Raw genomic sequence first — 280,803 nt, forward strand, 5'->3', positions numbered from 1 at the left:
GGCCCCTCAACCCTTCACCACTGAAAGGATCATTAGGAGGGTTGATGTCCTCTGTGTGGGTTTATTGTACTGTCATTAACTCAGTGGAGTGCCTGGTGATGTTAAACACCAGAGGGCGCCGTTCCCTCTTAATGTGAAAAATAGGTTAACACTTTATCTCCAGAGCCCCATTCCAGTTGTGCAATGCATGTGCTGTGGTAACAGGAAATTGTGAGAACATTTTTACCTATTAAATCAATTGCAGCTAAGACCCATCACACACCGAGCATGATGTGTTCTTTTTTTTTAAATTTATTTATTTACTTTTTTACAGCATCCATCTCCACACAGTTAAATTTACACCTGGATGCTTACTGCAGATACAGTGGAGCTGAGCTTTGGAAGGTTGCGTTCAATATATTACGGAATCCATAGAGATGTTAATGATGGAGGGGAAAATTGATCATTGATTCAATTAGTGTCCATAAGTAAAGGGAGGAAAATATGATACAATACATAAATTAAAACTGAACATACAACATAGGGATTCAAATAGCAGGAATATACAAATGAGGAGCTGATTTTTTAACCACTTAGGGGCAGCCCCAACAGTCTCTAAACGCAACATTGACATGTCATCTGTCAAGTTGATTAGGCTAACCTGTTAGCATATAGCTGCCGGTTTACACGTCCAGCAAATGTGAAGCAACAATCATTTGGCGTACTATATACGGCCACTTGGTGGATGTAAGTTCAATATTCACTCTTCTTTTAGTTTTGTTTAGTTCTCCATCAACTTCCGAGGGGAATATCTCGCTCTTTAGCAGCTAAATACTCCGCCATGTTCAACTAACGTTAGCTTAATTAGCGTTAGCTAGTTGCTAACTTTGTTTGCCGTTAGGTGCTGAGCAGGTGTCTCAACGGCTATATCAGAGCTGTTTCACTGAAAATATCTGCCTGGACGCGGGTCTGGTGAGAAGAGAGTGCAACAAAATATTTAAGTTGTGGGTCGTAAAAATTAAACAATAATTTGAGTTACGTTGCTACAGTAGAGCTGCCCTCACCACTGTTTCAGCGGTGGAAAGTAACTGAGTACATTTAACGTTACAGTTACTTGAGTAATTGTACGTTATTGAAGCCAAATTCTGAGGAACTGTAGTATTTTTTTTAAATTCTGTCTTCTACTTATACTTTCTTTCAGAGGCATAATCTAACGTTACTGCTCTGCCACATATTGTACAGATGTTGTAGCCTAACTAGTTACATTGCAGATTAAGATTTGACACTTCTACATTGGTTTCTTTTGGTTTACAAGTCATTACAAAACAGCAGTGTCTATAAAAATAATAATCAATATTCAGACCCTTAATATTTTTATTCTGATGAGTTGTTTGAAGTATACATCCATGTTATATGCTGTAAAGCCCTCTGAGGCAAATTGTGATTGTGATATTGGGCTTTATAGATAAAATTGAATAGAATAAGAATAATGTACTCCTCTAAACCTCTGCTATTCATTTAAATAACTGTTCAAGGCACAAAGGAGTATAATTATCCAGTACTTCACAAAAACTGCAAAGCTTGTAATAAAAACCTGTGTAGCAGAATTTTACTACTCGATTATTCATCTTAAGACAAGCCAGATTTATCTGGTGACCTACCTCAGAGCTGGGATGGGAAATTTGCAGGTTGTTTAGTCCAGTGGTTCCTTTTGAAAACCACTGGACTAAACAACTAACTGAATATGTGGAAGTTAACACAGTAAATACCTCGACCAGCTGCAACAGTACAATGCTGCTTACACACTGATGCATCAGTATTATCAATTTGATGATGTCATGAATAATTATTGGCTGCATAAGTATTAGAGGGCTGATCTTCTGCAGCATCATAATACTAACATAATTTTAATGAAGTTAGATTTTGATTGAAGGAACTTATGCTGGAGCATTTTGACATTGTTACATTGGTAGCTTGACATGGATAGAGGATCCATCCGTCTATCCATTATCTTCTACTTATGCAGGGCCAGGTCAGGGGGCAGCAGGCTAAGCACGGCATTCCAATCATCAGTCTTCCCAGGAACATTTTCCAGCACGTCCTGGGGGATCTTGAGGCGTTCCCAGGTCAGATGAGATATATAACCCCTCCAGCGTGTTCTAGGTCTACCCTGTGACCCCCTACCAGTCGGTGGTCCGACATATCTGATGTTTCTGCTGTGCTTGTTTTATGTACTGTGTTGCTTCACTGGCGACCTTGATGAACCAACCCTACTGGCTCAGATGCCAAGCAATGTAACGGACGTGGGCTGCAGTAAAATGTAGGCAATTTTAGACAACTAAAGTGATCCACCTAAAAAAAATCAGTATCAGTTTAAGTGTTTGATACATTTGGAATATTCTGTCTGCTTTACTGTGCACACTAACAGATTCAGGCAATGGTAGACCAGCAACTCCCATATTCAAAAATGTTTCCGTCAGTGGAGTCCGGTGTCTCAGAGTTAATGGCTTCAGTTCCACGTTGTGAAGAGCTGTTTCATGGCAAGATAAAGTGGTGAAAATATTCTAAATATAGCATACACTGCATACACACTGATAGCCTATGGATTTCTATTAGGTTTCAGTCTATACAGACACAGCTCTCACTTTGGTTATACAAAGACTGGATGGCTTGTAGCAATGGCCCTAGTACCCCATATGCCTACAGTACCCCCACAGGACTACCTGGGTAGCAGCCCCACTCACAGGGTTAGGGTAAACTGGTCCATATTTGATCAGTTGGTAGCCTCTTTTTCAATACAATTGCGTAAACCTTTCCAGGGAGACTGAGCGGTGTGACTCCCCCAAAATTGGAGCACACTCTCCATTCCCCTCTTTTATAAAAAATGATAACCACAGGCACTGTCCACGACCCCCATGTGGCACTGATGAGGCATGTCAGCCAAGACAGCCCAACAGTGTCCAGAGCCTTCAGCATCTTGGGGCATATCTTATCCACACCTGGTGCCTTGCCAATGAGGAGCTTTTTGACTACTGCGAAGACCTCTGTCAGGTATATTGATGATGCTCTCTGTGAGTCTTCAGACACTGCCTCCTGCACAGAGGATGTGCTGGTTGGGTTCAGGAGTTTGTCAAAGTACTCTTTCCATCGCTCAACAATATCTCCACCCGAGTCAGCAGTTCTCCTCCCCTACAGCCAGACTCAAGCCCTGCTATCGAGAGGAGTTTTGTATTGAAACAAAATTTTAAATTGCGCCATGCTTTTCAGAATGAAACAGTTCACTTTATAATCTTTGTAATAAAGGATCTAACGCTACCTGCAAGCCACCTCTTTCACATGCAAATAGTAATTTGATTCCAGTTTTTAAAAAATCTATATATTAATATCATTGGATTGGGAAGTAAATACATCGAGAAGAAAATGCTTGCTTTGTGCACTATTCCAAAGTTGGTCAAATGGGATCAGTGAGCTGTAGAGTTTCTTGGTGCCTTTGCAGGATGTAGGGCTTTAGGCCAGAATGAAATGTGGCTCTGCTCTTGTATGAGCGTAACCGAGTATCACTTCTCTTGTTACGCGCCTCAACACCTCAGACTGTGGAAATCCTCCAATATCTGCTGTTTTATTTAGTTTGCAGCCTATGAGGCAACATTGCCTCTGAGTGGGGCCTGACTAGGGGCCTGTTCTATCCTCTCGTTCAACTTACCAAGGATATCTTTTGGTTATCTGGCTTCAATAAGTCTAACATTGGCTGTCTGGATAACTGGTATCACAAAGGTGGTTATCAACTAACTCATTCAACTGTGGATTTTCCTATCAAGCCATGAGTGTGTTCATCTGAAAGAGGTGTGGTTGTTAATTATAAACCAACATCATCAGTACTGTGAATGAAGTAGCATCCATTCTTATTATATGAGATGAAACGGTGATGATAATGTTATGTTTTAGAGACAGTCATATTCATCAAAGTGAAATGTAAACAATGGCCTTTAATCTTAAAACAGAAAAGACTAGAAATAATTGCCCAATATTAGAAGTAAGCCAAGGGTTATAATATGTGCAGGTGTTATTAAATATATGTAAGATATAGAGTATGTTTTGCTATATAGCCTTGTTGGACAATGATGAAACTACTCTGAATATGTCACATAAAAACACTTTGGAAGCAATGCCTTTCTGTAAAGAGTGGAGAAGTAATTAGCCTAATGACAGATGAGGTCTATCAGATGAAAATGTTGCATTTATAATAATGAAGGCCAATTAACAGTGTGTGGATTATTTCTCTAGTTAAACACAATCTTTTTATTTCCTGTTCTCATCACACAGCTGTCTCATGTTATTCTGAGTTATAGCAATGGAACCAGAGAGTAAAATCAGCCACACTGTCAGCTATCACTCCGGGGATAAAATAAACTTTGCACAATTAAATTGCAGCTGGAATCATCATTATGTGTTCAGTGTAGTAAACAATCTCTGTTTGTTAGAAGCTCTGTTTTAAGTGAAGTGGAAATGGAAAGCCTGAAACAATGAAATTATTCTACTGACCTATATATGCATACATATATATTATACATATTTTTATTCAGTGATAAGATTGGTCAGTGGCTGGGATGTTGACAGATTGTAATTCAGTCCTCTGAAGTAGACCTGCTTCGGAGCAGGTTAGCTGTTCTGCATAAGTTACCATAATGATTTCCATCTATCCATTTTCATCGGCTTATCTGAGGCCGGGTCGGGGGGGCAGCAGGCCAAGCAAAGCACCCTCGACGTCCCTCTCCTCACCAACTCTTTCCAGCTCCTCCTGGGGGACCCAGTTACCTTGCTATCTCCAAGTCCTGCTTCGTAGTACAGGCTTCAGGAAAACACAAGTCCTTGTGAACTTATTTACTACCAATAAACATCCCAACAGAAAATACTAAGGGACCTATTTAAAAAGTATTATATTCCTTATAAACGCCAAACTTTGTGGTGTGATTAGACACTCAAGATAATGGACATGACTGCAGACATGGCAGTGCTTTCCACAAACATTTTCACCCTAACATGCTGATGTTAAGCAGGAGCCTGTTTCAGAAAGTGGGTTTAATGAAAACTCTGAGTTAGTGAACCCTGAGATGAGGGAAACTCTGGATTTCCGCTCCAGAAAGAGGGGTAACTTAAACTCTTGGTCAGTTACTGTGGTAACTGAGGGAACCGCACTGCAGACTTAAAGCGAACTGAACTCAGACCACTTCGGTTCAAGTGTGGTTTGCTTCAGAGGGGTCTGAGTTCTCTCGGAGTGTTTACATATATCGAAAAAATACTGAGTTACTGCTCTGAGTCTGTTTAGAGGGCTGAAAAGGACCAATGTGAAAACACTGTGAATGTGCAGAGTCTGCATATGCATACATTATTATCTCTACAACTACCTTAGTAAAATAGAGGCTCTGCCTTAGATTTACCTGTTGCCATGGTGAGTTGAAGTATTGGAACTTCATTGATGATGGCTTTTTTTTATTCACTGAGCACAAGCTTAACTGAGTCAGAGCGAGGAAAGTGTAAATAAGTTAACCATAAAGTTAATAAAAAAGTTTTATTCAGTGTTGTCTGTTTATTCATCATTTATCAGACTTACATTTCCTTAATGAAGATAAAGTGGTGGAATCTGACTGTGTATCAGGCTGTAGATACATTACATTATATTAATAATATATAATAATATATTTGTTTAGATTTAATCTGATGGGGAAAAACACAGGAGGCAGCAACTGAAAAATAGGAAGATTTAAAACATATAGGCTAGGCTATAGATCAAAGACATAAAGACATGACTGTAAACTCACAGTCTGACCCAGTAATAATATGTTTGGTGATTTGCACTTGAAAAGACGTTGAGGTTAAAATACAGTAGATTTTAAAATGTTGCACATCTATTTGTATCTTGACTCAACAGCATTCAGTGACTTTATTTCAGCTACAAATGTAGTAAATTTAAAGACACTGAAATGCTGCACCATTGCTCACTGAGAAATATTAACATATAATCCCCAATATTAGGCTATAGGAATTATGTTCCATCAGTGCGACCAATGACATCAGTGATAGAGATCATTAGTCATTGATACTATGTGTCTAAAGCTTCATACCGATTTTTAAAATTTAAATAATTAGACCTACACATCATGTGCAATAAACATTTTGGAGCTGGTCTAACAGACTGACAGTCTGATCCTTGTGCACAGTGTTATAAAAAATAATAAGCCTACATATAAAAAGGACAGGGCGGCACGGTGGTGTGGTGGTTAGCACTCTCGCCTCACAGCAAGAGGGTTGCCGGTTCGATCCCGGGCGTGGGAGCCCTTCTGTGTGAAGTTTGCATGTTCTCCCCGTGTCAGCGTGGGTTCTCTCCGGCTTCCTCCCACAGTCCAAAGACATGCAGATTGGGGACTAGGTTAATTGGTGACTCTAAATTGTCCGTAGGTGTGAATGTGAGTGTGAATGGTTGTTTGTCTCTATGTGTCAGCCCTGCGATAGTCTGGCGATCTGTCCAGGGTGTACCCTGCCTCTCGCCCGATGTAGCTGGGATAGGCTCCAGCCCCCCCGTGACCCTCAAGAGGATGAAGCGGTTAGAAGATGAATGAATGAATGAATAAAAAGGACAGAGGTTTGATTCTGAGCTGAGGGTGAATTCTCGCTGTGTAATATTTGAATGTAAAGACAAAAACCGATGTCCAAAGAAATGATTGATGTGCATAAATTCAGTAACTTAAGACAGTCCTGAGAAACAAACTAATATCCAGCAGGATTTAGACTGTGACAGACGGTAAATCTCTGCTAATTAATGCGCTTCGATACAAGCTTTGACACGGACTGAATGAATGAGGAAATGAAACAGCGTGTAAGAGGGAGGAGACAGAGAAAAACTCAGGGTTTATTGAAGAAAACCTGTCAGCGAGCAGGTTATGTTCACAGAGTCTGTTACCATGGTGACTGACTCAGAGTTTCAGTTACCTCTCTTTCTGGAACGGATAACTCAGAGTTTCCCTCATCTCAGGGTTAACTTACTCTGAGTTTTCACATAACCCGCTTTCTGGAATACCCCCCAGGTGTAATGTTTTTATCTTAGCACCGAACACAAAGTACAACTGAGACTGATGGGTCAGTTGTCAAAAAATCATAGTGCAGGACACACTGCAATTGTGATCTGTCTGTTTTGCACAAGGAGAGGTTAAGGGGTTGCCAGAATTCGAATTGCCAGCTCATGAATGTTTGTACCAAATTTCAAGGCAAATGCTCCACCACCGGTTGTTGAGAATTCACTCAAGACCACAAACATGGATCACCAAAGTCTCAGGTACTCATCGCCTGTGAATGATGAGAGTCTTCACCAAATTCTCTGCCAATCCATCCAATAGTTGTCAAGATATATTACTAAAAGCAATAAATGTCAACCTGCTGGCTGCACTAGACACTCACCAAAGTCAGCACGTTTCATTCTCTGGGGACCATGACTGTCTGCTCAAAATGTCATGGCAATCCATCCTTTAGTGGTTGAGATATTTCAGTCTGGACCAAAGTAGTGGACCAAGTGACAGTGCTTCCCTAGAGCCATGCTGCTAGTATGGCAAAAAAGAGAAAAGAAAATAGCACCATAAATTACTTTACTGAGTATCACTGACACTATAAGACATTGCAGATAGGATACCTATACTGTCTATGACAGCACAGGTCTTTTTTAATGGAAATAATAAAGCCATATTTCATCAGAGTTCATTGTTGTCTTTTAGTGGACAAGTGTGACAGATAATAACAAGGAAAGCACCATTACCACATGATACAATAAAGCTGGTGGGAGAAATGACACAAGCTGAGCACAGAGGAAAAATAAAAAGACGAGGATGTTGTAGAAAAGTGGTCGTGAGCAACAATGTAAAACTTAAAATACTTTGAGTCATTGTGCTTGTCAAATGTTATAATATCCAGCTAAATTATAGTCACTGAAGCCCATAACAGCCCTGGAGAGACAATGAGCCAGAATATTGTTTCCAACATGCTGAATGGTTTAGATAAAGGCATATCACTGCATATGATTTTTGTTTTGTTTGTAATGAAATGAGTGGATCTATGCATGTGATTAATGAGGCAGTCATGTGCAATGTCCCCCACAGTAATCGGACTGAGACCAGAATCCTGTTTGACTTGTTGGACATCCAGCTGCTTCATCCTGCTGGAAACACAGAAAATGGCCTGCGTTCATATTCAGTGCAGAGGTATGATAAACAGCCTGTTGTCTGGTGTGCAGCAGTCCACATTTATTTTAGTCTTTTTTGGGAACCAAACCAGCTTACCTCCTAAAAAAACAGATCTACAGTAAAGTATGGCCGGTTGGTGGACTGTTCTGAAACAAGTGCTGTGTGTGTGTTTCTGGAGCACATATTCCAAGTAAAGTGTCCAATTAGAATGAAATAAGGGTTTCAGTCAGCTTGGTGACATTGGGCCTCAGCCGAGCTTGTGTATGTGGGTGTCACAGCGTCTGAAAGATGTATACATATCTGCCACAGCTGGATGCCTCCACTTCTGCCTGATGACTGTTTTGACAGTTCAGTAATAGCCCCCGTTGACAGTCAAGGCAGCCCTCCTCTAGTGGAAGCAATTCAACTTGTGCTATTCAGAGTAAAACACCCCTTACACAGTAATTAGATTCTTGAATAAGATGATTTCGAATCCCTCGGAGCTCAGATGAACTAGGGAAAACAATTAATCTGGAGAGGGAGTGCATGTTTTAATTGAAGCCTGATGGAGTGTTTTGCTTTGGAGAGGGGCAACTTTTAAAGCATCAACTGGTCTTTTTACATTTGTGTGATTTATTAGTGCAGTTCAGGGTCATTTTTAGACTCAGCAATGCAGTCTTGCACCCTTCTGTGTAGCCTGGAAATACTGATGTTTTTTTGAAGTAGCTGCAAGTGACATTCAGAGAATATCTATAGGCCTTTTTACATAGAGATTGTGCTATAGGGCTGCTACAATGGCCCTTCTTTACAGTCCTTGCTTTTTTACACAGAAGGTCTGATGAGCATGACGTGTAACACACAAACCTTCGTGACACTTGTGAAAAATACACATATGTGACTGTGAAGTAGTTATCGTAGCATAACGGCCTGTCACAGGGTACAGTGTGATGATTAGAGGAGGAATGGCAGAGCATAAAGGTCCAGGTGGAAACAAAACCAACTCAGTCATTTAGGATTTTGCTAAAAGAAGGAAATCGACTGTCGATTTATATAACATACACACGTCTTTCTAAACACAGAGCGCTTTCTGAACAATAAGAATGACAGAACATGGCAATAACAAACGTTTATTGTCCCTGTTATATGGCAGCTGATCTTGCCCTCTGAGCGGAGGGTAAGCAGCTCCTGGACCTCGTTGTCTTCCCAGTTTGTGGACCATTTCTGGTGCTTTTCTTCTTCTTTAAGTTAGCTGCTATCTTTCGCTAGCTGCTTTTTAAATTTCCCAGCGATAGGTCACACACATTACGTGTCGTCAACACGTTACACCTGCTTCCCGTCCTGCCATCTGTCCTTTTCACACAGACATCGATTTGGTACTATTATTACCTCTGCTACTGACTTAAAGGCGAGACAGCTCTGTACTCTGATTTCGTGACTATACCTCTTAGAAAGAACAGTAAGGCATGCAAACAGCACAAAAAAAGTCTTGAACTGGCTGTGTAAAAGGAGTTATGAATCAGAGTCTTAGCTAGGATTGCCTGCACATGGTTTTTAACATGGAGGTGGCGGAGCCGGCAGCTAATGGTGCTAACAGTGCCTTAACAAAGGCAACAGTACTGACAGAGCTAATGGTGTTAATGTATAAGGGAACCAGAGGGTTGATGTTGCATTTCCACGATGATGCCGTTACGCCACCGTGGGTCCAGACAGCAGGGCAGCAGTGGTTTAGGAGGAAAAACAGGATTGTCCACTTATTGGGTGATCAGAATATTAGAGTAGATCCTGACGGGTAGATTGGCGTCTTGCATTGCAGCCTCTGTCATTAGTGTATGAATTTGTCTGTGAATGGGTGAATATGGCATGTGGTGTAAAGTGCTTTGAGTGGTCACAGGACTAAAGAGGTGCTATATAAATGCAAGTCCATTTACCATTTAGCAGCAGAAACCGCCATATGAGCACAGTGCAGAATGCCTGCAATCTGCTAGCCAGTGAGATACACACACAGGGACTCAAATGCACTAACAAGCATTTGCATCTGGGCCGACCACCACAACAACAAACAACAGCGAAGATCGGATTACAGCACACACTTTATTCTCTGTTCAGGACACCATTACTGCACCATATCTGTACATAGCAAATAGTTGTTTGCTGCTATATTAATGCTCTGAATGTCACATACAGCTCCTCTAAAGTGTAATTATTGGGACTATTCAGAACATTTCAGCAAACTAAATCTGTCTGTCTGCCACCTCCTTATATTTAAAATGACTCGAATATGTATAGATTTTCGTAAAGCAAAAAATTATAATTTATGATGTGCTTTTTATACTTGTGTTTTTTTAAATGCACTGCTGAGGCCTCCCATTATCGGTAAAGTACTCGCTGTCACAAGGTTAAAATGAAATGCTGGATACCAAATGGCATCAGGATACTAACTTCACTCATTCTGACTCTGACATGCTGCCTACACTGAGGTTGATTCCCTAAATCAGCAGCGTGGTTACACAACTGGGGTCACCCGTGGACCCTCTGTGAAATAGAAAGCCCTTGAATAGAAATGCTCACATCATGTTCTCTATGTTTTAACCCGTCTGCTAATCATATCAGAAACAATAAATCCTAACCCAGCTGTGTGTGCTGTGTCAGGGAGCGGAACCAGATTAAAAGGATTTAAAAACACTGAAATTGACAAAGCACCTGGTTTTTATCCTCGTGGTAATATCCTAAAACCTAACCCCAAGGCATCGCACCATGTAATGTCTCTAATATAGTGTCTCTGAAAAACAACGGGTCATGTTTCTGATACGAGATGTTACATCACACACAGCGTTACATAATAGTTCAGAAATTTGAATGTTGCTTACCACTGTGAAAACTTTGCTAAATATAACGGTAGCGGAGTGATTAAACAGAGTGGTGCATCACAATATAGTGCTCTCCTAGTCTCTTACGGATTTTTGCTTAATCCCCGTGAGTTTAATAGTGATGAAACCGAGCACTGTCAAAGAGCTTGTCTGTCCCAGTTTCATGCACGGCTGCACATTTGATTTTAGATTTCCACCTTTTTTGTCTCTCAATTTACATTCAAGCTGCACAACAATATTCTCCTCGGGCTTGAAAGGAGTCAAGTTTTAATTAAGGATTTAGAAATAATCAAAGGCCCCTCCTCTAACGACATGCTCTCCTTTGTGAGATGCGTGGTTACAGACAACTTCTCTCTGACATTATATGAAGGATTACATCTAATCCTATTCAATCTCGATGCAATCCTTAGTCCCACCCTGTGTTTGCATTAAGATTAAAGTGCAATCTTTAACATTATGGATGCATGGATTTAAAGAAATTGATTTGTTTCTTTTGAGGTTACTGTTTCTCTCATCGGGTTTTAAATATCCCTTCATCCCTGACCACCCATATGCTCTCTTTGGTCTTTCATGTCATCGACTTAATGTTCTCATCCCACACACTTATGTTCTTTCATGGCAGTGCATGCAAGTCCTTCCTCAGCATCTTTCATCTCTGGCATTGCTGTGTGTAATTCTGTCATATGAAGCATGTTACTCTGAATTAAAAAGAAAAAACAAAGCTGTACAAAGTAATGCTCTTCGGGGGTTTGCGTCAGAGCTGCTTGAAGTATTTGTCACTTCAGCTCAAATTTTGTGGTTGTGTTTGTTCCGCAGTGTTCAAAGTGCTCTGCTGTGTTTGATCAAAGAGATGCCGTCTTTGAAGAGCAGTCCAATTGCTGTTTGTTTTTGGTTTGTTGACACTCCTGATTTCTGTACTTCACTATTTGCCAGATAAGCAGAGTGTAGATAGAGAGTCATTGTTTTTGGCTGCCAGGTTCATATGCGATATGTTTATGTATGATGGATCACTGCAGGATGCACCTCTGTTTTCTGCTAGATAAGATTTTTAAATGCTTGCTGAAAGCTATGGCTTCTGCACTGAAATGTTCATTGCTTTTCTTGCTGTATCTTAATTCCTCTTTTTTTTTATAATGGATTTGCTAAAATTGCCTTCAAAACCAAAACTGTATCAACAGAGCAGGCAACTGGTCTAAAGGGAACAAATCCTTTATTAGGAACACAGGCAACATAAGTTTTCAGGGGTTGGATAGAGTTTAGGTGCTCTGTGTTTAAGCTACATAGTATAAGAAATATAAGCTGTATATTATGAGTTATCTTCAGCTGATGCAGTGCAAGTGCCTATCTCTACCACACCAATTAAAGCACCTCAACTCAACACAGGTTGAATTTACTTTCTGCAGTCCGTCACAGTCATGAACTTGCAGCGTTTTTCCGGGGGTTTTAATCCTCGTTAAACACTTTCTGTGAAAAGTGAGCCAGATTCAGTCTCTGATCCCGTGAGAAATATTCCCCCCTAGTGCCGTACCTGAGTACACAGAGAAGTTATTAGCTGATTTTTAGGGCTGATAATGGCTCTACTGTGATTTAGCAATGTCAGTACACCGAGGGCAATAAACCACAGTTGAAACTTTCATTTCGACTACTGGGCTAGATGACAGAGAGAAGCAGAATTGGAACAGGAGATATTGCTTTTTTTGTTCAGGAGGCCGTTTAACTGCAGCTGGCAGTCGGGATAGAGACATGATGTTCTTTTTCCTTTACAGCGTTAACACACCTCTCATTGCATCTCTGAGCTAATTCCTGAGTAAGGAGTTTTACTTTGTCCAGGAGTCCACTTCGAAAAAGAAAAAGGAGAAAACCTTGTTCAGCATCAACTTTCAGGTGTCCATTCTGTTCCTTCTTCACTTAACATTGGCTCCATGAATGCTACGTGCCTGTTAGGTTGGATTTTGTGCTGGTCTCTTATGGAGGGGGAGAAAACAGAGGTTAGAGTGCTGGGGTCATAGGTCGCAATCGGGATGGCTGGAGGTTTGGGCTGTTTACAGCAGCTGCAGCGACACGGAGTCAGGAAGAGGTATACGAGGATGCAGATCATGGTCACCACACAGCCCAACAATGTTGTGTAGCCGGTGTTGAAGGGCTCTGCTGGGGGCAGCAGCACCGTCACATTCACCTCCCGGGTCGCATTCAGTGCTTGTTTAATATCCACCGCTGTGCACACATACAAACCTGAGTCATTGACCTTGACTGCTTGGATCTCCAAGGTACCATTAGGAAACAGGCTAATTAGTGTGTCATTTATGCTACTCTGGGTGATGTACCCCTTGCTGGGGGAGAGCCATGTAAATGTGAGGTCTGTGCTACTCAGGGATGTTTGGCAGTCTAGATGCACTCTTTCTCCCTCTAAAACCACCACATTGGAGAGGAGCACGGTCACTGGCATTGACACCGCTTTCTCTAAAGTGCAGTTTTGGAAGAAGCGGGAGTGTCGCAGGAACCGGATGGATGCTCGTGGGTTCCCATAGATGGTGCAAGTGTGCTCATCCGTGAAGTCTCTCAATGAGTCATAATCCCTCAGATCCCAATGCCAGAACACGCTGTACATAGAGCAATCACAGATCAGAGAGTTGTTGTGCAGGTACAGCCCCCGCTGCACCAACCCAGGCAGAGCTTTCACATCCTCCCATGGCAGACGACTCATACGGTTGGACGAGAGGTCCAGCATGGATAGAAAAGGATGGCTGTGGTCTTGGATGGAGAAGAACGGAAAATGTGTGATCTGGTTGAGGCTGAAGTAAGCCTTTTTCAAGCTGCTCAGGCCACTCAAGGTACCGGCCTCCACCTGTGCAATTTTATTATTGTAGAGAAGGAGTTCCTCCAGCCTCCACAGCCCCTGAAAGTAGTGTTGCTCCACCACATGCAGCTTGTTGGAGGACAGATCAAGGTGCCTGAGGCTGGAGGCGTTGTTAAACGACCCATGGCCGAGGGAGCCAATCTGGTTGTGGGTCAGCCGAAGGTTTTCCAGTCTGGGCATCCTGTTGAAGCTGCCCGCACCCAGCCAGGACAGATGGTTGTGGCTGAGGTCGAGGGTGACAGAGAAGGGTGGCAGGGACTGAGGTAGCTTTGCCAGACCACTGGAGCTACAGCTCACTGTGTCGGATACACAGAGGCACATGGAGGGACAGGTCTCCTCAGAGCCATGGAGGAGACATAGCAGCAGCAGGAGAGGGCCTGGATTCAGTACAGAGGTCATGTTTCCTGAAGTCAGATCCTTCACGCTTTCTAATCCTTCTGATTCCCCCTGGTCAGATAAGAATCAAATGAGAAACAGCAAGATATATTATAAAGCCATTCTTTTTTGACCCACCTGCTGTTTGAGCGGTTCAACAGACACATAATATGACTGCAAGGTTAATGCCATGCAGGAACCCTCTTTATGTGTGGCAGAAGATGAAAATGGTTTAAATGTCCCTTTTGCCCTAGGAAAATCTTTTCAGCTTTTGAATCACACATATTCACCTCAGACTATTTAGAGATGTTTCTATGTGTACAATGATTATTTGGTGCAGTAATCATTGTAGGGCTGCTTGATTAATTGATACATCATTTGGTCTTTAAAATGTCAGAAAGCAGTGAAAAATGCACTACAGATTTTCCCAATGTCTTATTTTTATCTGACAGCTTAAAAGTATTCAGTTCTCTGCTATGGAAGATAAAATATTCACATGTGAGAAGCTAGAACTAGAAAATTTGGGCATTTTCTTCTTTAAAGGTCCAGTGTGTAGGACTTAGTGGGATCTAGTGGTCAGGTTGCAGAACTGAAACTTCTCCTATGTGCCAAGCGTGTAGAAGAATTACAGTGGCCTATGTAAAACCGTGAATGACCCCGTCTAGAGCCAATGATTGGTTTGTCCGTTCTGGGCTACTGTAGAAACAACATGGTGTACTCTGTGGAAGAGGACCAGCTCTGTATGTAGATATAAACAGCTCATTCGGAGGCAATGAAAACACAGTGATTCTTAGTTTCTGGTGATTATAAACTGATGACAATATAGTTCTGAATATTACTTACCATCCCTGCTAATGGATGCCTCTAAATCCTACACACTGGAGCTTTAAAAATGATTCAAAATATTTAATGTGATTATCACAATAATTCCTAATGAATTCCCTGTCGATGGACTAATTGTTGCAGCTCTGAATCATTGTTGAATAAGTTTGAAACTTTTCAACAAATTTTGTTTAGAAGTCATACTCAAATACTTACACCTCAAAAAGATGTTTCTTCCCAGTTATTATCAGGTGACTTGACGTTGAACATCCGAGATCAGTTCAAAAAGATTTCCCTCTACTGACTTGTAAGTCTGTATGAAATTGCAGGCAGAAAGGGGAAAAGTTCATACCACTGCCAGACAAGTGAGCAATTTGGCTCACTTATTTAATCCCATTCTCCCCTCAAAAAAAAAAAAAAGGGACCCACTTCAAACCACAAATCCAAAGTAAACTGCTTAGCGGCAACATGAGGCTCCAACTTTCCTGGGCTTTTTCTTCTTCGAAGTTGTATCCTATCAATGAATACCCATAACATTGCTGTCTAATCCTTATCTTCTCCTCAGATCCTCCTCCCGAGGCGCTGGAGTAACAATGCTTTCGCCTTTCTCCTCAGCCAAGTTTAAGGTCCCCCTGCCGGCTTTCTCCTCGTCCCAAATGAGACTGCCGCTCAACAAACATCCTGCAGTGCTTTGCAGTGTATAACAAACAGCACAGAGCTCACTTAATCTCCCACAATCCCCTCCTCCTCCTCTGTGTCATTTAAGAGACCAGCCTGGTGTCTCCCTCTCTCATCATTAAGTAATGATGCTGGTGGCTGCCCTTCTCTCTCTCTATCTTTCCCTCTCCGTCTCTCAACAATATCAGTTTTCTCACAATATTCTATTAATATTCTATTCCATTAAACTTTTAGTGTTTTGCTTAATAACAGATTAGTAGAATCTAGGAGCTTTCCTCATGAATATTACATGTGTTATCCGGTAACCTTTCACCAGTAATCCCAGAGGACTGAAACTTAGCTATGCCTACTGTATTTTACTCTTTTTTTTGTGTGTCTCTCACTCCGTGTGGATGTCGGTTTACTTATCATTGTAAATACACCTGTTCTTTCTTGAATTTGGCAAATTCCGTCCATCCCTCTTCATCTCTTGTCCTGTGTTGAAAGTATTGCTGACTGTGAAGGTCTCTTCTTACCTGTGTGCCTCCTTACCTTGTTGTTTCTATTTTAGTGGTTTTTGAGTGGATGGATGTTGCTTGCCTACTCCTGCCCGTCACACACATACACACATTCACACACACACTCTCTTACTCTCTAAGTGCCTTAATCAGTACATCCCCCCTTTCTTTCTGAGCCCCCGACATCCCTCCTTCCCGTTGGCTGTGGGTTTGACTGGATATATGCTGTCCATGCTGTTTGGTCATGGTGGGCCTGACAGCTCTGATTTCTGTCACAGTGAATTAGCTTTGCCTCCCAGCAGCCACCTCCTCACTGCTACCCCCAACCCTCCACCCCCCCTCCCTATAAGTGCTCGGGGCTTTGACTGACTCCCACTCACTCACTCACTCTGCACCACACCGAGGCACAGAGCCGGTTCCCCGTGGATCCGGGCTCGCTGGATGGGGTTCACTTCTCTAAAGGTGGGCTGATGGGAGCAGATGTGGAGTCCACGGGAAGATGGATGCTTGAAACTGAAAGTAGTGATGTGAGGTGGAAGGCTTCACTCTGAGATCAGTTTAGAATATTCCTCCTCAGTGTTTAAGAATAGGATTAAGGGTAAGAAAACACACTTGGATGTATTTGTGTCGAACTGAACAAGCCATCACCATCTTTAGCTTTGTGGCATTACGCACAATCTTGTCCCAAGGCTAGTCATCAGCTTGGCTGGAACATGTAAGAAATATATACGCCCACGCATGTACATTTGAGATATGTTAGAAAGGGATTCTAAACAGGCCCTCCTTGTAGGTGTTATGTTTATGTGGGCTTATATCATGGCTCAAATGGCCTCGAAGTAATTTGCCTCCTTTCCTGCAAAATGAACTTTGTCCTACTGTAAAGAAAACCTCCTTCCGAGCAGCTTTTTAAATATACATGTTTCATTGATTTGAAGTATTATGTAACAGTCCTGTTTGTTCATCGGGCCGCTCCAACCATGTATGTGGTGCTTTTCTAAGTCCCTAATTGTAAATGGATCACATAAGACGTATAAAGCAGTGGCTTCATCTGCATAAGCTGGTAATGATTCATGGTGTTCTGCGCTCAGAACAATATGAGCATATGAAGCATTTGAATAAGGTGCATCATTGTGCCAGCGTGATGTCAGTGGCTGCATTCGTTTTTAGCTACAGTATAATTGTGCGGGGAGCATGTTGATTTTTCTCAGGCAGCCCTTGTTTTGCTGCTGTTTACACAACAATGACATACTTGAACATTTTAGTGCCTCATTATTTTCGGCATTGACTTTCATTCTGTAAGGGATCCGTCATTTTCGAGTCCAATCATTTGTCATTGTCCTCGGAGATCAGTTCAATCAAAGCATGAACAGGTAAACAAGATTGAAAGATAGTCAACTTTCTGTGCAGACCTCAATTCATTTGAATTGCAAGACAATTATTTTTGCATTTTACTGCTGATTGCCTCTCATCATACAGTATTAGTTTACGTGGTTTAAACCGAATGAGGTCCTCTGGATTGTCAATATTAACACCTTCATCATCTCTTGCCCCCTTTTTCCTCTCTGTGTGGACTGAAAATCTTTCTGTGAGTCTCTATTTGTTTCTGCATGTTGCTGTTGTCAGTCTGGACTGTGTGGCTCCAGCCTGCTGTTCTGTAAAATCCCTAAACTAATCAGTATCTCTGTATCAAGCTGCTTTGCAAATCCCGCCTTCTCCTTCCGCATATATTTGATTAGACTCAGCGTATGCAAAATAGTCCTGTCAAATCGGCCAGGTTCAGAGTGGACCTCAAAGCTTAAACCCTGACCCTGATGCATCCTGCCCCCAGCAGAAAGTGATTTTCTCTTTACCATCTGCTGCAGAGGAAAGGGAAAAAAAGAAACACAAAAACAGCACAGGGAAATGTCTGCTCTTATCTTGCCCTTGAGAAACAGCAAAGCTCACTAAGAGTCGATAATATAAAGCTTTATATCCTCAGATGCAAGATGAATGTTGTTGCTGAACATTAAAGCACTGGAATGGAGGAGTGCAGACATGTATTTAAGACACTCTTCCTCTAGACTTCAAAATTAATGGTAGGCTCATAAAGAGCAAGTCTTAAATTGATATTAACAACATCCATATTAGCTGAATACCAACCAGCTGCTTTATAACTTCCTGTAAAATCATACTATAATGTGACTTAAAATACAAATTAAAACTTAAAGAAAGGGAAATAAACAAGCTCTATGTTATTTATTGAATAAATATTTGACAAAGTGACAGGGCATGCACTGAAATATCCAACACTACTAAAAGCAACTCTGTAAACACTGCAGCTGAAGGGTTTCCATAGCCTCTGTCTGCCAATTCTGAACCCCTCAACCTGAACATACACACCCCTTGTTCAGTGTTTATTCTGCCTTTCAACAGCTTTTTGTTAGCGTGGCTGACAGCCAGACTCTCAAATATGAATGAGTCAGTGCCTGGATAAAGATTCGCAGGATTGAGTTTTATTTCTTTTCTCTCCGCGGGTGAATTTGCAGTCTGGATGAGCCCTCTGTTGAAAAGGAGTTTCAGACAGTGCAGGATTGTTTGCTTGTCATGAGGAGCTGCTCGGCTGCTCCATATGCTGTGTATTCATAGTGATTGCAGTGCATTATTTGAGTACGTCTTACTCAAACCCCCCCAAAACCTGGTGAGCCAGCGGGTTTGTATGTTGCATAATGCTCAAAGACAATATGAGTCTGTCTTCTCCAGTTAGAGCTTTTCCCAACTCAACCCATCTGGGGATGTGGTTTACTGTAAATGAGAAGAGACAAGCACACCATCTAGTGGTGTGAGACTCAACTGGAATATAAAGCATGCAATGCACTCTTTCATTTCCCCTATGACTATTAGTGGTGCTACATATTAGAATAAGAATAAATAGAATACATATACATTTTAAGAAATACTTAAGTAGAGGTAATTGTGAATAATAGATAGGGTTGTACCAAATGTTTTTTTTTTTTTTTTACATTGGAAGCTTCGATTGAGGTTTTTTCGAGCAAAGCTTTTTTCATGTTTTATGTCGATCCCCAGTTTGAATAAATTCATTTGATTAAATAAGTTTGTCTTTTCTTTTTTTAATTGAAATAACTTTCTTGATGAATAAACGTCATTTATGTTGCTGTTTCATTGTGTCTAGTCAGTCCATTAATACAGGTGCATTCCTCCCTTTATGTGCTGCAGGTGGGAGAGCAATTTTGTGATCGCAGTGAAAATGATTTTGTTTTTTCTTTTAAGAGGCTAAACCAGTGACTATGTAAGGATGGACAACATGTCTCCGCTGCCTCCCACTGTACAAAAATGAAGCCAAAGACATCACCATCTTGCACTGGTGCAGTAGCGATCTCTGCGGTATTGAGTTCCCGCCCATACACCCGTCCGACCATTCCCAGTGCCAACGCCGACTGGCACACACAGCTGTCAATCGTGACGTCAAACTGCCTTTTTTATACCATCAAATAACAATTTCAAACGAAATTTATAAGAAACACTAACACCTGAACGTACATCAGTGGGATAAGACCTACTTAAAATTACCAAAACCATCTTTGTGAAGAATTTATTTGATGTGATCTTTGATCTTTTAGTTTGACACGTCCCATCTGATAACATGGAAGGGGCGTGGTTTACTACCTATACTGCAGCCAGCCACCAAGGGGCAATTGATTTATTTTGGCTTCAATTTTGGGGAGATGTCATGTCATCTGTCTTCACTATTATTATACAGTCTATAGGCTAAATGCCAACAAATGTGGCTGAATATTTCCTTTGATAAAAACATCTTTGAATTGAGCTCTGGAGTCGTTAGAAATGTTTGGAGCCCTTGTGTCAAAAACAATCCTACACAGCCACCTTTCGAATCTAATTCTACAAACAGTATAATACTAATAACATTAGTGTAGCCAGATCCTTATCTGCAACTGTGCAGAAATACCATTTTTAATCAAAAAGAATAGACATGCAAGATAAATAAATAAATAAATTGTGCAACATTCAGATGTTGATGTAGAAGTTGAAATGTTATAAATGTATCTTTGAACTCTTCGGTACAATCCCAATAATAAATGACATAAGAATTTTAAAAATCAGAGGGGAAAAAAAAACTAAAATTAAAAATACAAGTAGGCAGATAATACTTGAATAATTGCATAATTAAAACTGAAGGCTATTCTCAGTATCTCTTAAAAGAATAGCTCAACATTTGGGAAAAAGGCTCACTAGCTTTATTGCCGATAGTTAGATGACAGGCTTGACACCATATCTCATATCTGTGGGGAAATATATGAAGCTACAGCCAGCAGCGGTCAGCTAAGTTTAGCACAAAAAAAAGAAGCAGGGGGAAACAGCTAGCATAGCTCTGCCCACAGTGGTGTAAAAATGACATGTTGCGGTTTTACTGGGGAGTTGAGTGCTGTAACACATGTAGAAGGTATTTCTTGTCAAGGAGCATATTTCTACACTTTGTTTTTTGTCCAGATTAAACAAACATAATATATCGTATTAATGAGTGAGCTCTAGAGGTGTTAGTAAGTGGGCTTTTTTACATTTACACAGGGTCAGGCTAGCCGTTTATCCCTGCTTCTAGTCTTAATGTGAGGCTTAGCTAACTGGCTGCTAGCTGTAACTTTGTTTAACAAACAGATAGAGTGGTATTTATCTTCTCATCTAAAACTAAAGCAAGAAGGTGAATAAAAGTATTTCCCACAATGTCATACCATCCTTTAAGATTAATACTTTATTATTTTATTATTTGCTTTTTATGCATCCATTATAACATTGACAGTCTGGATATTTCCTCGTTTTAAATCCACCTGATTCACACCGTGTAAGATGGGCAGACACCAGAGCTGATTTTTAATTTGATTAAAAAAAAAAAAGATCACCGACTGCTTACGTGTGCAGATGTTAAGCTGCTGTATTTACGCTAACTACGAGCACAGGAATCAAGCATAACTCTTGATTATAATGCAAACCCACGTCTTCACGCGTGTCAATACACAGAGAGCAGCGTGCGGGAAGCAGGGCTCGGGGTATGAGCGGCCCCACGTCTCCTCGGCCTCTATCATCTGCACTGATTGTTAACGGATTTCAATTAGGACTCACAGGAGTTAATATGATTGCTTGCTGTTTACCCTTTCTTGCTTCCTACCATGGAAGCCAATTATGCATGAGTAGCAGTAGATGAGAACTGGACACTGCTAATGGCTCTGCTTCTCCCTTTGTGTTCACATTACCGAAGGATATGGGTTGTGAAATGAGATCACTACTGACTACTGTGCTATCAGTGATTGTGCTATAAAACATTATGGGCCAGAACATAGTAAATTGTGTGACGTGACTGTGGGGTGGCAGGCTGTCTGCTCTTCCCCTGCTCTTTTATCTGTTATCCACTCATCTCCTTCCTCTTCTTTTCCCCCTTTTTGTCATCTCTTGTTTCTCTCCCCTGCTCTCATATCTTCTCCGCTCTTTGCTCATCCACTAAAGCCTCCTCTCGCTCCCTTCCTTTGCTTCTTGTCCCTTCTCCTCTCATCCTGTACTCCTCTCCTTTCGTTTATCCTCTCAACTCTGATCTCCCCACATCACCTTTTTTACACCTCTCCCCTCAGCCTTTCATCCCCTGCCCTGCGGTTATCAACAGAGACAGACAGGACATGAGCCAAGCCTCTAGCCTCTTCCCCTTCCAGATCACTTAGGGCAGATTGACGTATTGCAGAAAATCCATTATGTCCTAATCAATAGGGATTAATGTACATAATATAGAGATTTCATATAAATCACAGCCATAAAATTAATCATTATCTTATTACTCAGGGAATCCATTACCCATATATCTTCAGATAGGCTTGATTGCAGGTGTGCGTGTCCTTGTGCATGGCGGTGAATGCAGACAGTTGCTTTTACCTCTGCTGTGCTGTTCTGTAAAGAATAAGTGAAGTTGAGAGAGTCAGCAAATGCAACAGAAAGTAGCTGGAGTTAGTTTATGACCTGCACATGTATTAAAAAAAGAGAGGGCAGGTAGAGAAACCGAAAGATGTAAGATAAAAACAGCAGTGTCTTATGTGTTGCAGGTTTATCTCACTGCACTCCACAGTTGAGATAGTGTGATGGATCCTGCAGCCAGCTGTCTTCGCCACCTGAGCCATGTCGCTGTCGCCGTGTCGCCACTCCCTGCTCAGACACTGGGGGACATGAGGGGTGATGAGCAGTTAGCAGTTCCATCAAGGATCTCTGGGGCCATCCGTGGAAAATGAAACCATCTCTGAACAGGTAACTCAATTTAACTCGTGGCCGCCTTCTCCTGAGCTACAAGCACAAATACTTTCCCAGCTGATGAGATGAGGTAACAGAGCATGGCCAGAGTCACTGAGTGCAACAGGAGAGGCCTGCTCCAACCAAATTGCCTGGACATGGTCAGGGGAGGCTTTTCCACCACTTTTACAGATGGAGAAGCGGAGACTGAGGAGCAGAAAGACTCTGGGTTTTCTTTCCTTCCTTTTCAATCAATAAAATAGACTGGCTTTAATCATGGAGCTATTGAGTGCTGAAGCTCACAAAATAGAGAGTTGGTCTTCTGGAACCATTCCTAACTTTGCCCCCTGTGTCAAAGGCATTTGCCTGCACAGGAGGGAAAATACTGTATTTGGAATGAATTTGTAGAGAAGCCGATGAGAGGCCAAAACTTTTGAAATGTATTTTTCGATTCCACTTTGTACTCCACACACAGGAATGAATGGCTTCTTTTCTAAAAGGATGAGTGAAAAAAAGATCACTGTATGTGTCGGTTTAACTTTTAGCCCCAGTGGTGAAAGAAACACTCATATTTTAAGTTAGTAGCAAAACATCAGTGTAAAATACTCCCTTACAAGTAAAAGTTCTGCTTTAAAAAATCCTGCATAGAGGCGCCGTATGTAACAATGGAGAAGATAATTGATAGTTGAGTCTCATTCCCAAGTCGACAAAGACCAATGTTTGGGTTGGTGGTTCAGGCTGCCTACCAACCCAAAGTATCAGTATTTGACCACCTGGGATTGATTGGGACTCGCACCTTTAAGTAAAAGTAACATCAAGTTAAATTTTAAACAGCAAAAGATGATGTGCTCAGTATTTATATATTAGGTACCTTGTGATAAGGGTTAGTTTATAGGTAGTAAAACCCTTAAGTCTGTATAAGGTACTTACTACTATGTGTTGATAAGACTACAGGTGTTGGCATCACAAACACCTTAATTGTTCATTTAGACATTTTACTTGATAACAAACTTGTCAAGAATTTACAGACTGCTGAACAATGTTTCTGATAAATTGCTAGTAAAAGCATTACAGACTAAGCATTGAATCTTCCTTACTGAGAGTGCTATCACAATACTCGACTATGTTGTTACAAAACCTTGAAAAACATCACTATTCAATACCATTTTCGATACCACTGGAAAAATTGACATTGGGGGCATGCAAATTAAATTTCTGATTATTAAGATAAATACAACAACGATATAACTTTTCTTGGTTGGTAGCAGAGAATAGCAGAATGACTGGACTACACATTAACAATAGAGAGCAAGAAAGCGCTGCTGGTCTCGGAGTATCGATACTGCCGAAAATGAGTATTGGAATTAATATTCAGAATCGATATGTATCAATAAATCATTCTTTTTGACATCACTGCTAACGTACCTATTATGTCATTTTTAATCCTTTACTGAGTTCTTTTGTTGCTTTTGTTGCTTCAAGAGTAATACATCTTAATTATGCATTCATTTGCAGTTTACTATACACTTATTAACAGTTAACTTGGCTTTTTGCAGCTACTGGATCTAAAACGCTCTCATTAACCAGAAAATTGTGTCTGGAACTGATGTGAAATAACATATTACACTATTAAAACTAATGTAGCATTTCACTGTTGCAGCTAGTCGAGGGCGAGCTAGTGTTTTAATTACTTTTTTTTTGCAGCTCGGCAGTTAAATCCAGTGGTTGGGAAATGATTAATGGGTTAAAGATGAGGGCAAAAGTCTAAGTTCTTCTACACGGATTGGTATTTATATTGTGGGTTTTTTAACATTTGTTTTTGGGGGGAAATATTGGATGATTTGACCTAGCTGGACCTTAAACAGTTGTTTAAATACAACTAAAACTAAATTAAATAAAAATGTGATATGTTTAGAGGGGAAATCTCTTTGGTGGAAGTGCTTATAACTTAAAGACATCCGAAAAGTGAAAGGGGCCCCAGCTATACACTTTTTTTTGTAAGAGGTCAGGACACAAAGGTTAACAACCACTGGTTTAAAGTGTAACAATGCGTTGTATTTTAAAAGCGCTCATAATTTTTTATGCCTCTGTGCCAGTGACAGCGGTGGCCAGAGGCGTTATGTTTTGGGGTTGTCCATCTGTCTGTCTCATTCTTATGAACGTGATGTTGAGAAGGCCTTGGGGGAATTTCCTCAAATTTGGCACAAATGTCTGCTTAGACTTAGGGATGAGCTGATTAGAATTTGGTTGTCTAATGTCAAGGGCACTGTGACCTCACCAAACCACCAAGTTTTTGGCCAAAACTCAAGAACACTTGTGCTAATCATGACAAAATTTCACACAAATGTCTAATAGGATAAAATGATGAAGTGATGACATTTAAAATCCAAAAGGCTAAAGGTCAGCTTCACTGTGACATCAAAATCTTCTGTAAAAACACTGTCCTTGCTGTTATTCAATGCTACAACTCAGGAACACAAGGGAGACCTTTGGTTGGACACTAAATTTGGGTGCCCACCTTGACACTGTGCTGATTGTGTAGACCTTCTGTGCTGCTGAGTTGAAGATGTGTGTGAAGAATTTAGAATTTGTGGCTTCTTTGCAGCAACATCCATATTTGAAACATTGTCAACTGTCATGGCTACTTATGAGTCTAGACAGACATAGATGTAAACTGCAAACTGAGGCATACAACTGTGAGGCGATAATTCTAGTTTGAATATAAAATGTTAATCTGTTTAAACTGTTATTGCTGTCAGCTGTAGTAAAAAGTGCAACATTTCTCTCTGAAATAACAATTCTCTTTCTATAATATAGCAGAGTAGAAGTATAAAATAGGGTACAATGGAAATACTTTAGGAAAGACAAGTAAAATTGTACATAAGAACCTTAAGCAGCTTTGACTTTGGCACTTGAATGTTTGGATTGCATCTCTCAGCTCTGAAATGGATCTTCACATTTTGACAATTAGCTTCGCGGTGAAGGAGGTGTCACTCTCACACCGCACATTAGAAATTACTCTTATTAGACTGTTTCATAATTGTTCTCCAGCTAAATTATATAATGATCACATTGACCTTTCCACGGTCCTGCTTAGTAGTCTGAGTTGGTGCATTCAGGATAGTGAATTTAATGAGTGCGGTTTTAATGTGTGGCTCAATAATGCTATCTTCTACTCTATTATTAATCACAATAAAAAAGTTAGCTCTGTTAATTATTGCAAATGTGTTACAATGAAAATGCCAATGTAGCTTGAAAGCCTCTAGGTGTTTCAGAGGAAGTGATGTATTGTTCACACTGGAAGAAGCCCTAATAAAATGTTAAAGTCAGCTACAGCAGCATATAGATGGCTTTAGATGTACACTGTCTTTCTGTAAAGTCTGTATGACTCCATTAGAACACATTAGATGAAACTTTAATGTTCCCTGTGGGCAAATTGGGTCATTACACCTCCATGTTAGAGGGGAGCTCTGAACATATACTATGTATTGGCATCCTACATAAAGGAGCAGGGGGTGTGATGAGAGAGAAGACTTGCCTTTAATGACGAAGTCCAGGTTCAAGTCTCTGCCACATTAGCATCTTTGCTGCTGAAGTGTCCTTGAGCAGGACAATGAATCTCTACCAGCGGCACACCTGCTGTTGTGCAGCTTAACCTGAAGATAACAGAGCAGAATAGGCACAACAAGTGGACAGACACGCGCTGATCACCTGCAGTGATTCTCATTGATTATTCACTAACACAGACACTAATTCTATTTGAAAACAAAATGCAAAGGAAAAATTATGTGGTGCCGCCGGTTCTAAAACTGAGCCAAGTGGCCGTATATCATGCCTCTCGCTGTCAGCCGCACGCTGTGAAAGTGAGGCAGAAGATGAAAAAGAAAAGGGGGGATGTGGGGCGGTGGGTATGAAAACAGGATTGAGTGAGACTGATTGTAGCCTGCAGAGGGCAACCATTAAGCTCACCAAATATCATTATCAGATTTTCAATACGGTTGCAGCCATCAGATAGTGAATCCAGTCAGTGTTGTTGCTTCTCCTTCCCGTTCCAGCTGCACCAGGTGCAACATGTTTTTGCAATTCAATCTGGCTACAAGGCCACGAGGAGGCTTTACTTATTGCTCAGATCCCAGAACAAATCATACGCCCAGCAAATATCAGGGGTTGGGCTGCCTGGGGAGTGGCTGGAGGCTCGGGGGCTTGGATGTGCACTGTTGTGTGAGTGATTACACAATGATTACCACCCGCTGCGTACTGTTGTGCTGTATGTACGCCGCGGTACAAGGGCACTTGGGGGATTTACAGTGTTCTTCATTATCACAATTTAAATTGCTTTGCTGATAAAGTCTATCCAAAATGAAACCATATTTCAATAGATTATCCCCCCCTCCTGCAAAGCCCCAACACTCATCACGGGCCAGAGCTAATGAGAGATAAGAAACTGGAGATAAGGGAGTTTCGGCTTGCGGGTTGTTCTTTTGCTTTATTGTGCGGAAAGGTTATAAAAGACTAAATAGTCTCCATAAGCCAGCACATATCAACACGGAGAGCGTCGGCTGGTTTGGATAAAATAAGAGAAGAGGGGTACCAACGAATAAAAGTGGGAGCCCATCTGTCAGTGCAGTCTGGCTGAAGTTGGCCCTGGCCTCTCTGTTTTGATTATTTCCTTATCTCTCTCTTACTGGCTGGTGGTGAGTAACAGTGACCCGCTGGATTGCTTCCTAGACCATATTTCTTAGTCTGACTCCTGCATTGCAATCCATTCCTAATGTCAGTGGATTTATTCTGAGGCTTAAAATCCCACAAAGCAGCAAAAGAACGACGCCCAATAAAGAAAAATGATAAAATCAACTGCCGTGTTGAACATGGAGCTAACATGCTGCCATGAGAAGGCTAAATGTGAATGGTGTGAATGATGAAAGTGGAAAATGAAAATGCTCACATGGCACAACACTTAAAGCTTAAATCAAACTAATAGACTTAAGATAGACGTCTAATTTCATTCGTTGCACAAAGCTGTTTAGACCTTGACTGTCTTTAGGATTCATTTGACATTAAGTCTGGATTTCAAATTAAAAACGTGGCTGACCAAGCATCTGCGTCACACCGATCAGCTCATTGGAAATGTTTGCCTTCTGGAAGAATTCAACACTTACAAAATGCATTCGACTGGGGAAAATTCAGCAAAGAGTGTCACCATACAAAAAACATACAGCAGCATAAAATCTTGACACAGTTCATTCCTGTAGCAGCGCTGAGCTGCTGTTGCTTCTTAATGCAGCAGGACTCGGTGCTTCTGTTACCTCTGCAGTCAGACTGATAGTTTCCTTGTCAAATGACTGACAGTGTTCTCATCACTGCATGTTTTCAACAGGTTACTGCGGTCTCTGAAAAGTCTTTCCCTCCTCATTACCCACCAAACCACAAATCATAAGCCATGTTGTCCTCTGTTTTGTCATTTGGTGCCACTGGTCAGCAGGTGTCACTAATTGTTACCATGGAAACACTGGTCAGCAGATGTCACTGATTGTTACCATGGAAACATGGTTAACCTGGGATATGGTGGCTTTTTTTAGGCTTAAAATTAATTTTTTGAGCAGTCTAACTTGCATCAGTCTAATCCAAGAGCAAAATGAAGCCTCACACTGCAGATCCATCTCAAGTGTCTTTGTGAAACTGTCCACAGAACTTCAGAGCAATTGTGTCTAGAATTTAAAAATTTAGAAAAAGACTTGATGGCAGACTTCATAAAATTGTCAAATTGGAACCACTTAAATTTTGCTAATTTACTTTGAAGAATCACTTAAGGTTGGAGTGTGTGACTTTTGTCTTCCCCCTCTGGCAGTGAGAGTAACGCTATAGATGCTTGGTTGTAACATATGCCTGCAAGTGAGCTTATTGCATCTCCCCTGCCCCTAGTAGCGCTGTTTTTATTATAATTATTGTACTTTAATCCTTCCTCTGAACACTGAGTGTCTTTTTTATTTGAGACATCCACTCCAGAAACTAACTAGGACTCGCCATACTCCTGGCTTTTGCTCTGTCGCCATGGTCTCTCCCCACTTCCTTCCAATCTTTATTTCAAGCTGTCAACAAGCATAGTATCAGAACAAAACATCAAAATCATGCCAGCCCCCCAGGAACACCACTCAGCCTTGCTTCCAATATTTCCCAAAAATCCCCTGTGGCCCAAAAAGCATTTTATCTTTGGACCACCATTATAAAAGAGATCTCTGTAAAGCTGTTAACAGAACACCTCAAACTATAAACAAGGTCAATTATGACTCTTTCTGTCATGAATATTTGATCCATGGAGGTTTTATATTTGTAAAACTTTCTTTGAGCTGTGAAACGCTATTTAAATATCAGTGACATCATCACAATATAGAGTCTATGGGCCCAGCAGGAACTCACAGGTGGGGCCAGTGGGAGAAACACTACTGCACACATTCAGTTGGCCGCAAACTGCAGAATTAAACCCAGGTGAACAATTCTCACTGAACTGAATAGGCACCGTCTTGGGGTCCAGTATCTAGATCCAGTTATACATCAATGAATCATGCACACAGATGAAGCATTGAGAAAACAAAACGAAAAGCAGTGCCAAACAGAACGAGACAACAAAAACAAATCTAATGTAAGATAAGTAAATTAATCTCTGGCTGGCTGACAGCAACTCCGGTATACTGAGAAATACAGAGAGCCCTCCCTGGTGACGATAGGCTTAATCTGCATTGTGTTAACTTGTTTGGCGAGGGCTTGAATGTAATAAAACTTCATTTATATAGATGCATGCAAAAGTCCCACACTCTAGTTTTAAACAATCAATCAGCTATCAGAATAGTTGCTGATTCATTTTTTGTTGTTTGACTAATTATTTCAGCTGTACCATCAATCATAACAAAACAATAACAAAATTGAAAGGAACAGTTTCATTCCTTGATTATGATTGGTTGAGGTGTGGTCAAAGCTATTGTAAAATACTCCATATGGAGTGTGGAGCATCATACAGTGTTACTGGCTAATTAACCATTGTTGCAGAATGTCAGATGTTGTTATGAATTTTGATTTTCTGTGTGGACCATGCATGGATTTGTGGTTGAAAGACATGGGCAGGATAGAAGAGGGAGATAAAAAAGAAAGGAGACACGCTGACATTGTTGACAAGTCACTGTAAATCATGGCCACTCGTGGCTTATTGCGTAAATTAAACTTGATAACTTGATTTGTTTTTTTAACAAGCAGTTTATTTGGATACCTGTACAGTACACTGCATATACACACGCAGCACTATGATGCTTTCAAAGACAGTGCAGGCATCTCTGAAACAGATTGTACACACATACACACGACACTCTCTCCATTTGCCAAACAATCACTCTTTGCCTTGTTACTCTACCGCTGTGATTTTTCTCCGCCCGGATTGTGTCCTGTCCAAGTAAACAGTGTCTTTGAAGTATTCCCCCAATGTTAATAGCCGTGGCACCTTTAATGATGAGGCAACAGACAAGGCCTGGGAGAAATATTAGCTCAGCAAGGTCACAGCAGACAAGGTCCCATCTGTCTCTGTGCAGCCTCGGTGGATCCCAGGCCCTTACATTACTGTGGCCCCGGGGCAGAGAAAATGGATCATCAATCTGATTTAGAGAGACTCTGGCCAATGCTGTCATTTCCAAGCTGAATAATACTAGTTTTTTCTCCCGTCACCTTTTGCAGGTAAATTCATAATGGCTAGTGATGTTAAACTGTCTCATGTATGGCGTCGCTGAGCCTAGACCTTCAGAGAGCTCCACATCACATTACATCACACCAACATGCCACACCGCGGCACTCCGCAGCCACTGTGGATGTCTAGGTTTAGTGCAACACTGCAGTCAGGGCAGTAAAAAGAAAAATAGAGCAGAAAAAGAAAGTAGTCGTGTCTGTTCATTTTTTATACACCAGTGAATATACTGCTGCTATGTATTTGCAAGTAATTCCCTGTCATGGTCATGAAGTTTAAGTCTGTCGGTAAACTCGATGGCCAATCACTTTGCTCCAACTTCAGGAATGAGACACCGTGTTAAACTGGATCAGCCTTGCCTGTAGCACAGGCACTTTTCCCTCTCAAATACACAAAAAAGAAACCACACACCTCGACACTCTCATGCCATGGAATCTGGTGTTGTGGCTGACACAGTGGAAATGTGGTGTAAACGGCAGGCTTCTATGGCCACACAGCACTGTTGATAATGAGTCTGTAATCCATTTGATAGCCTCTAAACAGGGTGAGATTCTTATGAGCCTCAGCCAGGAAAGGCAGCCAAACAGCTCCCTGAGGTAGAGATTACCATAAAGAAATAAGCATGAAGAGGAGCACCGGTCTAGTGCGGGCAGGTCACCGCTGCTCGAACCTCTCCCTGTTGGTGGATCTTTCTCAAAAGAGAAAAAGAAAATGAAAGGGCGGGAGAAATCCTACTCTTGCTGATTTCTGTCATCTCCTTTTCATGCTGGTTTTCCAGCCCCTCCAATCCCGGCTGTCGTCTTATCAGCCTTGCCCACCTATGAAGCCTCCTCTTAAGCAGCTCCTGCACGAGGAAAATGTCACGTTTGTCTGCCAGTGTGAATTTGCTTATCTTATTCTGAAAGGAGCCCGTGAGAGGGAAGAGGTTGTCTCCACAGAACGGGGGCCTTAAGGGATCTTTTGAAACCCAGTTCTTTTCTGCTCAGCATCCCTCTAATGTGACACAAATCCCTCCAACAGAGGAATGGCTCCTCCATTCTCGGGTTGCTTCAGGTACATTAGTTGTATTTTTTTTTTTTCTTTTTTTTTGCCCTGTGTGTTGCGTTCAAGCACAGCGGAGGAACAGCAGGGGAACCCCGGCTGTTAGCGCTGGCTGGGTGTTTATAAAGCTTGGCAGCTGCCCAAGAAGCAAGCGGGTGGCCAGGCCTAGCTCACTGTGCTCCCGTGGTCTTTGAACCTGATTCCTGCAAATCCACACATTGTTATTCACCTGGAACTTGCTGTTTGGTTGACTTCCAGACCCAAACAGCATTACAGCAGGTCTGTACCATTATAGAGACAAAGCACAATTAAGTCCAGCCCACACTGGAGGGGAAAACAATACAACCCTCTCCACTGACTTTGTATGGCATGAAGGTGCCTTGCTGTCACTTCCGACTGTTAGCTAACAACAGAAAAATGTCTAAAAGCTGCTGGGTGTTGGGATGCTCCACCAACAGGGTAAAGAACCCAGAACTAAGTTTATTATGCTGTCGAGCCCCAAAAAAACTGAGCATTCAAGATGACAAAAGTGGATACAGGCAATGAGATGTGACAAATCAGCAGGCAGTTGGGAAAACTGGGATCCTGACAATCAGTATGCCTACTGTACGTGTGCAGCAAGCATTTTGCTAATTTTGTCAAACAAACAAATGCTAGAAGTTGAAGCTAAATAAGCTCTGCGAGGCGTGGGCTTGATCTTTATTAGGTTAAATAATGATCAGACCTGGTGATTTGATCAAATAACTGTAAATGTCAATTGATTTCACTTTTACTTAAGTTAATTTATTTGTCACATGACATCACATAACATACAGTTCCAGAGAAATGTAACCCCATCGGTTCCTTCTTGTGCATCAAAAAGAACTGTAATGGTGAATATAAGACTGGGCAGTCGACCACTGAGGCTAGAAGCTCTTCCTGATCCTCTCAGTGCTGGCCTGATGTAACCTGTACATTCCTCCTGACTTCAACAGGGAGAGCAGGCAGTTATCTGTGTGGTTAGGGTCTTTGATGATTTTCCTGGCCTTATTTTTGCAGCGCCTGGTGTAAACATCCTCTAGGCAGGTTAGAGCAGTGCCTATAGTACATTCAGTTGAACGAACCACTTTCTGCATAGCCTTGTGGTCCTGATCAGTGCTGTTTCTGTTACAGACTGTGATGTTCCCCAGTCAGGACGCTCTCAGTGGTGCAGGAGTAGAAATTCCTCAGTATTTGAGGGGATGCCCAGAATTTCCTCAAGTGTCTGAGGTGAAACAGCCTCTGCCTTGCCTTTCCCACCACTGAGTCAGTGTGCAGCGCCCAGGTCAGGCCCACAGCGATGTGACCATGTGATCATTCATCATTTCTCCAAGATAAGCAAGGTAAGGAGAAGGGACATTGGGATGGACCAACAATATTGAGTTTGCCAATAGAACTTTTCCTCTCCGGTAGACATAGGGTGCTTAATAATCATTTGACATGCTGAAATCTAATGTTTTAGCTAGCTATGGGCATTTTGTTAGAGTTTCAGCCCTTGGTTGCATGTTGTGGTGGTGATTGTGTTACCCTCTGGTGGTTTTCAGAGTGTGACTTATTGCATTTTGTCTCTATGGGCTGCATGCACATGTCCACTTCAGGGTCCATGTTGACCCTCACTGACATGGGCTGAATGCGATGTTCATGTCACGTGGACCCTTGCGGACATACAAACATACTGGGCAATGGATCACTATTATATCAGTATAACTGTATAAGACTAAATATCGTCTTAACTTTTGGATAATGTAATATTGTAGGTGTTGTGTTGTTTTTCCTTGAATTTTAAGGCTGCATTACAATAAAATGATGTAATTTTCTGAACTTACCAGACTGTTTTAGCTGTTCTATTATTTGCCTTTAACACTTTATTTATACCCACATTCCAGATGATTATTTATCAAAAATCTCATGGTGTATATAATTTGTGAAAGCACAAAGAGTCACCCTACAATATCATTGCAGTATTGATACTGAGGTATTTAGTCAAAAATATTGTGATATTTAATTTTCTCCATATCGCCCAGCCCTAACTGAAAGTATAAAGTGAGCTTCACTCCACAAGAAGACAACTTTTGAAGCAATTCAACAGCTTTTTTATTGATGATGGCCTTGTTCACTGCACACTTCATGCACACCATCAACAGTAACTAGACTATGTGTTTATTCCACAATACAAACCACACTATGTAAGTTCTCATACAGGCAGTTCTATGTGCCACTTGAATGTAATGCAGCCAGTATGTAAATATAAGCATATTAAAAAACTCCCTCTCTAAAAAATGCACTTATTCCCAGTACTCAGTTTAAACCTTGAGACTTTCTTTTGCAAGCAAAACATATTTAACATAATTACAACAAAACAACAACACAACATTGCATTTGTTATTAGGCATCTGGTATTGAGTACCTTTTCTGTGTGACTCAAAGACAATCAAGTTGTCCTTCACTAAGTGCCTTTAGTAATTGGAGAGCTGATGCCTCCTTTTTTGTAAGGCAGTCTGCAAGTTGTTCTTTTGTGTTGTACCACAGCACTCGCTCTACCTTTTGGGTTTGAATGAGTTCTTTGAGCTGCTTACTTCCAGACAAAGTCTTTTCTCAGTGGCTGACTTTGTGGACTTGAACGCATCAACTGTGGAATGATTGTCCGTGGCACAGGCTATTGGTGTAGCATGTTCAGCATCACCAGTTGTCAGCTCAGAGAAGAATGTAGCACAACAGCAGAAAGATAGCATTGTGCTCCGTACACTTCTCTTGACTCCTCTTGACTACCAAGAAAGAGGGGAAAACTTGCCATTTTCTCCCATTAAAACAATCCCTGAGTACCTCCATTTGAAAGATTTCCAATGAGCCATTGTTGAATAAAGTTGCCATCAGATCTCGGACTCTGCCCAAATATTTCAAGTTCAAAATAACCTTCTTGGACTTAAGTTTGCACAATATTTGTTTGTATCATGAATAGTCTTCACAGTTACATTTTTTATGCTTAATGCCCAGTTGCTAGCATCAAACATGACATCCAGTCTGCTCTGTCTTGTAACCCAGAGAATTTGGCCTGAGTTGATTTTTTTCTTCCGCACAGACAGGTGAGTCGAGTTTCACAGCACACAAAGAATCCATATGTATGGGCTGTATATGCTGAATGTAGTTTTTCTTGCTGTATTTACACTTTTCTGGAAAGAGTCAAAAAGTCTATTCCCACCTAACTAAGTTGTCATGCTCCTCACGTTCCACTTGGGACACAGTTCTGAGATGGATTATCACTGTTTTGTAGAAACTTGAGTCGTCGTCCCCCCCCCTATTATGAAGTCACCTAGAAGGCAGGCAAGTACTGCAGTTACATTGCACACCAATAGAAAACAGCTGGATCAACTTGGGACATTTTTCCTCCTGCTCTCAGCATCATTTCCTTTACTCTGTTGTACCAGTATAGTGAAGCATCTGCCAGACCATACACACTTTTTGAGCTTCCAATATTGTTCCTTCACTGTTAGCCTCATGAGGAGGCTTGATGTAAATGTCAGTGATAGCTCAATTTCCTGTAGAAATAAAGATTTCACAGCCATAGAATGAAATGTCCACTGTCTTTGACAAATCACTGCCACAAGTGGCCAAAGAAACTCTGAAGCACATGTGGATGAGACCTTCTGCAGCTCTGACACTTGTAATTCCTCAAAACCTTGAGCTACAAACCACACTTTCGGCACTTTCTGGCACTAATCCAGTGAGTGTCTCTTTGAGTGTGTACACCCATCTGGTTGAAATGCACTTTTGTCCCTCATCCCTAACTTCCTCAAACACATCATCAGCTAGCTCTTTATCTCTTGCTTTGCTTCAAAGGATATTTTTTTGTATCAAATGCACCCTCACATTTGTGCTAACAGCACCAGTAACAGTAGTTTCCATCTGTAGATTATGTACATTTGACATGTCAGTTGACTCTGTGGTGCCTGCAGCACAGTGTAAAGCAGATTGTGGCAGTTTTTGTTTTTATCTGTAGCTTTGCCTGCCTGGCCTACGACTAAAGCCGGGTGTAAAATACCTCTATCTCTATCTCTGTATTTTACAATTTGTGACTCATCAGTTCCCTGCTTTGTACCACTATGGGCCAGTGTGCTGGCTTGACTTGACTTGGCTTGACTCGGTGCATCAGCCCAGCATGACAGGGATTTGCATCTCCATGCAACAGGGCAACCAGCTTGAAGGTGTGTCTTTAACTGATGACACGCTTGTCTGGAGTCAATGATGTTCACATTCTTTTTAGAGCTTTTTACCAATGCACTGTGCAATAGGGGTGCAACCAAACGTCGATCTGGATAGATGTGTTGCTTCAATGATCAACAAGCCAATATTATCAATGCAAAGTCAAAACATCAATAAATACTGTCATCTTAAAGATACTCCTTTACTTTGAAATTCCCATGACACCTTTGTGTCACCATTTCCATCCAAGCACACCTCTTTCCTAGACATTCAAACGGTGCTATCGGCAGACAATTGACAAAAGACAATGAGGATGTTTACTGATATCATCTCATATTGATTGCGCGCCTCTGAAATCAAATCACAATCATATTGTTGTTGTCGTGTCGTTGTTGAAAGAATCAATATAATGTTGTATCCTGATAAAACTTGTGATTCATACCCCGACTGCAGTGGTTGTTGGAAGCCAGCTTCCTATCATCATGGATTTTCAGGCTGTTGTTAAAAGTTTGCTATGCATCTGTCGTTTATTGTTTGCAAAATGGAGATGGGATAACAATTATAACCATGACATGTCGCTGAATCGTCCCAGTGTGATGATGAAGTCCATCCGACGTCACCACAGCCCGCCTGGAGGCAGTCAGGCTGGCATTGGCCCAACTCTAGAGATGGTTCATCTCGGCCACAATTCTACAAAACCTGGTGCATTTGAATTGGTAATGGAGGCACAAATCAATGCAGCATTGTTTAACTCAGCATGGCCTAACCTGCTGCAGTAAAACCCTTTTTGTGTCTCTCTATTGTCATTTCTTTGTTGCTCTGCTTCATTCTGCATCCTAGTGGTCACTCCTGTGTGCTCCATTTGCCTCAACACCTGCTGTGTCTCAGTTGCAGTTTCTTCCGTGCCCTCTGTGTTATTGTCAGCAATCTCCTGTCCTTTCTCAATGTCTGTGTCATTTTCTGTATCATCATTTGTGACATCTCGATCCTCCTTTTCCGTGTTCGCTTTTCTCTGTCTGACATAATGTTCCCTAATGCAGGTCCCTGTCCTGTCTGACACACACCACTGCACCATTCTGACCGATGACAACTCCTAGTCCTTTTCGCTTCGGACAACCCACTCGCTTGTAGTACACTTTGTCACCCATTTCATATTTCTCATCTGTGTGATGTAGTTGTTTCCGCAACACTCTCTGTATTCTTTCTGAACATATTGCTTCTGTAAATGCCTTCCACGATGCATGTAAAGCAGAGATGTGTTTTGCCACCCATACACTTTTTGTTGTGCCCTCTAAAGCTGGGGGTTTATCGGTTAGCACAGAGGGCAGGTTGGGATTCTGTCCAAACACTGACTGATGTGGGCTGCAGCCATAGACATTTTGCATGGTGTTCTTTGCAGTAAGAGCCCAATCAAGTGCAGTGTTCCAGTCACAACCGTTACTTGGCTTCACTCTCATTATGATCGCAGTAAGTGTTTGGTTGTGTGGTTCCAGAAGTCCATTGCTCCATGGGCTGTATGCCGCTGGTGTCTTTATTTTTGTGTTAGAGTTTTCTGTCATATCACTGAACAGTTTCTGGGGTGTGGTGTTCATTTTGGCAGCTATTTTGGTCTTAGTCTTTAGACCAGTATGCTTATTAGTTTTAGTAGGGCTGCCCCCTAATAGTGGACCAAACATTAGTTGACCCGAAAGGTCATTAGCCGACAGTATTTTAGCAGATGCTTAGTCGCAGAAAAAAGACATAAAAAAAACAAACAAGTGTGAAACTCTATTAGGAGCTTTGTCAAAATAAATCAAAACCTATATAACTGGACCATGCGGGAATTTAATTTGAAAGGACAGACACAGGAAGTGACCACACTCAGCAGTCAGACAGGAGTCACGTTAATTTAGAGGGTTATTCCACAGGCTAGTTAATAACATGTCGGGCAGGAAATCCAAAGTGTGGGATCATTTTGAGAAGGTGAAGGACGAACCCAAGGTGATATGTAAACTCATCTTCACTGGTCGACTACAACATCTGAAACATGGAATTAGCTACATGCCCATTAGCCACTTAGCACAATCATTACTGCTTTGCTGACAGCGTCATCAACAGGCGGCTCGCTCAGTGTGTGACGTGCACTTGTAGATAAAATATAGACCTATATTAATGAAGGTTCATTAGTACGGTTTTGTATTTCTCTATAATGTAGCACAGTGTTAACAGTGTTATTGATACTATTCTTTCTCACACCTTCAACTCAAACCATTTAATACCAACCAATTTTATGATTACATATCGTAAACATGCAGGCGACTAGTCAACTAATGGCCCTAAATGACGACTATTGATCGACTAGGAAAATTCTTAGACGGGGCCTTAGTTTAAGTAACATTGAAGTCATTTTTATTCTTCAGAGTTTTTCTCTAGTTTTAGTCGATTACAACAGAAAATGTCATTATATTTTAGTCAAAATGTTTTTCTCTTTAAACTAATTCTGTTAGGCTCATACATGTAATGGAAATTTGAAGCAAGGTGGCAGGTTGTATCAAGTGTTGAAATTTCATTTAGACACATTTTTTTCTTCAGCTACACACAATGTCTGCACATTTACAGACTTGCATTTTTCTAACAGAGTTTTTGACGGGTTTAAAGGATGATTTAAGAGCAGACACTTACTGATCATTATTTTAAAAAGCTGAAAATTTCAGACTTGGAGACCACAAATTTGAGACACAGCAAGACAGCTACACAGGTTCTGTAAACTCTAAATCGATCTCACTGTTGAGAAGCAGAAAAATATTTTTTTATTTTAGTCTGAATTCTTTCTGAATCTGCAGCATAAGTCTGGAGGTTTAAAGTCAAGTCCACTCATAGAGTCACAGGTGATTAAAGCTGGACCTTTAGCTCTGTCAGAGAAAACTCCACTGAGTTCTGTTGGGACTGTTTACTTAGAGCACAGCTACATTCCCAGATAACCGAGCCTCCTACCTGCCTGTCAAACAGCAATCAAACCATAAACCTTCTCTAGACTGTCCGGTTCTGAGTGGAGTCCTGTGGGGATCAGTAGTCCCGCGGCTGCTCTGCTGCGGTTCAGCAGCTAACAAGCAGAGCCAGCTGTTAACAGCTACCGCTGCAACCAACACACCCCACAAATCCATTCAACAGTTCCACTATCCACAGTCAGACACACGGCTGCTTATTTACTGTCGAATTACAGCTCACAACTCGCGATAACAGCTGACGCTGCTCCAGTGTGAGTGTTTTGCAGGCAAACAAAACATCCTGGCGCTGACTGTTTATTGGAGTTTACCAACCCATCAGCGCTTTGATCTCAAACAGCTCACATGGCATTAGAAGCACAGCCATTCTTGGCTTCCTAGTTTAAAACATTTTTCTAATACTTTCGATTAAATAATGTACCATTCTGCTCTTCTCTCCTTTCTTTTTGAATGTCTGATAGTCCACCACTAACATTTTAGTCCTGTCTTGTCTCAACAACAAAAACAAAACATACATTTTGTCATATTTTTTATTATCAAAGATCTATTTTTAGCTTGGCAAAGTTTTGTCTTCATCGTGGAAAAGAGGCCATAGTTTTCTTTGGGTTGAACCATGTATTCTGATCAAGACATGGACACAGTGCTTTACTATTTCTGAAGATATCTTTGTGTTCAGACTGCCACCTGCACTAAAGATACCACACACCTCCTTCTCGTTCATGCAGATCTAAAGCCAGTAGTCGGCCCACGAGCAGACTTTGGTGTAGTCTCTCTGTATCTTTTGACATATTTCACATTCATTTACAATTCTCTGTAGGATGAGGTTACATTCCGTATCCTTGTTACCTGAGCTATTTGGAGGCCTCTGCACTCTGTCAGCAGAAACATGACCAAATTGTATATGAAGCTTCATCAGGACTTGGTGTTTTTCTGCTGAATTCATTTTTTTTCTGAGAGTTTCAGTGTTTCATTTTCACACTGGCTTTTTTCATCCTGATTCTCTTTTTCCTCTAGAGTAACATCCTCAGTAGTTGCCAAGACCCGGTCATAACTTTAAACGTTCTCGCTTTCATCGTCCATAATGTTCAGACAGTATTGACCAGAGCTTGTAAAGTCAAGTTTTACAGGTTTGTTAAACTGATTTGTCATTTTCCATATCCAGTAATGTCCCTGCTCTTTCCACAGAGGGTTTGCTCAAAAGCAGTGGAACGTTAGCCAGGACAGCTATAGTTTTCATATGACACACAGTCTGTCCAGTTTTTGCATCAATTTTTCAACTGTCTGGTGAAGTAGACAACTTTGTTATCTCCAAACTTAAAGAGTCCACAACTGAGTGTTTGTGTTTGCTTCAAATCCTTCATCTCATTCTGGTTTAGTTCAGTGATGTATCTATACAGCCATTCCTTTCCACACACAGTGCGTGTGTATGTGATGTCTATTATTGCTGAGCCAAAACACTCTGTCATAAAGATTTCTGTTCCAGTGGGTGACTCTTTTATATCCAGAGTGATGTTGCACTCCTCTACATCATTTGTTTTACTTTCTTCAGTCAGTTTCACTTGCTCACCTCTGTGTGAATAGTCCGTAGCCCAGTGGAATATGCTTTGACAAATAGCACATTTTTATCTGGGATTGTACCTGCCCAGCAGCTTCAAGCCTGGCAGTGGTGACTTTGGTTGCTCATATAATATCCAAGCATACAATATTTATCAGTTTAAAAGCTAATTGTGGGGCTCCATCTTATACTTGCACATCCAAGAGCACCATTGTTCAAAATCAAATGTGTAGTCCTCGATGGATACTTTACTGTCTCTCACTATGCAGTCAAAGCTTGGGAAAGCCTCATAGGTTTGGTCTTTTTCTTCCTGGAGAAACAAATCATCAAGTTTTGTAAGTATAGTGTTCATGCCAGTGTCCTTTTTCATATCATCTGCCAGTATTTCTATCAGTATTTCTCCTGATCTTCCTGACAGCACCAAAGCCACAGCAAGTGCCTGCTTAAGTTTCATTAGTTCCTCTAGTCCAAATAGAGTTTTGATTCTCTGCCCGGACCTGACTGGGCATAACCCGCTGAGCCCAAGCCGGGTTGTATTTTCTCAAAATTCCCTCAGGCTTAAAGTGAGTCAGGATCATTCCAATTTCCTGGTGTTTTGATTGTTGTTTTAAATGCAGACCTTATAGTCTGTGTAATGGCATGAATAATGTATGGGCTGTGTTGCCATCAACCCATCCTGACTCCCGCCTCTCATTTATGAAGAGAAATCTTATACAATCTGTGTTTAATATAAAAGGCATACAACAGTTTGCGATGCCAGGGGGCAGCACGCCTAGATCCCCGCCCCGGCCTGCTGCCCTGCACACATTGCACCTGACCCTGATGCCTGTCCCTGTGGGTGGTGAGCTCACAGGGCAGTGGCTTCATGTTGTTTTTTCCAGCTGAGCCCGACCGGGCCCCGTGACCCAAGGCCTGGTCACTAGATGCTCGCCAGCGAATTCCCCCAGTCTGGTTCCAGGGGGGCCCCGGTGTCCTCATACTGTGTGAGGTTCTCGTAGTCTGATTGCAGCACAACATCAGTGTCTTCTTGAAAAGACATCCGGAAGGAGCTCGGAGTAGCGCTGCTGTTCCTTCATGTCGAAAGGGGCTTATTGAGGTGGTCCAGGCATCTGATTAGGATGCTTCCTGGAAGCCTTCTGTTAGAGGTTTTCCGGACGCATCCCACTGGTAGGAGGCCCTGGGGCAGACCGAGAACATGCTGGAGGGATTTTATGTCTCATCTGGCCTGGGAATGCCTCGGGGTCCCCCAGGAGGAGCTGGAAAGCGTTGATGGTGAGAAGGACGTCTGGAGTACCTTGCTCAGCCTGCTGTCTCCAGATGAGCAGATGAGGATGGATGGATGGATGGATGGATGGATGGATGGATGGCTTATAACAGTTTGTGGGCTGTGCTGAAATTCTGTAAGAGAAGACACTTGTCAGAGATTGTGTTTAAATGTCTTTTACTGCACCAAAAAGACTTGAGTTGACTTTTGCTTTTAATTTTTTTTTTCATATTAACCAAAATGTATATTTTCTTATAGTTGAACTTGTGGTTTTTAATTGGGCGCAGGTCCGATTTTAGCTTTATGTCCAAATTGTGACTATATTCTTCCATCTTTCATATGGTTTCCCTTTATCAAAGGTTGACGGGACTCTGATGGTGATCCTTTATTGAAGACCACCATCTTCACTACATGTCATGCACAAAAACAGGCACACTTTCTGTTTATTCCATAGTAATAGCCCTCACTTCCTTCCCAGTATGTAAACTCTTATACAGGCAGTTATATTTAGCCACTTGAATACAATGCAACCAGTATATAAGCATATTAACATGCTCTGCACTTCCCCAACATTTAGCTCAGCCTAGCTTGGCTTTTTATTCTCTGCATCACGTCACACTTTCACACTGAGTCCAAACATCCCTGTAGAATTCCCTCCCTCTGCACGCTGTGTGATAGTGTGCTTTGTTCTCTCTGGCAAGGTGAATATCGTCAAGGGATCATTTAATAAGAGAAGGATTGCTTGAAAAGGACAAGAAAGGGCCTCAGGTGGAGAACCTCCCCCTGATGAGGATTAGTTTTTATCCTGCATATGCAAATGACATTGATTAAGCCATAGACAGTACTTCCCCTGCTTCAGTGTGGCATTCCTCTCCTGCAGGTAATCTCTAGAGAAAGTACTGCAATACAGCCTTGGGAGACAATGCTAATAGCCCAAGATGAACTGCCGTCATCACGATCATCATTTGTGGCTCACAGACAGAGGGGTGGTGGCAAATTACATAGACATGTCATTGAACAACTGGTGTTTGTTTTTCCTGATCTGCATGCTGATTAGCATGATAAGTAACATACTTCTCTGTTCTAAAATGCACTAGATGCTTCTTGCAGTCCATGACTATACAGCCTTATCATCTTCTCATGCTGGGACTTTTAATGTCTTAATCCCTCAGCATATTGCAGGAGATTATCTTTCTAAAATTAACTAGCCCCTTGAGACTGCAGAGATAGCAGTTGCTTTTTTGCCACTTGGCGAGTTTGCAACAAACAAAGTGGCTTATTGCATACAGGAAAGTGTGCTCACATTAGCTTTTTAAAAGCTGTAAGATTATAGGACTATTATGCTGTTTCACTGCTGCTAGATGCATTCAAATAGAGGAAATGTTTGTGTGCAGGTTGGAGGATTCTTAAGAATATTTTGATGTTGCAAAAGCTGTTTGGCAGCATATGTGCTCTGCATGTTGTCGCTGTGCTGGGAAATAAAGATGGAGGAATTCTAAAGGGCTGCCAATCCCACTTCAAACCCAGTGTGTCTGGCATTCATGAGAGGTAGTCAATCTAAATAACTCAGAGGTAAACTTTCACCGAGATTTTCTGTGGGAAAAAAAAAGCACGGCATCTTCTTTGAAACAAAATATAGATTAATCATACTTATGGCTGCGAGTAAACAAGATTTAATTAAAGTGCATTGATTCCAATTCTAGTTCTTATATTGCCAGAAAGCACCAACTAATCCTCCATATAGCCGGGATCCAAGAAAAAGACACGTGACTGGACTTAGTGGGGTTTTTTTTTTTAAATCTCTTTACCTTTTGCTATATACGTAGATCCATACTTTTCCAGGGAATAACTCATTAATACTGCACATAGTCATGAGTCTGTCACTCTATAGGTCACCACATGTCTGCAGCTTAATGTCCACTTTTAGAAAGAAAAAACAAGTCTGGAGATGTAAATGGGAATTAATTTTAATTTAATTAATTTAATTTAATTTTTAAATTTTTTTTAAATTTAATTTTATATACTTTATTAATCTGCCTGAGGGGAAATTCAATTAAACTGGTCATAAGTTGTTTTTGCATTATGAAGCCCTTTTTTCAGAATTTTAAGCAATATTTTACCATAAAATAATAGCCTCTAAATTATTTTGAAGGTAAACTGACTTGTAATCGGGTGAATAGGCCTCTGTCATTCCCACTCTGCAGCCCAAATGTCTGTTCCTGTGCTATATAACTTTGGTGAGCAGGGAGGATCTCTTGTGGGGAAGCTTTACCCTTTACGGCATTAGCTAGCTCAACTGTTTGGTGCTGATTTTTGTTTTGTTTTTTCAATGCTTCATCTGAATGTGTGTGGTTTTGGTGTTTTCTTTTGATACTATGTACGCTGTCAGTTTGAAATGTAAAAATTTTAAAAAGAAGCTAGTTTGGTGTTCTCAGTAGAGACATCATGGCAGAGGTGAAGTTGTCGGAGTAAACAGGTAAGAGAAAAATAAAGAGTAACGAAGTAAGAGGCCAGACAGGAGTAAACTAACAAACAAACACATGCAGGGTTGCAAACTGTTCATACTATCCTGACGTAAGCTGTAGCAATCTGTCTCAAGGCTAACAAGAAAACAGCGACAATCTGTTAGCATAGCGTACATCAAGATTGCAACATAGGCTGTAACCTTAGCGTTTTCATCCCCATCTCACAGTGTTAGTTTTTCTGGATGCCAAAAGTTTGTCATTAGTTTTTTTTATTCTTTTAATGTTAGTTTTCATCTCCGATGTCACAATAAATGAATAAATAAATAAATAAATTCATAAATATGCATATATAATAAATAAATATTCATAAATAGTAAGAGTGATGTTTGTGTAAATTCCTGTCATACTACCCTACCCTGTCAGTCAACATAGTTCTATGGCTTCTGACGTCATATTCACAGGTACCAAATCCTTCAGCTTGTCAACAAATGCACATGTACAACTGTTCATGTGATTCTGTGAGACAGGGGTGACACCAGTAAGGTTACAACCATTGTGATTTTTTATAAGTGACATTGTCAGCGATGTACACTCTGCTGTCGGATAGTCGTTCATCTCCCATTAGCCATGAAACAGATAACTACAGCTTATGTAAAGATAGTATAAAATGTTTGCAACTCTGCATTAGTTTGTTTTTTAGTTTACTTTTATCCGGCCTCTTGCTCAGTCCTTCTCTCTTTGTCTCTTTTCTTATTTGCTTTATGACAGTGGTGTACACTCCAATGCTGTAGGGGTGCCAGATTGCATTAACACCAGTTATTGCGTAATGTGGTCAAATAGGTTATTGTAGGAGGAGGGCTCCACAGTAATGGTTGCTAGGTTGCCACTGGCAACCATTTTGAGAAATTGGCAACCAATTCTCTGCCTTTTTTTTAATTGCCATCAGTGACAACCATGACATAAATTTAAAAAACATAAATATAAAAGATATATAAAAAAAAATGGTGACAGCAAACAAAAAAAACTTGCACCCCAAAATAAATACATTTTTAATATTTGTTGCATTAGTGATATGTACATTAAATATTGCTGCTACAGTCAGAACTAGAACCAGACAACACTGGCATCTGTTTTTACAATGGTGAAGCCAATTAAAGTGCACTTAACATTTAGATTCTGTAAAGTATCAGACAGAAATGAAAACATTATTTATGTAACATTTTCATTATTAAGCTGATGTATATGGTAATCACTCAGAATATAAGGTAACTGAAAGTGACAACCATATTTTCTCTTTTAGCAACCAAAGCTGATGCCTGTTTGCCAGCATGGCAGGCACTTTTAAAGGTTGTGTTGAGCCCTGAGGGGTCTTGCCAGTTCATTTAAAAGAGAGCTAAAATGCCAAAACAAGTAGGATGTGCAGCAGCCAAAAATATATTTTACAGCCTGGTAACCTAGAAGGTGGTCTTGCTTATTATTCTGAGCCTATTGGCCTTATGAAATAGATCTTATTTAAAAGTATAATTTTTTTTACTTGTCCCAAGTCTTTTAGAGGTATTGGGTCATTTTTCATGTCACCTAGCTCTTGTTTCTTTTGAATTCGAACACACCTCTCTGCGAAATTATGTCTTTTATTCTGCTGCTGCATTAATGGGAAACTAAATGCACAGAATTCATTCATTGTCATCAACTTCTCATTCTCATTCAGGAGCCGGAGGAGTCTTTCACAGCATACACTGGATATAAAGACAGCAAAACAACCCGGACAGGGTGCTAGTTTATCACAGAGCACTCACAGATTCACATAATAAGTCACACTTAGTTACACCTATGGGTAATTTAGAGTCATTAATCCTCCTGATTTGCATGTATTTAGGCTGTGGGAGGAAAGCCTCATAACATGCACCGCGCAAATGTGTGATTAAAACTGATGGATCAGTCATCAACAGCAACAGGTGACAATCTCAGGTACGGGAAGGATCAGGTCATGGATAGACGTTTGTAAAAGAACCTTTAGAGATTAAGAACTAATTATGTGGAGTTTTAGATTTATCTAACCAAAATGATCCTTCTAGTATATTATTAGCCTGCAAAATTTCCTTTTACCTTTCCTTGCCTTTATGATTTTGAAACCCTGCAGTGGAGTATCATTCAGTAAATTTATTCAGGTTAAATCCAACATATTTATACTTCTACTGCACCAAAATTCTTTTATTGTACTTTTGACTTCAGTGCATTTATTTGACAGTTTAATAGTTACTTCACAGATTTTAGATATAAAACATACCATGAGTTTATAAAATATGATGTATTTGCCACTGTATAGATTAAACTAGCCAACCGAATATAAAATAGTAAGATTAGCTCCAGCCGGACCAAATACAACAGTGAAATGCTCTGTAATGCAGCAGTAATAATCATCCAGTCATATAATAGATTATAACATACCACCCAGTCGTCAGCAAACCAGAAATTTAAACTTTGATACAAGACTAGTATAATAAAAAGATACTCAATACCTTTCAATACCTTGGCAAAAACCAAGCAAAAGTCTGTGACACGCAAGATATGATAATCTGCACACATTGCTGGTTCAGAAAAAGTCACTGAACACATGCCTCTAGCCACATGGTGGGTTCGTCACTGGAGAGGATGCGGAAACAGTCACAGGTTGAGGACTAGTTAATTTTCCTCCCCATTGTTTCACCTGTGCAACCTTTGGTTCAGATTTGATCTATATCTGAAATCTAGCTGCCGTACTTACAATACTATCAAATGAAAATTAACAGACATCGTTTTGTTTCGAATAGGTGATCCTAAGTGCTATATCATATGCAGCTGTACTTGCTTGAGTTTCTTCTTTTAGCTTCTTCAGTTCCAGAACTGAAGGAGCCTCTTGGATGAGAGGTAAAATGTCCTCAAGAAACTCAAGCAAGTCTAGTTGCCTACAGTAAAACATTTAGGATTACCATGACCTGGATGACTGAGAGTCTTCACCAACGTTTCGAGCTTTGACAATTTCACCACTCACAGAGGCTGTTTTCTAGCATTATGACTACTGTTACTTTTGATACTTCCCTTAATTTTGTGTGAAAACACTTAAGGGCTTTTATTAAGTGTAAGTGTCCTTTACTTATTGTAAGTGACATTTTCAATGTGGGACTTTTATTTCCAATTTAATATATGAATTGAATGATTGTTACTTGAAGGAGACATATTATGCTTCTCTATATTTTCTGTCATCTATAACTTTATATTGTTACGATGATCATATTACTTGTGGCCAAAGTTTCAGATAATGGAGTAAACGTGTAAAAGAAATCACCGTTAGCTAGGCTGCGAGGTGAACTTAACATCCTGTTGCCAGCATCAGGTTAAACTGGGTCTGAAGTCCGGTATCCAAGTTAAAATAACATGTTGAGGTGGCTGCGGCTGGCTTGACCACAGTGTTGTGGACTGAACTGGAGATTGGAGCATGCGCAGTCGGCGTACTTGGTATTCCTACAGTCCACACTGTCACATGCAATGGCTGCACGGCATCCTAATGGACATGGAGGGATGATCACATTTACGATGTGCAGACCAAAGCAGACCCTTGTGGACATGCGGACGTATGATTTGACCCTTACAGACTACAGTGACGGTGCAGAGATACTGACATGCTGATCAAGTGCAAATGCTGACCAATAAGTGCAGACTGGGCTTTAAGCAGGGGAGGTTAAAGAGACAGGTGTGAAAACGGAGCGTCTCAGACAGAGGGTGAGCAGAGATGCTCCAGCACAGGCAGTATGAGAAAAATTAGCATTAAAGCATTTAAACATATTTTAGCAGATACCCAAGTAATGTACTTGAAAATGAGCATAAGGATGAAAATTAGCTGAAGGATCTGTACTTCCCTCTCCACTATTAAAATGCTCTGGCTGTACAACAAACCCAGTTGCCTCACAGAAAATATAATGTCTATGTGAATATATGTTTCTGTATAATTTTAAAATAATTTCAAGGCCCCTTATTAATTTTCTTGCAACTTTAGTCTCTGGTGTATTATCTGCAGGACTGACACCCTCCACCTCATTTACTGCAAACCAGAAAACCTTATCTGACTCGACGGCGGGTCTGTTGTTACTGCTCGTCTGGAGTAGCCACTTTAAAGACAAGGACAGGAGTAAGAAACTGAAGCCTACATAAAACGACATGAATGGGACGTCCATTCGAAGAGTAATGAAGGCTTGTATGGCTTTTTACCTGTATCAATGCCTGTGTGTGCTTTTATAGAATTATGCTCATTATTCACTATTTGGTGCTGAACTGTGTTCCGCTCCAACTCACTCCCTGGTAATATAAGCTATTTTATAGAGTGCATCTATTATCTGTAATCTGATAAAGATTTAGCAGCAGTGTATGGTTGCTCTGCTCCAGCCTCCTTTGTGTGCAGTAAAGCTGCGTCTCAGACGAGTGAGTCATGTTGGAAGTGACAGCAGATATTTATCACTGCCACTGTTTATGGCACAGCCTGCATGAACACTTTTTTCTTTTTTTCCCCTGTCAATCTGAAGGCCTGAGCAGGAGAGTTAAGCACTAATAAGACAGCTTCAGTGTTCATCTCGCGCACTCCCCTCCTCTCCTCTGTCAGAAGAAGGAAGAGATCTGAGCGCGTTCTGGAGAGCCTCCCCGGTGATCACTGGGTAGAAATAAAGACGATTGCTTAAATAAGTAAGAACAACCACCACCGACTGACTGGCTAGATGTGTTGCAGCGGCAGATTTTGCCCCATCAATGTTTAAATCCGTGAAAATCAAAAACAGTTTCAGGTTTTGCATCATGTACACAGAGAGGAGGCATCGGGGTTGCTGCTGTACGCTGGCAAGCACCCACTTTTCAAAATTAGGACTTGCTCTCGTATCAGCATCCCCTTTTTTTTCCCCTCCCAGAGAAAACATTATGAATAATTAAATAATAAATAGTGGAGGCACGGAAAATGTCATCAGTGCCTCAACTTGATTTTTCCTGAAGTGATAAAGGAGAAAAATATCTTCAAGTATTCAGTTTGTACAATTTGTTCCTTTTGAAGCTTAAACATCCTTCACAAACCTGTTTCTTTTTATCTACGTTTGTGGTTGGATTTCAGAAGTGAGATTAATAAAAAAATCACGCCTGAATTCTCCGCACAACAGCCTTCATGCCACCGGTGTACTTCAGATGTTTTGCATTCAGTGTACTGCTGCATGCTAAGCGAGCATCTGAACAGGTTAATAAAACGCTGGAAAAACATTTACTGCAAAATGAACCATGCAGAAAATTACTGACCCTGAAGGGAATGAATATCTATTTGCTTTTGGTCTCAGCCTGTGATCATGATATACCCACATCCCTGCAGCTACGTTGTGATTGCTGAGGTCGTCTCCTAATGGTTTGCTGTTTACTTCCACTGCACTTTCAAATCACTTGTATCACCTTGTGAACTTGGACACACATGTTTCCTAAAAGCATCCGGAGAGCAAAAAGGGGATGTTGTTGCTTTGCTGGACCCGACATTTTGCTTGTGCACCGTTGGGTCTCAGAGGCCCTTATCAATTATGTCCTCAAGGCTCAATCTACCAGCATTTTTCCACTCTCAAATGAATGGAATTCTCTATTATTTAGCTGCTAATATGGCTCCTGATGGCCCCTAAAGTCTGACAGGATGGGCTCGTGTTTGATGCTTTCCTGCACTCTAGACTAGCCTCCGACGTAAAAAGGGGCCGACTATGGCCACACTGGTCATTTTATCTGTTCTCCTCGTTTCCTGCTAGTTGCATTAGCCTGCCCACTGGGGTTTCTTTTGGCACATTAAAACAGATTTGGGTTAATAATTGATGCTGCGATTTATGGACTCTAGTGCCTGAGGTTCAATTGTAAGCCTCCACTTAAAAAGAAAGCATGCCTCTCATTGTTGCCTTTGCCTCAGAGTGCTGTGATTTATAACTTCAGTTTGATGGTGTGCAATTTATTGTATAGGAGTCTATTGAAGAAAAAGGACCAGACGTATCATTTTTCATGCAACAGTCATTTTGATGTGATTATGTTTGAGTTTCGGATTTCTCCTTCACACATCAGCTCAAAACAATGAAGTAAAAAAATATCGATCTATGCGCCACAAGCAGTAAATCTATTTGTATTTGTGCAGCACCGAACTCCTGGCTCTCGTCTTTGATTAAGAAACTGTGCCTGAAATTAATGTTCAATATCAACACCAGTCCTAACATTATGTGTAAAGATCCATAGGATGTTAATCAATAGTATAACATAGGTGATCAAAGAAGGGAAGATTTATGTGTAGACATCAGGCTCAGCATTCATTAAAATTCTGATGAGGCTGCCGAGAATTACGTGTCTCATTATGTTTTTCCTGTGATAGCTTGTCCTTCTCTACACAAATGTAGAGTCTTGTATTTCATCTGAATGTGTCATTCAACCAAACGTGTCAGTGTGTTTCATTGAATGCCTTTCTGAGCCTTCCATTTGTGTCATTTTTAGCCATGCTAGCGGCGTGGCTCTAGGGATGCCAATATCAGTCAGTCAGTCCACCTCTTTGGTACAGACTGAAATATCTCAGCAACTATGGGATGGATTGTCATGAAATTTTACACAGACATTCATCGTTCCCAGACAACGTATCCTAGATATACTGGTGATCCCTGACTTTTGATCTAGCAGCACCATGAGGGTGACATTTGTGGTTTTAGGTAAAAATGTTCTGACATGTATGGGATGGATTGCTATGAAATATGATAAAGACTAGGGATGGAAATTGAGAACCGGTTTCAGTTGAGAACTGGTTACAAATTGTCAGATCAATCGAAATCACATTCCTCCGAGCTTTTCAATTCCTTTTATTGATGCCGGCGTGTTTTCGTGACAGTTTTGCATTGGATAAAAATGACATGATGCTGAAACATCTTCCTACATGACATGGGCTTAAATTCTAGGACAGTGTTTTTGACACTCTGTACAAGTGTCACTGCTTCCCAACCGAGCAGCATGTCTGTTACAGAGGGAAAATGTCCTATGGTATAATAACATCACTGTCACCCCGTGTCACATGCATGCCTTTTTCTACTCTGTCTCTACACTGTGTTCAGACTCAGAGATACTGTTGCAGCTGCATTGATGCTGAAAACATTTGTAGGCCTACTTTTTTGTCAACACAGAAAATCAATCTGGAATTGATAAAAAAAATTGGACCGTTAAGCATAATTAATAATGGCATTGGTGTCGATAAAATCTTATAAATTCTCTTCCCTTATACAGACATTCATGTCCTCATCAGGATGAATCTTATTGACTTTAGTGATCCACTGGCTTTTTGACCAGTGCTATCATCAGGTCAAATTTTCTAGTTGTCCAATACTTTGGTTTATGACACAAAACCAAAGGGGTTATCGTCAGGTCTGAAAAGTGAAGCCAATGCGGAAGGGCCTTAAATCTACATTCTTTCTAATGGTCAGCAGGGAGCATGAGAAAATTACCCTACTTCTTCTTCTTCTTACTGATTTATTACCTCAGTAAACATTTTCCTCGTGAGTTTATGGTCTCAGTTGCTAGTTTCAAGTCTTCTTCAATACAGCGTGATGCTCATTTTGTAAGTTATGGTCCCATTTACAGTAAAATAGACAATAATGCAGGGTATGCTTTAGGGCATGGCTATCTTGTTATTTAAAGGTCAGTATCATTGCGGTGTCCTCAGGTTCTAAGTCAGATCCACCCCTCGCTTTTTTACAGCTCCACCCTCTCATCCAAATATGGTCACCTCTAGATCCAGAGATGATAGTAGAAGAAATACCCGCACACCAATTCAGCTGAGTTGGACAGAAAAAAGGTTCACAGGCTGAGATCAATGCCAAAAAAGGTCAATTTATTCAGAACATCCACAGCACAGTAGCAAACGTTTCAGTCCTTGACTATCATCAGTCAAGGACTGAAACATTTGCTGCTGTTTTTATCACTATTTATTATTAATTTTTGCACTTGGAGCACTCTTCTTTTTGTGCACACATGTTCTGAATAAATTGACACTTTTTGGCATTGATCTCACCCTGTGAACCTTTTTTTTTTTTTTTTTGTGGATGTCCAGCTCAGCTGAATTGGTGTGGGGGTATTCCTTCTACCATCCTCCCTTGATTGTCCATTGTGCCAACGGACCCAAGATGAACTTTTTTGTTACCCTAAGTAGGTGCAGTGTCACAGCAGGCCTAAGACAACTCCAGATCCAAAACCTAAAATAGCGATGACCAAAATGCCATAGTCAAGGCTTCAAAATGGAAGTCGACGAATCGATGGTTGACGTCCAGGTGGCTGTATCCATATTTTAAACAGTCTAGAGCCGGCATGATACCAGATTTTTACTGGATGATTATCATAACAAAAAGAGTTCACGATAACGATATAATGTTGATATCTATAGAAAATTTTAAATAATAATGCTATTAGTCAAATTCATCTTAAACTGTGTTTATTGTGCATTTTGTGTCTGTTTATGGTAATCAATTATACTCAAAATACAAGTGGTATGTGGAAAGGGCAAGAACAGAAAGAAATGCTAATATCATGTGTATTATTAACATGATATTAGCATTTCATTTTTTTAAATACCACAGTTATCATCAATATTGGAATATCACGACAACACTAATACGCTCTATGCAAAATAACTCACATAACTAATGACATTCCCATCATCCTCAGCTGCACTTTGTGTGTAGTGCTAGTTTGCAAAGATGGTGAACATGTAAACATTATCTGCTAAGTATCAGCTTGTTAACATTGTTGTTGTGAATATGTTTGCATATAACTACGAGCACTACAGTAATTAAAGCCTCGCAGACGCTGTAGACTCTCAGGCTAAAGCTATCAGTGGTAAACACTTTCTAGAAGTGGTAAAGTGGTAAACTCAATCATTCATGGATGTGGTCATTGCTTGTCAAGTGTGAACAAATTAGTTTTCTCAGTGGTGGCTGCACCTTGTCTAATCATATGCTTTTATGCAAATTAAGTTCAATGTGAAGGTCAGCCAACAACTTTGTTCAGCAGCATTATTTCAATAAAACACACAGCCAGCTGAGCAGACACAGTTTGAGGGTGTGTTCAACCTGATTACATACAAAGGCTGAGCCCATGTGGGTACAATTTCAGAGCACCTTGGCACCGGAAGGATTTGGCACATTAAGCATGACAACTTCTTTTGGTGACTTGGAGTATAAAAAATCTCAAAGAATATAGCAAAAAGAATCACTAGTGATTTTTGGCGGCATTTCTAGCATTTTTCAAAGACTATAATTCCTTTCCTTTTTCAAGGAAATTAATAAGGGAGAGGAGGATCCATTCCCAACAGTGCAGAATATAAAGCAGGAAGAAGCATTAAGAAATACACCTGGTTTCAATCCCCTGAAAAGAGGGATTGCTACCATTTCCAGCTCCATTTTAATTTCCTGTTTATTTCGCTCTCTGAAGCTTTGGGAACTCTGAAAGGATTTAAATGCCCTTCAGTCCCCGTGTCTTTCTCCCATTGCCTTTGATTTATAGATTTGATTTTCAGCTTGAAAGCAAAAAGGGAGAAATTCCAAAAGGGGAAAAAAAAACACCATCATGACATGGAGGAGCTTAAAGCGAGCTGAAAGGTGGAGGAAATAGGAGGGATATAAAACGCCCATTGCCAGCTCCACGGTTGAAATATGAGGAATTGTCGGAAACCATGTAACAAAACGTGATATGTAGCAAATGAACTGGGCTTTATTCAATCCCCGAGCAACCATAAGAAGTCCCATTCTGCTCTGTCTGTATTGTGCTGTGCCCTGTGTCGACAGGACTCACTTTCGCTCGACACTGTCGGGCACCCATTAAATTCTACAATACACAATCATTCCTACCTCCAAACTCTGTAAACACTCTGCTCCCTGTAACACTCTTTCACTGTGAGTAGTGATTTCTCAACAGGAGGTGTCACTTAGGGATAGGCACCCTGATTTGACCGTGATGAATCTCGTCTCTATAGCACATCCAAAACAAGCCACGGCTATTGTAACCCAGTTAGGTATGAATATATGCATTTCCTCACCATGGCTTTCCCTCTATATGCGAGAGATCAGCTGGGCTGGCTAAGAAAGGCACCCAGTGTGCCGAGAGCGGGGCGGCCCTGAGGAAAAGGCAGCTTCTGTGACCCGCAGTTCCAGCCACAGTGCTCCTATGGGACCACTGGGCCATGGGGACACCAAAGGGAGACAGACTGTGGCTGAGAGACAGGAGGGATACTGGGGGACTGTAAAGTCACTGAGCTCAGTGAACAGATAAACCCAGGGGATTACTGTCAGACTGCACGCTCTTCAGGCTCGCACATGGTCAAAATGGGGAGCGGTTTAACTTGAACCTCTTTTAATTGAGTACGGACTCCAGCTAAAGGAGGCAGCTCACGCAGTGTATGAGGCAGCAGCCATAAGCGCCCATTAAAGTGGCGTTTATACATAAAGGTAGTGATTTATTGTTCCACCTTATGTGATAGCTATGTGCGGTAATTTGTAACAGAGTTAATTTCCACCTAATGAGTGAGAGAGATTAATTCATGTGCATGATGAATTGCGCAGCGGCAAGCAGTTGGGCTAAGCAAATTCTTGTTCAAAATGTGTGTGTGTGTGTGTGTGTACCTTTGTGAATGCTTTTCAAACTCTGGTAAAGACCGCAGGGGCACTTATCTGAAATAAGTAGGCCTGCCCTCCACCGCAGTCCTCGCTGGCAGCTCCATATGGTAATGAGCTGTGTAAGATGAAGAAAATATGTTATTTGCAACACAAACAGCACTGCAGTTAATTCAAGCAGCATGGGCATAATCCACTCACACACTTTCAACACTTACAAAGTGTAAAGTTCACGTGAGAAATGGAAGACTGAGCTCATTTGTGTTGCAATAATACAACGAGCACTTTGGAAAAATGAAGTACTTTGAGGCTAGGCTTGTGCAATGTAAGTTCGTCAGACGCTAAGTCACTGTGGTGGTATGTGACCGGCTGCCAGAACATAAATTGAAATAAATAACAAACTAGGAGACTTGCCTGCCAAAGTGAAAAAGATGATGAGGTTATGATGTCCATCTGCAGTATGTGCAGTGTCTCAGTGTTGGCGTCCTCATTAACATGAAGAGTGTTTTAATCTGCTCAAATTAGTCAGTTTAAACACGCCGACATTTGGCACTTGTGGCTCTTTTTCGAGCACAGTGTAGCTTTCCTTTGTGTCGAGCGACGGGTGCAGAGCTACAATATATTTGGAGCCATTGTTTGTACTTGTACAAAACGGCTATATTGCTGGACAGTGTTTACCACAGAAACAGGAATCAATTCAAAACAGGAGCAAACCATTGTTGAATAAAAATGGTAATCGTACATCTTCAGCTGCACACATTGTGATGAGAAAATGTCCTGATGTTTATCATAGTGCACATTAAGCTTCTTTTTTTTTTTATTTTTACTGAATTCTGTCTCTGGTTTGTTGTGAAGGAACTAGCTGTGGATTCCTAGTAAAATGTTGCACTTTGCTTGAGGGGACACAAACATGGAAAAAAGATAATCATTACAGAAAAAAACATGTAACTACTAAGTATGATTCACCACTTTTCCTGAGAAAGAACAGAAATAGAATATCAAGCCATTTGCCAGAGAAAATGCTGGCACTGTATAACTCTGCAGACCATGACACATATGTCACATTTGCAGGTTATTGTGGAGCAGATATGTTGAACCTTAACATACAAACAGCACTGTGGTGTGGTTAAGGTTGAAAATACCTGGTTCCCTGCAAGAAATGTAGCAAAGTCTCAGTTAAAAAATAACTGCTTTTTGTGGAGCTATCCTCGTAAAAGGGCTGCTACAAAACACACACGTTTGGAGCCTAAAGAGCCAATAGATACACAGCATTGTGTTGCATAAATAATTGGTTTTGCTGCTCTTTTGGTCTCAAACACTGGTCTGCAGCTTGGCTGATGTCTTGCTCAGGTCCCCAGGAAGCACGCTGGGCATTGAAGCCAATTTTTGCAGTGGCCAAACAGTGTAATTGCGCCCCATTATGTGATGCCCTGCAGCCCAAAAAAACTTTTCCCCATAAACTTACATAGCAAAAGAGGCATCTGTAAATCAGTGGATATGTTTTTTGAGCATCACAGCATCCGCAACATGACTTGTGACCGCAACATTTGGAAAGTCTAGAAGAGTTGTACGATTTAATAATTTTATCCACATTCAAGTTAGCAGAGAGCTAAACAGGAAATAGCCGGCTCAGCCCACGGAAGTCTCGAGGGCACCTGCTTTATGAGCCACACAGTACAGAAGCAGTGGTGATCACCCGGGTAATTTTATAGGTGGCAGTTGAGGTTTTTTGGCTTCATGCACCACTGAGCAACTTTAGCTGAAATGAGCAGGGCCCTGTCTCCAATGCTTTGTCCAGTCCTCTTTATACATCCATCATTCATGGATCATTAAGTCATTTTAGAAACACTGATATGATACATATGAAACATGCAAATGTAATGTATTCATGGTTTGCAGGAACGTACTATGCCAACATTTTCGTATATTTCCTCTGGCAACTGGGCTGAGAATGTACTTATATATTTTTAATCATCATTTCATTTCTGATTTGTTCCTGAATCGTTTTATGGCACCACCTGTTGTATTCCATTGTAAAATGTTAACAACAAAACAGTTACTTGCAATGAATCACACCTTATTTATTTGAGCAAATATTTATGTTGTTTTCTTTTTCTTTTGGCAGATAAATAGTTAATGAAGGTGGTCGTCTGTACCTGTCTCTCTGTCATCACACAAGCATGTCGCATCATCCTCCCACCCACACACAAACACACACACAGAGAGGTTGTTATGAGTCATTCACAAAGACTGTGGATAAAATCTCCTCCATCACAATGTACCGTGAAGACACTTGTGATAAAATAATTCACAGAGGTCCAGAGCCGCTCAGAAGGTCGGCTAATTAACAGACACAAGGCGAGAGGCGTTTTCTATCACAATCAAATTTGTGGCTGAAGTCCTCCTGGCTAACTAACACAGCTGCACCCACTTATCACATAAGTCCACTGGACCATGAGGTTAGCCATCAAAACAAAGGCCCAGTCACCCACTAATAGGGCCTCTGGAAGATTCCAGGGCTGTGTGGGTGGGAGGTCAGCACCTTTTGGGTCCATTACTGCCATATATAATACATCTGATCATTATCTAGGCAGACTCCCAGTCAGGAGCACATACTTGAAACATCTGTAAGAAAGAAAAACAGCAGCAGTCGTGGGTTAATATTCTTTTTTTGTCTTTCCTAAGTTTGTGCTTGTCTCAAAGGCGACATCTTTGTATAACCATCCAAACAGACTCATTGTCTGAAAATACATGAGTTTCAAAGCTAACCCTGGGAGAAAAACCTCCTGTTACCAAGCTACCCCTGCAGTTATGTATTCCAGTGGCCACTTGTGCATTATCTGTCTATCTTTCACATTTCAGAGTGTGAATGGGTACTGAGCTCACAGCAGCAACTTTACAGAGACATAATTAGAAGGGAGCTGGTATGACAGATGGATTACAATCATAATTGAGAGCGTGGAGAGTCTATCGTCTTAGCTGCAGTGCACCTGCTTTGTCTTTGGCATAAACAGCACAAGAGGTAAGAATTTGTCTTCCCATACAGCGTGCCTGTAGAATTACAAAACGTTTTCTTTTTTCTTTTCCTCCTCACAGACGCTGATTCCGCTCACAGTGATGAAGAAAAGCGCAGATAGCCTGATTTTTATTATTCCGAAGCAGATGGTGCAAAATGAGGCATCGGGGCCCTGGCAGCTCGGTGACCTTCATGTTGCTAATCTAACATTGCCCCTACGTTGATCTAACATTAACACCTCACCCCTCACAGAATATGCATGACTCCAAACGGGGCTGGTGGCCTGCTTGCTTTCGAACAAATCACCCTGACATGCAATTACCTCCCGCTCTGGAGTTATTTCTTTCCCGTGGATAGGACGGCCCTTTCATTCGAGTCCGGGAATTAAACAGGTTTCCAGGTTAATTAATTTGACAGACAGACCCCATTGTGCCTAGTGTCAGCCCAAAAGGAAACCTTATTGCCTCTTGTCCTGAGGGTTGACTTTTTATTGTTCTTTGAGTCTTCGTTCTTTTAAAGGAGCACATAGTGCCAGCCCTGTAATTGACTTGAAGAAGACTGCATCGAGCAGACATGTTATTGAATGCTTGAAACAAAAGCTCTGGTCTCTCATAGGAGCTCGTAATTCATCTAGTGGGATGCACTGAAATGTAGTGTACCCCCGGCATATGGAAACCGTGGCTGTGTTTGTTTGTTTGGTCAGCTATATATTGAACGCAAACCTCTTCCAGAATGCATTCACACTCCTCGTTGCTTGTTGCTTCCCACTTCATCCCATGAAATCGAAATGGAATTTATCCGAGTGTGTGCTCACGTGACTGAGTGTCTGTGTGAAAGTGAGGGAGGAGAAAGAGAGAAGATCCAAACCAAAGTGTAATCTCAGTCTAAATCACACAGCCTCCCCAGAGGAAAAGACCCCTCTTCCTAGGGTTACTCAGTGAATTAAATCACGGTGAGGGCCCCATTTTTCAAAAGTAACCTTTCCGTTGACAGTGTAAGTGGGAGTCAGGCTCTCACCGCAGAGTCCGAGCAGTGGAATTAGTGTCGTGCGTAGCGACACCAGTCTCTCAGAGTGTCATTTGTAGGGGCTGTTGCTGCATTTTTCCAGGCCTGCCTGCCTGTCTCAGTGTGCTCACAGTGGAGGAGGCCATCTGCCTCCCTCTCGTCTCACATCCCTCATTTCTCTCCTCAGCAGCCTCTTCCCAGCAGTTCCCACACAGTGTCCTTAAATATATTTTTGGTGCAGCTCATGAATTTTGGCCTCGGCGTGCAGTTTGTGCACCCACAACCACATCGACATGCTTGGAGTTGGACGTGCACGGTTTGCCTATTGAGAGATATTCATGCGAAATCAGTGCGGCTAATGGAGACAAATACACTACATGGCAGGATTAGGCTTGAATTAATCTCTATTCAATTTAATTAATTAGAAATTTGTCCGTCCAAGCCTGTAATGTCAATAGGACACGTTTCAATTAGAGCTACATCGCCTTTTCTAATCTTTTAATTGAACAGAAACGAATGGAACGAACATGTTCATAAAATGGGATTCTATGCCTCATAATCATTTTCACGATAAAGCAACTCTCAGAGGCTGTTTATTACTCAATGATCAAGCAACTTAACTGACTTATCCTATAATCCATTTACTGTTTCCTGTTTGACTGCTTCCCAGGGTGCTGCTGTGATTTCTCAACAGCCGCAGCACGGTGGATGCTATTGTTGGATGTGTGATGGCTGCTTTAGAAGTGGACAGTTTCTAAGGTTACTTTCTAAGGCTTATACATGAATTATGTATCTACAGAATGCTCAGTTGGCACCTTTTCCTCACATTGTAACCCCCTGAACAAATGCAGCAGTCATTAGCAGAGCCTCAAAAATGATTTTTGCTTAATATAAGTTTTGAATTGCAGACAGAAAGTACCTTTTTTAATTAATGCTACAAATTGCCAAGTGAGTCCCTGGCTAATGCATGCCCACTGAAAGCAAATTATCATAATCTGCTTGTTTGTAAAAGCACCATCTGTGCAATTAAATAGTTTGGTGATGATAGTGTTTTGTTAGGAAGATGTGAGGGCTCCTTGCTCCTAAAGGTGTGGTTAATTCTCACCAGTCTGTGTGCCAGCGTGCGTGCCAGCGTGAGGCGCGCGCGTGTGCGAGCGCGTGCGGAGCGCACAGGATGAATCAGGAGTGTCTTCTGAAGAAGGGTTGCCTGGGAGACCAGCCTGGACCCCTCCAAACGTGTCTGTTCTCTCTCCTCTTCCTCTCCCTCCCTCCCCCTCTCTCTGTGTCCCTCCTCCGTTTTAAAGGTGCATCAGTAATGAATCCAAAACTATTTCAGGAAAGGCACGGGTGAAACCCTCCATACCTGCAGCTCAGTGCCACAGATCTTCGTTGCATGCCTGCCACCGTCAACATCAAAAGAAAAGAGGAAAAAAACACTCCGACTTTTGCGTCTGTTGTGTATGTGTGTGTGTTTGAGGGGGATAAAGGAGGGAGGCGAGGCAGAGCGAAAGAGATTATGAATGCGCACTGAGAGGCACTCAGAGGAACAATTGTCTTACTATTCAAGTCTAGCCTATAAGTGCATTTGTTCGCCTTGTTTACCTTCCCGTTGAACTGTCTGAAGACAACTTCCTGAAAACCTCGCCATGAAGTGATGCTACTCTTTTTTTTCCTGACCAGCTGAATGACGTCTCGCAAGGAAAGGGGGCTGAAAACTCGGCGCACACAGTGAATCCCTCGCTGTGACTCATTCATTTTGTATAAATGCGAGCGGTTGCGGAGACCGAGAAAGAGCCGGGGCTTTAATTAGCTGGATATTTCTTAGCCTTCCGCTCATTTGAGAGCATACTACTCGTTTTCTTTCTTTCTTTCTTTCCCCTTTTTTGGAGACTGTGGAGATGATATGCACCCCTGGGAGAGAGACACCACAGCCGACCGAGCCATCCCTGCGCTCCCGCGGAGTTGGTTTGAGCAAGAAGAATGTCACCCACTTCTGCTGGTCCTAACATCTCAGCACTGATTTGAGAGATAATTTATTAAAACCCACTGTATGTTATTTGGTAGAATTGCCGCTTTAGGTTGTGAATATTCCCAGCAGCGGCTTCATTGCTGTTTCGCGTTTTGGATTGAGCATAAATGGACAAAATTAGGCCAGTTCATCTGCGGCGGGTGATCATCTTCTTTTACTGATATTTTCTGACTAATGGATGGAGCCCTTTTTTCCGAGGGGAACTGAATTACCGTCAGGAGCTCCACTATTCAACAAGCTGCACCGCTCACTCCTGGCAGCAAAGCGATGGGCGCAGTTTGTCTGAGCCATCTACTGCGTCTTGGTTCTCCAGCCCAGCTTGTTGAATCTCCTCACTGTTGACAAGGATGGGTTCGTTTTAACAAAACTTCTTCGCCTCTTTGGTTCTGTCTCCGGCGGTTTGCAGACTCCATTGTTCCGTTAAAGTTGACCATGGCTCGTCCTGGATCGTGCGTGAAGCTGAGCACTATATGGAGAGCGCTTTGGCTCATGAGGACTGTGGTAGATTTCGCGCTGCCTCAGGAGACTTATGCGCCCCATTCAATACGGACTGAGGGGCATCTTACCCTCGGTGGACTCTTCCCGGTGCATGCCAGAGGTGCCGACGGCACGCCGTGCGGGGATCTCAAACGGGAAAACGGCATCCAGCGGCTTGAGGCCATGATGTACGCTTTGGACCAAATCAACCAGGACGACCAACTCTTACCCAACATCACCTTAGGCGCCCGGGTGCTGGACACTTGTTCGAGGGATACCTACGCGCTGGAGCAATCTTTAACTTTCGTTCAAGCCCTGATCACGAAGGACACCTCCGACGTGAGATGCACTAATGGGGAGCCACCGGTGTTTGTCAAGCCTGAAAAAGTGGTGGGAGTCATCGGAGCCTCGGCGAGCTCAGTATCGATTATGGTTGCCAACATCCTACGCCTCTTTCAGGCAAGTCTTTGAGCGTGAGCGATAGTTTTGTGGCTTTAAAATAGTGTTTTTACTGGTGCAGCTACAGTGTGTGCATGCTTTTGGTATGTGATAATACGCTTTTTAGGGAGGAGTGAAAGTGTTGCGCCTCATTGCTACCCACCCAGTAACGGGAAGCAGATGAAAACAGGGATGCCATAAGGAGTAAACAAAAAGCGTCATCTAAAAAATATGCAGTTTCAGTTGATATCATTTTCCATTTTTTCATGTGATGCATGTTACGACCAATTTCGCCCAGACTTCTCTCCATCTCAAAATATTGTAACAAAGAAAGGTGATGTAAGTTTGGGTAGTTTCCCCTCCACTACACTGTGTGGATGAGACAGCTGAGTGTGCTGTTGCTTGTCCCTGGTGGTGCTGCAAGAACAGCTCCCGTCTGTTCCAGTCTCACTCCAAAGTCTGGATGAGTGGGCACTGACAGCCTGACACAATCACACCCAAACTCAACAACCCCCTCCTGAGAATAACAGGCTCGCTTCATGTGATTGCACATGATTATATGAGCCTCTTGTACGGGGAGACTGCAGGCATTTTTATGAATTGTTTAGAACCTGAAAGCATTGACTCATGGTGGAGTTGGCTTTGCTTTTATCTACAGGGGCCCCCTTCTTCAAAATGAGCTTGTTTCAAACTCTTTGCGCCCTAATTGAGCTCGATGGCTGCAAGTAAATGAAATGAATTTGCACCACTAATTTCAAAATGAGTTAGCCTGGGTTTATGGGAACACATCTCTATTTCTGTTGGCTGAGACTCGACTGTTTGCCCACTGCTGGTGCTGCAGTGGAATGGGAAGCACAGCAGGGCACCAATACAGCAGATTAATTATTTAAAACACATCTCCATAGCAAAATGTCTAATTACTTGAAATACCATGTGGATGCTTTTTTCAAATGTGCAAACTTCTATACAGTTTTCCCGTGCGAGGATGGCGGTGAGGATCATCAGATCTGCAGTGTTGGTGCCAATGATTTGCGGTCGCAGATTGTAACTCATAGGCTTGTCATCTTGTGTTTTTGTTTCAGTTCAATTAGACAAACCATGGGCTCTGTCTATAAGTAGCTGTTTAACTGCAACTGTAAGAGCATCAAAGTACTTAACATGCTTTTAACCCTCCCCCTCTTCCGTTTCTTTTCTCGCACACACATAGAGTTACACACGCAACACTCTGGGTTTTTTTTTGTTCTCATCCTCTGGGGTTTTTTGGCTCCACTGGCTGGACAATTAGACTGATGGTCCCAACCGCAACCTTCTGCCTGGCTTTGGTTCCTATCCACTCTTTGTAGGCTGTGTTAACAAATAAATATTTTATTATTCCAAGTTGGTAAAACCCTCCAGTGATACTTTGAAGCATCCTCAACACACTCGTTATTTGTTGCAGAATGCAAGGGTTGTAAGACTTCCTTTTCTTCATGCAAGATGTGTAAAATTATGTATGCATTTGGGAAATTCAGAGAGTCTAAGGGGAGAGATGTGATTTCTTAATTCCCTCTCCTCTTTCCTCCTCACACCAGGTGTATCAGCAAGTCTCTAATACCCCTCTTCCACCAACATGGAACTGACTCTGTTCCGGTTCCCATCCCTAATTGTGAACCGTATGGAGCGTTTTGATGAATTGGTTGTGTACCTGAAGAGTTGCTTCCCAGCTGGAACCAGAAAATAAGGTTTCAGCAGATCCTTAACAAGTCTCAAAAGGCATTGAATTTATTAATTAAAAAATAAGGCCTTAACTGGTATTAAAATTTCTTTAATCTTTCAGAAATCTTAAAAATGCTAGGACATGAGGAGTAGGATTTTATCAGTTGTTTTTTTTGTGTCGTTGCACTGTAAAATCTCAGAATAATTGGTAACATCCACTGAATGGCTCTCGCATTAGCATCACGCAGATCAAGACAATGGAACAAACATTATTTATATTTTGTTTCTAGCCGGGATGCTCAGAGCAGAGGATTCACTGTCTGCTAGTTAGTTGTCCTTGTGTCATGGACGACATGGAGGAGTGCAAATCTAACAAATATTGGCTTTTTAAGCAGGATTTAACGGCATGGCTGAAACTGATACAAAGCAATGCACATGAGGCTCGGTATACTTTATTCAAAAACATTTTTAAACTCAGCAAAGTGGGAATAATAATAAATGCCAGGTATTTCCCAGTTCTGTTCTGCCATTGTTCCCGCCACACCTATTCCCCCATCTCCGATAGCACCAGGGTCAGCAGCAACAATTCTCTCAACAACATGTGGGTGTACACCTACACAGAAAGCAAAGGTGCTGTGTCGTCTGAACATAGTGACAAACGACCAATCATACAAGTCAAATGAGGAAGTAGGAGACCTATTTCATGCAGTGTTTGTGAACTTCAAATTGTACCAATTTGTGGAGTTTTGGTCACTGTAAAATTGGCCTTAAATTTCATTTTAAGTGATATTAAAGGCGCTGTATGTAAGAATGTGGCCAAAACGGTTACTGCACTCAAATTCTAAATATTGCCATGAGTCGTGTCCGCCCCCCCCCCCCCTCCCCTACAGATTCAAGGTTGCTGGACAGCGGCACGCTGGAGACTGATTTGTTTGCCCACGGGCCGCTGTTGTGGCAGGGCCGCGTCACCGCGTCCTTGATCTTCAGTTTTCCAGCGGACCGTTCGAGCAAGTCTGGCTTCTCTGCTGCTAATGCTGAGCCGGGATACAGCTGAGGAGACTGCTAATGCTATGTACTGGGACACTGCTAATGCTGCTTGCCGTGCTGCTGTAGCTCAGTTGTAACTTTAACTGATGCTGAGACTCTGACTGCGTGACTGGTGGGGGGGGGGGGTGCAACAGGCCAGAACACAAATTCAAAACATAAACATGATTTGCGGACTATAAAAATTTTTTTTATATGCAAATGTTGTGGCTGTGCTATTGTGCTGTCGGTGAGATCAGTATGTTATATGAACATTATTCCTTAGTCTCTGTGACATATTAGGAGGATTTTATGACTATTTGCTTTAGATTTCTTACATATAGCTCCTTTAAATCCATCCTTAAAAGTCTTAAATCTAACTAGCCTTAAGTTGTAGGAGCCCTGCAAAATATAGCAGGTTTTCCTTGACGTGAAGTGCGAACCATGACGACATTAGTGCGTGTGTCATATTCTACAGATTGAAAAGAGAGGATGGAGATGTCAAGGCAGAAAATTGTCAGAAATGGTCTCATTAATTGTTGGTCCAGGCTTGTTTTGATAACAGAACAAAAGTTACCAGCTAATAAACACGATCTGCCATCCTCCTGCTAATCTTTACTTCCATTGTCCATTTGTGTAACGAACCTCCGTAGGTGACGCATCCTCGATTTGCAATGGCTCTGTTCAAAACTGGTGGAAACACAGGCTGGTTTGCTAGAAAGCACCGCGGTTTCAAGAATTTTGAGCAGAGCTGGTTCAGTAATGAGAGCTAATTTGGAGGAAAAGGGGTGTAACTGTAAAGCAGTGGGAGTGTAGGTGTAGTCCATGTGCAATGTTGCACTGGAGCTTGAGGAGTCCGTGGATTCAGCATCCGTTGTTATGACTGCATCTCTTTTCATTTCCAGAAATGTAGATTTAATCACCACAGCCAAATCTGCACACACGATAAATCCAGTCTGAACCTGTTTGCCCCTCAGCAGACTTATTTTTTCCATGGCACTGGTGGTGATGATAGTGCTGATAATAAACGATAATAAATTAAATGTGAGGCCACTTGATACTGTATAATCAATACTTACCAGAAATGAGGGCTCCCAGCCCATTTACCCTCATTAGCCTTACAGCATTTGATTAGTGTGTTGCAGCCATTACACGTTTCTGAGATTGTTTGCAACTGCAATCCATCAAGTATCAAATGATTCCTGTCAAAAGCGTGAAAAGCTTGAGAGAACACCTGCTCAGTTATGATTAATGAAGCAAAGCAGATTTTTTTTCTCATATCAAAGTAAACGAGGGCTCCGTGGAAAGTGTTCAATTTGTTGTCCTTGTCGATTTGAATTACATTTTCACATAGATTATAGGATGTGGTCCATAACTAAGCAATCTAATGGACTTTGAAGTTAAATCTTTACACTTTGAGCTTTCGGTCAATGACCTCACCCTGAGTTGTCCCCCTAGCTTAATTCTCCCTTTGTTCTCAGTGAATATCATCAGGTCATTTTGTGTTTCACCCCTGTGATAAATGAATCATCAGGGCAGCTAAATAGTGATTGTAGATTTTATTGCCGTACACTAAAAAGCATGGCTGTCTATTCAGAACTTGAGTAGCTGCTGAACTGTTAATGCTGGGAAATTGACATGAGGAATGGATTTTTCTGAGGACCTAGGAGGGTTGATCAATACTGTTGCCATGGTGAGGCCGATTTGCTGCTAAGATGTTTTTATTTCACTGCCTTTCATGCTGTGTTGGAAATGAGAAGCAACAATGCCACAGGAGGAAAAAAAAATCAATCAGCCAAACTTTTTGAATTGTTACCAGGAGCTATGATGCTGTGCACCTTTTCAAAAATCACCCAACCCTCACTGTCTAGCTCATGAGCGCCAAGTCATTCTCGGGGAGGACAACACTGTAGTTGAAAGAGCGGGCAACTTTGTCCATTTGTAAGTCCCGGCCTCTTGAATGAATCATGAAATTGATTTTTATCCAGATGACATTTACATCAGGGAGTGCAGCTCGCAATTCTCTGTCGCATCTCTTTTCTCAAAGACCGAGGCACAACTTTGTATTGAATGCAGGTGAACTCCGTCTTGTCCTCCTGTCTGGGGAAGCGGCCCCTTCAGACTAGCTGTCTAAGTGAGGCATTGACGTCCTCTGCTCTCATAGCCCTGACAGGCTTCGGTCGGCTTTTTATCTCTCGTTTTTCACAGAATCATCACTGTGATTGATTTGAAGGAGATTGAAGCCTTGCAGTGTGATCTATTCAGCCGACAGTGGTAAAGACAGACATAAAGGGAATATGAAGGCTCTGTGTGCGTGTGTTACGTAAGAAGCTCTCAAAGTGACACAAAATGGCAAAGGTTAATTATGTCTGTTTCTCCAAACACCGGTGCTGTTTGTACATTTATTCATGCAGTGGTGCAGGTCAATTAGTCACATCTCTAGTGCTGTTTTTAGCCCCATCTTAGGAGGCATGTCGAGTTGGTTGGTTGGTAAGTCATGTACCATATGATAACGCGCACACACACACACACATATATATTTGACGCAAAGTGCTCCATTACTATTGCTGTAGGAGTGAAGACACAACAGACTCATGGATATTTTATGATGCACACCAGAGGTTTTGACTCTCTCTGTCACTTGGTAATTGGCTTTTATTCAGAGTGAGACACTAAGATCCCACTCAAAGCATTATAATTTTATAACAAGTACGTGAAACATGGATAACAAAGTAAGTAACTCCACTTTCTCATCCAAATTGACTCTTCTTTTCAAATTAAGGCTCAGCATCTTAGCTAAAGGAATACTTCAACTCCAAAATGATCAATTGTGCATCAATAACTCATCTGTGTTACGGTGAATTTGTGAAGAAATCTTTCTCTTGCATGCCTCTACTGTGAACTAATAACCCAAAACTGAGAAGATTCTTGATCAATTAGAATTAAAAAAAGGCTCCCCATTCAACAATAGCAAAACTATTAAAAAACTACTAAAAAAAAATCTGCTTACAAACTCTCACACAACTCGTGCAGTATAATCCAAGTCTCTTTTATGCAGTCATATGCTCAGTATTTTCCAAACACATGCAGTTTTACCAAAACCTTACACACTTCTGCACAAACAGTCTCATGTACAGACAAGTAGTGCACCTGAGCTCTGCTCAATGAATGCACAAGCAGAGTTCAAAGACACATGGCGGGGTGTGCTACTCATATGTGGAGGTGTTTCAAATTGTCATGCTTCAGCGACAATGCATGTGTTTGGGAAGTAGTGAGCATGAGACTGGATAAGTGAGACTTGGATTATACTGCACTGGCTGTGTGAGAGCTTGTAAATGGATGCTTTGATGTAGGTTTGCTGTTGTGAAACACAGACCCCTTCAGCTTTAACTTACCAAGAGTGTTCTCTGTTTTTGGATTCTTCGTTCACTGTGGAGACTAATTCACATGGGGTGAGTAAGTGATGTACAGATGATCATTTAGCAGGTGAGGTATTTCTTCACACATAACTAAATTCATTTAGATCTCTTTTATACATTTACTACATTTATTAAATTTTTCCAAGACTTAGTTATTGCACAAGAGCAGTTATTTAACTTTTTATGGTGGAGCATAAAATGTTACTACTACTGTATGTAGCTAAGAGAAAAGTCAGGTAGGCTAAAAGTGTAACAAAAAAAGGTCTTTGACTGTATAACGTATAGCATAAAAGAACGGAAAAAGACAGGTTGAGAAAGGCTCAGTGGGATTTATCTAGTAAGAGGAAATTGAAAACTTGGCTGAATATGGACGATGTTAATAAACCGTCAAAGCTTCACCATCCATCTCTCTGGAGTCGTGAAATATTCACAATAGAACAAGAGAATTACTGAATATTAGAATATGAGTCATATGAGTCTATCTTGTCTGGCTTTCCACGGGGTTGTGATTTAAGTTTGATTTCACCCCAATACTCAAATGGAAGAAAAGCTGTACAATTAAATTGTCTGTTTCCATGCAGGAGTTACTAGCACATAAAAAACTGGCAGTGGCTGGGTAACAATAATCTGCGAAAAACTGACAAAGAAGATATCCACACACTTCTATCCTGTTACTAATTTTCCCTTTATTCTACTTGGACATGACATTATGGTAGAGTGAGGTTGTGAGCACGCCTGTATTTATAGATGTGCTGTGATGACACTACACACATTATGTGTGAATTTGGTCATAGATAAGACACATGGGAGGACAGTATGTCCAATTATTTAAGCAGTAGAAATGATTACACCCTACCTGTGTGAATACATTACATTAAAAGCACAGCACCTGAGTCCCTGGGGGAGACAATTTGTGTCTGAAAACATTGCCACGTCCTTGTGGAATAAAAGAATTGGGAACAAGATAGCACAGTGCGGCAGTTCTTTTCTTCTTTTTTTTTGTCTTATTTTCATGCAGAACACAAAAACAAAACATTGAATACAAAACTCTCTAAAAGAAGGTCTGCTCTCGCAAAGCAATGAATACATAAAGACTTTTATATTATGGTCTAATAACACTCTTTTCACAGATAACAAAAATGCCTGACAGATTTTAAAGGGTTGATGAGTCATCAGTCAACATATTTGTGCTGGTTTGGTTGAACAATTGATCTTGTTCATTAAAGTGATGAAAATATTGAAACATAAAATGTTAGAAATAACTACCAAAACATACAAAACTACAGTATTACACATGACATTAAAGTATAAATAAATAAACCCTTTAATATAATACTTTTAAAAGTGTAATACCACCAATAAACGTTATACTGCCTAGTAAAACTAAGAGATTAATCATAGGTAGAGAGGATGTAGGAACTTTAAAGAGTAGGTTGTACTTTTATGATTCCTGTGGATATACTAAATACATTATCTATAGTCCAATGACTCTCACTTATGGTCGTTGGGACTGAGAGCCCTGTTGGTTTTCGTTCCAGCCATTTAATCAGGTGCTGACTTATGGCTCGATCAGACCAGAATTGGCAAGGTGAAATTTACTCACGCTGTGGCAAAAAGCAGGTGGGACAGGAAATAGTGTGGGCAGGGTTACAACCGTAAACTCCTGGTGTTAGCATGGCAAACAGACTAAGAATAGTGTTCCAAAAGTTGAGAAACATACACTTTTTTATTGATTTTATACTCTTATCCTCACCCACTATCCGTGCTCTTGCCGTAATGGACAGTCACACTGCATGAACTTTGTTCTGCTGCTTGTTCTCTTTAAGCATGCAGTTATACAAACAAAGATACAAGCAATCGATACGTACTTAAGGACAGGTCAATCCCACCTGCCCTTTCAAATTGGCTGGGGGCCGATGAGTCTCGCCATCTCTCAGGTCAGAGTTCAATCAGATTGAACCCTGCAAGAAGTGAACAGTCGTAGGCAAGATCAATTCGGAAGCAAATGCGAATACGACAGTGGAGCTGGGATGCAGATGAGTGCATTGAACTGAAGTGATCTGGTTGGACAGAGTGGCTACAGCGCTGTGAGTCTAAGTGCCAGGATTAAGCGATAACATGCATAGATTTGATGTTGGAATTGGCTAAAATAAATACAGAAAAATATGTTTGAATTATGGTGATTGGCAAATGAGAGTCAGTGACTTTTATTTGTTATCAGAGCATGAACTCCAAGCATATTCAGACCTGCAAAGACCATAATTAGACTCACAACCACAGAGGAATGTTGCCTGAGAGCCTATTTTTTCAAATTCCCATCCCCTTGGCCTTTTGGGTAGAAACAGTGTTGTGAGGGAGCGGTGTTCCTTTCATGTTCAGTGAAGCAGGTATATATATTCATGCACACAAACATGACACAGTGTGTGCAACTGATGCAATATTAATAGAATGAATAAAATATCCCTGTGTCAAACAAGTTGTCATTGCGCCTGACATGAGGTCATCAGGTCAGCAGCCTGCCACAGGGAGAATATGAGAAACCATGCACGCCTGATATTAAGGTCTTGGCTATTCCCACAGGCCTGGGGGGATGGTGCACTTTATTATTCAGACACATAATAGCATGCTATATGAATAAATGTTTCTCAATGAAAACACAGCTGGTACATTTGTATTCCATTCTTCATTTGTTTTCAGACCTATTCTAGTTTGTTTTTGTGTCATGATTGCGCTTGTAGCTGATAAATTTTGTTTCACTGTCTTTAATGAGATGTCATCCCTCATTTAGGCACGGGTTTGAGGTCTTTGCTTGACGATTGCAGCAGATCAACTCTCCCAGTGAGGCTATTACCCCCTTTTTCTCCCACTGCACTGGAGCGGGAAGGGGAAGAGGGCACCTGCTTAAAAGCTTAGCTCTGCTCACATTGAGGTCACACCAGTGTTCCTTCAAAACGTATTGTCGATATGACTGTAAAATGTGACAAGAATAGCACTCTTAGACTTTGTTGGAAGTTTTCTGCAGTTTATCTGGCGAGCAGAAGGAGCCAGAGAAGAGGAAACCCCATTACGTCCGATCCTCTTACGGGGATGAGTGGAGAAGCATGAGGAGGTCTCTGCTGGCTGCTGGTCGGCCTCTCACTCATCCTTCCAAAAAGCAAAAAAAAAAAAAAAAAAAGGTCCCCGTTGCTTTAGCAGAAAATGATCAGCGTGGGCTGAAAAGCATTATCACAGGGCTAATTGTAGTTTTTGTAGTTGTTTCAACTCAGTGGTCTGTGATCCATGCAACATTCTGGACAGAGCCTGAATCACAAAGTCACTCAGCCATAGCGGAGTTCTTTGCTATATGACTAAATAACATCCAAGTCTGCTTTTATGATGGAAAACCTCATACAAGCACAATAGTCTGTATAGATCAGTGAGACATTTGCCTTTTAAATATGATCTGTTTCTACCAGGCAAATTCTCTCCTCACTTCTAACACTTCTTCAAATCCTGCTAAATGAGTTAAGTGAATTTGTTAAAAGGCTGCCGTTAGTGCTGCCTGTGAGAGTGTCTGCTGCTTCAAAAGGAGGCATGTTGTTGTGGTTCCTCTAAGACCTGGGTCCTGTGCTTTGTTCTCTGTTTTATCGCTTTCTCAACACTTTCCACGCTCTGCTCTGAAATCACGTTGCACCTTAGAAATTATATTGCACTTAAGACTAATCCTGTGGATCTACTTGTCAGGGAGAATCCCCTAGCAACACATAAAAGATGCTGCATTTTAAGGAAAAAGGGAGCAAACAGAAGCAACGAAAACAAAGAGGTCACAGCTATACTGCAGGCTCTGTGAGACTGTACTGTAAAGCACAGCTGTGCTTCAGATAAATGCTAACAAGCGGCATGCTAGCACACTCACAGTAGCAGTGTTGAATGTTTGGAGGGTGTAATGTTAATGCTCACCATCTTAGTTTAGCGTGTTAGCATGCTAATATTTGCTAATTTAAACACTAAACACAAAGTATAGCCGAGGCTGATGGAGATGTCATGAGTTTTCCAGGTGTTTAGTCATAAATGATTTAAACATTTTTGACTTGATGATGGCGCTAAAGGAGAAGCCTTACGATCGCCGAAGTTATCACAAATCATCCTGTGAGGGACAGAAATATGTGTAACACGTTTCTTGGTAATCCATCCAATAACTTCTTTCAAAACTACAATTGTCAGCCTGGTGGTGGCACTAGATGAAAAATCATGTCTACAAAATTTTACAGCAATCAAGCAAGTATCTGTTGAGATAATTCAGTCTAGATCAAAGGGTTTTCTCTGCAGCCCAGTCATCAAAAGAACATGTGGGCATTTTATGTTTCCGCAAAGCACGGATATGTTACATTAGAATATATCGTATTTATCATATCAAAAAGATGTAGTTTTGAATACATGTGTATCAGCTGACTTTGTCATTGGGAGGTAGAGTGGATGGTGGATGGCATGAGTGCTCCGAGAGATGGTTGCTAGGCTGCAGACCTCTCTTAAGGACCAACAAACAATAAAACCAGTTGCTCATTAGCAAGACGCGATAAACAGGATCTTTTCCTAACCATAACCAATTGGTTTTTGTGCCAAAATATAACCGCACTTTAACCAAAGTTTGACTGAAGGTTCTGGGAGCTTCAGTCTGACACTCATGCTAACATGTTTGTGGTTTGCCAAAAACATATGATGCTAACATTTACTGTGACGATTAGCTTAGGTAATGCTAATGCTTACATTTACTGTGCTCATCTGAAAAGAGAAACCACCATGGCAATGCCCTAAGCTTGAGTTCATCTACTGTTCAGTAGGGGTGACTCCACTGATTGCAAAAGAACTCTCTCATTAAACATTTTTCTAATGAGTTTATTCTTTCAGCCGCTAGTTTAAGATCATGATGTTCATTTTGTAAATTATGGTTCCATTTAGAGTAAAATGGACGTTAAAGCAGAGTATGCTTTAGGGTGTTGCTACTCTGTAATGGACAAGTCGATACGACGGCGATGTCTTCAAGTTCTCAGTCAGATCCAGACCTTGTTCCCCTGCAGCTCCACCCACTCATCCACATATGGTCACTTCTGACAGCAAAAACCAAGATGGTGCCAAGATGCCAAACTTGAGGCTTCAAAACGGGAGTCCACAAACCAATAATTGACATCATGGTGACAGATCCACAAAGCCACCGTTAGCCACTAGCATGGTTAATAAACAGGACATGATATTTAAGCTCTGCACATCGATACACACATTTTCAGTGTCTCAGTCCCACAGTCCACACCGTTGAGTGTAGCAGCCACATGCATGCAAAGAGACTAATGCACCATTACTATTAAAACATAATAATCTTTGTGCAATGTGCTGCCAACTTAGGAGACAGGAGGTGCACTGCTCACATGGCTGTCTTTCTTTCCCCAGAGGCTGGTGGCACGAGGCTCTGTTTAGACTGCATGCCCATGTGAGGGCTCTAATGTAGATAGGCATGCCGCTGAAGAGTAGCGAGAAGTAGACAGGGAGTCACTGCACGCCAGCTTGAGCTGCAAGAGAAGGAGGAGAAAAACACAATGGTCCTTCTTCTGCAGTGTTTATATCCTCTCTTATCTCCAGTGGTATCGAGCCATGCAGATACATTTGTTTTTGTTTAATGTGCCACGGTGTCAACATTGTTTCATATTTGTTGCTCATTATTTTAAAGCAGGAATTGTTTAATGCAGTCGGCACCACGATCAAAACCCCATTCACCTTTATTGTTTTGGAGTGGAGGCAGAAGATGTATTCGCATCCTTTAAAGCTAAACATAAAGTAAGATAAAAAATAATCCATTACAAGTATAAATCCTGCACTCAGAATCCTAAGCAAATAGTAAAAGCACAGAATTACGAACAAAATGTCCTTAGAATAACAAAAGTATTAATAATAGTTCTCATACATACATAATACAGAAGAACCAACCTCTTTTTATTCCCAGGTCGTCAAATGCAGACGCTCTGTCACACACCTCTGCATCTTATAGTGATGCACAAGGCGTCTTTTAGCATCTCTATGTGACACACAGCTAAAACAAATTTTAATACATGGTTAATGCTGTGAAACGTTTGTGGTTAGCTTTAGGCAACAAAACTCCTTGCTTAAGATAATGTTTTGGGTTCAAATAAGCACCTTTGTTACCTAACAATAGTGTGACAATGTTAATTTATCACATAAGTAACATCAGCATGCGATAATTGTACGTAAATTAAGTAATGTTAGGTTAAACTACGGTGACTTTTGATTTCACACAGGACACATACTGTGGTCTCCTGGGTCAAAGTCTTGATTTGTTTGATCCATTTAGGTCTCCTCCCTCCCGCTCTATGTGGACTTTCTCACTTTTTATACAATGGAAGTGCCAGTCAAGTTAATTGAAAGCCTGGCGCATCTCATAAAAGCGCTAAAGGGTGCCTTTGGGATCGACATCACATGCCGAGGGCTGTGACAAACCGTCAGTATTTGACAACTTGTGGATGACAATGGGCTGAAAAAAATGATATTGCAAGTGTTTTATTATGTATTATCAGATAATTGTTACTGTTACATTTATATGCATATCATAGTATTGTTTAAGTTTATAGCATCTAAGTATCATTTTCCTGTTTTCAATAGTCGAGCTAATTTGAACAACTTTGTTTTTGATGTGACAAAAAGTCACACTTTATAAGATGATTATATGTTTTGTGTGTAAAATCTTTATCAGTGAGGCAACTGGTAATTAAAGCTGTCCAATAAATGAAGTGAAATAAGAGATACAGCATTTCCCTCTTGACATAAACTGATGTGGAACTATCACAGAGCATGAAATGAAGAAGTAAATCAAATTTGTATACTTAGATACAGTGCCAGTGGAAGTAAAAGCAAATGTGGTAAATGTAGTAAGTTATGTTTTTTAAAAACATGCCCAAATTAAACCAAACCTTCATGGTTAGATGCCAGATGTAAGTGAACTGAATAATTTAAAATATATTGACTTCATCAGGTGTTCATGTGTGCATGTGTATTAGTGTGTGCCGGCGGATCTCAGGGATGTCAGGGTCCAGTGTGCTCTCTCACAGTATACATAATAAACTGTCATCGGGATTCATTCCTTGTCCTTCAGCTGTGTTATTACAGCAGGGCCTGCAGGTGCATCAGAACGGTTGCTAACAACAGATAGTAATATATAACCATTATATCAGCTAGCACAGTGTGGACCTTTATAGGGAGACTAAATTATTAGAGTGCAGTGTTGGCCTCGGGTACTTTTGCTAAAATACCTGTTGATTTTACATGTGGAAATGAAAGAGTGGAACTTTGGTGTTTCATTAGCTTCAATTTCATTTCGTCTGTATTTCCCTCGAGATGATGTTTGGCGAGTGTGTGTGTGTTTTTTTTTCCCGGCTGGCTGTGCAATCGCGTGTGTGAGTTCTGTTTGAACATACAGTATTTGTGTGTGTCTGCTCTTTTGAGCTTATAAAGTATACTATGCCACAGTAGCCAGAGCATACATAAAAAATCAGCTGACAGGATAACTGTTTTCAGATGCAAATCCTGTGGGATTTCAAGTGTTCTCAGAAACGCCTGCATGTGACAGTTACATTGATTTGGGGGAAGACCTCAATCACCATTGACGTTTTGCAAATTAGAGAAGCTCTTTCCTTTCAAATAGGGTTGCTTAAACTACAATTGACTAGCGGATGGGAGCCATCACTGACAGAATACAGTGTTTTTTAACTGCCTTATCAGTGTTGGAGCACTCACATGTGGCCCTCAACAAGGCTACGAGGATCAATAACGTGTAATTTATCAATGGATTATGCATAGAGCTGTCAAGCGCCCTCTACCTGGAGGTCCAAGGGCAATCAAATGTGATATTTGCCAGTAAATATACTGAGGCCTTTTGGGAAACAAAACCATCTGTATGTTGCATCAGACAATCATTATTTTCCCTTAACTCCTGCCAGTGGATACAATTCTACTATGCACATGATATTTAGGAGGGCTAAAAACATTTTTCTAAGCTTACTGTTGCACATTTCTGATAAAATACATTTTGTGTTAATCATGATAGTGAAAAATATGTTCAATAATTCACATTAATGGCACTTGCCTTCCATGTGGCTACATATAATAGAGTGTGCCAGGGCTGACGTCAAAATCCAGAAGTTTAGCATCACGCTGGTTCCCAGAAGAGAAAGTGAACGTGATTTTTGCATTGCGTTTTGGATTATGTCAGAAAATAAGCTCTGTGGCTAACACAAGTTTATGATACTTACAGGTTTTGTTCAGCGAGATAATCTTCACATATGAACACCTTTCATACTGCATTCAAAGCTTAAATGCGATCGCCAGAAGTAAAAAGCTAACGTTAGGCTTTAACAGACTACATGACTACTCCACGGTCGCATGACTGTTGACGTCACCGCCACTAAGCTTTCAACTGATTTCGGGCTGCTTTATTTTAAAAACATTGTATAATGGGGAAATCGGACTGTTTAAGCTAAATAAGAAGCTGTAATGTTGGACTGCCAGCACTCTCGCCTGTTTGGGGTGATGACGTTTAATGTCCCCGACAGGGTTTGTAGTCATATTAAGCAACTTGTTAGCAACCGCCTTTTTTATGACACGTAAAAGCTTCAAAATTCACAAGTAGGGTATTTACTGATGTGTTTTATGTCATAGAACAAAACCTGAAACTCGCTTAAGCTTTTGTTAACCACAGACCTTATTTGAGGCATTTTACCAAAATCCCATTCAAAAAACGTATTGACTTTTAGACGAGAGAACCGGAAGTGCTAAAAGCGCCAACGGAGTTCCGGGTTTACTGGCACACTCTATTGGACCTCACAAGGTTACTAGTAGATTTTAGAGCTGTGATTTGGTTTCTCTTTTCTAAGGCAAGAGTAAGGGTTGGGCCCGGCATGTAGAGGTTATGGATATAGTGAGGACAGAATTATGTAAAGCCACATTCATGCTTGATGCAAGGGGTTAACATGAGCCCTGCAACAGGTACCTACAGCAGTAGGTTTTGATTTATAATTTAGCGTCAGATTTCATAATGGCACCACTGCAACACCAGACAGATGTGCGTGATCAGGCTGCATCTTACTTTATTTGTATTCCCCACAGTAACCGTTGCTTATATTCTTTCATTCCCTTTGTAATGTAGAGCGACGGTGGGATATGTCAGTACTTACAGCAGAACTGGAGTTACATTTAGGATAAATGCCTAGTTTTACTTTGTCTCATCACTGAACAGGAGACTTGTCCCCGTGCGGTCGTCATGTTTAAGTTCATTCATTTGCTGTGAAAGAGAGTAGGAGTTTCGGTGAGCAGAAGGTTTGCAGTATCTTTCCTGTTAACTCAGAAAACCACAGAGTCTTCCCCCAGCTTCCTTAATATTGTCTTTACTGCCAGCAATCTCCACAAACATCATAAACCTAAGCCCAAACTGACCTGTCTCACTTATGGCAGTCCCTGTGTGGTTTAGCCTTAATGTGATGTTAAATTTTAAAGAAGCCGCACATTGGATACAGCATAGCCTACAGCGCAGCTTTGACAGCTACATGCCATAACTGCTTAATGAGCAGCTATAAATCAAACTAAAGACCCCGGGTCCACCAAATTGTTTTTTTCCCAGCTGGAAACTCCAGGTGCTCCTCAGGAAAGCCCCAGCTGGGAGCACTTGAGGGTGCTTTGGAGGCGCTATGGTTTTTCAACTGAGAAGCTTTGGTTGCGTCTGGTTGTTATGATACCAAACACCCATGGGGGTAAATATGTGGACACAAGGTAGAGTACTTGCTCTGGATGAAGACGTGGGGAAAGAGGATGGATCTGCCAGTCTGTGTAGGTTCAGGAAAACATACAGTATATTTACATATTTCTCTGCCCTTGTTGTTGTTGTTCAGCATTTGTACATTGACGATTGGTCTTAGTGGTATTTTTTCCACCTCTAGTCCACTGTGATTGGACGGTCGGATCAAAAGTGACAGTAACAAGCACAGGGTTTACCCAAAGTTGAACATTTTTTCAACTCCTGGCGCTCAGAAAAAAATGACGAACGTGGAGCGTTCAGCGCAGGATAAAGCACCTTATCATGCTGTGGTGTGTAACATAGTGTAAATATGCAACACTCCCATTGCAAGGAATTTTAAAAATATTCTGGCCTCAGGGAAAAAAGCTTTGGTCAACACAGCCTTAAGGCAAGTGACACAAACAAGCGTGTGTGCTTGGTGTGTGTCAGTATACCTGCATCCATCGTTAAAGGGACTCAACTCTCTAAAGACAAAAAGCTGGTCCACACAAGGTTAACCTCTAGATTTAGTTTTCAGTTGAAGGGCTGCTTTTGTGGATCTTTAACCAGCTTCGTATCATAAAAGTGTGGGTAGTGTGTGTAAATGACCTGTGGTAAACTTGCCTCAATTTCAGGTCAGATGTTCACTGGCTCTGGGGCTGTTGCTCGAACTACAGATTGTACTTCCGCATTTTCATATGCCCGCCACCACAGGCACAAAGAGAATAGAAGTAGATTGAGAGAGGGACCCACCTCCCTCTCTCTCAAACTCACACCTAACAGTAAAACTAGGCAGTGCTGAACAAAAATAAACCAAGATTATGTTACTGCTGAGCCTATTTTAGCTAACTGTTTTACTGTAATTTGAGATTTGTGGTTACCAGCTGCCTGCCATATTGTTTTCTGTGTCAAAACAGATGAGTAGAGTATAGATCAGAAGTATACATCCTTTTAGGAATGACGTCACTATGACGTCATTTTATTAGCTGGAGGCAAAACACTACTTGCCAGGTGACAGAAAAGAACGAGCCATGGCTTAAATGTTATTGTATACCAGCTGCCACTGCCCATCAACAAAAATTAAGACAATTATGGTAAAATGCAATAAGACAAAAGGACTGGACGGAGGCGATCATCTAAAATGCTCAAATGTGCAGCACACACTTCATATCAGGTTAGGGAAAAAGTATATACTGTCGTAGGGATGAATAGCGTTATGTGTATCAAGGTTTATCATATCCACATCATCAGACACTGGGGAGGTATTAAGAGGAATATTGGATTTCTCTGTAACGCGAACTTTTTGAGCACATTAGCTAACTTTAGCTTCAATAGCAAAGCAAACTGGAGGAAACAGTTCAAGTGTCGTCCACTTTTGTAAGGTTGGCAAAGTAATCGACCACAATGCCGGCCATCCCATCTTCAGCAGTCCTGTGACATCGTCCATCCACTGAGTGAGAGCATACGGGTCGGCCAGTCTGGTCCCTTTAGTCAGTGTTTACTTATTCAAGTAACAATCACGGTCCAGCAGAGTGAGTGACCTGACATGGTGCGTTCATAAATTCATTCTAATGCTTTACACTAAAATGAGAGCCCTGTTGGTCCAAGAAACTGAGCGTTATAATTCTATATGAATGAAACTAGAGTGTGCTCTGCCACTCCGAGAGTGCGGTGCTCTGTAAAACTGAACAGTATATTCAGACAGTGTTCTTAATTTACGTATGGTCCATTTTGTGCCAGAGTGCGCTCCGGCACTCAGAATGAGTATTTCTGAACGCACCACTCTCATCATTTTCCTCCATTGTCTAAAACAAGCCAACAGAACTTGCAAGCTAGCATTAGCTAATGTCTTTGGAGAATTGTTTTGCCTCCAGCTAAGCCCAGCCCATCAAAAAGATCATACTGTTTACTAACAATAAGAGAGTCAATTTGTTTATCCAGTGTGGTGCAGTGCATTCTGGCAATTGTAGGTTGTCTACCTCTTGAGCAGAAGCGAATGCCACAGCCCTTTCCTCTGCTGTCTGTGGTTAAAAACACCCATTTCAAAGGTATTAGCTTATTCCGACTGTATAGACAGCCCATTTAAATAAAAAAGACTCTCTCTCCAGCAGTGAAGTGCTTCTTTAAGGCTACTTTAATGAGTGGTTGTGGTAAGGCATGTAGTGGTTATGGTTGAGGTTTGGCTAAAGACTGCAGCATATAAATGTACCTCAAAGCCCTGTCCTTCTAAGTAATAGAAGTGTGTGTGTGTGTGTGTGTGTGTGTGTGTGTGTGTTTGTGTTAGGGTGGCAATAATCCCACGCTCTCACTGCTCAAGTAATTTTCCAGTTTCCCTGCACAGTTGGAAACACATCACACCTTTTTATTTGGAGAAACCATCCACACAAACGTTATGATTTTGAATGTGCTCTAATGAACATGAAAACGAAAGAAATAAATAAACACAGGGCCCTTGAATGCACCCACTGTGTTGGTCATAGCACAAGTGGCTTGGAGTAGTTTAGTTTACACTATGATGATAATGTGAATGTTTATCTGTTTAGTCTAGTTCATGTAATACTTTTTCTGCTACTGTGTTCTTAGGTTAAGCACCAATAACACCGCTAATGAGGATTTTTCCTTTTCTGAACTTTAGATATTGGTATATGGATAACTATCTGAAACATTTCTGATGTTAAAGGCTAGAAGTTCTTGAAAACACACAATCTACCTCACATATGAAATATTCAGTGGAATAGATCAGCACGTTTCATGCATTTTTGATTTTAGATGATCAATGAAGTTTAAGTCTGGGGTTCAGATCTTCTAACGTATTGTATTTGTCTTATTTCAGCTCATTTGACAAATTGCGTTCTGAGCAGACTTGAGATCCCCATGAGCTGTTTTGGAAAAGATGCGTGTTAGTGCTCTATTTGAAAATAAAGACAAGCTTTCAGTAGTGGTGTGTGACAGTGCCATTGTATTCGACTGGGCCTATTCCTGTTTCGGCTGGTTAAGTTGTCTGAGGGTAATTGTCTGATCTGGCTTCTGTTGCACATCTCTGATTCTGGCTCTGAAATACATGTCAGTGTGCAGCCTTCTGACACTTTGTCTCACTGCGAGTGGAAGTTATGTGAAATGTGCGTGTCACAAAAACACATTCCACATAAATCTTCTTGGTCCATTAGTTGAGACACTTGCTCTGATGAATCATGATCTCAGTGAGAATGAGAGTCTGTTTACACAGAATAGCTCCATCTGAAAGACTCTGTCTGTTGGCGGGTTGCTCAGTACGACACTGGGAAAAAGCTTCTTTTGCTCACTGAGTGGACAATTGTCCATTGTTCTGGCTGTGCAGCAGAGCCAGTGTGTTGCCAAGAGGACTACCAGGTCAGATGTCCTCAGAGATGCACTTCACCAGCAGCACAGAGTAGAACGGAGAGCCCATGGGTGGCCAGGTCACAACTGGACACGGGATCATTTTCATCAGCGAGAGCTGCGGGGGAGATAGCAGACTTACAGAGACTTTAATAAGCTTTACCCGAGGGTTTTTCAATTATTTTCAACAGCTACCTTTCTTTATACCTCACTGCTAAAGAGCACATAAAGGTATAATGTTAACTAGCAGTAGTAGTAGTCCATATTTCAGTGGTGAAATGACCGTACCAAGCTGTTTGCCTAATGCTATATTATCGTGTGGTACTGCAGTTAAAGAGCTGATTGATTTGGAGAGTCTGCACTTTGTCACCACATAGCTATAATGTGACTTTGGCCAAAATTAGTGCAGACCTTGTCTTCACTGTGATGAATTACACAACTCATGAAAGTCTTTCAACATATTTTCATACAGAAATTAACTGAAGACAGTGGGAGTGTATGATGCATTGATCTGAATTGATATAGCTATTCAGTGATCAACAATCCAATACTATCAATGCAAAGTGAAAACATGGATACATATCATTATCTTTAAGATACGCCTTTATTTTTAAATTCCCGTAGAACGTCTGTGTCACCATTTCGGGCCAAGCACATCTCCTTCTTAAACTGTGGATATTTACTGTTCTCAACTCATTTTGATTGCATGCCCCTGAGTTGAATCGACTCAAAATCGCATTGTGGCAGCCTTTGTGATATATCAGCAAATACTGAGTGCTTCGCATGAAAAAAACATAATGGATATAAAACAGACAAGACAATTCTATATAAAAGGACCATAGCTTTTGGGCGTACTTGACAAAGACTGCATCCCGATCTTCTTCCAGCTGTTGCTGGGAACCTCCAATAAGCCAGCAGCAGATAATCGCAGTGTTCTTGGGGCAAATATTTAACAAGGGAGCAATATATGATGAAAAAGTTTTGATGTTGCCTCTATTTGCTGGATGGTCAGCTGTGATGTAAAGTGCACGATTCGTAGTAAACAGGCTTAAACTTGAAAAAACCCTGGTATGCTCCTTTAGAGTGCAGTTAATAAAAGAAGGTAATGAGCAGTCTAAATCCCATTAGTCAACTGTAAGTAAAATTATGCTTAAAATAAAGCCTCAAAAACCAATTAACTATCTAACAAGCCCGAGTGTCTACAGTCATAGTGGCTCTGTACGGCTGTACTCAGGCACAGCTGTGCTTTAAGCTAATGATTTTTAGCAGGTACGTTTACTAAGTTCACCATCTTTGTTTAGCATATTAACATGCCAACATTTATTCATCAGCCCTTAACACAAAGTACATCTGAGGCTGATGGATATGTCATTAATTTTGCAGAGTCATAAACTAAAGTATTGGACAAAAAAACTGTAAAACTCTGACCTGGTGATGGTGTCAGGGGATTGTAAAGTGATTCATCCTGAGGGGGACATTAATATATAATTTCAAGGCAAGCCATGCAATAGCTGTTCAGACATTTTACCGTAAATCACAAATGTCAACCCCATAGTGACACTACAGCAAAAGTCAGGAGATCACCAAAGTCATTGGAATTCATTCACTGAGCACTATGAATGGATGTTATTGGACCAAATAGTTCTGGGAACTCCAAAGCCAGATAACCTAACATGACGCTGACCAAATTTGGGTAGGTGAGGGGAAGCAACCAAAACTGGTTATCTAAATAACAGGAAATAGCAACTTAAGTGACAGGAAACATCTTTTAATGTGTATGGGAAAGCTTGTGGGTGTGTCAACTAATACTGCTTGTTCATCAGACACTATAAATTGGCATGATGTACCAATTCTTTGACTTTCTCGTGAGTAAACCCTTAAATGTCAAATTCTATATGTTTTGAGACTCTTTATTCCACAACACACATTGGAGAGCTCTACCAAGAATTACATCCTGTCAAGGGCTTTTTTTCTGTTTGCATTCACTCTACCAAAAGAAACGCTAAAGTGACATAAGCCAGCCTACACTCTATTTAGTTTTAACAAGTCAGAATTGCGTTGAATTTCCCTCGTCACATATGTGCTTAGTAAAGCCTGGAATTCCCTGTCAGTCCATTTGTTTGTGTTTTCTTACATTTTTTCCATTATGAGATGTTTGTATTTTATGTCGTTTACATGGCTAACAGGTTTTAAAATGGTGGTTGCCTGCATGGGCTCATGTGTCCAATCAGTCAGGTTCCTCTTATGTTGGGAGAACACCTACCTACTCTTAAGTAGGAGCTGAAAAAGTACCTCAAAACAGTGTTCTAAGAAATACAACAGTTCGTAGTTGTGTTGCTGACAAAATAAAAAGGGTAACTGATTTTAAAATGCCTGATGTCTCTACAAAATGTCATGGCAATACATCCAGTAGATTTGAGATATCTCACAAGACAAGTGAAGTCTTTGATCTGTTGGTGGCGTTGGAAGAAATGTAAGGGGGTCCAAATCTGTAGGCTCCAGCCTCAGTGCATCATGAATGCTTGCACAAGGTTTTATGGCAATCCATCCAATAATTGTTAAAATATTTCAGTCGGGGCAGACTGACAGACCGAAATTACCGTCCCTAAAGCCATGCCGCCAGCATGGCTAATAAACAACAGCTTCATATTCAAGCTCTGCACATGAACTGACAGCCCTATGACCAAAATTGCCGTCCCTCGAGCCATCTTTGTGGCCAAAGCGCCTCAAAGAAAAACAATAATTTGCAAAACTAACCACGACCATATATTTGCTCCTACATTTAGAGAACTTTTCACTTTCTGTGTTCTTGCCTCGAGCATCCAAGCCATTAAAAATGCAGCAGTCAGAAGTTTAACCATTAAGGGACTATGCATTCTTGATTTTAGCATCAGCTCATTGGCTATAAGATTTAAAGTCAATCTTCAGCTGACATTCAGATCACATTGAAAACATTGAAAAATATAGCAGTGCTCTGACTCTCAGCAGACCTTTTATTTCCTCATGAGTCACACTCAGCCTGTGATCCTCGGGCTGTTCTGACTGTCCCCTGTCTTGACAGAAGAGGAAAGGTGACTGTGCTTTTGCCATTAGGACCCAGACGCTGCGGGAGAGAAGAGATTTCTGTGCCCTGACCTGTGCCTCCCAGGCTGTGGGTGTATACTTCCACCAACAACATCCACCAATCAAATGCTGCAGGTTATAGACACTTAATGTGAGGGCCAGTTAGAGTGTGCCAATCCTAGCATTGGAGGCGAGATTTGTATAAAGCCTTGGAGGAAGGTCTGCCTCTTCAGCTAAACAATAAAGTCCTATAGTTGACTGTGAAATGCCCTACCTTGAAGACTTTTTTTTCCCCCTGCGCTCAAGGTTGTCTTTCAAATCGCTTTTATTATCAGTTTTATACTCTGGTGTTCCCAGGTTTTGCTTGCTTGTAGTTTTATGCTGCTACATTTTGAATGTTTTATCTGTTTCTGTATTTGTGTGTTCATTTATTCCTTCATTTGTTTAGCCATTTCATTTTAACTACTTTCCTTGTGAATGTGTTTCTGGATTTTTATTGCCCTTTCATAGATTTTAATGTTCTTTGTTGTCAAGCCAGTTTTTGCAAAGCCTTGTTCGATGAGTGGGAATATCTCACCGTGAATGGCAGTTTAAGCAGCTAATTCTGCCTATTTCCTGTAGCATAAGAATATCAGCTCCGCACAAATTACACTACGGCTGCATACGTTCGCCTCCAAACACCTCCTGTGAAAACTGTTGCAGTTACCACAATGCAGAGTACAGAACAGCAGGTATTACATCAGTTTTAGCTGTGTAAATACATGTGAGGCTTTTGCAGCAAAGTCTGCATATTCTTGTTAACATTTCCAACTTCTCTGACACTCCGATCCATACGGGTAGACAGTGGATTTGGCGTGTGATGTGAATGCAGGTATTGCCGATAAGATAATCTCAACCCTGGGAGAGGTTCAAGGCAGCACTGCAGGCAATGCCAAGCGTGCACATAACTGACTATTAAAGCATTCTGTTCTAAGCCGCTACATATATCTCAAGAGCATGGCATCAAGTAGGGCTTCAGACACACTAACAGAAGGAATAGGCTATCTGTGATATTTTCCACTGCTGTGATCAGTACGTAATTACATGGCCCTGCTAAAGAATTCTTTGTGAGGAGCAGACACAGAGGAAAGATAAGATCGAGGAGGCTCACCCGCATTGTCTGCACTATTAGGGGAGAAATGGGCCTGGTGATGATGCTCTGTCGAGTCTGAGGAGAGAGCTATACAGGGAGAGATGGGGGGATAGTACAGAGGGAGTCATTGGGATGCAGGTCAGAGTGTTGCAGGTGCACGGCTGACAATGAATGTGTCAGACCCTGCATGCTCCAGGTGTAGGTGAGGAAAAAAACATGCACCTATGTTCACTCTTTTGTGAATAATGTGTCAGGGTCAGATTAGGACTGGACAGAGCAATAAGGCAGGGCAGAGATGTAAAGATGTTGCACACACCAATGATTCCCCAAATACAGACATTTGTATGTTTCTCATGAAAGAATATTCTTGTTTTTCCTCCAACCTAGGGCATAATGGCATGTACATTTCGGTATTGGTTTATTGATATTTCATATTTCTCTGGGGAAAAAAAGTTATCATGCAGACTGTAAAAAAACTCAGTAGAGAAAACAAAGCTGCGTCCAGTGCACTTTGCAGTTGGGAAAAATCAATACAGCCATCTGTAATGTGAGACCCCGTGGATATAAAGGAATACATTTGATAACACTTAGTCATAAACCTGCAGGCTGTGTTTTATTCCTACCGTGAGTCGAGTTTCTGTCGCACCTGGAGAGAGCACACAGCAGAGCCATGGTGATCAAGGCTGTTCTGCTGAACTGCATTGTTCTCTGCAGGGCCTCGCTTTGTGTGAAGCCTAAGTCAAAAGCTTTGCAAAATTACTTGAAGAGATACTGTATATGCACAAAATAACTCACGACTGACAGCATAAAGGTTCGGCTGTCATGTTAACTTGAAAGGTAAGATCCTTAAGTCGTGGTAGGAGGCTCCAATTGTGACACGTGTTTGTAACGGCAATGCTGCACCTTTACAGTGCACTACATGGATTTTGAGCCTCTCCCTGATAGACTCTTCTCAGATGAGGTTTTGAGAGCTATTTGGTGTTGGGAAACGATTATTTCTTTGAAACACCAATAGAGTTGAAATAGCAGTCTGTTTACCAGATGGAAAAAAGAGGTCGGTCAGGTTCCCTTTGTGAGCTATCCACACTTTCCTCCCACGCCTCGGCTCTACTCTACTGTGTGGCTCTCCTGGTCAAATATCTGATTTGTGAGTCATACCTAGCCTCTGTACCCATGGAGAAACACGCTGGTTGTCTTAAAATACACTCTGGCAGGGCAGCCATGCAAGAGCTCAGGCCCGGCACAGAGCACTGGAGCTGCCCAGGGGACTGGCATGGTGCGAGCGGGAGAGACGGAGGGTGAGGGAATCGACTGGGAAAAGGGGAAGTGGGCGGAAAGAAGGAGACGGTGGAAGGTCGTGTTAGATAAAGGATTATGAAAGCCCAACTTTCTGTCATGTAACACAAAGTCTAGTTCAGCGGTGTGGGCAACTCTGAGAAGGTGGTGTTTGCGAGTCCTGTAGCAAAAAGCTGCTGCAAAGCACAGTAAACACCCAGACTGGTTAAACACTATTCAGGTGGGGTCCTTGTAGAATAACAGACTGGAAAATGGTGGAGATGTTGTAGGAGTGTGATGTGAGGTTGGCCTTGGTGAAGAGCGTGGAAGAGAGGGAATTAAAAAGCAGTATCCCTCCTGCTGCAAAACACATCAACAACAGTTTTCTTTGCCAAACACAACGTGGATGAAACAGAAATGCTACCTGGGTTATATTCACCAACAAGGCTTTCTCCAGTCCAGGAAGTGGGACATTCCTTTACAGCAGATAAGTCTTAGGGAGGAAGTAGTTGTGGATGTTTGGGTGTTTGACTCTAAAGACCGGAGTGAAGTTTAGGCAGCTACAACACTTGGTTAGAGAAAAATTATGGTTTTGTCTCATCTAATGCTTCAAGCCAGAGATGACCTTTTTTTTTTGTATCACTTCACAGAAAGAATCGTGCATCTACTCATGGACAGGAGGCTCTTGCTTGTGGCAGTATATGAGTATGTGAAAGGTGTCGTAGGTGAAGTAATGACTCCACATCGTTCAGCTAATTGTTAGTTTTCCGGCCCACAACTCTTATGATGCTCATCAACGTCTTTTTCTTCTTCTCTGCAGGCAGCTATTTTTAGTGGGAAAAAAACCCACAGTACACTTCTAGCTGAGCACCAAATGTCAGATGGCGAAGTTAGCGACAAGCTGGTAAACATTATGGAGCATTTAATGCAGCTAAAGAGTCAGATATTTCCTTCTGTAGTTAGTGAGCACCAAAACTAGAGCTAAAAGTGAGTGAATGTTGGACATATATCACTGTGTCTGCTGGATCTACGAGCAACAGGTTTGCCAAATCAACTTTATAAAGTAATAATATGTTAGTGTTGTGTTTACAGGTTGTTGTGTTGCCCCCATGTTGCAAAAACAATGAGTTAATGCAGGTTTAACCAAATGCTTTGAGTTTCTTGCACATAACCATACAAATAATAATCATGCCTTAGTTGCTGGAAGCGGATATTGTTTGGAAAATCAGTTTGATGCACTGACAATGAACCTTCTACAGAAATGATTTTCCTTTGGCAGTGAACGGTTTGCAGATACATTGTTGATGAAAACCGTAAAAACGTATTCCTGGCGGCATTACATTTCCGACAAAACATATTGCTAATGCAAATTACTCATACCTGAGCGTAATTATAAAGGGGGTGTTGATGGAAATTAAGTAGAAAATGTGGGAGAAAAGAGAGACTAAGGACAGTGAGGAGGGGAAAGTTGTGTGGTGTGTGAGCAAATGACTGAGGGCAGATTGTCTCGGCTTGGGGGGAAACTGGCAGCCTGAGGACCTCTCTGGGCAGGAAGTGTCTGCTGATCATCTGTGTGGGCGTGTCTGCATGCAGACAGATGACAGAGAGGGAGGGAGAGACGCACAGGAAGATGAGACTCACTTGTCTCCCCCTCCGACGGGGCTGAAACACACAGAGGGGCGGAGAACAGCGGAACGGGGCTGAAAGTCACAGGTTGTGTGAGGGCACAATGATGAAATGCAGCCTTCACAAAAGGAGAGTTTGAGTGAGAGACACAGATGGGCAGGAAGAGAGGGGGAGAGAGTGACAGAGAGAGGGAGGGAAAGCTGTCGGTTTCCCCCGCCCCTCCTCCCTGCCTCCTCGGCTGTGTTGGCAGTGCCATGCTCTGGTGAAGAGAGATTACCAAAGCCCAGCCTGGGGTTGCATGTATGGACACAGTCATTACCTCTGCCCTGCTAACAAATGGCACTGCTGTCTGGATACAAACCAATGTCTGTGTGATCCGCACCCATGTCACAGAGTGTCTGAGCCTTGATTTAGCAGGAAAGATATAAAACTTGATAACGGCTCAATATCTTTATAGGCCTCTTTATCGTACTGTATTATTTGGTTTATAGGATATCGACCGTTGCTGTTTTACAGTGTCGGGCAGTGGAGCCACAAATAAATCTTCTGACTACTTTTTTGTGAGCAAATATTTATCCCATCATGGGTGGGGTTTCTAGAGTCTGTACTGCTTTCAAAATGGCTCCTTGGCCAGTCCATAGGATCATCATCTTCCAGGCTGTGTGTGCGTGTCATTGTGCTGGTGTCACGAGGACAATCTGTGCATTGGCATCCAGCCACAGACAGCATGGGGTTAGAGTCGGGTCTGTCAGAACCCGCTGTCATTTCCGCCGTCACCGTGGAGATTGTTGCAAACAGCCGAGTGGAGCTGACTGATGTCAAGATATACTTAGAAGCTAATCATGCAGCAAATAGAGGCACAGGGATTCCTGCAGCAGAAACTGCCTGGCCGCTCTCGCCCCAGTTAAATCCATTCATGGGAAACATTTCAGCTCTGCCACTCACAGTTCATTTGCAGCTATGGTTTTGAGTGTTGCTCTCAGATTAATGGATACCAATCCCAGTCTGGACAACACTCGAGTTTTCTGTGCCTAATTTTTGACACTGATGGTGTCTACTCTATGCTGCCTTTTGTAGGGAAAGCTCTGTGCTTGAAAGATGGCCTTTGTTTTTTGTCTAAGTTTTTGTTTAAGAACCCATGGACTGTCATACCCCTCTGTTTTCTGTGGAGACAGCCTGTCTTTTCATATCTGCAGATTTTCCCTCCTCTCAGATGGCAAGGATAGATGGTTGCCATTACCCCAACTGAGAGTCGTGTTGTGCCATATGTTGCCTATTTTTCTTCAAATAACATTCCTCTTTGCGCCGAGCATGTGAGAGAAGAGACGGAGCAGAGCAGCGTGGCTTGCTGCAAGAATTGCTCTCAGCTCGTCAGAATCATCACCTTCACATTAGCAGAGCAGGGAGATTAAAGCACAAACATTACAGTCTCTCACCTTTTCTTTGGAGCTGCCCGTGGTGCTTGTGGGCTGCTGTATGTGAAAATGCAGCGGAAAGGCCAAGGCACTCTAATTAACTTCACCTGGCATTCCCACTTACTGTGAACGTGTCTAACCTTTACACAACCTCGCTTAGTCACCTCTCTTCTTAAACACCCAGGTTGAAATTCTCATTTAATGTCAGTAAGCAGATTACCACCCTCCCCCCACGTACCACCTTCCACCCCTTCTTTCTTTTTTCCTTAACCTTCTTTAGACTTCAGCAACAGATTTTTTATTCAGGGCGGCCGCAGCACTTTGTGGTGGTAAATCAATAAAACAGTGTCCCCCATAACAGACCTCTGTGTTTTCCTTCCATCGATCCTGTCAGCCCAGATACATTCAAGTGCAAGCAAGGCGATTACCCTCAGCAATCCTAACTTTGATGTATACAGCAGATGACAGGTGCCAGACATCAGCTTTGGGTAATTGTGATACTGAAAGGGGGCATCGTTAATCATACTCTCTCAGCCTGAACTCAGTTGCTCATGATCGTTTTGCGGTTATTGTAGTTGCTGTCAATACAGACTGCTTGCAGGCATCACCGTCACCCTTTCACCTTGTTGGCCACTGGAGTGTGGAACATGTTGTCATGTGTGATGCCATATTTCACATGTTATAGAGCCAAAGTGTCCTAATAAAATAAGAATTGCAGGCAGTATTAAAGACATATGGTATTTTCATACAACTAGTCTGTCTATGTAGAAGAAAGAAGAAAATTCTTTTGACATTGGTGCTACGTGACGAGAGCAAACAGAGAAAAATGGCTGTGGCATTTGCTTTTGCTCAAGACATAGAAAACCTACAACTACCAAAATGCACTGCGCCGCACCAGACCAATAAATGCTCCCACTGGTTGGTGATGTAATGGGAGCTTGTCCGTTTTGCCATAGGAAACAATATGGCGGCCAGCTGTTGTAATACTTACAGTACAGTCAAATACTAAGCTCAAATATGTTTGTGAAACCATCTTTCTTTTAAGATTTTTTTGGGGGGCATTTTGCCTTTAATTAATATACAGCTGAAGATGAACAACAAAAGTGTAAGAGAAAGGGGGGAAGAAATGCAGCAAAGGGCCGTGGGTTGGAATCGAACCTGGGCTGCTGCAAACATTTTAGGCAAGAAATAGCCAATGCAGTAAGGCCCTGTGGGCACCTAAGCATTTTTTTCCTATCTGAAAACAGCAGGCACTCCTCAGGAAGCCCAGCTGGGAGCGCTTTGGAGGCGCTGCATTTTTTTTTTCTTAAAGCCGAGACACTTTGGTTGCTTCTGGTTGATCTGATAGAGAATATCCGCAGAAGTAAACATGTCGGTGCAAGGTCGAGTACCTGCTCTGGATGAAGGGAAAGCTCAAGCATGAATGGAGACAAGACAGACACACCAGTCTATGTGGGTTCCTGAGAGGAAACGTATATAAATATATATACAATATATTAACATTTCTCCATTGTTATTCAGCGCTTGTAGGATGTGATGGTTGCTCCTCCACTGTGATTGGCAATGACGAGTGCAGGGTTCCAAAGTTGAACATTTTTCAATTCTCAGCACTCAGAAAACAGGCAGCGCTCAGCGCAGAATGTACGTTAAGCGCCTCCTCACACTGCTGGTGGAAAACCCATTTCCACCAAACACTTTTGGTATGGTACCTTTGGAACCAAAAGTAACCCTTCAGACATGGTACCTAGACCCTAGCGTTTCACCGCAAACAATACTCTATCATGTGGGCAGGGTTGTTGTCAGTCAATTCTCTGTCCAGCACTCATTGTATTTCCTTATTACCGGGGACACAGAGGGGGGTCTGCACCTCATTTATTGTCCACAGAACGAGGTTGCACATTGGCATTTTCAGAACAAAAAAAACAGGCTGCAGTGAGAGTCTCTCTCCATGGGATATTTGAAAATAGTGGGTTTGTGTATTTAGTCCTTACAAAATCTTGGTTCATATTTGATCAGCACTGCCTGGTTTTACCATTTGGCCTGAGTTCTTCAGCATATGTTTTTCACAATACATGAAATGGTATGGCACCCACTTCCTGTTCATTTTAGGCAAGAAAAACGCACTACAGTAAAAGAGTCTTGGTTTATATTTGAGAGAAGGAAGGCTGTGTCTCTCTCCTGAACTATACCCGTTATGTCCATCGTGGCAGGCATACAAAAATGCTGAAGTACAATCTGCTGTTGCGTCATCTGGCGGATTTAAGCTGGGAGATGAACAGGTTTATCAAAGTTAGTTTCACATTCACCGACATTGTTATGATACAAAGCTGGTTGAAAATCAGCAAAGTATCCCTCTAAGTGCAACTGTGAAACGAGCAGATTGTTATTACAGATGAAGGATTAAGAGAAAATAATCCTTTCCTCATTCCGAGCTAATTATTTACAGAAAATCAATCTAAAATGTTGATAAAATATCCAGTCTCTGTGCCTTATTATCTCTGCATCATGAAGAAATCCAAATCTGCTGCAATTTGTGGCAACAAGAGCTTATTTAGTTGAAATTATTCTGGGAATCAATCATGCAGCCGCGAAGTGGCAAAGCTAAACTTTGTTGTTTGTAATCTGCTGAGAAAGATGTAATCAGGTTCGGAAGGTTTCAATTCAATTCATTTATTTCATAAAGAAGGTTAAATTACTAACTTGCATTCCACTTGATTTGTAGCCCATTATCTACTGAAGAGAAAAATACAAAGGTGTTAGATTCTAATCAGTATTAGTTAGTCAGCACCTCTTTGTATCGTAATTCCAGCAGATTTAATCCTCACACCTCGGCATTTTCTCAATCAGGGCGTAGCGCTGTTGTTACCTGGAGGTCAAAGCGGTAATTAAAAAAGCAGTCTGAAAACACAGTGGGTTTAGATTCCTGGGGAATAAGGGGAAGAGAAATTATATCAACAGGGTACAAACCTGGGACAAAGTAAAAAGACGTCACCATCTTAAATGGTTCCTTCCAGCAAAAAGCTCCAGAGAGACAAATGTTCAAGCAGCTTTCGGTCCCAGCTGGGGCGAAGACGAGACGTGATTCAACAAACCTATAACACCTTTTGGCTGCATAGAGTTACTACAGCAGCTCTGTTAAAATACATCCACTATCAAATGTTTCAAATAGATGCTTCACTTTATTGGAAAGAGGAGTCTTTTTAAATGCAAATCACTGCTGCTGTTGCTTTTCCATTACTTTGCTGCGCGCCCTCTTTGACCCACTACACTCAATTTAGGCTGCCCTGGAGTGATTTAACGTGTGACATCGCAGCAGCATTCCCACCTGTGAATTTGTTTAATTGCATCACTGATTTTGTGTTCGCTGGTTTTGTAGTTGGTATTTTTTCCTTTTGGGCGACTTGGGCGTATTGAGTCGTCTCGAGCTTGACTCTTCAATTTGTCAGCTTTGTGCGGTTGACCCCCTTTGAGTTGTGGGTCAAAGCTATAACTCACACTCTGTGAGTTGAAGCAATCCCATCAGTGAGCCGCTGTGTCCTCATTCCCGTGTTTCCCTAGTGTCCGGCTGCTTTTGATCACTCTAACAGAAATGGATGGCATTCATACAGTGCTTAGATTAGACTGTGTGATGAGGTACTGCACTGGGTTCAAGAGAAAATGATGCATGACCCCGCTTGTACGTCCACCTGTCTACGGGGAGGTCGCCAGTTTGAACCCAGACGTGCCACCAGGTGTGATTGCCGTTACAGAACCTCGAAAACAGTTGCTGATGAGATGTCTAGGTCTTTATCGGGTTGCATTGTGAACAACCTCATACTAGATCCCTTTATTAAATGATTTATTTTGTGTTGGGTTTTTGATGATAAATGCAGTCGTAAAGATAGATTATTACTACTTTTACTTGTTAGCTTGTAAGAAAGAATAATAAAAGTGTACTCAGACAGAAAGAGATGCCTTGTGGCATTCATGCAGATTTGACCATAGTATCATTTATGCCTATTTCAAGCAGCAACCTCCAGGGCTAAAAATAAAGCCAATCATCAAGTCCCAAAAACTGCAATTTACTCAAATTGCCATTTGAGTCAGACCCCCATGTTAAAATGTCCGTCTTCACAGCAGAAATAAACATGTTTACAGCCTGGTGCAAAAAATGTTTTTGGTCTCTATAATTAATTATCCTGTTCATGAGAACTGTACAGGGTGTGAATTTATACTTAATGCACCGGTTTACATTTTATTACGGCTTAAAGTTATGCATAATTAAGGGTGGGGCCACTTTAAATGCCTGTCTGCAAGGTGTCACAACCATGGATGTATAAAGAGAACTGGATACAGCTTTGTAGGCAGGGCCCCGTTCATTTATATTAAAGTTGCTCAGTGGGGCATAAAGCCAAAAAAGATCAACTCCCCTGGCATAAAATTCTGGGATCGTCTGAAGGTTAGCCTTCTGTTAAAATAAATGGGAATAAAATGATGTAATTGAGCAGCTCTTCTTGACTTTCAAAATGTTATCAGACTGACAGGATCAAATCCTGATAGTGAAATTATTCATTTTGCGGGTCTTGGCCCTCAAAAAATGTATCCATCAATTTAGAGACATCTCTTTAAGAATGTAAGTCTATGTGAAAAAGCCTTTGTGGGGTCGTAATTATATGGTTTGGTCACTGTTAAATTGGTTTCAAAGCCCTTCACTGATCCTGGGGGTTTGGTCACCACCCTTGCTCCTCCACAGCTCCACTTTCTCATCCAAATATGGTCACCTCTGGCATCAAAAATTCAAGATGGTGATGGCCAAAATGTTGAACTTGAGGTTTTAAAACAAGAGTCCACAAAGCAATGGGTGATATCACGGGGGCTACATCCAAATTTATCTTAGTTTAGAATAGTTTATGGTTTATTTGCCCCAAATAGCCAAAAAGTTAGCCGGCTAGCTGGTAAGCTAATAAGGGGCACAGCTAACATATCTGTAGCTCTTTTAGACTGTACATAGGCAGAGTGGAGCACTTCTAAATGCTAACATCAGCATGCTAACATGCTCACACTGATGATGCCAATATGCTCATGCAAAGTAGGTGAAATGTGCCTTAATGACCATCTTAACATGCTAACCTTTGCTAATTAGCACTAAACACAAACTTAGTTTTTAGTTGTAAATCATAAGTATTAAGCAAATTTTGACCTGATGGTGGCGCTAGAAGAACAGTTGTCTCAGTTACAATACATCCTGAGGGAGACATTAATGTGTGTATCAGGTTTTATGGCAATCATCCAATAGTTGTTCTGGTTGTTTCTGTCACATGGTGGCGCTAGAGGAACACTGGATGAACAGAGCGAATCACACATTGTTATATCCAGCTCCAGTGCAATGCCGCTAGCTTGGATAAAAATCCGAGCAATTTAAAGATGTGTTTGGGAGTAAGAGGAGCACCTGCAGACTATTAAGGGAATTCCTGAACATTAACAAAAGTGATTATCTTGCATCTTACTAAGGAACTTGATTGATATATCCTGTTGTATATCCTTATGGGATACTCTAAGTTATCTACATATACACTGTTCAGATGATGGCATGTCTCAGCTGTTAGTTGAAAGCAATCATTAAGTGTGATTACGCTGCTTCCTTTAAGGAGGGAAAATAGTATGTAAGCACTAGTTAACACAGCATTTAACCTCCATTCACAGATTACCCTCAAAAATATCAAATCAGCATGAAAGTTCATCCTTGACCATGTACTGTATAGAGTAGTGTGACAATAAAAATCCTAACTCAAGGTCACTCACTTTCCCTGCAACAAAAAGCACTTGATAGGTTTAAAGAAAAAAACTCACTAACTAACCCAAGGTCTACACACCAGCCTTGAGCTTTCAACCATTGTCTTCCTCCGCAGATGGAGGTTGCTCAGTTATCATGTGAACTAAGTATGGAACTTCAGTCACATCAAAGACTTAAAAGCTGGGGAAGATTGTGAGATGCAATTTAAATCTGTATTCCTTAAGTTTAATATTTGAATATGCTGCAGGGTGGTGAAGACAGGCCGAGGTCTCACCAGGAGGGAAGTGTAAGAGAGGCTGTGCTGCTAGTTCATAAAAAACTGCTGCAAAGACAGTTCTGCAGTAAGTCTTCATTGATATGTTAGGAGAAGAAAGTGACAGCACAGCATGTTGCCCAGGTAACAGACCCAATATAGGCTCTGTAAAATATTACGTTACATAATGTGAGAATATTCTTAGATGCTCGATTGAAAAGATAATGTGAAATATATGAAAAATGTATTGCTCCCTTGCTTTGCAAGCCATCATCTGCCTGTGTGAGCAGCAAAAGGAAGGGAGTGATGTGCAGTGCCTGCTTGTGTTTTCAGCCAGACTTTCAATTTATTAATTAATGGGACAACTATCGTTGATATGGGTGAGACCCATGATAAAGTTGTCAAATGTTATGATGGGGTATTTTTGTAAATGACAGACAATATTCTCTCATAGCCTACAATTACTTCACCCACTATAAACAATTCATTTGGAAGTGGTTCTTCTAAATTATATCTTACAGGGTTCTCATGGGTCCTCGAAATCCTCTAGTGTTTTTGAATCTGAAATGCTTTGAATGTTTTTGTATAGACATAAACAGACATGGGTCACTGAAAGTGCTGGAATTTCTATATTTTGTGCAAGAATAGAAATTGAGGTTCTTTTGATATTGTCTGCCATCACTGTAATACAACACAGTTGAGAAGTGTTTACACATTCAAGCCTGCCTCTCTAATTGTTGTTTGTGAGCTTCTGTACAGCCTGCTACTTCTCATTAAAAAACCTCAGTGCTGTTACAGTAATTCACCTTGATCAGTGTTTCAAACTATGCAGTGTTGAGTCCTTGAATTTGAGGAAATTGGGCTAGAAGGTCCTTTAAGAGTCCTTGATTTTGATGTTTAAGAAGGTGATTAAACCCTGATCTTTAATTTCTCCAGCTTGCCGGCACACATTAAACTGACGCAAATATGAAAATGTTGGCAAGTTTAACTGTGAAATAGGCTTATTCACTTTCTTGTTGAGAGTTAGATTAGAAGATTGATACAGCTCATGTCTGTACACAGCCCAGGCACCCAAAGATAATGTCTCTGCAAACCACCAATACATTACATTTACACATTTAATATGTAACATATCAATGTTTCTAAAGTGATGTAATATATAAGCTGACTTCAGGAGGTGATGGGGATGGTGGGTGGTGTATCACTTAGGCGAGACAGCTGCCAAGATGCAGACTACTGTTTGAAACCCACAAACAACGAAACCGATTGTGTATTAGCGAGTCATTGCTGTGTTTCCCTTGACTTTTTAGGCTCCTAACGTGAGTGTTTTGTAGCGACTCGTCTGTGTTATTCCATTAGCTTTTTGGGCTCCAAACGTGAGTGTTTTGTAGCAACTTGTCTGTGTTTTTCCATTAGCTTTATAGGCTCCTAACGTGAATGTTTTGTAGCAACTTGTCTGTGTTTTTCCATTAGCTTTATAGGCTCCAAACATGAGTGTTTTGTAGCAACTTGTCTGTGTTTTTCCATAGTTTTTTGTGCTCCTAACGTGAATGTTTTGTAGCAACTTGTCTGCGTTTTTCCATTAGCTTTTTCGGCTCCAAATGTTGGTGTTTTATAACGCCCGATGTCGGGAATGGTGCAAAGAAAAGCAGTTAATTTCAACAGACATCACTTTCAGGACTGTGCTCCCCAAATGATCTTTTCCTAACCTTAGCCAAGTGTTTTTTGTGCCGAAATATAACCACACATTAACCACAGCATTGTTGAAGTATAAAGTTTCAAATTTTTTGCCAGCGATTGGGTTGCTGTACCTTCAATATAAAATTACAGCCAGCAGCAAGTTAGCTTAGCTTAGCAAAAAGGATTGAAACAGCAGGAAACAGCTAACCTGGCTTTGTTCAAAGGTAAACACTCTGCCTACCAATACCTGTAAAGTTCATTTATTAACACGTAGCTTGTTTGTTTGATTTATAGGCTACAAAACAGCAGGGGTTTGCTGGACCATTTCTCCACCAGAGCAGTTGCCAGGCAGCCAGCAGAGACTCCAGGAAGTCACTGCTCCTGGCCAAAGAATAGTCAGGCATAGGGGTTGCAGTGGTATGAGATTTCCACAGTATGATAACCATCTCAGAAGATATTGCACTTTCATGGTATGATAGTATTGCAGAATTTATATTATTATCAGTCAGAATGACCCTGAAAGAAATGAAAACAGAAGGGTTATTTTTGGTTGAACAAACGTTTTATCACTATAATTGAAACTTGAAACCATTTTGTTTATGGAAGTATGTGTAAAAACTTTTATATCACGCTAAACCTTGAAACCAGTATATCACTGCAACCCTAGTCCAGCACATATTGTTTTATGTAGATTAAACAAATAGTAGATACAGTGTTAATTTGTGACCTTTACAGGTGTTGGTAGGCAGAATTTGTTACCTATAGACAGAGCCAGGCTAGCTCTTTCCCTGTTTCCAGTCTTCCAGCTCTGCTTAGCTTAGCAACTGCTAGAAGTAGTTTTGTATTTGGTGTACAGAGTGATATCCATCTCCTCATCTAACTCTAGGCAAGAAAGCAAATAACCATATTGCCCAAAATGTCAAACTTTTCCCTTAAGCTAAAAAAAAAAAGCTCTGTAACTTTCAGGTCTATCAGATGTGACACACTGCATTGTGGGGTTGTTAGAAAAAATGTCATGAACACTTCTTTTTTGTTCTGTTGTGGGCATTAAAGTATAAGGGCACATTGTGTACATATTTCACACTTGGAATTAGGGCTGGGTGATTTGGAGAAAATCAAATATCACAGTATTTTTCCACCAACTACCTCGATATCGACATTGCAACAATATTGTAGGGTTGACTATTGGTGTTTTCACAATATTTACACAATGAGATTTTTGGTAAATAATTAGCAGTAATGTGGATATAATGACTAAGTGGGTGAAGGCAAATAATAGAACAGCTAGAAGAATCTGGCAAGCTCAAAATTACATCACTTTACTGTATTACAGTCTTTAAATCCAGGAAAACACTTATGGTATTAAGATATCCAAAATTTAAGGTGATGTCCAGTCTCCTATCAAGATATTGATACATTGCCCAGCCCTTCTCAGAATGTAGGCACTCAAATAAAATAGCAGTAAATAAAGCCCACCTTAAATTAAATATGTTGTGATTTTGGACTCGGTCATTCAAAAATGTGATCTGTCAGAGCAGTCACCATAGCAACCCCCCCATGATACTGCACCAGAATAGCACCAACACATGAGTAAACATTCCCTTCCCCCTCCCCAACCCCTCTTGTTCTATTCAAGATCCCGCAGATCAGCTATGCGTCAACAGCCCCGGAGTTGAGTGATGACAGGCGGTATGACTTCTTCTCACGGGTGGTTCCTCCAGACTCATTCCAGGCCCAGGCCATGGTGGACATTATCCGAGCCCTGGGCTGGACTTACGTCTCCACCATCGCGTCAGAGGGCAGTTATGGAGAGAAGGGAGTGGAGGCCTTCACACAACTCTCCAAAGAAGCAGGTGAGGCAAGGTGGTCAGTGATGGACACTAAACAGAATTATCTTTTCTTTTTTTTTTTTTTACTGCATTTCTATCATTTAAATCACTGTAGTTGCATTTTTTTCCCACCAGAGTAAGATCAGTTTTGCATTTCCAATTCATCATGAAATCTGTTTTGGGTGGATGAATTATTGATCTGTTTGGCAACCTCTGCTTCAGTCCCCCAGTGAGTTGTGGAGTGTTACTGGAAATGTAGACAGAGAAACAGCTTGTAGAAAGGATGCCACGTCACAATAATGAGCATGGCCTGTACACATGTCGCTGTAATGTATGTCTCCATTCACCTTTTTTCTTTCGCTGCATGCACACTCAGAAAGGAGGAATTGTTTGAAAATGCCTAAATGTCTTCTCTTTAGCCAGCAGAAAGGAGAGAGAGTGAGAACAGTCTAGCAACTGGTCATTTGGGAGACATGAGTTTTGTTTTACACTCTGCCTTTTCTGTTTCACTCAACTTCATTTTTATCCCTGCTAGTGAGAGAGCAAGGCTCTGAGGATGGTAATGATGGTCAGTCAGCCTTGTGGTCAGTCGGTTCAAACCACTCTGCTCTGGTTGTGTGCATGAAACAGCAGGGTTTTAGATATTTACTCTTTTTAGAAAAGGAGCCAGCCTCCTTTCGTAGATGTCTCTAGACATTTCTCTCAGAAACCATATGATTAAACAGAGAGAGCTGAACCACTGAGCGGGCTAGAATCAAGCTATTAGAATCAGATCTTGTTTGTTGGGTCCTGTAATGTAACATTAATGGTGATTGTTTTAAGTGCCAATGATCCTTTTCCAGGTTTAACAGCTAAGTTGTTAAGTTTACATTTTTCTTTTGAGAGGTTAGAATAAGGACGTTGAAGAGTATTTACAACAGAAATGTTGCCTGTAAGTGGCCTGAGAATTGTGCACATGCTTGACTCACCTGCTTTTTTCCACACTGATGCTGTTGTTGGCATGTGGTGGTACATGTGAATCAGCAGTCACTGCTGTCAGCAGAGATACTCAGTGGCTATACAGTGCAATTGGTTGGCAATCTTTGTCAAATCATGTTGTTTACAATCTGCTGCTGCAGTTTTTCTGCAGTATCAGGACAAGGATAAATTTTTAACAGTCAGTTTGAGTTGACTGATAATGACTACAACTGGAAATCTCAACGGGTAAGCGTTAATCAGTTAAGCGCTGAGAGTATTTTTGACCGTTTACAAATGTGGGTTTGAGGTTAATTTTGTCACTGTTCAGTTTACTGGACTGCGCACTGATCAGGTCTGGTGGGAGTGAGCAACACCACTCACTTGATGATTACAGCTAGTAATAGGGATGTTCCTAGCTACTAATTTCCCCGTCGACTACACAAAAGCTTCACTTAAGACCTAGACTCACAAGTCAGTCTTTAGACGCTTTGCTTAACTAAAGACTGATGACTTTCTCCCTGATTTTGTGTTTAGATGGGCGGATACAATTTCAGAGTTTAAAAAAACTCCCTACGTTGCAGGTTCTGCAACGTAGGGAGTAAATCTGCAGGGCGGTCCTTCGGTGGCTCGCTGAACTCTTGTGCTCGTAAACATAGTCCGACTAGAAACACGTGTACCCGTACAAAATGGCTCAAGTCGCTGTAAGTCCTTCATTTCCACAATCTTGTGGTCTGAGCACACGTTTGATAAAACGGAGTTAAATCTCTCGGCATCCATTTTCAAGCTCTCTGTGTGTTTGTTTCCTTGCGGACGAGAAAAGGGGGAGCGCACATTTCCGGGAAGGCGTGTCTTTTTCAAAAATACAAGAGGCATTGCTTTGTTGCCGGCCGTTTTCGCCAGTGTGTTAATCACACTTTAGAAAGGAGTGTCCCCAGGCTATCAGAAGGCAGAGATCTCTGATTGTCTGGTGGCGAGACTAATTAAGACCAGTCGAAAATACTCAGAAAATAGTCAAAATTTAGCAAGTATTTGAAAGATTGTCCCAAAAATATTGTGTGCAGCCTTTAACCACAATCTTCAACAACCATGTCGGATTTTAAATGCTGCTGAAGTACAAGACACTTTGCGCCGTGCAGTATGAATGTGAACGTGACGGCAACTCAGTCAAAAGTTAACCACTAAAATAACATCTAAAATAAGTAAATTGCCTCTGAAATGTGGGGCACAATTAACCTTGCAGATTATCTGACAGAAATGATAGCAGTTCATTTTAAAGTTAATAAAAAAACATCTAAATTATGATTAAATTTCAGCTGATATGAGAGGCATTTTGCACCGTGCAGTATGAATGTAAACCCTGCAGATTATCTGACAACAATAATATAACATCTCAAAAAAAGATAAATTGCTGCTGGATTCATTTTCTAGATCGAAGTACTACCAAACCGCGCTGGTTTTGTGAGAGGACATCTCTCCAATTTCCCACCGTGCTGTTTTAAAACTCTATTCGAGCATTACTGCAGGGAGGGGGACTGCTGTCTGACGGCTCTGTAGCCCCCACTAGTGGCGGGAGGCTGTATGACAGTTAAGCAGCCTGGTGAGTGAATTAAACACTAATTGGTTTAACTGACTAATATTTCTGGTGCCGACTGCCAAGGGGGTGGACGTTTAATCATTTAGACCACTAATCGCGCGCATCCCTAGTGGGAGCTAGCGGCACCACTCATTTGGCAATTATGCCTTTATTTTGAGCCACAAACCTCTGTTAGCATTAGCTCTGTTAACAGTGTCGGCATAGCTAGTAGTGGTAACATAGTCAACAATGCTAAAGGGTGTTTTGCAGCTCAAAATGAAGCCACTCACCTACAGGGGCTACCTGGGGAAAGACCAGAGGGTGGCTACTGTTAGCATGTTTCAACAGCAAACCCAGCAGTCAACTCAGAATGAGCTAGCTAGCTCCAACCTGACCTGACTGGTGAGCAGGGTAGCACGATCAAAGCTAACCTTAACGAACCAGTGGAGACTGGGGGTTGGGTAGTGAGCACCACGTTTCCACATGTTGATGCATTTAGCCTGCAGTCTATTAGCAAAGCTAACAGGAAAGAAAATGAAAGGCAAGGCATTTATACTGTATCACAAAACATATAACTATTACCCTTACTGAATGAATAGTGCTTTGAAATGCGGCACTAAAGCTCCCTGAGTCAGTAGAGCACCACACTAAAAGGAATAGCCTCTTGTTTTTCACATCATTTTGCATTAAATATGAACCCGTTAGTTACTGGTTAATGGGTATCAGGCTATCAAACAAAATTAACCAAAACTGACATCCCAAATTGCACCAATGTTTTAATGCATTAAAGTTAGCTATAGCTGTGTGTTCAGAACCCCTTTTCTGTATTTGTGCAGTAGTTAGTTTAAAGGGAATGGTACCTGGGCTTGAAAAATCACCTTCCATGATTTATGACAGCACATCCACGCACCCCATGACAACAGGAGCAAGTGTTTTGCTGCTTTTCACCTCGACCTTCCATGAATCCCAATGCATTTCCTGTAAATCTGCAGGGAGTGATCTCTGTCTCTTCTAACGTACAGAAAACCTCTAAAACAAGGAAAGCTAATGATATCCCACAGGCACTGATCAGAAGTCCAGCATGCATGAATATTTTATCTGTGTGCATCCATGTCCAATGTAATCACTCATTAAAACTTTAAGAAGCTGTTTGTGGTTGTGTAATTTGCATCGACAGAGAGAGACTGAGAGGGAGAGAGGGAGAGGGAGAGAGTAGCCTGTATTTGAACAAATAAGAAAAAGTCCTTATTTAAGGCTTATTTTAGAAGTTTTCATTTATCTTATATCCTGTGGATAAACACAGTCTCTTCCAGCTGGTTTCCTCAGATGCATTTTCCACTGATGTTTTCCTTTTTTTTTTTTCTTATGCAAAGAGCAGTAAACACACTGCTATTATTGTGACTCTTGAACAGCTACACAAGGAGTATGAAATTATAAGCCATTGTTGCTGTTGACTCATCCTATTGCTACTGAGCTGCAGTCACTTTGCAATATTTTGTATTCATATACAAATGGGAATTATTTCCTCTAAAGAAAAAGCCTCCCGTACCCAAGGCACCTTATCTTTAATAAACACATTAATTATGTAATGGCATAACTGTACATTCACAGGATTCATTCAAAGGGACCAATTCTGCACCAGAACAGCCTGGAATGGATTGAATTGAATAAGATGCAAACATCTTAGTGAAAATGAAAAGAGAGAATATGTGGAAAATAGTTTAAGTGTGGTGTCAGTAGATGTATTAAACACAGAAAATTGCTAAACTGCGGAGCAACAGCAACATATTTTGGCGGATGTTGTTTGTTGCAGCATCCCCTGTGCAAGCTGATCCATGAGGCCTTGAGAATTTTTTTGTGTGGCTGCCCTGTTTGGTTGCAGTGAAATGTCAGATGCATTAGTAGGATTCTCGCTTCACCACTTCAAGGAGAACCATCTAGTGGACTAATGCAATACGGCTACCCATTACCCCAAGCTGAGACTGGAGTGATGGTCAGCCCGTATTGATCTCTTGTGTTTTTTCTATTCTTCTTCTTCTTTTTCTTTTTTTTAAATTTTCGCTCCACTTTCTCTCTCCCCTGTTTAGGCACTGTTCCATTGTGCACCTTCATCCTGGCTCCAGGTGAAGCTGGCAGAGATTAATCTTGTTTGTATTTTTCTGTGTCTGTCTGGATTCAGGCCAGAGCGATGGAGTTCAGTTTTCCCATTTGATAAAAAGACTCGCATTTGAGGAAAACCTCCCACAAAGCATCACTGTGGAATTGATTGCAGTGAGTTGCCAACACGATGCATTCTTAGATGTAGTCTGTGCTGTGAGGGGGGGAAAGAAAATCAGCCAGTTAAGTATAGCGCTCATATTTAGCAGTCGGGGAGGACTGGGGAGGATGCCTGATGCATCTCCAAACACCGTAAAATAGAGCACGATACTTCTCCATGACCCTTCGGCATTGCCAAGTCCCAGACCGGCAGTGGAAGGGCACACAGATGTAGAATATGAATGTCAGCCGCATGTCAGCCCATTTTGATGTGCTCCCACGTGTTCAGGCAGGGAGACTGGAGAGAGAGGGTCTGCCTTTTGACTGCCGAGGTGATAAATATAATTGCAGCATTATGGATCCCCTGGAGGTTTGGGTTTGGAGGGTGTTCAGTAGGCGGGCGGGGGGTCGAATCCATCAAGAGCCTCTAATTTAAAAGGATTTGTATTTCACTAAGCAAAATGGCGAAGCTGGATTCCTCGCCCTGGAGTGCATTTTCAGAACCGAGGGCATTGAGGATGAATAATTGAAGCAGTTAATGCAGTGCATGACCTATGGCACTCAGACAGATAAGCAGAGAACTTTCCAAGGGCCTGATGAATTTAGCCATCGTGATCATTTAGTTGCCTTTGATATATTAATCAAATGTGGAGCAGAGGGTCGGGGTTCACGGTGCATATATAGTTTGACATTATGTTGCAGGATCATAGGTAAATGAATAAAGTGCAGCTAAAAATGTCAGTGTCACAAACTCGCTTTCAATGTAAGCAGATATTTTAAGTCTACCTCCACTCAAAAATGTGTGTGTGTCCTTATGTTTATGTCCCCGTAAATGTCGGAGCCTGACTATACTGACTTGTATGTGAGCAAAGTTCGTCACTAGAGAGGTGTTTTCACATCGATGGGGGGCGATGTCTGTACATTTTGCAAAAATCTAACATTCAAACGTATGGCGGACAAGCTAGATGCATCACTAATACGAAAGCCAATCACTGTCTAATATGGGAAACACATATTGATAGGTAAACAGACTTTGACACAACACCGCAAGGAAACCAGAAACCTCCAGTGCAGAGGTACAAAAAGCAGGGTTAGCATTAGCATAGTGAAAGATTTGACAGCAGACATGGTAGAGTGTGCAGTTTTTGGACGTAAACTGGACCGTGGGGCTTCCTTCCACTATCTACCAGTTACCCCCATCGTAACAGATATTATTGTATGTTTCACAGCCATTAACTCTGTCAGCCACTGCAAGTTAGCCTACAAGCTAACAAACAACATAAACCAGCGCTAACTACACTTACAGTTCTGATAAGTCGCCAACAGACTCCTCATCTGAGTCTGGATCTGACTGAGGCTCAAACATGTACAGCTGGATCATCTTGATGCACATGCAAGCAGCAGTGTGGAGGCCAAATCATGGATGTATTAGGAGAGATGGTTACAGCATTGGATGCAGGGCCCTATTAATTCCTATGAAAGTTGCTCAGTGGTACATGAAGCCAAAAAAGCTTGATTTACGCAGTATAAAATTACCTGGATCTTCCACATCGAGGGGCCTATAGAGCAGGCGCACTAGAGACTTACAATGGCTAAGAAGCTATCTTGCAGTTTATCCCTCTGCCAACTTGAAAGGGTATAAATCGACTTAATATTGCTGCTCTGATAGACTTCTGAAACGTTATTAGATTGAATGGATCAAATCCCGCTAGTGTAACGAGTCATTTTGTGGGGGGTTGTAACGCTCAAAAAAAGTATCCACTGATTTACAGACATCTCTGTAGTAATTTAAATCTATGGGAAAAAGCTGTTTCGGGTCCCATGTCATCATGTAACACACCCTGAAGTTGCAATTCCACGTTTGGCCACTATGTAAAATTGGCTTCAAAGCTCGCCACTGTTTCTGTAGCTTGGGCCAAATCCAGAATTTCTCATTGATGGAGAAAGAGTAGTCCCTTTTCAGAGAACTATTATGTGGGAAAACCATTTTAAACAATATGTAAGTAAGTATGAAAAATTTCATAAACATAAAAACATGTCTGAAGGTGGACTTAAACTTTTTGACATCCGGTTTTGCTTGAAACAACCTAGTTTGTACGACTTGTGGTGCGACCACGCTGAAAGGCAAAGGTGCTTATGGCTGTTCCGAGTCATTTAAATATAGGTATAAAGGTGCACATTTTCAGACAGCCTCCCCTGGAAAATATTCATAGTGCTGGTGTGTAGGTTGTACACATGAAAGGTGCCAGAAATAGTTGTGTAACAAACTAAAAGAAAACCTGACCTTCTTCTCCTCCACCCAGCTGGCCAATCACTGCGTGAAGTGGGTGTGAATATGGAATTGTCTGTTTCAGAGAGTTACCACACACCTTTCCGCCGATGTTAACCTGACGTCACAAAGGTGTGGGGGAGGGTTTCCAAAGCTGTCTGACCATCTGATAAGCAGTTCTGAAGACATATACTGGCGCCTTAAGTGGAAGCCGGAAAGTACAGTATTACTATACAATCCTATTTCTTGGAAAACGAGGTGGAGTAAAACACTCTCCTCTCCAAGAGCCTGACACTTATCTGTCTCACATCACACATCTCCAGCTAAGACAGACATGCAGGTCTTCTTTATACCTGCTGTTTGAGTTGAGGACTCTTTCAAGTCCACACAGTGCCTTCCAGTGACAGGTGACAGCGTTCCGACCCACAGCACAGCACTCTGGAAGTGCAGATACGATACTTGCATTTCCATCATGCCTGACTAACTGAATGACTGACTAACTGACCATCTGACTGACTGGCAGATGAGATATTCCGCAGGCGTTCAATAATTTAGCCACCGCTGCACGACCGCAAGTCCGCAGCCTTTAGGGCAGCCTTAAGCCCGCAGCGTGTTCAGCTCTTTGCTCTCTCTCTCTCTGAAGATGGGATCTGCTCCAAATGCTTCTTATCTTCATCAGTGGCTCCTGTGGTCTCTGTCTGTATTATTGACTGTTGTGACCTATAATATATCTCTGCTCAAGACTGTTATACCATTATAAGTCTTCACACGAGCCCACAGGGTTTTTTTGTCATGGAGTTAATGCATTTTCATGAGATTTAAGTTCTCAATGGGGAAAAAAAGCTTTTTTTTTCCCCCTCTCAGGAATTAATGCGCGTGTGATTGGCCTACCTACCTGCAGACTTACAACCCTGAAACTGAAAGGTGCCACTAATACGCCAGAGTCAGACATTATACAGTGCTGGAGTTTCCTAAAACAGAAACCTAGAAGTGCGATGTTGCACTTTAGGCTTTCTTGCTGAAATCAACTGAAATCTCTGTGCTAAAACAGAGTGTGAGTGTCGTCCCTTGGAGACCTACAACGCTTGCTGCTCCGCACAAATGACACCAAAGCACGTTTCACTTTAACAGGATACCACAAACCCTTAAGCAACAGCTAGGCCATTTGTGGGATCTCCATTTTTATGTTTAGTCCACTTAGGGAGGATAACAGCAGCCATCCCAGAGGTCTGTTGGCACATACAAAATGTTTTCTCGCAGCAAGAAATATCCTCAAATCTGCCTGCTGATACTTGAGAAATGGATAGTTATGAAGAGTTCAGCATTTGTCATTTTTCTATCTTCTGCCTTTAAAAATGCCACAGTAAACTGTGACTGGAGATGTGTGATCTGCCAGCTAAAAGCTGTTTATATCAAAGTAATGAGCCTGAGGAGACTGGCAATTAGGAGATTCCTTCCATTCCTCTGTCTACTCAGGGAAACTCACACTGAAAGGTTATTGGGTAGGCTATTAAAATGCTTGAGTGGAGGAAATTTTAATTGGTTTGGGTAGAGTTTTGCTGTTGACTCAAGACACCGCTGCTTCACATCTAGGCCTACAGAAGTTCCTCACACAGGTGATCATATTATCTGTTTATCCAAAGTGCCTCAAAGGTTAGCTTGTCCTCGGCATCTGTAATTACCATGCCAGAGCGAAGCAAAACTCCTTATTATTTTTTTTATTTTTTTTTATGAAAGATATAAATTTGCTTCTCCACCCGTTAATGAGGTGTTGAATAAAACCCCCGAAGACAACAATACTTTGCAAACTGCTAAAAGCCTATTGTGTTAATATACTATGCCAGATACAGTATGTAGCAGCTGTTTAGCAACTCACGGAAGCAATCAGCACCTTTTGTCCTGTACAAACTCATTAGCGGTGACCTGTCTGGGAATGATTTATTGTCAGTATTAATATCCTCTTTGTTTGTTATTGCCGGCTGTGCTATCTGATTGGTTCAGGGTCCAACAAGAGATGTTTGATAACGACTTTAAATGAAAAGTCAATGGCAAGCTGTTGGATTTTCTCAAATCCATATGTGAAATCTGTAGCTTTATGTCCCTGTTGGTGTGGATTATTGGATTTGTTATAGCAGATATGTTTATAACTCTTTCTCACTCTGTGAAATGATTGTGGCGCTCAGTTGGGAGTTGCAGTTTGACTGTTATATTGCATGCCGCTGTGGTTTTCAGATCATTCCCAAAATGTAAATGTATACACAGTAAGACAATCATTTAGCTTATATAGTAGGCATGACAGCATCAGCAAAAACTCACCGTGTTCAGATGTTTTCTCATTTCTATATGGGTGAGATTTCCATAGGAGAAAAAAAGCAGCTATTGAGACCCCAGGCTTTTCTGTGTGAGTGTACATACTTCTGTGTGTAAGAGTGAGTTAGTGAGCTCATCTCAGAGGCCTTATCATTTCTTTACTCTTCTCCCATTAAAAAAGGTGGAATCTGCATCGCCCAATCTTTGAAAATTCCCCACAACCCCAAGCTGGAAGATTATGACAAAGCCATCCAACAGCTGCTGGAAACGCACCACTCGCGGGCAGTCATCATCTTTGCCAGTGAAGAAGACATACGGTGAGGAGTGTCGCGCATCCTGGCTTCACCCATGTTGTTTAGGCACATTGATGGCTTGCCATGTTGAGGTCTTTAATCTCTGAGTAGTAGCTCCTGAAGACAAGCTAGAGGCACAGATTTGCCATGCGTACAGGATGTCTGCTACACAAACATACCTCCAACAACACAAACACAATCGTGCCTCGGAGGAGAAGTGGGAATACAGATCACAACAAAGCAACACAGAGATATTGTTTCATTTACAATGCCCCATGGGAAATATTTATGTAAAGAAACACAGAATGAAACATTTAGTATCTGTAAATTCAGAATGAATGCTAGGGCAAATGTAAAAGATGAGTGGGAGACATGGAGATTAATAACTGTAACTCTCTGTGTTTCTCTTTAAACAAGACAAAAATAACATCTTTGTTCTCCAGACCACACAATAACAATCGCTCCCCTCCTTTCCCTCTCACTTTTAATGAGATAAACTGCAGAACTGTACATGGCAGAGCTGTAATGTCCACACAGTTCAACTTAAAGCTAGCTGTGCCTTTGTGTAATAGATATTAGATTGCACGCACCTCCTGTGCTCTCTCCTAATTCGCATGCCGGTGTCCTTGCAGGGGAGTTCTCAATGCCACCAAGAGGGCCAATCAGGTGGGCCATTTCCTGTGGATTGGATCTGACAGCTGGGGGGCCAAGAGCAGCCCGATCCACCAGCTCGAGGATGTGGCGGTGGGAGCAGTCACCATACTGCCCAAACGCTCCTCCATTGCAGGTACGTGTCGTGCACACACAGAGACTCCCACTGCGCGCTTCACCACATGCTGTGTTACTGTATTGCATTTTTTATTTTTCCATTGTGCTGTTTTGTTTGGAGTAATTGCTTTTTATAGTATTCCAGATTCAAAATGTCTGTGACAAAACCTGCAATAATTGTTTTTGTGTAAAACAAGCTGTGAACACAACACTGACATGGTGTCACCTTTTAAAGGGACAGATCACACCAAATTCAAAGATACATTTTTTTTCTCCTCCCCATAGTGCTATTTATCAATCTAGATTGTTTTGGTGTGAGTCCCTGAGTGATGGAGACATCCGTCATAGAGATGTCTGCCTGCTCCTGAAAATAATTGAACTAGATGGCACTTGGCTTGAGGTGCGCAAGGCTAAAAAAAAAAAGAAGATACAGAAAAACTCAAGAGCAATGTCTCTTTCCAAAAATCATGATCCATGTACTCAAGATAATCCACAGACCTTGTTGTGAGCAGTTTCATGTAGGAACTATTTTCTTTCTACTGAACTACACCTGCCAGCCGTATCACTGTGCAGAAGGAAGAGTGCATACAAAGCTAGCTGGCCTAGCACCACTGAGCTAGCTAATGTTACAGCTTAGCCAGGAGGACGCCATTAATGTTTAGATCTTGTGCTGTCACGAGCATGAGCCTCTCATCCATGAGTAGATGTATGCTTCCCCCTGTGATTTGATACAGTTGGCAGGTGTAGTTTAGTAGAAAGAAAGTAGTTTCAAGGTTGGTTGATTATCTTGAGTACCTGAGTCATGATTTCTGAAATGAGACATTGCTGTTGAGTTTTTCAAATGTTTTTGATTTTTTATTTTGTGCTTTGAGCACCACATGCTGAGTGCCATCAAGTTTCATTATTTTCAAGAGAAGGCAAACATTCCTACGGCTGATATCTCCAACACTCAGCAACTCGCACAAAAAAAAGTCTAGACTGATGAATAGCTCTACAGGAAAGAGGAAAAATGTGCTTTTTTTTTTTTTAATTATTATTTTTATTTTGGACTGAACTGTCCCTTTAAGTCAAACCTACACATCATTAGTGACAAAGCAACATTATGATATATTTGGAGTCATGTTTTTGGCCAGTAGATGAATGTAAGTCCAATATTAACTCCATCCATCCATTCATCCATTTTCTAACTGCTTATCCTCTTGAGGGTCGCAAGGGACCTGGAGCCTATCCCAGCTGACATTGGGTGAGAGGCGGGGTACACCCTGGAGAGGTCGCCAGACTATTGCATTCACACTCACATTCACACCTACAGACAATTTAGAGTCACCAATTAACGTATCCCCAATCTGCATGTCTTTGGACTGTGGGAGGAAGCCGGAGTACCCGGAGAAAACCCACGCTGACACGGGGAGAACATGCAAACTCCACACAGAAGGGCTCCCACACCCGGGATCGAACCGGGCACCCTCTTGCTGTGAGGCGACAGTGCTAACCACCACATCACCGTGCCGCCTGCAATATTAACTCTCTCCTCCTATCTCTGGTTTGGGTCAAGTAGTATTTATTACAGCTGCTTTAAACATGTAATAATTGTTTTTTTGGGTGGCAGTGCAACGAGATTTAGAAATAACAATCTGTTTTTGCCTCATAAAGTTAAAGATGTAGATACTGTGAATGTGTGGGCAAACAGCTACCTATTAGCATTCACCTGCCAGATTCAATATTCAGTCTCCTTTAAGCTCTGTTTTTGGTCTCTACCAACAAAAATATCTGTAAAAAAAATTAGCATTGCATTGCCGCATTGCTGTCTCACTATGTTCACCAGGTAGATGTTAATGGGGGCACTGTTAAAACAGTCTGCTGTGCCAGTAACAATGCAGCCTGTAAAACCAAAACAATGAACTACAAGATGCTAAAAAAGACCGAGCTGAGAGGAACTGCAGAGCCAGGTGATAATTCTCTGTGGGTTCATCACTTTAAACGACCCCTTTCACATTACACATACATCCTGGTGCACCCACATTCCCCTCTGCCTCATCCGTTTCTACATTTCTCACAATGACTTTGGACGATCCTCAGAGAACAGGTGTGACCTTGTTGTTGCATTTGGCCGTGGGTTGTACATGACCAGACTGAAGTCAATTTGAACAAATTGGCTACTCTGTAGATTTTATTAGATACTGGAACCAATAAATTTAGACCGTGTCACCTTTTGCCGTTGTCACAGATATATTCATCAGCTTGGTTTTACTTATTCACTTTGTCTCTGATTTCAGCCAGCTGTGTGTCTATGGGGAAGTTGGATTCTCTAGTCTCTGCTGTATAGTCTTAAAAACAAAACCAAAATAATGAGTCTTACAAAAGACTTAGGTTTTTAATTCTAAACATTTATCTTTAACATTTTCTGTCACTAAGCTCAAAATAGACACCAATATCAGTTGTTTTTAAGAGCTTAGGAGTGGGTATCTCTTTAAAACTGTAAGTTAATACCAGGTATAAACAGTCTGTAACATGCGTCTTGGGTGATCCAAACCCAAGTTGACAGCTCTGTCTGTTCACACCTGGCATCAGAATGTGTCTCTACATGCGTATCAAGTGACCACTTGTGATCAGATCGCACTTCCCTACTGTATGTGCAAATAAACACATGGTCTTCCTTAGTGGTTCCCAAGTCCAGCCACGAGGTCCAGATTTCTCCTTAGTCCATTAGTTTAGGCTCACACAGTTTAATACCTTCGGCGCCATACTTGGCTTTGACCATGTTGTCGGGCCCTGTTAAGTATTTTTTTAGTCCCTCACTCTACAGCAGGAAACAGTGCTTCAGAGTAAAAGCTTTGTGCTGTAAATTCACTGTACTTAGAAATAGAGTGTGTTTTTTTTTGCAAAGCTGACATGTTTGCGAGTCACTTGTGGTCCATTCAAAATGAACCTGTGACCCACTTTTGGACCGCGACCCACCAGTTGGGAACCACTGGCCTACATCATTTCATTCACCACCATTTGCAGACTAGTGCTGCAGGAGTGTGAGCTCCGTGCTAGGGGGCAGTTGGTGGCAGTCCACCCGCCTACACACACACACACACACACACACACACAAGGCTAATTGTTAGCATCACATGGCTAACGTTACAGAATGGAGTTGATCTTAGTTTGCTGGGATTGTTTAACAGCTGCTGCTTTGTTAGCTGGTGGTAACCGGTCAGTGGTTGAACTGTTGGTTCTTAAGCACTGTGTCTAACCTGTGTCACTGCAGCATCAGAGAACTTTCATCCTTTAGGGGAGTCGGATAAGCAAGGATGTCAGCTGAGCAGGCGGCTCCTGTGGCCATATTCGGCCCAGTCACTCTCCAAATGTGGTCTGAGCAATTGGATCTCACACATTGGGTGCAAACATGGCTGTGCTTAGAGCTGTCCACTTGTGATCTGATCACCTGGGACACATGTTAATACCAGGTGTGAAATGGGCCCATGATTCAGAGTCTGGGCCAGGATTGTCTCCACATGGCTCTGCACGTGGAGGTAGCTATGCTGGGGGCTAGCAGCGAATGATGGTAACGGGGCAAAAATTGCGAACACAGCAACAGTGCGAACAGAGCCAACAATATTAACATAGGGAGGGACCAAAGGCTTCTGTGCCAACACTGTTCCACCACTGTGGGTATGTGTGGCATCATTAGTGGTAACCGCCATGTGAGCGCAGTGCAGTGCAGCGACAATTAGCCAGCCAGTGGGATACACACATAGGGGCTCACATGCTTTAACATGCACGCACAGTTGGCACGGCTACTACAACAAAGTACAGAGAAATTTGGAATTATTACACACACAGAGGGAGCGTGACTTCATTCTTTGCTCAGGATGCCATTACCCCTCTGTATGTAGCAAATAGCAGATAGCTTGCTGTTACATTGATGCTCTGAATGTTGCATACAAAACCATTAAAGTTCACCCACAAGAAAAAGGAGGAAACTTTACTGTATGATGTACAAGTTCACCACAGAAATAGAATATTCACAGCAGCATGTACCATCTATTTTAAGTTCTGTTCAGTGTCACAATCCTAATAACCACTCATCACTACAATTGAGGAAATTTTAGAGTCTGCGTTTTATGAAGCTTCCCATAATTAGGGGAGGTCTAGCCAGGACAAATGTACACTCTGAAGGCAGCAAGAATATTATTAATCCACCATGCATCATTGATTGTCTTTTGAAAAGAAAATCAGCTGAGTCATCCAGCTCTGATTAGCCATTATCACCTCTGCCCACGACTCATCTGATATGACTAGAGAACGGAGCATGTAGACACAGACAGAGAGACTTTAAAATGTGAAATTCAGATTATTCTCACGACATAAAAATGTGAAACAGAAGTTAAGAGAATAATATAAAGTACAGCATCATGAATCTTGTGGTGAAGTTTTGTCCCAGCTTAGCTCTCTGACCCACATTGGGTGGTAAAGTTGCACAAACAAGAGAACAAAATGTAGCATACAGGCTTTTTTTCCTTTGGTGCAGCACATTACCTCTCCTGGAGCTAATGATTCATTATCAGAATAAAGCTGATTCTGATTCTGAAGCGTCATACAGGCACGCTAATCCCTGTTGAAATGATTGTTAGGCTAATACACCATGCCTTCAGTCCATTTCTATAGTCATTGATTTAATGAATAGAAGAAAACCTGTTCAGCACCTGCAGGACCTCGCAGCCCGAGGCAACAGGCTGCGGCACCACTTACAATCCCTGCGTTATTTATTATGCATCCTGTTTTTTAATTAATGTAATTTCCTAGATGAAAGAGGTGATTAAAGTTCCATAGGGCTGGAGAGGAAGAGGAACCACAGTGGTCAAATTTTGATGAAGTAGTGCTTGCTGGTGTGCTTCTAACACCTAGCGGCCACCACCACACCACCGCTGCAGCAAGTTTCACCTCATTTCCTCCAGGTTGATAATTGGTCCGGAACTAAGCCCTTCTCCTCTTTCCTCTGTTCCCAGGGTTTGATGAATACTTCACTGGGCTCACCCTCGAGAACAACCGCAGAAACGTGTGGTTTGCTGAGTTCTGGGAGGAGAACTTTGACTGCAGGCTCCTCAGTGCCTCGAAGAGAGAGGATACGAGCCGTAAATGCACAGGTACATGAGTTTTTGACATGAACATTTCTGTACTACACTAATAAACGCCGCATAATTTCACCCTGCCTTGTCAGGTTGATGTGAACTTGACCTTTTTTTCGCATTAGTAGCTGCAGATCGACTGTTGAGGTTTTAATTTCACCCCTCTTGTCTACTGTGCAACCAGAAAGTCTAACACCAGGTGTTTCTTCCCAGCGGGTGCAGGACAGGCCGAGTTTATTATTAGAATAATAATGCACCACATGTCTTAGTCATACTACAGTTACAGACCGTCTGCTCCTGTGGCTAATGTCCTGTAACTCTTAAATCCCATATTCCCTCTCTTCCCCCTTAACCCAGTCACCTTGACGGCTCAGCAGTCGTGCCGTGTGTACTAACTGCACAGAGCCAGAGTACACTTTATTTAGGTTGGAAATTACAGGCAAAATGACAGAGAGCTAAGTGAATGCTGCTCATGCCCCTGTTCTGCTTTATTACCATCTTTGTGGTCGCATTAATGACAGTGTTGTTAACAGTGATGCATTCTTGTGTTACCTAAACTCTGCCTGTCAACGGTGTGACAGGCATTGCACTGCATTCATTATCTACAAGGATGATGCCTGTGATGTGGGATGCTGTATTAATCTTGCTTGCATATGTGATGACGGTAATGGCAGTGTGACACAAATTACTGTTTGTTGAAGGATTTTGTTTCCTTTATAATCTCCTGTTTGGCGTCTTTTATCATGCGTCAAAGACAGAAGATGCACGTCCACTCAGTCAGCCCCACCAACCCTCTGTAAAATGCCTGTAAATGTCTTTTATCTTCTCTGGCTCCACAACTGTCTCCATATCCTCTTTTTTTTTTAGACGTCAAGGCGAGGTGATATTTATGAATGTTAAACGCAAACGGGAGGCATTTGCATTCAGAGACTGTCCATTTAGCAGCCTATGCAGAGCTCCGAAAAGCAAAAAGGTTGTGTGGGCTGAAATGTATGTTAAGTTCTGAGAAATGGCCTGAAATGTCAGCACAGATTGCTTTTGACCTCCTTTAGTTTATGCAAGTCCACATTCTTATATGTGTCCTTTTAACATCATCTGCCCTTCTGCTGAGCTCTCCATATGAGCTATGAGCAGCTCTCATTGAGGAGAAAATTGTCTTTTAGTATTCAGAGTTGTTTCCTTGATGGTGCATTTTTGTCAACTGGGAGCTTGAACATTGAAATTGTGATGATAATGATGATGATCATGATGATTATAATGATTGTTATTAAAAGTAGTATTTTTGTTGTTATAATTTTCATTCACTCTTTGAAACTAAGAAAGAAAATAACCAATTCAGTTTGTAAGAAAAACAAATTCAGCAGAGTCTGTACATTATGTATTCAAGCAGAGTATCAGCAGCATGAGGCAAAACCTTTACGGCAGCCCATAGTGAAAGGGCAGTGCACTGGGAGGAGGATATGAAAGAGCAGGAAGCCACTGTAGAAGTGGGTGATGCTAAAGTTCATGGTGATCTTCATCACCTTGCTGATGGGACAAGTGAGGTCTGTTCTTAGCGGTCTATTACTTTGTAATACACCGCAGTAATTCAATCTGAGCCTGCTGTATTTGTCACAAACACTTTGTCTCACAGCTCAGCTTGATATTTTCCACTTGGGAATTAAATGTGTCTCCTTATTCGCTATGCGACATTGTCCCTTTAGGTGTAATTCCTACAAAATCACAATTGAAGTCACTGGCAGCAAATGGAAAATGGAGGAATAAAAATGGAGCTGGGGATGATAGGGACTGCTGAGCGGCTTGTGGTGTATAAGTCCTTCTCTTTCCTTTTCTTCCCTCAGGCCAAGAGCGCATCGGGATGGACTCCAAGTACGAGCAGGAGGGGAAGGTGCAGTTTGTGATTGACGCGGTGTACGCCATGGCCCACGCTCTCCACAACATGCAGAGGGACTTATGTCCTGATCATCCTGGCGTTTGTCCACAAATGGAGTCTGCTGAGGGAAAGACTCTGCTGAAGTACATACGAAACACCAGCTTCAACGGTGAGTGACACATCATAAAAGTCATCAGACGCTTACAGACTGCAAGGATAAGATAAGTGAAATTGGTTATTTTATAACTTTAAGCAGAGTTTTCAAGGTCATTTTAATAGAATAAACTGTAGATTAGAATAAAATACTTGACTAAACGAGTGTGTACACACTGATGAACTCAACATAATGAGGTCCAACAAGTTTTTTAACAAATTAGTTTAAATGAGCCGACTGACCCTCCTACATTAATTAAAGGAATAGTTCAACATTCTGGCATATATGCTTATTTGTTTTCTTATTTCTTATCTAGTTAGATGAGAGGATTGATTCCCATTGCATGTCTGTATGCTGAATAAAACGCTACAGACCACAGCTGGTTAGCTTAGCTTAGCACAAAGGCTGGAAACAGGGGAAAACACCTAGCGTGGCTCACCTCTTAAGCTCAATAATTAACATGTTACAGTGCGTGAAAACAACTTGTGGTTTTACGGGGGGTATGTATTTTGTAGCTAGGAGCTGTTGCCAGGCAGCTTCTTCTGCTGCCATTTTCACAAGTTTAGTGGTCCCTCCCCTCACTCAGTGTTGTCAGCTTGGCCACTTTATCACTAGATTTGGTGACTTTTCAGATCCTATTCAATTCTAAAAAGGGATTAGCAACACATTTAGTGAAAGATGTGTATTTTATTGTAATTCATTCCCATGCATGCTACTTCAGTCGTCAGGGGAGTTAAGTTGTATTGAGTTTCTAAGGTTGCGTTGACACTCTTGCTTTCTGGATTGGAAGTGCAAGACATGGTGCACTACAGTATAAGCACCAGAGCTCTCATATCACTCAAGTATTTTATTGAGGATTTTTCTATTGAATCTAATTCAGCAAAGTTTAAATGCTTCAATTAATGCACTACGACATCATTAATGTTAAAATATGACATCATCTGGTGACTTTTAGCAACTTCTGAAACTAGTGCTAGCTACTTTCATTGGAAAAGAGATGGCAAACTTCCTCTTCTATGTAGCCGAGAGGACACCATACTGGAACTCATAGTGCACTGTGTCTTGCCATACTTCTTAGTTTAAAAGCACTTATGCACTCAAATAGCAATGCAACACAAGCCCCCACAAAACAGCTAATTGTTGGCTTATCAAATGTTATTTTTGTACAAATTAAACGAACAGAATTATTCACAAACAATGCGTATGCAGACACTCACCAACGGCCCGACACTGGTGTGTCATGGCCTCAATATGTGCGTAGAAACAACTACTTTCTCCATGATACACCTCGAGGCAAACATATTTCCTTTAGAGAAATAGGTAGATAGCAGACATGCACCTGTCAATTTAAAATGATTCTGAGTCACCAGCATACGCACAGTAGTAAGAACAAAATCAGCTGGTACACACACATCCATGAATCCGACAATAATTTTGTGTGCTTACTTGTTTTATGTGCAGAGTGAGAACATTTCTACGCACATATTACTAAATAAGGCCAAATGTGTTAATGAGGTTGAGAGATATGCTAGTGAGCAGATTTTTTTAATGCTCAAGGGAATCAGGCTAGCAGCTTCCCACTGTTTCCAGTCTTTACGTTAAGCTCAGCTAACTGTTTCCTAGCGCCTAGCGTATCAATCTTGACATCTAACTCTCAGCAACAAAGCAAGTATATCCCAAAATATTGCTGTCCTCAAATGGGGTTGAGTTTACAGTGTTTATGATAAGAATCCATATGAACGCCCCCCTGTTGTGGTAGTCACAAACTTGTAGGTGGAAATTTCCTGAGAGCTCCCAAGTTCAGGACAATGTATACATAACCTCCATGTCAAAACCAAAAGCTTACAAGTTCCAGTTAAACACAGTATATCTAAGAACTGCTTTAAACTTGCAGACATCCATCAAATTCCCTCAAACATGCATTTTTTAGCAAGCCAACAACATCACTTTAATGTTGGCATTGAGCTCAAACGACAGCTGACCCAGACAGGCCCGGGTCTGGCATGAGTCGTCTCATCTATCTTGGCATGAGAGCAATAATAAGTGCATTTCTTAAAATGTTGAACAACTTTATCCTCCAAGTATTTACTCGAAGCTGCTGTGTCCATACCAATCTGCACTGTCAATTTAAAAAGCAATCTAGAGAAAAACAAAACTGTAGACATAAGAGCCAAAGTCATCCCAGTTTCAGACTATAAAAAGTAGGCAAATGGGTAATAAGTCAATACCACCTCCTCTGTTTTATGCACCATAATGCGGTTTCTTGTGGGCTGGCAACAATATAAATTTTCATTCAATTTTTATTCATTGCTCAAAGCACAACAGCGTTTTCTGGATCTGAGTGATATTTTGAGCCAATATGATTTATTATGGGTCTGCCACTACTTGAACCTCTACATTATTCAGCCCTGCACAGAAAGTGATGGGGAAGATACTTAACAATTAATGGCAAATAGCTATTAATGACAACTGCTCTGAAATGCAGAAGTGATTGGAGGAAGAGAGCCGAATGGGAGATGAGTTTAAAACAAGAGAAACCTTTGTCATTACAAATGCGCAGCCATGTATGTCAGCCAGTGATCATTAGAGGCTCCTCTGAAGTACATTGTGTCTTCACAGAATGTTCTAGATAAGATTCAGCTGTTTAAAGTAAGGAATCAGCGTAACCGTCTCAAAATGGCCTACTTTAAGAGGTGGACCCAGCTCATTGTGTCTCTTTTGTCAAGTATTACACACTGTGATGATGATGATGATGATATGTGGGGTTTGATAAGATATGTGGGAAAAGGAAGGTACTTTACTGGGATAGATGTATTGTACTAACTAATCACTAAAGATCCCAGTGTTCATTTCATTCTATATTTTTTTTACTCCTTCCTTGTCTGGTTAAATGATTGAATGGATAAAGTAACATAGGCATACTATAGATAGTATGCTAATAAATGAAAAAATCTTTAGCTACAAAAAGTTAGCACATTTATAACCATTTATAGTATTTAAAAAGAGCAAACTAGGAAGCAAATCAAGTTCAAATCAGGCTGTTTTTCTTGCACCTGCAGCACATCTCTTGTGTCATTAGTCATTAGTACCTGAGCAATTTGAACACTGACATTTCTGGCCTTATAATAAGATTAAATTTCCATTTTATTTTATGTCATGTAAGCCACTTTCAGTTTAGGAGGGTTATTTTGTTTTGCCCTAACCAATCTGTAGGGCATATCTGCCTTGTTGATGTTATCCACGCTTGTTGTTTTTCAGTGGCTTTGTTTTTTTCATAGATGTGGACATGTGTCTGACTCTGTCTGGCACAGGAAGAAGACTTCCCCATTAGTAATCCCCTACAAAGCGTTGATTGGCTTGGTTATTTTCCAACCAACTACACAGACCTATTTCTATCGCTGAAAAAATCGAAGCTGTGGGCAGTGATTTAAAGGTGTGGAACCACCCTATGACATTTCTACCAGCATTTAAAGGATAACTTTGGTATTTTTTTAACCTGGACCCTACCTTCCCATGTTTTGGTGTCTAAGTGACGAATGGGAGCAACAGAAGCTGGTCCAGTATTGAGCGATAGGGCTGCAGCTGGCAGCAGCAAAACAGGCTGCAATGTAACCACTTTGGGCATGTCAGCATTATTAATTTATGTCCACTAAAAGTGTTTGTTTTCATCCCTGCTAGGCTCACATTATCATTACAAGTGTCTGACAACTTATGGAAAGCATCCCTACAGAGACAGACCTTTTTGTTGAAGAGAAAGATCCTTTTTGTTTGACCTGAAACAGCCCTCATATCCCCACCACCAACCCACCACACTCCATTATAAATACAGTAATTTTAGCGTGTATGGAGCCCGCATATTTTCACATCTTACATGGTAAATTAAGGGTTTATTTCAATCAAATAAGAGCCAGAGATGGTTGCGACACTGGAAAGATGAACCGAGATGGCTTTTGCGAGTTTAATTTTGTTTCTATCAACTCTGAATGAAGTGTGTTTTACAGGAATGAAATTATTGTTCATTCAAATGGAGTGTGATGGGTTTGGCAAAAGTAATTTTGAGGCTGTTTCTGGTTAGGCAGAAAGATCTAACTCTTTAGCAAAAAGGTCTCATCGGGGGAATCCTCTTCATAAGTTGTAAGAAACGTAGAATAACAATCTGAACCTGAATGGTGTACAAATGGTTATACTGCAGTCTGTTTTGCGACTGCGGCTGCCGCGCTGTAGCTGTCACTCAATACTGGACTGATTTCAATAACTGTCGTCCCCATTAGTCATCAAGGCCCAGTTCAGACCAATGATTCATGACAAGACAATCTTTATAGAATGTTGCAGAGAAAAGTTGCAGTGCTGTGAACTACCACTATCCTCATTCATATTTTAAGAAGCTACAAATTATATTCAGCCACTAAATAAGCCAAAAAGGCTGGAAATCAGAACAGAAGTACGGAGAGTTGTTGCATAGAACTGATACACCGTCTCATCAAGTTGCATTGGTGTGAAACTATGTATTACAGAACTGTTATCGTTATCAGTCAGAATCACCATTAAAGGAATGAAAAAAAGTTGGGGGGTTTTCTTTACAAATATGTTACTACTATAATTGAAACTCAACGCCATTTTTTAATGGAAGAATGTGTAAAAAGAAAATAACCAAAATAAGGACATTTTTTCATCCAGTTGTTTTTTTATTTTCAGTATCAAAGATAAGCAAACATACACTGTTTGATAAACCTTCAATTTTCATACCACGATAACAATATACAATATCAATCAATATACCGCTGCTACCCCAAACCTATTCATTGCTACTGAAGATTTAAATCTTTAGAAACAAGTCGTAACTTTCATTTTTTTAAATCGTTCTGTCATTTTCTAAAATAGCAGGGCACTGTAGTTGTTAGCACGTTACTCAAAAATAATCAAATAATGCATGTCTTTGGGACTATTTTCAGCTGCAGATTAAAACATAATTGCTGCGCTCATGATTATTTCCAGTAGCAGAGCAGTGTATGTAGGATCAAAATAAACAACAGTGCCCATGCTTATCATAATTAAGAAACATGACACGTGGCGCTGATGTGTTTATAATAATTCTCTGAGAAAAATATACAACCTCACCAGAATTATTCTTTAACAGATTATAAATATAACAGGCAAAATCACAACCTTAAATTATTTTGATCAAATAAAAGTTCCTATGCATATTTTGTTGATAAGCGTGAGGAATAAATTGATGTTTCTCAGAATAATTACTACAATTACTTATATATACAAAAACATGTGGAAACAAACTTCTGTCCATGAGCTAAAGGCTAAAGAGCTGCCTGCCTTTCTTTAACACTGTCGCTATGGCAGCAGTGCAGAGTTCCAGCAGGCGAGAAGCTCTCCGATTTTAAGGTGGAACTAAAGTAACAGTTTATATGCAATCGCCTGCACTGTGCTAAAATTACAAGGAGACCTTAACTAAGTGCAGATTCGTGCATGGGATTGAGAATCTGCTGTCCAATCTCAATAACCATCTGGGGTTGTGCTGACTTTTTTTTTTTTTTTTTTAGGGGGGTTTCAGCTTCTGGAAAACATTTACCTCAGTGTGCCACTGACAAAGAAAGCGGCTCATTTCAACTGAGCCAAAAATAAGATCACTACCTTCTCCACCTCCTATACTTCTTCCTGTTACGCTTTTGAATTCCGAAACCTTTTTACTGGCAAGCAGAGGTTGTTCTGTTGTGGCTCCATCAGGCATATCTCACTGCCCCTTATTGCATTTAAAGACTGGAACCACGCACATTATCCTGTGTATGTGCCACTGCTAATGTATGTTTGTGAGCGAAGGAGTGTAAGCCTCCTTTGTTGGTCTCCCCACAGCGCCGGAGTCACAGAGCTGAAGAGTGAGAGGCAGAAAAAAAAGGAGAGAATAATGATGCGAGAGAAACACAGCAGTGGATCCCCAGTCCACCCACACTGCTCGGCACAGCACAGCAGCAGTGCACTTTTGTCATGTCTTAGTTCAGAGCCACATGCAAATGCATAAATCTTTCATCTTAGACAGCGTTCTCACTAAGGAGCCTACACAGACTATTTTGCTCCCTTGAAAATATCAGGCAACAGAAAACAGAAAGGAATTTCTAATGCCTTTTTATCTGCACACACAGAGACACCACTTAATTATTTGCTCTAAAGCTGAAGAGCGCCAAGTGCCCAATCACTCATGTCACTTTGCTGAATGACTTTTGTGTGTTTGTATTGCCGTATGTCTTTGCCGGGGCGTCGTGTGAGAATGGTATCCCTGTCATAGCTTTTGCTCACAGGAGTCAATACCTTGTCAACATCTTTATACACTGTGTCAACAAGTCTACTGTCTGTGTGGTGGAAGCAGAAATGACAGGACAGTGACTGCCACCCACTGGGTTCTGGTTTGGTTTTCACATTGAGAGAGTTTTCACTATGGGCTTCACAAGCACACTTGAAATAATTCTGAACAGCCGTCCTGCTTCATTTTCTGTGCCGACACATGGATACCTATGAATTAGTGTGCCACTTTTAAACAGAAAGACCGATGGGTCAAATGACTCCAGTGGTGCCATTTGTGCATTGTTGATGAGGAATATATGTGCTGTCGCTTTGCATAACAGCAGCTAGTGAGGGATTTGTGGCTCTGGAAATGGACACTTAAGGTCTTGTAAACTGAAATTTGTAATGCACAATGGTGTCACAAAGTCAAAAAGGAACATTCGGGTGCTTGTCTACAGTGTTTTATTAAAATGGCCCCATATACTGTCACCTGATGGGCTTTCTCTCTTACTACCTCTGCCTTTCTTCTTTTACAAGAGTGTTTTGGCCTGAAACTTTTGTAGCATGTTCAATGACAAGTGTCCTTGGTTGTAAAACTGGAGGGAGATGAAATTCCCTTCTGGCTGAAAAGGTGCAGCGGCCTTCCATCCAAAAGCCACAAGCTCTGCTCCAGATACAAAAGACAACATGTTCCCTAAAGTGTTTTGGACATATGCTTGTGGTCCTTTCCTTACACTTTTTATAGCCAGAGCTATTAAAGTACTTAATTCCCATGCCAAGTGTCATCAGACTCCCCCCGTCCCATTTCGAAAATGGTATCTCCATTCAGGCTTACGAGCTTCTATATGCAGTGCCAAGGTGAATAGACTTGTAAAATGCAGCAGTTGTTCATTCTCTCTCAGCATTGTGGGATGGTAAAAATGACCTCATCAACAATGCAGACCTCATGTATGAAATAGAGTACAACCGTTTTTTCCCATTAATGCCATTCAACATTTACTCCGGCGAGGAGATCTCTTGTTGACTGACATCTGCATTAACACACTATCTTGCACACACTCTGCAGCCATAATTGAGTGATGTGCACACGTGGCAGCAGCTGACAGGCTTGAGAGCTCGCACAAATACACATTTAAAAATCTCATTTTCCTCATGCGTAATGTTTCAGGTGTCCGCAGTCCTCTCTGAGCTAATTAGTTAAATCTTCAGGGCTCTGCTTGAGACAGGCTGCTGCACACTGAGAGCAGATGGGGACCGTATGATGCTTTGGCTGACCTGTTTATCCTCCCTACATCTCCTGTTGTTGTCCACTCTGTGATTGAAATGCATTACCTTTAACCTGCAGAGGTTTGCGTTCATTTGAATTTCTGATATGAGAGCATAGCTGAGAGTTCATATATCTAAGCATGTTTCGAATATAAAAATATATTCCTCCAGAGGCCTTTGTGTGGCCGTGATGATGCATAGGAAGCAGGTGAGGAGGCGCTATATTGGTCAGTAGGGAGCTTGCTTCCCTGTACGTGATTATCATAAAAGTTCAGGTCACTGTGTTCAGAGCTTTTAACTGGGAGTAACAGAGTCAAACACTCTGTGGACCTCTGTGTGGTCCATGTGGGCCACTGCACAGTAAAAGGCAGGGGGGTTAAAAGTTCATGTTTTGCTCTTATTAGAAGAGGTGCTGTGTCCTGTCACACCAGCGTCTAACACTTCTCTATCCTGCTCTCCTTTTTCAGCATTTTCTCTCTCTCACTCTGTACAGGCAGCGCCGGCACCTCTGTTGTGTTTAACAAGAACGGCGACGCTCCAGGACGCTATGACCTGTTCCAGTTCCAGATGACCAACTCCTCCACCCCAGAGTATAAGGTGGTAGGACAGTGGGTGGAGAACCTCCAGCTCAGGGTATGACGATTTACTGATACTGACAACACAGGCGAGAAACGCACAGTGTCAGAACGTTGTTTTAAATGCCTTTATCTAAAAAGGATGTCTGGGCTCAGCCATGCGAAAAATTTACAAGCGTGAAGACTTTCTGTGTTTTCTGAAAATTGAAATCTCTTATGTGACAAGGGGGTGCACATTATTTGCATCTCAAATGCGGAGAGAGCTCAGGTGCAGACACGTTTTACTTTCAGCCTAATTGATGTATTCTAGGTGCAAAAAATGAATCTGTTTGTGCAATTTAGCAAGAAAAGGAAAGTGTTACTCTCTACCCAGAAGATAAATGTTAAAATTCTTCTGGTATAACAATGAATAGAGAATCATGTTCACACACACACACAATATTAGGTTATGTGTTGCCTACAGTTGTGATCCAAATGTTAGATGTATTCCAAAGTCCTGCAGAGAGTTACTTTTGTCCTATTTTAGCCATAATACATGGACATGAATAACCCGTTCTTACTGCTTATCGTGGTTATGATCATAGAGTGCTGCAGGGATGACATTTTTGGAGACCGACACAGAAGTGAGCGTCAATGGGATTTTTCCATTGGATTCTGGATAATCGCAGAAAATGAGCTCTGTGGCAAACAAACGTTTATGATACTTGTTCAGCAAGATAATCTCCGCAAATGAACACCACTTTTATGATTTTTGAAGCGTAAATGCAAACACAAGAAGTAAAAAGCTATCGTTAATTTATAAACAAACTACTCCACGGTTGCATGACTTAACATCGCCACCACAACGAGGCTGTAACCGTGTTCGGCATGATGACGTTCTGTCTCATTTGGCATCCTGTTATTAACCGTTTTTTTAAGATGCCTAAAAGCTTCAAAATTCACAAGTGAGGTATTTTCTGTCTAATTTTATGTTGCAGAACAAAATGTCAAAGTCTCTTCAGCTTGTGTTAACCACAGACCTTATTTGAGGCATTTATCCAAAAACCTATTACAGAAAACCTGACTTCAGGATGAGGAAACCAGTAGTGCTAAAATGAACTCATTTTCAGGTTTTCTAACTCATTCCTGCACCACTCTTTCTAAAATATGGTGTTTGCATGAGCAAGAAGAATCAGATTTCTCATATTCCCCGTAGTCTCGCATTGCCAAACATATCTTGCTTTGGCCAATACTAGCGAAAGGTCTGGTTGATCTCAGCCTCGTTCCACACTAAGGGAAAAGAATTATCTGGCTTGTTTGTCCTTATTTAAACTAATCTCAATCATATTTGGCAGTGCTACACCCAGGACACAGTGACGGTAATCTTGCAAAATAATGTTGGGAGGGAACTAGGATGGAACACTCGTATATGGGGAGGCAAGCCTGGCATTAAAATGGCTTCCTGCAAAAGAAAACATTAAACATTAAAAGATGTTTTAGCATTTTTAAGTTGCTAGCTCGGAGGTTGCTGTTTTAAGCAAAGCACGAAATATGGAGATACTAGTTTAACGTAGAGACGGATTTGAAAACAGTAACATGTTTCCTGTGTATTACATTTATGTGACTTGAGACCATGATCACCAACATAACATAAAGTAATAACAAACGATGGGCGCACAGCATGGCTAAAGTACAACAAATGATACATAAACAAAGGAAGGACATTCTTAAAAAGGCACCTAATTTACAAATAACATTTGGCTTATTTAATTTTATTAACAAAATTAATTCACACATCAACAGGCAGTTAAAATAACACTCTGGCAAATACCTTTATTAAAAACAAGATCCCAGAAGTCTCAGATTAATGGAGACGAACAAAGCACTCCGTCTTCAGGTGAAATACAGTAATCTCATATATTAATTCTTCGAGCATCGGCAGTCTAACAGACCAACACATATCGTCTCTAGGTCTTCATCCATGAAGATGGAGATTATTTCACCTGAAGACATAGTGCCTGTTTTTGTTGTTTTGTTTTGTTATACAAGGTTGTCTGCATAATATGAGACTTGCAGGATCTTGTTTATATAGCTAAAGGTATTTGCCAGAGTATTATTTTAACCACTCTATCTATGTTTAAATTAATTTTATTACAATCAGACAGCCTTGGGTGTTTTGAAAGGCACCTTTTTGAATTAAATGTATTATTTTTTTTATTATTATTATGAGCCAGAAGTTATTTGTAAACTAGGCTCCTTTTTAAAGAATGTTCTTCTTTCTACCTACCTCGCCACAGAGCACCTGTCAGACCAGCCATCAGAGCTGAGCAGCGCTCTCCTCTTCCATTGTAACCTTATCTATAATTCATCACGCTTCCAGTCTTACACTCAAACAAACTATGACACTCATCTCCCAAACGATTGTCACTATAGAGGTTGTGGATCATCTGGTTTCTGTCCAGCCCTTTACATCTTGCAGTGACTTTAGGGATACTGCTGTTGTTAACTCGAAAATTACAAATAGCCTGCCTGTACTTTTGGTTTTCAAACAACAGACAGTTTTCCAGTTTAATAGGCTCACAGCTATTCTGTGGTCCATAGACCTATAGGTCATTGATAAACAATGCAAACAACAATGGTGATAATTTTTCACCCTGTCTAACTCCTGCAAGGCTTGCAAAAAGCTCAGACTTAGCCCCATTAACAAAAATGCATGATTTGATGTTTTTGTACATTTTCATTAATAAAACCAAGAATTTAGCATTAATACCAGCTGTTATCAGCCAGTGCGCATCCCTCCAGACTGCATCACATGCCTACTATAATCAATGAAAGAACAAAACAACATTTTCTTTATAAAGAATACAAATTAACAAAGGGTTTCAGTAAGAAAAGATTTGATCGATGGTGGAGTAACTCTTTTAAATCCTGCCTGAGTTTCCCTCAGGATAGAATTATCCTCACAGAACTTACATGGCTTTGCATTTAATACGTGTGTAACCACTTTACCAAGAGAAACTCAAGAGTGTGATGCTTCTGTAATTATTACAACCCCAGATGTCACCTTCCCTCTTATGAATTGGCACAAATAAACCAAGCATCCAATCATCAGGAGCAATGCCAGAATCCAAAATCTTGTTAAAAGTAAGAGACATAGGCATGCAGTGCTTTTAAAATACTCATTCAAGACTCTGCCTTCTTCTGCTGCTTCTCCCGGTTGTAGTTTTAGAATAATTTTGTGTTCACTGAAAGTAGCATTTAAGACTCCACTGTCAAAAATTTGTCCATTACATCATCTTTGAAAAACTCATTCATCACTAAATCCCAGGCAGACAACCTTTTAAAATGCTTGTGAAAGTCTTAAGGCTGAATAGGACAATGTTTCTTATCTTTGCCGCAGCCATTCAGCATCTTCCAATAAAGCCAAAATCCTGTCTGAATTAGGCGGCCAATGACAAGCTTATATCCACAGTCTACGTCCTGTGAGCCCGATTATATTCCCTGTATACATGATAAATACGAGTAACCCAGTGCTGATTACTGCACGTTATTTGCGCAGGTGCTGTGAGGTTTATAAAAGCAAACCAGCAATGGGAGATGAGAGCAACAGGAAATACAGAGGACTACAATGTACATTAACTACCACTTGAAAACATTTAAAAAATTAGTGTAATGAGTTTGTCGCACCACAGAAAAATGTGTTATTAAGCACGCAGCCAAATTTGAGTAATTAAAAACATGGCCAAGTGTATGAAATTATGTTTCAAAATCATGATTAAAAAGTCAGTATTGACTTCTCTGAGACGCTGGGGGTGTGTCTGCTGAATGTTCTGAAGCCACGTCCACTCACGGGAAAGCTGCAGCCTCTTTTAACTGTAACACTACAATGAATGCTTCCTCTAGCAGCTTTATTGGACTTATACAGCTGCACATTTTTGAGCCACCAGAACCAAAATTAATTAATTCCAAACCATTTCCAGGCCTGGAAAACAGATTTTGTAATTTCATAACTGTGTCAGGAATTTCATGACTGTTTGAACCCTGCTTTTTGTACAAAACTCGCTTCAGAGGTGAGATGCTTCTACTGTCGCCATTGTTTGTATTTCTGTTGCATCACTTGGCTGAAGCCACAGCGGGATTTATAGTTGTGTGGCAGACCCTACATCATAGCCTACGCACATAGCCTACCCTGTTGTGAGCATTTACACTTGTGTGGTGGTGTGTCTGTGTCCCTCTGCAGTTTGACCTCCAAAACACTGGTCGGCGGCAGAGGTTTATGTGAAGTGCTGTAAAGTTTAGTTGATTAAAAACACACATTAAACATGGCTTAATAGAGAGAGTTTCAAACACAAATACACAAATCAGCTTCACTATAACTCACAGCATTCACAGACAAAGCACTTGTCTTTATCGGGTCCATGGCATTGGTTCGACAGCCCATTGGTTCGACATCCCATTAGTCCGACTGTCCGCGGTGCTGAACAGCTCGCGGCAGGCGTATGGTGCGCTGCGACCAGCTTGAGGCAGAGCAGGCTCACGGCTTATGTGTTTGTCACTTTCTTTTTCATTTTAACCCACACCATGATCTTTTCCTGACCCTAACCAAGTGGTTTTTGTGCCTAAACCTAACCAGACCTTAACCACAGGACATCATGATGATTTCGGAACGGACTTAGGAACAATGGGTTTGATATGTTTGGACCAATGGGCTGTCGAACCAATGGGCAGTTCCCGTCTTTATCTGGACACATTTTCCCCACAAATACAACATGCTAACGTTATTAGCACAAGCCTATGGCATTTTACATTGTATAAATTAGTAAAGCGACAGGCGGAGATTTCATCTGCTCATGTGAAGCCAGCATGAATCCCGAAGTATAAATCCCAGAAGGATATGTTACACACAAGACTTAAAATACTATTTATGTGGAGGCTTTATTGTCTCCTCAGTTAACATGTTTACATGCTCAAACACATCAATAGGATTCTCCAAAAAACAGATCATTAACGGGTAGTCATGTACATGTAAACGCACTCATTGAAACATGGTTTTATCAGAGATTATTAAATGTGCAAAAGCTGCTTTTAAGAAGAGGAAAAAATCATGCAATTATTCTGTCAAAGGTTTATAAATCAGTAATACAATGCAGTACTTTTAGTCTGTCACATTTTCATGCTTTTAAAAGAAGGTTTAATATGTTTCGGCCTGTAAAAGGATGTCAGGGCAGGACTAAAATATCAGCGAGGGCTTGATTTAAGAGTTCAACATTAAAAAGACAACAACAGACATTACTCCATTGTTAGAGATCACTCTGCTCCCACTGCATAGGTTTGGAGGAGTGACGGTGAAGGAGTAGGAGGAAGAGAACAACATGTTTCTAACCCAAGTGTCAAACCATATATGTTCAGTCGTTGGCAGCAGAGTGCTGCTGAAGATGTTGATGTTGTTGGAAACTGACACCTGAATAAACACCTCCCATGTTCCTCCTGATGTAGCTTCTCCTGCAGGTTTTACTGTACACGATGAAGCTCTAAATTTATGACATTTTATCAGATGGAATTTAAGGCACACCGAAGAAAGCAAGATAAATCACATGAAAGTTCTCGATACTTTACAGAAAAACTGAAGGGTTTTACTAGGTAAATATATATTTTTGGCATGTTCAAAAGATAGCAGAACCCAGGGGATAACAACATGGATTGAGCATTTTTCATTTCATGGGAGCTTTAAATAACTTTCTTCAAAAATATACTGTGTAATATCTGGTTAGGCATGGAGCTAGAGACAGCTGCCGCGCTGCTTTTATAGGTGCAAGGTGTTGGTTTTGTAGCTACTATGATAGATCTCGCTGTCACAGCACAAAAATGGGCTCGGGTGATTCATGTGGACAATAAAGAAACTGATGAGTTTTATTTTATTTCAAGGCAAACATTCGAAAAAGCCCGTGCTGTATGATGGGATGAAACCTGAGCTGAACATTTCTATGTGTTTCTATGGAAGTCAGACTCCACACAAAAAAACATGACATTTACATACAGATGAGCTAACATTTGCATAATGGCTCTCTGGTTCACAAGAATTAAACTCAACTGAATGGATTGGATGGCACAGGTGGAACAGTGTCTGCTGCTGGAGATTTGTGCTGCATTCTGTTTTAGTGTGATTACAAACCAAATGCTGTTAAAGTGCAATTATATTTCAATGCAATAGCTGTCACTTTGTTCAGTAACACATTATGGGGCAGTCTAATTCAAAGGTTGTACAGAGATGAGCATATTCATCGATAAAGAAGTTCAATGTAACGCTGTTCCACCTCACAAAAGCTCAAATTAACTGTAAAATTAACAACTAAACCAAAACCCAAATGAAAACTATGGCAGCCGTAGGAGTCCAAGGTGTCAAAAATCTTGCTTCCGGTCTCCATGGCAACAGAGCTGTTGGTCTCATTACTGTTTCCTCACTGTGTGTAATCGGGAGGTTTTCCAGTGAGCACCATTCATTGTCCAAATAACAAATGGCACCTTCATGCCCCCAGATAAATGGCAGATGATAATCTACCTAGACACCACAGAAACAACACATTTGTCATACAAGTGCACACAACACAAACACACTCTAGATAGGTGTGTGTGTGTGTGTGTGTGTGTGTGTGTGTGCGCGCACGTGCGTGCGTGCTGCAAAGGTGCAGCTGTATCTGCAATTATTGGCAGTAGCCACATTAGGAGGAGGTGATGCTGTTAGTATCCTCAGCTGGATTCCTGTTGTATGTGATGATATTTGGACCTGGTGGAGATTTTTTTTTTTTCTTTATCTGCTGACGTTTACGTTTAAGAGTATCATGAGTTATGTGAGTGTACAGCTACAAGTGGAGAGATAGTCAGAGAGAATTTCCATGTGTTTGATGTTTTCTCACATCGGTTTAAATTCCATTTCACACCACAGAAATGAAAAGATGAGCAGTGAAGGAAAATAGCACTTTCTTAAAGGAATATTTTGACATTTTGGGAAATACACTTATTCCCTTTCTTGCTGAGAGTTAGATGAGAAGATTGGTGCTACTCTCATGTCTGTATGCCAAATACAGCCAGCTTAGTTTAACAAAAAAATCCGCCTACCAGCACCTCTAAAACTCACTAATTAGCACTCTATATCTCGTCTGTTCAACCCGTACAAAATCTGAAGTGTAAAAATGTGAAGTTGTGGTTTTACTGGAGGTTATGTGCAGGACAATTTCTTGGAGTCTTGCTTGAGTCTCACAGTCACCGTGACAGCAGCTGTTGGTTTCTGTATGGATTAAACAAACAAGATACAACACGCTAATTAGTGAGCTTTAGAGGTGCTGGTAGGGGAAGGGCTTTGTTACCTTTGGACAAAGACAGGCTAGCAGTTTCCTTATTCTTTCAGTCAAGGCTGCTAAGCTACTGTAAAATCATCATCAGCTGCAGACTGTTCATATTTAATGGACAGACATGAGGGTGGTATCAATCTTTTCATCTAACTCTCAGTAGGAAAATGAATACGGTATGTGTATTTCTCTAAATTCCTTAGAAGGTGCCCTGTATGATTTTCTTGTAAACAAAGAAATGTTCAGTCAGGACCCCTTTACTCAAAGAAAACTTTATTTCCATTTGCAGTATTATATTTGGGGGTAAGGCTCTGTTGTAGAGCCTCTCTGCCTTTCCTCGGGCCTATGCAGAAAGCCTAAGCCTTAAGACAGAGAGAGCAAACCTTCCTTCCCTTCCATATGCCTACATGGAAAGCCTAAGGCAGGGAGAGCAGCAGCAAAGACCCTCCAGAAAACGAACAGAACAGCAGTTTAAATAGGGTGCCCTGAATCAGATTCGCCAATTAGTTGCATACAAAGGAATCATCTGATCTATCAGCTGCGCCATTAGTTTACTGGGCTATTTGAGATCAGCTGATGTAGTTAGGATGTGAGCTGAGCTTGACATTGTGTCCTGCCTGAACTAATGCTGTGCTCAATTTTTTGAGTGTTACTAACTACAATGCCTTGTGCGTATCCTTGAGTTCTAACAAATGTGCTGAATGCATGTCCTTCCTCATAAACATGCAAAGCCATGTTTTAGCAATCCAATACAAAAATCCTGCATTTTTGTAAACCCATGTTTGTAAGTGCGCAGTCTTCTTCCTAATCTCTATAAACAGACATCTTTGTATGTATGCAGAATCTGTAAGCAACGGTACAAGATTTTGGTATCACAGGCTTTTGTTTTTCATTTGTAGTCTAGTAGTAGTGTTGACCAATTAGGTTTAAGCAGCAGATAAACAATCTGTGTGGAAAGCAAACGAGATGGAACGCACTGGCCAAAATGCCATCTGAGAACCCACTGACTATCTTGGTTTATAGAGATTAAGGATGAAGTCTAAATACACCAGAAGCCTTGAAATATTGGCTGTTGCCCCCACAAAGAGAGCTGGTTAAAACATTGTTTGTTCCCTATGAAAGTTGCTTAGTGGCGCAGTGATTTACAGATGCTTCTTTTACAATGTCAAAGTCAATAGGAGAACAGCTTTTTTTGGGCCAGTGACATCACATGATGGACCCAGAAGTTGTAGGGTTTGGCCAGTATTTCAAATTGGCTTCAAAGCCCGGCGCTGTTGCAGGGAGCTTGGTTGCCCCCAGAGGCTTATCGTCATCAGACTGAGAGTCAAGGGGCGCCGAGATTTACCTCCTTCCGTGCCTTTGCTGACACATTGCTGTGTTTCTTAATTCAGGATGGTGTATCATGTCACTTGTGCATGTGTGTGCTTGGACGTCCTTGTGAATGTACAGGAGACAAACAAAACAGGGCCACATTACAAAAAAATGCCTTGTGGCACTATTAGAGTTCTGAAACTCCACAGGGTGCCTTTTAAGTCATGAATTCATTTCACAACAAGACAAAATGCACACTACAAAAATTATCACTGGAATTAATTCCTGTTCATTTCCAATATAGTTTTTATGCTATGCTACTCTATGATTTTAATGTAGGTTGTTCCACACTCATTGTCTCAAAGCACCTTTTAAATCTGTCATATTGGGGCAGTTTTAGAGGACAATAAAAATCAGTTTAACAGTCATACCACTAAAATGTGTACTTTGCTGTGTTTTTTGTTTCTTCTTTGTCTTTGTCTTTTTATTTTGGTTCATATATTGCTCTGAAGCTGCTATGTAGGAGAATCTTAAATCTTCTGGTGCTTTTAGAGCCATGGATCAGAGCGCTTTCATAATAAATCAAAAGATCAGCTCAGAGTATAATGAAAGCTTTTTTAACACCCTAACAAAATATGTAAGAGCCCTAAAAAAAATCCATTTCTTCACGGCTGTTTTAGGGCCGACTTGTACATTGAGACTATAGTTTGAGCTTAAACCGTGAAACACCTCGGGGCCTTTTCGGATTGGAGTTTCAGATAGTTCTTCAGTGTGTCTGTATACTGCACTTTTCATTTTGATGACAAGATCATAAATAGAAATAGCTCTGCAAAGTCTAAAAGAGGCATTTGCACTCCCAAAGTCCCATTCTCCTTCCTTATCATCGCATATTTCATACCTCACTGGCTTCTGTATTAAAACATAATGTCTTTTGCATTTCACATTTCTTTATTTTTATTTCACTGAACAAAGGTAAGCTCTGTTGCCATGGCGATTTCAATTACTTTCAAGTATTAGAAAAGGCAATCCCTCTAAGAAATTGGCAGGAAAGATGTACTGTATTAGGCTAATTATTTTGGGGTTTTTTTTTTTTTTTTTTTTTTTACTTAATTTTTCAGCTGTTCGGAAAGATTGCATTGTGCTGTATTTTTGCAGAGAATGTAGCTTCATGAGAATTACAATGTAGTCTCTAGTGGGCACTTAATAAGTTGCAGATGTTATGTCATGCCAAAAATCCAGGTACTTTTCATTATCCTCATGGTTTTTCATATTCAGTGGTACTTCTGTTTTATGGCTCTGTCGCTAACCATATCATCCTGTGCTGTGTGTCATCTCTCCACCAGCTGGAGGAGCTTCAGTGGCCAGATGGGGAGCAGGAGGTGCCTATCTCTGTGTGCAGTCTGCCCTGTAAAACTGGAGAGAGGAAGAAGAGGGTAAAGGGCATGCCGTGCTGCTGGCACTGTGAGCTATGTGACGGGTACCAGTATCAGTATGATGAGACTTCCTGCAGACTGTGTGCCTACAACATGCGGCCCAACCCCAACAGAACCGCCTGCCAGCCCATCCCAATTGTGAAGCTGGAGTGGCACTCTGCTTGGGCAATTATCCCCGTCTTCCTGGCCATGCTTGGTATCATTGCCACCATCTTTGTCATGGCCACCTTTATACGCTACAACGACACACCTATCGTGCGGGCATCGGGCCGAGAGCTGAGTTACGTGCTGCTAACTGGCATCTTCCTGTGTTACATCATCACCTTCCTGATGATTGCCAAGCCTGACGTAGCCGTGTGTGCCTTCAGGAGGATCTTCCTGGGCCTGGGCATGTGCATCAGCTACGCCGCGCTGCTCACCAAGACCAACCGTATCTATCGGATCTTCGAGCAGGGCAAGCAGACAGTCACCGCTCCTCGCTTCATCAGCCCCACCTCGCAGATTGCCATTACTTCTAGTCTGATCTGCGTGCAGCTGCTGGGCGTGCTGGTGTGGTTCGCCGTGGACCCTCCAAACACCATCGTTGACTACGATGAGCAGAAAACCATCAACCCCATGCTAGCCCGTGGCGTGCTGAAGTGTGACATCACAGACCTACAGATAATCTGCTCGTTGGGCTACAGCATCCTGTTGATGGTGACCTGCACCATCTACGCCATCAAGACACGGGATGTACCAGAAGACTTCAATGAAGCCAAGCCCATTGGCTTCACTATGTACACCACTTGCATAGTCTGGCTGGCCTTTATCCCGATTTTCTTTGGCACAGCCCAGTCGGCAGAGAAGGTGAGTCATTTCTTTCTCTCGTGCTTTCTCTCTCTCTCTTTGTTGCCATCTTTCTCTTTGTCTGTCTCTCTCCCTCCTCTCACAAATTTCCCTTTCATTCCTTCGGCCCTGTTTTTATCTTGTCCAAACACATGCACACATGCATATTTGTACAAAATGAAAACACCAACAGTAAAAAAGGGAGCACACTCACACACACTTAGTGACTGTATAAGTTATGGGTTCATTTTCTTTTGATTTCACATTCATATGGCTCCGATATGCATGGAAACCCACACTAGGACCACCAAAGACAGAAATAGGCATAGAAAGGCGGAGGAAGGGTTGATGTTAAGCACCAGAATCCTGAATTGCCTGAGGAGTGATACGGATGGGGGTGCCGGCAGCTCCAGATGCCATTATCTTAGCTCTCACGCCTCGGGCTCAACATATACTATAATGCCTTATTCAGGAAAGGGAGACAAGCGAGTTGAGGAGGTAGAGGATGAGGAGGTGGAGGAGGAGAAAGGCGGGGGGGGAAAATGGTGGTGGGGGTAAATAGAAGTTTGATTCAACACATTCCATCTCTTGACAGCTGCACTCTACTCAACAAAGCATTTGACACCGGGTGCTACTGGAGTTGATTGAGAATATGACATTTTGACCTGACGCGCTAGTCATTGCTTATCTGGGCAGGACTGGACAGAATACAGATACATTCATCGGCTGGACTCATGAGCTGCGTGTGCTGCCTGGCAGGCTGCGTGTACGAGACGGAGCGGAGGGGAAGTTTTCCACTGACAGAATATCGATGCTGACAGGAAAGTGTTACTCCTAACCTTTTGAGAGGCACGCCGTTCAATATCCTTCCTGCTAAGCTACCGCATGAGATGGATCAGAAACTGATTTTCCTCATCTCAATTTGCTGCTGATTTCATAGATGAATTACACCCTCAGCAGCGATTAGGAGTTCATTATGTTACTCACGGCGACTAGCGAGGCAGTAATGTGTTTATCTTTCCCCTTTATGCAGTTAACTCTTTCCTCACACCAGCTCCTGCCTCACACTCACCTCCAGTTCACACCACAGCATCCTGGTGTAATGGCCTTCGTGGGCGCATTTCTGCTTACTCCCCAGCTACTGCAAGTGAGAAGTGCCTTTGCATGTCTCGATAACATCCTTTCCTAAAGCTGCAGTGTAGTTAAGGGGGAGTGAAGCTATCTCATCCATTATTTCCGCTGACTTACAATTAAAGGGACAGTTCACCCCAAAAATTTTAAATAAACCTTTTTCCTCTTACCAGTAGTGCTATTTACCAATCCAGATTGTTTTATTGTGAGTTGCCGAGTTGTTGAGTTATCGACCATAGAGATGTCTGCCCTCTCTTAAATATAATGGAACTAGATGGCACTCAGCTTGTGGTGCTCAAAGCACCAAATAATGGATTTTTCCAGAAATCATGACTCGGGTTACTCAAGATAATCCACAGACCTTGTTGAAAGGTGTTTCATGTAGGAACTGCCAGTCTACCAATCTACACCTGCCAACTGCATTACCACGCCACAGAACAAAAGAGGCTTGCGTCTACTGTTAGCTCACTTAGCACCACTGAGCTAGCTAACATTACAACTCAGCCTAGGAGGACGCCATGTTTACATGTTGTCACAAGCCTCTCATCAGTGATACAGCTGGCTGGTGTTGGTTAGATGAAAGAAAATAGTTCCTACAAACTGCTCACAACAGGGTATGTGGATTATCTTGAGTAACTTGGTCATAACTTCCGGAAAAAGACAATGCATGTTTTATTTTTATTTCTTTTTTTGGTGTTTTGAGCACCACAAGCCGAGTGCCATTGTGTTCCATAATATTAGAGAGAAGGCAGAAATCTCAACAACTCACACCAAATCAATCTAGATTCATAAATAGCTCTACAGGTAAGAGGAAAAATATGTATTTTTGATTTTGGGGTGAACTGTCCCTTTCAAATTTTCAGGATGAACACACATTCCTCACATCATCTCAGATCCCTTCGTGAATACTTCACTAAAAGTGCTGGTGTCATTGGTGACAGATGAGATTGATAGTGTCTCTGTGCGTAGATGTGCATGTGAATTAACTGTTGAAAGCTAAATGTGATGCGTTTGACTAAATTCTCATTTTAAAAGTGCCTTGCCCTGTTGTGTTTTCGAGTGCAGATGTGGCAAAACACCCACGCAGATTTGAATAAACTCTCTGACCCCAGGTTGGTTGATATCAATAAATTTAGGAAAACAGTGGCAGGATGTGATGCCAGCTGCCAGTGATAATCCCAAGATATTAAACTGGCTGTTTGACCTTATGTTGTTTTGTTGTAGTGTATTGAGGGCTGGGCAGTGTATTTATATTATATCAATATTGTGATAGACTAGATATTGTCTTAGATTTTGGATTTCGTAATATTGTAAGTGTAGTCTTTTCCTGATTTTAAAGGCTGCATTACAGTAAGGTAATTTTCTGAATTTGCCAGACTGTTGCAGCTGTTCTATTATTTGCTTTTACCCAGTTATCATTACATCCACATATATCCACCCTACGGTATTATCGCAATATCGATATCAGGGTATTTGGTATTTGATTTTCTCCATTCGCCTAGCCGAGATTGTATTCTAGCAGAAGTTGTAACTGTGCACTGAGTAGAGTTTATTTAACTCAGCACCATTTAGATGCCCTTATTTTCCACACCTGTGACTCCCTCTCCCTCCAGCTCCCCTCTGTATTGCCCATTCAAACTCATGTTGAGGGAAGCCATGTGAAAACGGTAACAAAAGATCACAGAGCATCCCTCTCGCCTCCTGTGCACCTGCATGTGCTCAGTCAACTACTCAGCACTCTCAAGTTAATGACTGTGAGAGTCACCAGCATCCAAATTCAGCTGTCCTCAGGCCTGGAGATCAACTGACTCTTGAAACAAACTCCAGGCCTGCGAGTCACTGTTGGAACAGACCTTGGAACAATCAGACGACATTGAAATGTGGTAAATAGCGTTAACAAAGTCACAAAGCAGTTTTCCACATGACTGCGAATATTTAAATGAAGGAACAAGCAAATAGATATAAGGGATGCTGTCACTGAACACAAAAAGTCTCTTATTCGGTAACATCTTTGACCACAAAACAACATTTCTTACACTTCAGAAGAGTAGTATGATGATATAATGAAACATTTTCTCTGAAGCGTAAAAGATCTAGATGGAAACTTTCTAGTAAAACACCCACAAGATTCAGTCGCGCTTAAAGGAGAACTTCATGTCATGAAAACTAACACATCTCAATACGTGTCTGGAAACCACTTAGGCTCATGTAAGATGTCTCCTGTACCCACAAGCCCTTTTGAAGAGAGACTGTGCTGCCAAGTATCATTAGCAATGACTAACTGTACTCAACGAAAACTTTCTCATTCTAGCTTTCAGCAGGTAAAATGAAAATTGCAACTTCTAATCCTCCCATCTCCCTCTGGAAAACAACTTCTCTGACAGGAGATGGACTTGACATCTCACTGCAGAGATGTGGAGTCTTCTGAAAATTATATGTTAGTCTTTTGAAAATAAAATGTGAAATTCTCTTGCAAATCCAATGTTTTATGTTTGAAACGTTGCGCACATTGCACCAGAGGCAGACTGTAGGCAAAGAGATAAAACTGGTCAAGTGAAATGTAAAGCAGGAAAAGTTGTAGGTTTTATTTTGAAAATAGATGTTCAACATTCATAACCTGGGCCTGGTTTTATTTATCAAGTGGAAGAGAGTGTGAAGTTGCATTTTTAAAACACTCAGAGCCACAAAGCAGAAATTATGTATTGCACTTTCAGAGTACATAAAGGCATCCTACAGTAAAATTTAAGACCTTTTTTAAGCCCCTTTCCATACATACATTATTATCGCCACTTGGAGTTTTAACTGGTTACATCAGCTACACACTTTAACTTACATTTTCTATACACTGATTATTAGATAACACAACAACAATTTGTGATCACTCTTTGAATCACTGTGTTAATGCAGCATAAGTCAAATAGACAGGGTGAAAACAAAGCACAAGAGAGTTGTTTTGAGTGCTGCTAACCCAATGCAAGGATTATGAGAAAAAGTCATATCAATAATACACAGGAGCTAGAAGGGCACAGACACACATTTGAAATCTTTGCTACATGGCTACTATATATTGATTATTTATATTATTATATATTAAAGGAATTGGAGGTCATGAACTTCACTACATGTACTTGTATAACCAGTATTTAACCGCTAACATTTCAATTTTGATAACAGCTGATAAACCTTGATGAGCTCCAGGGGGGTGATGTCATGTGCTCCCCTTTAACAAACCTAATAAAATTTAACAGTATGGTATTTTATAAAGCATGTCATAGTAAATAGTATGCCACAATTTTTCAAAATATAGTATGTCATGTTAAATCAAAGTGTCAGTACAGCAGCTGCGTATAAAACCTGCATATTAGGGTTTGTCAACAAAAAACATCAAAGTATAGTATGCTATGAAAAAAAATCATAATACAGTATGCCATAGAAATCTTCACAAAAAGTCAGTATAGTATGACATTAAAATCTTCATAAAAAAAATGTCAGTATGGTATGTCATAAAAATCAAAATAAAAGTGTCACACTATATTATGACACAAATCTTCATAAAAACGTCATAGTATGGTATGACATAAAAATGTTCATTAAAAAAATGTCATAGCATAGTTTGACATAAAATTTTTTATAAAAACATCATAGTATAGTATGACATAAAAAATTTTAAAAAAAAAATCATATTATGGTATGTCATAAAAATCTAAATACAGATGTCATAGTATAGTATGACATAAAAATCTTGATAAAAACGTCATAGTATAATATGATAGAAAATCTTCATAAAAATGTCATAGTATGGTATTTCATTAAAATATAAATAAAAACATCATAGCATAGTACAACATATAACTTTTCATAAAAAGGTCAAAGTATAGTATGACATACAAATCTTCATAAAAACGTCATAGTATAGTATGACATATAAATCTTCATAAAAACGTCAAAGTATAGTATGACATACAAATCTTCATAAAAATGTCAAAGTATAGTATGACATAAAGATCTTCATGAAAACGTTGTAGTATAGTATGACATAAAAATCTTCATAAAAATGTCATAGTATGACATACAAATCTTCATAAAAACGTCAAAGTATAGTATGACATAAAAATCTTAATAAAAATGTCAGTATAGTATGTCATAAAAATCTTAATAAAAACGTCATAGTATAATATGACATACAAATCTTCATAAAAACGTCATAGTATATAGTATGACATAAAGATCTTCATAAAAACATTGTAGTATAGTATGACATACAAATCTTCATAAAAACATCACAGTATAGTATGACATAAAAATCTTCATAAAAACGTCATAGTATATAGTATGACATAAAGATCTTCATAAAAACGTCAAAGTATAGTATGACATACAAATCTTCATAAAAACGTCAAAGTATAGTATGACATAAAAATCTTCATAAAAACGTCATAGTATATAGTATGACATAAAGATCTTCATAAAAACGTCAAAGTATAGTATGACATAAAGATCTTCATAAAAATGTCAAAGTATAGTATGACATAAAGATCTTCATAAAAACGTTGTAGTATAGTATGACATACAAATCTTCATAAAAACGTCAAAGTATAGTATGACATAAAGATCTTCATAAAAAAGTCAAAGTATAGTATGACATAAAGATCTTCATAAAAACGTTGTAGTATAGTATGACATACAAATCTTCATAAAAACGTCACAGTATAGTATGACATAAAAATCTTCATAAAAACGTCATAGTATATAGTTTGACATAAAGATCTTCATAAAAACTTTGTAGTATAGTATGACATACAAATCTTCATAAAAACGTCAAAGTATAGTATGACATAAAAATCTTCATAAAAACGTCAAAGTATAGTATGACATAAAAATCTTCATAAAAATGTCAAAGTATAGTATGACATAAAAATCTTCATAAAAACGTCAAAGTATAGTATGGCATAAAGATCTTCATAAAAACGTTGTAGTATAGTATGACATACAAATCTTCATAAAAACGTCAAAGTATAGTATGACATAAAGATCTTCATAAAAAAGTCAAAGTATAGTATGACATAAAGATCTTCATAAAAACGTTGTAGTATGACATACAAATCTTCATAAAAACGTCACAGTATAGTATGACATAAAAATCTTCATAAAAACGTCATAGTATATAGTTTGACATAAAGATCTTCATAAAAACGTTGTAGTATAGTATGACATACAAATCTTCATAAAAACGTCAAAGTATAGTATGACATAAAAATCTTCATAAAAATGTCAAAGTATAGTATGACATAAAAATCTTCATAAAAACGTCAAAGTATAGTATGACATAAAGATCTTCATAAAAATGTCAAAGTATAGTATGACATAAAGATCTTCATAAAAACGTTGTAGTATAGTATGACATACAAATCTTAATAAAACAGTCAAAGTATAGTATGACATAAAGATCTTCATAAAAAAGTCAAAGTATAGTATGACATAAAGATCTTCATAAAAACGTTGTAGTATAGTATGACATAAAAATCTTCATAAAAACGTCACAGTATAGTATGACATACAAATCTTCATAAAAACGTCATAGTATATAGTTTGACATAAAGATCTTCATAAAAACGTTGTAGTATAGTATGACATACAAATCTTCATAAAAACGTCAAAGTATAGTATGACATAAAAATCTTCATAAAAATGTCAAAGTATAGTATGACATAAAGATCTTCATAAAAACGTTGTAGTATAGTATGACATACAAATCTTCATAAAAACGTCAAAGTATAGTATGACATAAAGATCTTCATAAAAAAGTCAAAGTATAGTATGACATAAAGATCTTCATAAAAAGCGTTGTAGTATAGTATGACATACAAATCTTCATAAAAAGCGTCACAGTATAGTATGACATAAAAATCTTCATAAAACGTCATAGTATATAGTTTGACATAAAGATCTTCATAAAAAGCGTTGTAGTATAGTATGACATACAAATCTTCATAAAACGTCAAAGTATAGTATGACATAAAGATCTTCATAAAAATGTCAAAGTATAGTATGACATAAAGATCTTCATAAAAACGTTGTAGTATAGTATGACATACAAATCTTCATAAAAACGTCAAAGTATAGTATGACATAAAGATCTTCATAAAAAAGTCAAAGTATAGTATGACATAAAGATCTTCATAAAAACGTTGTAGTATAGTATGACATACAAATCTTCATAAAAACGTCACAGTATAGTATGACATAAAAATCTTCATAAAACGTCATATTATATAGTTTGACATAAAGATCTTCATAAAAACGTTGTAGTATAGTATGACATACAAATCTTCATAAAAGCGTCAAAGTATAGTATGACATAAAAATCTTCATAAAAATGTCAAAGTATAGTATGACATAAAGATCTTCATAAAACAGTTGTAGTATAGTATGACATACAAATCTTCATAAAAACGTCAAAGTATAGTATGACATACAAATCTTCATAAAAACATCAAAGTATAGTATGACATACAAATCTTCATAAAAACGTCAAAGTATAGTATGACATAAAAATCTTCATAAAAACGTCAAAGTATAGTATGACATAAAGATCTTCATAAAAATGTCAAAGTATAGTATGACATAAAGATCTTCATAAAAACGTTGTAGTATAGTATGACATACAAATCTTCATAAAAACGTCAAAGTATAGTATGACATAAAGATCTTCATAAAAAAGTCAAAGTATAGTATGACATAAAGATCTTCATAAAAACGTTGTAGTATAGTATGACATACAAATCTTCATAAAAACGTCACAGTATAGTATGACATAAAAATCTTCATAAAAACGTCATAGTATATAGTTTGACATAAAGATCTTCATAAAAACGTTGTAGTATAGTATGACATACAAATCTTCATAAAAATGTCAAAGTATAGTATGACATAAAGATCTTCATAAAAACGTCATAGTATATAGTTTGACATAAAGATCTTCATAAAAACGTTGTAGTATAGTATGACATAAAAATCTTCATAAAAATGTCAAAGTATAGTATGACATAAAGATCTTCATAAAAACGTTGTAGTATAGTATGACATACAAATCTTCATAAAAATGTCAAAGTATAGTATGACATAAAGATCTTCATAAAAACGTTGTAGTATAGTATGACATACAAATCTTCATAAAAACGTCAAAGTATAGTATGACATAAAGATCTTCATAAAAAAGTCAAAGTATAGTATGACATAAAGATCTTCATAAAAACGTTGTAGTATAGTATGACATACAAATCTTCATAAAAACGTCACAGTATAGTATGACATAAAAATCTTCATAAAAACGTCATAGTATATAGTTTGACATAAAGATCTTCATAAAAACGTTGTAGTATAGTATGACATACAAATCTTCATAAAAACGTCAAAGTATAGTATGACATAAAGATCTTCATAAAAAAGTCAAAGTATAGTATGACATAAAGATCTTCATAAAAACGTTGTAGTATAGTATGACATACAAATCTTCATAAAAACGTCACAGTATAGTATGACATAAAAATCTTCATAAAAACGTCATAGTATATAGTTTGACATAAAGATCTTCATAAAAACGTTGTAGTATAGTATGACATACAAATCTTCATAAAAACGTCAAAGTATAGTATGACATAAAAATCTTCATAAAAATGTCAAAGTATAGTATGACATAAAGATCTTCATAAAAACGTTGTAGTATAGTATGACATACAAATCTTCATAAAAACGTCAAAGTATAGTATGACATACAAATCTTCATAAAAACATCAAAGTATAGTATGACATACAAATCTTCATAAAACGTCAAAAGTATAGTATGACATAAAAATCTTCATAAAAGCGTCAAAGTATAGTATGACATAAAGATCTTCATAAAAATGTCAAAGTATAGTATGACATAAAGATCTTCATAAAAAGCGTTGTAGTATAGTATGACATACAAATCTTCATAAAAAGCGTCAAAGTATAGTATGACATAAAGATCTTCATAAAAAAGTCAAAGTATAGTATGACATAAAGATCTTCATAAAAACGTTGTAGTATAGTATGACATACAAATCTTCATAAAAACGTCACAGTATAGTATGACATAAAAATCTTCATAAAAACGTCATAGTATATAGTTTGACATAAAGATCTTCATAAAAACGTTGTAGTATAGTATGACATACAAATCTTCATAAAAATGTCAAAGTATAGTATGACATAAAGATCTTCATAAAAACGTCATAGTATATAGTTTGACATAAAGATCTTCATAAAAACGTTGTAGTATAGTATGACATAAAAATCTTCATAAAAATGTCAAAGTATAGTATGACATAAAGATCTTCATAAAAACGTTGTAGTATAGTATGACATACAAATCTTCATAAAAATGTCAAAGTATAGTATGACATAAAGATCTTCATAAAAACGTTGTAGTATAGTATGACATACAAATCTTCATAAAAACGTCAAAGTATAGTATGACATAAAGATCTTCATAAAAAAGTCAAAGTATAGTATGACATAAAGATCTTCATAAAAACGTTGTAGTATAGTATGACATACAAATCTTCATAAAAACGTCACAGTATAGTATGACATAAAAATCTTCATAAAAACGTCATAGTATATAGTTTGACATAAAGATCTTCATAAAACGTTGTAGTATAGTATGACATACAAATCTTCATAAAAGCGTCAAAGTATAGTATGACATAAAAATCTTCATAAAAATGTCAAAGTATAGTATGACATAAAGATCTTCATAAAACGTTGTAGTATAGTATGACATACAAATCTTCATAAAAGCGTCAAAGTATAGTATGACATAAAGATCTTCATAAAAAGTCAAAGTATAGTATGACATAAAGATCTTCATAAAAGCGTTGTAGTATAGTATGACATACAAATCTTCATAAAAACGTCACAGTATAGTATGACATAAAAATCTTCATAAAAACGTCATAGTATATAGTTTGACATAAAGATCTTCATAAAAACGTTGTAGTATAGTATGACATACAAATCTTCATAAAAACGTCAAAGTATAGTATGACATAAAAATCTTCATAAAAATGTCAAAGTATAGTATGACATAAAAATCTTCATAAAAACGTTGTAGTATAGTATGACATACAAATCTTCATAAAAACGTCAAAGTATAGTATGACATAAAAATCTTCATAAAAACGTCAAAGTATAGTATGACATAAAGATCTTCATAAAACAGTTGTAGTATAGTATGACATACAAATCTTCATAAAAACGTCACAGTATAGTATGACATAAAAATCTTCATAAAAACGTCATAGTATATAGTTTGACATAAAGTTCTTCATAAAATCGTTGTAGTATAGTATGACATACAAATCTTCATAAAAACGTCAAAGTATAGTATGACATAAAAATCTTCATAAAAATGTCAAAGTATAGTATGACATAAAGATCTTCATAAAAACGTTGTAGTATAGTATGACATACAAATCTTCATAAAAACGTCAAAGTATAGTATGACATACAAATCTTCATAAAAACATCAAAGTATAGTATGACATACAAATCTTCATAAAAACGTCAAAGTATAGTATGACATAAAAATCTTCATAAAAACGTCAAAGTATAGTATGACATAAAGATCTTCATAAAAACGTTGTAGTATAGTATGACATACAAATCTTCATAAAAACGTCAAAGTATAGTATGACATAAAGATCTTCATAAAAAGTCAAAGTATAGTATGACATAAAGATCTTCATAAAACGTTGTAGTATAGTATGACATACAAATCTTCATAAAAACGTCACAGTATAGTCTGACATAAAGCTCTTCATAAAACAGTCATTTTATAGTATGACATAAAGATCTTCATAAAAACGTTGTAGTATAGTATGACATACAAATCTTCATAAAAATGTCAAAGTATAGTATGACATAAAGATCTTCATAAAAACGTCATAGTATATAGTTTGACATAAAGATCTTCATAAAAACGTTGTAGTATAGTATGACATAAAAATCTTCATAAAAATGTCAAAGTATAGTATGACATAAAGATCTTCATAAAAACGTTGTAGTATAGTATGACATACAAATCTTCATAAAAATGTCAAAGTATAGTATGACATAAAGATCTTCATAAAAACGTTGTAGTATAGTATGACATACAAATCTTCATAAAAACGTCAAAGTATAGTATGACATAAAGATCTTCATAAAAAAGTCAAAGTATAGTATGACATAAAGATCTTCATAAAAACGTTGTAGTATAGTATGACATACAAATCTTCATAAAAACATCACAGTATAGTATGACATAAAAATCTTCATAAAAACGTCATAGTATATAGTTTGACATAAAGATCTTCATAAAAACGTTGTAGTATAGTATGACATACAAATCTTCATAAAACGCGTCAAAGTATAGTATGACATAAAAATCTTCATAAAAACGTCAAAGTATAGTATGACATAAAGATCTTCATAAAAACGTTGTAGTATAGTATGACATACAAATCTTCATAAAAACGTCAAAGTATAGTATGACATACAAATCTTCATAAAAACGTCAAAGTATAGTATGACATAAAAATCTTCATAAAACGTCACAGTATAGTATGACATAAAGATCTTCATAAAAAAGTCAAAGTATAGTATGACATAAAGATCTTCATAAAAACGTTGTAGTATAGTATGACATACAAATCTTCATAAAAACGTCACAGTGTAGTATGACATAAAAATCTTCATAAAAACGTCATAGTATATAGTTTGACATAAAGATCTTCATAAAAACGTTGTAGTATAGTATGACATACAAATCTTCATAAAAACGTCAAAGTATAGTATGACATAAAAATCTTCATAAAAATGTCAAAGTATAGTATGACATAAAGATCTTCATAAAAACGTTGTAGTATAGTATGACATACAAATCTTCATAAAAACGTCAAAGTATAGTATGACATACAAATCTTCATAAAAACGTCAAAGTATAGTATGACATACAAATCTTCATAAAAACGTCAAAGTATAGTATGACATAAAAATCTTCATAAAAACGTCAAAGTATAGTATGACATAAAGATCTTCATAAAAATGTCAAAGTATAGTATGACATAAAGATCTTCATAAAAACGTTGTAGTATAGTATGACATACAAATCTTCATAAAAACGTCACAGTATAGTATGACATAAAAATCTTCATAAAAACGTCATAGTATAGTATGACATAAAAATCTTCATAAAAACGTTGTAGTATAGTATGACATACAAATCTTCATAAAAACGTCAAAGTATAGTATGACATAAAAATCTTCATAAAAACGTCAAAGTATAGTATGACATATAAATCTTCATAAAAATGTCAAAGTATAGTATAACATAAAAATCTTCATAAAAACGTCGTAGTATAGTATGACATAAAAATCTTCTCTTTTGGATGAAGGCATTCAAAATTCAGCTGTTAAGGTGTCCTAGTCAAAGGAATTCATTAGAGACAGTTGTTCAGAAGACAGGCTCTCTGCTTTCAAGACATAGGCTTAAACTCAACTCAACCTATCAACATCATCATTTTAGGATGTTTTCAATATTGACTTGTCCTGAGGGGGACATGAATACCAGTATTAAATTCCATAGCAGTCCAGGTAGTACATGGAAATATACAGAGAAAAATCACACACTTCATTTGGACAAAGGCATTCAAAATTCACTGAGCATTAACTGGTATTGACCGCACATCAGAATCTCTAATCATACCTCTAACACTGTGAGCTATTGAAGTAGACGGCTATTCTGTCTTTCCTCTGAGTGTTGTAGCTTAAAACACATTCGGCTGTTAGGCTGAACACTCAAGACGACAAGGCAGTTTATTTTCTTTCTAGCTACATCTGCCCAGAAAACAAGTACAAATGGAGTCTTTTGTCTTTTGTAGTATAGTATGACATGAAAGTCTTCATCAAAAAAGTTATAGTACAGTAGACATGATATAAAAATCTTAAAAAGTCATAGTATAGTATGACATGAAAATCTTAATAAAAAAAAGTCATAGTAGGGGCGCTGGTGGCTTAGTGGTAGAGCAGGCGCCCCATGTACAAGGTTGTTGCCGCAGCGGCCCAGGTTCAACTCCAGCCTGTGGCCCTTTGCTGCATGTCATTCCCTCTCTCTCTCTCCCTTTCACGCTTGTCTGTCCTATCAATTAAAGGCCAAAATGCCCCCAAAAAAATGTCTTAAAAAAAAAAAAAGGTCATAGTATAGTATGACATGAAAATTAATAAAATAAGTCGGTAAAGTGTGACATGAAAATCTTCATTAAAAAAAGTCATAGTATAGTATGACATGAAAATCTTCATGAAAAAAAGTCAGTATAGTATGACATAAAAATCTTAATAAAATAAGTCAGTAAAGTATGACATGAAAATCTTCATATAAAGACATAATATAGTGTGGCATAAAAACATTTATAACAATATCACAATATAGTATAACATAAAAATGTAAAAAAAAAAAAAAGTAATAGTGTCATATGCCATTTAATTTTTTTTTTATTTTTTATTTATTTATTTTTTAAAGGTCTGAGTATAGTATGCCATATAAACAACACATATTGAAACCTAGCTACAAATTGAATGTAACAAATGAAAATTTGGCATTCAAGACTTTTTCCATCTTTTAAGGGCTGGAGTATTAGACGAGGTTAAAAACCAAACTGCAGGAAATAGCAACACTTCTTCATGTGCATGGACAAAGACTAATTGCCAATGCAATATACACAAAAATATTATGCCAGAATTAATAAATGCCATAAATCTTATAATGATATTAACCATTACACTGTAGAATTTAAGTAAACACTGGCAAGCCACTTGTCTGGCTTAAAAAAAAAAAGAATTTATGCAAAATAAAATAGCAGGTAATTTGACTCAGCTGCGTGAAATTATCATATCAGCCCTATCCAACCACATCATTTTACAAAACATGCCACACACAAACTGCATCTGTTGCCGAGTGATGTGGGAAACCCTCTGTGGGCTGTGGCACGCCTCTCCACTGAGAACATGAAATCTTCTACTTTGTCCTTTATAGGTGGGAGAAAATATATTCCTACTCTTGGAAAATAAACCATAACAATGTCAACACACCTCCCAATTATTGTAGCGCTGCTATAATTTGAAATAAATGAGTAAAAAGCAAGACACAACAATAGATCCACCTGCTCTTGTTAAATTAGGATATTTTTAAGCAGTTAAGAGGGGCATCGCTGAGTTCAAATACAAGTTTTCTTCTCACTAAGGAACCCTTTCTTTGCACCTTATCTTCATTATCGCATGTCATGAAGATGGTGCCATGCCATTGTTCTGACGGATCATAATTCAAGAGCTCCAATAGTCAGAAAAGATAAATCTAATAAGCTTTTACTGGTAGTGCTAGTGTAGATTTTTGTCCAATCAGAACTGATTTCCAAGGCTCTGATTAGAGCAACAAACATATCACCATACAGGCTAATGTAAACAATGTATGACAACAAATCATGTGAAGGAAACATCAGTAGCAACTTCCTCACATTGTTTTTACTATTAATGACCTGCTCTGACACATGCAGAGTGGCTTATATGTGTCACAACCTCTTATCTTTCTCTCGAAGCCCAGAAATGGGGACCTCCCGCGCTGAGTCAAAATGAGGGGAACACCGGCGTCCACGCAGAGAGCACTGTCTCCAATATGGGATTGGGCTTTGCTGCACAAAGCCAGACAGAGTTATTCATGACATGAGCCCGGCTAGAAAGTAGGCCACCCAAAACAACAAGAGACATCCAGGTAGTTGAGAGGAGACTGCAAATCCCCTGGATCCATTATTGAAGGCATTCTCCGACAGGGCAGAGAGCATCCTAATTGTCACTTACTGAATCAAGTCTTTATCGCTGTGTGCATTTATAGTACTCAACCATACCCAACTAAATTGCCTTAGCTGTAAGTATATCCCTGGTGGGTATAATTATGAGGATTACCCTGAGCAGCTTTTTCTCTAAATGGAAGACATGTCGCTTGTTGTGGCTGGATGTTGGCATTCAGCTTGTCAATGGGATGTAAAATTCAAAAGCGACCATTTGATTCCTGATGAGGACGTTAATAAATCATTACCGCGGCTATAAATAGAGAGTTGCCAAGCAGTTGTGAAAATGACTTCATGTATTTATTTATGTTAAAGCAACAGGAATTAATTATGGATGTTCTGTGACGAGCTAAACATTCGAGTGGTGGGTGAGAGGGGCTACGAATTTGGGTCAAGCTCATCGAGAGGCACAATGAAAAACCCCGTCTCTGTGATTAGAGGCAGTAAGAAAAAGGATTTGGATTGGTGTGTTCATGTGTGTGCGTTTGTGTATATGTGTAGCTGTATTAGAGGGAGTGAAAGCCTACATATCTACCCGTTTTTGTGTGTGTGTGTGTGTGTGTGTGTGTGTGTGTTTGCCTGTGTGCGATGAGTATGAGTAAGCACCTAATACTCATTGTGCGCCTGCTCTCGAATCAACTCTCCTGCATGGTCAATAAATCAGTTCTGATAGGGTCAGCATTGCAGCGTCTAAGGTATCAGAATCTCATTAAAAGCTTATTCCAGCCGTGTTTAGTTTCTTGCACCAAACTCTGTAGTGTTGCTATGGATACCAGACAGGTTACCAACAACCAAACATGGAAACGCAGCACAGGGCGGAGATTATCTGGCGATTATATTTGACGCCACGTGTACTCTTCACAACACTTTGATCGGTTGCCCCGCTATCTAATCACAAACGCTGCAAACTCACAGCTCAGAAAGCGCAACATTCCCGTCCTCCCCCAGCCTGGAGTAACACAGAACAGAGTGCACCAAGAGCATTGTGATATTCATACAGTTATTAATGCATGGTGCGCCAGCCAGATCACTGCCTCTGATGCTGCTGCACACAGAAACAGGAGGGGATGGAGAGAGAGGGAGGCAGTTGAGTGTATTGGCATGTTGATGATATCAGGCGCCTACCTGAATGATTGGTGGAGATTGGAAGACAAAGACATGACTGGCATGTAAATGAGTCGATCTGGTATGAAAGAAATTACCATTAGTCGTGCTATTTGCCAAGAAAAACTGTATGCAAATGGTGACATTTCTTTCTCTCACTGAATCAGTGAGCGTTTCGCTGCTCTGCAGATACACTGGTGGCTAATGTGTTTACAATTGTATCCTCTCCCCATTCACATCACCAGTAGCTGGCAGCATATAAGTGACATCTGATGCTTTCAAGTGCAGTAGATTAGTGAGGCGGCTTTGGTGATCTGCTCTTGAAACAATAATGCCCCCTCTCAAAGTGATTCTTTCTCCTCCAAGACCCTTAAATAAAACAAGAGGATCTTGCGTGTCTGCTGAATTACTGCCTTCACTACCTCTTAGTGAAATCACCTCCCTTTTTTAATGAAGTTACTATAGAAAATTCATGTTAACCTAAATCGTAGAGTGATCCGGGTTACATAAGCTTGTAATTACCACACTGTGGTAGGCACAATGTGAAAGGAGTTATGTAACCTCTAAAAGGAATGTTATGGTGAAAGCATTTAAGTGAGCATACCTGTGCAGGGCTCACATGAATGGAGGTCTTGTGAATGATCTTGCCACTTAAAGCAGTGAGTGCCTTTCACAGGCTGCACACCACTGTGTGCAGAGCTGCAGGAAAACAAATGTAGACCCGCTGTATACTGCAGTGTTCTTAGTTCATGCTCTACTCTAAGAGGAATTTAAATTAAAATGCGCCCGGCTTCAGGAATGGTTAGTGGAGGAAGAGGCAGCTCAGCGGCAGTAGATTGGTCTGATGAATGCTTGAGTGGTGAGATAAAAGCTGATATGAGAGGAAAGGAAAGGTGAGTGCAACATGTCATTGACAGTGTAGTGTATCAATCTAGTCACGGGTTCAGGTGGACGGACTGGTAGAAAGGAGGCCATGTGAGGACATTTTGATAAAGTCATGGTGACGCTTCTGCTATTGTCATTAATACGCTTGAACCGTCTTCGACTTGACTGAGTAGCTGCAGGTCAGGCTTTAATAAATGCTGCTGGATTGTTACCGCACGCATGACTGCTCCTTTCCCCACAGCTACACATAGCAAATATCCACACCACCTACAGATCTGATAATAATGTTAGATTATAGGAAAAAAGGATGTTGTCATTGAATAGAATAATCAGTTATTATCGGGAGGTTCTGTAATATTATTAGTCAAACAAACACATCCTCCTTTTGTCAGGAGATTTCTTTACACTCCAGGATTGAAAAAAAGGACAACGGCCAATGAACTTTTTTCGTTGGATGCTCATATTCTGTTATCAGGCGATGGTTATTATTAGGTTTTGCCTCATCACTGTGCTCAACAGTGTGACTGTTCTGTAATTGGCCACAGATGTTAAGCCATCCTAGCTGTCTTGTCTCTCATTTTTCTTGATAAGGGTTTATAATGCTACTCCTGACTTATTTGTCTGCCTCATAGGGCTGCCAAATCACATAGAAAGAAATTGCCTTTTTATATTAAATTTTGCTATGCAAATCTGAATTAAATTCACCCTTTACCTGTGTGTGTGTCCTTCCAGCTGTACATTCAGACAACCACCCTGACCATCTCCATGAACCTCAGTGCCTCAGTAGCACTGGGCATGCTCTACATGCCCAAGGTGTACATCATTATCTTCCACCCTGAGCTGAACGTACAGAAGAGGAAGCGTAGCTTCAAGGCTGTGGTCACAGCTGCCACAATGTCATCACGTCTGTCCCAGAAGCCCAACGAGAGGCCCAATGGAGAGGCCAAGACTGAGCTGTGTGAGAACCCCGCTGCTGACCCCATGAGTAAGTAGCCCAGTGAGAGAATCATAAAGCTCAGAGCCACACATATGCGCACCAAGAACCAAGCTCATTTAAGTTTTCATTAGACATCATGTCATGTGTAATCACAATGTTACTTACTGCTTTAAAGCTCAAAAGGCAAACGTTAGACCTTTGTTAAACACAATATGCAGCACTCTCTCCTTGGAATCACATTTGTATTTACTAATCTACTTTCTTAATTACGTTGTTGTGGCAACGCAATAGCTGCATATCCAGAGACGATGTTTCATTCAGGTAACAAATCACTACATCAATGTACCACATAAGACTAAGACAGAGGAAGATGGCAGTAGGGCTGGGCGATAAAAAATAACAATAATTGTCCTGATATAATTTTTCTTGATAAAGATATAATAATGTTTGATAAATCCTACTCTATTGATTCAAACCACACATACGTCTGTAGAAGGGGATGGTAATGCACCTTGAACACCGGTTACCACCCACTATTAACCAGAAGAAGGAGAAGTCATAGTAGTAGTACGAGAAGAAGGCTGGTCACTAATTTGTATGTTAACATCCAACAGGCTCATAAAGTTATTTTAGTATGATTGTTTTTACTACAGATAACAGCACAGCATTACCACACAATTGAATTTGCCACATTATGCTAGCTACAGTAGCTGTAAGGTCAACTCATCTAAGGCTAATGGTTAAGTTAGCTCGTAAACGTGACTGACTAACCGTCTTGTTTCCTTAGAATGATGTGACACAACGTGACTAAAGGTAAAGTGAGTGAAACTTACATAAATTTTCTCGTCCATAACATGATTTCTGCCTCATTCAAGTCAGATAGGCTGTAACTGACCCCACATTACTTCACGACATCATCAAAGCTCGTCTGCTGTTACTGTTTTGATTGAGAAACGAGAGAAATTACAGACTGTGGGTGTAAAAATTGTTCAGAAAATACTGACCACAGTTGAGAATTTTGTTTTATCTGTTGTTTTTTTAATCTGTTTTTTAAAAAAAAAATTGTGAGCCCAGAAGTTCAACATGCTGCTGACCAGAATTAAGATTTTTGTCTAGTTAGTGTTTTTGATATTATTTTGATTGTAACGAGTATGAATCTACCTCAGATAATACTGTCATGATCTGTCCATAAATCAGTTTAAACCACAATTAACAACATTTCCTTATTGTGTTAATTGACAACAGAATTTGCTCGGAATTACGTTTCCCTCAAAACGTATTAGTGGTTTTAAATTAGTTTTCTATAAGCATAATTTCAAGGAGACAGGGCTGCAACATAAATGCTTTCTGTGTTTGCTCACACTTGCTTAAATTTCTCACTGTTAATTCTGCAATGATCGAGCCAACTTATGCACAAGAGTTTGTCGAAATAGCCACGATAACATCAGTTAAAGAGCATCACACACACGGATTTCACATCAAGTATTTCTCTATTGGCGCAGTCCATCCATTTAGTCTACAGCAAGTTAATAAGGCTTATATAGAGATCAGAGTATTAAAGAGACCACAGAGAGCCAGGAGTTGAGATCTACATACACTACATCTCTGCTGTGGAGATTTCAATTGGTTTAAAATCTTATATTCCCGAGAAGGGCGAATGAGATGTCTTTCTATTCTTTCTCATATTTCCTTTCTTGTACTAGAAAGTCCCATTCCAGCAATTTAATTGGGTGGGTAAAAAGTATGTTTAACGTCCTACAGAATGGACCCAGTTATCTCGGGTTCCTGACAAATGGTTAGACCTTTAGCTCAAGTGCACGGCACAGAGCATGAAAGAAGATGGGGGGACTCGCTCTGTTAAGAGATTTGAAGAAGGAGGGCTTTGTCACCAGGAAGGGAAGGAGATAATCTGTCTCTGTGGCTGTGTGTTACTCATACCACCCTTCAACTGAAACAGTAAGCATGATCCTTTTAGCAAAGATAATACTGGGTATTAGTACATGAGTGTAGAAGCCTACGTACTTCCATAGTTAGGTGATATGGTGTTTGTTTTGGGTGAGAAACACCAACACTCAAAAGGATTTTAGAGAAGAAAAAAAAACTGCAAAACATGGAATTTAGACCAATGTTGCCATGGAGGCTCTTTGCTCTTCTCTAGTTGTCAGGATGAAGACAGAGATGATTGACAGCTCATGCAAATCACACATCACAGTCTCCAAAGGCCTCTTCTCCTGCAACGCTTCTAATCACACAGAGCGATCATGGCACCCACAGGTGCACCAGCCCCTCAACCCCTCTTTGAATTATGCCTATGAGATGACAGATTTTCCTGGGAATTTCTCCAAACAGCCAACAGTTGTCACACTCATCTGTCAGGAGCCGAATAAGCTTGTGTACGTGTGTGTGTCTGCTTACAACTGTGAGTTGTGCATCTGTGCGTGCAGTTTTCAATGTGTGTATCTGTGTGTGACTGGATGTGTGAGTTGCACACATATAAATCAGAGAGCTGATGCAAGTATATCAGGGGATGGGGAACATATCCTTGCCAGTCACACATGTGGCTCAATGAGCAAATTCACTCTGCATTGAGGGTGAAACCTTAACATCTGTCGCAGCAGCACATCAAAAGTCCCCAAGCAGGGCATGCGGTCTCTGCAAGGCCCTCCCAAAAGTGCACCGTGTCATCTGCTCCGTGTGTCTCTCACCTTCTGTCTCTCCTATACGAATGTCTTCTCGCCTCATCTCCCCTCCTAGCACACTCTCTCCTCCTCTTGCCCCTTCTTTTTTAGCAGCAGAAGAAGTGACATTTATTAATGGCGGATTTATGTGCATGACCGCCCCGAAACCTGAACTGTGCCTCGACCATCCCTGGAGACTGTCCGTCAATTCCTGTAACCATCAGAGCGCCAAATACCTCCCTTTCAGGGCCCATCAGCTCTGTATGAGATCACTCTGAGTGATTTATAGGATTAAGAGCATTAGCAGTTCTGCAGATTTACATTGGTAGTTCTGATACGGTGTTAATATCATCATGATGATGACTCTTAAAAGACCTTGCAAATCAGAGATACTTCATGCTTCACTGTTCTGTATCATTTTTTTTTTTCTGACATAGATCAACCAAAACAGGCATGTGTGGATGACTAATGCTTTTCAGATCAATTTCATGAACAATGACGATGTTTACATGCACAAAATATTCAGTTATTTGCCCTTATTTCAAAAAAGATGCTGGACCTTAGGAAGAAATGTCTTCTTAAAACCCACTTCCAGAAACCCCTCACAAAGATTCTAATATAACCAATGTTTTCTGATTTAGGATTTGTTCCTAGGTAAGAACAGAAGATATGCACACTCAAAAGCACTTACACGCACATTTTGAGCTGACATATTTGTGCAAAATAATTAGTTATTAGATTTTCCCTAATGCTACAGTTGTATAACATCATAGGATTTACATTACAGTGATATTTTTATAATTTTGTTTTAGAATTATTTTGATTATTGTACATTTACAAAAAGCATTAAACATTCAGTAACTCTTTATTCACATCAGATATGTTAATGGAAACCATGCCATCTAATAATTAGTGATTGATCACAATAGAAAATATCACAGGCGGGTCGGGTTAGGACACAAAGTGACAAAGCGGCGCTCCTAGTTATTAATAAATTACAGAACATTGCGTGAAATTGTCCACCCTCACCTTATCTCCCCCTCTCGGTCTCTCTTTAAACACACACACGCACTCCTCGGAAAGGGCCGAAGCACTCGTCTCTGTCCTCAGTCCTGACAGCTGTGCTACTGTATTGCACACAGTTTGCAATTTGCAGGTCAAGTGGTTGATTAACATGTACTTTTAGCATCTCGTACATCTTTGTGTGATTTTATAGCCACTCCTGATGCTACTAAATATGACAGCTCACTTTCTGCAGAAGCACCTCTACTTAAAAACAGAGGGTTTTTTAATTGTTTTTTTTAAATGTTTAGAGTCGGGTGCTCCACCATCTTTGGATTTTCTGTAGGGCATACTTAATTCTCTCAACTAATTCTTCTTCTTCAGTTTCCATTTGTGCACACAGCCCTGCAGTCTTGTGCTCTTTGATTGGGATTTGCGGGGCCTTTACCTATGCTAATTAGGATCAACTAGCTTTCAACTTACGAGGACAATTGGATTCATCAATATAAGAACACAGGTTCGAACAGTTCTGTGGTTTGAGAACACGTCGTGAATCTGATGTAGGCTTTTCTTACAAAATTTCTCAAGAACAAATTTAAGAAAAAACCTACGATTATTTGTGAATGAGGCCCAATATTCCTACTGAGCTGTTTACATGGCTCATGAAAAAGAATATTCCACAGATATTCCTGTTTACATGCAGCCGTGCATACGTTGATTAATGTGCCTTAACATGTCGTTTATCATGTCAAAATATGGAAAAGTAGAACAGCTGGAGCGGCTTGTGCCATTTAGCTTCTTTGCATCAAAATAGGATTTAACAAAATTTTCCACCAGAAAACAAATGTTGGGCGTGCACCTCAACCTCAGCCTTGACAAGTGTTGTGTACAACGTATCCATGACAACACACAGAGCCTACTTTAAACTGACAAGACGCCATGTGTCGCAAACTACGGTAAAAACCCCTATTGAGACGCATATTCCGAATGCACTATATACACATCCAAATAATGCTCCCAAACCCAGAATAGTACCGACATATTCCACATGTCTTAATCAGAAAACGGCTCATTCAGACGAATGCTTAATTCGGAATATATAAACTAAATATGCTGTTTGTATGATCCGCATCAAATTCAGAATATTGTCATATTCAGAAAAATAGGGGAGTATTTCTGTGCATGTAAACATAGTCAATGAATACTACAGGAAAAACTGAACCTAAAAATTCTGCAGAACAAAATGTAAGCAAAGTAATGGGATGAGATGTATAATCAGCCGTCGATAATAAATATTAAGATGTTAGCACAGGAGGATGTCTCAATCCCTGACAAGTACACACACACACACACACACACACACACACAGCATCTAGCAAAAAATAAATAAAAAAAAAAAAGACTGTTTATGGTTAACAGCAAAAATCTGTTGTACAGTTACTAATGTTTTATTCATTATACTTTCTGGCCAAGACTACAAAATGCAGCTGTAAAGAAATGGTGCGACTTTAATTGCATAGCCCATGGGAGCTGGTTGCCATGGCAACATTAAAGCAGTGGAATGAGAATTTATAGCAATGTCTGTGATTAAGAAAATGTGCGTCGACCTTCCTCGCCGCACAGAAAGGACAGCGCACCTGCAGATACACACAGCCATGTACTTGATGTTAGTCCACCGGCTACATTCACATTTTCCTCAAGCACCACCACATCGACGCCTACCCTACGATCAGGCTTAATCCAAAGACTGACCTTAACTCCTACCTCTAAACACCCTCTTACAGAAGTCATGACGAGCCAGAAATGCCTTCACTCTGCAGGTTGGAAACTCAAATTGGTTCTCATAACGATAGATACGCAGGAGGACGACAAACACACACACAGCACCTAGGCACTCAGCCACATTCTGATATGTTTCCATGGCAATCCAGGCTGGGATCACATTGCATGCCCTAGCATTTGTTCGGTGCTCACTTGTGTGGTGTTTGTGTTTTTTCATCACTAGTTAACATCTGAAAATAGAAACTAAGGCTGCACACGGGGGCATTGTGAGTTGAAATGATACACTAGGCCAGAAAATATTGCAACTGATTGCACACAGCTGGTGATAAGGATGCACAGCACAGTAGGAAGAGCCGTTGATGTTTAGTTGCTTCTTCAAGATGTCTTTTTTTTTGTTTTGTTTTTGCAGCGCTCAAAGTAAATCTGAATCTTTTTTTACTCTGTTCTCAGGTCAAGCAACCAAGAAAACATATGTGAGTTACAACAACCTCAGGATCTGATCTGCTTGAAAATGAATGCTGTTTGTCCTTTTATCTGTGATTTGAAAAGGGAAGGGAGCTCTAGAGGAACAGAGAAAGACAGACAGAGACAGGAGAGCGAGCGCAGGCATCCCAGCACCACCTGCAGTACCTATGCACTCCAGGACTGTGGATAGCAACCAACCTTCATCCAGACATGATACATGAGTCCTGACAGAGACTAGCACAGCTGTAGGCCAGTGTGGCTGGGTCGGCCTCACTAACCAAACTCTAGGTTTTAAACTTGTGTTGTGGCCCCCTTCTCTCTGACAGAGAACAACTTGCCTGCTAAAAGGGGTCACACTGTGAACGAGGACAAACCGCTTAAAAAAAAAAAAAAAAGAGAGAAAAGTAAAAGGACAGTGGATCTGCTTTCAAGATGTTTTCTTTTGAAATGTCATTAAAGCCATATTCTCTTGGGGTTCCCATTATCTGATTTTCTGTTTTGTATTGTTTCAGTGATTTTCTTCTGTGCCTCTTTTTCTTGCAGTTGATTTAATTACCTTGAACAGCAAGCTCTGCCACATACAGTACTTTGTTTTACTGAAATCAACGCAAATCGGTCCCAGATGATTATTATGTTAGAGTGATGGGCATTGTAAGTATATTTTTTTTGTAAATATTTGAGAGTATTTTCATGTTTGGAGTACAAAAATAGATATCCAGTCTTTGTTCAATTGGATTTGGATGGTAATGAAAAAGCACCACAAAGTGTTCACTTTGCATGTGCCAATGTATGTCTGTTCTATTTGATGTAAACAAAAAAAAAAAAAAAAAGAGAAATAAATTCTGAAAATGACGATACGCTTCAGCATCCTTCTGCCGTTTGTTTTCTTTACCAGGACTGAACTTCATTAAATGACAGAATATGGCTTTAATCTGTTGTTGGATTGACCCCCTCCTGTATCTGCAAGCATGTTTGTTTTATATAGTTTCGTACTGGGTATATTATGCCTAATTATGGTGTGGGAAACATTAATATCAGAGCAATCATGCAAGTATGTTGTGATGTCTGTCAAATTATGAACATGTAATAAAATCATTTTGTTATCTTTTATACAATTAAACCAGACAGCATATCATAGTTATTTCTGTGTGTGTGTGAGTGAGTGAGTGAGTGTTTGTGTTTCGTAGCACAAGAGAGTAAGTTTAAACTGCTATATGAATACAATTAATCACTGTGTTGTTTATGGCGTTCTGTAAACCGATGAAAATGTCATGTGCTCGTTTACCGTCTCACCCCATGACAGGGCACATTAGCGAGCTCGCTGAGCAGTGCTGTCATGCAAAGGAGATGAGACCCTGCGAGAGGAGAGGATGTCCACTCGCTGACTCCTTTACTCACCCCTTGCTCTTTTCTGTCACATCGGTTGTTCCTCTCTCTCGCTGCTGCTCCTTCCAAGTCTCGCCACCGATCCCCTACATGAATAATATAACATGTCAGATCAATTTGTCCTGCTGATGGCCAAGCCTTTACGAGCTAACCGCTCTTTATTCCAGTGCCTGCCTGCAAGCATAATGTTACTATTTTCAATATTGATTATTATATAAAAACATGAATAGGCCACGCATGAGAGACTTGTGTTTCTTCACCCGGTAAGCATCTCCCTCCAGGCTGTTACATGGGCAAATGATATATGACCAAGAGATGCTGATTCCTCTTTTCTGTCTGTGTTTGTGTGCGAGCAACAGAGAGATGGTGGGAAAGAGAGAGCGAGAGCACAAGATCCTTACCCACACAGGTTTTCTGTTGTTTCTCTTTCCATTTGTCTGGCATCTCTCTCAGCTCCTGTGGGACCAGATGGTCTTTACTTCTCATACGCACAGTCTGTCATTTTCTGTTGCACACAGCCAAGAAAAATCCCACTTATGCCCAATTAAGACTAGCCTCTCCCCCACCAAATTAATTGCCTGTGTCAGTGTCTGTGTACAAGTAATCAGTAGGGGCTGAACAGCGTTTAGATTTGCAGCTCAGCAAAAAAAGACAAGAAATAGTAAACAGCTCAAGCAGGAGCATTTTAGATCTTTATATAAAGCAAAAAAACTTTAAGAGACAGGATCTTTGATATGCAGAAAAATCTAAAACATGGCACTTTCAGGAATGTTTTTTACTTACTTAAAATAGTGTGAGGTATGGTTTACTCCAGCTCCAAACACTCGAGGCTCCTACGTAAGGGCCCACCTGCTCAGTATGCACCTGTTCTGTAGGCAGCAGTTTCCTGGGAAAACATCAAAGGGAGAAAACTAATCATGGTGGACTGAGAGCAAGGCACACACTCCACCAGGAGGACTTAAATCTCCCAAACTCTAAGGACTGTCAATTGCAGATTATTATGAGTGGAACATTTGAAGTTGAACAAAAGATTTTATGGACTCTTAAAAGTGTACACAGGCTCGCCAAGAGCTGTGATTCTTAAAAGCTTTCTAGTTATAAAGTTGTCAAAAGTGTGAATTACTGAGGAATTACAAGTATGCGCGACCCAATTTGGATGACAAGGTGACACCGCTGCTACACAAAATGTACATTTCAGCATGCACCTCGTGCGACATGTAGAAGTCCCAGTGCCAAATGCTCCAGCTTTCTTCTATCTTGAGTTTTTATGTCACTTTGGTCGAGCTCCGCCTTTGAAGAAAGCCTTCCTTATCTTGTCAGAACTCCTGATGCGCTCTTTCACAGACAATTTACTGATGCAGAGTCTAGATTAGCTCTGTTTCATGGCTCCTGGGCCCTGGGCTCTCCTATCTCTCCATAAATGTCCAATTATCCAACTCCAGCCAGAGTGAAACCTTATCTGCTTCCCGTCAGTGACCAACTGAGGCCTGATATAACGTGGGTTGGAAAAAAAGACTCTTCTTATTTTTCCTTCTGCCACATCTTGTACTCAAAACCTTCTCATGATGCTTTTTTGCTCACTAGTTTTTTTTCTTCCTCTGTGTCTGCAGAAATCAGGCCAGTTGCTGTTACCAGCACATAGTGACACTACGATTTTATAATTAGTGGTACAGTAAGATAGCCATTGGTTAGACATGAATCATAACATCCACATCTCCTCATAGGCACTAATTACCATCTAAAAGAAGATCATGAGTGCATTTTATGAACTGGCTCCGCAGCTGAGATTCTGTTTGCTTTTCTGCGAGCGATATGAGAAAAAGATACAGTGCCTGTTTTTTTAACGTGTATATATATTAGTGTGGGGTCACTGGGCGCCATTTCTTATCTGTGGGTCCTCAGACCAGGCTTTACTTAGGCTGCACACTGTGTGTGTGCACGCGTGAGTGTTTGCCACAGCGTTATTGCATTTTTAATCAGCGGAAGAGACCAGGCATCATTCTCATCACATTAGTGTCTCCTGGTATTTATTCCTCTCTCCCTCCCTTGCTCTCACCACTTTTACTCCTGGGGGGAGCTGGGTGGGTGGAGAGAATACATTTGAAATTTGCTCATTTGACAGTCGTTAGAGATATGGATTCTGACAGTGCACAATTAGCTCAGTCACCTCCTTTATCTTCACTCATCTTTGGCTGGGGGATTTAGTACGTGTTGCCTCGACTGTAATAACCGTTATACCTCTCTCACCGTCTCCCTCTCTGTCTTCCCCTCCCATCTCTTCGATATCCAAACTTCTAATTCCATCTTTTCCCCAGTTAATGATCATTTGAAAATTACATATCTGACTGCATAGATTTTAATTGACTGCTGTGTTATTAAAACGGCTGACTGAGACGAATGCTCTTCAGAATTCGCAGCTGAGTAGGTGCACTAATCTGCTGCTTTCCCCCAATTTCCCCTGTCAGAAAAATGCATTCATGGAGAACAGAAGTACCGAGTGCCGGCATACATCTCGTGAATATGTTGCATATTTGTTATGCCTTAGCTGCATGAAAGATGCAACTCACTTTAAGAAGATTGTATGAAATAAAGTAGTATATTTTTAGCATTGAATCGCAGCTCAGGTTCACAGCACAAACAAAAGCCAACAGCATTTAAAGCACGACAGATCATCTGTGGCTTAAACAGGAGTTGACAGAGATAAGTGCTGGCTGGCTGTGAAATTTAACTAGAAAGCTAAGCCCTTGATTTCAAGGAGCATGGCGTAAACAATGCATTTCCACATCCCACACAGATCACTGTTATTTCAAAGAAAAGTAAACGCCTAAAGAGAGAACAAAATACTGAAATGGAAATGAATAGTTGAGAAAGAGTGATAGAAATCCACATCAAACAAAGATGAAATGAAATTGAAAACCCGAAAGGTACAGAGAAAAAAAAAAAAATCACATACCACACTTGTTCGCTTGTTTGGGAGTAGATTAGTAGAAACAGCTGTCTGATGTTACGCTTTTATTTAGTCATTCTTCTTAAAACTGATCCTAATTCAGGCACATAAATCCTCCACATCAAGCCACCTTTAGAAGCTTAAAAGCTACAAGTTTTGCTTTGGGCATTGTGCAGGAAGTGTACAGTCAAATGATTATAAATCAATTCAAAGTGTGAATTATAGTCTTACCACGCAAACTACATCGCTGAATATTGTGTGTCTCATTTTTCAGTTGGCGGTGGAGTGTGGAGCACTCTCCATTTGATTAAACTCTACCCAAAGGCTGCATCAATTATGTATCTTCACAATGGAGTTAATGGACTGCAATAACAGTTGAAGATGACTTGACTAAATTTCCACATGACATGGCAAGAAAAATCTCACTTCAGTAATGTAACCCTCCTGAACAGCTTGTCTGAAATGATAAAAGATCGGGCCTGCTTCTAGCTTATTAAATAAAATCGCATTTTCTTGTGTTAATTTCCCTGTTAATCGGTAAAACATTATGCCCCCCGACAGATCTGTTTCCTCTGGGAGAGTGTAAAATGTAGCACGCATGTCGGCATGTCTGCATGTCTGCAACACACACTCATCTGCCACAGTGTTATGTTTCTAAATTTACCTGTGTGTGTGTGTGTGTGTGTGTGTGTGTGTGTGTGTGCGCATTGAATGCATACGTGTGTGAATGTCTCAGCTCAGCTTGCAATCCATCTACCTTGTGATCCAGCTACTCTAATTCTGGTCCCTGGGGATTCGGTCCCATGAGTGGACCCTCGCAGAGAACAGAAGGGGCCCGCCAAGCCCTGACTACACAGTCACTGACCCATCTGGCCAGCAGGCCAGCAGGGAGCACGCAGGGATGCAGAGACCAAAGCTCTGCACAAACATCCTGTGCTAACATGAGACTGGCAGATCACACAATGCCAGTAAAAGGTAGAAATGGTGTACGACGACCACACACTGAGCAAGCCTCATGTTTTATTTTCGAATGTTGTGTGTTGTCTGAACTGCATATAATAACAGAGGGCAAAGAGTTTACAGCTAAACACACACCACCGAGAGGAAAATGCAGTATAGTGCATAAAGTGACAGCGAAAACCTGCTGCTGCGTTGTGTATAATTTAGAGCAAAAACAACATGTTGCTTCAGCTGTGATCTTTGCACATCTTACAGAGGTTGGTTCAACATGACATTATGGAGTAGAGGTGGGGTTTAACCTGACCTCAGCCCTGCTGTTTCTCCTCCACGCTCAAATGCACAGCCATGTAAACGTTTCTAATAACCTCTCACATGCCGAGCGCCTGCCGCTGCCTTCGGCCCCTGCAGCAAGCTTAAAATGCTGCTCACACCATTAACGCCAGTGCAAGCAGCCAGTACAAGGCAGCATCTGTCATGTTTCCCCCCTCGTCGCTTCTAGAACCCTCCCAACTTCTTTAGCTTTGTCATGCCTCTGAAAATCCACCGCATCCACGCAAGCGGGCGCCTTCCGTGACTGAAGACGAGGATTTCCATCCCAGCTCTGGAATGGATCCAATTTATGAGATAAGGAGCAAAATGCAATTAGTCTACACTTTCTAAATCTGTGACTGAATTATGGAGTCTCACAGTTGTTATAACTTATCTCACTTTCTAATTACGAGTGTGACTTAAGAGAGAGCCGACACATTTTATTATCAGGGGGAATTAACTGAGGATCACTTCTTTGCTGATGCACTGTTTAATAAATAGCAGCCATCAGAGATACACTCATTGATTCGCATGTGGCGTTATGGTAACTCTTAAGGTAATGAATTTAAATAAACTCAAGTATCTTATAATAGGATCTTGTTGCCTATACACGCAGTATCTGATAAACGATAATTGCAGTTTTGTATTTTGTTTACCACAGCTTAAGGCTACTTGTTATTTGTCTACAAAAGATATTATGATCTCATGCAAAGGTTATCAATCAGTGCCTTTGCCATGGTGTAATGCTACTGCCATCTACTGATACTGCAGCGATCTCTTTCTTTCTCTGTTTTTCTCCCTGCCCCACTGAGCCTTGTATTATCACTACCCTGTCTCAGAATATAAGATCTGCACAACTAGTGCCGACAGATCACAAAATGTACTTCTGAATAGACTTCCTGTTCAGCGCTCAGGGCAACCAAGCTCATTGTGTCAGCCCTTACACAGCATTCAAATGAACTTACTTCATTCTTTCACAAGATGGCGCTGCAGTCATTGTTGGTGGGAGGACAAGAGGCAGGCTGCAGATGAGGTGACAACTTCAACTTCATTTTTTTTAAATCATTTTCAGTGCTGCAAGAGAAAAATCAACTCCTTTTTACTCCTTTTTTAAGAGAAGCAGTCATTAGCAATGAAATTCATAAAAGGGAACACCACCTAAATTAAAATGTCCATGATGTTATTTTCATGGCCAACGAAAGTTCAATCAATAATTGCGACTATGAGCCGCTCCCTCTCAAAGCCAGAAACCAGAGAAGTAAGTCTCAATCTTGTCATGTCATCAAAGATAAAGTCTAGAGCTGCTCCAGAGACAATGAATGGGAGCCTGATTTTATGGACTACAGAATGTTTGTTTTCTTTTTTATACCCAAATGAGCTTTATGCTATTGTAGTGTTCTCAATCCAGGACAGAAAGTGCACATATATTCACAACATTCCCCTGGGTGCTCTAACTATCATCTATAACTGCAAGTGAAAATCAAACTTTACTTTTAAATACAGTAAATTTCCAGCACAGAGCTTTGAAGTGCTGTTGCTGCTGTAGAGTGACTAACTGACAGCTACACAACATAGACAGCAAACTAGCTCAACAACAAACGCAAGTATAATGCTGAATATATCCAACTATGTGAACCTCGGACTAATGACTAAGAAGAAATCTGGACCCCGTGGCTGAACCAGTTGGGAACCACTGATCTATAACATCTTTCCCAATTTATTGTCTGTAGAGCAGCTTAAGACTTTATACCCTATGACAGTGATACTCATCTTACAGCCTGTGGGCAAAATCTGGCCCGCAACAGGGTGCTGGGTGCCCCCCTACCATTTTCAAATTCACGATAAAAAATAAACTGAGTCACACTGGAATTTTTACTGTAAATAAAGTGCTGTAGTGCATAAGAAGCATCAAATAAGAGCTTGTTTATCAAAAAAGTCCCTGGGGAGGATTCCCCAGACCCCCTGACAGAGGGTCAGGTTATGTCCCACATGTCCTCAAAGCCTAGAAACACCCTTGCCTCCACCTGGGCTGTGCAAGGCTGCTGCGATGGGCCCCTGGCTTTCTGTCATTTTGGAAAAATAGCCCCAGGGCAAAGCAAGTTCAGTACCCCTGCCCTATGACATCACAGATTTGAGTTACAGCACTCTAGTTTTTGGATAATGCCTAAAGTTGTTCATTTCTACTAATATTTTTGGACTGTTTTAGACCATAGGAATAACATGTATGAACTGTGAAAGTGGGCATAGACCCCCTTTAAGTGTCAGGCTCCCTCCAACAGTGATAATTAAATGTCTATAAAAGAAAAGGTCACACAAGTAAAACAAAAATGACAATCTAAACTTAAGGTGTAAGTTAACATAGGGATAAAATATAACAAATAAAATCTTAAATGAAGTAATATAAATCAGACAGCAATTGAATTGAATAAACTGAATGCAAACGCAAACAGTAACGTAGTAATGAATATATGCAGTCTTATAAACACACTATGAGCTAGGAAGACAATGCATTGACTTACAGTAATTTCCTGTATATTAAAGCTAAATGTATACGACCCTAATTTACCCTAATTTTACAGTAACCTAAATTACTTTGTGGAGATCTTTTTGTGCATTTTTTCCTGTGTTAACAGGTAGTTGTCCTCAGTATTCTTTCAACCAAAGAAAAAAACCAAGCAGCTAACAAACTGTTTCCAAACCTCCTGTAAAAGTTACGTTAGCTTGATACACTTCTAAAACAAACTCAACAGTTAAGTAAACCAAGTTAATTCAATACATATTACTGATAATATGATATTGTTTTACTCACCATTGAAGCTCAACTCTGAAGCACCGGGTTAATCAAACATGGTTCAAACAGCCGGTGTTTCCGGGCTAACTAATTAGCATGCTAATAAGCTAGCAAAAAGCTCCTAATTAGCCGTTAAGTCAGCTAGCAGGACGCAGAGTAGTTAGCTAACGTTAGCACTCTAAAATGCAAGAAAAGAAAGAAAACCGCCGCTGCTCTGTGTTTTACAGGGTTAATAATGTCCTTGTTATGGTTTTTATAAAAAGCTAATGAAACACAGACTGATGAAATTGGTTAATTCTGGGTCCCTACAAGCTCACAAAACGTTAATGGTTGGCTAATGTTGAGATCAACCTCCAGGGCGGACGAGTGCAATGCGGAAGTGCCCAAAACTGCAATTCATCGGCTGGCCACTGGGGGCTGGCTGCAAAACAGAGCAAATCCCCATTGACTCCCATGTTAAAATGTCCAACTTTACAGCTAAAATAAACATGTTTACAGCCTGGTTCAAAAAACAGTTTTGATCTCTATGGCTTATTTTGCCATTCATGACAACTGTACCGGAGGTGAATTTTTTTATAAAGATCCCTTTTTAATATTATTAAGGCTTCAAGTTCGGCATAATTAAGGTCGTGGTCACGTTGACTTAACAGACTGTCTGCTCTCAACTTGACCTCTTTACCTGTTTTGAGCAGATGCTACTTAAGCTAATCAGTCTATGAGCTGACACAAGTATGTGGACAACATATGGCATTTGATTATTATTTCTGTATCTTTCCTCCACCACCTGTGTTACCCCTTTTGGCTTAGTAAGGGTTATTACCAAAACAACAGTAGCAACACATTTTTGTTAAAAAACCTTAAATCTTTGGGTTGCGTTTGATCTTGTGAGCTTTTTATGTTTAAAATGACTATATTTAATGGTCTATGTGTTTTTACATCCAAAAAGTAAAATTGGTACGGGACCTGCATGGCTACATTTCAGAATTATGCAAAATGAAAATGGCATTGACAGTAGATTTAATTACCTGAGTGCATCTATAAAGTCAGGTGAAACCTGTATAGATACAGATGTACTGCAGGAGCACATTGGTATATACATACTGTGTAATGTGCAAAACATTTTTAATGGTTTGCCTATTATAAAAGATGAAATATATACCCCTTGCTTCCCTGACAATTATCCTTCATCATTATGATGTTTTCTTTTATCATTGTGCTTTCAGCCTAATGGGAAACAGAGTGCCACATTTCTTGGGCTTTGGGCATCTAATGAGGCCTATTACAGAGTTGTCCATATCATCTGGTGCTGCCTACCATCATATCCTTTCTATTTCCACTGCTAAGTAGCAGATCACCTTACCGCCTCCTCAAGCACTAGGGTGCATACAAAGGCTGATTACCTCTTCTTTTTTTAATCAAGAGAAAAGTTTGTGTCAATAATACTTTGCAGTAGAAATAATTACCCTCCTGTTCGCAATGAGAGCCTGGCCTGACATGGCTACAGGCCTAATTAGAATTTGTTATGAACCCAGGAATTATAAACACGCTTACAAAACACCCGTTTTGATTAGTGTTCTGCCGGTGTCTGAAATATAAAAAGATACAGCAGGTGTTTTATAAACACTGAGTGTGGATATGAAGAAATCTGTGAAGCAATTTCAAACAACTATAAAGCAAAGCATTTGTATTCATCTGTGCACTCATATTTTAGAAATTAAAAGTTGTGAAACGGATGAGACTGGAGGTTTTATGCTGCGCAGCATCCACAACGGCAGGTTTTCAAGCACACTGCCTCACACACATCAACAACTGAAAGGTCAGTTCTTCCTATAGGTTTCATGAGGTCATACATTTTTCATCACATACATTAACTTTCATTCCTGATACATAATTAATGAGAGCAGAAGGAGGTTGATGAAGTGAGAGATTGGCAGGACATAAAATAGCCTCAACCCCACATTCTGATACACCCTCATTACCTACTACTTGCTGCTGTTATTGATTAGCTCAACTCCATTTGTAGATTCAAACTACTCAGCTGCTGTTGTTGCAGTTACCTGATCCTTTATGGAAAGTATTAATAGAAAGCACATCACTACATACGGTCAAGCTGCTTCAGAAACTACAGCAGGTTATGGACTTTCAAAGTAAAGTGTTTGTTTCAAGTGCAATGCAACTTGTGCTGTTAGACATCAAAGCTGAGGTGGGCAGTGTAATTTTGGCTTTATTGGTTTTATTATTAACTTTGAGCATATTGTGATTCAAGTGGTCTGAGAAAACACTAGACATCTGTACCTCCCCTTGGCTCTGATTTATGGCTTTAAATAATCTAGGCTGTAGCAGGTGACCTTGGCCAATCACAGGTCATTTCAGAAAGAGAGAGCCCAGAGGGAGTTTCACAAGATGGTCTACAAACGCAGATGCACGCGCACGTCCCTTCAATAAAAGCCTGATTCAATGGCGAAGAATTCTGCAGAAAATGTTGCTTCTCCAGCGACAGCAATAACTGCCTCCACTGCACAGCAACCCCCAAAAAAGGAAGATGAGCTTCTCAAGTAGAGAGTCTAAAAGAGAGTCTGACAATGAACGAAATAATAATTTTGCTAATAGTTTATTCTCCTGCCAACAGGAGCTAAAGGCTCACGGCTGCAGCTTCATGTTCACGTCGATGTAGCTAATGTTAGCAAGAGCCTCAAATTACAATGTGTCCTCCAACTTACTCGGCACCGCTACAGACCACCTCGCTGGGGGCAGCACTTCTAGAGACTGACCCCGACTCAGCCACTGCAGCAACCCAAATCCAGCCATGGCAAACCCCAGCTCTGGTGGACCGGACAGCTCCAACTCCCCGCTAAATCATCAAACTTTCTGTTGCTGCCATTACACATGTTAGATCCAGTGCTACTGCTGGCCACCAGCCCACTATAACATCCTGCGCTGGGGGGTTGCCCTCAAAAGCTGCTACATCTGTCAACTGAAGGTCCGTCTCCTGAGTTGCAGCCTACACTTCTGCCAGGAAAGTGGTCCACAGCAGCGGGAAACAAGGCAGAGGGACAGAGGAGTGGCTAGCTAGTTAATTCTTGTCTAATTTGTGGTCTGATAAAGATAGTGGGGCATTAAGGGGCTGAGCGTATTCGCTGTGTGCAGCTTTACAATGAGATAAGATTTAATAATCAATGTATGGGAATTCTGAAGCCTGTGCATATGTCTGGTGGGAAGGGCTTGGAAGGAGCGGGGAGAGCTGCAGGAGCTGCCTTTTCCAGATTTCTGCCCACCTGTGCTTTAAAACAAGCAATTCAAACTAAGAGTCATTTGGTGCATTTTACCTAACAAGGTCCAGTTTGAATAGTTGAACAGCTTACAGCCGGTCACTGCAAGAAAAAGGCACACACAGTGTTTGTAATCCAAACTGCCCTGAGTAATACTGGTGTCCAGTCCTGTGCTTTCTCCCAAACTCAGCCCTGCAGAGCTGCTGTCAGTTGCCTGCATTGCGAGGGAGATGTGACTCCTGTCTGTCAGCGGTCAGTGACTCAATCATGTGCTCCCAGAATAAAATATCATCCTACAACTACATATTCTGTGTGCCAGAAGTGTCACACAAAGACAGCCTGAGGCAAACATTCCTGCAGTTGTTGGTGGCTGCTATATTACACAATATGTTCTCAGAATCTGCAAAGTTACAGAACAAAATAAAGGTTGGTCTAGGTAACCTTTATAATCACAGCATAATGATTAACAGGGGAAAGTACTTGCTAAGGTCTCATGTAAGCCATGTACATTTAGGGGCTGCACCTAGTGATTATTTTAATTATCTATTTATCTGCTGAATACAAGCTATTCAATTAACTATCGCGTAAAACCTTATGCACACAAGATAATAGAGTATTTTACACAGATTTACTGGCATTATCTCCTGGATATGATGGGCACAGAACAGAAAATATTCTGCCACACATCATCACATTATTCATCTCATTGAGATGGATGATGTTTTAATTCATAATTGTTGTCACAGCCTCTATAGTTCTCATCCAGGAAAGAGGCACGGAGGAAAAAACACCTAGATACGACCCCAGTCACAGAGATGCCAATCACACTGGACTAATGTTTTTATACAATCTGTGTTTGGTGAAATACAGTACGTTGTTTGAGGTGGAATTTTTACTTAATAAATGACAGACATGGCAGATTCGCACGGGATTAGGATCACAGACAATCCCAGGTAACGACAGTCCCTTGTGAAAAGGGCTTTAGATAGGAAAAAAATGCAGTAAAGTTTTACATCTGAGAACCCAGAACCATGAATTGTTTGTCATTTTTGCTTGAAGAATGACTTAATTCGATTAGAAAATAGCTGCAACACAATTTTAACTAGTTGTTGCAGCTCTATTTAAAATACTTAAGCCAATGCTATATATAAAATAGGTGCTTTCGTCATTTGTTGATGTTGCCAGGTGCCACTGTTTTGTTATTGCTGTAATGTACTGTATATATTGTTTGAACCCTGCACCGTGTTATTTATGCAACAAGAGGTGAGAGGTCTGCATATTTATAAACAGTACAAGCTGTATTTAATCACACGCTGTGTTTGCAGAGAGAGCCTTTAAGTCCAGTGTCAGCGATACATACTGTATATGAAAACGATCGTGTATGTAAATGAGCCAGCCGCCCACAGTGAGATGATTGTTGGCTAACTGATAAATGATTACTATATTCAATTTGCAACATAACCCACCTCATAATCACCAATTATGTGTTATAATGGCTGGTAAGGCTGAGCAAATGACAGCAAGGCAGATAACGTAATTACAGAACTGACAATGAAGAAATTAAAAAAGTACAGAACACAGTGTAAATGAAACTACAGCCACCTGAGTGGTAAGTTATGGGTATGCTTCAGGGCTATAAATAAGGCAGGTCTGTCTCTCTTTGCAATAAGTCAAGGTCTAGAGCAGGGGGTAGCAACCTTTACTTTCAAGAGAGACATTTTTGGCCCAAATAGCTCTCAAATAATCTGCTTGGAGCTACTAATAGGTCTAAATGAGCATTTATTAATATGTTTTACCAAGGAGGCTACTCTGCAGTGGACTTTTTACGACTGTTTGGTACTTTAACTTTGCAGGGTTGGCGGTTAACGCAAACAAATATGTCCATGTACTATTAAACTCTCTATTGTCCTCCAAGACTTATTAATTTTATCTCCAGAGCCACAGGTTGCCCACCCCTTGTCTAGAGGATGAGTCTGAGGATCATCAGTGATTGTGTGTTTGAGTATGAATGCTCTTTAAATGTACAAAAATAATACTAAATGCCTCTATTAATTGCCAAAACAACTTCTACCAAATACACATTATTGCTAAAATTACACCCAGAAGCATTCACAGCAGCTGAGGGACTTCTTTCTAGGACTACACAAGAACAAATCAAAATGTCTTGTATTGCAACTTGTACTGTGAGTGTGCATTTGTGGGGTCTGCATTGTGTCAGCACCCAATGAAACTGTTTTTGACCTCTCCCAAATAAGCCATCATTACACAAGCTCTATACTAAAAGAATTTGAGAGCAGATATTAGTCATTGTTATTGATATTTCTCCAAAAGACGTAGGAGCACCGGGCCAAAAAAAGAAAAACTACCCACCTAAATGCCACAGAAAGGGGGCACTTGTCTTAAAATATCACACTGTGTCACGGGCTGCCTGCTGTGTGTTTGGTTTATTACAACAAAAGAGTGTATAGCTCATTTTATAGCCAAAACCGGCTGACCATTAAGCCCTAATGTAGCGTGCTTCAATAAACAAGAATGTGACAACATTACTGTAAAGCGCAGCTACAAAAAGGCCACGGGTCTGAGGAAACATATAGGCTGGTAAAATAGATTTGGAAAGCAAAGTGAGGTGTAATACGTTTCATTTTTAACTTTAAAAACTAACTCTAACTTATCTCATAATTTGCACTTAATCTCCCACTTGTAACAAAGCATGTTAAAGGGCATCAATGGCCATTTTTAAAACACTGATATTATTCTTGCATATTGCAAGGGCGCACTGGGAAACCATTAGGTGGCAGCGTCATCACGGTAAAGGCTAACCGCCTGCCAGGGAGATATGAAGAGATTATAGAATTTCAACAGCCGCAATATAATTAAACACGATGTCACTTTCTGGAAACACTTTCCTCACTTCTTTCATCTTCAAGTAGTAAACAACAAAATCAGTGACAGGATTTCAGCACATAATGTACCGGTCATCCCGCTGGCAGAGAGAATTGGGGCTAGAAACAAGCACAGCATATTATGTTTTGGTAGCCAGCTAGTTAGATTGTTAAAAAAGAAAAAAAAAAAAAAAGGTAGCTATAGCTAATTCCATAAATACAGTAACTGCAGCCAAATGAGCCGGCATTTGTGAAAACCTGCTTGGATTTCAATGCTTGTGTATTCATGGTGAATTCATGGTGTTGAAGTCCAGGTTCTTGGAGCAGCCAACAATGGCAAAGACAGAACCGTCAGAACAGAACAGTCAGCAATAATTTATCACATCTGATAAACCAAGTAAAACAACACTATACTGCGCATTATCTGAAATCCAATTATAATAACACTCAAAGTTATTGTACTGTACTGTTTCTTCTCTGTACAAAGGGAGCTCAGAAGTTAAATTTGGACTCATACCCTAACACCAGGAATAGACAAGCATGCTGACTGGCACCGGGTTTTCACAAATGACAGCCCACTTGAACAGTTACTGTATTTATGGAGTTAGCGATAGCTGTTATTTAACAGTATAACTAGTTAGCTACCAAATCATAATATGCTGTCTGATGCCAGCTGCAATTCTCTTGTGAGCAGAATAACATTCACTGAAATCCTGTCATGGATTTTGCCATTCAAGTAGACAGTACTTGAATAATGTATAAGTGGAAGACAAAAGAAGTCAGAAAGGTATGACAGTTTCCCTGTCTTGTTGGTGTTTACAATTAGCATAAAATACATTTCAAAATTGGCCGCATGTTTATTTAGATAGCAAATGTTCTGCAAAATTCTATATTCCATTCGTATCACCACATCATACACGAGCAGGTGGCAGTGTTTTTACCATCATGTTCATATAGCCGCCATAATAATGATTATACTGTCACAGCAGCCACCAGCAGTATAAAACAGAGTAATATCAGTGTTTTATAATGGCTGTTTGTTCCCCTTTAATGCTTCTGACCATGTAAATACAATATGTACTGTATTCTATCAACACATTGAATTTACTGTACACTGTAATCTAACTGATTTGGTAAATTGTGTTAATCTGCCCATTAATAAACCTTATAAACATATTGAAAACATGTTTAATCCAATTCCATTTTCTAAAATAAAAAAGGGACTATACACCATATTTGAGGCTTTACAAATAGTATTACATTTTATTAATATATTTTCATAAAACAAGTTTAAGACTGTATCAAAAACTCAGTAAAAACATTAGATTTTTAACCATTTTTTCTTATGGTGATATCAGATATGAAATGTACATAATTCACATATTGTTGTGGTTTCTTTGTTCCCCATCATATTGAGATAATGCATTAATTTTTTGTGATGGGCAGGTAAACGTTCTTTTGTACCCTCACAAACTATAAAGTCTTCTTTTTTTTCTTCATGATTGTGATCATAAATCTAGACATACAATTAAAAAATAAAATTATTTCCCACTCTGGCCCTCCCTTTCCCCGACTAGGTTTACTGATAAAACACTAACATTATGGAGTTGTTTAATTTCACAGGCACACATATGTACATCCCCTTGTCCCCATGCCTCATCTGAACTGACAACAGGCAGTGCACTGAACAGAAGAGTGCAACACCTAGAGGCAGAGCAGTGATAATACAGTACTCTAAGCCCACCCACCCCTCATACCAACAAAACCAACTCAATATAAGACAGTGGATCCACCTCATTGACTAAGTTGCCAATTCTCACCCTGCTGTGAACCACAGCGTTCCATTGGACCCTTCATTATTGTTGTAGCAACCCCGCAAGGTTTGCCTTGTGACCACAGACATCACCTTGGCAACAGCAAAACCAGTCTTCTCACAGGCAGGTTCAGTGGCACACACATTAACAAAAGAAAAAAAAAGTCATTATTTGTTTTGTAACTTAATTAGGCTACATCTACAACAGGCGTGATCAGTGTAATGTCCTTTGTGATCAAGTACCAGAGGAATCTCAGTCATGTGGTGAGCTCAAGGATACAAAAAGAAAATCTTTTCTCCTTATTGGACTACCACTTACTGCGTTCAATTCTGCGCAAGACACATAGTGCAAGGTTTAACAAGAATTTGCATAAGTGCAAGGTTTGCATGTTATTGTCAAGAGGGAGCAAAGCATAGGAGAGAACGGGGAGAGATCAAAGTCTAAGAAACAAACAGATTTCTGTGTAAATAAAGTGTTTCATGCTTTCAGTTTGGCTTTTTGTATTTCATTCCCCTCTAGAAATAACAGGTGCAAAATCTTAGTAAACCTAGCTGAAGGACAGATAAGAGTGATATAGAACTCATAAAGATTAACATTGTGAGGGAGAGCCTCAAGTCTGTTGTCATGGTGACATCTGCTCAAAGGCCCTGTGGGCTTCAGTCTTTCCTGCTTCTTTATTATTTTCTATACAATAGAAATAGTACATCATTGAAGATAAAATTGACTCTTCTTGGCAAAAACAGACAAAAAAAGAATATGCAAGAAGTCAAAAGCAGATCTGAAGGACAACAAAAAAGAGTGCTGAAATAACAAACTGTTCCCCATCCATTTGCCCTGTGCCAGTAGTTGAATTGTACGATACAGTGTCTTATCCATGATGGTCAAATATGTGGGTATGGTTGCCTGCTCCTCTACAAAGTCAAAGCCATTTCATTGAACACATGTAAAATTACTCCTGTAGTAGTTTTCAACAAGCATCCCTACATTGCACCTGCTTTCCAAACTGAAAGCTCTAGTGTGCGTTAGGGAGGCACGTAGGGAGGTGGTGACCTGTATGAGGTCATGTTCTTGGGGCGAGAGCCTTTGCCCTCTATGGGGACAGTAAATGGTGGAGGGGGCTGGTAAGGAGGTGCATTAGGATCATCATCTTGATAAACAGAATACTCCTCCAGCAGATCCTGGTTAAGCAGGGTACTGTGTGGGCCAGCCATGTTAGGATACTCTGGAGGGGGAAGTGGGGGCTTCTCCTCCTGAAGGATAAGAGGGATGCTGGAGGACGGGGGCGACTTGGAATCATCTAACTCATCTGCAAATATTATGGGGACTCCTTTCTTGATGAAAGTGGCCTGCTCCTCTATGGTCATCTTCCCTTTGCGCTTCTTGCGGTAGCACACCATTGCAATGATCCCGGCTATGAGCAGCAGGGCAGCTACCACTACAGCGGGAATGACAGTGTGTAGGTAAACATCGTCAGTACTCCTACGACCTGTCCCAGGTGAAGGTGTAGCCGTAGGAAGAACAGGCATTGGCACCTCTCCTGGTGGGATGAATATGTAGCTCTGACATTTATTGGTGCCACGAATGGAAATGTTAATGGGTTTGAATTCAGGCTCCATGGCTTTGATGAAAGCTACTTTCGGAGTCCCTTGGGGTTCAGAAATCCTGTTGCTGAGAACTGTGATCTGGTCCTTTGGACAAGGACTCTGCTGGAGACTGTTGTTGGTCCATTCCACCACAATGGAGCCTCTAGTGATGTTTCTCAGGGTAACTGTGCTACTATTGCGATCACCGAGGGCATAAGCTAACTTTTTGGTCAGAAGAATCTTCTTATGGACATCATTGCTTACAGTTTTGGGGTCACCATGAAAACGAGCAGCAAACACCACTGATGGTTTGTCATTAGAAGACCAACGGTTGACTTGCACCTCAAATGCATCCATGATGCTCTTCCCACCCTTATCTGTGGCCAGCATAAAGTACTCGTGTTTCCCCTCATGCTGCTCCTCTGGAAGGCCATACAAAAGCTGGATAGTGCTGTTGAACTGGATCCAAGATGTTTCACTCACTGCCTCTTTGGGAGTCTTCTTCAAAGTCAAACGCAACTTATCAGTAGTACCATCCTCCTTGTCAAAGAAAGTATCAGGTGGAATCTTAACCTCAAAGTATGTGCCAACCCATGCATTCACCTGATCAATGGCGTTACGGATTTCTGGGTTTTGATTTGAGTCTGGAGCCAAAGAGAGAGGAGTGGTGCGTTTGGGTGGTTTAGGTGTGGTGGACTTGGGCTCCCGGGGAGGTGGAGTGGTGGTTTTGACTTTCCTGGGTTTCTTTGTGGCAGAGGGTTTGGGTCTTTTGGTGGTGCTTGGTGGTGTTGGCGAAGCAGTGGCCTCCACAATTGTAGGCCTGGTCATGGTAGGCTGAATAGGGATGGTGCTTGTAGTTCCTAGTACTCTTGTGGGTTGGGGAGGTCCAAACACAGGTGTGTGAGCTATCTGATCTCTGACCCTCATTGTCGGCTTCACCGGAAGAGGCAAAGGGCCTCGGACAGGGGGAGCAGAGTTGTCTGTTGCTGGGGCAATAGAGGGCGAAGTTGGGGTGGGAATGACACGTACAGGAGGCTCAGGGTGAGTTGTTGGAGGAAGCAGGGAGGGCACTGGAGTGGGAGTATTGTACAACTGCCGTTTGACCCGTTTCACGCCATGGGGCTTTTTGTTGACAATGTGCCAACCAACCACTGGGTATCCCAACCTGGCAGACATGGTCCCATCCTTTGCTGAGGATTGAACACTGTTAATGTCAGGAATACTGCCCTGATCAAGGGCACATCCAAGTTTCCATGAAAGTAGGGCCCCATTTTCCACCACCTTCTTGGCATTCCCTGGTCCAGCCATGAAAGCAGACATGTCAAATAAGCGGTTATTGACAACGGGGACCACCCTCATGTGCTCCAGGGGCACATGAGAGAATTTTCTCATGATGCCCAATAAGTTAACCCTCTGTTCAGCAACCATCTTTGTCAAGTCAGCATCCAGGATGACCGTGAGGACAGTGACGAGCTCCTCAGAGCCACAGGTGAAGGGCTGGACGCCGCTGATATCAGACTGTAGAGTGAGCAGAGCTGGCTCAGTGTCCGCCCGTTCTTCTGGGTACACTTCAATAGAGAAGACCGTACTGGGGAACACTTGGCTGCCAGTCTTCTCAATTATCTCCTCTCCAGACACCAAGATATGATACACACCTTTATCCTGCTCAAGGGCCAAGCCTCTCAGAATGCAGCTCTCTTTGTCCCAATATAGCCAGGAGGGTAAAGTCTCCTTTCCCATTTCAGTGAGCTACAGGAGGAAAAGGAAAAACACTATTACTTTTTGTATTACAAGGATACTTCTGAGATGTCTGACAATGAAAAAGCCATTACTTATTTCATTAAGTGATAATTCACTTCAAAAATAATTATGAATAGCCATTAAAAAGTTACCAGGACACAAGTGATGTCCTAAATTTACCCACCAAGTTTGGCAAGGAATTTTAAAAAAAGAAGAAGCAGAAAGTATTGGCAATACTGAAGTTGTTACTAGGATATGTTGCTAAAACTGTGAATCAATTACTGTATCGTACACATCACCCTGTATTTAATTGTGTTTGTTTCTGACCAAGTTGCTGGTGTAACAGGAACTAGAAAAATGAAAAAAAAAAAAAAAAAGAAAAAGAGGAGCTGAATGCAAAACCTTTAAATATCTAGCGTAAAAGCAGAAATGCTTTCACTATCTCCCCGGCTCCCACCCCTCTACAAATTCCATTCAGCTTATCAAATCCCACCAAATATGAACAGGAAGCAGCGTGAGCTTCTATTCATAACAACTGTGTGAGTCATCACTCTTCATTTTGAGTTATTACTGTATGACAGGATATCATTCTGCATCACCACTTGGGCCAATAATAATCTCATCTCATTCATAAGTCAGACTGGAACAAATTGCACCAAAGTCAGCTTTAATCAGTAGTGATACAGTGATCAAAAGTGAAGGGATAAATACCATACGTTATGTGTCAGAGAAAAAAAAACTGCAGTCCCCATGAGGGACATTAAAGATAAAAAGATATTTAATTTTTTCACATTCTCTTTAATTCTTATTTTGTTTTTTTCTCCACTATACTCAAGCCCCTTTTTATCTTTATTATACACTTACAGAGTGTAGCTACAGCCAAAATACAGTATTTTTCCAATATAATTTAAATTCAGTCCTGAAAAATGTTTTAAACCTTGAACTGTAGCAAGGTGAAGTTCAGATTTTTATTCAGCATTAACATCAAGATAAGGGAAGAATACATTTTATATATATTTTTATGACAGTCTATTGTGAACCCTCAAGCCAGTAGTACACAAGTAATACTGGGGTTGGGTCTAATAAAAAGGCACCTCCCAAATAAAAAGGAAAAAAAAAAGACCTTCAGTTCATCAGCATCACAACAAAGTCCCCCTTTATTCCCCAATTTGTTATTCCAAGTCTCTTTTTTCAATACTCAATGACTGATTAACTCCAGTCTCATCAGATGATGTTAAATAATTTACATGCAATTATTTGTAAATACCACCACATTAACATTACATTATGAGGCACTCGACGTTACATGCCAAATATTTTCCCACATAAAAATCAACGCTCGATTTATCTCAGCATTAAATTTTCCCTGTTATGTTTCATCTTCAGTGTACTTACATGGACATTACAGCTTGCATTGGCAGGTCCCGGTGGAACCTTCAACTGGAACACCTGGCCCACGATTGCAGAGGAGTCAGGGATGCCAGTGTGCACTCCCCCACTCTTTGCAGAGGAATCTGGGATAGCTGTAGGCGGCCCCTCACCGACTGAAGATGCTGCAGCCTGGAGCTCGGAGAGCACAGAGGACTGCATAGAAGCCTCTAGTTCCACAGATATCATCTCCACCAGTGTCTCTTGCTGTTCTGGCACAGTGCCCTGGGCCATGGTCACCAGAAGCCCTATTACCAGAGGGATAGTCCTGCACGAAAGAAGCCTGCTCCTCCCAGCATCCCCACAGCTCATGTCTTTCCGTTTATAGTGCATAGCAATAGGCCTTTGGGCTGCCCAACAGATGTCTATGAACAACTTAAGAGGCCACATGCACTGACGTCAGTCTGATGATATGCTTGTGGGTCAGGTTCCCTAATTATTGGCTATGCTCACAGATGCAGTGGTTTCTCTTTGTTGTCCTCTGTGACCCATGAAGAGCTCTTTGGCACCCTGTTAGACAGCCATGTCAGCCAGCTGTGTGACAAAACGAAGAAAGAAATAAACATGAGTGTGACATAGTGACAAAAGTAACGACTATAAAAAATATCAGTAGTAGTATTACTGCTTACACAAAGTTTCTGATGATACTAGGGCTGGGCAATATGGAAAACATCAAGTACCACAATATTTTTGTATTATTTATCGGCAATATTGGGCTTGAATATTGGTGCTTTCACAAGATCTTTACACAATGAGATTTTTGATAAACAATCATCAGTAATGTGAATATAATGACTAAGTGGGTAAAGGCTAAAACAGTCTGGTAACTTCAAAAATTTCATCACCTTACTATAATGCAGCCTTTAAAACAAGGAAAAGACAACACTTAAGACTTTACAAAACCCAAAATCTAAGATGACGTCAAGTCTTATATCACAATATCAATATAATAGGTATATTTCCCAGCCCTAGCTGATACTATCTCATACTAAGTGATCTCAACACATCTTCCCACCCAAATACTGCCAACACATTTTGCACAAATTGAGTATCATGCATTGAACACGCTAGTTTAAAAATGGTACATGGTGCTATAGCAGAGTATGAAGAAGCAGCACAATTGTTCTATTACTTTAAAAAGACCTAGTGCAACATACTTTTAGCTGTGTCCGAAATTACTCCCCTTACTATCTAGTGGACTACATTTAGCAGGCTTGTGCCCATTGGCAATCAACTCTTGACAATTGAAGAAGCAATCACGGATTGTTTTTCCCCCCTGCCAATACTGAGAAACTAAATTGTCTCTAAAACATGATTCACTTACAAAGTCTACACATGGCTGTCATTACTGACAGGTGACTTAAAGCAAATTTTTAATCATGTAATTCATTTGTTACGTTGTCTTAAAGGAAAACTTCGGTATTTTTCGACCTGGGCTCTATTTCCCCATGTGTATGTGTGCGTATGATCCATGGGTACCACTCGTTCTAAAATTGGTTCAGTATTGAGCCGCAAAACGAGCTAAAACGGTAATGGGGGCAAATGCGTCCCGTATAAAAGTGATTTTTTTTCGCCACTGACCGGTTCAGATCGCCAGTGCTATCTCTGTAAATAGCATATGGTAGCGGCCCTGGGGCAGTGGTGAGTGTGAATGAGTGGAGTCAGCTGTCAGTCAGTGTTGGAGCAGAAAGGCGGAAGTTGTCCCCGCTTGGTAATGTAAATGAGTATGTGTGTGTGAAGTGTGTGTTACGCTAGAAGAGTCAGAGGATGGAATCTTTTACGTGCTACCCCCTGGAGTGTTACCGGAGTGTTTGGAGTGCTCAAATAAACGGGCCTTTTTCCCGAACGCAAGAACAGGATGTGGCGCAACACCCCGCACGGCTTTCACAGGCTGCCTTTGTCGGACAGCGAGATGCTGAAGTCAGAGTCAGAAATTAGCAAGGGCCACGGGCCATTTGGCCTGCAATTTATCCAAGAATGCCCCCAAGTTTTCGAAACAACTATATGTATTTATATTTTAACAATATTACAATCTGACATTAAAGTATAATTTTATTTTCATTAAATTAATTTACCGTCACGTCTACAACTCATTTTCCAGACAACGAGATTGCACTGATTACGTGAGAGTAATCTGACAGAGAAGGGGAGGGGGCTTTGCTGTACCATAAGTATAAATTAACTATTTCTTGGGTGATCTGTGTCTACATGAATGTTAAATTTTAAATTAACTTACTTCCAGGATTGCATCTAAGGAATTTATAGTAATTTGGCCTTGTTAACAGTAAAAGTAACTGTAATGTGGTGAAACATTAGTACTACTATCAGTAGATTAATGGTTAAATCATCACATTTAAACTGGTTAAATTACAGGAAATCTGAGTGATATTTTGCAACATACCTTTATGTAACCAATTATTTATTTCATTTATAGTGGTTTCTACTGAAGAGTGAAGACACTATCTTAGTTGGTTTTGCTTTTAATGTGCTTATTGTTAGAACATAATTACAATTTTTTGATGGCCCCCAAACATTTTGAAAATGCCCCCATTTTTTAGACCATGGAGGCCAAAATTGCCCCCAAAATATTTTGTTAATTTCATACCCTGGCTGAAGTTGTGGCTAGCTGTGCTACAAATGGATGCTAACACTCCTCTCCAGACACTGCGCCTTGCAGACCATCGGGTCTGCAGTGCTCACTTCTCCCAAGATGACTACTGCCAGCCGAAGAAGAGAAAACATCCAATCCTGAAACACCTCTTCCTCAAAACAGCTGTCCCACGAGTAGAGAGAGCTACAGACACAGTGGAGCAAAGATCGCATCACACAGCCCAGAGGTAAGGGAAAGGCTAAGTTAGCATGCTATTTACAGAGATAGCACTGGCGATCTGAACCGGTAAGTGGCGAAAAAACACACACTTCACACACACATACTCATTTACATTACCAAGCGGGGACAACTTCCGCCTTTCTGCTCCAACACTGACTGACAGCTGACTCCACTCATTCACACTCACCACTGCCCCAGGGCCGCTACCATATGCTATTTACAGAGATAGCACTGGCGATCTGAACCGGTCAGTGGCGAAAAAAAAATCACTTTTATACGGGACGCATTTGCCCCCATTACCGTTTTAGCTCGTTTCGCGGCTCAATACTGAACCAATTTTAGAACGAGTGGTACCCATGAATCATACGCACACATACACATGGGGAAATAGAGCCCAGGTCGAAAAATACCGAAGTTTTCCTTTAACACATGTAAAGCAAAACTAGTTTCTGCTGTTTATAATTAGAGAGACACAGACAGTTTCAGTTGAACCTCTGTGTCTACTCTTATATAAGGACTAGTGAACGTGTGAAGGAAGGAGTGATTTTGGACACAGCATTTGTCTTCCCACTACAATTTATAATTGCAGCAATATTTGGAATTAATAAATCACCACACAAGGACTGGCTGAAAAACACTGATCCCAAATGCAGGCAATTAGTTATGTGTGCCAACAGCAAAAACAATATATTTCCATTTTCTATTTAGATTCTACACATGTAGTTTTAAAGCAATAAACATTATTAGCAAAAGGACACATTGATCTCCTACTGATCCTCACTTCTGTCATGGCATTTTCAGTAATAGCGATTCTCATGAGATGCACGAGTGTCAAAGGTTGTTTGTCTTGGTTGTAAGTTTTAATTAGGTGCCCTGGGGGTTGGAATTAGAGTCTCCATTGTGCTGACCCAGCCAACCTCAATCCTGTAGCACTCAGAAACGGGCAGAGGAGGGTCATCCAATTGCCTGGAATCCTAATGCTTGACTGGCACAAGACTGTGACGTCAATTTATACAAAATATTGCCTGTTCTAAACTGCTCCAAACCTCGACGCCTTCTTACAGAGGGTCTTGGCAAATGCGTGTCATTCACTGCCCAACATTCTGATCAACAACCTGCGTCATGAAATCAGTCAGTCTATACAAAAAAAAAAAAAACATCTTTCTAAGAATGTTTTATGCTGTTTGAACCCACCCCCATACTATTTGGATGATTCATACAAGAAACAGCCAGTAAATGAGGGTTGCAATGGGATGGGGATCTCCTGGGAACCAATACAAATGCTTCAATCACAAAATGTACATGTATTTACCCTAATACAGGCAGGAGCAGGCGCTCAACCACATTGTTTTGGGATAAGCTATAAAATGTAATGAACAAAATGAGAAGTAGTCATTATTAAAATCATCCATGCACGCAAATGCATGGTCTGCCAGTAAAATGTATACCTCTGAATGCTGTGGCAAATAAAGCTAAGCTTCACAAGATTAGTTTGCTTCTCTCACTCATCCACCCGCTTTCTCTTTCTCTCACTCTCGCTACTCAGGCAATCAAACATATACATTTTTTTTAAAACCTGAAAAACATTAAAATAACATTATCACTGCTGCTCTGACATATGACATTCCAGCATCTGGTCTGTATCTGTTCTTATGGGAAATGACATCAAGTCTCTTAAGAGAAAAAAACAAGGGCGAAATCCTTCACATTTTCATTCATTTTAGTTCCCAGTCTCTGAAGCAGTTTTTTTAACCTTTAAAACCCATTTAATAAGGCTTGTTTGCAATTCATGTACTCTAAAAGGCAGCTTATTAAACAGCTGAGTGACTGTACTTTCCCTGCTGAATGGGGCAGAAATATTTTCAATAGAAAACATTGTTGCAGGTGGGTGTGATCCGAAACTCTGTGGGAATTGGTGGTAATGGCTGGAAATCCTGCAGATTCTGTGCACACCTCTAATTTCATCTTATATCATGTTGTAAAGGACAAGAATAAAGCGGATAAAGTTTAAAGGCTTACAAGACATTGGCATCAAACCTCGTGAGGGGCAATTGTGTCTTTTAAGGCTTATAACAAGACAGCCTTCTGTAGCTGTGTGTTGACTTCATAATTTAAAAGATGCTGAGATACACTGAATGTTTGGCCACTTTAGTCGTATTTCAACAAAGATAACCTACCTTTGAAAAAGCCAATTAAAAACAGACTACAATACTATGAATCGTGTGGTTCAAATTATCTCTGACAAATCAATATTCAGCCATTTGTTAACCTGCCAAATTCATACCACTAACAGCTACTTCTGCAACTTTAGTTTCTGTGGATTCAAGTAAAGTCTCCCTCCTTCACTCCCTTTACAACAACTGCCCACCTTGTTCTGATCTGACCATACAATTGTACGGAGCCAGTATCTAGATAGTGGTGTACAGCTCAGCCAAAGCTATTGAGACAGGCCAACGCACTGCTTTTGCATTAGAAAGCGTATGATTCATCACTGGACAAAAACCTACATACTAAGGTAGCTACAGTCAGTTATTTGTTTGCTGGGAAAATCAATTGTGTCAGTAGATCATCCAACGTCAGCGGCAAACAAAAACAAGTAGGCTAATATATGCAAGACAAAACAACTCAAACCATATTGTGTAATCTATGTATTTGGCTTCCAGTGTAAATGAGGATGATTAATATCTAATGCGGGTATACGGTGTGATGTTCCTGGCACAGTAGTGGACTATTATGACTAGACTGCCAGCTGGGAAAACAAGAACATACAATCAATTCGCATCCACAGGGCTCCCTGTACTCTGCATGTAGTTTGCTGGATGGATGGATCAAAGAAATAGCATTTCATACACCAAGATATATCAACAAGAAAAGTCACCCTGTACATGAAAAAGTAGTAACACATTGGTAATCTGTTTTGCTAATGTGACATTTTGCCACCTACTCACAACTAGGCGGGGAGTTCTGAGTCATGCCTCACCTAACCCATTAACCAAGTTGAGACATGCACCTTATCTGGCATCTTTATCTACTGAGTCAGTTCAGTGGGATTTATTCCCCATCACCCACTCACCCTGCACAACCCTCTTCTGACTGAAGATCCTAGACAAAAAAGGAAAACAAATACCAAGAAGCTGAATCTACAATATGCCAGCTGAGTGTAAAGGCAACACATATTCATCTATCAATTTGCGTGTATATGTAAAACGCAAACATTAACATGAAAATAGGTTTTACCCATAGGCTTAATTTAATTCAGAATGAGCACACCTCACCTCAGGCTGCACCCCTTCACAAACACACACACACAAACACGCATGTGGAGAAGGGAGGGAAGCGACATCTGAGCATCAAAGTAAGCACTCCACAACGTGGCCTAGATTTTATCACGTTCTCATTTCACAGTGTGCGAGTAATTTAGAATCCAATCCAAACAACATCTCATTAAGAAATATGAAACGTTTTATTCATTTTGATTTGCAGTGTTCCAACACGTTGTTCAAACAAACAACAAAACAATATCAAAATAAAACATGCATAATGTAGCATGTAATGACGGCGTGTCATTTGAGGGAAAGGCCGACAATCAAAACATGGCTTAACAAGATGAGGCCATGTTGCCTGTTGTTGAGAGGACTGACCTTAACATCATAAAAAAATGTTTTGTACTCTATCACCATCACTCTAAGAGGGGAGCACACACAAAGCTAATTTGTTGAAAAACACAACCTGCTTTAATCACATTGCACATTACTAATAGAGAGGATAATTGTGACTCATTGTTATCATCATGACAATTTCCAGCAGCAGTGGGGCTAAGCTATAGGGCACTAAAATATTTAAGACAAGTAGCTTCAAAAGCCCAAGCACGAAAACAAAGGTTATATAAAAGTGTTGTTTACAAGATTTATTTAGGTGTTGAGTGCCTCATTTTCCACTGATCACCTATTAAAACCTCACTGTTTCTCTGACAAGCCCTTTTTATGTATGATAAACAGTGCAATGACACAGGCATGAGTGTGGGGGATTTCTGCCCATTTCACAACGTCGCCTGCACTACTGGGGGGGGGGGGGGGGGGGACGAAACCCTTTACAACCACGGTATCCGTGCTGTCTGCAGTTCAACAGTAGTTAAAACTTTAAAACCATCAAAAATAATTAGGGCTCCGATGCACAGTGGCACTCAGGGCCAATTGAATTGACGTACCACATCCAGCAGCCTCTAGATAGTGCATGAGCTGAATAACAAACATATCCACAAGACAAGCTTGCTTTGCAATTGGATGTTTCCCTTGTGTTGCCCTCTACACTGTTCAACCAAGTAATGAAATATGTGGAGAGAAAACACAAACTCGGCTTTGGCTGAGTGAAAAGTCTAACCTGGCTTGATGACCTGGGAGCAAGTTGTTTAACGCTACAGGAAAACTACTGTAGGCTGTCAAAACCCAGAGTTGGAAGACAACAAATCTGTTTGTTTGGTGTGTTTCTGTGAATTCAGGGGTATCTAAAGCATTAAGGAGTAAAGTTTTAGGAGAAAACAACAAATCTCTGCTGTGTAAAGCCTCCAAACAAGTGACACTTCTAAGTATTAGCTGTTATGATGTAACGTTACCAGTTGATTTTAATTCATGTAAACTGATTTCCAGCTGCTGATGATTGTGACATTACTAGCCACACACCATTTCTAAATATTAAGTTACATGGCAACATAAGGTTAAAGCAATGCTACTGGAGGTACACGTTGGGAAATACACGCTAACTAACAGTTAATCATAAGTTAGGTTAAACCAGCCCTTCTCAGTTTAACATCAGCAACGGTAAACGTTAGATAGCCTGTGGTTGATTACAACAAATGATGTTTTAATCGTGTCATTAAACAAAACACCGACATCTTTATCACTAACTATCAAACCTTTTACGGTTGACATTTGTGTCCCAGTAGCCAGTTACTGTCTCCCAGCTAACGTTAGCTAACTAACTGAAACGTTAGCTACCGGGCCCGTTTCAGTTGCCCCCGTTTCTACTGGAGTATGTAGACGAGGCCTTTGTAAATGATAACGCCACCTACGACGTTCAACCTTGATAAATCATTTAACAGCCCACACTGAGTTAACGCTACATTTGTGAGGCTACGAAGCCCCAAAACTGGTTAGAAAACGACAAACGGCAAATCCAGTAACTAGTGCTATCCTGCATCTGTCCGTCGCTAGCGCAGAGATGCACCTGTTTTATTCTAGGCGGAACAAGCAGCGAGCTGCTGCTGCTGCTGCCGGGGCATCCGCCACACAAACGCCTAGCTCTCTGAAAATATTGCAGCTAACGTTAGCGCAGTCAGCCCGCGCTACTGCTGCTGTTACCAACAAAAGCCCTCCATAAGGCTGTGTTAATGTGAGCCAAGCTCCATCACTTCCAACCGTCGAACAGCAAAGTCGAAAAGACCGAGCGGACTGAGCGGTGGTAGCCACCGAGCGGGGCTAACTAACAAGCTAACGTCAAGAGAGTATGCAGATGACAAAAATAGCTGGTTACCTGTCCTGTCAGCGGACGGGAGCCAGCGTTTATTCTGTAAGCGAGCCGAGCTAGCGAAGATGACGAGGATGGCATTTCTAACGAAGCCGCTGCTCAAACAGCGACTGAACCCAAAATTCAAACTGACCTTGTTAGCGAGCTAACGTTAGCTAACTCGCGCCGTAATGTCTCCTCTTCTACCCGGAGAGCGCCGCGGAGACTTCCAAAATGCCATTAAACATGCGCTTTCCCCTCAGCGCCGCGGACACATATCTAGCATTTAGGGAAGTGGAGTATCTGGGCACAGCCAAGGGAACAGAGATCTCCCTGGTTTAGTTAGTCTGCAGATAGTTCACTGCTCTGTATTGTAATTATGTCGGTGGCAACCCCTCCCTTGCTGCCTCCCTCTGTCCTCCTCGCAGACAGGTCTACAGGTTGAGGCCAATCGTGTGTACCAGCATGACTCCGCCTCCCTTTTATTTGGAGACATGCAGGTGAAAAGATAAACTGTTGAGGACACTTGCATTGAGTGTTTGGTTGCACTGTGCCCAATCGCCTCACAATTACATACACAACTTAGTATCCCAGCCTTGAGTGAGGCAATCAGTGAGTGTTTAACTTTCAGTGGGAACTCGTGAGGTGAACGGTGGCGACTGGAGTACCTTTTGTCCCTTTGTCCTGCTGGTAAACAGAGAACACCTTTTGTCTAGCAGTGTGGTTGAGAAAAAACTCATTTGCATTTATGCTTCTTGTACAGTTTCCAGCACTTTAAGAGCTTCTTAATATTTCTGAGAACATGCAACACTATTTAGTAACACAGGGCCGTAGCCATGGAGTCAACATTGAGGGGGACCAAACCTGCCCACAATTTAAAAACTCATTTCCTACTTTATTGTACTGATTATCAAAATGAAGTACAGCTATTCAGTATACTGGGCGGCACAGTGGTGCAGTGGTTAGCATTGTCGCCTGGTTCAAACCCAGGGGTGGGGGAGCCCTTCTGTGCATAGTTTTCATGTTCTCCCCATGTCAGTGTGGGTTTTCTCTGGGTGTAGCTTCCTCCCACAGTCCAAAGACATGCAGGTGAATTGGTGACTCTAAAACTGCCCGTAGGTGTGAATGTGTGAATGGTTGTCTGTCTCTATGTGTCAGCCCTGCGATAGTCTGATGACCTGTCCAGAGTGTCCCCTGTCTCTCACCCAATGTCAGCTGGGATAGGCTCCAGTCCCCCCAGCGACCCCCAACTAAGGAAAATGAATGAATTAATAAGTACACTATACGAATATGCAATACATGAGAGCTACTACTGTCTCCATAAATTACACATGCAGCACAACATAAATGACTGACACTTTACACAATCTTCACATGTGCTATATGACAAATACAATGCAATAAAAACAGTTAATTGAATATGCCGTGAGCCAAGTTCTGCTGGGGTACAGCAACACCGCTTGGACAAACCACACACAGGACAGCAGCACACCTTAATAGTGGTAACAATAATATTAGCAAAATAAGCACTAAAACGTTTATTTATAATTGCAATTACATTTGCTAATTATTTTGGACAGTGGTGTGTGGTTGCCTGTTGTAGAAAAGCAATTTTGTTAGTTTATTTGTTTTATTTAATACATTTTTATGCATATTTTTTATCAAATTAATGTTATTGTAGCTGTTCATCACTGTTTGCCCTGCATCTCCCTCTGGTTCTGTCTTTCTCAGTCTCAATTTCTCTCTCTGTCTCGTCCTCTCATTATGTATCTTTTTGTCATCTGGATTACTGCAAATTTATTATGTTGATCTGTACTGTACAACATCTACTGCATGCCTGTCCCTCCTGGAAGAGGGATCCCTCCTCAGTTGCTCTTCCTGAGGTTTCTACTGTTTTTTTCCCCTGTTAAAGGGAGTTTTTTCTTATCCGCTGTGAGGGCCCAAGGACAGAGGGATGTGGTATGCCGTAAAGCCCTGTGAGGCAAATTGTGATTTGAGATATTGGGCTTTATAAATAAAATTGAATTGAATATGTTGGGGGGGGGGGGGTGTTAGCATTTTGAGTATGTGTGGGGATGTGTAACAGTATGTGAAATCATTCATTCATTCATTTTCCATAGCCGCTTATCCTGTTCAGGGTCGTGGGGGGACTGGAGCCTATCCCTGCTGACATTGGGCGAGAGGCGAGGTACATCCTGGACAGGTCGCAAGACTATCACAGGGCTGACACATAGAGACAAACAACCATTCACACTCACAATCACACCTTACAGCAAATTTAGAGTCAGCAGTTAACCTATAACCTGCATGTCTTTGGACTGTGGGAGGAAGCCTGAGCACCTGCAGAAAACCCACGCTGACTCGGCAGGAACATGCAAACTCTGCACAGAGGGGCTCCCCCTACCCCAGGTTTGAACCGGAGGGCTCTTGCTGTGAGGCGACAATGCTAACCACTGCACCTCCGTGCAGCCCACACCTTGAAATCATTAGCATCATTACTTTTCAGGTTGTAGAAAATGTTGTATGTTGTCCAGAGAATTTCTATGCCATTTTGGCCTTGAGGACGTTTCCTGGGTGTCTTTGTTTGTGGCTTCTTTCATATTAAGATGACACGAGAAACAGCTAGACAATAGCATAGTTTAATATCACTGCCTCCTTCTCCTCCTCCCATTGCTTTGCATAGCAACTATCAGCTAATGAACACGACAGCCCTTCATGTTTTATTTTGACACTACAGTGTTACATGAAAAGTACATTTATTCATTCATTTGTAATTTTCTGCATGTAGTACAAAAGTTTTACTCAGACATAATTAAGACTTACCACATTTGACAATTTACAGCTGGTACATGTTTCTATCTCAAAGCACACTTTAATAAAATCCATTGTATCTGGTTTAAAAGTCTTTTTTTATTGAGCCCTTCATCACAAGTATATCGGAAATGACTTTACAGAGAATGAGCCTACTTTGATCTAAAAAAAAATCGGCAAAGAATAAAATGATGCAGGACAGAATGCAACAAAGTGAATTAAACAAAGAACAAGACACACAAGAGAAATTTTGAAAGACATTAACGGCCCAAAGTTATCGTAAAATCTAACCTCAGAGTCTGTCTGGCCATAAAAACTTAGACAGTGAAGACATCTGCAGAGCCTGTTCTGTTTCTATGAAAATGTGTCTCTGTGATGATTAAGAACACAAAACACAAAGGTACGTCCACCTACATTAATGTCCCGCAGTAACTAAAGTTAAATCAACCCCTAAGAGATCTCTCTGATACTCTGTCTGTGCTTCATAGTGTTTTACATGGAGTTTATTGTAACAGACTTCGATTGCAAAATGTAGAAGTTGTGACTGAAAAGGTTAACTCCTGCTTGTGTTTTGTAAAGTCAAAGTCACACAGTTCAGTTGAGATGAGGACTGTTCACAGTCTAAAGGTTACATTTGTTCAAAGAACTGTGCTGAAATAATTAACAGCAGTGTGGCTTAGTTCTGTTTTTGAATGATTTCAGTGTTATATCTTATCTTCAAAACATTTCTTCATCTCTTCTTTTTTCACGGCATTCATGTTGCTTTATCAATACAAAAAAAGGCTTATCATACAGCCACGTTGCACAGAGTTTGCAGTAATGTGCATTTGCATCAGTGCATTCAGGCTGCTGAGCAAAGGCAACTGGGATATTAGTCACAAGATGCAAGCATGTGGTTGTTGAAGCGTTCAAGGGTTCAAACGGTCAAGGATGAAGTGTTGTCAGGTCAAATGTTTATAGCTAAGGTATACTTAGCTAATGTCCTGTCTGTGCTTGTGAAGAAGTACACCTTTATTTTACAGAGCAGCATTTCTGCTTTTACTTCAAAATAAACAGTTACAAGTAAAAGACATACTATCAAGATTTAAGTAAAAGTATAACTAGCTTTATCATTATCTATAATGATGTGCATTATTATACGTATTTTATGATTGGAATATTATTACTGGTGCTTTAACATGTAAGCAGCATTTTAATGTTGAGGTGGAGCACATTTTTACCTGCTTTATATACTGTTGAATAGTTTAAAGTGACAGTTCAACCCAAAACCAAAAATCATGCTTTTCCTCTCACTTGTAGTGATTTAATTTTTTTAATTCAGCCGTAGAAATGTCTGCCTTCTCACTAATATAATGGAAGTAGATGGCACTCAGCTTGTGGTGCTCAAAGTGTCAAAAAATTCAGTTGAAAAACTCAACAGCAATGTCTCTTGTCAGAAATCATGACTCACTTACTCAAGATAATCCACAGACCATGCTGTGAGAAGTTTCATGTAGGAGCTATTTTCTGTCTACCGAACTACACTTGCCAGTCGTATCACAATTTAGAGGTAAGCGTGCATCTACTGCTAGCTCACCTAGCTAGCTGATGTTACAGTTCAGCTGAGGAGGACGCCATTAATGTTCACATCTCATGCTATCATGAGCACCAGCCTCTCGTCCACTCGTGGCGAGTGTAGTTCCTTAGAAAGAAAATAATTGCTACATGAAACCGCTCACAACAAGGTCTATAGATTATCTTGAGTAATCAGGTCGCGATTTCTGATTTTTTTTTGGCACTTTAAGCACCACAAGCCGAGTGCCATCTACGTCCATTATATTCAAGAGAAGGCAGACATCTCTATGGCCAATATCTCCAACACTCTGCAACTCACACCAAAACAAACAAAATTGATAAATAGCACTATATGCAAGAGGAAATATATGTACTTTTGATTTGGGGTGAACTGTCCCTTTCATTTATAGCACAGCATCATATTTAATAAACTGATCATGTATTTTGTTTGTAAAATCTAACTATTAACCCCAGCTATCATATAAATGTAGTGGAGGAATAAGGTACAATATTCCCTCTGAAATGTAGTGGACTTAAAGTATACTGTAAAGCAGCATACAGCTGAAACAATCAAGTAAAGTAAAAGTACCTTAAAACTGCCTTTAAGTACTTGAGTAAATGTGCTTAGTTACTTTTCACCTCTGCTGTTACCTCAGTTAATGTTGCAGCAATCTTGGAAACAATATGATATATATTATGGAGCTTTTACCGTATTATATGCTACAGTTACAGCTAGCATTGGTGGGTGAGTTTGTGGAGCAGCCATTCGATCGACGCCCTGCTCTCCAACATTATGCACTGCAAAAGATTCCTTGAGATGACTTTTCTTCACCTTGACTTCCTATTTTCCCCTCTTAAGGCGAAACAGCCTCACACAAAGATGACATTTCTTTGTTAAGATCTCTTTGAGCTTATATGAATGACTGGTTACATTAGCCTGTATTATTATGGTTTTAAATAGGGCATGAGCTCTATTGGGAACAATACTTGAAAGAGGAAGGAAAAGTTTAAAGAAAGAGGAACGTCTCCCAGACTGACAGCCAGTGTTTAAAAAGAGGAAAGCAGCACAGTTAAAAAAAGAAAAAAACTTAAAAATGAAACAACAATCACAGATGTCATTATACTGCCAAATGTGTGGAAATGTGGAAATGGGCATTCTTATCATTCGCTTTGCCAACAAATGATTAGATGTCTTTTACTCCACAGAAAATATTTTCCATGAAATATGTACTGCCATTTATGTGATGCCATCATCATACATTATCATAAACTGTGCAAATATTTTGGAGCTAAAATTGACTCGATGTTCACGGCAACAAAGAAAGAGCCTTCATATACTAATAAAACCCTTGGCAAGCATGATTAGGATTTTAAGATAGAGAAACGGAGCCTGTCTGTAATAGTTCGCAGGCCTGTCAATCATCCGAATCCCTCTGACTCTTTGTTCACCCCAGCAAGGCGACAGCATGAACAAAGAGCAAGCATGTTGTATCTGCATGTAGACTTTAGGGGACATACTGAAAACTGAGCATCTAAACGAATGTTGTATTGAAAGTGAATGTGCGCAAGTGATGAAATTAGTTCCCAAAGACATGTTGAGAATTTATTATCACATAGATGTTCTGTTGTTTAATCACACATAACACATTCAGAGTAATTAGACCCTCTTTTATAATCATGTTACACCTCTTAATAGTCTCTAAATCTAATGAATACACCATCAGCACAGACTTAATATGTAAATTGCATCAATGTCAGCGGAGAAGAATACATGCATTTCCTGGCAGTTGCTGTTCTCTCGTCCTATTGTTTACACTTGAGGCATATTATGGATGAGGGATTTCCATTGCAAACGCATCAGCCAGCTCTCATTTGGCCAAAACACATATACACAAAAACACCTGCAGGCCTACTAGACCATGATAGCCCCACCGCAGAGGGCTTTTCATGTGATTGCACATATCAATCTGACTCTTGATGTGTGAGCACAGAGCGAGAAAGAGAGCGGATTACGAATCAGCTGACTCCCCACATTTTCTTCCAAGTGACTTATTAGAAGGGTTATTCTGAGCGGACTGTTGGACTGCAGGGGGGGGGTTGGCTGAGTAGTGAGACCCTCAATGGAGCCAATCTCCCCTTTCTCACAATGCTAGATTACTTTAGACAACCCTTCTCGGTTTCACTCAATAACAAACGGAAAGCCCCTTTCTGCTTTTTATATGTTGTGCTCACGGATCTCTCTTTCTCACCCACAACTCTTGTCGCAATCATAATTCAGAATATAATGGGGCTTTGTGTTTTTGGTTTTCACAGGACTGCAGTAATTTGCAGGGCCATTTCGTCACCATCAGCATGAAACGCTTTAAAGAATGTTTACGGAACTCATCATTTACCTGTTCGACGTTTTGTTTTTGGTCTCCAGTGGGTGTCTGCTGACTCCCTCACTTGTTATGTCGAGCTGATAATAGAACAGGAAGAAGGAGGATTTCCTTTCAGCACAGTGACTAGACCAGAGTACTGTTCCTGTTTGTGCCTGTCCTCAGTCATCTGTTCTCGCTGCTCACCACAAATAAGGTCTTTCCAAGAGGTACCATCATCACTAGAGCATGTTTAGCCTGAAATAGATTGTTAGCAAGCCACTGCCCTGTGAAAACATCCTGTTTAGTGTTATGAAAAACTAATTATTTACCAAATATTAGGTCTTACTGAAAAGCAGATTGGGACTTTTAGTTTCATCTTGTCATATTTACATTACGTTTCTCAGTGTAAATTAATCCCATCCAAGTCTTGCTGAGGCAAGTTAGCCGATAATTCGCAAATTACACTGCATAATTAATCCAGCAGCAGAGAACCCAGAGGCAATTACAAGGGATTGGACATTAGCAGTTCTGTACGTTGGACCCATGGCAGATCAGGCCACTCCATTACAGGATAAACAAAGCTCTTGAGGAGACCTCATGCTAAATGCTAGTCTGAAGAAAAGCCCCTAATGGCTTCTGTGACTGGGGTAATAGTTTTCTTATCAGAGACAAACAGGCCTAATGACTATGAAACACATCAAAAAGACATCAGCAAATATAGAAATCAGCAAATGGCATGGCCACGGGATGACCCCAATGAAGAGCAGAAATCAAATCAAAGCCCAATTACTGAATACTCAATAGCCCCTAAATGTGTACTGCGACTCTTCAGGAAGCAGAGTCAAATACCCTTAACCCAATCCTTCAGCACCGTAATGTGATTACACAGTCATACATTTTAGTTTTTGGAAACCCCTTGCACATTTTAACTGTGATATTAACCTACCAGTTCTCATCAATTCCTAATTTGGACCTGTGTAGTAACTAAAGTAATTAGTCTAATAGCTATGACCTTAGAAACATATGTAATTCTTTTTCTAATGTCAAAGGAATCATTTGAATGACATAATTGGCAGGATAACAGTGATGGGACCGTGTGGTGAAATGTGTGGTACATGAACTAAGTTAAATAGCCCAATTTATAAACCAAACAAGTGGCATGGACCTTTAGATGGCAAAATTTCTGTCTGTCTGTCCACTGCTTTGGTCCAGACTGAAGTATTTCAACAACTATCAGAAGTATTACAATAAAATTTGGTGCGTATCATAGACTGCAAATAAGGATGGATGACATCAGTGCCCCAAAAGTGAAGCCAAAATATCTCAATTGCCCCCTGGTGGCTGGCTGCAGTAAACCCCTCCTGGTTAGTGGATGGGACATGGGTCAAACTAAAAGATGAGGTCAGGTACAATTTTCCCAAAAATGGTTTCTGTCATTTTACGCAGTTATCACACTGCTGTATATTCAAGTGTTCATTTTGCTGATAAGTTTGGTTTAAATGAATTATTTGATGCGATAAAAATGGGTTGTGATGTCATGATTGACGGCTGCATGTGCCAATTGGTGTGCTCGTGATCAACAGCGCTGCTCGCAATTGGCCTGACAGGTGTATGGGCGGGAACTAGATAACATGGAAGTCGCTTATGCGCAGTCTCTGGCTCCAAATGACATCACCAGCTCAAGCTAGTGGCTGGCTTTATTTTTGTACAGTGGGAGGAAGTGGAGGCATGTTGTCCATCTTTATATACAGCCCATGGTTCAGTCATTGATGGTCCTCAGAGAATGAAGACTACTGACTTTTGTGATCCTGACTTTTCCTGTAGTGCCACCACGAGATTGACATTTTTGGCTTTTAGTGAATCATTAGGTGTGACCAGCAGCCCTATAGGTCAGTCAATTGGTCCACAGAAATTCCCCCGCCCTTTGGCAGGCACAGTGTCTGCCCTAGGAGGCTGAAATTGGGCATGGAGGTCAAGTGTGTGTGTGTGTGTGTGTGTGTGTGTGTGTGTGTGTGTGTGTGTGTGTGTGTGTGTGTGTGTGTGGCTAAGGGGTGGAGGGGTGGCAGTGGGAGTGGCCTACAACAAAAGGGTGCATAACTTCTAAACAGATTCCTATGACATGACAAGCTTTGTAGAAAAACACACACACACACACACACACACACACACACACATACACAGATAGACATATGTACACATTACAGTTGACTTAAACTGAACTAAAAACTAAAACTAGGTGTGAACAAACTTATATACTAATATACTAATGCTAATAACTTCTGTACTGATGAAATAATAATGAAAACTTACTTAAAAATAATAACATCTGCTTACAAAACTAACTAAAATAAAATGTAAAATCTACAGGAAACATCTTTAGTTTTAGTCAATGTGGTCATATTTGTCAACACAACAAGCATGAGGGGGCATAGGCACGTATGTTTCTTGAGAGTGGGACATCTACATTAGAGACTGACATTTTTTCGAGAATCTTGCGGTTCACAAGATTCCCATGGGATTCCCGCAGGATGGGAGTCAGTTTCATTTCTCATCACGTCACTGGGACTGAACAGGAAAAACGTTAACAGGAGACAGAATCATAATAATGTGAAGTCAGCAGCTGTTAGTTCAGAGAATAGGAAACATATGCCTTCAAGTATGAGCATATATGTCGTTTTATGTTAAGCACGTTAAGTAAAATGGATTGTTTGTTAAGACAATATTATTGCTATGTTTTTTCCATTAGTGCGGTAATTATAATTCCCATTATGTGTTAGCACCGAGCTAAGGAATTTACAAGGGATTTGCCTTGGTGTTTTGTGCATACAATGAACATGCAGTAAGCATATAAAGATTAAATAAAACTTAAGTAAAAGTACTGCAACAGTCAAAAATATAAATTACAATAAAAATATGAAAAATATGCTATAAAATATTATAACAAAAATATGTACAATATAGCTGGTTCAGTGTTATGTTAGGAGTTATTTCAGTGTTATGCTTGGATATACTTAGTTTTTTATTATATGTATACGCAGTTCTAATATTAAAAACACTATTTTCTTTATTATTTAAAAATACAACACCTGAATGGGTTGGGACAGGAGTTTTGTTGTTTTTTTTTTTCGTGGGATGGGACAGGATAGGGATGAAAATCCACTCTTGTGTCTCCCTCTAGTCTACATGACTAAGTAAATTGCCTTCACACAGTTTTGTGTTTGTATTGTAATGCTTTTATATTAAATCTTGCCCCTGACAAATACCCCTGATAGTTTAATTTAAAAATAAATTTAAAAACAACTATCACTGAAAGCAATAAAACCTGAGACAAAAGTAAACATCTTTGAACAATAAAAACTAAACTGAAACAAACAAACCTACGTTGGAAACTGGAAACTGGAAACATGACTGAAAACGAAAATAAATTAAAAACAAAATAAATATAAAGCCTACCAGAAAATAAAAAACAATATTAACTCTGATACACACACACACCAGTTTGTCACATCCCCTTTCATAAATGATGAACCGGTTGTCGCAGGGAGGCAACACTGGACTAGTGACAAATGCTTGTGATGGTGTGTGTGTGTGTGTGTGTGTGTGTGTATGTGTGTGTGTACACATGGGTGCATGAATGTGTGGTTGCAGCTATTGCAAATGTGTGCTTGTTTTAACGACCATTGGATGGATTTTTCCTGAAACCTGATACAGACATTCATGACCCCCTTTGGATAAATGTGGGAAAGTCAAATCCCTGCACAGAGTGACAAGCCTGTTCAGTGTAACCTGACTCTGTGTCCTCTCCTGTTACCTCTCAGCTCTAGATAATCATCACCTTCCTGTGTTTTCTGTCCTCTGCGGGCTAAGAGATTTATTAACTAGCAAACAACGTGTAAGGTCTCAGGAATGTGCTCCAGTTTCGTCCATTGAACCTGACGGTGACTGGCACTCACGCCTAACGTGGCAGGCAGCTCTGTCTCGGTAAGTCTGCGTGGGCTGCCAAGTGTGCAGAGCTGTACTCCTGCTTAATATCTGTCTGAGGCCCTGGTCTTAGGGGCAATGGAAATGGGGAGAAAGCGCACAGACCCGACGTCGGGTCCCAGGTGTGCACTTAACGCCACCTATCAATTCCGGCCCGAGGTGAGAGAGACTACAAGTCAGATCGAATCATGAGTCAGAGCTGGAGGATGCATTTCAGCCTGCCTTATTGCCTGGCTAGTCACATGATAACAGCACAGACTGAGATGGAATGAGTCAATGGCCACGGGAATCACAGCCACACATCCATCCAGGTGATATGTGGGAAAGTGTGAATTGAATCTGGACTCTGGGGCGTATCTCATAATCCCATGTTACAGTCATATCTATGATAAGAGACAACCAGGAGAGGAAAAAAAAAACATCAGCTGCGCTCAAGGAGAAGGAATAGCAGCATCTGAAGCTGCCTATTATGTGGCTCCCCATATCCACCCACTGCTTGGTCCAAGGCTGTCTGTGCCGCTTAGCTCTGGCACAGGGACTCTCTGTGATACAGCAGAGCTCTCAGTGCAGGGAGCGTGGTGCCGATGCCAAAGTCCTGTTATCCAAATCCGTCGGCACTGTCTCATTTAGAAGATAAGAGGCTAATCTACAGGGTGGGCAGGAGATAGACCTACAAATACAAGGCCTCTCTTGTCGCTTGCTCACCATTCTCCACATTCCTGGAATGAGTATAGGCATGTGCAACCAAACAAAACCTTTAGGATCTTTTTCCTTTATTCCCTCAGGCTCAAATGTGTGGTTATAGAATGTAAATCACAATGTATTTGTTCTGTTTATCTGCCTGAATTGTTTTTAATCTTACAGATGTAAATTACAGCCTTCTCTTTCTCTTTTTTTCCCTCTGCAATATAATAACGAGCAAAGAATCATAGCTCCGAGCAGTATGGAAATGCTGGAGCAGAGACTTCTGTATTTGTGTAGTTAATCAGTGTCCAACACAAAACTGTTTGTAGTACTCCAACTGGGATTTCTGAGTATTTACAATATGGGTGGAGGCATGCTGTTAAGACTTCTGATGGCTCAGATTTGCTGATGGAAAATAATCTATGAGTCTGGTTTCCTAAACATCAAGTCAGTGGGGGTCATCAGTCTTTCCTCCATTATCAACACAGTCAATTTGCTTTTGACAGAGATGAATCCCCAGTAGAGCTGGGTGTTGTTTGATACTCAAGCTTAGATTCAGTGCCAATGCTGAACAATACTTTTTGACACTTTACTTTGAGAAAAACCTTTAAAGTTGAAGAAAATAAGTGTTGAACACTGGCAGTCATACAAAAACATTACCTAACTAGAAAGGCTTAATTTAAATCAAGGACGATTTTGTCAAAGTTTAGGTAAACAACTAAATGACTTGCAAGTTTTCTACACTCATTACTACTGCGACATTTCAATCATTACCAAACATTTTGAGTCTTAATACCCAGCTAATCCCCAGTTTAGCTGCTCAGTCCCCGGCAGCAGAAAACTGGTAAAGCATGCACCCATATAGGCTGAGTCCCGTGCACTGGCCAGAGTTCTGCTCTTTGCTGCACGTCACCGCTCTCCCCCTTTCATGTCTATCTCTGTACTATTTAGGAAAGGCAAAACTGCAACATCCTGAAACTTCTCCCATGTGCAAAGTGGGAACTCCTGGTTAGGATTCCTTTAGTGTTCATTGTTCAAGAGGTTTTTCAGGAGCTAAATTATCCGCAGAGCTCTCTTCCTCTCCATATCAAACAGATCAGGTGATTTAAACTAGTAAAAACACTAAATAAAGCAGTGTGATATTACAAGTCAGTGTTTCTCCTATGCTGTTTGGCTTGTCGCAGATGGGCTGCTAACCCAGCACCTGTGTGCTCACCTCTTTTCTCTGATAACGTAAGATCCAGAGGCGGTATTCACAAAATTGTGATGTTTTCTTAGAAATTAAAGTTGAGGCTAGGTCCTTGTAAAGATGAAAGTTATTCACAGAGCATCTTAATGCTCCTAAGGTGGAAAACTGTTAGGAGTAGGGCAGTGGACTTTAAAGAGGCTGAGGCGTTTCTTAAGAGGAGAAGAAAATGGTAGAAAGAGGTATGAGAATTACTCTCCAAACTCTGGATAACAGTGCAGTGAGTAAATGAAATGCTACAGATTAGATCATGCAGCGATAATGTTTGTGGTTGATCTCATTAGGGATACACACACATTTCCCACCTAATGCTATAACACCAGAAATTAAATGATCCCAACACTAACATATTTGAAAAATTGAAAAAGGCAACAGTGCAGCAGTGATGACTTGGGTCTGTCTAAACCTTCCATCATCAGAGTGATCACACTAACAATGACAACCCTTTCACAGTCAGCAGTTCATTTGTCCACACCTTGCAGGCTCACAAAGGGGCATGTCTCTGACAACCAATCACATATGTTAAAAGATAGCATCATACCTAGCAACAGGGTCAACCATGTCTTCAATGAGATAAAAGTTTCTGCCCCTTCCTTGCTTAGAGTTGGTCTGAGAACGTTCCCAAATCACTCCAAAGCTAGGAGCAGGGAGTTGAATTATCCCTAGAGGTCTCTTCCACTCCGAAACAAATGCACCATATGAATAAAACCAATAAAAACACTGCATAAAGCAGTTTCACATCAAAGATCAGTGTTTGTTTGACACTGTGCGACTCGTAGTAGACTGGTTGCTAACTACAGTGGCTGACGCGAAAACGGAAATGGCCAAATCTAGAGCCAGTGTTTGGTTTGTCCATTCTGGGCTACCCTAGAAACATGTCGGTGCAACATCGCAATCTCTGTGGCAGAGGACCGCTCCCTATGTGGCTCATTCTAAGGTAACAAAAACATGATGATTCATATTTTCAGGTGATTACACACTAAAGAAAACATCCTCATTATATCATATGCTGATATGTCCAGCTAAATCCCATTGGACATTTAAAAAAACACTGCCGCTGCTAGTTAGTGTCTAGTTAAATGAATGTGTGCATATCAACATACAACATGGGCCAACAAAGGGTTAAAACCGATGAATAAACAATGGTTTCAATAATTAAAGCCCGGGACACAGAAACAGGCACAAACTGGCACGCTAGCCAGCTCTCTAACAGAGACTTTCTTGGTAATTGTTTTTGTCCCTTTTGTTGGCTGCATAGTTACAAACATTCAGCCTTTATCCTTTATGTCAGGCATTTCTCACTGCAAATCCTCCACACTGATGGAGGCCTGACATGGGACAAAACGTTTGTTCTTTGCTCTCAATAAATGTGACACAAAAAAGTAGACAAGGAGCTCATTATTCAGTTGCAGGACTGTGAGTCTCGTGTTATTTGTAGTTGCAAATGTATTCATAATTAAATACTGGTATGTGTATTCCTTTCAATGTCAATGCAAAATCAGGCTCTATTGTTCACCTGCTAACTTTCATTATTGTCTAAAGTTACAAAAGGACTTACTACCACACCATTTTGGTATTGTGTACAAGTACAGTATTGTGCTCCAGTACAGATCTCATTACCTGCTTCCCCACCTCGGTGCACTTTCAAGATCAAAGGCTGTTTGAAGGTTCTCTTCATACCTGATACATGAGACTCAGGAGATAGCCCTGTCTCTGAAGTTATGCTGCATTCCTGAGCTCCTCGGATGGTCCCATTTCCCAAGTGGGGAAGTCGTTCTTCTGACTTCTGTGTGTTCATGAGCTTTTAAGTCATACTGTGGCAACAACATGGACACGACAAAGATGATGTGTTGTATTCACAGACTGTTAAAAATGTTCTGAAGCCTCAAATTCAGCATTTCAGCTGTCGCCATCTTAGTTTTTTGGAGCCAGAAGTGACCATACTGGGACGAGAGATTGGAGCTGTGGAAGAGCAAGGGGTGGACAGCCTGTCAATCGAAGCACCCCGCCCTTAATTATGCTTAACTTTAGCCTTCATAAAATGTAAACAGGTTAGTTGATCCCTGTACAGTTGAATGAATGTTGAAATTAGCTGTAGAGACCAAAACTGATTTTTGAACTAGACTGCAAACGTGTTTATTTCTGCTGTAATGTTGGGCATTTAACACTGGGGGGTCTGTGGGGATTGACTTGCTTTTGGAGCCAGCCTCAGAGCAGTTTTTGGCACTTTCATGTTGGTTTTGTTTTTCAGCCGCTTGGTTGTATTTTATTGCTCAGAACATTTAAACAACCCATTGACAGCTGTTTCCAGTATTTGTATAACAATGAAGAGCAAAGGAAATACATCAGATGATAGATTTTGTTCCAAATGTCAGTGAAGGTTCTCAGTCATCCAGGTAGGCAAGTGGACATGCTTGAGTTTCTTGAAGATGTCTCACCTCCTCACCATCCAAGAGGCTTCCTCACTTCTAACAGACTGGTGCAGAGTCGCAGGCTTTAAACTCCGTGTGGGTGCGAACCCTTACAGTCGGACCTGCCACAGTGTGTTACTGGGTTTGAAGTGCACAGGGATGTGGTGTTTGTTGAAGATCCCCCTGAGTTTCTTAGACACTCCTGCGACATAAGGAAGGATGATGTTTGGTTTTTGTGTCTCTTCCTCTCTGTCTGTTTTAGGTCTTTCTGAGGTTTTTACAAAGGCCCAGTTGGGGTAGCCACAGGTTTTAAGTGCTTCCCTGATGTGTTTCTGTTCCTTCACCTTCCCTTCCGTCCTCGGTGGCATGTTTTCACCCCGATGGTTCAGGGTTCTGATGACTCCCAGCTTGTGCTCCAGTGGCTGTGAGAGTCGAACAGCGGGTGTTGGTTCATGTGTGTATGTTTTCTAGGCTTCTTGGATGGGAGGTGAAACATCTTCAAGAAACCCAAGCAAGTCCAGTTGCCTACGATACATTCCCTAAAACCACCAAAATATTGCGTTAGCTGACTTGTTATCAGGGTAATGCTAATGAATAACATTTCTAAATAATCTAGGTCACTCTACATGGATGGCAACTAACACATTATCATATTACAAATTACATGTGAACAATGCAATATGTGAATTAATAAAAAGTTTCGTACCATCAACCAAACATTGACTTTTGTCTGCCATGTTTCTGCCTATATCACATCAAAGTTGGCAGGTCTTGTACCAAAGTTTTCACATACTTTCCAAGTTGTTTCAACTTGACAGGGCATTAATTTTCCCAGCTGGGAACTTATTTTTCCAATTATTCTAATACCACATGAATGCAACATAATCAAGAACTTTGATGGGGCCCTGGAACAGGAAGTGATTAGTAAGTTAAAAGTTTTGAAATGCAAAGTAAAGATTCAAGAGTTAGAATTACTAAATCAGCTCCATATTTTGTCAACAGCATTAAGATCATTTGAGGGCCTTTAATAATGCAGAATTAAAAAGAATAGTCATTTCTATTTATGTAGTTTTAAGTTCTCGTTCCCTCTTTTGCACCTCTTTGAAATGATTGCCAGAACCTCCCACACTTTCCACCACACTTATCAGATCAGGTTCCTGCCCACAGGCTGTTTCCAACCACAACACTAGAAACCATATCGTCATAATGTTGACTACAGTGCATATTTGTGCACCTGCCGATGACACAGTATCCTTTGGCCTGCCCGAGACATAGCCTGGAGGAGCACTTCCTCTCACATCTGCCATGATCTCATCCTCACCCCTTTTCAAACACACACTGCATTAAGGCACCTTACGACCCAGAGGCCACGGCAGAGGTCTTATTATTGAGACATTTAACAGTTACACATTCGCTGCATGATCGTTAAAACTGAGAAGAGAACCTGCATGAAATCTCCATTTTTTCTAAGTGGTTCAATTAAAACTGGAATACGGTTTGGAACAAAGCGTCATTTATCTGGGTGCAGGAGGAGACTCATTATTATTAAATGAAAGAGAATTGCAGTAGTGATCTGTCTCTTCTATTAAAACTACGGAGGGTATTACAGGAAGTCTTGCATCCACCAGGCAGTCCTTTTAAAGTCCTATCACCAGGTTTAAATGATGTTTAAGTGGTGTCATTGTGTGCTGTTCAGTTGAGGTTCCTGTTTTAGATCTAAAGGATTTCTTTGCCATTACACTTAAAACAATGTCATCAGAGATCTGTGGAGACAGTTTTAAAAGGCACAATAAAATAAGCTATAATTGTTTTATAATTTGTGCAGTCGGGTGACAAATGACACTAAAAACGCAACATTTATCGTGGTAAATAATATGTTTACTGCGGTTTCACAGCACACACAGCTATATACACCTCTAAGCTGTGCTCATGCAGTGTTGAGGCGAGCAAGCTTTGTTCAAGGACACATCGATGATAGCTGAGAGGCGAGAGTATTCATAATTAACTCTTACCTACATTTTACTGCCCATGCTGGGATTTGACCTGGCTGTCTCTGTAACCACCAGGCCAGCGCTGCTTCTTAGAAACCAGATAATGTAAGGACTTGAGTAGATTACTTTGTCATATTGATATATTCAGTACTTTTCAAATATAAGCCCCCATCTAGTACCATTTAATCACTTTACTGTGGACATTGTGAGGCAAATAGTTGTGATCACTCCTGTCAAAGTCCTTAGGAATATGTTCAGTTAGTCAAAAGATTAGTGCATTGGTGGTAGCACAAATACTGAAATCATTGTGATTAAGATTACGTAACTGGAGAACTTCAACATTAAATAACATGTTTTCTTGCCATTTGTGGGCAGTGGTAATGACCTGTGAACGCAACACTGACATATCATCACCCTCTAAGTTGCTATGCGGAACTTGTTAGCAAACAGCCTCCTGTTTATCTTGCACATCCAGCGTTTACAGAGCAACATTATTATTCATCTGGAGTCGTGTTTCTGGCCACCTGATGAATGTAAATCCAATATTCACTCTCTTTTAGGCTCTGTTTTGGTTCTCTACCAACTCCTGAGGGAAATATCTGGCTGTTTAGCTGCTAAGTGCTCCACTATGTTCACCAGCTGGTCCCTAACTGTGTCTGTCTGTGGTCTGGTGCTGAGCAGGCAGTGTACAGTGGGTTTTATAGAGTTTCTACGTTGAAAACAGATGTCTGCGGCAGATATTAGGGTGGTAAGAGTGAACCCAGCATCGTAACACCACACCAAATTTAACAGACACTTTTAGAGCACTGGGCAGAGATTATGGAGTTAATTGCATTAAAGCCACAGTGTGTAGGAATTTCTCCCATCTAATGCTGAAATCATATATTGTATTCAAACAGCTGGCGTACTCTAGCTCCTCACTGTTTCAAACACGTATTGCAACAACTGTAGCCGCTGAGTACCAAAAAGCTATGATAACACTGATGAAACCATGTCATCCGATACTACATGGAGTATTCATTCAGGCTCCTACACAGACACACGCAACGCGAGTTGACAAACCCCCTCCTCACTATGCTGGCTGTGTTTACAATGTAGGACTGTTGGGGCGGATGTAAATTTAAACAAACCAATCACGTCTTGTCATTTGACAACTGACAAGTGGCTCAACCTCACACACACACACACCTCATCCCTCTCCTCGCATTACTGCGCCGCTAACAGCTGTTAGTGGCCAGCGGCACTACTGCTGCATAACAAAGTCCCACTCTTTGAGCATAATGCAGGATCATGTATTATGCAGCATCATGGGAGACGGAATCCTCGTCGCCAAGAAAGTGCAAAAGGGAGTCAAAAAGGCAGCATGACCGGCGAATTAAACAAACAAGTGTCAGCATTGGGGTTGCCTTTCCCAGGTGGAGAGAGCTGCTGAAGGAGAAAGGTAATACAATCACAGGCCAGCGCTAACAGCGGCTAACAGTGGCTAACAGCTAACAGCTAACAGCGGCGCAGTGATGCGAGGAGAGGGATGAGGCTGTTAGCGACTGGCCGCTAAGAGCCAACAGCAGCGCTGGCCTGTGATTGCATTACCATTCTCCCTCAGCAGCTCTCTCTACCTGGGACAGGCTACCCTGATGTGGGCCTTTGTTTTTTTAATTCGCCGGTCACGCTGCCTTTTCTATTCCCTTTTGCTCTTTCTTGGCGACAAGGATTCCGTCTCCCATGATGCTGCATATGCATGATCCTGCATTATGCTCAAAGAGTGGGACTTTGTTTCAAATTTGCCAGGGTAGTAGCGAAGCGCCTCTTACTCCTCTCCTTCGGCTCCTCAGTCACGCAGTGCTGGCCTGGCTCTCAACGAAAAACGCCGAAGGTGGTGCTGTATGTCCCTTGCTGGCGGGTGTATTCTCAAGATGGCCAAACGTAATGGAATCCCACAGACGACTTACTCGCACCTGTACAAACAAATCCGAAATTCTCCTTTTACGAGAATAAGTCAGATTATTGGTGGAGGTAATAGTACACCAGCGATGACATATTTATGAATGCAGACATCAATTTTTGCCAATAAACAACTGAAAATGTTACACAATGTCCCTTTAAGTAGATTTTTTACTGTTGGAGTTGTGTTGTTTTTTTACCATTAAAGGGGAACTAAAACCATTTTTAAAATTCATACATGTTACTCCTCTGGTCTAGGACAGTCCAAAAATATTAGTAAACATGAACATCTCTCTTCCAAATCCAAAAACAATAGACAATGTAAGGCTGCCCGTCATAGTCGACCAAACATTAGTTGACCAGAAAGGTCATTAGTTGGCAAGATTACTTTGGTCTCTCAGTCTCAGAAAAAAAAACAAAAAAGTTGATCATGTTAGTGCAGGGCTACCCAGAGCTTTACATCTGTCCCACGGACGATAGGCCTACGCACTTATAAACAGTGCCTGGAAGAAGATCAGCTCTACACTCTGCTTAGCAACTTCATACGCAACCTGCCGCTGCGCTCTTGAAAGCTGATACAGCAAAGGCACAAGAGTAGCAGCCAATGCCCATCCTTGTGTTTTCTAGGTGGTTAAAGAAGTGGCATGTATATGGCCCCTAATTTTCCAGGGCTGGTACTGTATCTGCGGTTATTCCACAGGCTAGTTAATAACATGTCGGGCAGGAAATCCAAAGTGTGGGATCATTTTGAGAAGGGGAAGGACGAACCCAAGGTGATATGTAAACTCATCTTCATTGGTCGACTACAAACATGACGTATCATCTGAAACATGGAAGTAGCTACATGCCCATTAGCCACTTAGCACAATCATTACTGCTTTGCCCACAGCGTCAACAGGCGGCTCGCTCAGTGTGTGACGTGCACTTGTAGATAAAATATAGGCCTATATTAATGAAGGTTCATTAGTACGGTTTTGTATTTCTCTGTGTAGCAGTGTTAACAATGTTACTGATACTATTCTTTCTCACACCTTCAACTCAAACCATTGTGTTGCCCCACACAAAATAAAATCAATATCGTAAACATGCGGGTGACTAGTCGACTAATGGCCCTTAATGACGACTATTGGTCAACTAGGAAAATTCTCAGTCGGGGTATGCCCCAAGACAATAAATAGGGAAAGATGTTCCAGATGACACTAAAAGGACCCAGGGGAATGTTCTGAGTGTATTTCCAGTTTCAGCACTGAGAACATTACAATAGCATAAAATGCATACAACAAAGAAAACTGTAGACAAGCAAAGTATTTTTCAAGTATGTGTTTTATTTTATGCCAATATTGGCTCTAATGCAGATGATACTATGATGTGCACCCTACATAACTGTAATTTCCTAAAGTAATAAAACATTTTTTTTTTATTGTTATCATAATAGTTGTTGACAGGTGGGGGTGAGGCCCATTTGGACTACTCCCACACACCGCAGGGGTATATTTTACAAGCCAAAGTGGACCAAAACAGTACAGTTGCAGGCCTGACAGCTAAACAATGAGCTGAAACTCACTATAAAGCTCTGTAAAGCTGAGAGGAGCTGCAGATTCAGGTGACATTTCTCTGTAGGGTCATCACTAAGCGTCACAACCTTTCATACTGTCCAGCCCTATGATGACTTTCACAACACCAGTTAATAGAAAACTATCAGTTGCCGTCACTTTAAAACATGGGTGTCAAACATATGGCCTCGGGACAAAAACCAGCCCACCAAAGGGTCCAATCTGGCCCTCTAGATGACTTTGCACACCTAATGGTGATGCAGATACTTCATGTAAAATACTGCCTTAGAGGCTTTTCCACCCTGACCAGAATACAGCTCTCTGAAATAATACATACTTTCTATGGTCATATTTAAAGATATTGAACATTGTGCAAAATATTGTCAACCAGCAGCTTCAGTACAAAAGAATCTGGATCAGACTTCTGTCTTAAAACAATATTAGTGGAACCCTGCTGCTGAGGCACTGACAAAACATCAAACTGTAAGGCAAGAGATGAATTAAACTGCTTCTTCAATAGCTTCCACTTTAGAGGAAGATCATGATAAAAGTCACATGTAATGAAAGTGAGTAGTAGACTGACTGTATGTGGAAAAACTGAGACATACTGCTGATTTGCACATAATTTTTCTTTCTTCTGTGTTTGGTAGATGGATGAACATTTTCAGAATTAAAGAAAATTTTGAAGGGGTCGATATTTATAGGTTATTATTATGCAGTGGTTTCAGTGGTCCGGCCCACTTGAGATCAAATTGGGCTGCATGTGGCGCCTGAACTAAAATGAGTTTGACACCCCTGGTTTAAAGGGTCAGTTCACCCCCCCAAAAATACACTTTTTTTCTCTAACCTGTAGTGCTTTTTATCAATCCAGATAAGTTGCCAAATGTTGGAGATATCAGCTGTAGAGATGTCTGCCTTTTTCAAATATATCAAAACTACACTGTAGATGACATAAGCGCCCAGCTTCCTTCTGTGTGGTGATGCGGTTGGCGGGTTTAGCTCAATAAAAGGAAAACAGTTCCTACATGAAACTGCTCACAACAACATTTGTGGTTTATCTTGTGTAACCAGGTCGTGATTTCTGTTCAGCAACCCACACAAAACAGTCTAGCCAGATATACACTGATAAGCCAAAATATTATAACCACTGGTGGGTGAAGTGAATAACATTGATCATCTTGTTACAGTGCAATGTTCTGCTGGGAAAACTTTGGTCCTGGCATTCATGTGGATGCTTCTTGACATGCTCCACCTGAACACCATTGCAGACCTGGTACCCCACCTCATGGCAGCAGCACTTGTCGATGACAGTGGCCCCCAAGCAGGAAAATGCACCATGCCACACCACAGACACTGCTTAGGAATGACCCGAAGAACAGGACAAAGAGCTTGAGGTGTCGACCTGGCCTCCACATACCCCAGATCCTGACATGATTGAACATTTGAGTGACATGCTGGTACCCCAGAGGTACCCCAAATCCACGGTGGATCCTCCTTTGACCAGACTTGCCTCTGACCTCTTAAGACATGGACACAGGACCTCTGGACGGTGTCCTTTGGTGTCTGGCACCAGGGTGTTAGCTTCAGATCTTTTGGGTCCTGTGGGTTGTGAGGTGGGGTACCAGTATGTCCCACAGATGTTTGATCAGATTGGGATTTGGGGAATTTGGAGGCCAGGTTGATGGCTTGGGCTCTTCGTCACCAACCTTGGGCCATTCCTGAGCAGTTTTTGTGGTGTGGCGTCCTGCTGGGGGGCCACTGCAATAAGGGGGGGTACCTGGTCTGCACTGGTATTTAGGAAAGTAGGGCGTGTCTGATGGCAACCATGTGACTGTCAGAACCCAATATTTCCCAACAGAATATTGCATTGTAACAAGATGATCAATGTTGTTTGCAACACCTGTCAATGGTTTTAATGTTTTGGTTGATTGGTGTATATCACCACAAGCAAAAGGAAAACATATATTTTTGATTTCAGGGTGAACTGTCCCTTTAAGTGACTGGCCAAGCAGAGAACTTAATCACACAAATGAAGTAAGTCACTGACAGCTAAAAAACATCGAATGCTGTGAAGAATATCAGATGGTTTTGTTCGATGGTGATCTCGGCTTTGATACAAATATCAAACATACAACTAAAAGTGCCTTTAATCACATGGAGCGGCCCCCCTGTGGATCTGACGGAGGATCATCAGTAGACTTTTTTTTAAAAGCAGCTCTAAGATTTGTCAGCTTTGACCTTGTCTTTTTGTAAAACTGTCATTAAATTTGTCTTACTTCATTTGATCTTCTTTTTTTCTGCTCATTCTCTCACTGTGTGGTATATCTATCACGTTTCCTGTACTCTGTGTAACTTACAGGTTTTTACTGGGTTTATATGAACACCACAAATGAAGGTTCATTGAAAAAAAAAAGCAGGAGATGAAACGGTAAATTTGATTATGTCACACTTCATGACATTTACACAAAATAAATGGAAATATGGTATCACATGGGAGCTCAACGTCCTCGGTGCATACAAAACAGAACAACACTTAAAGAGCATGGCAAACATAATCCTTGTTCTGTAAGCTATTTAATACTAAATCTCCTATTAGTATTCCAACTCCAGTCTGTTCTGTCCAATGTCTCCTTCACACCCATTGTTCAAAATAATATACTGGCTTCAAAGCAAAGCCATACATCTTCAAAGAAGCATATATGGAAATGTGCTTTCTAATAAACATCACCATTCTGCATCTAAATGCAAATCATTGCCACAGTGGTAAACACTATATAGGGGTCCACTGTGCATGTGTCTGTGCATGCATTAAATTTGTGGGTCTCTTTCATTCTTTGAGCTGGTACTGTGGACGCTGAAACACCTGTAGCTTCTGCAGAATTATCATGTGAATTTTAAAGGAAGTCATAGTTAAGCTTGTACCAGAGATCTCTTTCATGTTTGATAAGTAAACATCAAAAAAGAAATGTCAAACCATTGCTTTTCGCTTGAGAGGGAATCAAAGATGATCACAGCTTTCAAGAAGATCAAGCTACTGCAGGAGTAACTTTAATGAAAGGCTACTCCTCCTACGACCTTCTGTGAGCTCCGGCATGTGGAAGCAGACAAAAGCACAATACGTCTTCAATCGCCATTTGTCGGGACAAAGTTAAGAAATCCAGTGCGGAGAATGTTAAGCTTAGTTTATCTGTGCATGGGAGGATGGGAGAGAAGAAGAGAGACGTTCCACAGCTGAGTAATTGTAGTTGTTGCCCTCGTGTCATCTCTCGTTGTTTCAGTGCCATTTAGTATGAGAGGTATTTGTTAAGCTTGAATGCTCCCAGACAAGCAGGGATGATATACATTGTGTTTGTCAAAGCGAATGGGGAGTGTCTGTGTACCGTGGCATCTATCAGTTCAAGCAAGAATGCTTTTGTGAATTTGACATCACAATCTAACTTTCAGCTCGACTGGATTTTTTAGAAATGATCATGTTACAAAGAAAACACATGCAAGCACTCCAGGCTTAACCAAACTAAATTAGAAATTATCCAAATACAGATGCATATCCCAGCGTGTGGTTCAGTCACTAAAAATGGAATCCAAACCATAAAATTATACCAATTTACCCTCACACCTTTACACTCTGGCAGAAATTCAACAGCCACACACACACACACACACACACACACACACACACACGTAGCAGGACAGGGGTGGAATTTCAATTTCAAAGGTTTGGGGTGGGGACACACAGCTACTTCAGGCACAAATCCTCAAAGGGGCTTTAGTTTTTCAGATACTTGTATCTGAGGCAGAACAAAACATGACCATGTTTTTTTCATTAATTTAATATGTCCCTTTCATGAAATAGAATGGTCGTTACAATAATATTTCAGACAGCAAAAAGTTATGAAATCACCCCATAGGTGAAAAAGTTCAGAATAAAAACACTGATGGTGATGGTGGTGTATCTACTGAATCTTGTGTAATTTTTCACCTATTGCTTGGGTTTACTCCAAATTTGCTACACCTCAAAGCAATATGAATGGCAACATATATATTTATTTAAAACTCAAAGCCTCAAGGCTTTAAAATACAAATGTCATAAGCAGACACGTTCTTTAAGCAAAGTTACTTTTGAAGGTAATATACACACCAGGTGGTGCAATGTAAAGTGGGGAGTAAAATGCATTTTTTGATGTTCATATGCCAAGGCAATCTCTTTTATACTTAAGCAGGTGTATCCATCCATCCATCCATCCATTTTCATCTGCTTATAAGGGGCCGGGTCGCGGGGGCAGCAGGCCAAGCAAAGCACCCCAGATGTCCCTCTCCCCAGCAATGCTTTCCAGCTCCTCCTGGGGGACCCCAAGATGTTCCCAGGCCAGATGAGATATGTAATCCCTCCAGCGTGTTCTAGGTCTGCCCCGGGGCCTCCTACCAGTGGGACGTGCCCGGAACACCTCTAACAGGAGGGACCCAGGAGGCATCCTGATCAGATGCCTGAACCACCTCAATTGTCCCCTTTTGACATGAAGGAGCAGCGGCTCTACTGTGAGCTCCCTACAGATGTCCGAGCTCCTTACCCTATCTCTAAGGCTGAGCCCAGCCACCCCACGGAGGAAACTCATTTCGGCCACTTGTATTCCCAACCTCATTCTTTCGGTCACTACCCAGAGCTCAAGACGGTATTTGAGGGTTGGGACGTAGATGGACCAGTAAATCAAAAGCTTTGCCTTCCAGCTCAGCTCCCTCATCACCACGACAGTCCATCACAGCCCCGCATCACCGCAGAGGCCGCACCAAACCACAAATCAGTCTCTCGCTCCATTCTACCTTCACTTGTGAACAAGCAATCCACTGTTTTCAGGCAGAGAACCATGGCCTCAGATTTGGAGGTACTAACTCTCATCCCTACCGCTTCACACTCAGCTGCAAACCGCCCCAGTGAATGCTGGAGGTCAACAAAACCACGTCATCTGCAAAAAGCAGAAATGTAATTCCGAGGTCCCCAAAATGAAAACAAAACAAAACTGTAAGCCCACTAAGCCCTACGGAGCTCAAGATTTCAAAAAGTTTCTCTTCTTACAATGTTTATCCAGACACTCCACACTCCACTATAAGAGATACTGTTAGAACTTTTAAAGTGTTTTACTTTTGTTTTTAAGTTATTCTCCTTTAATTTTCTATGTAATTTTCTACAACTTATAAGATAGTAGGGTTGTCTAAAATATCGATGTATCGATACACAGATTCTGAATATTTGAAATTCAATCTATATTGAATATTTGTATTAAGAAGAGCAGTTGTGTAAATGTGCGGATGATCCATGGTGAGGAGAGTGTATTTATGTAATAGTTTGATTAGTGATGGATTAATATAGTTTGGGATCGGGTGTAGGGCTGGACAAGCATGTATTATTAGTATATATTAGTGTATGTTTCTCATTTATGTTTCTCATCGTAAGTCTGTTTATGATTTGTTGTTTGTCTCTGTTTTGTAGGGTTTTTTTCTGCAATATATTCTATTTTTTTTCAAATGTTCGCAATAAATTCATCAAATCAAATCGAAAGTTGTTATTGAAGCCTGAAATTTATATGGATTAATCAGAAGTTGCTATATTTATGATCTGTAAGAAAAGTATTTTCAGAACAGCCTCAGAATTGAGCTTCAGATCATTTTTTTATCACACGAGTAAAAGATTAAACGCAGATACCCAAATGAGGATTTCCCTTTATCATGAGTACAGATGACACATTTGACACATTTTACACATTTTTCTAGTCGTCATTTAGGGCCGTTAGTTGAGTAGTCGCCCACATGTATGATATTAATTTAATTATTAAATGATATATTCTGGGTGGGGCAACACAATGGTTTGAGTTGATGGTGTGAGAAAGAATAGTATCAGTAACATTGTTAACACTGTGCTACATTACAGAGAAATACAAAACCGTACTAATGAACCTTCATTAATATAGGCCTATATTTTATCTTCAAGTGCATGTCACACACTGAGCGAGCTGCCTGTTAATGACGCTGTGGGCAAAGCAGTAATGATTGTGCTAAGTGGCTAACGGGCATGTAGCTACTTCCATGTTTCAGATGATACGTCATGTTTGTAGTCGACCAATGAAGATTTCCTGCTCGACATGTTATTAACCAGCCTGTGGAATAACCGCAGGTACCAGCCCTGGAAATTAACAGTAACATGACTCCCATTGGACTGCTGGGCGTGGCCACTTCCTGTGTCTGTCCTTTCAAATTAAATTCCAAAATAGTCCAGTCATATATGTTTTGATTTATTTTAACAAGGCACAGCTCCTAATAGAATTTCAAGTTACTTTTATTTTTCTGCAACTAAGCTACCAATGAAATCTTGCCAACTAATGACCTTTCTAGTTGACTGACATTTGGTCGACTATTAGGGGCCAGCCTTCATGACAACACCATGCCAACTTCCACACCTTTTTAAAAACATATAACAATAGTTAAGTGTAAAAAGTGGTGCAGGGTACACCACCTACCCACCCACCCTAAATTACGCCCCATTGCAGGGAGGAAATCTTTCTCATTTAAAAAAAATAAAAATAAAAAAATCCCACACCTAATGCAGCTCCCTCAGCTTGTCCACCTGTGATTTAGCGCAGATCTCAGTGTGTTTATTATATCCCTGCATTATATGTGGCAAGTGTATTGATGCAATCACACTTCCCTCTCTCAGTCAATGGCTGTGTCATATCCAACAGTGCACCTTAGCTGTTTTAAAGCCACATCAACATGACTGATGGCTGGTAGCGGTGTGACCCACACACCCCTAGTGGTGGCTGCATTTTTCTTGTCTTTCTTTTTTTAAAATAACAAAGCACCCTGTCTCTGCAAGATGGATTTGAAATCACACAGCACCTCCTACTGTTTGAAAAACAACATGTCACTCTGACAGTGGGCCAGATGGACCACTGCGAGTTATTCAGCGAGGCTTTTATATGGTTAAGTGATTGATTTATAGGGTGCCGTTATGCAGAAACTCCCACAGAGTCGCTTTTGCATGGGTGAAATTAAACAGTAATAGGCCGTATTATTCTTCTGTATCTTGCTTCACAGTTACATTTCCCTGTCAAAAGATTTAAGGCATAATACTGTAACGCCTCTTCCCTCAAGGTTAGAGTCTAATATGACTTTATTCACTCAGTGGTGCTGCACTGGGCCAGAGTTGTGGTAATCATAATGGATAATTGCATCCCTTTCGTCTCAATAAGTGACCCCATAAGTGCTGCAAATGTGCAGCTCCCCAAGTCGTAACTCTGAACATACATTTGGGAAATATACAGCTAATAATAAACTAAAAACAAACGGTGTGAATGTATTTATTTAATTTATGTAGCCTCTCTGTTCTCTTCCGACTCCCAGCCAGGAGAAAATGTCACCATCAGACAGACAAAGCCACAAACTGTATCAGCTTACGGAGACGGTGCTAGAAAATGTCAAGCTGTGATGAATCGAGGCCTTTTATTTAGAAATATAAATATAAGTTAACATCCATTCTCTTTGCTGTGAACGAGAGGCACCTGAGATAATTTGTGAAATGGATGGAGATGTCATGCTCAAATTACCCAGACGTTCCCTCCCTCACACAGGAAGCAGTGGGAGCTGTCTAGATGTCTTCCTTCAGCGTCTTTAAATTAATGAGCCGTTTTGCGAAAGTGAAAATTCATCACATTTTCGCTTGGTGTGAAAGAGACTGATTCACGTCATTCTGCCTCTCTGATGTTGTTTGTTTCACATCTCATGTCTCCACTCAGATACCGTCATGCCTCTGCAGCTCTGTTAAACAAATCTGGGCGATATGAGGTGTGTGTGTGTCACTTGCAGTTTGTTGCACTTGACACTTGATTGTTGGTGATGTTGTTGTCGCGGAGCACTTTGTTTCTGAATGTCTGTCTTCAGCTGTAATGTCTTTTTGATGTGGTTGTATTTGTCTGACAGTTGCCACAGACACAAAGAGTTTACGAAAGGATGAATAAACAAAACTAAATGAGAATGTCGGCCACTTTGCTAAGAATACCTGGACTTCATACTGCCGCTGATATATCATTTACAACAACATTACAATTTTGACCCTGTGCAGGATGAGATAGAATAATGGAGGATCGTAATCACAACCACCCTGCATACGCCTGATCTCGTATGCTCTTGGAAAACTAAGAAGGGTCGGGTCGAGTCAGTACCCGGATGGGAGGTTACCTGGGAATACCTGGTGCTGTAAGCTTGGGCCACTTCAGTCCGAGAGATAGCAAGATACTGAACCCCAGACTGCTCCCAATGGCTGTTCCATAGGTGTGTGAGACTTTGTGAATGGTTGCCGAGTTGCAGGTGACAGGTGTTCGGAAGACTAGAGAGACACTATACAAATACAGTCCATTTAACATTTGAGGGGGGCCTTTTTCAATTGACACAGTCTGCAACCTAACCGTCTGGGGGGAAATCACCTCATGAGAAAACTTAACAGCTGAACTCTAGAGCATTTTGAAACAAAAATCTTAGATCAGGAGTTTTCAAAGTTTTGATGACTGAGTGCTATTTCAGGGAGCCAGCATTATGATTGAGGACCGCACAGGAAAAGTGCAAACACACTGACTTTTTAATGACTTTTTTTATGACACTTTACATAAACTATAGCAATCAACAGTGATATAGCCAGACATTGTAGCTTTCTGGTTTTTCAATACATTTGAAAGTAATGAGACAAAAACAGGACACGGTGACACTGATTGTACCCACGGCAGTCAAACAATGGCTTCTGCTGGGGTATGACAATGCACAACATGATTTTGCCAAGTAGGACATGCTCCTGGATCAACATTGCAATCAACCACTGACAGCCCTTTGACATCACTGGTGTGCTGCTCCTCTGCTTCTTTCTTTGTGCTTCCTCAGAGCTAAACTAGTCTTCCAAATTCAGTACAAATTTGGTCCAATTCAACAAAAACCTTTTTAAAAAAAACCCTTGTGCACTACTGCAGGGTTAGCAAGATAGCTTAGTAACTAGGTTTGTTATGCTAACAAGTATTCTTGACAAGTGGCTAAAATATTGTTCATTAACAGTAAGGACAATTGTCATTTTGCAGTTGCAAAGACCTGTAATGGACACATTTTCCATCCATTTTAATAACCTATATAAAACTATTTTTTGCAAGACTGCAGTGCTCGTGTTGATCCAGGACCATCACTGCCATGTTGACACTGGATAATTTGTTTGTTGATCCAGAACCATCATTATCATCACCTTTATCCTACATGATTTATTTGACCCATGGACATCACGGCCATGTTTTTCCTGGATAACTTGTTGATTAGTGTTGTTGATTAGTGTTGTTGATCGCGAACGAATCGTTCAAAAGAACAAATCTGTTGAGTGAACGTACTGAACTGATTCATTCATTTCTCAGTTCAGTTGAGCTCAGCAGCGAGCATGCAGGCCGGGAGTGGAACTGCCGATTCAGTCTGTGCGAATGATGAATCACTCGCGGGTCGCGAGGCAGCCAGGATGCAGGGAGGGACTGCCTACTGCGTGACGAATCACTCGGTGAACGAATCACTCGGTGAACATCGTAACCCCGATCCCTGAGTGATTCAAATCATTTCTTCTCAGCGATACACTTTCATAGGGACCATTTTCTCCAAGCTAACAGCTAATGTAGCCAGGAGTCAAGCCACATGAACACAATCACACACCTCCCCATTGTTTTAACAGACTTAGTTTCCAGATAAACAAAGTTAAAATGTTAGGCTGGCCAGTAATGAGACTCACCAGTACAGGACAGACGCAGCAGCAGCTCAGCTGTGTATCAGTTCAGTGAGTCGGACTACGCAGTACACAGTCAGGGCTCCCCGAGCCAAGCACTGAACAAATCTTTTGAACAAATCTTTTTAATGAACTGATTCTAGTGATTCAGTAACATCTAAAGAACTGCTTTGCCCATCACTATGATGTTGGTCCAGGACCATCACTTTTATGCTGATGTCGACATAAACAAATCATCCAGATTCAGTGTGATGATGATGGTCCTGGATAAACCTAACCAAATCTATCCAGGGTCAACATGGGAAAAAAAGGAGGAAAGGTATATTAATTGCACAAATTAATAACTAGAAATGTTATTATCCCCACTCTTTGTTAGTGAACAGCTTACTTGTTAGCATAGTCTACCTAGCTAGCAAGCTATATGACTAGCCCTGCAGTAGGTTACAAGGTTTTTGTTCAGTGTTGCTGAGGATTTTGTTAAATTGTATGAACTTCAATTTGGAAACTGTGAGAAGCTCTCAGAAACATACATTTTTCTGTGGTATAAACTAAAGGGAAATGAGTGTAACAGCCAGCTCACTAATGATTTAAGTATAAACCAACACAAAAAAGACAAAAATCAGCATAAAGCCACCATGTCATGAAAAGACACATTATAAATGCAAACAAAAAATGACATTTGGAAGTTAAAACAGCAATCTTAACTACAAACTACAGCCCACAAATCCAGCACAAGGCATGATGGGAAATGTGGTCATCACTACAATATATTATGTCTTTATAAATTTATAATTACGGCCTGGAATAATGATGAATAACAACAGAAAACATAAAGCCCTAACTCAGAAAGTAATAAAGGTTTAATCACCAAGTGATATCATGGCATCACATCACTGAATAAGGACACTGCAGATTGTGTGTAACAACGATGGGACAAAAGAGCTGGACACTGAAATAACTGAGGACATGTGGCTGAATGCCTGGGAAACACAGTCGACCTCCACCAACTCCCAGACCTGGAAAGACTTCTGCTGGAAAACCCTGATTCGCTTTTTCATCACGCCCAAACAGAAGTCTAAACAAACTGGCACCCAGCTACACTGCTGGAGGGAATGTGGACAAATCATGATTGACCATGCCCGAGTTTTTTGGTCTTGTCCTATTCAGACTGTCTGGAAGGAAGCAGCAACAATCATTTAAAAGACTTTGGGTTTTAGTATCAGTACAGCATTCATGTCCCTTAATCTTGGACACATCCCTGATGGACTGAGTAAAGATGATATCTATCTACTAAAGATCCTGCTGGCAGCAAGTACAAGGGCCATTACAAGATACTGGCTCCAGAAAAACTGCCCCGCTGCTTGTCTACTTGTTAATACTGTTAGACACGTACATCTTCTGGAACAGATGACCTACTACTTAAAACTTAAAAAAGAACGGTGGAGAAAATGGTGTGTTTATTTAGCTAATGAGACAGACTCCACATGATTATTGTACCATATATGACACCCTACTTTAAATGAGGAAAATTTGTCATGCTTTTCTAAACATCCCATGACCTCATATTTGTCTTTTTTCCCCTGTGTACTGATTTTCTTTATTTCATTTGTCCCTGTACTTACTGAATGTAAGAAATCATTCATGAATAAAAAGTATATATATATATGTATATATATACACACACACATACACATATACACACACACACACACACACATATATATATATATATATATATATATATATATATATATATATATATATAAAACCCCATAAAGCCATAAATGTGCCTCCCTTATTTTCCTCCCTTAACATATCCTCCTGAGACCCAGCAAATATTTTTCCTCTGCGGGGGACATGACACCAAGGCCTTCATTTTAAATAACATGAACAGAGTCTGCAACCTGACGTAGTGTGAAAAGCACATCCTGGACTTTCTAGTGATGTAAGACACGCACTCAGAAGACATCTTCTGGCAGTGAAAGAGGTAGATGATCTATATTACATATATTATCTGTATCTATACATACATGATATATAGATTCATTCATTCATCTTCTAACCGCTTCATCCTCTTGAGGGTCGCGGGGGGGCTGGAGCCTATCCCAGCTGACATCGGGCAAGAGACAGGGTACACCCTGGACAGGTCGTCAGACTATCGCAGGGCTGACACATAGAGACAAACAACCATTCACGCTCACATTCACACCTATGGACAATTTAGAGTTATCAATTAACCTAGTCCCCAATCTGCATGTCTTTGGACTGTGGGAGGAAGCTGGAGTGCCCAGAGAAAACCCACGCTGACATGGGGAGAACATGCAAACTCCACACAGAAGGGCTCCCACGCCCGGGATCAAACCGGCAACCCTCTTGCTGTGAGGCGAGAGTGCTAACCACCACACCACCGTGCCGCCCAATATATAGATTACATAAGGAAACAGGAAAACCTCAGAGCCAGGCAGTAAAGCAGGATGCTTAAAGCTCAGAGAAGGACATATCAGCTGAAGAGCAGCCTGAGGACGATATTAGTGACACCCAGCACCCATTTTGAATTATTATAACTCTAATTATTTGGATTAGATTCAAAGATTTTTTAATGGTACACACACGCACACTCACAAACACTATATATAAGCAGATAAGAGCACATACAATAACTTAAATACTACATTTATTAAACGTGAATTTAACCATATAATATAAATATAAATGTAAGGTATGTTTTGTGGAAAACATTGACCTGATGGCCACTACAAGAGACATGTTAGACAACATTTTAAATAACATTTTTGAGTAAAATTCTTTTTGATATGTTTCTTACATCCCAATGACTCAAATTATGTAAAACTTTTTTTCTTGGGGGTCTCAGGAGGATATAATGGACAAATTGCAACATCCAGATAAATGCACTAGATGGCGCTACGTGAGAGAAAGTTGCTGATAATTTAAACACTACAAACTTCAAAAGAAAATGCCTAATTTACATTTGCATCACTGACTTTGATTAAGCTGACGATTTTTGCATCTTTTGCTCCAGATTTGTGTTAGATCTTCATGTTGAGTTGGCCTGTAGCTGAAAAGTAAACCCAGAGACAATTTCTCAAAAGGTTTGTGGTATTTAATTTGCAGTTAACTGGAGTTTGAATATGTATATAGCTGGTAAATATGCAGTAAATTATGTGTAGCTATATTAAAAGCAGCACTAACGTTATATAAAAGGCCTTAAATTGACACCGCGGTAGGTACTGTTAATTCCTCCATTAAAACACTCCGTATGATTGAGACAAGATACGCAGATTTCCGAGCAGTCTGATTGATTCTGCAAATGTAATTTCCCCGGTCATGGTATGATTTCACACCGCGCACAGGCTCACTGATCCTGAATGTGTCAATCTGCGCTGCGACGCACAGGGAGAAGAGGCGCGCTGCGCTCCCAGCAGAGGTCCTGTGGGGACAGGATCACACCACACCGGCCGAGGCGGGGATACAAACATACCGGAGCCAGCTGAGCCAGAGGGGACTTTTTTTTATACCCAGAGAGCACTCGGTTCTCTCCTACGAGCTGCCCTCGGTTAATGGTGATCAGGGTGAGCGGGGTGGTCGCCGCCTGCATCTCTCACTGTGTGTCTCTCCCCTCCTCAGCGCACAGGCGCCCTGCACTCCAGTCTGCTGACAAACCGGGAGGACAGTCCGCACTACACGTCCGCGTCATTGGACTCTATGTGGATACAAAGCCCGGGTACAACACACATCCATGGGGATACTTTAGTGGGAACTGCAGCCTGCGACCTTTTACATGAGAACAGGTAAGTGGCTCAGATTATTTCAGAAAAGGCACATTTTTGGACAGCATGTTCCCAATTCTATAACTTGAAACAGCTCTCATCCAATGGGTAACATTCTTGATCGCTATCCTCAGTCATATTATTATCTTATCCCTCGATTCACAACAAACAGAGAGGTATGTATTTTTAATTTACCCTACAAGTCATTTTGATGAGCAACCACCGAATTAAAGCTAGAATCAGGCCCTTTTAACGATTTAAATTCTTCCTGCCCTTCTAAATCACAACATTCTCCACTGTTTTTACTTATATGAGTAGAAGCTGAAATGTTATCCTGGATCTCTAGATTCACACGAGCTGAATTAATGAAGCCATAAAGTGACTGAGGTTGTTAAATCCAGCATATGGCACAAAGTCGCCAGATGAGCAGGGGACACAGGGAGACCAAGGAGACAATTGGTCTCTTGTGTGTTGACGGTTTTATGATAATGAAAGTGGACCCGGTTGGCCAGGCCAGTCCTGAACACAAAGATCATTCTCAACAAGTCCGGTACTGTGGGCGCCTGCTTGGTGCTGAGGCAGCGAGTGTGTGTGACAGCACCATTATTCACCAAGATGCCTAATTGCATTAGTCTTACACTGGGATAGAAAAACTGTCTTGATAAGCTGACCCAAATGAAAACCAAAACCCAGGGCAGATGCTATTTGGCTGGACATGCATTAGTTACAAGAGTCACATTCGGCAGTTTAGTACACGAACACACTCTTTAACAGACAGTAATTTGTCTACAGTTTCCAAATATTTCCAGTGTTGTTTGCCAGGCAGTCACAGCCAGTAGTGAAGAAGAATTATTTTCATTTAGCACAATCAGACTTGTCAACATCTTAATTAACAATCAGGCTTCAGTACAAATTAGTCTTGATGCGTCTCTTAGATTGGAGTGAAAATCTGTCCACTGTTTCCACTTCCAGCTTTAATATCACTCACACATCCAGGCCTAAATTTATCCACTTTATGAAATTCAAGAGACTGATCATCTTCGCTACAAAAGAATCAATAAAAAAAGCAGCTGATAGCAGACCAGCTGATTGATTCAGGAAATCATGCTCCTTGCTGCCTGGAGACGCTCATGAATCTTGCATGTGTGCGCCGCTCAAACAAACAGTGGAGAGAAATAGGACACAATTGGAGAATTGCACATCACTTATGGGTGTAACTGTAAGCTGTTTGCGGGAGAATTCATTTAGGTGTAATGCCTTGTATGACTATTTTACTGGAGAAGTAGGACAACATGATTCAGATTTATTTTGCCAAGCACATAACGGAGATCAATAAAGAATAGAATTTGTATGTGTGTGTGTGTGTGTGTGTGTGGTGATGGGGGCGTCTGCTTGAGTGCATGCACACTATTTATTCCTCAACAGGGAATAGGACACACAATTTGGCTGTTGTGTGAGGCACACACATCTTTTAGAGGAGCTCCAGGGGGCACAAAGACAGACCATCATGTATTGCTGACTCTCTGTCCAAATGCAATTCCTTAATGCACTCTGAGAGTCGGAGATCTAATAAGAAGTGGAAGAGCATCTTCAATAATGAAACCCCACCTGCATCTCTGCTGCAGAGTGAGGGCTGGGGCCGAGAGGCTTCATAAATAACAGAAGCCAGACCTGACACGTGCTGCTCCAACGTCTGGGAACTGCCAATAATCCTTCTCATCTGCTAAGATGCTGTTCTTGCGGACTGAAGGCGGGGAGGGCGAAACAGACACAATGCTTAGTTTTAGTTTGCAGTCATCAAGTAATTGCAGCCCGGTGCAGAAGCAGCTTTACTCTGTTAAACAGTTCTGCAGAGAGAGATCATGGATATTCAATCACCTTTTACTGACGAGAAGAGGACAGGAAGAGCTTTTAGTCATTAGCAACACAGAGGAGCGGAACTGTTTCCATTGACAAAACGTCTCAAAACATTTTTCATTGGCTTGATTACTTAAAGGTTCAGTGTGTTGGGTTTAGCGGGTAAATTGGCAGACATGGAATATACTACAATATAGTATAGTATGTTTTCTTTAGTGTATAATCACCTGACAATAAGAATTGTGGTTTTGTTACCTTAGAATGAGCTGTTTATGTCTGCATAAGGAGCGGGTCCTCATCCACGGAGTCTGCCATGTTGCTTCTACAGTAGCCCAGAGCGGACAAACCAAACACTTGCTCTAGATAGGGCCTTTTGTGTTTTCCTGTTTTCATGTTTTCGGGTTGTCCACTGTACAGTATTTAGAAGCCCCTTCGCATTGGAAAAACACAAATTCATGCTTTACTTATTGTTTGTATCAATTTAAATCACCGGGTCTGTTTGTTGTGGAGAGGAGGAGACCTCTGTGGATAATTTGGCTCCCGTTAAAAACCTCCTGAACATCTGGATCTTACGTTGTCAGAGAAAAATTGTGAGCACACACTTGCAAATGCTCAGCAAGTGGGCCATGTGTGACAAAGCGAACAGCATCAGACACTGATTTATATCATGAAACAGCTTTTCCCAGTGTTTTTACCAGTTTTAACCACTAGAGGTCAAACTTATAAACATTGCATATGCACAAAATGAGACCTGAAAGAGGCGTAGGCCACTTCCCATTCTCTGATCATTTAAGATCTAGACATTCAGGAGATTTTTACCAGAAACTGAACTATCTGCAGAGATCTCTTCCTCTCCAAAACAAACAGATCCAGTGATTTAAACAGGCTAAAAAAAAAAAAAATCAGTGTTTTTCCAAAACGATCATGGCTGAAGGGCTGCTAACTACTTTTGGTGATGTGCAAAAGCGAATGGCCCTCTCTAGAGCCAGTGTTTGGTTTGTTTATTCTGGGCTACTGTAGAAACATGGTGGTGCAATATGGTGATCTCCGTGGACAAGGACCCGCTCCCTGTGTAGATACAAACAGCTCATTCTACGGTCACAATAACACAGTGATTCTTATTTTTAGGTGATTACACACTAAAGAAAACACACTCAATATATTTGATTCCATTTCTGACAATATATCCCCCTAAATCCTACACATTCGACCTTTAAATCATGTCAGTATCAAATCAGTCCTAAATAAATTCTGTTCTCCATCTACAAAATGTCAATTTAAAAGCCTGAAATAACCTGCAGTGCTCCTGGACTTTTTACGAGGCAAGTCAGTATCATCATCTTCACTCAGGCATTAATTTAGATGTTGTTGTCACACGAGCGTTGTTGTGATACAAATTAATTTCCTCTCCAATATTTGAGACAAATCCCCTGTAGCAATTAACCTGCATTTGAGCAATTAACCTGTGCTTGTCGCTATCTAATAACTGCCGACTCTTGAGACTCATCTCCACTCTCTTCCAGCTTTGTCAATTGCAATAGATTTGACTTCATTATCCTTACCATGATGTAGGCTGTGCACAGAGCAAAAATCACATGAATACTTATTGATTTGTGATGCTTGCATGCAAATAAACAGTGAAGATCCCTTTGTTTTGAGACTTCTTGTTCTGCTTATGAAGGGAGCCTTTCTTCTGAAACAGAATGTGACCCTTGCCGCTGCTCTTAAGACTGACCCCACTGTCTGACAGAGCCGCGGGCTGTCCCTGCTATGAAAAGATAGCTCTGTGTTGAGCTCCAAAGATTGACCCAGCAGGCCCCGTGACTCTCCTGTTGTGTCTTGCAAAAGAGTCTCATGAGCGTGATTTATTTAGTTCAGAAGTTACCCTCAAAGAGCAGCTTTCATGCCGTCTGTACTGTACAGAGAAGCGACCGGAGAAATATGGATAGGTGTGTGCTAAGTATGCCACTCCAGTGAGTAAGTGCTGTATATCAAGCGAATGAGCTAAAACACTGCTTTCGTGACAGTAATCCGCTCTACAGTATACTAAATGGAGGTTTTCTTTCAATTGGCCATCTGCATCAGTGTGTGTGTGTCTGTTTTTGTATTGCGACCAAGAAAGAGAGAAGCCTTTTATCCCCCTCTTCAGCTGCCGAGTGCCTGAAATATTTAACAGGGACTGCACTATTTTTGGGTTTGTGCTCGGTTTGTTGAGGAGCTTATGTAATATGTAGTTTCAGCTCAACGTGCACGGGTACTGTTGTATACCAAACAACACACCAGCAGCTCGGCTAACTTAAGCGCAGCGATGCTGTAAACAATATGACTTTGCAGCCATACTGTACAGCACTGTGAAGGATACTGTACAGTGAATCGGAGCAAGGACTCCTGCACCATCTGTGCTTTGATTAATTTAATTGCCGTTTTTAATACAGTGTGTTCTACGTCAAAGGAAGCAGGGCCAGTCCACATCCTCTCAGGTTACTTGTTTCTCTGAGATATCGATCAACTCGTCTCTCTTCCCTCCAACTGTCCCCGTCTCTCCCCCTTTTCCTTCTCAATTTGTCTCCCTTCTCTCTCTCTCTCTCTCTCCCTCGCCTCTCCTTTCCTCTCTCCTCTGAGGTGTCAGATTCTCTGACTCATGCCCTGGTGTGGAGGATGGGAGGGAAGCAGGGATGAAAGAGAAGAGAGGAAAGTCATTTTGCAGATAGAGAGAGTGACCTTCATCCTGCAAGAGGGATGGGATAAAAGCTAGAGTTAATACCCTGCCAAAGTGTATTCTCCGCCATGCCAAAAAAACCATTCAGAATGATATATGGTCCTAATAGAAGCTCTCTAATAATAAGAAGCATGCCATTGTAAGTCAAGGCAAGGCAAATGACCAGAAAATTCCAGTGTCGAGTCCAGAGGGATAAACACTCTGCAGAAGTCAAACTGCATAATCGAATGAAAACAGCACTGCAGCACGTGACGCACAAAGCCAGTTAGAGATTCTCCTAAATTTACTGAAAGAGATCTACAATATGAGAAAAGACTTGTTTTACCACTGAGACAGAGCTGCAACGATTAGTCGATCAGTCAGTTAATCGATCGTCACAAAATTTTGGTCATCGATTTATCGCTTCAGTCACTTTTCAACAAAACAAGCGAGACATCTCTTTGGTTTGAGCCTCTTAAATGTGATAGTTTGCTGCTTTTCTCGGTCACACATGATGGTAATTTATAATATGCAGTGGAAATGGTTACAGAGATCAGCTGCTCATATGGATCAGAAAGCTTGGGACAGAATCATTCCTATAATGCTGTTTAAATAATTTGTTTATAAATAGTCTACTTATAGTGTTTAAGCCATTTCATACATGACAACATATGGAAAAAAACAAACAAAAAAACCCACATTCTATTTATTTGTTTACCGTAAAACTTCAATTTAAAGCCTAAATGTGAAGTCCCTTTTACTAGCCTGGTGTGGCTACACATTTTGACAAATAAACGTCTGTCTCAAATAGACGCCTGGTCAAGCAGTCCATTTTTAAAAGTTCTTTGGTTGTATAAAACCAGGTTGTTTTGCTACCCACTTGAGCTAACGTTAGTAAGCTGTTTACATCACGCATGCAAATGTAAATGTCAGGAGATGCTACATATTGTTAGCTTGGTTAGATTCTCAATAATAAATGAACCGTTGGGGTGTCGGTGGCTTAGTGGTAAAGCAGGCGCCCCATGTACAAGGCTGTTGCCGCAGCGACCCGGGTTCGAGTCCAGCCTGTGGCCCTTTGCTGCACATCAACCCCTCTCTCTTTCCCCCTTTCATGCTTGTCTGTCCTATCAATTAAAGGCCAAATTGCAGGGGCATCGGTAGTGTAGTGGATAGTGCCGGCGCCACATGTATAGAGGTGATGCCTCGCTGCAGCGGTCACAAGTTCGACTCCGGCTTGCGACCCTTTGCTGCATGTCATCCCCCCACTCTCTCTGTCTCCCCATTTCACAATGTCCTGTATAATAAAGGCAAAAAGCCCCAAAAAAATAATCTTTAAAAAAAAAAAAGGCCAAATTGCCCCCCCAAAAAATATCTTTAAAAAAAAAATAAATACAGGAATTGTTCAGTTAATTCTAGTAACACCATGAGCACCAAAGAATAATTCATCCAGATTTACCGGCATGGTAAACAAGAGAGACAAAAAAACTTCTACTACATCTGAAGCCGTCATAAAGTCAAATGATGTGTCCAATCCTCAATTACCTTGTAAGTCATTCATATTCCTTTAGTCCACAAGGGTCCTTAGATCAAAAGAATCAAAAGGGTTTTTCAAATATTTTAAGTTGTGTGTATTCTTTTAAAATACTAATTATACAAGTGATATTCATGCTGGTTTAAATAAACAATTGGATTGTATTTCCCAGTCTGCTGAGCAACAGTTTTGTGTGAAAGGAATTAAAGGCCTGTCCCAATATAGGCCTGATGAGTTCAGTAATTGAAGCAAATAATAGCCCAGGCTACTAATCAAAGTTTTGTGGTAATTTATTTTTTACCTTTCTCCCATGATACTCTGCCTTGCGGTATTGCGTCTGCTTCCAGTTGGCTACCTGACGCTAATGCTGTGTGCAGTGGAGAGGAAACTTTATGAAAATTTCACATTGTAATGTAGGTGACCTAAATATTTTTTAAAATATGCTGAAAATGTTAAAAAAAAAAAAGGAAGTAAATTTTACATTGAAACCCATGGATAAAATTAGCAGCGCTGTGCACTGTTTGTTTTTGCACATTTTCAATCCGTCATTAGTGTAGTTAGCATACATTAACTCGGAGGGCAGACTTGGCATGTTTACTATATTATGTGATTGTCGCTGTCATTCTCGGCCTCTTGCCAAACTCCGTTCAAACTCTCAAACACTATAAACCGTTTAAAGTTGTATTACAGCTGCTGGGAAAAGACATTGGTATTCCACCTGGAGTCCTAGTCCAGCCACTACTGCATGAAAACAGCTTATAAAACCCTGAACTTTGGTCCTCCTGAACTGATATACAGTGTGGGAAATGTCGACATAAGTTTGAGAACCTTGCGGGTCAATAATAGGTTGTTACCTTCGAAAAAGTACAAGTCAGAAATAAAAGTCTACCACTTGAAATGATTCAGCGCAAAGTGTGGATTGCAGCAGTCCAAACAAATAACTGGACACCATCAGGAAACTCCAGGGTCTGTAGTGTTCATTTCATTACCACTAAATTTGAATTAAAGAATGAAAATAAGAAGACAGACACCAAAATGTCTTGTCATTGCATTCATAGCAGTCGTTAACACTCGCTCGCCAACAGTCTACAGAGGGAGAAAGGAGCATTTATATTTGTGTTTGCTGTGTCTGTTTTGTCATTTTCATTTTCCAGAACACTGAAGAACTTACTGGTGATGAAATGAGCGCCACAGGCCCTGCAGTTTTCCAGTGGCGTCCAGTTCTTTTTTTTTTTGATTGCTACAATTCATACTTTGCGCTGGTTCTTTAGGGAAGTGATTGACTCTTATTTCTGACATCAAGCTTGTATCTTGCGGAAGGGAACAACCTACCATTGAGCAGCAAGGTTCCATTTCCAACAGTGTGTATTTCAGTTCAGGAAGACTAAAGTTTGGTGTTTCATATACTGCTTTCGTGCAGTAGTGGCTCGACTGGGAGTCTAAGTGGAACAACAATGTAATTTCCTTGCAACTGAAAGACGCCTTGAAACAGTCTGTATGGGAAAAAAGTAAGTAATGGTCAAATATTTGTCGACAGGAAGGCAATCCAGGCAAAACATATAGAAAAACAAGGAGGGAAAATATTAAAAAGCCTTTATTGTAGGGGCTAAATCATTAAAAGAGCCAATATGTTTCGACCACTGCAGGTCTGCATCAGGGCATTCAACACTTAACAGATATGGCCCCACTTACGGTATGTAGTGGCAGGAACCAATCAGAGGCCATCACATGACCCATATAATGGCATGGCAGGTGAAACTAGACATTAAGAGGAAAATAGCAATTTAATAAAGAACACAGTGACATCACACCCATCTTAACACATAGGCTGTGAGAAAAATGGTGAAGCTTGTTGTAAATCACAAAAAACATGTGAAGTCTATATCCAAATATAGTCGAATATTTTTATTGAACAGTGACATCTGATTCAATTGATGTGTTTCTGAGTTGGATACAGCCCTCCACTTATAATGATCAGTTTGACCCACACAGATGTGATCACTGTATTTGAATTCTGGACTGATTGTTGGATAAAACAAGAAATTTGAAAACTAATTTTAATATTTTCTGATATTTTACAGACTAAACAATCCATAGAGAAAATAATCTGCAGATTAAGATAGTGAAAGTTAGCATTAGCCCTAAACTGAGATGAGGACAGCCAAATGACAAGTGTGCGGTGTACAGGCTCGGGCCACACTGGCCCCATGCTTACTAAAGCCAGTGTAAATAAAGGCTCAGACGGTGTCACTGTGTGTCTGGAACCAGCAGCCACTTGGGAGATAACAATTGACAACCCAGAAACACACAGCCCCGTAAGGTTCATTATCTGTGTGTTTGTGTTGTTTTCATCCCCGCTGGCAATAATGAGAGGGAGGAAGAAACTGGGGTTTACCTAATGAGGAGACGGGATCCTTTGTGAAAACAACACTTGATCAATGTATGTTTCTCGCACAGTGGCCATGTTCTTTCAAGGGTATTCTCTTATTAATAACCATCGAGTCAGAACTAACTAAATACCGCTCCATCCCGACAGTTGCACAAACTGATGGCTTAGGGTAGACCGCCATAATGGAGGGTCAATTATGCTCCTGTTCATTAGCTATTGGATTCACTCATGGTTATGCAGATTCTGCAGCCAGACTGACATGATTGTAAATTGCCGTGACAAGAACAAGTCCTGAAAGTATTGATCCGTGCCACTTTGAGATATGACAGACTTTGCAAATGTAACTATTTCTGCTAATAATTTGTGGCTCCTGAGCTGCCGTAAAAGAGACTTTTAGTTCAGATATAGTCAAAAAGATGTTTCGGCGATAAGGAAGATATTACAGTATTTTGTTATAAATAAAAACCAACTGGATGGCGCTCCAAATTCATCATGTCAGCCACAAATCCCACACAGTTTTGGAAGATGCTTAGAAATTCCTACATCAGTGATTTTGTCACAGCACTTCGAATTAGAAACTTTCACTGCAACTGTTCAGCAGATTTGTTTAAACAATCTGCAGGAAATCTTGTTGTTTTATTCACTTAGATGAGAGATTAAACAGACAGTACTTTGGGGGGTAATCTTATCAGCCCACATTTAGGTGCAGTGGCTGCAGTGAACGCGGCTGTTGGCCTTCACTCTGCTGCAGAGAAGCCAAGCTGGCTCCTGGAGCAGCAGGCAGCCCAGGGGTCTGATAACCCTCTCTGGGGCCCTGTGGTTGACAGGCGGCTCGCACTGCAGGCTGACACGGTTATGCTTTAACACCAGATGAAGCCGGCGGCTGATAGGAGAGGACAGTCCCCTCTGCCCCGAGGGCTGACCCCTCCCATTATATGTGACAGAGCTGAGACAGACACGCTGAGAGATGAAACACTGCTCTTTAATTTCAAGCCTCTCCTGTTTCACAACTGGAGCCCTCTCCTCCTGTCTCTTTTCTTTTCTCTCTTGTCTCAGTGGAGAGACCATGGATGTGCAGCCACGGTGAAGAAGCCTTTTTATACTTAAAACAAGAACTTTTTGGTCTTAAAGTGTCCTATAATAAAGAATAAAAACTTAATCGAAATCACAATATGGCCTCTGCAATTTTTTTAAATTGCAGGAGCTGGAATATTTGTGAACAGAGAATGTGTGTCAAAATACCATTTTTTGAATATCGTCTGCCTACACACCATATGGCCTACACACCATACGCTACAGACTAAAGTAAACATCTTTGTTTGGTACAGATCCCTGCAAAAATCAGACCAGATTTATTTCAATATGCTTTTCAATGAAAACGAGGATAACTGCACTATCAGGCAAAATAATCACAATTAGATATTTTTTTCAAAATCATTCAGCCCAACGTCAGAATATGTATATTGAACTCAAATCACCAGAAAATCTATCCTTTTCAATCAGCTTCTGACTACAGTATTATCCATGTGGTCTTTCCTGAACACAGTTTTCTGTCAGAGTCTTGGTTTCAGTCATAGACTGTATAATGGACATAGCCACTGTAACAGTCCCATTTTGAAGCCTTGACTTCGGCAATTTGGTCGTCGCCATCTCAGATTTTTTGGATTTAGACCAAATTTAGAAGAGAATGTGAAGATGGGGAGGAACAAAGGGTGAAGTGATGACTTGCAGACAGCCTGTCACTCACGGTGGCCCGCCCTTAATCATGAGTAACTTTAAGCCTTAACTTCAAATGGTTGAGTTATGGAAAAATTCATTCCCTGTACCGTTGTCAGAAATGTTTAAATGAATGATTGAGACCAAAATACATTTTTGTAGCAGGCTATATACATGTTTATTTCTGCTGTAACGCTGGGAATTTTAACATGGAGGTCTATGGGGATTGACTTGCTTCTGGAGCCAGCCTCAAGGGGCTGTTCAAAGAACTGCAATTTTTGGCACTTCCACGTTGGCTTCATTTTTCAGCCCTGGAGGTTGTCGCTTGGTTTCATTGCATAGATTTCTATATTTCTCCTCTCGGTGGATTAAACTGGGCGGGGTTCAGTTGGGAAAAAGAGATGTCACATATTCAGTTGCATCAGTCAGAATTTGGCAAAATTTTAATTACGATTTGATGACAGTTGTGGGTTGTTTGCTGAGGCTGCACCTTCAATCAATGCATTCACACAGTCCTGAGGAAGCAGATTACCTTTGTCTCTGTTACATTGTACTAAGTCATGAATGTTAAATGTAACCAAGAAAAAAGATCTGAAACCAGTTCTCAGGAGCAAGGAGGTTTAAAGAGACAGTTCACTTCAAAATCAAAAATACAGATTTTTCCTCTTACATGACATCGGATTTATCAGTCTAGATTTTTTTGGTGTGAGTTGCTGAGTTTTGAACATATCGGCCATAGAGATGTCTGTCTACTCTTGAATATAATGGACCTAGATGGCCCTTGGCTTGTGGTGCTCAAAGCGAAAAAACAAAAAAACAAAAAAAAAAACACAACACTAATGAGTCTTTCCAGAAATCATGACCTCACTCAAGATAATCCACAGACCTTTTTGTGAGCAGTTCCATGTAGCAACTATTTCCATTGACTCACACCAAAACAATCTAGCCCTTTCATGCATGGTGGCCACTACAGCGGTTAGATGGTTGGAAGCCATTTTGAACCACTTAAGTTGTAGTACCATGTCCCGACCATTACGTGGTAAACCCCCAGCTTGTCTACAATTACATTTGATTTTTATTCTTGTATTGCTTATATTGCTAAACCAAACAGGCAATAAATAAATAAATAGATAAAAGATGAAAGAAATTCAGGATATTGGATTTTTTGCTGATTTTTTGGCCAATAACCGATACTGATATAACCACTTTTTCCCCCACCTGATTTCAGTGATCATCAAGTCTCTTCTGTGGTGGAATTAACATCCTACTATGCATGCATACTCTTATCACGATGGCCCACCAGCAGATGGAGACATGAAATGCAAAGCTTTTCAATGTATGTAATAGTCAATCATCGTAAAAAGAAAATTAACACACACTATGCTCCAAAGGGTATACAAGTCTCTTCACTGCAGTGGTCACCATGCATCACTGGTATAAAAAGTGATTCAATGGAACTCATGGGTTGAACTGTCCCTTTAAGGTGTGCTTCATTTCCACAGGCGTTTTATGTTGCACATAGAGTCGTCTCTGCTACGCAGCTCGGCTCATAAAGCAATATTACTGATGAATCCCAGCATGACTTATGGCTGTGATGCTGTTAGAGCTAATCCAAACATGCAGACCCCTCTGTGAATATTTCATTCACATGGAATTGAGTTCATTTAATCAAGAAGCCTCTGCATCAAGTCGTAATTCTGCTGAAATGTAAGTATTCTTTTAAATGTGCAGTCATTAGCTGTGTTAGTCCAATACTTTTTGGAGCTTCTACACATAGTCTCAGATACAGTATGTAGTCAAATTCATAGACAGACACTCCAAATGGTTTGTTTACATGTGTTTGTTCTCTTGTGTTTGCTCTTGTGTGCACACATTTGTTCCCTGAGGATCTCATTTGAGTTTGGAGGAGACTCCGACTGGCTGACCACTGATGAGGGGGAGCCCGTTGAGGGCCCCTTCACTTGTGCTGTCTGAGATTTTTCATCATTTAGGAGGTGACGCTCTCATTGTGTCATCCCATGTACTCAAACATGGCAGCACTTTGAGTGTGCTCGTGACAGACAGACGCAGGAGAAGTCCTCCTGTGGAACTTCTGAGCAGATCAAAGCCTGTTTGCTCCTGTGTTTCAACGGGACAATTTCCGCCTATGTGTGTGTGTGTGAATTGTTGCCTTCTTTCATCCCAGCAGCTGTATGAGGGTTTGTTTTGGTGCACACAGACCTGTGAATGTGGCTGTCTCCATGTATGTGAATGGTCTCTCACCTCCTGCCCTCGCCATGCGCGTGTACACACGTTGACACCCTCTCACTTACTGCTGTATGCGTGCCCACCCGGGGGGGACACCCTATCCTCTCTGCCTCTCCGTGTGTTTATCGAGCAGACACTCAATACCCCCGACCCCCTGTATGTACTATATGCAGAAGGGAACCCTGTTTCTGTCTTTCACCATGGAGACCAGGCATGTCCTCATTCCTTCTTCATTTCCTGTAAGCTAGCCCACAGCCGTCTGTTTGTCAGTTGTGTGAGGGACATGGTTGTCTCTGAACAGGTGTCCAGTCCTCTAGACAAGCGGGTTGTACAACATCCTTTTCATCTCGACACACTCTCTGGAGTGGATGCTCCCGAAAACATGGCAAGAAAAAACTATTGCTGGCGGCTGTCAAGGGATGTATGTCGGCTGCTTTTATCCGTGACATCTTTGATGTGTGCATCACAGAAATAGGACCAAGAAAACAATCCTTTCAATATCTTAAAGAATAATTCTTGTTCATTGCATCTTTCGGTAATAAACTGGACCTTATTTTTGTTCCTGGCATGATTCCTATCTGTAATTATAACACTGAGCCTAGGGCCGGGGGATAGGGGAAAAATTCAAGATGTTTTTAACCAAATACCTCAATATGAATATTACAACAGTATTGTAGGTTAGACTAATGGTGCTTTCACAAAATATTTACACAATGAGATTTTGATAAATAATCATCAGTAATGTGGAGATAATGATTAAGTGGGTAAAGACAAATAATAGAATAGCTAGAACAGTCTGGTAAGTTCAGAAAATTACATCACTTTACTGTAATGCAGCCTTTAAAACCAGGAAAAGACGATACGATATTCAATATCTGAAAAGATATGGTCTCATTTCCTGATATGGATATATTAAAGATATATTGCCCAGCCCTAAGTTAGCCAGAGAAGCACATATTTATATCTGGTTAATTGTGTATGCTATTGCATTTTATACATACTATATGGCATTTTTTCTGATATCAGTGAAGCTCACACAATAGTTTTATGCATCTTTTGAAAAGAGTATTACAAGCAGACTATCCTCCGTGTTTGTTTATATTTGGTATTATTCCTTTAAGAGCTGCAACTAAGGGTTATTTTCATGATTGATTAATCAGGCAATTATGAAACATACAAAAGTAGCTTTAAAAAACACATATTCCAGTTTCCCAGAATCAATGATATCTTCAAATATCATGTTTTGTCTGAACAACACTTCAAAAGTTAAAGATATTTTATTTCCTGTAATATATGACAAAGAAAAGCGGTAGATCTTCACATTAAAGAAGTTGGAAGTGGCAAATTTCTGGCATTTTTGACTGAAAAATGACATTTAATTTACAATTAAAGGTGTACTATGCAGGATTTTCCCAAAAAAGAATGTGTAGACTCATACAAAATTCATCAGTCATCACTTATGACCCACCATAGGTGTGTGCGGCTGTTATTATCTGCAGAGACTCTTCCCTTGTATTTGTTTCTTATTTTGCTGTGTTATGGAGTCAGGACGTTCCTGGGCACAGCACGCAGGTGAGTTCAGGACTTTATAAAAAGGTAGTGAGCATAAACAGCACACGTCAAAGAGAGAGCTACAGAAATTGGGAACACAGCACAAAAAATAAAAAATAAAAAAATACAAATTTAGTGAGGCAAAACACCAAGCGGAGTGAATCTGGGGCTGTCTATCACTTTCATATTTGCCAGCAATATTGTTTATAAACAGTGACTGATAATTCCTGCATAGTATACCTTTAATCAATTCTCAATATCGTTGCAGATTAATTTTCCTTTTATAAGTTAATTGTCTTTTCAGCAGAAATTTGTTCCCTGAGTATAAACTGCAAGGAGATCCAAGCCTGCACAATATGAGGAAAATATGTTGTATGAAATAACGACATACTAAACTGATATTTAAGTGTACTCAGTTGTGCCTTATTGCTGCTTTCAGTATACTGCTAAAATACAACAAATTGCTTGTTTAATTAAAATAAAAGGAAATTATTTCCAACATTATTTTACTGAACAGATTGAACATTGAACTCGACATAAAAGGCAGCAATAAATAAAAAGAATAACATTTATATTTTAATGTGCAGCTTTCGACTAAAACTCTCTTTTAACTAAGTCAATCACCTAGTGCATCACAGTCTTTCATGGCGTGTAACGCACAATTTCACATTTAAGAAATGATATAAGACAGAAATGATGAAGAAAATATAGAGACCAAATTGTGATAAACCGTAATTCTCCTTTACTATTGTTTAAACTTATTTTTAATTAGTCAACGGCAGACTGACCACTTGCCTCTTCTGGCCATTTGTTTTTGTGTCAGTCATTTGGTTTGACAAAGTCATGCCTGATTCAGTGTATATAAAGATGAATACACGCAGTGACTCATAACGAGGAGCTCCTGCATACTGGATTCAGTCAGGCAGAGCAGGACCAAGGTTACACAGTCAGTGACAGAGGTGCAGGACAGTGGATTTGCTCTCCGCCTCTCGCTCCTGTTCTGACTGTATTTTGGCAGCCTGGCGCTGCAGTCTGCACTTTGCTAATTCCTTGTTCTGAGTTACCAGGTCTAATTTAGAACAGAGGGGCTCTGTTCATCCTGGAACGCTGCTGCTGCTTGGGACTCTGGAAACGAGGGAGTTCAGAGACTCTCCGCCCTCACACAGACACAGAGCACATGCCTTGTTATCAACCCACAGAGCAGCATGTAATGATCCCTCCAACCATTAGCTCCTAATGCAATAAAGTGCTAACATTTTAGCCATGCCCTTCAGTGCCTAAACATAATGAAGTTACCCCACAAGTTGCACAAATGTGCTCTGCGATAACACGTGTGCAGGATGCATCGATCAAGCTTAAAGTCGTGATTACTCTGCCTTATATCTGTAGCTAACAGCAAGCAAAATGTTCCCATTTTTGTTTATCTCCAGTCAACCCCCAGGGCTTTGTTTGATATTTATGGAAATTGTATGGAGATGAGCTTCTAACTGATAGCTTTGTAAGTCAATGAAATGAGCACCTCTCTAAAAAAAAGCAGAGGAAGTTTGATTTGGTGCAATCTAATCCAGGAAAATGACACTTTGCTCCACTTACTACCACATTTTGATGGGCTGGCGTGTCAGACTGCACCGTGGCCATGGAGGGGAATATAAAGCCCATACAGGCAGTCAAGCTCTGTGGGTTCTTAAGAAGTGAGCATTATAACATGTCTTTGCAAACATCTAGTGCATGAATAAATCAGCGAAGCAGCAATGGCCTTGTGCACTGAGCAAAAGCAATAAACCTGCCTACAACAAGTCTCTCAGGAATTGGATCTCATCTAAAATAACACCCATTTATTAAACATGATCTCCTCACATAGCTCACCAAATCTACAGACAGCATGCAGATTTAGAAAAGACACACACATATGCCAGGCGGCGTCAGTAGGATTGCAGCAGTGGGCTGGTGCACAGCGGATCTGTAGGCTGGTTGGAATTCACTTGGCAGACAAACAAATGGCCTTGATGAGTCAAAGAGCAGAGTCTGTTATTGTGTTGTTACTGAATATGAGTGTTAAAATCGTGAGCCATGACGATAAAGGATTCCTCTGATCTCAAATGTCTGAAAAGATGAATTAAAATCAATTGCATTTTATTGAAGCATTAAAAGCAGAGTTGAAGCAATAAGTCAATGAGGACTGGACCCAAATATTCAACTATATATATATAAATATTAGTTTGTCTGTTTCAGTTTTAGGTTTTGAATACTTGTATTTGGTTGTTTTTCTTGAGAAATGACCATAAAGAAATGGTAAATAAACACAAATCATAGTGTTTCCCACCACAATGTCAGCATTACTATTTAAAATAAGTAAAATCTTATTTCAGTGTCATTGCTGTGAGCACACAAAATGAAAAACACACACTCATGTGCCCTTACACACAGGATATCAATGAGATTATGGACATGACTCCACTGAACAGAGCTCACTCTTTGTAGACACTGATAGAAGAAATGTAGTCATGTTACAGGCATGTCTTGTGCTACTGGAGCACCAGCAAGTCTCTGCTGAATGATGGGACTATGTGCTTTACCCTTTAATATCTTTACAAATGGATTTACTGTTGATTAAGTTTTTGTGTATTGTTTGGACCCAAATGTTTTATTTGTTTGTGTCAATGAAATAACTAACTAACTAACTAACTAGAGCTGGGCGCGGTATACTGATTCACTCAGCCTCTCCTTGACCCTGTTTCTTTCTTCCTCTCTGCTGTTAATCATGAGAGCTTCACTCCATGCTGGAGTCAGCTGCTGAGAGTCCACCCGCACCCACACTAAGGCTAACTGTTAGCATCACACAGCCAGTTAACTGTTAATTAGCTGTTTAACAAGAGAGTCGAGCCATCTCAGTGTTGGTGTGAGTTTGTTGGGACAGCTTTGAATAAGCTTTGAATGTCCGCTGTTGATTTCTACCGAAGCTCTGAAGCCCCCAAAAAAAAAGATATTCCTGACAGCCCTGTGTTGATTATTAGTACAGAAATTAATCAGCAACCACTGTGATGATTCATTAATTATTTTAGTGATTTTTATCTACACTGGCGGCATGGCTCCGGAGATGGCAATGTCAGTCACTTGTCCTGTCCCCCACTTTGGTCTAAACTGAAATATCTCAACATTTCCTTGATGGACTGGCACAAAATATTATCCAGACAATCATGATAAAACCAAATCACCAGAATAAATGGTGGCGTGTTCTAAGTTTCTGCCATCCACAGATACTAGGGATACCCGACATTGGATTGTTTTTTTTTGCAGATGTACGATACACCAATTATAACAACTCATTTGGCTGATAACCAATATCGATACAACATGCTCCCTCAACTCCGTGTTTACCCAGAGCCATGTTTGCTCAGCCCTATGTTCCCTAAGCCCTGTATTTTCCCAACCCTGTGTTCCCTCAGCTCTATGTTCCCTTAGACCTATGTTCCCTCAGCCCTATGTTCGGTCAGCTCTATGTTCTCTTAACCCTATGTTCTCTCAGCCCTGTGTTTGTTCAGCCCTATGCTCCCTTAGCCCTGTATTTTCCCAACCCTGTGTTCCCTCAGCTCTATGTTCCCTTAGACCTATGTTCCCTCAGCCCTATGTTCACACAGCCCTATGTTCCCTTAATCCTATGTTTGCTCAGCCCTTTGTTCTCTCAGCACTGTTACTTTAGCCTTATGTTCCCTCAAACCTATGTTCCCTCAACAATGTGTTCCCTCAACACAGTGTCCCCTCAATGCCATGTTTGCTCAGTTCTTTGTTGCCTTAGCCTTATGTTCGCTCAGCCCAGTGTTCTTTCAGATCTGTGTTCCCTCAGCCCTGTGTTTGCTCAGCCTTATGATCTCTCAACCCTATGTTCCCTCGGCCCTATGCCCCTTCAACCCTATGTTCCCTTAGCCCTATGTTCCCCCAGCCCTATGTTCTCTTAGCTCTATGTTCCCTCAGCCCTGTGTTTGCTCAGCCTTATGATTTCTCAACCCTATGTTCCCTTGGCCCTATGCTCCTTCAACCCTATGTTCCCTTAGCCCTATGTTCCCTCAGCCCTATGTTCCCTCAGCCCTTGGTTCCCCTGATCAACCTCTGCCAATGAGGTAATATTTTCGCTGCTTTAATAACCTGGGCAACCCTAACCCAGTTATGGTAGGGCCAGCTGTGATGCTGAGGGAACACCGGGCCTAATTTGGGATGGAAAAAAAGTTCATTAGAGAACATAGGTTTGGGGGACCATAGGGTTGAGGGAACACTTGGCTGACCCTGATGGGACTGCTTGATTGGTGCCCAGGTGATGTATCAAAACACTTTGATTACCCCCAGATAGTGTTCCCATTGTGCGTGTTAGCAGCAGCATGACAGTAGCCTCTTCTCATCTTGTTTTCTTCAGAGTCAGTGTGGCTAAGCTAACCCACTTGGTCTGACAGAGCCCCTCAGGATCTGACATCAGAGAGGGTGGAAGGAGAAGGTTTTCTCTATTGCACCATCTAAAAAGCAGCTCTGACGGAGTACACCAGCAGCTTCAGTCCTGCTTAATTAAAAATGCCTAACATTCTCTGGATCCGGCTCCCTGGATGTGCTGCTTTTCGTCTGTTTATGTGACAGTAAACTGAATCTGTTTGGGTTTTGGACTATTGGTTGGACAAAAATAAAACAGCCATCTGAAGATTCCACTTTAGGTTTCTGGAATATTGTGATGACTGTTTCCTGACATAATAAAATGAATAAAGAAAATAATTATTAGTTGCAGCCCTAATGTGAAGCCTTTGTCCCATCTCTCCTTGCCTTTAAGTTCTGCTAATCACAGAGCATCTACAGAGTAGCTATATTTATGCATCACATATATATATCTGTCTCCTTCCCCTGTCCCAGCTGACAAATGTAAGCAAATATAAATCAAGAGGAAACATGAATGATTCCATGAACTAATTATACACATCACGCTGAGACTGAGCAGCCAGGTGACTCACACATTAATCATCATACCGTATGTCACATTACTGACATCCACGTAGCCGATACGACATTGTCATTCCGGGATCAGCACAGACTCTCCTCATTTGCTGTCTGCGTATAAATTCTGCCCATTTTTTTTCCTTCTCCTGCTGACTGTGATTGAGCAGATAAAAACCAGGTCCCTAAAGAAATTCCAAACATTTTCAGGTTTATGAGAACTGTTTCGAATTGAATTTGATTAACTTTGTATGAATCTCACACCACTCTCGGCTGAAAGGAAATTTCAATTTTTTTTTTTTGCATCCAATTTCACAAATCACTCAACTCGCTGTGAGAGGAACCGCTTGTCAGTTAATAAAGATACACAGATAGAGTGTTACTCATCGATGGCCACCCACAGTCTGTTAGGACCCCGAAGCTCTGATGAGATGCAACACCGCTGACACTGCTGGTGCTTCTGGTCAATATCCTGCACACACAATGCTCTTCATTATGACTTTGTTATGAATCACCATCAATATTACATCGACTCTAACTAATGAAGAAGTTCCTCACAGAGATACTTGATTCCAGCACGCTTTCAGAGGCCTCTCAATGGTATAAATGTATTTGATTTCAGCTTTGATTTGTCCTCTGTTCATCTGAATGCCTTTGATCTCCGGGAATTATCATTCAGTCAACAATGCAGTTAGATACAGCACACAGTTTCCGAGGAATGAATTAGAACACAGCCATTAGTTTAATAGTGGCACATTATGTTCAGTGAATAATGACACTGTATTTCCTGTGTGTGTGTGTGTGTGTGTGTGTGTGTGTGCACAGGAGCTACATCTTGGGTGCAAACAATGGAGTATGTGAGCATGGATGTATATGTATGTGACCTGATTCTCACATTCCTTTAGGGGCATGGATATTCTTTTTAAAATGATCAATATTTTATCTTATTCCCTCTCAGAGCGGCACTGAAGGACCTCGGAGAGCCAGAGAACGAGCGCTGGCCTTCGTCTGACTGTGTGACCAGCGAATGAGCCTTGTTCATGCGTCTCCCTGCGTGCCACTCCCACATCACTATGAACTGTGAGCAGGACTTTGCAGACGGGGGCTTGGGAGTGACCCTCACACTACGACTGCTCATGCATGGGAAGGTACGCGCCTCCTGCTCACATTGTTTATGAATGATTGAATTGCATGCTGCAGAACATAGGGGCCCTCTTTAGCATAACATCTGTCACCACATCGTGAATTATACACCAGATATGTATATAGAAGTTAAAAAATAATGAAATGCTACTATATGGATTATAAATGTTTTAGCTTTTCAAAGGAGGAGTGTGTAGGATTTAGTTGCATCTAGCAGTGAGGATTGCAGATTGCAACCAGCTGAAACTTCTTCCATGTGTCAAACGTGAACTCCCCGTTACAATTCCTTCAGTGTTCTTTATTCAGGAGGAGCCAAATTATCCGCAGGTCTCTTCCTCTCCAAAACAAACAAAACCAGGGAATTAAAACCAGTGAATAAAGCAGTTTCACATTACAAATCAGTATTTTTCGGACACTGTTTAGCGCAACACAGACGGGTCGCTAGCCCAGCACCTGCTACTGTGTGCCCACCTTTTGTCTTTGATAACTTAAGATCAAGATCTGTTACCTGGAGCCAAATTACCCACAGAGGTCTTTTTCTCTCCAAAACAAACAGACCTGTGGTCTTATTTATAAAGCAGTGTGTAGGATCCATACTAGAAATGTACATACAGACACAAGCCAAAAATGGAGTGCGCCAGAAAATATTCGACAATTCCTACAATCAGGCTTCCACCTCATCATCTGTGTCGCCAATTTCCCGTCTTCAAAATGTTTGTAAGCATCAGTCAGAGTTTCTCCCATCAAGTCTACTTTTACAAATCACATCTTTTGCATGGGAAATAGCGTAAGCCACTTTCAGGCTACATAATGTGAAGCATTTTTTTTTTTTCTCTGGCTCGTCACAACTATGGTGGCCGATGCAAACTAAAAAAACATGAATGGCCATATCTGGAGTAAGTGTATTGTTTTCTGTTCTGTCGAAACATGGTGGTGCAACGTGGCGATCTCCATGAATGAGGTCCTGCTTACTATGTAGATACAAACTGCTCATTCTGAAATCAGAAAAACACAGCGATTCTCATACACTGAAGTAAACATGCTCATTATATCATAATCCATTTCTGCCAGTAAATCCCCCTAAATCCTACACACTGGACCTTTAAAAGTGGATTTAGTGTATGTAATCACCTTTATCTTCTTGTATTTTAGGAGGTTGGCAGCATTATAGGAAAGGTAAGAATTCCTAGTTTTCTTCTACTTCACAAAACACTGCATATATATAAAAGCATTAATAATAGGAATGAAAGTCCTTTATCAGAGGTTGACGTTTTGTAATACTTTGCTTGTGTCTGATCTTATGTGTTTTGTATGTATTTTCCATCGATTTAAGTCAAACACCTTATTTATGCCTTTCTTGTGAATTCATAATACGCCTTTGTGGAATTATTTTCCTCCCCTCCTTGATTCTGTTTTGAGATCAGCGCAGAGCACAAAGCCCTCTAACAAACAATTGTTGTTCTGAATATCCCCATCCTAAATGTAATTGCCTTAAACCAACCCTCTTAAGACCTCGCCACAACCCCCACCACCCATAATGCAACCAAGTAATCCATCAAACAAAAACATTAGTGCGCTGACTGCAAGCCTCCTGTTGAAACTGAGCTCCAAAGACATATTACCGTTGGCCCCTTGTGGGCACTCTAAATGTCTGTTAGGATGGGCCTGGCTGCTCTATGCTGCATCAGTAGCTCCAGCTATCACGCCTCGTAATACAATACCTACAAAAGACATCAATAGAAGACAGAACGGGGACAAAAATAAATAAATAAGTGCAGGAAAATAAAGAGTGCTGGGAAGAAAGATGTCACAATGGATGCCACAGTGTGTTGCAGAAATCAAAATATCTAAAAGAAAATAGAGGAAAGAAAGAGAGATGAGCTTGGCACATACTGTGCAGCTCAACAGAGAGAGAGGCACTTGATCTGCGGCACTCGGACTAATAACTTGCCACTCCATCTCTCTGGCAAACCTCTCATCGGTTTCTCTTCAATAGAAGACAGACAACGAATCACAGTGCACCACATATAATAAGCCTCCCTAGAATATGACATAAATAACAGTGTAGCCCAGCGTGTTGGAGATGATACAGTTTTTGATACTCTTGTAAGGAATCATCAGAGGATGCACGAAGGTGTGAACAGAGGTGTGACAGCTTGGATGGACTAAAGCCAAAAGGAAATTGGGGACAGGAGAAGAAACAATTTAAAAACCAGCAGAGGACATGCTGCAGCGTGACACAAAATGTCTGACAAAATGTTCTTGTCCCTGCTGGCAGGAGGTCTTCACACTCGCTGCATATACAGCTATTACAGCAGGTGTACGTCCCCCCCTTCACAGATGTATTTGATATCTTTTTTGAGACAGCAGTGCAGAGGACACCACCGCAGTGCGTTGCGCATTGAAACTCTAGCTGAAATTTGTTCTGCTAAATTCCAATCAGACATTCGTGGTTTGAAATAGCAGGTTTCACTTAGAGGTCAAGGACACTGTGATGTTTCACACAAAGCATATTTGATTCTGTTTAAAGCTGTCCTTCATTTTCTTTTTTCCAGAAAGGAGAGACTGTGAAACGAATACGAGAAGAGGTACTGTGTCCACGATTAAAAGCTTTAAAAGATGTCAACTTTTCATCATCTGCATCAGTTATGCTATTTGTTGTTGATTTTTAAGTGTGTCTCTGAGTGACTGGCTGCGTCAGCATGCCATACATCCAAAACAGGCACACACTACACTGTTCCCTGTTTCTTACACCGACACATGAACCAACCACATCTCTCTTCTGCCTTCTGTCTTTGACCCTGTAGGTTCATGTCAAGAGAAAACATAATTCTATCTCAGAAGGTTTTTGGAAAATTGTATGTATTAATCATAAAGCCTTGATTCTCTGCTCAAACCCAACTAGGCTCAGCCCAAACCCCGCAGGTTGAGTCGGGCCCAACATTCCCCCGAGCTTAAATCGGGTCAGGCTCTCGGCAATTTTCAGCGTTAAAGTGTTTGCATATTAGGTACGACTGAATCATATCGTATCCGAATAAAATTGCAAAGCTCTCCACCTCCTGCTGGAGCTCCGACTGCTGGTAAGAGGCAGCAGCAATGCCAGACCTGGGTTTGTACCTGGGGCTGTGCTGCTGTCTGATATAGACATCAGAATAAAATTGAGACTGTTTCATAACCAGTTAAAGAGTCCTTGTAGTCACAATAGCAGTCCAGTGTGCCTGGGTATGGTACACAATAAGTATGTTTACATGCACAGTAAAGTTGAGCTACGGTTATAACTCGACTAGGCCGTTGGACCACTGTCCTTGTCCCAGTATACAAACACAGGAGGGAAATCGATTTGTTGACCAAAGCATGTCCAGCTCCACTACGATAGGTGGCAAACTGGTACCCTGGTGGACAACTTAACAGCTCTGTACATTTTGTCTGTCCAAAAATGCACGGCTCTGGATGTAGATTTCGCTGTGTTGTTAGCCATTTCTTCTTCCGTTACACATTTAATGCTTTCAACTTTTGGGTCAAAGCCTGGGGCGGACACTATGGAGCACATGCTGAGCGCCTTAGCCAGTTTGGGTCCGACTGAGTATTTACATGTTTAAGTAAGACTCCCAATTGCATCATCTGGTTGTGTTAATCTGATTTTGAAAAATTAGATTTTGTACGATTTTAAAAGTCCAGTTTTAGTTGGACTAATACAATAAATCAGTTTTCTCTAAAGTCATGTAAACGCACTGAATGTTCACACTACAACGTAGTGGACTTTGGGGTCAAGTGTACCCAGATCCAGGCCCGGGTCCCTGATGTGAAAGCCTCCTTGGAGCGTTGTATTTCTAGCGTTTCTATATAACTTTTCACTTCACTTTTACTGCATACTGTGCTTGCTGCTCTGGCTCCAGAACCAAACGGTGTATTCCAACATTGCCACAATACAACGGTCCAGTTGTGCCAGAGTGTGCTCAGAGTGGCTCCTTAGAAAGGCATCCAGTATCACAAATGTCCATACTGCACTGAAAAGACTTGTTTGCTTTAGCTGTAATCAATTAAAAAAATAAATCAACAGTGGAAATTCTGTTTTTAATCAGGCTCGGGTTGGGCTTGGACTGGCTCATATAGGGTCGTAGTTGTAGTTTTTGGGCACAATCAAACCTTTAATTAATAACAAAGCTCTTCCTCTGCCCGTGTCTGCCTGAGCATACAGAGCAGCAGCGATGCAGAGGACTGCCCACAACCTGCGTGTCAGGCACATCCAGGAAAGCTTACTAGTAAATATCACGAGTTCAGGTGGCCGCTTAAAAAAGTGATAAAGCAGCGCTCTGAGTAAACTATTAATAACTTACAGAAACATTGTGAGCTGCAGTCCACCTACCACTTTCTGCTCCCCCTCGGTCTCCCTCTGAAGCAAACACACACATACACACACATACCTTGGAGGGTTCAGTCCTTGTCTGTCCTTGTCTCAGTCCTCACTCCTGACAACTGCACTACTATAATTGCATAAAGTTGCCTGTTTGTGGGTCAGGTGCGGGTGGTTCATTAACGTATATTTTTTCGGGTTGGGCAGTGTAGATTGGCTCTCACACTGAGCTAGGTTGGTGCGGTTGTTCAAAAACCCTGACACGTGCGTAACTACAGAGCAGATACATCGTCCGAATTGCCTTTTGGGCAATAACGGCACCTTTTCAATTTAAATCCTCTCTCTCCATCATTCACTACCCCTCCTCTAACCGCTCTCTCACCAAATCCCTTTTCTTTCTCTTCCTGCCTAAAACAGCTTCCTTCATCTCTGTCTGCTCCTCCATTCCCTCTTTGTAAATCTCAAGGGTGCAGCCAAACTAATGCCGCTTGGTTAACTCTTTGTATTAAAAAGTAATTAGGCCAACACCGTGGCAGTACATTTCTTTCTCTGGCTGCTAAAGGTTTTATGTTGTACTTTATGAGGCAGAGGGGTAAACAGAGGAACAGTGAGGTGATGGGACAATACAGCCCTGCAGAGCTGCTGGATAAACCACTCACCCATGGTAGTCATTCAACCATTCATCCAGCCAGCCAGTTTTGGCCTTTGTTACTTCCCAACTGTATGAGCCTCATCCTGTCAGCCACTCCCCGGGCCTTACAGTCACAGTGGGAGCATGACTCACTGGAGTGACTGGAGAAAATGTCCCAGAGCTCAGAGCACTGTCCCGCCTCTGCTCATGTGACTTCAACTCAAGGACACAAAATGAAAGGAGAGGAGGGCAGGAGATCTGTCATCTGAGGGCAATGCCCCGAGAAGAAACTCTATTACGCTGTCACTCTGAGATAGAGATGTGCTCTATAGCTCTGTCTCACCTCCTTTGCCTCGTGTCACACGACTCTCCTTCCCGTGGGTGTGCTGTACTGTAGAGTGTGTCTCTTAGAACTCTTTCAACGGTTTGAAACCGAGTCATAAGATTACCTGAATAGAAAATACACTTTTTTGCTTTCTTGTGGAGAGTTAGATGAAGAGATCAATACCACTCTCAGATCTGTACGGTAAATGTGACGGTACAGCCAGAAACCAGTTAGCTTAGCTTAGCATGAAGACTGGAAGCAGGGGAAAACAGCTAGCCTGGCTATGTCGAAAGCTAAAATAAATCTGCCTAGCATCTAGGGCTGGGCAATATGGCAAAAAATATTATCACGATAATTTTCCCCGTATTGATTGATCTCGATATTTATCACGATATATAATTTGATAACGCTGCAAGTTTCAAAAGTATCCTGATAATGTCTGACACCTGGAGAATCCAAACAATTTTTCAGCTTCACACGGCACTCAGTTTGAGAAAAATATTTCCTGCCTGGGAGCTCGTACCTGCAGTCTAGCACTTTAATTTCTTGAACCCGTCTTTCCCCACTGTGCTCATGGGCATCATGTCTTTGGCTAAGTATGACACTGCGTCTGTTATATATCTGCTCCTTATTTGCAAGAAAGCAAATAAGGGTACTGCACTGACTACACTGTTAATGTTGACCATTAACTGACCTAATGACCATTGTCCCCACAGAGCAGCGCTCGGATCAACATCTCAGAGGGCTCATGTCCAGAGAGGATCATCACCATCACTGGCTCCACAGACTGCGTCTTCAGAGCTTTCACCATGATCACATACAAACTGGAGGAGGTAACTGACCATAATACATGCCATTCAGTGACCACATTTACATGCACAAACACATATTTCATTATTTTTCCCGATATGACAATATTCTGAATTTGATTTGAGACATAAGGACATCATATTCCTTTGGATTAGGGTTGCAACCAACTAAGAATTTTCCTAGTAGATCAATAGTTGTCATTTAGGGCCATTAGTAGACTAGTCGCCTGCATGTTTACATATTAACTGAATCATTAAACTATATATTTTGGGCGGGGCAACACAATGGTTTGAGTTCAAGGTCTCAGTACAAGGGTTGTGTTCACCTGGTTGAACAAGTTTGTCACCAGTGAAAAACTTTGAAAAAATCCTTTATTTTAGTTCAGTTAGCTCCAGCCGTTTCACCTCGATATTTTGATATGTATATCCAGCCACCTGTAAATAGGAATATTGGTGGAATATTTATCTTTATTAGACATGTAAACAGCTTAGTAGGAATATTTCTATTATTTTTTAGAGTAAGGGCAAAAACTGGAATATGCGGTGCATGTAGACGTCAATGTCACTGCATACAACAAAAATCCACTCAATCCATCATCATAAAGATTTTGCTGTAAAAAAAAAATAAAAAATGAGGACTGATCTCTTGTGGCTTTTTACAGAGAAAACCAATCAGTGTGCAATCAGACGTTGTCTGTGGCAGGCTTTTGGAAGTTGTCAGTCTTTGTGGAGCCAAACTAACTTGTTTCTGAGACGTGAAAAAAAGTGCAAGAAGCCATTTCACAGCGTTATTACAAGAAACCTCTTCCCTAGCTTCATCCCAACATTACCACTAATGCACTTTTATCGCCATTGATTATACTCTAAACTAAAGTGATGGAAGGAAAACTTTCCAGCTGTGTTTCATAGCACTTGATGTGCTCTCAGATACGATTACACTGCAGATGAAAATTTGGGATAAGTGGATTAAGCTGCTGCTCTTGTACAACCATGACGTGATGTGTGTTGTACTGTTAGTAATTTGTCTGGTGATGTCACACAAATGCTTTTCTCTGGGCAACACATGTTCAGTCCACTCACAAAAAGAGCGAGGGATGCTAATTTGTACCTGTTAATGAGAGGGATTTGTACACCTTCTCATCGTCTACTAATGAGTTATAGATGACAGCTTCCTCTTGCCATTAATCCCCATGGTGACTGTCCATCACCGCGCTAATTAATATGGTGGAATGAGAGCCGTCTTCGCTCTGATTTAGCATCACAGCAGACCCTGGCAGGGAAACAGGTGCTCCCCACGCAGGTCGACAGCCTTCAGTAAACACACGCTGGCTGGGAGCACAGTGCAGTATTCATTAAAGATCTTTCACACTCACCTCTTTTCAACCCTGAAACTCTTGAGTTTCCATGGCAACATGTTGGCTGACCCACTGCGCGCCGCTTCCACCATAGTTGAGTTATTGTATGTGTGACACATTTAATTAAAAACAAAGGGGGAATAATCTGCTTTTTGGCCTCTGAGTATTAGACTTGGCATTTGTTTCTGTCTCAATACTTTATGATTAGACAGGCGCACTTAGTTCTTTCATTGGCAGTTGATCACTTGTGTGTGTTTCCGTCTGTGTTTTATGGATGAAGTCCCCCCCCCTGACTGCTGCACATTAGTGCAAACACACACATTTATGCAAATTAAGTGATCTGATAATCTGGAAAGACATGCTCTAACAGCACAGTATATTCACTACAGTATCATACATGTATTTGTTCCCAGGTGTCAAGGCACAGCATGCATGAAAGCCGCATAATCTGTCTGTGCTGGAGTGCCACAAGCAACACAATATGCTTTGGGGATTTAAGCCCAGTAACTCTTTTGTGTGAGCACTGCCTGTGTATCCTGCTGTCTTATTTCCGCCAGTGCGCTTTGTGGGTTTCTTTTTATTTTTTCGCTAGGATGTCACAGGAAAGTATGGGAACGTTCACAGTTGTTAAGATGTGGCTCATATTTTTAGATCAAATCAAGAAAATGACGCCCAGAGTCTTGTGATTGTACAGACGAGCTGCCTCCTCTAATGAGACGAGATGTCAGAGAGCCCGATCCGCCTCACTAAATATAGACGTGGAGCAGAGAGGCACAAGTGCCACATCAGAGTATGCTTTTTAAATATAAAGTTCACCGTTATTGGAGACATTATGCAGCTCCCTTCATAAGTAAAATCCCTTGAGGTGGCGCGTCCATGCTGTCCCGCTCTTAAGTCAAACTCTGCTAATTTTATTGCAAACACAAGCCGTTGAAAAACAAGCAGCCGGCTTTGCATTCTGTCACACATTTTGTTGTGGGTTGAACTCTGATGGGAAGAGAGACAGCACGGCATATTTACATTTCAAAGGTTCACTGAGACACACTGTTCATTAATTAAAAGCTCAATCTCCACCCACAGGAGAGCAGACACAGGATGTTTGCTACCTGCACTGTAAAAACACTCATCAAATCAGTGAGGTTCTTCATCCAAATATATCATGCAGATAACAGAGACATATGTTGCACCCATTCTTTCTTCAACTGTGATTATCATCAGACATAAAATGATGTATAATTGGACTGTAGTCATAGCGATCTATCAGACTTTAGGCACTTAAAGTATTTCCTCCCATGCTCTCATGACTTTTCCACAATGTGTGTCCAACATTCCTGTAGTTTAAAGGAACAGTTCAACAATTTGGGAAAGTTAGATAAGACGATTGATACCAGTCTCATGTGTGTGATTTAAAGGCTAAGATTCATAATAATACCGAGATACTGGATCCCAACATGGCGCTTATTCACTCCAATGGAGTTGACGCATACAGCGAAAAAAAAAGGTTTCTAGCTTCCAGGTTTACTTCCCAGTGAAAATGTGGAGTAACATTTCTCCTGCTGGCCCCACCCGCGAGTTATGTTTATGTCTCATACTAGCCTGAGTGTCAGACTGAAGCTCCCAGAACCTTCAGTCTGACATGGCTTCCATTGAAGGCGATTTACAAGGGGGAGGGAATTAGATTTTTCCATAACCAATCAGTAGAGATCAACGACTCACCCAGAATCTGACGTCATTAGTATCCATGCCTCGGGGTGCCGAAAACAAGCGAGCATTGCCCGTTCAAAATGTCTCCGTCGTCGTGCATGCCCGGCACCATCCCCGTTAAATCCAGTGTAGCAGCTTCCTTAATTTGGTCCTTCATCAACGTGAGTAGTGGTGAAATACCTCGATAGCATCATTAATGTGGTCTGTAGGATCTGTAGCGGTCGCCATTGTTGCTATCCTCACCAGTTACCCACGGGCGCACAGCTTGACATCAGCGTGGCGCTGATTGGCTAATCGCTAAACCCGCCCCCACCCCCAGCATTCATTGGTCCTTCCATCGTTTGGACGAGATAAATTCATTGCAGTATGCCAGACCAGAGATGCAAGCCTACTCAGTTGAGTGGGCGGGGTCTATGGTCTGGAACCAGGCTAGTCTCATACAGCATCTGACCTATACTGACTTGTATCTGTGCAGGGTTTGTCACAAGAGAGCTATCTTCACACTCCTCTACTGAAGGGGCCGATGTCTGTGCACATATCTAAAACCTGAGAATCAAACACACTCCAGGCAAACTAGATTAGCTACGTCACTAACACAAAAGCCAATCACTGTCTAATACAGGAAGCATGTATCACTGGAGGAACAGACTTCAACGCCACCTGCAGTGCAGAGCAGACTTATTACATGTCGGGTTGGGTACTGTTGCCATTTCAGCAGATACTGGTTCTGGTACTGGTATTACTGGTATGCAACTGTACTTTTTTTTTGCATTTAACTTTTACTTTGTAATAACAAAAGTTACATTTTTGAACAAGCTGCAGGGGTGACTAAAACACAATTCTGCTCCTCTACCATTTTCTGATCACACATAGAGCTAATTGTCTGTCTCTGTATATCTTTCTGTTAATGCGTGTGTGTTTGTCTGCTCAGCGAGCAGTGATGCTAGGCTAAAGAAAAAACAAAGAAAATAGACCACGAACTGAAACTAGATCAGCACTGCAGCCGATGGAGCACTCAACGGATCAACCGACAGAGAGCTCTGTGGCCGGCTTCCCGGTTTCGGGGCACTTTGCAGCACTTCCACCTTTAACATGAACCAGTATTCTGTAGTACCAAGTAATTCGGGCATTCATTCATTCTCTGTAACTGCTTATCCTTTCTGGGGGTGCTGGAGCCTATCCCAATTGTAACTGGGCGAGAGGCGGGGTACACCCTGGACAGGTCGCCAGACTATCCCAGGGCTGACACATAGACACAGACAACCATTCACGCTCACATTCACACCTACGGACAATTTAGAGTCACCAATTAACCTGCATGTCTTTGGACTGTGGGAGGAAGCCAGAGAAAACCGCTGACACGGGGAGAACATGCAAACTCCACACCGAAGGGCCCCAGGGTTCAAAAGGAACCCTCTTGCTGTGATGCGACAATTCTAACCTCTGCAACACAATGACGCCACGTAATATGGGCAGTATCCCTAAAAGAGTAACTAGTTCGGTATCTAATCCTAATCTCAACCAGACGGAACATTCATGTTTGAGCTTCAGTCTGGGTCTGACTGAAGCTCAAACATGAATGACTGGATCTCTACAATTTTTACTCTTATGTTTCCTGTAGTGTTCGTGTTACAGGACACACTGATGGTAGCCATCTTGATGCGCACTGCTCTGTTACTGGTTAAACTAGCGCAAGCATCAGTGGTGGGTGGGGCGCAAGGCCAGATCAAGAAGTGCTCATTAAGGGAGACAGAGTAGATCTGAATCTGGCCTGTTTTCAGAGGGGAGCTTTTTAATGTGGGAAAAGCATGTTAAACAAAATTAATAATAGCAGAGTGTTTTCACATACTTTAAAACGTGTCTGGAGGGGAACTTTAAAGGATCAATAATCTCATAACTGTAGGCAAGAAATCAAATATGCATGTCTGAAAATGTCAAATTATTCCTTATAACTGGACCTCATCTGATAGCAGTTTCATTAGATTGCGAGAAAAGGGACTAAGCAAAATGTAGATGTATAAACCTTCATATTACATCCTCTCAGTCAGTTCTTTTCAAAAAGATTTGTGTAAAGAAATCCCAAGGTAACCAGCTCCAGTGTATTTGCAGTAGGAAGGACACACAGACGAGATGTTCTGGCTCAGTTTTATGCAGCAGAGTGAAAATCTCAAAGCACGATTTGCTCTCCACCAGTGCTGCAATTAATGTCCCCCCTTTCATGGAGAATTCAGCAGTTCATATGAATGACTGAACAGCCTTTTAAGACCCCACACAGGACTGGATTACAGCTCCTACATTGCTGGCCAGTCTCCTGTGGACTCCCAGCACACAGTGAAACTTACAGAGGTTGATTAGGTGCAGATGCTAGATGGTGCTTAGATCCACCTGCCACTTCCAGTATAGATCCTATCTGCCTTTTTCTGATATTCCATTTGATGCAGTGGAAATTAGGTTTGGCTACATTTGCCTCGTTTCCATCGAGCACTTTTGATATGGTACCTTTAGAGCCGAAAGTAACCCTTCAGACATGGTACCTAGACCGTAGAGTTTCCTCAGCAAACAGTTCTCTGAAATGGTGGAGTCATGAGTATAGCATCTGCTCTTTAAAGTTTTGAATGTTGGTATTACTGGGGAGGTTTAGTTTCACAGTTTCATTGTAGTATTCTAAACATTCAGCCAAGTTATTTGCTGAGTAAGGCGTAAGGATAAAACTGTAATTGAAAGTATGTTTAGATTAATGTAAAGCCTAAATTGTCCAATAAAATGAGCTCACTTCCTCTTCTAACCTAATTGTTGGAGATAAAACCCTCCAGTAGCTTTTCTCTTCCTCCATTTTCACTTTGACCTGCATGTTTTTTTCTCTCTGGGACTCTCCCTGTCTCTCTCTCTCTCTCTGCTCTTTGTTTCCTGTCGCCTCTCACCACATTTTTTTTTTCTTTCCCCACATCTCCCTCCAGGACCTGACCGCACTGGTGGCCAACGGAACCATCAGCTCCAAGCCACCAGTCACCCTGCGGCTGGTCATCCCTGCCAGCCAGTGTGGCTCTCTCATTGGGAAAGGGGGGGCCAAGATAAAGGAGATCAGAGAGGTGAGCAGCCAGAACACAAATCTACTCCATCCTCCCCGTCCTTGCTGCACAGGCAGCTGGACCAACATTGAAATATGGAGAGAAAAAATCTGCTTCTGGAGATGAGGGAAAATAAACTGCAGCTGGAAGGAAGAGATATTTCATTTCCCACAATTCTACTGTTTTTTTTTTCTTTTTTTGTTGTTTTTTTTCCCCCTGCTGCTGTTTTGTTTTGTGCCTTATACTAGTGTAAGTCCTCCTGCTTGTGCTAATACATTTTAGGTAAGTGTTAGATGCTCTTATTCAGAATCACTGCAGCAACAAAATGGTGTAAAATAATGAATGTATGAATAATTTGTCATAGATCATATCATAACATGCAAATTACATCAAAGCAGAATTTAAATAAAATACAAAAATTACAAAGATGCACTAGAAGTATTAGTAACGAGTCTACTGCCATGCTAGAAGCGCTGTGACACTTCTTTGAGTTACATGCTAACGTAAGGTTGTGACCATGCTGTAGCAGGTCCAATGTTTACCTATAAACTGTATAAATATAATGAACATAGCCAGCGTGACGTCACCAATTGGTTTGTGGGCTCATGTTTTGAAGAGTCGAGTTCCATGGCCATCCCCATCTTGTTTTTAAGAGGCAGAAGTGACCATATGTGGACGAGAGGGTGGAGCTGTGGAGGAGCGAGGGGTGGATCTGACTCACAGACTGTAGCGATACCTTGCAGACAACCTGTCCCTCAAAGCGTCCATGCCATTAATTATGTGTAACTTTAAAAAACCCACTAACATCTGGCAGTACAATCAGCATTCACTCCCGGCTCAAGTGACTCTGCAGCAGTCACATTTATTTATTGGCTCCAGCTCCGATTGGCTCCGACTGGCAGTGACGGAAACTCAACATCCGGGGGGATGTGCTAATTTTAGCCCCTTTGCCGGTGCAGTGCTATGACAGGATGCCACAATGTACCATCTGTCTCCATCCGAGCAGCACTATTTCCAAATTAGTTGGTACCGAGTTTGCAAGAGAGACCGAATAAAAAACAGATAAAAAAAGACATAACCACCGTAACATTTTCAGTGGCTTTAATGCTGCTTTCTACTGTTTACTAACCTGTTTTACGGCCTGTTGTTACGGCAAACATGACACACCAGGTAAAGCACAGAAAAGCAAACTCACCTACACCAGAGCTGTGTACACACTTTAGGTCTACTGCAGTGATACTCAACTTGCGGCCCGCGGGCCAAATCTGGCCCCCAGTAGGCAGCTGGGTGGTCCCCCAGCCATTTTCTAATCCACAATGGAAAAAAATTGATTCACACTGGGATTTATTTTTACTTGTAATATAAATATGGTGCCAGAGTGCATTTAATAAAGCATCATATTAGAGATTATTTATCAAAAAAGTGCCAGGCAAGAGGCAGAGGTCCAGTTTAAGCCCTGAATGTTCTCAATACTTAGAAACACCCAAAGTAAGTTGAGTATCCCTGGTCTACTAGCAATGGGAAAGGAGTCTATCATCTATTTTAGCAGGTTTTCCTGTGTTTCAAAAATGGCATATACTGTCCGCGTAAATTATGGTGGAAAAGGGAATTATATAAAAAATACAGTAGAGTTGTCATGAAGGTGGAAATTAGCCATAGCCACATTTTGTACCGGGCTGTTTATTTCGGCTGTAATGTTATCAAGGAACTGCAATTTATGGCACTACCACATTGGCTTCATTTTTCACCCCTGGAGGTTGCTGCTAGAGTTCACCATGGTCACCATTTTGCATGCTAACATTCGCTAATTATCACAAAACAGGAAGTACAGCAGAGACCAAGGGGCATGTCATGAGTTTTGCAGTTACATGATCATTGGGCAAATAAACATTTCTGGCCTGCTGGTGGCGCTCGATAAAATGTCAGTGGATCACCAGTAATCTTACAATTCACCCGCTGGAGAACATGAATGTCTGTCCATGATTTAATATGAATCCATGCAATAGTTGTTGAGATTTTCCACCCAGAGCACAGTGGTGGTATCTGCACTTAGGCTGGCACCAGACTAAAATTGGATTTGGCTATTAAGGCAGGAAATTAGTGAGACAATGAAGTCCGATAGATCACCTAACACAACAAACAGCATGACTCAGCAGTGGCAACTTTGAAAGGGAAAAACTCCTGACTTCATTTAGGCCCAGTTGAAACATCAGGATTAAACATATCAGATCTGTTGCCAGAGACGTCTGTCACTGTAACTTTAGCTCTGTACCGATCTACAAATAGTCTCTCTCTCATTTTAGCCTTTACCTTCACTGGCAATGGCATCCAGTTGTTGTTTTTTGCGGTTAGACGGATTTTCTCGTCATGTTCATAACCCAGATTTGTTTCACTTGCAGATTTGTTTTGTTTGTTCGGTTGCCACAGGACACATGCTCACTTAGAGAAGCATTTTGTGATGTAAGTGGTTCAACAATGGCCTCCAAAAACCCTGCAGTCTGATAGAGACATCAGCAGATAAATCTTTAAAACTCTCCCTTTTGCCTGCAGACATGCTATATTAGGTATATATGAGCTAAAATTGAGAGAATTACCTCGGCTGACCACAGGTGACTTTTCATTTATCTCTAACCTGACAGTACTTGACGTTAAACATACAGCACGGTTGGTCTCCGACAGTATAGGTGGAATAATATAAGGTCAGCGAAGCCAGCAGGGAGGCACGGAAAGCAGGCATGGCAGAGTAATAACGACTTGTCTTATCTCCGGAATCAAGCTAATCTTTTTTTCCAAAACCCTATCATTTGCAGAGCACCGGAGCTCAAATACAGGTGGCAGGGGATTTGCTGCCCAACTCCACTGAGCGAGGGGTGACGATATCTGGGAATCAGGAGTCTGTAATCCAGTGTGTCAAGCTCATCTGCACAGTAATCCTGGAGGTAGGAAGCGTACCATTCCTCTCTCTTACTACCCTCACTTAGCTGACATGTTGTCGGAGCTCTGCTGCTGCAGCTGTATGAAGGAAATAATTGCTGTTGACATGCATGTTTTCATTTCACCGGCATGCATTGATTGTTTATTGCACTGCAGCAGAAGTTGATGCATTTTTAGTGGGCTGTGCTGTTCTTCTTTGTTACATAATGCTGCTATGATTAGATTCACAGTGCTGCTGAACATAGATTGTGTAACAATATCCTCATTAGAGATGTTCCAATACCATTTCCGCCTTCCGGATACCGATACCCAAACATGTGTATCAGCCAATAACAAGTGCTGACCCAATACCATCTGCGTTAAGAAAAGTTAACAGCTGTATACCACTGATCCTTCCTGATATCAGACTGAACTGTGAATTTGTTTAACTCCGTTTCCATCTTCAGTTTGACACTGAAGATGGGGAGGGGCACCAAATAGGCGGAGTCTGCACACCAGCTGTTGTTGCTGCTAAATTGCAGTGGTGACAGCAGCGTACATGTCACCATGACCACATGGCCCATACAATCTAATCAACAGAGATGAACATCATTGCGACTTAAAGAAGTTTTTCACCACTAGAAAGATGGTCTTTTCAAAAATCTAGTCTGTCAATGCAGTAGGAAGACACAAATACTTTTGGAATTGGTGCTACATGACCAGAGAAAACAGAAAAAAAGGAATGTGGCATTCACTTCTGCCCAAAAGGTAGAAAACCTACAACAACCAGAAAGCACAGCGCCGCACCGGACCAGTAAATGCTCCTGCTGTAATGGGAACTCATCTGTTTGACACAATGGTGTCAAGCTGGTAATAAACAATCTGGTATTAAAAGGTCAGCTAAAACAGGTTTCTAAAAACATCAGAGGCAACACAGTACCAGAGTCCTGGCTTATATTTGATCAGCACTGCCTAGTTTTACAGTTTGATCTCAGTTTTTTTTCAGCTTTTGTTTTCAATATGCAGAAAACAGTATGGTGTCCACTTCCTGTTGACAAACTCTCACTGTAACAGCTAAACAGGGCACTAAAATATGTTTCTGAAGACATTTTAAGCAAGAAATAGGCACTGCAGTAACATAATCTTGGTTTATATTTGATCAGTACTGCCTAGTTTTAACGTTTGATTGGAGGTTGGTCTGAGTTTGAGGGAGAAAGGGGGCGGATCTGTCTCTTGAGCCACTTCTATACTCTTTGCGTCCATGGTGGTGGCATAGGTGGCGGGTAATATGAAACTACAGAGGTACAGTCTGTAGTTGGAGAAACAGCCCCAGAACCAGCGATAACACATCAACCAATGGAGTTCCATTGGGTGGGAACAGGGAGATCTAGGCACTGGTTAGATGGAGGGAAGTTTACCACAGTTAATTTACACATACTGCCCACACTGTCACGATACAAAGCTGGTTGAAAATGAGCAAATTACTATGTCAGATAAAATCACATTGTGAAAATCACCGTGCAGGCAATTATTTGTCAACTAGGAAAACAATCATGGCTTTTGCCCCATAGGCTGACATTGTTTTGTCAGCTGACAATAACGTGGTTGCTGCCGCTCGCTGACAGATTACACTCCATTTAAAGAGTTGTCCCAGCCCTCGCCCTTATGCATTTAGCGAAGCACCGGTGCACTGAAATGGAGTGGAATCAATCCAACATCATAAAGTCCACACTGATGCGCAGCCATGTCAACATACATGTTTTGCAGGGCTTTTAAGAGCGGAGCGGAGCGGAGCAAAGTCAAAACAAATTACATTGTCAACTGTTATGAGAGGAGCCTCAATAGCAGCATTTGCCTTGTCAATAACACTCGCCAATGTTGTTATTAATCCTCATTGGTTCCATCACATCGCTTGAACATGCTTGACAACAGCGTGACAACGGCGTTAGTCCCACCAAACTACTTTCAAGTTTATTGATAAATTACGTGGTACCGGATCAATGCTTGGTGTGCGTACTTGCCAATACCCAATCCAGCATCTTAGGCAGTATTGGAGGCATTTTGGGTACTGGTATTAGTGTCAGAACAACTCTAATCCTCATCTGACACAGGAAATGTCAAGAAAGTACATAGTTTCTTTATTGTTTTGACCTCCTGTGCTCTAATCTGCCAGATGAGACGTTTTGGCGAAGAGTCAAAAGGTGCTGCTCTCAGGTCAGAGCCCAGTATTGTTGGAGAGGACACTAATCTGCTGAAGGAAAACACACTGGCCTGCAGCAAAATCTGTCCACCTTTAGACAACAGCTCTCTTGAGAAAATCGAGGAGGAGATGAGAGAAAAACAACCCCGAGCACAGTTTCTCCCTGTGTGTTCATGGAAGTGCACAAGTCCTTTTTGTTTTAGCATTGCAGCTGGACCTGACTGACTAATTGCTAGTTTGATCCAGTTTTTCAGGGCTTTCTTCAAAGGCTTGCGAGTTTCATTAGGATTCTGTACCAGCGGCTTCTTGCTTTTGGCTCCAAGATTTAAATTATGCAAAGTTATACAAAGAATTTGCTGTGACTGCGCCCGCAGAAAAGATGCTCTACATTTTAAACCCCAAAACAGTATCGCCAACATTGCAGTTACTCGATAAGATATACGGTGTCATGTACTCTGTATAATCTCCTTTTCTCATTGGTGTTTGAAGAATTTTATCTTCAAATGTCTCCTTGTCAGTGGATGCTTGATTTATCCAGAGGGCAAACCACTGCAGAGCCAGCAGCTCCAATGCAAACTAAAGCTCAGAGCTATTATCCACAAAGAGCTCTCACCACACGGCTTCAATAATTCAATGAATGACTAATATTATCAAACAGAAACAAGGAAGGGAATAATGTCGGTGTCATTACCAGTTTAGTTCATCATTAATTGTTATTGTATCTTAATGTACCAGAGTTACACACTATTTGCACTTAGTGTCTCACTCTTTGACAGGAGAACTGATGTCATTTCAGAGAAGATGAGCTTATTCATGTCTTTGAGGTTTCCAATAAGCATTTATTAAAACCTCTGACCCCTTGTCTTTGACTTTTCAGTCTCCTCCAAAGGGTGCCACCATCCCCTATCGACCGAGCCCCTCACCAGCTGCCCTCCTCATCGCGGGAAACCAGGTGAGAACCATTTTACCACACAAGTTGTGTAGCTATGATATGGTAGCACAGCGGTTCTCACACTGTGTAGTGAATCCTGCTTTATGGTTTTAGGGGCTTCACAGGGGGTTAGAGTTAGACCAGGGGAGGAAATGTGGATCTTGAATGAGCTGAAGATGAATGAATCTGTTTCCTGTGGGAACAGTAAAAGTGCTCTGAAGCTAGTGAGGCTATTATTTTACAAGTTTTATTCAAACAGCAAGATTTTTTAAGTTTAAGATGAGCAGATCAGGAGAGAAATCTAAATTCTTGGTATTTTTTCAAAAGAATAACATACAATTTGGCTATTTTGTTAGATGTTAAAAAATACTGTTAAACGTTTTTGTTATTTTACTTATTTAAATGATTCCCAGGACGATGGAGGGCAAATGCCATGCTAACGGCTCTGTTAGGCTGAAGGCAAATGCTTGCAGATGTTTAGCAAGCATAGCGTTTACCATGTTCACCATCTTAGTTTAGCATGTTAGCATGCTAACATGCTAATTACTCTGCACTAAACATGAAGCACAGCTGAGGATGATGGCGACTCGAGGTCATTAAGTCCACAAAATGACCATTTGTAAATCAGTCAGTCTTGTTGTGTAACCTTGAATTACTGAGGAAAACTTTTTCTTACATGCCTTCAATATTGATTTATTGACTGATTGGGGACATGCAACAACATCAAAACTATATCAAAACATCTGTTTACAAACTCTTACACAACTCCTGCAGTTTGATCCAAGTCTCATTCATCCAGCTGTATGCTCAGTACTTCCTAAACACATGCATTTTCCTTAAAACCTTAATATTTAAAACTGAAGTGAAAGTGAGACTCAGCTATGCGGTCTTTAAAGCCAGACTCCAACACTAAGGTTTTTGGGAAAATGCATCTGTTACTGAGTACTGAGCAGACGACTGGATAAATGAGACTTGGATTATACTGCACGAGTTGTGTGAGAGTAAACAGATGTAAACAGATGGTCCCCAATCAATCAATCAATGAATCAATATGATTTCTGTTTTCTGTTGAGGCATGTGAGAAAAACACTTCACAAATTCAAGATAACATGGCATGTCTGACTGCTTTACAAATGGTCATGTTGTAGGTGAAGTATTTCTTCAATGGGATCTGCTTTGGAAACTCCCCACGTACCTTCTCAACAGCTGAACTGGGGGCCATGTCCGACAATTTCTGTAACCTTCAGAAACTGACAATCCAACAATCACACCCACTTCACACATGTGAGAAAGTAGGCAGGGTTTAAAATCCTCTCTCTAGCTCACTTTTTTATTAGCTGCGACCGTCAGCTCATTCTGTCCATCGGTTGGTCCATAAAAAATTTCCCACCCTTTGGCGGCCACGATTTTTGCCTTAGGAGGCTGTAATTTGGCATGGAGGTCAAGTGTGTGTGTGTGTGTGTGTGTGTGTGTGTTCATGCCAGTGGACCTTTTCCAAAGCAGACATTTTGACTTGTCATAGCAGGAAAAGCACGGGTGAAGTGATAACATTAGCAGTGGCTCAGTTTCATTAAGTGTTCCGGTATGCTGTTCTGCACAGTACCAGGCCCTCCTGGTATGCAATGCAGCTTCCTGCGAAAAAGGCACCGAACTTCCACATGGATAAAAAGACTTGCCCAAGATTTTGTGGAAATATTGGTCATGAGCCAAAGGACCGCTGATTAACTCAACTGGCAAAAAGGGGCAGTGTATACTGTAGATACATGCACATACGTTGTTGCAAATCTGCCCTTGTTTAATTTCTTTTCTAGCATGATCCAGCGCTTTGCCTGCCATTTTGCAGGTATTTGGTTATAAATCTCCCAATGATGGTGCTGGAAGAAAAGTTAATTGAAGTTAAAACAATTCATCCATACAGATCTGAACTAAATTTAATAGCAGTCTCAATAGTTGTCGAGACATTTCTCTCAAAACTACAAATGTGGACCTCATGCTGGCATGACACAAGATAAGGGAAAACTTTGACCTGCTGATGGCACTAAGTGAAAAGTCAGGAGATCATTTAAGTCATTAAGATTCATCCTCCAAGCACCATGACTACCTGCAAATTTGTGATGGTATTTTAGCATGGACCAAAGTGACGGACTGACTGACAGACTGACATTAGAGCTACATTGCCAGCAGGGCTAAAAAGTTTGAGATCCACGAGATTAGAATTTGTGGCTGACACCTTCACCTTCCCACCTTACATGAAACTACAACTGGTCACTGGAGAATGTTCGGAGGAGGTATTACCACTGATCCGATCTTTCACTGAAGTTCTTGGCTCACTCTTGTGGAGAAACAAGACTCATGTAGGTGCTCCCTGGTGGGGGATTGGGTGTGTGTGTGTGAGGGAGGGGTTGAGTGTTTGAGAAGGGACAGATATCCACCCTCCCATGGAGCAAGTCACAAGATTAGCCAGCGAGACTGGAGGCCTGCCGTCTCCTCCGGCTGCAGCAGCAGTCAGATATTCTGCATAGCTGTCAGCAGTTCTGACAGTGTTTGTGCTGCCTCAGACTCTGGTCAATTTATGGAATGGCTTTGTGTTTTTGATATTGCCCATAATAAGCTATCAAATTAAACCCGGGGCGAGGTCCTGGTCACTGGGAGATGGCTTTAATGAAGGCAGCGCAGTGATAAGGGATGTTTGTGTAATTTGTCAGAGGAGAAAATGAAGTGGAATGGGAAAGGGTCTGCAGATGAGTCATGGCCTATAAGCCTGTTAGGTGTGTTAAAGTGTCAGAAATGCAGCCTCGAGAGCCCATCTCAGAGCAAATTTGATCTGTGGCGAAAGAGCAGGGGGAAAAAATGAAACTGGAAGTTTTTATTCATTATTTTTTACATAACATTTACCATGGAGGGTTTCAGCTGGTGAGAACACATTTACTCTCACTAATCATCGCTTCCATTGCAAAAATAATGACTGTTTGGACTGTATAAACATCAAGATATTTCAGTAATGAGCCATGTACTTTCCTTTTGTGCATTGTAGGTGTTTGAGGCATCAGAATTTGCACCCCACCCTCTGTACTCTGTCACCCAGGGTGGCCTGGACCTCCAGCAGGTAACTGGACATTCATTAATGTAAAAAAACATATCCAGAAATCAACTCACATTTTTTTAAACGTTGGTCCTAAACTTTACTATGGAGTGCAGGAGGAATGAGTGTCAGGGCTGTGAGGACCTGAGGGTTGTGTGGTATGTCCAAATTTACACAGTCCATCATCTGGCACAAGGCATTAAAAACAACAGCTGAGCGTAAGCTGCAGCTATTGTTCTACCCCGTCACAAGAGCTATAACCCCTCATGAAACATGATGCCATCACACACCACCACCACCACAGTCTTCTTTTTTAGTCCTGCCTAGCTCTGCACCAGAAACATTTCGGCTTTAGGAATATTCCTCCCATGACGGCGATAGCAGATACTGTCATAATAACAGCAGCCTCTGACAAATCAGCTCGTCGCTGAAGGGAAAAAATAATAATTGTGGGTAATGAAATATAAAGACATCACAGTTTAGATCACTCATGCTGTAAATTGCAAGATTATTGCTAATAATTTTTGGTGTTCTGTGCTTTCCTGTATAAACACACCTCTAATGTACTGATGCACTGTAAAGGCCGAGCTCCCCTCTCCAGTTTATGACCATATAGGATGCACTGGTAATAGTAGCCAGACAGCTGGCGTCAGGCAGAATTGAGTTAAAATAGACAGATGGATGGATGGATAGATAGAAATGAAGTTAAAGTGAGTATCGATGGGTGGAGTGAGAGGAGGGCAAGGGGGTTAACATGCAGTATGTGAGTCTGCATTATTTAAGATAATGTGGGGATAAGACAAAAAATGACGTAGCCAGCAGGCAAGACTGCACAAATACTAAACATGCTTTTAGCAAATTCTTTAAAAAGGGTCAGGCCATCAAAATAACAGAAAAAAAGAAAACATTTTTTTAAGAACCTCTAGTGATATCTAGCCATGCAGACAGTTTTAGCTTTGTTTGCTGTGGTTTTGAGGTACTGGAGCTTTTAGGCATTTGTTACAGCCCCAGTGCAAAAATGTGCTGCTCACAGGATTGAAAAGTGGCCTCTGTGACACATGTTGCATCTCTTATCCCTTGGAAAATACAGAGTCAGGCGCTGACTCTTGTGCCAACTTTTTATGGGGCAGGCAGGCAGGTAAGCGCCTGATGTTGCTCAGCGACCATAACCAGCCCTGTATCGTAGCCTACTTACCAGAAATCAAGAGTTCGGAGCTGATGTTCTTCCAGGTGTTATTTTTTAAGTGTGTTTTAAAATATTGCGGGACAGAGAGCAAAGCTCTGGGTAGACCTGCTACGAGCCATCCGGTCCCAGTATGACCAAAATGAGAGCTGCGTCAGCATACTCAGCATAAAGCCAAACACACTCTTGGTGGGTGTTGGCCTCCGCCAGGGTTGCCTCTTGTCACCGATCCTGTTTGTGATATTCATGGACAGGATCTCGAGGCGCAGCCGGGAGGAGGAAAGGGTCCGATCTGGGGCAGATGATGTGGTTCTGTTGGCGTCATCTCATCGTGACCTCCAGCATGCACTGGGGTGGTTTGCAGCTGAGCGTGAAGCAGTCAGGATGAGAGTCACCACCTCTAAATCTGAGGCTATGGTTCTCTGCCGGAAACCGGGGGTCGCCCCCTCTAGGTTGGGAGAGAGTTACTGCCTCAAGCAGGGGAGTTCAAGTATCTTGGGGTCTTGTTCACAAGTGAGGGTAGAATGGATCGTGAGATGGTTCAGCAGCTTGGTGCCGCCCTTTGATGCAGGCACTGTGCTAGACCATCGTGGTGAAGAGAGAGTTGAGCCAGAAGGGAAAGCTTTCAATTTACTGGTCCATCTATGTCCCAACCCTCACCTATGGTCATGAGCTCTGGGTGGTGACCGCAAGAATGAGCTCACATACAGGCAGCCGAAATGAGTTTCCTCAGAAGGGTGTCTAGGTTCAGCCTTAGGGATAGGGTAAAGAGCTCAGACATCCAGAGGGAGCTTGGAGTTGAGCCGCTGCTCATTCACATCGAAAGGGGTCAGTGGAGGTGGTTTGGGCATCTGATCAGGATGCCTCCTGGGCGCCTCATCTGGCCTGGGAACACCTCGGGGTCCCCCAGGAGGAGCTGGAAAGTGTTGCTGGGGAGAGGGACGTCTGGAGATGTCACTTGAGTCAGCGTTGGTTGGGGCTGAAAACTACAAATTTGAAGGACAAAAATTTGGGGTTATTGAGTTACAAAGAAGTAAGGTTACTAGTTATCTGAGACATCTCTGCTTGAGGGTAGTGGCTTGTAGCTACATTAGCTATGACTAACATAACACACCCTCATGTCTTACTGAATTGTCGGTGGCCAAGTTGCATCTTGGGCATTGTAGGCGCCAAGTTTTGAATGGGATATAAAAGATATCTCTTGGTCTGCTTTGCCGAATTTTATGCTTCAAAAAAAATTACAAAGTTATAGAACGGGCATGTCCCACTGGGAGGTGGCCCCGGGGTAGACCCAGAACACGCTGGAGGGATTACATATCTCATCTGGCCTGGGAACACCTTGGGGTCCCCCAGGAGGAGCTAGAAAGCGTTGCTGGGGAGAGGGACATCTGGGGTGCTTTGCTTGGCCTTCTGCCTCCACAACCTGACCCCAGATAAACTTACCTGAAACTTCTGTGTAAATGTCAGGAAATTTAGACGCTAGGAACATCACTACTTATATTAGGTGTAATATCAATGCTCAGTTTATGTACCTTTATCAAATGTGCAAGCCCAGTTTGTGACAAAGAGAAGGGTTACCGCTTCAAAACTTTTCTACATAATGGGTTTGATACACCACAAGATGGGGTTTTTTTTAAGGGATGAATTGGTTGATTTGCAATTATTTTAATTATCTTTAAAATTAAAGTAGGGTGACCACAAATGATGGGGAAGTAAAACTGATTTATCAGGACAGTCCACCAAAAATCTTCACAGCAGCTACTTAATAGTCCGTATAACTGTTGACACTGAGGTCTGTGGATTATTCAGAGTAACAAGGACATTGTGTTTAAAAAAAAAGGGATTTTCCTGTTGAATCTTTCATTATCTGTAATGCTGTGAAAATTACAAGCAAAACTCAGTTCGCTTCCTGTGCATTGGGGTGGATGCTGCAAATTCAGAGATGTCAAAGCCTGGACTAATAAAACCAAAACTGTGGTGCCTGTTCTGGGAACGAGACCACTAGAGTAAATCGAAAAGTATGTTAAGTTCAGAGCTGAACTACAAACGCTCGTTTCTCTTACTCTGAAAAACAAAAGAGGCATGTATTGACAGTGAGGCACTTCCATTAAGAGGCTGCAGATTTATTGCCTGTGTGTGATGTTTTATTGCTGTAATTTACCTAATGCAGGACGCTCTCTTTCAGGCCTACACTTTGCAAAACCAATATGGCATTCCACACTCAGAGGTAGAGTATGAGCATCTGTGGAAATATTATGATTTAATATAACATGAGTTCTTTATGGTTCAGTGCATCAGGTTCTGCTTTCTGTTTTACAGATGGCCAAGCTCCATCAGCTGTCAATGCAGCAAGGCCTGAGTCCAATTGCCCAGCCTGCTCAGACTATCATACCTGGTATGTAAAACAGTAATACTAGTATTTGCCCTGAATTATATTCCACTGCTATGACAGTCAAACAAGTGGGAAAATAAGCAGCTTGCAGAGTTTCGTCTCTGTTTCTCCAGCTCTAATTTGTCGCAGATTTTCCACCTGCCTTTAGAAGTAAGAAATAAAGGCTTGCTGTCATTAGCCGTGCTGATAATGTGCTTGTGTCAGTGAGGAAGGAGGAGATGAGGCTTTATAGCTCTCTCATAGAAACTATTATGTGAAATGATACGTTCCGCAGAGTCAGAGAACTGGGAGAAGGAAAAGAATGAGTGTCGTGTTAAACATCGGTCCATTAAAATGGAAATTAACTGCTTTAACATATCAAGCAGTTCCTAGCTCAATGGGTTTTTCCAGCATATCAGTGCCGGGTTTGTGTGGCTTCACTTGTGCTAAAGGAGTTGAATGAATATTCAAATGTCTGTTATGTCAATTTTATTCAGTCGATTCCCGTGTTTTCTCTTGCCAGGGATGGACTCCAACTCTCAGACATCTCAGGAGCTGCTTATTCCCAATGATGTAAGCAGAAGCAACTTTTTTATTCTTCATGTTTTTCGTATTTTCCCATCTGAACGACGAGGAAAAAAAACAACAACAGGAAATCAGCGCTCATCTCACATGTACACAGCGCAGGAGCAGGTGACTTTGAATGCAGTAGCTGCAACTGCAAAGGCTTGTGGTGTAACTTCAAAAGAGACGAGAGACATGTTGGCAACTTACTAATTATCCTCATTATTCTAACCTCAGACTAACCCAAGGTTAAAGGGATTCTGAGCTGATATGGATCCTTTTCGCATTATTGTCTGGGCTGCAGTTGCAGTGTCTTAGAGTGACTCCCATGAGTGCTCAGTAAATCCTCTCATGTTCCCTGACCTACTTAGAAGCTGTCTGCTGTCAAAACAGCCAATAAGAAAACAGACAAAGATCCTTTCCCTCCTCACTTAGCCTCCGCCAGGGTTTGATAAAACGTCTCTCCAATCTGAGAGGAGAAATCACGATGCATAGATACACTTCAAAAATAAAGTCAGACTGCATTTCCCTTCAGACGATCACTGCGTATTTGGTTTGGACGGAGAGCATCTCGCTTTTAATTGTACTAATTTGCTTCCTATTGAATTTGATTTAGAAAAATGACAGACAGAAAGCTCTCATTTAAAGTCAAATTTATGATGAAGTCATTAATGATTCATGATTTAATTTGCAGATATTTCATCCAGAATACAAACAGAACAACAATGACTGTAAGAACGAAATGTTCATAATGTTAAATGATGAGCCTGGCATTTATTTTCTGTATTTTTCTCACTGTCAGCAAATACGGTAAAAAGACCAAAACACTCAATATGTCAAGTCTGATGGTTGTCAAATCTTTTATCAATAACGTACCCCCTTTGAAGTATTTTTTCAGTCCAGTACACCCCGACCAGCACAAAACATTTATGGTAGAAAAACAGTGAACAAACATCAGTACGACTGTATCAAGCCCCCAGGAACAGTGCCAGGCTTTGAAGCCAATTGGACGTAGTGGCCAAACTCTGGAATTACAACTTGCAGGTCCGTGATGTGATGCCATTGGGCAGATTTACATTAGTCAACTAGCTGCCCGCATATTTACGATATTAATGTAATTATTGAATGATATATTTTGGGCGGGGCAACACAATGGTTTGAGTTGAAGGTGTGAGAAAGAATAGTATCAGTAACATTGTTAACACTGTGCTACATTACAGAGAAATACAAAACCGTACTAATGAACCTTCATTAATATAGGCCTATATTTTATCTTCAAGTGCACGTCACACACTGAGCGAGCCGCCTGTTAATGACGCTGTGGGCAAAGCAGAATGATTGTGCTAAGTGGCTAATGGGCATGTAGCTACTTCCATGTTTCAGATGATACGTCATGTTTGTAGTTGACCAATGAAGATGAGTTTACATATCACCTTGGGTTCGTCCTTCACCTTCTCAAAATGGTCCCACACTTTGGATTTCCTGCCCGACATGTTATTAACCAGCCTGTGGAATAACTGCAGGTACCAGCCCTGTGCACATGCTGTATCTTTAAATGCCTGGAAAACCTAAACCCCTATCCAGTTCTCTTTATACATTCATGGATTCTGTTCGTTGAGGCAGTTGACAGTTTAGAGCAGATAATGATTGCCTCGAAAATAAAGTAAATGTGGTTCGTCAACCTTACATTTACATTTTTACTGAACTTATTATAGTGCAATTATTTTAGGAATAATGCAAAAAATAAAATAAAATAAAATAAAACTCTCGGGGTACCCTAACCCCCAAAACAGTGTTAGTCCAATTTATAATGACTTCCTGAAACTCATTACTTCCTAATGAAGATGTAAAATGTTGAAATCTGGTCACAAATACATAGTTTCTTTTTTAAAAGCCAAAGAAAGATCCTGAAACAGCTGAGCACTGTTAATCTGTACCCAAACAGGAGTAAATGAGTGCATTTGCAGGAAACCTTTTCCCACTGCAGGTTTCTACTCGCCTGTGAGTATTTACAGCAGCAGGATGGTGTACGTGGGACTGACTCAAAATAAACTACAGTGAAGGAACATGTCAGCCTGTGCAACACTGTGGCTCACTGCTGTGTTTCAATAGTTGTTTGGTATTTTCGTCGGTCTTTTCATAGGATTTGTTTGTTTGTTTGTTTGCAATAGAGTCCGCCAGGAATGGGCCCTAAAACACGGAAATGAGTTTGGTTCATTTGTCTTAAAGTCAATGGGTGTTTTGAATGGGTTTCTGGTTAGATGCCTGGAATAAGTTATGTGGTTAACACAAGCTTTAGAGACTTTCACATTTTGTTCTACGACATAAAATACATCAGTAAATACCCCCCTTGTGAACTTTGAGGCTTCTATATGTCTTAAAAAAGCTGAAAAGCTGACTAAATGAGACTACAGATCATCATCACGCAAAGTCGGGCTGAACACGGCTTTACAGTTGTGTTATGGTGGGGATGATTAGCCAATCAGCGCCACTCTGATGTAAAGCTGTACGCCGGTGGGTAACTGGTGAGGACAGCAACAATGGCGACCGCTACAGATCCTACAGACCACATTGACGATGCTATCGAGGTATTTCGCCACTACTCGCGTTAATGGAGGACCAAATTAAGGAAGCTGCTAAACTGGATTGAACGGCGATGCAGCTGGGCGTGCACGACGACGGAGACATTTTAAACGGGCAATGCTCGCTTGTTTTCGGCACCCCCGAGGCATGGATACTAATGACGTCAGATTCTGGGTGAGTCGTTGATCTCTACTGATTGGTTAGGGAAAAAATCAAATTCCCTCCCCCTTGTAAATCGCCTTCAATGGAAGCCATGTCAGACTGAAGGTTCTGGGAGCTTCAGTCTGACACTCAGGCTACGTTTATTGCCTAATATTAGCTTTTTACTTCTGGCGAGTGCATTAAGGCTTCAATGATCATATAAGTAGTGGTCATTTGTGACAGTTATCTTGCTGAAAAATATATGTAAGTATCATAAACATTTGTTTGCCACACATTTTATTTTCGGCAATAATCCAATATCCAATGGAAAAATCATGTAGGCTTTTTGACGAGGTAACGTAATCCCTGGTGGATGCTATTAAAAAAATAAAATAAAACCGCCTACAGAAAATTGCTTTTTTTGTTTTGTTTTTTAATTTTGATTTTTATTGGCAACCACAGGATTTACAAAAGATAATTACAAATGCTTCACGCCTGTTTTGATAATTAAATCACAACAAAATCAGGTGCTTAAAGGGGAGAAGAAAATAAACCACTGAAATAAATAAATTAAAACAAAAGAAAACATTAAGGTTCAAATCATTTACTAATAGATTCCTCATCAAGACAGCCACCTCTTTAATCTGAGGGAAATTTGACATTTGTTTTACTGTCTAATAGTCACACTTTGACCAGTTAGAGCCCAAATAAAGAGAAAATAAATATATTTTAATTATGAGAAATTAAACTTTTACTTACAACTTGTTTTGTTTGTAAACATATGAAAATATAATAAAATTTACAGATTAAAAAGTATCACGTTATTTTGCAGGCATTATTTGTTGGTACCGAACAGAACTACTAAAGTACAGGACAAAATAAGTGGAGGGAATGGCAATTGTTAAGTTAGTCACGTGTGTCTTGTGTAAATATCAGTGTTATTCTTTAAACTAAATTTATCAAAATCCTTGAGTGTCAGCAAAGAAAAAAATCAAACGTGAAATTAATTTTCAGTTTGTTCTCTTTGTCTTATAATAGAGAAAAGAGGAAAAACAAGGTTTGGATTGATTAGGTTTCAGTGCTCTGTACAGCCACTGCCCTTCAACAACATTTCTAAAATGCCTGAAGGCTCTTTTAACCAAGTAAACCCCCACATGGCGAGTGGCACAATGCATCAGAGGAATGAGGGAGTCCAGTGCTATACGTGACAGGGACAGCTGTAAGCTCCAGCCATTGTTCCAGAAGAGAGGACTTATAGCCATGACTGAGCCTCCTCAGCCCTCCGTCCCCCCTCAGGCCGGCCGCACAATCCCGCTCTGTGCTCACACACTGAACACCGAAGGAGACTTCTGCACACACACACACATACACACACACAGATGCATTGAGAAACTGCTTACACCCAGTCAGCAGTATGTACTGCACTTCTGCGCGAGGAAGATTTAGCCGGAAGAAAAATGGCTGCACCCTCACCATCCCATCCCTCTTCCTGTGTCCTTTCAAATGACTGCCTCAGCAGGAACTCAACAATATGTAGGCCACTTATAGTTGAGGACCAGGAGTGTAGTGCAGCATTAATGATATTTGAATGCTCAGGGAAAATAATCACCACAGCAAGCATACCTGCTGTGTCTCCTGTGTCATTTATTTAGCTCTGGCTGCATTTTTTTAAGGGTTGTTCATATAGGAATGCTGCTGTCTGAGGTCATGCATGCCAAAGTGGGTGAGCTGTTGACAGCTGGTGTCTATTGACAGCTGGTGTAAAAGGCCAGAGTCCTGTGGAGATTCTTGGTCTCAGTGGGGGAGACATGTTATCTGTGATTTGAGGACTGTCTGTAGTGGCTATTGTCTCTGGAGTTGCTCTTTAGGCCGGCCGCTCTCACTGAATAAACTGCTGAGCCAATAATAGCCAGGCGGACCGACCAGATCGCTGTGTGACAAATCAGACATTGTGGAACAGGCTGCTTACTTCTCAGGAAAGGAATGTGAAATGCAGGGGACGAGTGCAGCACGAACGCCCTGTTTGTGTGTGTATTTCTACCTACTGTATGCGCCAGCCGCTGTTAAGCTGCCAGCACACACGCATACTACAAGTACTTCATCACTGTCTGTCCCACTCACCATATATCTGGCAGCATAACCCTGTCACTGAGCCCTGACACCCTGCACTTGAGCTGATACGCAGCCCCCGCGCTCTGGCTCTGTTAAATATCTATTGTCACTAATAGGCGGGGGTCCAGGTTGGGTAATGAAAGCAGAACAAAAGTGATAATGCATTTTGGAATGCAATAAAAAAACTCACGTCACTGTCTAATCTACTCACAGCAGAGGGAACGCTCAAGCCGACGGGACTGTATGTTATATATTTGAGTTATTTTCCCATTATGTTTTCCATTAGTGCAGAGATGCATCTAGCTGGCATGTGTTTGGGAAGTGATTTGTTTGGGAAGTCATCACCACTCTAAGGAATCAATAACCTTTTAGCCACTCAGATTAATGAGAGGCAAATGTGCTTTCTCTCGTCTCTTTTACCGGTGCACACACAGTAGCAATTAAGGGAGGCTCCGGGAAAAAAAAAGTGCTTTTGACATGCATGATGGATGACCAATCCACTGAAGACAATGTAATTGCAATATTCAGAGTAGACTGCATTAAGTCAGCCCAACAGCAGCGCACACTTCTTTTTTATTGTAATAGTGTTTTTGCTTTGAGGCTTTTTGTTAGAATCACTTCCATTGGTATTACAACCAGCACTGCGAAAATCAGTCGAATGATTTATTGAAGCCTTTCCTCGTAAACCATGTCTGCTTTTTTTTCCATCAAGCTGACAGATCTGTCTCTGCCTCTGTCCTCCTGCAGCTGATCGGCTCGATCATCGGCCGTCAGGGCACTAAGATCAACGAGATCAGGCAGGTGTCAGGAGCTCAGATCAAGATCGGCAGCCAACTGGACGGGACGAGTGACCGTCATGTCACTATCACAGGAACACCGGTCAGCATCAACTTGGCCCAGTACCTCATTACCTCCTGGTAAGACCCAGTGTACAGCCACCCAATGAGTCACCGCGAGTGCAGGCCTGAGAGAAATGCATTGATTCAAAAAGGGTCAAAGGTCACGCCATAGAGTGATAAGTGATAATGAGGTATGTCCTTATGCTGCTGGTAATTGGCCTCGAGGGAATGAGTAAAAGCCTGGTGGTATTGTGCGACACAGAAGCGTCGTCTTGTTGGAATTCAGTATTTGCAGTGCAGCTCTGGCATCTTTTTCTTAATTATCTTTTCCAATACTTAAAGATCATAATGCGACACAAGGCTTATAGTGAATCACCGTACACGTGACAAAAAATCTGCACATATGAAGTAGTTAATACAAATAAAATTAGTCATAAGAAGAAGAAAAAAAGGCAAAGTACAAATAAAATCCAAAAATTATATATATTTTTTTATGCAAATTAAAATACGACACCAAACTGGTAATTATCAGTCCTTCCTATTAGAGATTCACAAGAGGCAGCGACTGTCATTAATTTTAACTATCCATCAAAATCAGGTTTTGTCTGACTCTTGCAATGATGGACAATAAATCTCGCTTAGAGAAACACTGTAGTAGGAGAGACCCGTCTCCTCATAAACACAGCTGCGGTGATTGTTACAATGATTAATGCAACTGCTTTCTAATAGTTTTGATTAATCATATCCAAAAAGTAGAAACAAAAGAACAATCACACATTAACTCTTGTGTTTTGTTGAAATTGGCTTTTTGTCCTTAAGGCTCATTTACACTCCATTCATGTATGAAAATAGATCCGTCTGTTTCAAGTGTTGTAAACAGTGGAGCAGGTTGTAATAACGTATCTTTAAATGGAGGCAGTGTTGTAGACAGCGGTGGTCTGTGAGGCCATTATATCCTCCTGAGACCCCAAACTTTTGTTTGGTTTGCATTCTTAATTTCTCCTAGCTATTTGGGATCAGTAGGACCTGGTAAGTATAAAAAAAACTAAACACTGTCAAAGATAATAAAGGCTGCTCCTGAAAACAGACCAGGTGACAAAAACAGGACGGGTAAGTCATATATAATCACTTAAATGTCAAATAAACCTACTTAAGTGTTAGTGTCATATTTTAGTCATACACAATATCACAGCCAAACTATTTTAAACTAAGGTACAAGCACTGCAAGATGAACACAACAACTTCCTTCCTGCAAATGTTTCACAATAAAAGCCTTGCTAGAATGGCAAATGGCAAAACTTTACCATCTAAATCACTGCAGGGCCTCTTTATCTTTAAAGGGCAAAGGTTGATGGGAAAACTCCAACACTCAAACGACCAATAGTGTAACTTCATTAAGCAGAAGTGACCATATTTGGGCGAGAGGGTGGATCTGTGGAGAAGCTGAGGACACTATCAGTAGACAGCCTGTCACTCAAAGCGGCCTTACCCTTAATCTTTCATAACTTTAAGCCTTAATAAAATGTAAACAGGGGAGTTATATAAAAATTCTACCATGTACAGTTGTCATGATGGGGGGGATTAGCTATAGACCAGGCTGTAAACATGTTTATTTCTGCTATGAAGTTGGGCATTTTAACATGAGTGTCTATGGGGGTTGACTCTTTTTTTGAGCCAGCCTCAAGTGGCCAATAGAGGAACTGCAGTTTTTGGCACTTCGTTGTTGACTTTATTTTTCAGCCCCACAGATTTGCCTCCTGTAAGAGACAGATTCTAGTGTTTATAGGGCTGGCTTCACTCTGCTAGGGCCCAGCCAAAAAAATGGAAGTTGATGATAATGTAATATGATAGATCCATTGAATATAAGGATCTATTTAGGGTACAAAATAAGGTGCATCAACATGTCAACACATCACACCACTGAGCCCCTATGACAGCACTTTACAGCACGTGCAGATACCTGATCATCAATTAGGCCTATGTAATAAGAAATAAAGGCAAAACTCAGCAATTACACAAAAATGCCATAGTGAATAAAAATAGAGCCATCATTAAGCCACATAAACAATCTGACACTTTGTATAGAGTCACCAGCAGATTAAAACATCACCAGACGCAGAGAAACATGTGTGAAGAATAACTCCACAGCAGCTGCAGCCCCAAACACACATAATACAGCTGAAATACAGTTTCACAGTTTTTGCACAACTTGCAACACACACACACACACACACACACACACACACACACACACACACACACACACATTTAACAAGAGAGAGTTTGTTGTACTCACCTGTCTGAACGCGACTGTTGAACCATGAAGTCCTCCTTAATCTGCTCCAGGTCCAACTTCTCAAAGCCTCATACATCCAGTCCTCTCGGTGTCTCAAAGTCCGCAAACATGAATATCACAAAGTCCTCACACACCTCAGTGAAAATAAAAGGTCCTCAGTAAACACCTGGAGGAAAACTCCATCAGCGTTACAGATCCAGGACGCACCTGTTCACGTGACAACGACTGTGCGTTTGATTTGTATCACTTAGCATTCTGGCTGGGTGGAGCTGTAAACTACCAATTAATGCAGATACATTAACACTTTGAAAGCTGAGCACATTGGCTTGATTTCTTTTAAAAACATGGGAAGAAGGCAATGAGCGACAAGAGGAAGTGACCTAAAGAATTAGCAAGAAGGTAGTGGAACAAAAGAAAAAAAAAGAAAATTAAAAACATGAAAATTAGTATAAAAAAAGAAAAAGTTATAAAACAAACAGACAAGGAAAAGACATGGAAAGAGTGATTAAAAATTATAATAATTCTGTAACTTTTTTTAAAATAATAATAATAAATATAGTTTTTCCTATTTTTTAAATAAATAAATCTTTTTTTTTTCATTATCGTAGGAAGAAGCAATGAAAAAAAATTCACTTAAATCTATAGTGTAAAATCAAAAGCGTGTCCACTGGGCTCTCCTGGTCACAGTACACTCTTCTCGGAGTGTGTTAGTTTTTTTTGTTTTTTTTTTCATTTATCACCATAAACTCTGTCATGTTGCAGTTAAGACAGAGTCAGAGGTACTTTACGTGTTTTATTCATTTTTTTATTTTATGGTTTTTACCTTGCTTTGGTTGCGAAGGTCTTTTGTGCAATGGTCTGGAGATCCCTTAACTCTAAGAACAACACAAGGAGAAAACTATAAATACTAGTGAACATTATTAGGATTTTTTTTTTAAAACTATAAAACATTTTTTAAGTTTAAACTATACACCAGAATCGTGGTGGTGTATTTTAAAAGACTGATTTAGCATTGCACTTCTATAATAATGTGATTTTTTTTGAGAGCATAAAAATTGGTGCAGCAGACCGAGAGATATCATCTTTTATATTCCAGTCAAAACATGGCGCCTGCAATGCCCAGGGTGCAACTTAGCCACCGACAATTCACTAAGACATGAGCATGTGTTATGTTAGTCATAGCTAATGTAGCCACAAGTTGCTACCCTCAAGCAGAGATGTCACAGAGAACTGGCATCCTCACTTTTTTGTAACTCTACACCCCCAAATTTTTTGTCCTTCAAACTCAAAAGACATCACTTGAGGCAATGTATTTATACCTTATACAGTATTTTTCACATATGTTAAACAACAACCGAAGACCAAAGCTGTGTCTCAATTTGGATGCTTCCATTAGTTCACTTCCATGTAGTACACTGTGTATACTATGTGCTTACTTGTGTAGTGCGTGAATTTCAACAGGGTAGCATCAAATCGAGCATGGCTGTTGTGCACTTAAATGTAAATGATAAATGATAACTGCAACCTTTGGCTGCTTTTTTAACTTCTCTTTAATGGAAAATTACAGAGCACTGCTGGCAACATTCTACCCTTGTTGGCACCTACCAAAATATTTTCTGGCTTGATTGCTTGTTCACTGCTGCAGCTTTCTCAGCTGCCATTTTCACTAGTTTAGTGGTCCTTCACCTTCTGCCACATAGCCAAGATGGCAATCATTAAGGATGGGAGGCGTCCAGTGTTCTGCAGGAGGATGATAACTGAGACACAGCACAAGACTTTGATGTGTGAAATCAGTGGAGTTCCCCTTTAAAAGAATGTCCAGGCCCTTCACCCTGTGTTGCAGCAACAACATAATCCTCTAATCTTCATTCTCTGTCCTTTCTATGTCTCCCTGTCCTCCCTCCTCCTATCTCTGCCCTCATAGTTTAGAGACAGCCAAATCCACGGCCCAGGCAGCCACCATGGCAGCTCCGGTCGACCTCAACATGGCCTTCACCCAGCCAGCCTCCCCAGCTGCCTCCCCCGCACCCACCCTGGCCACCATGGGTGCCCTGACCCCGGCTCATATGCTGGGCACCCCATACGGCGCCATGCCCCTCTCCGGCCTGCTGGGGGTGAAGTCCGTCCCCTTTCTGACTCTGTCCAGCCCCGGCCCCACCGTGGCCGTCACTGCAGCGCCCTCCCACACCACCCTGGCCGCCTACACCGCCAAAATCTCCTCAGCCAACTGCATCAAAAAGCCAGAGAGACAGAAGTTTGCTCCGTACTGATGCAGCCTCTGAGTCAGATGAAGGACAGCTGCAGTGCTCTTCCACGAAAACGCCTGATGTAGCCATATCCGCTGGCAGAGATGCACTTGACTTTTATTCTACGATGCACCAACAGAGAAGAGACCAATGGAGATGTGGACAAAGCTATTAAAAGTTATTTACGGTTATAGATAATTTGTGAGTTTCCCCATGAAATGATGGACTGCTTTCATTGTCACCTCATCACTGTTATTGATCACTGAAACAGGGCTGGAACCTCACCTAAGAAACACGTGTTTAAATCAGTTTTCACGCGTGTTTCTCAAGTTAGAGCTCAGCTATAAGTATTTATCCTTCAATAAATTTGTAAATTATACTCAGATGACAAATGCTCTACTGTATGATGCTTTTATACAATGTCTATGTTTGCCTCTTGAAGTTTTTAAGAAAATTTGTAAATGTCTTGGGGTTGGGATCTTTTTTTTTTTTTTTTAATAATCTGTGCTATGGTACTGTACTTTACTGTTCAGTGTTATGTTTTGTTGGATTTTATTTTGAATGTGCAACTTGTTTAATCTTTATTTATTAGTATTGTTTCCTTTATTAAAAGTCTTTGTTTCCTGACATCTCCTAGTTTTTATCTTTTCCTTCTGTATTCGGAGCACACCGGTGCACAAAAAGCTGCCAGTCTGCTCATTTTCTTCCCAGGCGTTCGAACAGTAGACCCAGCACTTGAACCAAATCTGTGTCAAATTAATGTAGCAGCACAGGAACACACATTCTGGAGGAAACAGCACACACAAAGAGATGCGATGCCAGATCCAGGTTATTTTTGTTTTCTTCCAAACAGAAGGCTGGATGGCAGCTTGTCATTCCAGTTGCCAGAATTTATGAGAGATGCTCTTCACATCATCGTGCTCTTGTGCCCCAAACAATAACAGCAGAATGAGACGGTGCAACCCCTGAAGAGGGGGAGAGCTCTGCCTGCATGCCAAGCATTGCACTGACATGCATGTAAGTGTGCGCAAACAAAAACAGACCCAGTGTGGAGAGAGCACATCATTATACTGACTTCACTCACTGTAAGTCCCTTAAGATGCAATACAGTGAGACTTTAAGACAGAGGAGTTTGTGAAGTGAGAAAAAATGAGAGGAGTCACAGTGACGCTGTAAAAAAAAAAAAAGAAGAAGAAATTCAGTATCTGCATCAGCATGCACCACCACAGCATCATCATCCTCTGGAGAGGCAGCTAGGATCCTTTCATCCTAACTCTTCTCCTTTTTTTTTCTGTGACTGCATCATGGATATGCAAGACACGGAGAGTGCACAGTCCTCATTGTTACCAAAGACATTTCAGAGGCAAACAGACACACAGCCCACGCGTACAACTTCAGTGTTATTCAGCTGAAGTCCATCGAGTGGCAAGGCTAAAAGATGACACAGAGGGGCCTTGAGATTCTTGCTTTTCTCTTCGAAAGAGCCCTATCTATCTATCTATCTATCTATCTATCTATCTATCTATCTATCTATCAGTTGCAGTGCCTCTAAATGAGCCAAACTACATGTCCTGATGATGATGTCTGTTAATGTTTGCTTTATTTTCAAACAGATTAGATTCAGATTGTTTCTAACGATCCTACAGGAATTCTTAATGGGTCACTTGTGCCACCTGTAGGCCACACATCACTACTCATTACTGAGACAGTGTAAACTGACTTCGAAGCAGATCCACAGTATATGCAGGCACACGGATAAAAATTTCACTTTAACTCCAGCTGTATTATTATTATATATATATATATATATATATATATCAAAGAAACAGAAACACTGTATTTGAATATCAAAGCTCCACGTTAGTGTCAGTATGAAGCTTGAGCTGGTGAGAGCAGGGACCTTGGCTGTCACTGCAACTGAAGACTTTGTCTTTTTTTATGTCTTTTATTCTTCTGTGGTGGACCCAAGGGTTGTGTGACAAGCTGTTACCACACACACACACACACACACACACACACACACACACACATACACTTCAAGCACACCAGTGGTGGATTGCAACTTAGTACATTTACTCAAGTTGTGTACTTAAAGGGACAGTTCACCCCCAAAATCAAATATATGTATTTCCTTGAACATGGAGTACTATTTATCAACATATTGGTG

General features: G+C 40.8%; 4 protein-coding genes and 2 long non-coding RNA genes across 9 annotated transcripts; 3 read left to right on the forward strand and 3 right to left on the reverse strand.

The window, feature by feature from the left end:
* Nucleotides 1-2,022: 2,022 nt before the first annotated feature.
* Nucleotides 2,023-32,670, forward strand: LOC125892144 (uncharacterized). Its single transcript, XR_007449712.1, has 4 exons — nucleotides 2,023-2,105; nucleotides 8,124-8,225; nucleotides 22,381-22,579; nucleotides 32,481-32,670. It is a non-coding gene; the product is annotated as an uncharacterized LOC125892144 (long non-coding RNA).
* On the reverse strand, nucleotides 12,914-15,449 carry LOC125892141 (amphoterin-induced protein 3-like). Its single transcript, XM_049581933.1, has 2 exons — nucleotides 15,324-15,449; nucleotides 12,914-14,357 (listed from the first exon to the last, which is right to left on the reverse strand). The coding sequence occupies exon 2, from the start codon at nucleotides 14,307-14,309 to the stop codon at nucleotides 12,927-12,929; it is 1,383 nt and encodes a 460-aa protein (XP_049437890.1). The 5' UTR covers nucleotides 14,310-14,357; nucleotides 15,324-15,449; the 3' UTR covers nucleotides 12,914-12,926.
* A 27,158-nt stretch (nucleotides 32,671-59,828) lies between the features above and the next one.
* On the forward strand, nucleotides 59,829-160,396 carry LOC125892137 (metabotropic glutamate receptor 7-like). Of its 2 annotated transcripts, none has more exons than XM_049581926.1 (10): nucleotides 59,829-61,467; nucleotides 98,605-98,821; nucleotides 108,344-108,479; nucleotides 109,088-109,242; nucleotides 114,218-114,355; nucleotides 116,179-116,379; nucleotides 124,415-124,554; nucleotides 134,476-135,411; nucleotides 153,147-153,399; nucleotides 159,363-160,396. In XM_049581926.1, the coding sequence occupies exons 1-10, from the start codon at nucleotides 60,964-60,966 to the stop codon at nucleotides 159,497-159,499; spliced, it is 2,817 nt and encodes a 938-aa protein (XP_049437883.1). In that variant the 5' UTR covers nucleotides 59,829-60,963; the 3' UTR covers nucleotides 159,500-160,396. The 2 variants fall into 2 exon arrangements, with proteins under 2 accessions (XP_049437883.1, XP_049437884.1); XM_049581927.1 differs by having other exon boundaries at nucleotides 59,830-61,467; nucleotides 159,264-159,505.
* Nucleotides 130,236-168,036, reverse strand: LOC125892143 (uncharacterized). Of its 2 annotated transcripts, none has more exons than XR_007449710.1 (6): nucleotides 167,690-168,036; nucleotides 165,846-165,954; nucleotides 161,448-161,550; nucleotides 161,066-161,120; nucleotides 160,677-160,750; nucleotides 130,236-131,034 (listed from the first exon to the last, which is right to left on the reverse strand). It is a non-coding gene; the product is annotated as an uncharacterized LOC125892143 (long non-coding RNA). The 2 variants fall into 2 exon arrangements; XR_007449711.1 differs by having other exon boundaries at nucleotides 161,066-161,169.
* Nucleotides 168,037-175,057: 7,021 nt separating this feature from the next.
* Nucleotides 175,058-189,155, reverse strand: LOC125892138 (dystroglycan 1-like). Of its 2 annotated transcripts, none has more exons than XM_049581928.1 (3): nucleotides 188,874-189,155; nucleotides 180,355-180,921; nucleotides 175,058-178,968 (listed from the first exon to the last, which is right to left on the reverse strand). In XM_049581928.1, exons 2-3 carry the CDS (start codon nucleotides 180,775-180,777, stop codon nucleotides 176,659-176,661), a joined length of 2,733 nt encoding a protein of 910 aa, XP_049437885.1. In that variant the 5' UTR covers nucleotides 180,778-180,921; nucleotides 188,874-189,155; the 3' UTR covers nucleotides 175,058-176,658. The 2 variants fall into 2 exon arrangements, with proteins under 2 accessions (XP_049437885.1, XP_049437886.1); XM_049581929.1 differs by lacking the exon at nucleotides 188,874-189,155 and adding an exon at nucleotides 188,747-188,869.
* A 33,232-nt stretch (nucleotides 189,156-222,387) lies between these two features.
* Nucleotides 222,388-279,198, forward strand: LOC125892140 (poly(rC)-binding protein 4-like). The gene is made up of 14 exons (XM_049581932.1): nucleotides 222,388-222,847; nucleotides 242,745-242,934; nucleotides 244,082-244,105; nucleotides 245,485-245,517; nucleotides 248,956-249,072; nucleotides 255,065-255,196; nucleotides 257,986-258,114; nucleotides 261,166-261,240; nucleotides 264,254-264,325; nucleotides 267,670-267,711; nucleotides 267,804-267,879; nucleotides 268,379-268,428; nucleotides 274,003-274,172; nucleotides 278,315-279,198. Exons 2-14 carry the CDS (start codon nucleotides 242,827-242,829, stop codon nucleotides 278,658-278,660), a joined length of 1,374 nt encoding a protein of 457 aa, XP_049437889.1. The 5' UTR covers nucleotides 222,388-222,847; nucleotides 242,745-242,826; the 3' UTR covers nucleotides 278,661-279,198.
* Nucleotides 279,199-280,803: the final 1,605 nt, after the last annotated feature.

This window comes from Epinephelus fuscoguttatus, linkage group LG7 (genome assembly GCF_011397635.1).
Source record: "Epinephelus fuscoguttatus linkage group LG7, E.fuscoguttatus.final_Chr_v1".
NCBI classification, from domain to species: Eukaryota; Metazoa; Chordata; class Actinopteri; order Perciformes; family Serranidae; genus Epinephelus; species Epinephelus fuscoguttatus.

What these genes read in the sequence shown, in the direction of transcription:
- LOC125892141 (XM_049581933.1), bottom strand. Translation starts at nt 14,309, where the DNA reads ATGACCTCTGTACTGAATCCAGGCCCTCTCCTGCTGCTGCTATGTCTC.
- LOC125892140 (XM_049581932.1), top strand. Translation starts at nt 242,827, where the DNA reads ATGCGTCTCCCTGCGTGCCACTCCCACATCACTATGAACTGTGAGCAG. An exon ending in TCACATACAAACTGGAGGAG is followed by an intron (nt 249,073 to 255,064) that starts GTAACTGACCAT and finishes ATCTCCCTCCAG; the next exon opens with GACCTGACCGCACTGGTGGC. An exon ending in AGCTGCTTATTCCCAATGAT is followed by an intron (nt 268,429 to 274,002) that starts GTAAGCAGAAGC and finishes GTCCTCCTGCAG; the next exon opens with CTGATCGGCTCGATCATCGG.
- LOC125892137 (XM_049581926.1), top strand. Translation starts at nt 60,964, where the DNA reads ATGGCTCGTCCTGGATCGTGCGTGAAGCTGAGCACTATATGGAGAGCG. An exon ending in ACAACTCTCCAAAGAAGCAG is followed by an intron (nt 98,822 to 108,343) that starts GTGAGGCAAGGT and finishes CCATTAAAAAAG; the next exon opens with GTGGAATCTGCATCGCCCAA. An exon ending in GCCAGTGAAGAAGACATACG is followed by an intron (nt 108,480 to 109,087) that starts GTGAGGAGTGTC and finishes GTGTCCTTGCAG; the next exon opens with GGGAGTTCTCAATGCCACCA.
- LOC125892138 (XM_049581928.1), bottom strand. Translation starts at nt 180,777, where the DNA reads ATGTGGCCTCTTAAGTTGTTCATAGACATCTGTTGGGCAGCCCAAAGG. An exon ending in ATGCAAGCTGTAATGTCCAT is followed by an intron (nt 178,969 to 180,354) that starts GTAAGTACACTG and finishes TTCCTCCTGTAG; the next exon opens with CTCACTGAAATGGGAAAGGA.